The sequence below is a fragment of the Tubulanus polymorphus genome, chromosome 3, assembly GCF_964204645.1.
Source record: "Tubulanus polymorphus chromosome 3, tnTubPoly1.2, whole genome shotgun sequence".
Lineage (NCBI taxonomy): Eukaryota > Metazoa > Nemertea > Palaeonemertea > Tubulaniformes > Tubulanidae > Tubulanus > Tubulanus polymorphus.
The window spans coordinates 6,954,101-7,227,351 of NC_134027.1; the positions used below are offsets into that span (position 1 = coordinate 6,954,101).

The 273,251-nt window shown below is 36.9% G+C and overlaps 45 protein-coding genes across 76 annotated transcripts in view; 24 read left to right on the forward strand and 21 right to left on the reverse strand.

The window, feature by feature from the left end:
* Positions 1-226: 226 nt before the first annotated feature.
* On the reverse strand, positions 227-3,808 carry LOC141902404 (kelch-like protein 15). 2 transcript variants are annotated; one of them, XM_074790111.1, is made up of 4 exons: positions 3,725-3,808; positions 3,377-3,635; positions 2,317-2,462; positions 227-2,029 (listed from the first exon to the last, which is right to left on the reverse strand). In XM_074790111.1, the coding sequence occupies exons 3-4, from the start codon at positions 2,410-2,412 to the stop codon at positions 341-343; spliced, it is 1,785 nt and encodes a 594-aa protein (XP_074646212.1). In that variant the 5' UTR covers positions 2,413-2,462; positions 3,377-3,635; positions 3,725-3,808; the 3' UTR covers positions 227-340. The 2 variants fall into 2 exon arrangements, with proteins under 2 accessions (XP_074646212.1, XP_074646214.1); XM_074790113.1 differs by lacking the exons at positions 3,377-3,635; positions 3,725-3,808 and having other exon boundaries at positions 2,317-2,824.
* An 804-nt stretch (positions 3,809-4,612) lies between these two features.
* LOC141902744 (alpha-tocopherol transfer protein-like) lies at positions 4,613-8,421 on the forward strand. Of its 2 annotated transcripts, none has more exons than XM_074790610.1 (8): positions 4,613-4,650; positions 4,768-4,940; positions 5,225-5,396; positions 5,535-5,596; positions 5,677-5,873; positions 5,998-6,108; positions 6,213-6,315; positions 6,391-8,421. In XM_074790610.1, the coding sequence occupies exons 2-8, from the start codon at positions 4,784-4,786 to the stop codon at positions 6,558-6,560; spliced, it is 972 nt and encodes a 323-aa protein (XP_074646711.1). In that variant the 5' UTR covers positions 4,613-4,650; positions 4,768-4,783; the 3' UTR covers positions 6,561-8,421. The 2 variants fall into 2 exon arrangements, with proteins under 2 accessions (XP_074646711.1, XP_074646710.1); XM_074790609.1 differs by having other exon boundaries at positions 4,639-4,650; positions 4,732-4,940.
* Positions 8,422-10,902: 2,481 nt separating this feature from the next.
* LOC141902743 (uncharacterized) lies at positions 10,903-22,953 on the reverse strand. The gene is made up of 9 exons (XM_074790608.1): positions 22,906-22,953; positions 21,932-22,001; positions 16,772-16,934; positions 15,690-15,838; positions 13,617-14,915; positions 13,050-13,466; positions 12,827-12,874; positions 11,545-11,625; positions 10,903-10,960 (listed from the first exon to the last, which is right to left on the reverse strand). Exons 2-7 carry the CDS (start codon positions 21,977-21,979, stop codon positions 12,863-12,865), a joined length of 2,088 nt encoding a protein of 695 aa, XP_074646709.1. The 5' UTR covers positions 21,980-22,001; positions 22,906-22,953; the 3' UTR covers positions 10,903-10,960; positions 11,545-11,625; positions 12,827-12,862.
* A 3,760-nt stretch (positions 22,954-26,713) lies between these two features.
* On the forward strand, positions 26,714-29,048 carry LOC141902416 (lysosomal proton-coupled steroid conjugate and bile acid symporter SLC46A3-like). Its single transcript, XM_074790129.1, has 4 exons — positions 26,714-27,906; positions 27,993-28,076; positions 28,147-28,303; positions 28,424-29,048. Exons 1-4 carry the CDS (start codon positions 26,775-26,777, stop codon positions 28,488-28,490), a joined length of 1,440 nt encoding a protein of 479 aa, XP_074646230.1. The 5' UTR covers positions 26,714-26,774; the 3' UTR covers positions 28,491-29,048.
* A 55-nt stretch (positions 29,049-29,103) lies between these two features.
* LOC141902603 (lysosomal proton-coupled steroid conjugate and bile acid symporter SLC46A3-like) lies at positions 29,104-30,855 on the forward strand. 4 transcript variants are annotated; one of them, XM_074790416.1, is made up of 5 exons: positions 29,104-29,168; positions 29,328-29,699; positions 29,786-29,869; positions 29,940-30,096; positions 30,217-30,855. In XM_074790416.1, the coding sequence occupies exons 2-5, from the start codon at positions 29,336-29,338 to the stop codon at positions 30,281-30,283; spliced, it is 672 nt and encodes a 223-aa protein (XP_074646517.1). In that variant the 5' UTR covers positions 29,104-29,168; positions 29,328-29,335; the 3' UTR covers positions 30,284-30,855. The 4 variants fall into 4 exon arrangements, with proteins under 4 accessions (XP_074646517.1, XP_074646515.1, XP_074646516.1 ...); XM_074790414.1 differs by having other exon boundaries at positions 29,110-29,168; positions 29,256-29,699; XM_074790415.1 differs by having other exon boundaries at positions 29,122-29,168; positions 29,281-29,699.
* Positions 30,856-30,894: 39 nt separating this feature from the next.
* LOC141901923 (lysosomal proton-coupled steroid conjugate and bile acid symporter SLC46A3-like) lies at positions 30,895-33,214 on the forward strand. Of its 3 annotated transcripts, none has more exons than XM_074789498.1 (5): positions 30,895-30,961; positions 31,049-32,269; positions 32,358-32,441; positions 32,514-32,670; positions 32,773-33,214. In XM_074789498.1, the coding sequence occupies exons 2-5, from the start codon at positions 31,129-31,131 to the stop codon at positions 32,870-32,872; spliced, it is 1,482 nt and encodes a 493-aa protein (XP_074645599.1). In that variant the 5' UTR covers positions 30,895-30,961; positions 31,049-31,128; the 3' UTR covers positions 32,873-33,214. The 3 variants fall into 3 exon arrangements, with proteins under 3 accessions (XP_074645599.1, XP_074645600.1, XP_074645601.1); XM_074789499.1 differs by having other exon boundaries at positions 31,121-32,269; XM_074789500.1 differs by having other exon boundaries at positions 30,900-30,961; positions 31,074-32,269.
* A 943-nt stretch (positions 33,215-34,157) lies between these two features.
* LOC141901419 (uncharacterized) lies at positions 34,158-51,016 on the forward strand. 2 transcript variants are annotated; one of them, XM_074788632.1, is made up of 5 exons: positions 34,158-35,089; positions 45,045-45,119; positions 48,372-48,457; positions 48,667-48,850; positions 49,974-51,016. In XM_074788632.1, exons 1-5 carry the CDS (start codon positions 34,318-34,320, stop codon positions 50,237-50,239), a joined length of 1,383 nt encoding a protein of 460 aa, XP_074644733.1. In that variant the 5' UTR covers positions 34,158-34,317; the 3' UTR covers positions 50,240-51,016. The 2 variants fall into 2 exon arrangements, with proteins under 2 accessions (XP_074644733.1, XP_074644734.1); XM_074788633.1 differs by lacking the exon at positions 45,045-45,119.
* A 344-nt stretch (positions 51,017-51,360) lies between these two features.
* On the reverse strand, positions 51,361-55,114 carry LOC141902473 (charged multivesicular body protein 4b-like). Its single transcript, XM_074790206.1, has 5 exons — positions 54,702-55,114; positions 54,259-54,436; positions 54,063-54,177; positions 53,340-53,472; positions 51,361-53,043 (listed from the first exon to the last, which is right to left on the reverse strand). Exons 1-5 carry the CDS (start codon positions 54,886-54,888, stop codon positions 52,994-52,996), a joined length of 663 nt encoding a protein of 220 aa, XP_074646307.1. The 5' UTR covers positions 54,889-55,114; the 3' UTR covers positions 51,361-52,993.
* A 659-nt stretch (positions 55,115-55,773) lies between these two features.
* On the forward strand, positions 55,774-68,937 carry LOC141902312 (uncharacterized). The gene is made up of 3 exons (XM_074789977.1): positions 55,774-55,960; positions 64,265-64,507; positions 67,903-68,937. The coding sequence occupies exons 1-3, from the start codon at positions 55,880-55,882 to the stop codon at positions 67,912-67,914; spliced, it is 336 nt and encodes a 111-aa protein (XP_074646078.1). The 5' UTR covers positions 55,774-55,879; the 3' UTR covers positions 67,915-68,937.
* On the forward strand, positions 64,541-67,893 carry LOC141901057 (uncharacterized; the record flags this gene model as incomplete). The annotated part of the gene is made up of 1 exon (XM_074788131.1): positions 64,541-67,893. A coding segment is annotated over one exon (2,556 nt), but the record flags the coding sequence as incomplete, so codon positions are not given.
* Positions 68,938-69,837: 900 nt separating the features above from the next.
* LOC141902360 (uncharacterized) lies at positions 69,838-70,446 on the reverse strand. The gene is made up of 2 exons (XM_074790044.1): positions 70,289-70,446; positions 69,838-70,132 (listed from the first exon to the last, which is right to left on the reverse strand). The coding sequence occupies exons 1-2, from the start codon at positions 70,334-70,336 to the stop codon at positions 69,887-69,889; spliced, it is 294 nt and encodes a 97-aa protein (XP_074646145.1). The 5' UTR covers positions 70,337-70,446; the 3' UTR covers positions 69,838-69,886.
* A 1,529-nt stretch (positions 70,447-71,975) lies between these two features.
* LOC141901347 (uncharacterized) lies at positions 71,976-72,970 on the forward strand. Its single transcript, XM_074788537.1, has 2 exons — positions 71,976-72,555; positions 72,637-72,970. The coding sequence occupies exons 1-2, from the start codon at positions 72,087-72,089 to the stop codon at positions 72,801-72,803; spliced, it is 636 nt and encodes a 211-aa protein (XP_074644638.1). The 5' UTR covers positions 71,976-72,086; the 3' UTR covers positions 72,804-72,970.
* Positions 72,971-72,973: 3 nt separating this feature from the next.
* LOC141901345 (centrosomal protein of 76 kDa-like) lies at positions 72,974-79,027 on the reverse strand. The gene is made up of 14 exons (XM_074788535.1): positions 78,930-79,027; positions 78,751-78,841; positions 76,476-76,573; positions 76,078-76,300; positions 75,752-75,979; positions 75,454-75,639; positions 75,129-75,355; positions 74,862-75,050; positions 74,590-74,753; positions 74,268-74,388; positions 73,965-74,177; positions 73,787-73,874; positions 73,575-73,704; positions 72,974-73,439 (listed from the first exon to the last, which is right to left on the reverse strand). Exons 3-14 carry the CDS (start codon positions 76,536-76,538, stop codon positions 73,301-73,303), a joined length of 1,971 nt encoding a protein of 656 aa, XP_074644636.1. The 5' UTR covers positions 76,539-76,573; positions 78,751-78,841; positions 78,930-79,027; the 3' UTR covers positions 72,974-73,300.
* On the forward strand, positions 76,884-80,650 carry LOC141901346 (histone-lysine N-methyltransferase SUV39H2-like). The gene is made up of 7 exons (XM_074788536.1): positions 76,884-77,229; positions 77,317-77,405; positions 77,721-78,602; positions 78,688-78,843; positions 78,918-79,047; positions 79,128-79,295; positions 79,591-80,650. The coding sequence occupies exons 1-7, from the start codon at positions 77,046-77,048 to the stop codon at positions 79,908-79,910; spliced, it is 1,929 nt and encodes a 642-aa protein (XP_074644637.1). The 5' UTR covers positions 76,884-77,045; the 3' UTR covers positions 79,911-80,650.
* Positions 80,651-80,823: 173 nt separating this feature from the next.
* LOC141901069 (adenine phosphoribosyltransferase-like) lies at positions 80,824-82,164 on the reverse strand. Its single transcript, XM_074788141.1, has 4 exons — positions 81,999-82,164; positions 81,664-81,907; positions 81,496-81,574; positions 80,824-81,266 (listed from the first exon to the last, which is right to left on the reverse strand). The coding sequence occupies exons 1-4, from the start codon at positions 82,079-82,081 to the stop codon at positions 81,121-81,123; spliced, it is 552 nt and encodes a 183-aa protein (XP_074644242.1). The 5' UTR covers positions 82,082-82,164; the 3' UTR covers positions 80,824-81,120.
* Positions 82,165-82,326: 162 nt separating this feature from the next.
* Positions 82,327-83,871, forward strand: LOC141901068 (putative ribosome-binding factor A, mitochondrial). Its single transcript, XM_074788140.1, has 5 exons — positions 82,327-82,497; positions 82,616-82,643; positions 82,793-82,966; positions 83,047-83,156; positions 83,310-83,871. The coding sequence occupies exons 1-5, from the start codon at positions 82,331-82,333 to the stop codon at positions 83,842-83,844; spliced, it is 1,014 nt and encodes a 337-aa protein (XP_074644241.1). The 5' UTR covers positions 82,327-82,330; the 3' UTR covers positions 83,845-83,871.
* Positions 83,741-93,977, reverse strand: LOC141901070 (general transcription factor 3C polypeptide 6-like). Of its 3 annotated transcripts, none has more exons than XM_074788142.1 (5): positions 85,578-85,746; positions 84,951-85,031; positions 84,764-84,875; positions 84,448-84,585; positions 83,741-84,365 (listed from the first exon to the last, which is right to left on the reverse strand). In XM_074788142.1, exons 1-5 carry the CDS (start codon positions 85,611-85,613, stop codon positions 84,256-84,258), a joined length of 477 nt encoding a protein of 158 aa, XP_074644243.1. In that variant the 5' UTR covers positions 85,614-85,746; the 3' UTR covers positions 83,741-84,255. The 3 variants fall into 3 exon arrangements, with proteins under 3 accessions (XP_074644243.1, XP_074644246.1, XP_074644245.1); XM_074788145.1 differs by lacking the exon at positions 85,578-85,746 and adding an exon at positions 93,733-93,977 and having other exon boundaries at positions 83,901-84,365; XM_074788144.1 differs by lacking the exon at positions 85,578-85,746 and adding an exon at positions 85,120-85,278 and having other exon boundaries at positions 83,901-84,365.
* LOC141901066 (kinesin-like protein KIF15) lies at positions 85,718-94,637 on the forward strand. Its single transcript, XM_074788139.1, has 31 exons — positions 85,718-85,820; positions 86,262-86,302; positions 86,436-86,607; positions 86,705-86,917; positions 87,119-87,298; positions 87,670-87,771; positions 87,849-87,956; positions 88,034-88,159; positions 88,286-88,344; positions 88,445-88,508; positions 88,593-89,003; positions 89,066-89,291; positions 89,387-89,496; positions 89,582-89,761; positions 89,844-90,026; positions 90,138-90,245; positions 90,317-90,422; positions 90,550-90,680; positions 90,758-90,952; positions 91,072-91,152; positions 91,443-91,613; positions 91,736-91,963; positions 92,049-92,147; positions 92,254-92,301; positions 92,379-92,512; positions 92,623-92,716; positions 92,803-92,900; positions 92,993-93,118; positions 93,217-93,382; positions 93,521-93,631; positions 94,371-94,637. Exons 2-31 carry the CDS (start codon positions 86,295-86,297, stop codon positions 94,416-94,418), a joined length of 4,086 nt encoding a protein of 1,361 aa, XP_074644240.1. The 5' UTR covers positions 85,718-85,820; positions 86,262-86,294; the 3' UTR covers positions 94,419-94,637.
* Positions 94,638-95,112: 475 nt separating this feature from the next.
* LOC141901994 (glycine cleavage system H protein-like) lies at positions 95,113-97,293 on the reverse strand. Its single transcript, XM_074789608.1, has 5 exons — positions 97,118-97,293; positions 96,888-96,973; positions 96,451-96,514; positions 96,161-96,292; positions 95,113-95,883 (listed from the first exon to the last, which is right to left on the reverse strand). The coding sequence occupies exons 1-5, from the start codon at positions 97,260-97,262 to the stop codon at positions 95,789-95,791; spliced, it is 522 nt and encodes a 173-aa protein (XP_074645709.1). The 5' UTR covers positions 97,263-97,293; the 3' UTR covers positions 95,113-95,788.
* A 555-nt stretch (positions 97,294-97,848) lies between these two features.
* LOC141901280 (uncharacterized) lies at positions 97,849-103,311 on the reverse strand. Its single transcript, XM_074788426.1, has 15 exons — positions 103,258-103,311; positions 102,477-102,810; positions 102,208-102,393; positions 100,991-101,163; positions 100,779-100,886; positions 100,042-100,135; positions 99,719-99,849; positions 99,494-99,580; positions 99,304-99,419; positions 99,141-99,219; positions 98,965-99,060; positions 98,783-98,887; positions 98,529-98,687; positions 98,287-98,348; positions 97,849-98,110 (listed from the first exon to the last, which is right to left on the reverse strand). The coding sequence occupies exons 1-15, from the start codon at positions 103,309-103,311 to the stop codon at positions 97,873-97,875; spliced, it is 2,022 nt and encodes a 673-aa protein (XP_074644527.1). The 3' UTR covers positions 97,849-97,872.
* A 500-nt stretch (positions 103,312-103,811) lies between these two features.
* Positions 103,812-111,332, forward strand: LOC141901822 (adiponectin receptor protein-like). The gene is made up of 7 exons (XM_074789317.1): positions 103,812-103,948; positions 105,198-105,484; positions 105,899-106,175; positions 107,137-107,317; positions 107,444-107,631; positions 107,812-108,005; positions 108,085-111,332. Exons 2-7 carry the CDS (start codon positions 105,251-105,253, stop codon positions 108,208-108,210), a joined length of 1,200 nt encoding a protein of 399 aa, XP_074645418.1. The 5' UTR covers positions 103,812-103,948; positions 105,198-105,250; the 3' UTR covers positions 108,211-111,332.
* A 284-nt stretch (positions 111,333-111,616) lies between these two features.
* LOC141902540 (uncharacterized) lies at positions 111,617-116,377 on the reverse strand. The gene is made up of 2 exons (XM_074790317.1): positions 116,269-116,377; positions 111,617-115,796 (listed from the first exon to the last, which is right to left on the reverse strand). Exon 2 carries the CDS (start codon positions 115,751-115,753, stop codon positions 113,249-113,251), a length of 2,505 nt encoding a protein of 834 aa, XP_074646418.1. The 5' UTR covers positions 115,754-115,796; positions 116,269-116,377; the 3' UTR covers positions 111,617-113,248.
* A 1-nt stretch (position 116,378) lies between these two features.
* Positions 116,379-118,189, forward strand: LOC141902541 (uncharacterized). 2 transcript variants are annotated; one of them, XM_074790318.1, is made up of 7 exons: positions 116,379-116,517; positions 116,697-116,738; positions 116,808-116,983; positions 117,071-117,169; positions 117,258-117,443; positions 117,627-117,671; positions 117,755-118,189. In XM_074790318.1, exons 2-7 carry the CDS (start codon positions 116,723-116,725, stop codon positions 117,791-117,793), a joined length of 561 nt encoding a protein of 186 aa, XP_074646419.1. In that variant the 5' UTR covers positions 116,379-116,517; positions 116,697-116,722; the 3' UTR covers positions 117,794-118,189. The 2 variants fall into 2 exon arrangements, with proteins under 2 accessions (XP_074646419.1, XP_074646420.1); XM_074790319.1 differs by lacking the exon at positions 116,808-116,983 and having other exon boundaries at positions 116,425-116,517.
* A 1,874-nt stretch (positions 118,190-120,063) lies between these two features.
* On the forward strand, positions 120,064-121,944 carry LOC141901764 (uncharacterized). Its single transcript, XM_074789213.1, has one exon. It carries the CDS (start codon positions 120,281-120,283, stop codon positions 120,743-120,745), a length of 465 nt encoding a protein of 154 aa, XP_074645314.1. The 5' UTR covers positions 120,064-120,280; the 3' UTR covers positions 120,746-121,944.
* A 229-nt stretch (positions 121,945-122,173) lies between these two features.
* Positions 122,174-132,670, forward strand: LOC141901833 (xaa-Pro dipeptidase-like). 2 transcript variants are annotated; one of them, XM_074789332.1, is made up of 15 exons: positions 122,174-122,225; positions 123,143-123,323; positions 128,000-128,127; positions 128,382-128,445; positions 129,827-129,874; positions 130,003-130,109; positions 130,238-130,313; positions 130,431-130,477; positions 130,630-130,698; positions 130,826-130,903; positions 131,012-131,160; positions 131,235-131,419; positions 131,626-131,736; positions 132,111-132,194; positions 132,300-132,670. In XM_074789332.1, the coding sequence occupies exons 1-15, from the start codon at positions 122,206-122,208 to the stop codon at positions 132,414-132,416; spliced, it is 1,464 nt and encodes a 487-aa protein (XP_074645433.1). In that variant the 5' UTR covers positions 122,174-122,205; the 3' UTR covers positions 132,417-132,670. The 2 variants fall into 2 exon arrangements, with proteins under 2 accessions (XP_074645433.1, XP_074645434.1); XM_074789333.1 differs by having other exon boundaries at positions 122,193-122,333.
* Positions 132,671-133,236: 566 nt separating this feature from the next.
* LOC141901530 (protein O-glucosyltransferase 2-like) lies at positions 133,237-138,095 on the reverse strand. Its single transcript, XM_074788837.1, has 10 exons — positions 137,833-138,095; positions 137,293-137,504; positions 137,003-137,214; positions 136,340-136,417; positions 136,096-136,262; positions 135,776-136,013; positions 135,430-135,639; positions 135,151-135,240; positions 134,954-135,055; positions 133,237-134,878 (listed from the first exon to the last, which is right to left on the reverse strand). Exons 1-10 carry the CDS (start codon positions 138,009-138,011, stop codon positions 134,861-134,863), a joined length of 1,506 nt encoding a protein of 501 aa, XP_074644938.1. The 5' UTR covers positions 138,012-138,095; the 3' UTR covers positions 133,237-134,860.
* A 6,343-nt stretch (positions 138,096-144,438) lies between these two features.
* Positions 144,439-153,518, forward strand: LOC141901855 (Fanconi anemia group A protein-like). Of its 5 annotated transcripts, none has more exons than XM_074789373.1 (36): positions 144,439-144,570; positions 146,228-146,282; positions 146,486-146,619; positions 146,802-146,888; positions 146,974-147,050; positions 147,129-147,256; positions 147,339-147,449; positions 147,627-147,776; positions 147,863-147,939; positions 148,024-148,165; positions 148,243-148,376; positions 148,524-148,634; positions 148,711-148,806; positions 148,892-148,960; positions 149,048-149,124; positions 149,210-149,270; positions 149,339-149,388; positions 149,480-149,547; positions 149,625-149,753; positions 149,907-150,037; positions 150,122-150,280; positions 150,366-150,620; positions 150,698-150,921; positions 150,992-151,096; positions 151,180-151,252; positions 151,345-151,502; positions 151,599-151,704; positions 151,777-151,842; positions 151,947-152,021; positions 152,110-152,186; positions 152,270-152,368; positions 152,458-152,572; positions 152,660-152,814; positions 152,977-153,106; positions 153,229-153,327; positions 153,444-153,518. In XM_074789373.1, exons 1-36 carry the CDS (start codon positions 144,472-144,474, stop codon positions 153,495-153,497), a joined length of 3,936 nt encoding a protein of 1,311 aa, XP_074645474.1. In that variant the 5' UTR covers positions 144,439-144,471; the 3' UTR covers positions 153,498-153,518. The 5 variants fall into 5 exon arrangements, with proteins under 5 accessions (XP_074645474.1, XP_074645475.1, XP_074645476.1 ...); XM_074789374.1 differs by having other exon boundaries at positions 151,198-151,252; XM_074789375.1 differs by having other exon boundaries at positions 151,201-151,252.
* Positions 153,519-154,304: 786 nt separating this feature from the next.
* On the reverse strand, positions 154,305-178,114 carry LOC141902851 (6-phosphofructo-2-kinase/fructose-2,6-bisphosphatase-like). 6 transcript variants are annotated; one of them, XM_074790767.1, is made up of 14 exons: positions 177,957-178,112; positions 176,077-176,106; positions 171,098-171,223; positions 170,880-170,976; positions 170,593-170,656; positions 170,238-170,372; positions 169,775-169,958; positions 169,381-169,454; positions 169,216-169,287; positions 168,897-169,043; positions 168,671-168,775; positions 168,462-168,591; positions 167,905-168,032; positions 158,385-160,338 (listed from the first exon to the last, which is right to left on the reverse strand). In XM_074790767.1, exons 1-14 carry the CDS (start codon positions 177,985-177,987, stop codon positions 160,201-160,203), a joined length of 1,461 nt encoding a protein of 486 aa, XP_074646868.1. In that variant the 5' UTR covers positions 177,988-178,112; the 3' UTR covers positions 158,385-160,200. The 6 variants fall into 6 exon arrangements, with proteins under 6 accessions (XP_074646871.1, XP_074646872.1, XP_074646868.1 ...); XM_074790766.1 differs by lacking the exon at positions 176,077-176,106 and adding an exon at positions 175,231-175,362 and having other exon boundaries at positions 177,957-178,065; XM_074790770.1 differs by lacking the exons at positions 158,385-160,338; positions 176,077-176,106; positions 177,957-178,112 and adding exons at positions 154,305-155,151; positions 173,266-173,793.
* Positions 164,458-166,890, reverse strand: LOC141901340 (uncharacterized). The gene is made up of 2 exons (XM_074788525.1): positions 166,829-166,890; positions 164,458-166,719 (listed from the first exon to the last, which is right to left on the reverse strand). Exon 2 carries the CDS (start codon positions 166,710-166,712, stop codon positions 164,463-164,465), a length of 2,250 nt encoding a protein of 749 aa, XP_074644626.1. The 5' UTR covers positions 166,713-166,719; positions 166,829-166,890; the 3' UTR covers positions 164,458-164,462.
* Positions 178,115-188,066: 9,952 nt separating the features above from the next.
* Positions 188,067-190,147, forward strand: LOC141901893 (ubiquitin thioesterase OTU1-like). 3 transcript variants are annotated; one of them, XM_074789454.1, is made up of 2 exons: positions 188,067-188,142; positions 188,345-190,147. In XM_074789454.1, the coding sequence occupies exon 2, from the start codon at positions 188,421-188,423 to the stop codon at positions 189,321-189,323; it is 903 nt and encodes a 300-aa protein (XP_074645555.1). In that variant the 5' UTR covers positions 188,067-188,142; positions 188,345-188,420; the 3' UTR covers positions 189,324-190,147. The 3 variants fall into 3 exon arrangements, with proteins under 3 accessions (XP_074645555.1, XP_074645556.1, XP_074645557.1); XM_074789455.1 differs by having other exon boundaries at positions 188,085-188,111; XM_074789456.1 differs by lacking the exon at positions 188,067-188,142 and adding an exon at positions 188,222-188,247.
* A 107-nt stretch (positions 190,148-190,254) lies between these two features.
* Positions 190,255-192,264, reverse strand: LOC141902400 (ADP-sugar pyrophosphatase-like). Of its 2 annotated transcripts, none has more exons than XM_074790109.1 (9): positions 192,130-192,264; positions 191,688-191,799; positions 191,411-191,478; positions 191,284-191,330; positions 191,091-191,198; positions 190,912-191,007; positions 190,711-190,821; positions 190,571-190,624; positions 190,255-190,472 (listed from the first exon to the last, which is right to left on the reverse strand). In XM_074790109.1, the coding sequence occupies exons 1-9, from the start codon at positions 192,174-192,176 to the stop codon at positions 190,366-190,368; spliced, it is 750 nt and encodes a 249-aa protein (XP_074646210.1). In that variant the 5' UTR covers positions 192,177-192,264; the 3' UTR covers positions 190,255-190,365. The 2 variants fall into 2 exon arrangements, with proteins under 2 accessions (XP_074646210.1, XP_074646209.1); XM_074790108.1 differs by having other exon boundaries at positions 190,571-190,654.
* A 268-nt stretch (positions 192,265-192,532) lies between these two features.
* Positions 192,533-193,929, reverse strand: LOC141901445 (MICOS complex subunit mic25a-like). The gene is made up of 6 exons (XM_074788672.1): positions 193,774-193,929; positions 193,558-193,606; positions 193,283-193,410; positions 193,114-193,184; positions 192,890-193,025; positions 192,533-192,748 (listed from the first exon to the last, which is right to left on the reverse strand). Exons 1-6 carry the CDS (start codon positions 193,840-193,842, stop codon positions 192,725-192,727), a joined length of 477 nt encoding a protein of 158 aa, XP_074644773.1. The 5' UTR covers positions 193,843-193,929; the 3' UTR covers positions 192,533-192,724.
* Positions 193,927-196,063, forward strand: LOC141901444 (craniofacial development protein 1-like). Its single transcript, XM_074788671.1, has 8 exons — positions 193,927-194,067; positions 194,177-194,279; positions 194,530-194,770; positions 194,852-194,961; positions 195,043-195,150; positions 195,228-195,300; positions 195,389-195,474; positions 195,570-196,063. Exons 1-8 carry the CDS (start codon positions 193,995-193,997, stop codon positions 195,652-195,654), a joined length of 879 nt encoding a protein of 292 aa, XP_074644772.1. The 5' UTR covers positions 193,927-193,994; the 3' UTR covers positions 195,655-196,063.
* A 539-nt stretch (positions 196,064-196,602) lies between these two features.
* LOC141901372 (breast cancer anti-estrogen resistance protein 1-like) lies at positions 196,603-219,837 on the reverse strand. 5 transcript variants are annotated; one of them, XM_074788572.1, is made up of 4 exons: positions 219,730-219,837; positions 218,722-218,844; positions 211,173-211,348; positions 196,603-200,912 (listed from the first exon to the last, which is right to left on the reverse strand). In XM_074788572.1, exons 2-4 carry the CDS (start codon positions 218,776-218,778, stop codon positions 198,536-198,538), a joined length of 2,610 nt encoding a protein of 869 aa, XP_074644673.1. In that variant the 5' UTR covers positions 218,779-218,844; positions 219,730-219,837; the 3' UTR covers positions 196,603-198,535. The 5 variants fall into 5 exon arrangements, with proteins under 5 accessions (XP_074644673.1, XP_074644669.1, XP_074644671.1 ...); XM_074788568.1 differs by having other exon boundaries at positions 196,603-200,911; positions 211,097-211,348; XM_074788570.1 differs by lacking the exons at positions 218,722-218,844; positions 219,730-219,837 and adding an exon at positions 217,500-217,890 and having other exon boundaries at positions 196,603-200,911; positions 211,097-211,348.
* A 796-nt stretch (positions 219,838-220,633) lies between these two features.
* LOC141901735 (SET domain-containing protein 9-like) lies at positions 220,634-222,429 on the forward strand. 3 transcript variants are annotated; one of them, XM_074789171.1, is made up of 8 exons: positions 220,634-220,765; positions 220,890-221,034; positions 221,110-221,242; positions 221,321-221,444; positions 221,521-221,636; positions 221,815-221,926; positions 222,002-222,048; positions 222,207-222,429. In XM_074789171.1, exons 1-8 carry the CDS (start codon positions 220,686-220,688, stop codon positions 222,272-222,274), a joined length of 825 nt encoding a protein of 274 aa, XP_074645272.1. In that variant the 5' UTR covers positions 220,634-220,685; the 3' UTR covers positions 222,275-222,429. The 3 variants fall into 3 exon arrangements, with proteins under 3 accessions (XP_074645272.1, XP_074645274.1, XP_074645273.1); XM_074789173.1 differs by having other exon boundaries at positions 221,408-221,444; XM_074789172.1 differs by having other exon boundaries at positions 222,002-222,085; positions 222,158-222,276.
* Positions 222,383-225,860, reverse strand: LOC141901734 (protein SET-like). Its single transcript, XM_074789170.1, has 8 exons — positions 225,446-225,860; positions 225,025-225,096; positions 224,786-224,903; positions 224,486-224,652; positions 224,321-224,403; positions 224,051-224,130; positions 223,886-223,939; positions 222,383-223,531 (listed from the first exon to the last, which is right to left on the reverse strand). Exons 1-8 carry the CDS (start codon positions 225,707-225,709, stop codon positions 223,494-223,496), a joined length of 876 nt encoding a protein of 291 aa, XP_074645271.1. The 5' UTR covers positions 225,710-225,860; the 3' UTR covers positions 222,383-223,493.
* Positions 225,861-226,183: 323 nt separating this feature from the next.
* Positions 226,184-232,355, forward strand: LOC141902401 (uncharacterized). The gene is made up of 5 exons (XM_074790110.1): positions 226,184-227,045; positions 227,351-229,130; positions 229,323-229,490; positions 229,595-229,703; positions 229,785-232,355. Exons 1-5 carry the CDS (start codon positions 226,337-226,339, stop codon positions 230,583-230,585), a joined length of 3,567 nt encoding a protein of 1,188 aa, XP_074646211.1. The 5' UTR covers positions 226,184-226,336; the 3' UTR covers positions 230,586-232,355.
* A 374-nt stretch (positions 232,356-232,729) lies between these two features.
* LOC141902413 (kinesin-like protein KIFC3) lies at positions 232,730-238,354 on the reverse strand. The gene is made up of 18 exons (XM_074790123.1): positions 238,251-238,354; positions 237,704-237,806; positions 237,370-237,435; positions 237,198-237,286; positions 236,902-237,109; positions 236,585-236,823; positions 236,377-236,502; positions 235,643-235,846; positions 235,376-235,555; positions 235,016-235,294; positions 234,802-234,913; positions 234,540-234,721; positions 234,342-234,446; positions 234,120-234,250; positions 233,898-234,015; positions 233,652-233,781; positions 233,369-233,566; positions 232,730-233,264 (listed from the first exon to the last, which is right to left on the reverse strand). The coding sequence occupies exons 1-18, from the start codon at positions 238,257-238,259 to the stop codon at positions 233,122-233,124; spliced, it is 2,622 nt and encodes an 873-aa protein (XP_074646224.1). The 5' UTR covers positions 238,260-238,354; the 3' UTR covers positions 232,730-233,121.
* A 3-nt stretch (positions 238,355-238,357) lies between these two features.
* Positions 238,358-240,723, forward strand: LOC141902414 (tRNA (guanine(6)-N(2))-methyltransferase THUMP3-like). Its single transcript, XM_074790127.1, has 8 exons — positions 238,358-238,577; positions 238,697-238,774; positions 238,865-239,529; positions 239,671-239,740; positions 239,877-239,992; positions 240,082-240,169; positions 240,274-240,411; positions 240,555-240,723. The coding sequence occupies exons 1-8, from the start codon at positions 238,395-238,397 to the stop codon at positions 240,681-240,683; spliced, it is 1,467 nt and encodes a 488-aa protein (XP_074646228.1). The 5' UTR covers positions 238,358-238,394; the 3' UTR covers positions 240,684-240,723.
* Positions 240,724-240,923: 200 nt separating this feature from the next.
* Positions 240,924-247,620, reverse strand: LOC141902860 (uncharacterized). The gene is made up of 17 exons (XM_074790785.1): positions 247,486-247,620; positions 247,199-247,273; positions 246,877-247,050; positions 245,713-246,382; positions 245,400-245,626; positions 245,211-245,255; positions 244,979-245,122; positions 244,794-244,886; positions 244,498-244,638; positions 244,360-244,420; positions 244,107-244,255; positions 243,916-243,990; positions 243,631-243,823; positions 243,240-243,382; positions 243,048-243,163; positions 242,827-242,973; positions 240,924-242,750 (listed from the first exon to the last, which is right to left on the reverse strand). The coding sequence occupies exons 2-17, from the start codon at positions 247,271-247,273 to the stop codon at positions 242,501-242,503; spliced, it is 2,703 nt and encodes a 900-aa protein (XP_074646886.1). The 5' UTR covers positions 247,486-247,620; the 3' UTR covers positions 240,924-242,500.
* A 416-nt stretch (positions 247,621-248,036) lies between these two features.
* Positions 248,037-264,484, reverse strand: LOC141902862 (cyclin-dependent kinase 20-like). Its single transcript, XM_074790789.1, has 11 exons — positions 264,357-264,484; positions 263,047-263,134; positions 260,381-260,460; positions 260,077-260,116; positions 259,768-259,956; positions 259,554-259,675; positions 259,398-259,460; positions 251,746-251,797; positions 250,304-250,375; positions 249,592-249,747; positions 248,037-248,449 (listed from the first exon to the last, which is right to left on the reverse strand). Exons 2-11 carry the CDS (start codon positions 263,119-263,121, stop codon positions 248,267-248,269), a joined length of 1,032 nt encoding a protein of 343 aa, XP_074646890.1. The 5' UTR covers positions 263,122-263,134; positions 264,357-264,484; the 3' UTR covers positions 248,037-248,266.
* Positions 249,520-259,113, forward strand: LOC141902861 (uncharacterized). 2 transcript variants are annotated; one of them, XM_074790786.1, is made up of 3 exons: positions 249,520-249,641; positions 252,142-252,409; positions 256,255-259,113. In XM_074790786.1, the coding sequence occupies exon 3, from the start codon at positions 256,256-256,258 to the stop codon at positions 257,858-257,860; it is 1,605 nt and encodes a 534-aa protein (XP_074646887.1). In that variant the 5' UTR covers positions 249,520-249,641; positions 252,142-252,409; position 256,255; the 3' UTR covers positions 257,861-259,113. The 2 variants fall into 2 exon arrangements, with proteins under 2 accessions (XP_074646887.1, XP_074646889.1); XM_074790788.1 differs by lacking the exon at positions 252,142-252,409 and having other exon boundaries at positions 249,584-249,641.
* On the forward strand, positions 260,480-262,196 carry LOC141902863 (uncharacterized). Its single transcript, XM_074790790.1, has 3 exons — positions 260,480-260,546; positions 260,973-261,009; positions 261,310-262,196. Exons 1-3 carry the CDS (start codon positions 260,491-260,493, stop codon positions 261,805-261,807), a joined length of 591 nt encoding a protein of 196 aa, XP_074646891.1. The 5' UTR covers positions 260,480-260,490; the 3' UTR covers positions 261,808-262,196.
* Positions 264,485-264,880: 396 nt separating the features above from the next.
* On the reverse strand, positions 264,881-267,213 carry LOC141902405 (peroxisomal membrane protein 4-like). Its single transcript, XM_074790114.1, has 4 exons — positions 267,119-267,213; positions 265,661-265,723; positions 265,377-265,575; positions 264,881-265,225 (listed from the first exon to the last, which is right to left on the reverse strand). The coding sequence occupies exons 1-4, from the start codon at positions 267,211-267,213 to the stop codon at positions 264,977-264,979; spliced, it is 606 nt and encodes a 201-aa protein (XP_074646215.1). The 3' UTR covers positions 264,881-264,976.
* A 3,843-nt stretch (positions 267,214-271,056) lies between these two features.
* The window catches only part of LOC141901741 (uncharacterized), a 5,331-nt gene continuing 3,136 nt past the window's right edge, over positions 271,057-273,251 (forward strand). The window contains exons 1-5 of the mRNA XM_074789180.1: positions 271,057-272,299; positions 272,393-272,505; positions 272,590-272,776; positions 272,868-273,128; positions 273,215-273,251. The exon at positions 273,215-273,251 is cut by the window's right edge and continues 425 nt beyond it. Of these exons, the coding sequence (XP_074645281.1) occupies positions 271,076-272,299; positions 272,393-272,505; positions 272,590-272,776; positions 272,868-273,128; positions 273,215-273,251 (1,822 nt within the window). The 5' untranslated portion in view covers positions 271,057-271,075. The remainder of the gene's footprint in view (positions 272,300-272,392; positions 272,506-272,589; positions 272,777-272,867; positions 273,129-273,214) is intronic.

Genomic DNA, 273,251 nt, shown 5'->3' on the forward strand with positions numbered 1-273,251 from the left:
ACTTGTGCATATCAAGCCATTGCGTTGAATGAGTATAGAACCCGAAATAGAATCCCCATAGATAATGTATGTATACGCGATGTTCTCTGTAGAGACGACTATCATCAGTTTCGTTCTTCGTTCGATCCGTTTCGTTTCACTGAACATTGCTCTCAACATTACCAGGCCAGCTGATTTCTTTACCGACACGACACAGAAAAAATCTCACTAAAATATGAAACCTCTGATAAGCAGGCGGCGGATATTATTTTATTTTGCAAATTTATACATAATACATTTAGGGCACCGAAAAGCAATGCGCAGAGAACAGATTAGCCTTTTTTTGTAGAATGTAAATGCCTTAAACAGATTCTTCTTCTGTCTCCGGAAGACCGACACGCAACGATACAACCTTGTGAAAATCCAAGCCGCACTGCTTGCTCGAAAACGTATCGCTCTCGATGTCATATTCGAAGAGGTACCTCATACCTACCATTCCCCCGAGTAGATAAAAACAATTATCCAACACGGCAACTGTTCTCTGAAACCGACCGAATGATCTTGGACTTGACCGTATCTGTGTCCATTGGTTTGTCATGATGTCATAGCATTCATTCGTACGGCATTCCATCACCGTCATGTTAGCTGTAGTGCAGCCTCCAAAGACGTAGATTTTTTCGTTGTGTGTCACCATCGTGTGGCTGCTGCGACTGCTAAGCATTGGCTCCATGTGAGTCCAAGAATCTTCGCCGGGGACGTATCGTAGATTATAGTTTACTGGTACCTCGTCTTCCGGGTTATCGGTAATACCGCCGGTTATGTATATGTTGTTATTACAGGCTGTGGCTGCCAGGTCATAACAGTTATACGGAACCGAGGGAATGTACTCCCAGCGGTTTCCTTCGGGTACGTACTTTTCGGCAGTACAAAGGTAAGTGTCCTGGTCGTTAAGTATGTTGTCTGTTATCACATGGAACACCCCGCACATCGCGTAAAGAGCGTTTTCTGTATTGCATAATCCGAAACCTACCCTTGGTTCGTTCATCGAAGCGATGTCAATCCATGTTGAGTTCCGAGGGTCGAATCTGTAAACCAGATCGCTACTGTTGTACTCGCCGTCGTAGCCACCTACTAGGAACACGAAGTTGCCTAACGTTGCCACAGATGCGTACTCGGCATCCGTGTACAACATTCCCGTTAACATGGGCTGTTCGTAACATGTTTCCCGTCCTGGCACTTTGTAAGAAATTGCCTCAATCTCTTCGTCTCCCGACATAAGGCCTATTACAGGTCTACTACCCCTGGCGCTGGCATGACTCGGTTCTACCAAACATTGTATGAAAGGATTTGCCGCATATTCGAGCGCTTTACCGATCACTTCCTGTAGTTCCTCATTCTCTGTGATCTGTGCCGGCAAATTAACGATGTCTTCGTGATCTAATAACGCAAACCTTATTTCTTTGAACAAAGGGACGATGTGTTTTTTGCGCGCTTCCTCCTCGTGGTCAACCCACTTCAGAATTACTTGGAGGATGCACTTTTCAGATGCAGCGATGTAGTAATCGTTGCTAAGCAACTGGTGTAGCAGTTCGAAAGATAACATCAAGAACTTCGGCTGCGAGGACAAAATCAAAAAATGTTCGCCAATATGCTTGAAGATATCCTCGCTAAGGTCGCCAAGACAGTACTTATCAGCTAGATGTAAAACACTATAATAATTCTCGATGCTTAAGTGACGAACAAGGAAATCGCAGGCGATTTCTAATAGCCATTCAACGTGAAAGAAACGTGCAGCTTCGAGAATATCCTCAATATTAGCCGTATCGAGAGTTATGTAACCGTGATAGAAATAATGCAGTAAATTGGTAAATCCGACTGGGCTTATCTCGTAAAGTTCAATTGCTTCTTGATCTTTTTCTTTCATATCGACGCTGAACATCGCGGCGAAATAATCGCTGGCCTCCGAAAGAACTTCTCGATGGGCGCGAAATGTCTCTTCTTCCACTTTCAACAAGATGTCGCACGTATAGTCGTACATCACTTGCCTTATCTATAAAACCGGAAAGGGTATGAAATAGTCGTAAATCATATCATTCATAACGTGAAATGAATAGGCAATGAAACTAGGGGTCCACGAAGAACACGCCCACTTAATGAAATGCTTAACAATTCGACTATTTTAATAATCATCACTCCCTGGTGAAAAGAATATATAGTAAACCAATGAGCTTGATATAAACCAAAACTTCCCAAAATAACTGGATTCCGTGTACGGATGGACGACTGATGAAAAGTGAATGCTTAAGTCCTAAGTGGGCTAAAAAGTATGCTACCAACCTTTTTGTATTGTGGATTTATATATTTGTGTTTCTCGTCTGAAACCTTGATCAATTCTATGTTTTCGCCGATTCTGAGAAACGTTTGTCTTGCCATTCTGATCGAATTGTGAGCCTCCGAAGAGGAATCGACTAATTTCGTTTGCGCTGCAATAAAAATAAGATTAACCAGTATGAAAGACAGAGATTAATCATAGAGACAGCACGGTATCTATCTCATTAGAAAATGAGTTATATCCTGTAAAATGAATGACCAGTTATTTCAACTCTCAGGTAGAGATCTCTGGCACCCATGCACAGGTCTGTTAAGCAATGTCCTCGTGCGCGGAAGCCCCGCGACGACTAGGCCTACACTATGAAATATTACAGAAATAATCGCTGAAAAATAATCACAAATAGTCACAAGAATCATTTTCAAATTTATAATTCAAATGTGTGAATATGTAATCAACATCAGCACAGATGACTCCTACCTGATTCAGCCATCTCCGCTACTTGCTATTGCTGTTTACGATATATGTAGAATATACATAAATGAATCTATATATATATATATATATATAATGAATATTTTTCAGCCGATAGCGAATGGTCTGTATGTAATGGTACACCAATTCAGTACTGCATTGCATGTGTGTCGTGCAGTTCTGTCGTATCATATACTTGTGTCTAGCTCGTAGCGCAACGATTTAATGTATTAATTGTGTTGAATTGGGTTGAGAGAGAGACGACGACCTACTCTTCGTTTTTTCCAAATAAAAAGTCCCCAGATCGCGATGATCTATAATCATTGATTAAAAGCGAAATTTCATGCGTGAAAATCTCCTCTTATTAAATACACCGGGTTGTTTAGTGTGATAAATGTATTTGACACTCGGGCTTTTGCTTACTCGCATAGTTTAAACGTTGATACTTACAAAAATATTTGATTGAGGATTTATATAGATACTTTCTCACCGATTGCGCAAAAATTCAGAATTTTTTGGAAAAAGTACGATCAAATGGATGTTATATCCAAATCGGATGGAAATGAAGTCATGTTGGTACCTTCGTGAACATACCTTTCTTACTCACGAGCTCATCAGCAGCTTCGTACTTTTCAAGTTTAGTTTCTTGTTCGATTACGTCTTATTCTAAGATTTCCCTCTCGCTAACAGTTCGGTTTAATCCGTTTAATAAACGCAATCCTGATGTCAAACGTACCGGCTTTGCTGGTACTACATACATACATATACTGCGCAGTTCTGAGATCCGTCTTTATGGTACTGCGTCGTTTTGAGACTGCGTTGCTGACAGTAGACTGTGATCCCGATTGATTTGCTAATTAAGGGAAAAATAACCCAATTCTCATAATGATAATATTTGTTCGCATAATGATAATGAATTAACAAAAATAAAACACTCCGTACTTTTCGTCATTGGCGGATTCTCAAGTTGAATTCAACACTTGACGTAGCATAGAAATAATAACAATGCGTCTAATATTTTATCGTGGCAAACTGCCCAGATTGTTACGCGTATATAAAATACAAGCGAAGTACAAAGGTCATTTTCTTTTGATCAGTGTAGATCCATGAATGTGACCCAAAAACCTAGAAATGTAATATTTCCAATTCTTTGATTAGATTCTTTAGAATCACTGGAAACTAGCAGCTGCTAATGCTTTTGATTCATCTTATATATATTTCAATGATTGTGTCTATCTGTTGCCAATGTAATTTTAACAAACCGAATGAAAAGTACAAGATTTAAGAGTTTGATAGAATATGTTCGAATATAGATAGGCTCGATGGTTTCTGAAAATGATATATGTATAAATATAGATAGGCATCCGATTAAGAGAGGCATGAAAAAAATATATGACGAGGTTTTCCGGTGGCTATAAAGGTAAAGCACAGACTTCTTATTGTTCACTCATCGCGTCACATCGGACATCAAATAGCAATGAACCGCGACCTTTTGCTTCAGTTAACTGCTTGCGCTTAACGTCCAATATGACAAACCGTGACATCACGTACATTACCCCTTGAGAGCCTTTCCATGGTCACCAGTCTGTTCGATTCATTGTGGGGCACACAGGATGACGTTGTAAAAATATACACGCAGAAAGCTGCAAAGAATCTCATGGTTTTCACAGCCGAGGGCTGGGAGAGAATACGATAGGTGTCAGGGCAGTTTTTCAAGAACCGGAGAGCGTTCTAAACCGATTAAGAAATCTTTTCAATGATTTATGAACGCCTCTTTTGAAGGTATCTGGAGCTGAACGAAATATTCTTTTCGAGTTCAAAAGGAGGGCCACTGAAATTTCAGGCACGGGCAAGATTTCATGTTCGCAGTAAGTTGTCAATAGTATTTAACAGTCGGAATCAAACGTGAATTAAACTAGCCGTTTCACAACAACATTATTTTATGCTAGATACATTTCTAACGTGTCCTCTTCAACTGCTCATAGCAATTCGTCGGCGAATATGGCGACAACGTATGCACCGTATATTTGCACGCTTGATGATGCTGCATTAGCAAAAGCGAAAAAGGAACTAAATGAAGTCCCGAAAGAGAGAGAAGGCCAGATAGCAAAACTTCGAGAATTGATACTGAAAAAGCCTGGCATAACCTGCAGAACAGGTGAGATATTCACAAGAGTAACATTATATAATTTTTATTCTTGAAAATCTTGAAGTGAGAAAGATCTCTTATATATCTGTATGTACGTCATTTTTACGGACGCTATCTAAAAGTCGATGTGCATTTAGTGTGTTTTGAATACAAACACAAGAACTAAAAACAGCAGTCATGTTATTGAATAGGCAACCTACGAAAATGCTTAATTCATAACGCGATTCCCATTATGTACTCTTCAAAGTGGTGGCGTACATTTTTATTTTCACGATTCTAAAAATAATTTCTAGATGCCAAGTTCCTTATTCGCTTTCTTCGTCGAAGCAAATTCAGCGTAATCGCAGCTCAGAAGATGATAGAAAATTTTGTCATCGTAAGAGCTTCGGAAAAACACGGTATTCCGAAATGGTTTCATGGCGTCAGTCCATACAGTGAAGACATGATGGAAATAATGGATACTCTGTAAGAATGTTTCTGCTATTATCATGATAATTTTCAAATTCATTGATACTTGTTATTTCTTAAAACGAACAAAAATGATTTCAATCGGCTCGACTGAGACCACTTATACTTTTCAATATTTACGGTAATATATTTCAGATATACCACACCATTACCCGGCAGAGATAAAAATGGGGAGAAAATCTTACTGATACGAACCGGTAAATATAATCAAAAGGCTGAAAATTCTGTTATCAATTTATCGATTTTACTGAAGGTCACATTTCGTTATATTTCACAGGAGCCTGGGATCCAAAGCGTCCGGAGATGTTCGAAAATTTGTTTCGGTATGGTCTTATGGTTACCGATATTTGTCTGCGTGACGAGGCAACCCAAGTACATGGATTCACGATCATCTGTGATTTCGAAGGATTCAGTGCGTCGCATGCTTCTTATTGGACCTATACGATCGTAAAAAATGCCATGAATTGCTGGCAGGTATGAACGATATTTTCGGATTGAAACGATTGTGCCTACTATGAACTGAATTTCCCATTTCAACGGGTGCCAAATCAGTTAAAAGACGAACGCTTTAGATTTTATAATTCATTCTTCCACCTAGGATACTTACCCAAACCGTAACAAGGGGGTCCATTATTACAAAGCGCCGAGGATATTCGACGCTGTTTACTTTATGATGAGCGGTTTTATGAAAGAAAAACTAAAGAAACGCGTAAGTGTGTCAGTTTTCATCATATGCTTTACGAAATATTTGTTAAAGGAAAGAACATATGTTGAAGTGATATTGAGTTTCCTCTAATTTTCTTGCCTTCCTAGATTCATTTTCATAAAAGTCTGGATGAATTGACAAATGCTGTGAACAGGAAATCACTTCCAAATGAATACGGTGGAGTTGCTGGACCTTTAAAGGAAATCAATCGTAAGTCAATTGACGTCCATCTATCGATAACAGCATAGATTTCTTTTGATGACAAAACTATTTCCTTTTTTCTAGAAAATTGGAAACTGGAACTGTGTAAGAACAAGGATGAACTCGATTTGCTGAAAATCCTCGAAGTGAACGACAACGAAATATCTTCGGACTGGAGTAAGACTAACGTTAGCGACCAGGACAAAGATATGAGTGGAGTCGCTGGTTCTTTCCGCAAATTGAACACCGACTAAAACCTTATCACGCATATATTGTATCTACTTAGTCGTACCAAAACAGCATGTACCTATAAAATTTATTAATGTGACGTCATTGTATCTGGTGTGAGGGACCATAGTTCCACAGGGAGACTTGAAATACGACTCGATTCCTGCACGGTGGAACCGGGCCCTGTTACAGCGAACAGATTAATGAAGAGAATATTTCGAACAATTCCGTTGCTTTTATTTCATTAAATTGGTACCAATTCGATGTTACATCAAAAAACAGTAAATCACAGGTTTGTTCAAACGTGGCCGCTGTGCCCTCCAGTAGTCACGTGACTGTTTCAATGGTCCAATAATGTGACGTCACAATACAACAGGCAAATGATCAATTATAAACTATATAGCACAGGATTCAATAAACACAAATAAAAGCACATACATAACAACTGTACAATTAATAAATCCAACCATAAGCTTTCATTCAAAGTAGTATCATTTGTCTTTTGATGGCCGTATAATTAACTCCAATATGCCGGCCTTCGTTTGTCCAAAAATAAATTGAAAATTTCTTTTCATTGAACTGAAATGAAGGCCAGTTTGTCGGAATGAAAAACTTTTGGTAGGAGATTTCAGCAAAATACAATTTTACAGTAGATTTTTTTTTCATATTCGGTGAATTTCAATCCCTATACAATCATTAATAGTACAAAGCTATACGTTATATTTTCTATAGTGAAACGAAACATAATTTACGAAAGAATATAGATAGCACCTGCAACAGTCATATTCAAGTAAAAATTATCATTAAAGTTCATTACCAACAATGATCATGAAATATGTCAACTACGAGATGCCGCTTTTAATATAATGTTACAATACGATGTATTATGATAACGACCGAAGTATTTACTGTACATACATTCAAACAATAATTCGTCATAACACCAGAGTCATTTTGAGTTAGCAGTGTTGCGAGAATAAAGCAATGAATTTTTTTTTGGTTGTTTAATTTAACCACCGATTCTCTTATAATCCTCTTGAAAACGTTTGCGTTAATATCGCCGTCCGTAATACTGAAATGGAAAGAATGCATTTTTATGAATATAGGTACCCCAAGTTATGCATCGTAGATTTTCATTTTATGAATCACGATTAAATAAATCAAATGAACAAATGGAAATATAGTCAGAAATGTGAAAGCAAATATAGAAATAAAAGAGTTTTTCGGTTGTCGAAGAGTTTTACTGATTCAAGTGTTTAAGTAATGTAGCATAGTTTGTTGGTCCATACCTTCAATATACAAACGTTTATAGCAAGAGCAAACCACTCGATGGGGTAGCAATTCGTGTATTGTGCAAAGTCACTTCTTAACGAGCGGTTACTCAAATACAATACTAACAGAAGTGTGTTACTCGTATCTCAGCAGAAAAACTTGCAATAATTACGAGCTAGTGTTTTACTTGGTTGGATCATGGAGTTATAAGACTTCAGTCTTAGTCTTATTACCCCAAGGTTGGATTGACGATAAAGATTCGCTAGTGCGTAAAAGGTATTTTACAACGATAAAGATGTCAGCGAAGGTGCAGAAGCTCCATGGCCGCATATAACATACCTTATATTGGCAATTGTGGTGTATAATGTTATCAGTTATGAAATTTTGTGCACGTAGGTATCATGTCTTTTTACTCATGCACATCTATATACGTAACATAAATTTAAGAGAAAAAAGATTTGAATGAAAATCATAAGTTACGTCTATTCATTGTGTATATTCTAAACATAAGAACGTAAAGTGATTGACAAAATGTATAAAGGAACGCTCGGTACGTAGCGGCCAAAATCGTGAGGACTATTTTGGAAAAACAGCCAGGTAGCGAGCGTTTGGTGTGGTAACATAATGAATAATTTAAAATGTATAATATGAAATATACGTAGATATACATATATACTCGAATTCATAGAAAATTCGTACCCAGATCGTTGAAATTTTTTTCGGATAGTTTCTACATCATTTCTGAGCCGTGGCGTGCACCGACGAGCACCTTACGAATTCTCTTGCGGACGTCGGAGGTGGGAGTTGCCGGTAGGAAAGCTCGGTCCTGAAAGCCCTGCAGGGACACACATACACACGGTGGATTAGTCAAATCAGATTCATAAGCTATTAATGACGCCTATTATTCTTGAAGACATGTGATAAAATGTCACAAACGTGCACAACACTTAAAAATCGAAAACACTAGTTTTTGCAATTAACGTAGGTCTTAAACAACACTGGCAATAACTGGATAAGGAAATGTACAAGCAAACAGGGTTTTAACGGAATCTTTTTGGATTAAGATAATGTTCGGTCTTTTCGACAAAGTGACCATTTAGGAATATTTTTTAGGTTTGATAAGGCATATGTCTGAATGCAGCAAAGCATTTCTGGAGCGATGCTTATCACAATCGAAGCCATACATCGTTGCGAGCAGTTCTATGACGCAAAATAGCACAAACGCACATTAGAAGCATGGACATAGGAACGGATATGACCGATTTTTTTAAAAGTTTCATTTTTAATTAAAAAGCGTATTTCCATTCCTATTCATATTATACAAAACACAAAAAGCAATTGCACTGATAGAATCTCATGAATCAGTTTGTTGGTAATACATGTAGTCTGAATGAGAAAATCAAAAATTAATTTTTGATATTCGGAATAAATGCAATGTTTAATTACCATATGGAAAAGGAGCATTATTCGGAAAAAATAAATGGCAATTCGTTTCGTTCGAAACTAGATTTTATCAAATAAGAATGATGACGATGAAATCTAAAACGATTAAATGCTTTAAGCAAGCAAAACTTACGGAGTTAGCAGGATGAAGTGTTGACATGCCTGATCGTGAACCAGCACTTACCACTGGGTTCACATTGCCACCCTCTGAAGACATGAAAGTCGGATGAAAGTATTTCCTGTTCGGTTCAAGGTGTGGCATTCTTAAAAAAGTAATAGAAACAAAGACATATATAAGTATTGGTGGCATTCATCCTTATCAATTAACGGTTTATTCCATAATTTCTGACATGAAATAGAAACTCTGAGGTATACACAAAGAATTTCCATCACCTTTCTGCAAGTTCGTAGTACTTTTTCGCGACCTCCCAGTCGACATCCATGGGTGGGGCCAAATCTAGGGCCAGATGTCTGTCCAACAGCATTTTATGACAACGAAGGCCGAGGTTGACGTCTTGTAGATGAGATCGAACTTGCGACAACGATTTAGACGCGTTTGGTAGATCAACATCCACCAGTTGTTCAAGCCGTTTCTGCAATTATGAAAAAGAATATATGATTGTTAGATTTAAAAGAATGAAAGATTCTCATTTGAATTGCCAGAATCTGTAACTAAACTTCTAAATGATGAATGTTCCATTGCATAGCTGTATCAACAAACTTATAATTTCGATGCACAATAGTAAGTCGCAATAGTAAGCCATGCTTTCATCCATACGCAACGTATTGAAATTATTATCATTGCGAATTTCAAAATCAAAATGACTGAAAATGAAATATCAATAAATGTCGAAGACAACGCATAACAGCTTGCGATGTTATGAGGAATTCTAATAAAGTGACGAAGCATCAAAATAAGCGTAATTGAATGAATTATACATTCAGACCACGTTTACCTTAACAGGAGCTGTGTCGATTCTTCGTCTTGGGACGTAGGAGACAGTTTCATAGATTCCTGATTTGCGGGGGCCAAATTCATTCGACTAAAACAGTGCGTACGTTACGTTTTTTTCTCATATCCAATAAGGCAATCACAGTAATACAATGCTTTCACTTATTCATATAACAATGATTAAGATATTGTTTGTGCGACGCATGCATGTTCATTGAACATTTTTTTCACATTGATAAAACTCAAACAAACGTGAACCACTCATTATCTATTCGATTTCATTAGACTCGTTGTCATTTATCACTGTAACGGGTTTAACAAGCGTATCTAGACCCAGTCCCTCAGTCCAGCTGGGTTTAATGCCCACTGAGTGAGGATAAGTCCATTTTCGTTTTTCTTAGTTTCGGAATCACACGTAAATCCAAAACGAGAAACTGGATCATGATTGGGAGTGGAGTTCTTTGAACAGCATACAGTTACATGAGTTATACGGTAAGTGTATTGGGGCATGTTAGGCCGTCATTCAATCGAATTGTCTGTCATGTAATTGACTCACGTAACTGTAAACTGTTTTTTCTTTAAATAATCGTTTATATAATCACTTCACACAAAGACATTAGACTCTTGTTTTAAACTTACTTCAATATGTAGAGGGTGATCTTTGAACTTCCTTCCCATATAAGCGTAACCAGAATCGAAGTATCCAGAAGGTGTATAGCTTGGATAGTAGTTATACGATACAGGTAACGGAGGAACACTCTACAATTATATTCAATAACGAATTGTATTATCTAAACAAGTCAGAGGTGCATCCAGGAAAATAGGAAGGCCGGGGTTCGGAAAGAAAGATAAGGCGTTATTTGGATAAAGCAGCCATGTCAAAGGCCACGAGTGGGGTCCCACACTCGGTGTTAAGATATCTTTGAAGAAATTCATCCTGAAAGATTCAAATTCCTCGGATGAGTGTAAAATCTGCAGGTGTTAACTATCTCTGCCTTCACGAAAACTAAAAGGGAAGGCAGGGTCCCAGGACTCAATGAGGCTCAATGAGGTCCAAGGACATTGAGTCTTCAACGCAAGAAATTAGGTGTTCCAGGCAGTTTGAGAGACTACGTATGATTACAAGGTATCGATACATGCCAGTTGTGTCCGGACAGGTCTACAGATCCACAATGAAGACTTTGTCGGACACATCGAAAGTGAAAGTTTCAAAAAACGAAGGATTGAAAAGTTTCAAAAGGTGATTTCCAATTTTTATATGATGAATCTGTTGGTAGAAGTAATATTGATAAACGTGGTTTTGGCTTTGATGAATGGTCTCTTCGAATGCTTGTTATACATACGCTAGCTCTTTGATGTCTTCGTCGTGGTTTCCAATGTTCATCAGGATGATAACTCTGGTGTGATGACAAATTCAAACCGCCCTGAAACAGTAAAACTAAATTCATACATGAAGATCTAACAAATCGTTCAACATGCAAACGGAACCCACGCAACGCGTAGATTCAATTCGTTTAAGCAGCTGTTAGTGAATGCGTTGTACATATATGGGTAAGCTACTCCTAATAATAAGAATAATAATTTCCTTATAATTTGTCCCCCTGCATGGCAATAATTTGGTTAGACACCTAAAGCATCAAACAAAATCATGTTAAGACTAAGCTTTTAATATTTGACTTCTATTGGAGAACGAGGATGACAATAACAATTATTCTATTAAACGCTTGAATGTAAATGATATAAGAAACATGTTATTTTCTCTTGCAAAACACATGATATTCAACTCGTTGGGTAGATAGAAAAGCCATATGAATGGATTTTAGTGAGGTGCAAAGCAAATTTCTCCAAACAAATGTAGTCATGGTGTAAAACATAGACGTAAATTTCAATCGAGTATATAAGATATACGATGGTGGTAGGTAAGAAGCGGTTATAGGTAAATGCCTTTGTATTTCTAATCCGGGAGCGTTTGTTGTAATGTGTATCTATCGAAACAGAGCTGAGGTGAGAGGGTGACAGGGTACACAGCAACCATATCAAACTGACTTCAAAGAGATTCCACGATTTCATGAAAAATAACTTCACACTGCAAACAACACCGTTTCATCGTTAAACATAATATTCCTCTTCTTGGTATTCTTATTGTATATACTATAATGTATTCCTTACGTGGATCAGTAATTGGTGATAATGTTTTAGCACTTCTATCCACCCAAAAGTTAAATTACACAACATATTTCACCTTTTTATATCATTTTTTCTATACGCAAAAAAGAATAAATGTTCGAAAATGACATGCATAACATGTATGTTATCCGAATAATCATCGAGGTTCCTTCTGCATGCAGACATTTGTCACGAACATTATTTCTTTCTTTTGTAATTATTAATATAATTCTAACAATCATTCTGCAGGTGAACTGAAAATAAGCTTGTTTTCGAGCAAGGTAGTCTGAGCCTCAAATATAAAATCAAAATTAATTTGATTTATCACATTTTTTATACCAGGTCGTTAATTTAGATCACAATTCACCCGCACAAGGTTTAAGGGTTTCTCACGAAGAAGCAAAATGCTGCGGTGCTAGAAAACGCACTTATACTGTGAAAGGAACAGCTTGGTTTTACCTTATCAGAGGCATTTCGCTGGGACTGATAGAAACGTCACTCCGCCGACTGCAAAATTATATAAAGCCGAACTTAATTCAGAACTTAGGGCATCGAAAGTACCGCGTTTTAATATCCCTTATAGAAATGAGTCTTAATGATTTAATCCACACGCGATTAGTGAATTCCGTGAGTTTTATCTAAACTTTTATCATCCGACAGATTGAACTATATCCTCAATTACCTGCTCGGCAGGCGGCGCTTCTTGTTGTGTTGTATCGTCTGCCGTCGTTTCATTTACTGCTGGCGCTTCATCCAGCTTATCCTCAGCATCACCCTGGTCTTTGGGCAAAGTGCTCTGCAACGATGGCTCATCGGTTTTATCTTCCTCGTCTTCGACGTTCCTAAGCGAAATACTTCGAGGTGGTGACTCGAGGTCTTTCATCGATATGCTCTGCGGACCGGGCTCATCACCCGACTGCAGTGGTTTAGCTTGTACACGAACTCTCTCGTGGTGATCTTCATCATCTTCTGCAACCTCATCGTAATGCTTGCGATACGTCTTCTTTGGCGATTCAGCGTGAGAAGAAGCCCCCGTTGTGAATACCTTAATCTTCCTCTTCTCCTTTTGGGATGGCAAGGTTTTTTCGATCATCGCGGCCTAATACAATACAAGGGGAGCAATTAGATTCTAGTCTGGGAGATGAGAATTATGGCATCGAATTGATTTGAGCGCCATGGCTGCCTTTTAATTTTGAACGTATTGGAATTGTCAGTAATGGATTAAGTTGGCAGTTATGTTTTTTTTTACCTTGACACGAATTCTGTCAAAGACAGAGGAATATTCGCCAGGGTGAATGTGATCGGAGAAATACAAATCGTAATCAATTGCCGAGCGTCTACCGTAGGATTCCGACGGTTTGTAATATTTATCAAAATATTTATACATTTGATCTTCGCCTCCTTCGCTCAAAGCGCGTCTTCTCTTGCGACGTTCTTCCCGCGCTTTTAGAATGTCGGCATCGTAATCCTTATGGCGGTACAAAACACCGTACGTATTGTAAGCAGACGATTTCCGGTCGGTGTGTTTATCTTCTAGATCGTCGATTTCCGCCTCGTAATGTTTGTCGTTATTTACCGGCAGACGAGGTTTTCGCATGACTTTCGGTGACAGGACTACATCGTCAACATCTTCATCCAGAGAAGCTGCCTTTCTATAACGGGATCTAAAAGGAGTGTATGATGATGTGTATGGCGTATAGGCCGGCGTTGAAAGGTGTTTACGTTCCGTGTATCTTTTCATATCGTTATAGCCGAATGCCCGATCCGCGTAAAGCCTAACAGGAAGAGACAAATCGCCCGTAACATCCGAGCTACGTGTTTCAATTTTCTCCTTGTGATTGACGTTTTTGTCATATCCTTTGTATATATCGTTATCCAGATTGCTATTGACGAAATCATCGGAACGAAGATCGTGAAGAATTTTAGAGACATTTGCTTTCACCTGGCTGCATACTTCACCATCACCCGTGGCTTCTTCGTCATCCGAGTCTAAATAGTAAGAGTGATCCGTAGTCAGCTCTCGGTGATTTGATGTTGTTTCGTCATCAAAACATTCATCTTCCAATTCATCTTCGTCGATATAAGGGTTGCTCTTAATTGGCTTACTGCATATTGCGTCAATAGTTTGTTCCATTTCGAAACGTTCCTGCGCATGGTCCTTTGCCAAGCTCTCGGCCCGATCTACCAGACCTTTACCGAGTGATACGTGCAAATTTGTGCTATCTTCCAACTCGGCGAGATACTTGGCCGTCCGCGAAGAATAAACTTTTTTCGGCGGTGGAAAATTCATTTGGGGTTTTAGGGTAGTAGCTGCAGTTACGTAGGTATCCAATTCGTTTCTTTTGAAGTCGAGATCATCTTGACTTTTTCGGCGTAGATTTTGATGATGATATTTCAACAAGATTGGATTTCTCAAGCGGACGCGGCGACGATCCTCATCTGTGATCTTGGGCCTTTCTGGAGATATAGTCGAGGAATAGACCTTGCGTCTGTAAACAGCGCTGCTCACATCCGTATCAGGCTTGACGGAGTCCATTTTCCATTCATTCTGATGACAAATTAAATTCAATATCCAGTTACTAATGTCTAAATAAGCAATACCTTTCATGTTGCTTTGTATAATTGTTTTAAAAGTAAATTTAGTTCTGGTGTACTGGGCTATTTTAGATATGGTGGCCGTGTACCCCTCTCTGCCTCTGCGTGGTATTGATTCTAAGACAAAAATTATCTTTTATCAATAACAAAGTCTGATTATTGTTGCGCAAATGGGTTGTGAAAATTAAAATGGAAATAAAAGAGGCCCAAATAGTCCAACTATTCGGTGAAAAACGCGCAAAAGCCGAGTTGATTATTGGATGAAAGATGAGATAAAGGTTGCAAGATGAAGCTTTAATATTCGAGAAAAAAAGAAAAATGATGTACCTCCTGGATTAGTCTGAATTTAAACCTTACTTCAACATACCCAACAGTTTTTATGTTATCTACGCAACTGTACTTTTTAGCGGTTCATGGCTATATATGAGAATTTGGCCAGCAGTGTGCATTGTTTGACTACAAAGCATGTGAATCATGTGATTTTACCCTCGCAAATTTTCTCATTCCGATTCTTAATCATTTTTGGAGATTTTATTGTGCTTCAATTCAAATCCAACTTTGTGCACTACCTTCACATATCTACATTCTTAATTCATCTGTTTATAAGTTAGTTGAGCTTTATATATATCACACTCGTTCTAATGTTATTTTGGCACTTTCAACTATCCGTTAACCGTTTTAATTCCAGAAGGTACGCAAACCATGCTTGGATGAGCTTATGACTTACCAGCTTTGACGTAATGTCGCTCAAAAGGCGGGCATCGGCATCACGGCTCGCTCTCAGCCGAAGATCATTGTCATCGAGCGTTGAAGTTACAAGACGGTTGGCCTTGCGATGCGTTGTATAATCAATATCATCTAAATCGTCATCATAACCTGAACGCAAGGAATAGAATTTACGTCTATTAACATGGTTACTAAACAACACATTTTCTCCGGGGATTTATGTAACCTTGAAAAATGAAACGTTGCCGTTGAAACGGTTCATTTCAGTTCTTTATAGTTCTATAGTTAGCTGAATAAAAATGTAGTGTTATTTATTTCTGCATTCTTCATCATGTCACAACAGGAGATCTGGATGCAGCTACGGAAGTCGGTTATCTAGTGCAAATTCAACCCCAAAATAGAAATCGCTGAGCAGCAGAATTTATACCAAACCATGCGGTATACAAAATTTGTTTTTTTTTGTTGTTCTCTAATAACTGCATTTTATTCTTAGTGCTTTTCGCTTACTTTAGCAATGCAGTAATTCCATTTTGAAATACATTATAATGATGCAAAATGGATAAATAGTGAATTAATGAGTCAGACTTTCACAGCGCGCAAAAAAGCGACCGAACGCGATAGAAGACCTGTTTAACATACAAGATGAAAATAGCTACGCAACGTCTGGTAGATGTCTAGAATGTAAGATTCCCACTATGCCGAGATTGTACGTGTATTAGTATAAAAACCCAATGGAATATTGAGTTACCTGCAAGTTAACTTGTAAACAGGTGTTTGATTTACCCGCTTGTTAATAGAAGCCTTGTACCGCAACTTCATTCTAACTTAAACACATTATTACTCTGCTATATTTTATCCTTTAGGGATTACATTATTATTCATTTGCATACATTCTACATTCGTAATTCATATATTACGAAGTGTTACATTTGGTAACGTCTTAATCCCAATATATTCTATCCATAAATTCATTATCAGTATAAACCTTACTCTAATTCTCCTAAAAAATCAAGTTCTTCGATATGAATCATGAATATGAAAATAGTTGATTTTGGATCTATAACCCGTGTCCTACATACATACCAACATTTGGCCGTCGGTGATATTGGGTGGAAGTTCGGTAAAAATCGACCATTTTGGGTTCCGAGATGGGACTATAGTCGGTACTTGTTGATTTCGTTCTGTTGGACGTCTGGGTGGTTGACTTGTTCTTAAGTATAGATTGTCCCCTACTACCACTCGGACCCTGAAGTAACAAGATTAGATTTGAATAAGACTGACAGTTAAGAAAAAAAAGATACCAAAAATCATGACCCAATATATCTCAGTAAACGCAAGGTTTTATGCAGCTTTATCGTACAAACAATATTAACTTTTTCTTAGTAACAGCACAAGTTCGCAACAGAGAATTTAAGTACTTTATGTTTTAACTCCAAAGGTTGATGGCAAATTCATCATAATCATCTTTTATCGCATGCACCACGAGATATTTGTATAGCCATCTGCATAAACCTAGGCGATAGATCTCCCAGGGTTTTGTCTAGCTTTGCTGCATGAAAATACCTATAGATATTTGAAGACGGAACGTTCAGCGTAGTTTTTCCAGACATCAAACTGACGACGGAAATGATAATATACGTTTGATCTAAGTATAAACTTAGCATAAACAAACGCCAAATAACGATTATCTTACGTTGCACAATGTTTATTCTGTGATCCTTGACTTACTTTTTTTCGATGAGAATTATTCTCGCTAGAGTTAGATTATACAACCATATTCTGCTGTATTCCTTAAATTCTATCGAAAATGATTGTGGGAAAAAGCCTTATCTGTTACACTTTATTCAAAAATGATTTGAAATTATGAACATGATCGATCAATAGGGTAATTCGAAATAAATACTATGAAAACTGTCCCGATGGATATGAAATACCTTGAAGTCTATATACATTAAAATGCAACATTAACGTTGACAAAAATGTATGCTTTATAAATAATATTCCTATGATATATAATCGATGCTCTTTTTCGATACCAATCTGAAAATCCATAAAACTATTCCGGCGAAATCATGTAATTAATATCCGATCGCTAAACAAAAACAACGTGAAAAACCTGAATCCATGTTGCCCTCGCAAGACACCCGCTCTATCGATAAGAAACGAGCAAGCAGCCCTTCACAAGCAGCCCGAAGTGTCTAGTATTGGTACTGTCTGGGTTAATACTTTATAACGTGTGTGAGTGTTGACGCATTGGTCACGTGGGTTCGGTTGTACACGGATGAGTGCTTACTGCATCCGGGTGAACTAGATTTACATAAAATCATCATCTTCTTACAACAACTTAAGAAGGATGTTTCCTTCGTAATCGGCTCTTAACAACGTTGTGACCTTTTCTCAAGTACGAGTAAATGAGGTGAAAACAAGCCGCAAGAAGGGCTCCTTATTAAAAAACCGACAGTTCACTGTTAGTTCACTGTTAGTTAGAAGTAAAACCACAATCAGCAGTTGGTTGTGTTCGTCATCCAAACGATTTTAACGTAGAAAAACACAAACTCCTGGTCTGGTATACAAAATCGGACCATAGTGCCGTTATTTATGGTGGCTGATAAGGGCCATAGTGTAAAATTCCTGGTATGTAAATGAGGGCGCCTTAACGCCAGAACGCCAAAACGAAAAAAAAACGTCAAATTTTCTCTGAAAGTTCGTTATCAACCACGTAAAATAATTCTATATATGCAAATTTATGCAAATTACACACAAGATCAACGCTCCAAATTGAAAAATAATTTCACTGTGGATGAATGCTTGTTTTGGCGGTTGCGCCAAAACGGAAATAACCGCGCCAAAACGAAATAATCTCTGTTTTGGCTCGCCAAAACGAACTTTTAGAGAAATTTCGACGTTTTTCGTTGTTTTGGCGGGGGCGCCAAAACGGAATTTTCTTTGTTTTGGCGCGCCAAAACGAACTTTCAGAGAAAATTGGACGTTTTTTTTTTCGTTTTGGCGTTCACTATAGCCCTTATCAGCCACCATAGTTATCTATCACATTTTCGCTGTTTCAGCCGAGCCACGAGCCAACTTAGTACATCTTTGTAATTAGTATATCAATTATTGTAGCTAAGGCATTGCATACATTTTGTTACGGAATTATTTGTCCGTTTTGCTGAAGCATAGGAATTTATATCAGTTAACTAAGTCAACGAATGCGCAAATATGCGATTCGATGAATAACACATCGTGCTCGAAAAAAATAATTTTCATATGATGACTAAAATATACGTAACCTGTTGGGAGATAGTCGGCATTCACTAGTCATTTGCTATATGCTCAACTCACCCAGGATTTCGTTAATTTTGATTTGAAACCGATAGAACGATAGCCGAGATTATGCGCCATGATTTTATCCGTGTATCTTTAGGCAATGAGTTTATTCCTCGCGTGTTCCAATTAGAATAACTTTGAACTTGCCTCCGCAATAAGGACTAAACATTTTTCGTTTATGTATAGCGTTCTTGTATTAACGGAGAAAGCCTGTTTGTAAACTTAGTTAAAAGTTATTACTTTTAAAGATGAAAAACCGTTTTGAATAGAAATAACAAACGGTCCACTTCGACCCACTCATGGTCTTAAGGCGTTGGACTCAAAATGTATGCAAATTGGCGATGAATATCTACCCTTCGACATCTGAAATATAATCATTCCACCAATAAACGGTTCAGTTTGCAACCAGAATGGAAATTTAGGAAATGAGTAGAACAGTGTAGATATAAAGGGTTAGGTTATCTTGCAAGTAACGAACATACGTTAATCCATGGACAAAACGAGACTGTTGTTCGTTTTAGAGTCCATGGTTTATCTACTAACTTTGAATTTAAGATTCTAAAAGTGCAACAGGTAGACCTCGAACTTGCTTTGAACTAGTATTCGAATGCTTGTTTGTAGCTGTACGGCCGTCAGTAGACTATGACGTCATTAAAACCAGGCACTATAAAAGTCACGTGATCGTGATCGGGTTTCTTACGCGATATCTTTGAGTTTTTTCAAAACCTAGCCCTTGTATTTAAAATCGAACTACGAAAAAATTCCCTATTTATGATTCTAAACACGATATCTTGTATAAAGTAATTAGTTTTCAGATAAATCGAAAACTTGTATTTGAAAATAGTCCCAATGTCTGTGGGAAATCATCTTTTCATCTTAAGATGTAAGATTGTATTCATGATGAATATTACCAAATAGCATACAGACTCTATGTAACTTTGTGTTCTTTTTAGTGCTACTGATAAAACAGTAAACTTCATATATCCGATAAGTAATGGGAAATTGTTTCGCGTGTTTCGAGGGAGATACAGCGCTTCATATTTCAGCATAATGATACCTTACATCTGTCACGGTTGCTCCATCAATCAGGCATTATATATATATATATATATATATATATATATATATATATATATATATATATATATATATATATATATATATATATATATATATATATATATATATATATATATATATATATATATATATATATATATATATATATATATATATATATATATATTATATATATATATATATATATATATATATATATATATATATATATATATATATATATATATATATATATATATATATATATATATATATATATATATATATATATATATATATATATATATATATATATATATATATATATATATATATATATATATATATATATATATATATATATATATATATATATATATATATATATATATATATATATATATATATATATATATATATATATATATATATATATATATATATATATATATATATATATATATATATATATATATATATATATATATATATATATATATATATATATATATATATATATATATATATATATATATATATATATATATATATATATATATATATATATATATATATATATATATATATATATATATATATGTACGTACGTACATACTGTGACCAGTTACTCGTGACGTCATACAGGTGGGGTGAATGTGAAAATCTATTTAGTGAATCATTGGAATAATTGGAGTCCATGTTCGATGCAGTCATTATGTGTTTTGAAATCACTGTTTTACATACGATGCATATACACGCTTGCCGCAGTTCGTTTGTTGGGCGCTGTGCGAATTGACACGCCAACACAAGAACAAATGCAGAATGTATGCCACTCACCACGCAAAATCATTCCTTCTAGCGATTCACTTTTTGTTTATTTTCAAATTAATCCAGATAAAAGAAACTCTGACGTCAAATACTCGAAAAAATGATTATGTGTGACACATAGTTAGACAATTTGATGCTTGTCTTCTAGAATCATAACAAATGTAAAAGAAAAGATCTATAAATAAAATCACGTTCACCTGGGCTGGTTATAGCCTATCTAAGATAAATCAACGCATGATTCATATTGTTCGATCGGTAAGAAGGTTGACTGCATAATTTTGCAAAAACTAAAATTACTCTTGTGGTAGATATTTCTTTCTCATGATATCACAACATTAGCAACTATCATATACAGCGCACATGATGATATAATACCGACTTCTTTTCCGTGTTTGAATAATTGACCTCCCACGATGCCTTCCCTGGCTTCAAAAACAGTTTTCCAATGCATTCAAATGTATGTAAAATCTAATGGCTGCATATATATGTATATATAAACCATTTTGCCGAATTGATCGTAATGTAAATTGGATTGAAACTAATGTGGGCAGCATACGGCAAACATCAATTAATAAATGCACAGCAAACGTAATGTTTATGAAGATAGGAAAATTTTAAAGACCCTAAAGGTGACGTTACGTTAGATAGACACATATATATTGTATATTATGGTGTTATGGATGTGAATATTTTGAGAGGGAACCAACTTTCTAGGTGATTAGGTCTCGGAATGGAATGTGAATATATTGAGGGGAACCAAGTTTCTAGGTGATTAGATCTCGGAAGAGACATAGAATAAGTTAGGGTTGAAAACCATGCTTTTTTGTTTTAGCTTTATTTTGCTGGGTTTTCAATGACTAGTGGGTTGTCGAAAAATGCATCAGGGGATTTGGTATCAGTACAAGCGTGATCTTATCTGCAACAATTCTTCGATTTCTAAAAGAAAACGCTTCGAAATGTTTTCTCTGGTTCGTTCAAATGGTTTCATACGCTAAGAAAGATAAAATCACGTTTGAGCACTTAGCGCCTTACCCCATAACTGGAACTGTATCCAGAGAAACGGACTTTCTTAGTTACCATGGGTACATGAGGTACAAGAGACCTACAAGTCAATAAACCATACACAACTTTTAAAGACTCAAGATTTGGTTTGATATATCTTTTTCTTCGTGGGGTCGGGCGGAGATACTGAAAATCAGGCCATATAAATGTTGTGCAGGGTAATGATCGCTATAAAATAACGCTTAACTGAAAATGAAATAATCTAAAGTGAAAATGTAAATTGTGCATAAACAATCTAAAAAAATTATTTACATTGTCCACTGTTAACTTAGAATAATCGATTATGATTGTTAATCTTAAGACAAAAAAAGTTTAACTGGAAAGAAATAATACATTCGTACTACGCAAGATCCCTCGATGACTTGCTATTCGTTATCAGGATCGACATGAATAAGTTAGTTTTGGTGGGTAGGTGGATAGATACTCGTGGAATCGTAATCAATTTCAGATATGTGACACACATTTACTCAGTCGTATAACACGAGAACAAATCGCTCAGGATAAGTTCTATTCTATTTTCGAAATGGGCGTTAGCATTCCTGCAGCGAGTTCTTCCATATCACCCCCTCCCCTCTCTCACTGAACAACAATACCACCGTAGATTTGTATACCCGTCTTGAGATATATATAGAAAGCGCCTAGCACTAATCTAAGTTACCTAACTAATTTACGCAAAGAACTCTTAACATAGAAATTCATTTCCAAATAAAACGCGTAATAGTCTTTATTAAACGTGATTTGCAATGTAGACATGTAGTTTGACAATTTGTATCCCCATTTTTTCCAAGTATCAAGTTACATAGTACATGTTCTTGAATATATCTGACATTTCCTCAGTTTACTTGCAAGTTATTTCACTTTTGAAAATCGATTGGCTGGACAAAATGAAAATTATATGAAAGATTAGAAATTTGGATTAATTCAAAATATATAAATAAGCTTACCTTCGATGAAATAGCGAAAAGCTGCTTGGTAATGTGCAGCTAATGGAGGGCACCAAACAAGACGCTAGTAACGCCACCTGTATAACGTTTAATAGACTAACAATCACATTGGGGGTGGAAGGTATTATACGCAGAGTAGAACAATTCGAGGTAATCCGAACTTATCATAAGAAAACCAACCTCACGTTATTTAGTGACGATCGACAACTTTTTTATTTCGGGAATTCAATTTCAAATTTTGGGGGCATATTTGCCTATTCTATTCAAAGATATTTGTGTATTATGCACAGCGTTTACATTTTCGTTTATCTAAAAAGATAAACCATATGTATGTATGTATGGAAAAAAAACTTTTGAAGAATCTGCGATCGATTTGCATGTGAATGAATGGATACCCGAAATACAAGATAGCCGTGGTTCATTTACATCAGCATCTTCCATCCCTCAGTTGCTGGAACGATGGAGCATCCCTCCGCCTTCATATTACATTACTATTGGAGCTATAAAAGGTGCGAATTCCACCTCGTTTGCCTGGCTCTATACACTTTTCTTACCAATATACGCTCATCTAGCTAGTAGTACAAGCTGTAACTTGCTTCTTCTTGAGAACTAAATGTAAGCATTTGAGTAAGCCTTCATATGTATTGTGATGTTGTTCAGTAATCCGTTAAACCATCGATGTTCACTTAGCGTTCAAAATATTTCCTAGATTAACGCAATAGACGAATCGAATGATATTTGCAGAAAGACATTTGTACACTTCTTATCGATGATTATTTTGTGCGGTCATATTCATATATATATACAAGTATACAAATTCATATATTCGAGTATACAAATAGAATATATAAAACAGAATTTTTTCATGGATTGATCGATATTTAGATATAATGAATCGTTTTAACTGGGGTTATTGATTTATTGAATGTTCCTCCGGGCAGTTCTCATAAAATCATCTTTATATAAACTATATCATAGAAAAATCGTGGAAAAAGGCAAATTATTTTATTTCAGCATATCTGTAATCAATTTTGTTTGTAAAAAAGGTCGTATGATGATCATCATCTGCCAATCAAAGCACGTCTTTTGAAGACTTTGTACATATTCGATATAACATCGTTGCGTTGCGGACTTTCTGGAGGAACAGTTGCAGCGACGAAAATGCTCAACACCACGTCGTACCCAGCAGTACCTCGGTTCACGTACGTTTTCATCGCCATGGAAATCGTACCGCGTGTTCTCGTGAACAGTTCGGCAAGGATTACGATCTGTATTCTGTACGGAACTTCCATCGGCCTCGGTATGGTTGGGAACGTTCTCATAGTTATCGTCATGTTTACAAAAAGGTGTTGGAAAATGTCTTACAGTCGCTTTTTCGTCGCACTCGCCGTCAGCGATACGTTCGTTTTATCTTGGACATCGCTTATTCTAGTTAACACGATATACGGTGGTTCGATTATTGAGCTAAATCTGTCAATAACCTGTGCATTTTTAAGTTTTCTAGCTCAGATCTCTTTGTCTTGTAGTTCTGGGATGTTAATGTTGATTTCGATAGAACGATTCTGCCTTGTTCGATTTCCATTTAGAAGCCGACAGTTCTGGACGACAGCCAGGACATCTGCCTTCTCCGCAATGCTAATTGTATCGTATTGTGGTATTTTTGCTTTCATTTTCCGATCGGTTACCTACGAGCCAGGAAACGGTTGCGTTATAACCCAATTCGGCGAAAACGTACAGAACATTCTCGGTCCTTTCACTGCGTCCTATCTACCGATATTAATTCTAGTCATTTTCAACGCGTTCATTTACGGTTCTTTGATATCAAAGAAAATGGGCGTTAAAGTACCTTCGACGAAAGTAAAACAGGTAACGATTATGTCGATGTCTGTATGCGTTGCGTTCATAATACTGACGCTACCAAACGACACTGTTGGAGCGCTGATGCTTGTTCCATCCTTGAAGGAGACATTGCAATTACCATTCATCGTATCGTACGCCGTAAAATCGTTGAATTTTTCGTGCAACTTCTATCTGTATGTAATATCCGGGGGTGAGTTTAGAGCTGCTCTGAGACACATATTTTGCGGACAGCATCTTTGAAGGTGAATTGAAGTGCCAAATATTTTTGAACATGGAAAGCCTCAAAGTCCTTCATAAATCACTGTTGTAGATCATGTTTCAAAAATATTTTCACGTTAAAACAAGTGTTGATTTAACTCTAGCTTTTTTGCGTGTGAAAGCGTGTCGTGTTGAAAACACATTAGATTTATCATACATATATCACCCGACTAGAAATTTACCTTCATTATAACTGATTCTAAAAAATAAGTAACTGGACGAATTCACCGTGTCCCTTCATATGGATAGATGATGTTATCATAAAAATGACACGACAAACCAAACGCGAGCCAATGAACACTACCCCTTTGTCTTTCCCAGAGACTATCGCATCACAACCTTTAAATCATCCACTTCATATACTTTATTTATTTATTATAGTGACATGTGCAATATGATATGGTTTATAATTACTTAACCCTGCACCCAGCTCTAAAATGCCTTCATGCATAATCGATTGTGGGTCTTGAACGAGAGATAAAATATATTCCGCAAAAACGATAAGCAAAAATTCGTCTGTGTATTTTTAAAGATACCATCGTTTGGGCTGCATACAGCCACCCATCATCGTTACAAATAATTAAAATTCGGCTAAAATTACACCCATCACATACAGCGTTCATAAAAGCTCGTGTCAATGTTAATTCACTTGTCCTTTAACTCTCGGTGATATGAACCAAAATGCCAAACAACTACTCGTAATTCGTAAAACTTAAGTCGTAAAACGTAAGTCGTAAATCGTAAGTCGTAACGTATTGAAGGAAATGTATTAGTAACTCGTAAAACGTAACTCGTAAATCGTAATTCGTAAGTCGCATGGCCCATGAGGAATTCCATATCAGTGTGTGTCACGACCCAATTGGTTTTTACAATACAGCAGTACTGCGCAGGGAATGTGGAATACAGCCGGTACTCGAAAAACGCCTAATGAAATACACCGAATCGGAAAACGCATAACGCCTAATTCCTAGAAAATGACCTAATTTCGTAATTGCACCATCTACTGAGACTCACAATCCAACTCATCAACGGAACAGTTTGAAAATACATGTGTTTTACGCTTCACGAAACGAGACTACTACTCTAATAAACTTCATTATAGGATGATGATAGAATGTCCGCCGTGCAAGCGATCAATCACATAACGCCATAGAAGTGTAAACTGAAACAGTTTACACTTCTATGATAACGCGAAAACAAACGCCGCGGTTATAAACCGGCTTTCTTGAATTTTGAAACCGGAATGCATAAATATGGTACAACCTTCGCTCGTAGGTACAACGCACACAGAGACTGATAAAATAGCCATTCTCAAAATTATCCTCCAAAAATGTTCACAACCACGCTAATCTTCCGAACCTACCGAACCAATGAGAGACTAAATAATGTCCAGCCCCTGAACTTCCTTGAACAAAAATAATAAACTATATGTTCCATAAAATGATGTCTTTTATTATCATAATACTCTGTCTTAATATGAAATAATAACACAGATAAGCCTGCGTAACCAAAGACAGTAGAAACGAAGATGGAACAGGCGGCGCTCCACGCACTCCGACGTGAACTATGTAGCGTTGTGTACATAGTTCACGTAGGGATTTAGGTCAATTTCTTGGATGTTACTTGAATTAGGCGTTATGCGTTTTCCGATTCGGTGTTTTTCATTAGGCGTTTTTCGAATACCGGAATACAGCATGTTAAATGCATGTATATGGATGTATATGTGATTTTCTTAATTGAGATATCTGAAAATGAGGACGACGTCAGAAGAAACGGCACCGTTGATAAAAAACGATCAATGTGGTATTCAAGAAAATAGAGACTGTGCTAGCGGTAAAAAATGGCGATTGGTAATAATCGAGCCGATTATGTTACTGTATACGTTTGCGGAGATCGGGTTGATACCGATAACCCAACAGTACCTATACTCTAGATTCGGTAACACATCATATTTGCAAAACTCGAGTCAGTGTTCAGAGAATACGTCTAATCCACATCAGAAAGAAATCGACTACATGCAAGAGGAAACATCAAAATGGTCGCAATATATAGAGATTGCGTATTCGATTCCAGCGTTTATTTTGGTACCAGTTATCGGCACCTTTGTCGATACTGCGGGTCGACGAGTCGCATTACTTGTACCTTGTTTTTTCGCGTTGTTGCAATCCATCTTTTTATCGGTCATCATTTATTTCCATTTACCGGTTCACTGTTTAGTGTTCGTTAAGCTGCTCCAAGGAATTGGGTCGTGGGAGGTTGTTCTAATGGTCGTGTATACGTTACTCTCCGACACGACGAAACCCAGTGAAAGAGCCATACGTATGACAATAGCCCAGGGGATTTACATCGTATCATCTGCTGCTTCCGAAGCAGCTGTTGGATTCTGGATACAAAATAGCGGTTATCTATATTCTTGTATATGTATGGCAGCATTATTGGGTTTGAATTGGCTGTACGTATATTTGCTAGTGCCAGAAACTTTAGACTTAGAAGTTGTGCCTGGAGATCGGACGGCTTCGCTAAAATGTTCGTGCATACAAAGAATTAGAAGTCTTGCTACAGTTCTTCGGCAAAATGAAAACGGTCGTAGAGTCAGAATCATTGTTCTAAACATACTATATTTTCTATGCGTGTTTCCAACAAATGCTTATCTTTCAATTATCATATTATTGGCGATGGATACCCCGCTTTGTTGGGGGCCACTAAAGATTGGAATTTACCAAGCAGCGCATGCATTGATACTACCTGCAATGAGTATAACTGGAATCAAGATATTCAAGTTTTGTTTATCAGAAATGTCTATGTCTTGCATCGGAATCGTGTCGAATATGACGTCGTTTATTGTTCTTTACCTTATAAAAACGGGATGGGGAATGTATTTAGGTAGGCTTTTAAACTTATAAATCACATTTAGGAAACGCCATACGTACCAGATCTTAATCATGTATCCAAACCGGCTTTCAATTCAGCTTGTGCAGTAAACGGATTTTCAATGATGACTGTTGCCATTTACCGTGCAATGTTATCTAAAATTGTCGAGTCACATGAACGGGGTAAGTATATTCGGATTACATTCAGCTTCGTTGTGACTTTAGTCTAATCTATCTCCTCGATATTTTCCAGGTAAAATATTCGCTTTGGTTGCCCTGGTAGAAGCAGTTTGTGGACTAATAGCTACGCCTTCCATCAACGCCGTCTATCGGACGACTGTGAGTTACGCCCCCAGAACAGTTTTCCTAATGGATTTCTCTATTGTGATTCTTGCACTGTTCTTCGTTATGTAAGCTAACTAGAAACTTTACCCAAAAGATCCTACCTCATACAAAATACATCTTTTCTTCGACATACAACTAATACATATAGTTTGACTTGTAGTACCATATTATGTTTTTATTTTTAGATTGTACGTGTGCCACGAGAGACGACTGCGACACTCTGTAAATGACCACAACGAAAAAGAGAGTTAAAAAGTCTCCATATGACACGTGCGGATACTTAACCTTCTAGCGATACCCATATCAATCGTAGAACAATAGGCCTAATACATCCTACGAGTAGGACCCAACGTGTAAAATTCAACTTGCCAGTATAGGCTTCAATCTATGGGGCCCAACCTACCGTTTGATATTCTTTGATTTTACGTAATAAACAGGTTTCCTCTTTCCGAATGAAATGATGATATTCAAAATGTTTTTAGAACTGTTTTTACTTGTTGTTGATGTTAAGAACAGGTTACTCAAATTTACTGACGTATGTATGTGATTCTGGAGGATACAAATGACGTCAACAACGTATCAGAGTCGATGCTAAGTTTATACATTCATTATCATCACAATTCAGCCAAACATTACATAAGTAGATGATGTGAATGAAACAAGTCAAGAAGGATGTCGTTAGCCTCAAAACGTTCGTATTCTATTTTTCCGACCAAAACCCCGATTCGCCGACGTTAAGAAATGTGAAACAATGAACATTGGCTGTAAGAAAATGAACCTTGGAATTTTTATCGTCTTTGTGTGATATGACACGACCCAAAAAATAGAACTAATGTTTGCATATCATATAATCGTGTGTTTGTTATTATCTCTCCAAGTTAGCGGGCGAGGGATAGTGGTACTGGAGCATTGGTTCGATTGTCATTAAGGGTATGTAACGACATCAAATACATATACATACATTAAAAACAAAACAATATCATCACGAAAATAACAGAAAGAATTTCGTACCCACAGGTCAAACGGCCTTTGTATATTTTAGTGACAAGTCTTTTATTTCTCACATTAATGCACCGATTCAACATGAAGTCCACTTTATGAAAATGTCGACTTTGGAAGAAGAGAACGCGCTGTTAATAGAAGGGAATCAATGTGGCGTTCAAGAAAATACTACATTTTCATACTATAACATACTATATTTTCTATGCGTGTTTCCAACAAATGCTTATCTTTCAATTATCATATTATTGGCGATGGATACCCCGCTTTGTTGGGGGCCACTAAAGATTGGAATTTACCAAGCAGCGCATGCATTGATACTACCTGCAATGAGTATAACTGGAATCAAGATATTCAAGTTTTGTTTATCAGAAATGTCTATGTCTTGCATCGGAATCGTGTCGAATATGACGTCGTTTATTGTTCTTTACCTTATAAAAACGGGATGGGGAATGTATTTAGGTAGGCTTTTAAACTTATAAATCACATTTAGGAAACGCCATACGTACCAGATCTTAATCATGTATCCAAACCGGCTTTCAATTCAGCTTGTGCAGTAAACGGATTTTCAATGATGACTGTTGCCATTTACCGTGCAATGTTATCTAAAATTGTCGAGTCACATGAACGGGGTAAGTATATTCGGATTACATTCAGCTTCGTTGTGACTTTAGTCTAATCTATCTCCTCGATATTTTCCAGGTAAAATATTCGCTTTGGTTGCCCTGGTAGAAGCAGTTTGTGGACTAATAGCTACGCCTTCCATCAACGCCGTCTATCGGACGACTGTGAGTTACGCCCCCAGAACAGTTTTCCTAATGGATTTCTCTATTGTGATTCTTGCACTGTTCTTCGTTATGTAAGCTAACTAGAAACTTTACCCAAAAGATCCTACCTCATACAAAATACATCTTTTCTTCGACATACAACTAATACATATAGTTTGACTTGTAGTACCATATTATGTTTTTATTTTTAGATTGTACGTGTGCCACGAGAGACGACTGCGACACTCTGTAAATGACCACAACGAAAAAGAGAGTTAAAAAGTCTCCATATGACACGTGCGGATACTTAACCTTCTAGCGATACCCATATCAATCGTAGAACAATAGGCCTAATACATCCTACGAGTAGGACCCAACGTGTAAAATTCAACTTGCCAGTATAGGCTTCAATCTATGGGGCCCAACCTACCGTTTGATATTCTTTGATTTTACGTAATAAACAGGTTTCCTCTTTCCGAATGAAATGATGATATTCAAAATGTTTTTAGAACTGTTTTTACTTGTTGTTGATGTTAAGAACAGGTTACTCAAATTTACTGACGTATGTATGTGATTCTGGAGGATACAAATGACGTCAACAACGTATCAGAGTCGATGCTAAGTTTATACATTCATTATCATCACAATTCAGCCAAACATTACATAAGTAGATGATGTGAATGAAACAAGTCAAGAAGGATGTCGTTAGCCTCAAAACGTTCGTATTCTATTTTTCCGACCAAAACCCCGATTCGCCGACGTTAAGAAATGTGAAACAATGAACATTGGCTGTAAGAAAATGAACCTTGGAATTTTTATCGTCTTTGTGTGATATGACACGACCCAAAAAATAGAACTAATGTTTGCATATCATATAATCGTGTGTTTGTTATTATCTCTCCAAGTTAGCGGGCGAGGGATAGTGGTACTGGAGCATTGGTTCGATTGTCATTAAGGGTATGTAACGACATCAAATACATATACATACATTAAAAACAAAACAATATCATCACGAAAATAACAGAAAGAATTTCGTACCCACAGGTCAAACGGCCTTTGTATATTTTAGTGACAAGTCTTTTATTTCTCACATTAATGCACCGATTCAACATGAAGTCCACTTTATGAAAATGTCGACTTTGGAAGAAGAGAACGCGCTGTTAATAGAAGGGAATCAATGTGGCGTTCAAGAAAATAGAGACTGTGCTAGCGGTAAAAAATGGCGATTTGTAATAATCGAGCCGATTATGTTACTGTATACGTTTGCGGAGATCGGGTTGATACCGATAACCCAACAGTACCTATACTCTAGATTCGGTAACATGTCATATTTGCAAAACTCGAGTCAGTGTTCAGAGAATACGTCTAATCCACATCAGAAAGAAATCGACTATATGCAAGAGGAAACATCAAAATGGTCGCAATATATAGAGATCGCGTATTCATCTCTGGCATGTATTTTGGTACCAGTTATCGGCACCTACGTCGATACTGCGGGTCGACGAGTCGCATTACTTGTGCCTTGTTTTTTCGCGTTGTTACAATCCATCTTTTTATCGGTCATCATTTATTTCCATTTACCGGTTTACTGTTTAGTGTTCGTTAAGCTGCTCCAAGGAATTGGGTCGTGGGAGGTTGTTCTAATGGTCATGTATACGTTACTCTCCGACACGACGAAACCCAGTGAAAGAGCCATACGTATGACAATAACCCAGGGGATTTACATCGTTTCTACAGCTGTTTCGGAAGCAGCCGTCGGATTCTGGATACAAAATAGCGGTTATCTATATCCTTGTATATGTATGGCAGCATTATTGGGTTTAAATTGGCTGTACGTATATTTTCTAGTGCCGGAGACTTTAGATTTAGAAGTTGCACCTAATGTAGATCGGACGGTTTTGTCTTCATGCACGTTCGAACAAAGAATTAGAAGTCTTGTTGCAGTTCTTCGGCGAAATGAAAACGGCCGTAGAGTCAGAATTATAGTTCTAAACATATTGGTTTTTCTGTACGTGTTTCCATCATTTTCCTCTGTTGCGATAATAATGTTGATAATGATGGATACCCCGCTTTGTTGGGGGCCACTCAAAATTGGGATCTACCAAGCAGTATATGCGTTGATACTACCTGCAATGAGTATACCCGGAATAAAGATGTTCAAGATTTGTTTATCAGAAATTTCAATATCTTGCATCGGAATCATGTCGAGTATGGCGTCGTTTATTGTTCTTTACCTTATTACTGCAGGATGGGGGATGTATTTAGGTAAGGTATAAAAGAATTCGAATCGTATTTAGGAATCATATTCTCAAGGAAGAATATAATCTTGTGTCCAAACTGGCTTTCAATTCAGCTTGTGCAGTAAACGGATTTTCAATGATGACCCTCGCCATTTTCCGTGCAATGTTATCTAAAATTGTCGAGTCACATGAACGGGGTAAGTATATTTGAATTATACATTCAGCTTCATTGTGACTTTAGTCTAATCTATCTCCTCGATATTTTCCAGGTAAAATATTCGCTTTAGTTGCTCTGGTAGAAGCAGTTTGCGGACTGATAGCTTCACCTTCCAACAACGCCGTCTATCGGATGACTGTGAGTTACGCTCCCAGAACAGTGTTCTTGATGAATTTCGCTTTTGTGGTTGTCGCACAGTTTTTCGTTATGTAAGCAAACCATCGCATTTTGACATACCGAATAAAGGTATTTCTTTATGAATTGAAATTCTTTTCAAGGATCATGATTTTTTCTCGTTGTCTTTTTTTTAGATTTTATATGTGCTACGTAAAACGGCTGCGACGTTTCAAATACCATACCGAAGAAGATCGATTACATTATCAACGTAGTTCTATGACTCAACCTCTATAGACTTGAAATGAGAACTTTTCAAAATTTCTTTTTCGTTTTTCGAACGGATTCCAATGCACCTTTCATACGTACATATCGGGATCCTTCCTCGATGGTCATCGGGGATATAAGGATATGACGAAAAAGACTAGAAAAACCTGAGGACTTAATGAACATGGCAGACGATTCGTGACACAGGAACCTATCTACCTCAGGCACTTAAACTATCGTCACAGTCCTCATTAGTCTTCCATATAAAAAGGAAATGAAACGAGCCCCCAAACAGCCTTGGATTACTACAACTTTATATTGAAATTTCCGGTTTATGTAATTCATTAGTGAGAAAAAGAAAAAAAATAATGCTTGCTATAAATAGAAAATCATCTACAACCGTGTAGTATAGTATTTAACAAGAGTTTCGACATTGTTCCCTTGGGTACAGATAATTAGATCAGAAAGACGGCTGCCCATCACCCATCACCCGTGCATCACCCGTTTTTTAATGGTCCTTTGATGTTCATGTCCGTGAAGCCGGAAATAATTGTTTCCTTTTGCGCAAGGTTATGTTTGTTCGTCATCTTTCTCGAAAACCGTATTTGATTTTGCCCAAAATAGTCCAAACAACTCGGGTACATGTGATATAGAGGAACTCTAAGAAAAGGCATGCACTAATGTAATATCACACCGACGGTAATGAAGTAAATCACTGTTGAAATTACGGTGATAACGATAATAACATTCTATATTCGGGATTTTGTGTTGAGTAAATATGTGGACACACCTATAAGTGAATGTTTGATAGGTCATAATTTTGTTTACAGATTCCGTCCCTATCGAGAAAGGTTATTTCGATGATTGGCAGATGCAACTCGTACTGACCATTAAGGGATGATATTCCCAGCACTGATTCTATTGCTATAATACCAATAAAATGATAAACCAGACTGAAAGAGTACATATCATCCAGCACGTAACCATTTTTCAAATAATGTACTTTAACAGGTGACTTGTCTTTCTGTCATTTACTTGAAAGTGATTTCATCACAAACAGGAAAAGCATCAGTACGTAAGTATGCTAGGTGAATCGGAATCGTTGTTTGTTTCCGAGAACACTTGTTGAGATAAACCTCAGAATGAAACGCCCATAATTATAACACCTAAATCTGTCACTCTATATGACTAAATTCTATTTCTGTAATGAATTCCCCGTTCGACTGGGTTGCGCTGGCTGTGATTGGCTGTACGCTATCATCTGTTGCCGTTTATATATTGGCGGTAAACCTCGAGCGAACAGCAGATAAAGAGATCTACACGCACATCAGGATTACTCGTAACCGCATTGCTCTACGTATTGAACAGCCAAGCATCGTGAGGGTCTTGCAGTAAATCTATTTACCTGACGTGTAATAACATTAGAAAACGAACTTAAAGAGATACTTCACATTCTCGATAAAATAACGCAAGATATGCTGGACATGTACGAAGATCAATTCGAGGAGTTTAAAGCCAGAGCGAAGCGTGGCTCTGTGGACAGCTATCTTATAGGACTTCAACAACGCGAAAGGGCACAACAGAATGTTTTAAAAAGTAAGAATATCTCAAATCTGTTGAACGCGCAGCCACAAGAATGTTCAGTTTCAGCCCCAGCGTCTAGAGAATCTACTCCACCGGGCAGTTACGTAGCGCCCAAAATGAGTACGTCTCCGGCCAGATCACCGGGGCATACGCGGTCGTGCAGTTTACGAAAAAAACGGAACCGACCAGGAGAATTGATGTTAGATTTTGATCCAATAAGACCGAGAACTTCCAGTATGCCGACCAAAAACGATTTCAAGAAGCCTGACTTTTTAAGCCCTCCATCGCCGACATCGTACATGAAACGTTCTTCAGAAAAGGACGAGGATCATTGTCCACTATACCGGGTGCGAAGTTTCCGGACAACGTCGAAAGGAATTGTAAATCGCGGGGATTCTTTCAAATCCCGTTCGACAAACAGTGTAGCATCGACGGGCAGTTTGGGAAGTACAAGCCGTCTGAGTAATTCTATGGATGACTGTCGGGCAGGAGGATGCTCAGAAAGTGTCAAATCACACGGAAGTACTGCAAACAGTGTAGCATCGTCAACTGGGTCAACGGCATACAGAGTCATTATATTAGGTGCTGGTGGTGTTGGCAAAACGGCAATAACCAAACAGTTCATGACGTCAGAATATATGGGCGCTTTCGACACAACAACCGGTAAGTGAACTTTTGGTAAATACATATCATAACCGCCACTCAAAATGGTAGATTCCATTTCTGTCATCTTTGTGACCAAGCGTTGATATAATTCATCAATTGCGTGGTATATTTCTTGCCAGCGATATTTCTAACGTATCGATTCCGAGTATCAATTAGCATGATGAAAAACTGAGGTGGTAAATAATTGCACCTGGCACTTGGCAGAGATGATATGTCTGAGATGCGCATTGGCCAGAGTATTAACGAAGAAAGATTAACCGAGACGGCGTGTAGTGATAACGATACTATACAGTTTCTTGGATGATCCTCCGAATCGAATACGCAAGAAAGCGATAATTTCTTATCCAGACTGATGAGTCAATAACATCGAATACGACGTCGATTATCAATAAACTCAATCAGTTATCTGAGCATATATTTACACACAACTCACGTTCAAGCGACTCGAACTCTGAAGCAAATGAGAATCTACGAGAACGAGATGAGAGAGAATCAGAAAACGTTGGTATACAAAAAGAAAACCTGCGTCCACATTACTATTAACACGCAGAATTTTGATAGTGAAACAACAATCCAGGGTTTTAATACTAACGCATAGAAAGTGGATAGGATAAAAATAACGTACATGATCCACAAAAATCTATTGAAAATGGTTGATTTTTATTGGATTTTTTTCCGCTTTTATATAAGGTTATCAAGTTCCGGTAAACATATGTATATATAGTCTATTCAGAAAAAAATATTTATATATACTCATAACAGTAGAACGCTGTATGACTCGACAGTATGCTACGCCTTGTGATTAATTCTTAACGATTTTCCCCGTCATCGCATATTCAGAAATACAGCTGTTTCATTCATACTTTGCAGCACCTGTTCGAGACTTATCTTAATGTATGGAAATCATGATGCAATGCCGTATCATACACAATCCATACTTATAGTACTATCAACTAGAACCATTTTCCCACTAAGTGACACCCATGAGACTTTCAAGCCGAGGTTCCCATTAGATGAAGGATGAGGAATTTTGGAAACGCTCAAAACCAATCGTCCCGAACAGCGTGGACGAATTTCTTTCAATTTCTTCTAATTTCTTCGAATTTTTATTATCAATTCCCAAATAGCCTACATTTTAAAACAAACGAATGATGGAATTCGCCTTCAAATTTTATATTTATGGATATACACTACGTAGGTGTGCTATGTGAGATTTTCTGAAAGTGTAATTTTCAGATTAGAAAATTTACTAATTAATAGAAAAAGGTCTTCAATCAATAGAATGCCTCTCCCGTCGTTCGTAAAATAGAATGACATCATTGTGTGATGACCCGAGGATAGGTTGCTAATGTTGACAAAAGATAGTTTTAGAAATTTGACAAAAAGCAAAGCTTATCATTTCGAAAACCGGCGTGGCACAATTGCACATCGTGATAGAATCTAAACTCAGAGCGCTTTTTATTCTGAATCATCTAATATGATGCTATGATATTTGATACCTTTTACTCCTCCCAAAAATCAACAAGTAACAAAACATCGAAGAATTAGAATTAGAAGATTAGTAATAGCGAACACAAATATCTGAATATAAGAACTAAAGCGTGATATGGTGAATTATAATTTGTATGCGATGTTTCGGCTGACTTTTCATCTTTCATTCTTGTCACTCATAATTCATTCAATATGGCATGAAAGAAAATCTCAGATGTTCGGTGCGACATATGGATGCATACTCGTGTCATTCATTCAACTAAACCGCGTCAGAATATCGAATATAGTTTCCGTAATAAACGAGAAGCATTTCATCGATCAGGTTTCCCGTCGAAATCTCCTAAACTTGCGTGTGAAACAACGCATATCATAGACAAAAATCAATTCTTTACAAAATGTTGATCCTTCCCGCAAGAGCAATGTGCCGCCCCGTATCATTATTGACGATTGTCTTAATGTACTCGCAAATCCCAGTACCGTCTACCAAGGCAGCTCTTCGTAAATGCGATTGGCAATAGCATGTGCTCTAAAATACGTGATATCTAAACGGTATATACAACTGAATAGTCAACATTTACCAGAGAAACGAAAAAAATGTTATATACGTAGGCCTATGTGTGCTTTCGAAGAATTCAAGCCGGCAGCCTTTTGGCCCTGGTTCAGCTACGTCATTATAATTATTGTTTACCTATCCGGCGAGTGAGGTTAAACACAATAACGCATTTGTATGTTCAAAAAAATAAAACATTTGAAGCTCTCTAACGAATAAGATACGAATACATGTAATCAATATGTTGAAAATGAGGGCCGTCTGAGGTTTAATATATTCGTAAGCAGTCTTTTTGTTCTGTATGTGGCTGTCTGAGATCTTATTTGCATTCCTTTCTCATTGGACACAAATTTGAAGTGAGTTCTACCGAGAGCTTGGAAAAAAATCCAAACTTTCTTCATTAAGAAAAACGGGAAAGCCGACGACGAATCAAGCACCTGCATCGCGCCGCCTGTCGCTTCCACTGTCGAGGCGCGATTAAGACTAGTTATCACGAAATAAAAATCGTCGAAAACCGCTGCACGAAAAAAAAAATCTCGTGTGATTCTAAAGAATTCATTCATTCATTTTCCTCACTCAGGGAGACATCCCTCATTATCTTCGCAATTACTCGAAATGGTACGAATTGTTAAATTGAATTCAGACAGCAAGAATAATTTGGACATAAAAAGTAATTCTGCAACATGTGAAAGAAACAAACCCCGCGTCATAAAGATAGGAAAGTTTTACTACTCGAATCCAGGATTGGAATCAATGTAAGGATTTATATATGATGAACCGATATAAGGGGATTAAAAAAACTGATGCGCTAGAAAAAAAAGTCAGGATTCTTTGAATTTATGTTTCTGATGCTGCATTTCTGTTCATCTGACACGTTAGTATATCTGTCATGGCATTATTCACACCTTAATGTATATACATTATTGCCGACGATTGAAATCAGCATTGTCTCTTACTAAATGCTATTAAGTCTTCAATGTGGTAAACAATATCAATCATTCAAATCAAGATGGAAATTTCATATTTGAATCGATGGCATCTCTCGCAGAAAATGTTAAATTGGAAATAAGTAATTTGTTACACCGTTGTATATATACACACTTTCCGTGTGGTAATTTATGAAATGCGTGATTGAACCATTACTTTCCATTACGTGGGATGTGTCTTCGACTTATCACGTGCACTGACTTAATTACAATTGTGAATTGCAGTGCGCCCTTCAACAGTTGTATGAAATATGAATTGGATATGTCATCGAATAAATTCTTCAAATGGCGAATACAACTGGAAAAGCCTATGTGAAAATAACAGTTATTTATTTGGCTTTTCATCGATTGTCGAATTTACTTAGAGAAGTATATGTATGATATCAAAAATTCTAGACTAGTCTTTATGAATTTTTGATGATATGTAGTCTGTCGATTCTGGTGGAGAGGGCGTGTCTGACTGAAGCTACTCGGTTCTACCAGGGAGGTGGGACCTCCCTGGTTCTACCGAACAATACCAAATATAAAGCTATATACACATTATATGAACTTTGCTCGAATAGTTTAGAAAAGAAGAAATACAGGAATGAATCCACGCCATTTGTTGTTGGGATATATGGTCTATATGTTTTGTCTTGTTTAACTTTGTTGACGTATCACTAAAATGTTTTATTGTAAAATTTATTAGTGTCAATAAAGTATTTGAATTGGTCTAGAACCTCAGTGATTAAATAAGAAATATATTCAAATACTGTTTTATCAAAAAAATCCGGAAGAATATACCAAAGACTAGAGTTACCGATCCCATTTGGTTGTTAAGTGCGCCTGGCCTGATTCAGTGCTCCCCATCTCCAGAGCCCAGTGTAAAAACCGCCTTGAAATAAACCTGAATATTCGCACCAGCGGTGACAATAGCAAGCAAAACACGTCTAACTATTTGGGTCGGTATTAGATGCCAGACTTCATGTTCGGGTCAGTGTTACTGATCCCATGTCGGGACAACTTATCCCAACAGTAACTGGGAGGTCTCGTAAACTTTATGTATATATTTTCACGATATCTAGGAATGCCTTCGCCTTAGACGAATTGCCGCCTGAAATATGTGCGCAGTTTCTTGTGTACTCGATCAAAATATTCTTCTCTTGTCTAGGAAACCTCTTTCGAAGCTGCAACTCTATACTATTCTCTTACTACGCAGTGTAGCGTATGATTCTGAGTAATATGTTACTTTGGTGTAATGGTGAATATCATAATGTAAAATGTAAAATTCATAGAGACTATAAGTCTTAATGAATGTTCGGTGAAACGTATGTCTTTCATAATGTCATCTGTTTTTCCTTTTCATTTGATCAAAGGATCTATCAGTTTTCACATAGGTTTAATATAATATGGAAATGTCCCGAAGGGAATACAGAAAACTGCAGCGTATGTGCTATTAAACAATTTTATTTCTGCAATTCATGCTTAGCATATAACATAACACTAAGCAGGCTTATTTTATCCCCGAGTTCATACGGTGAATCTCGAATCTATAAGCAAGTAGCGTGGAACAACATTTGCAAGTTGCGTCCATGTAGTTTCCAGATGGTATGGGGAAGAACGTTGGAGGGAAGCCTATAAATCAGCGGCAATAGCATAAGTCTATCCGAACCTAAATCCGAAACCACGCACAACCACCACAAATAAAGCTAATTCAATGAGCGAGTTAATTCAATATCTTCCTAGTTAAGCGACGCTTGTACGCAAATGCTGCTCTTCCTTTTTTCCGGGATATGTAAAATCGGAAGTAGATCCTGAAAATAGTCAATATATTATTGAATATTACTTATATAGTTTGTAATAAAAAATGATACAACCGCCGGGATGAATGCTTTGATCTATTCAAATCAAAAATTTGTGACAAAGATTCGGCCAACAACTTGTAAGTGATTGGGAAAGGATAACCATCTGAAGAAATTCTATCTGTTACTCGTGTATTTGTAGTGTTTTGGCAGCTCCACGTTTGTTTTCGTAAGGAAATAAGATAAATCGCGCAATTTAACTGATGATCTGCCATGTACTGAGACGTTTAGTCCAGGTTCAAAAAGACCGTGCGGATCCTAATTATCAAATAATTGAGACACACTGCATTCATCATTTGTTTCCACAGCACAATCTTTCTGTAATACATTTTGCGTTTTTATATTCAAAAATAAAAACGAAATAAATACTTATTTCTGTCCGCGGATATACTGGAACCATTGTATATCGATGTCGCAACTAATAGATGGGGAACATAAATTGTTCTACGGATATGTCCTAATCCGGTCCGAATTCGATAAGTATCGGTCAATAATTAATCAAAATGTCGCATATGCGAGTGAGACCACGACAATCGTTACACTGAGGCAAGGTTGCTGAGTTATTATAACACCCGAATATTTACTCAATAATTGCAGAAGCTTCCAGAAAAAATAACGTTTTCGTATGCTCTTTTTCAAACTACAGTGAACCCCCGATATACCGCCCTCCCGTTTACCGCCACCCCCGCTTACCGCCAGGTTTTCTCAATGTACATCTCTATATACAAATACATAGTAAAACACCGCCGATATACTGCCATACTCTCTATACCGCCATAATCATTCTGCACCGATGTGGGCGGTATATCGGGAGTTGACTGTATTTAACTTCATTGGGATTTTCTGTCCGTTCGGCAGAAAACCCTATTGTTATTCCCTAGATTATTATTATTACTATCGTGTATCTTCCGATTTCTTAGTCTCAAGGCGCTGAAAAAATCGAAGAAATTCGAACGACACAGGTACCGATTCAAACCGCCAATCAATGGAAAGTAGTCGTCTTTCTTCTTTTGCCAAACCAATAAATTCCAGGATTCGAATCGAATGATATCGATCTGATGAGACGCCATCTGCAATTCAGCCGGTGGAGCGAGAAAGGACTGGCTTCAAGAATATCCAATACATATGTGCAAAATGTCGTTCGGCAAGATTAGTTCATTCTATCAGTTCATGCGACTAGTGAATACACTCATATGCATCCGTCATCGCTGCTTTGCAGCTTTTGTAACGTGGAGTTTTTGTTTGGAGGGGGGATAAAAAATCTTCACCAAGAGCACTGAGGTAACAGTTCTATGGCTTTGGTAGGAAGGTAGGTCCCATTATGTCATTGCAACCTTCATTCAATTATTGATGCTTACGGGGAACTTTTTTTTGGAGAGATTTCTCTTCTCGAGTGTTGTTTTCTTAGTATTTCATCACGCTTCTGCGAGCGAAGGAATAAATAGGGTTTTCTGATCGGAAAGGCGAAGTATCTGAAGCGGCCAGCGCACGACGCTTAAGCATTTTTCTTAATGTCCCTCGAGACAGAAGAGCTGTTGTAGATCGGCTAGCATCGAGGTTTTGTGATGAGAATCTCACCTGTAAAAGAAGATAAACAAGGCTTTCTAAAAAAAGTATACGTCCATGATTGGGGCATTCTGACTGATGGGTGGAATTAGACGTGCGCTCAATGTAGGCTGTATATGAAGTCAGCATCGCATGTTTTAATGTAAAGAAGCTTTACTCGATATAATTCTTTATAATTGTCATCGTGTGGGATTATAAGCGATAACTTCATTTGGCTTATTAATACTGACGGGGAGTTGCATATGGATATTAATTATTTTGATCAGCGCGCACATTGAGTCGATCGGCTTTTATTAAAATGAATTACGTCACCAAAGAAATAATAGAAGCATTAGCGAAGTAGGATTTATCTTGCGAAATTATATTGAAAATGATCGTTTCTTCATCGGCGTAAACCTCAAGTTGCATTGAGTGGGGATTTTCTGTGAGTGCTTGCAGTTCTCCAACCATCCATAAAGTTCCAAAGATTTATGTCACTATTAGGCAACGCGGTCTGCGCCCAAGGGACGGCATATAGCCTACAAATATCGTTACCACAACCAGTCAGCGCATTTTCTCAAAAAATTGTTTTCAAGATCAACAAATATAGAACGAAATCAATATGAGATGCGTGATAATGTCTCAACGTACTGATACTTCTTTAGCTTCATTTGCAATAGATGTACGCATCTAATCTAAGGATCTGGTCATCAATTAACGCTCATACAAGTTACTAGTTACAAGTTAGTTTATTCATCATAATCAAGTGACATGATTGTCAATGAACAACGAGTCAGTAGAAAAAGAAAACAATATACACATACATACTATACCAGAATTACAAAAATATTTACAGGAAAAAGTGTATGGGACAAGAAGTACCGTACCGTACAAATATAACTTCGAGCATCAAATTGAATACAATATTCAAATCCCGATTGAACATACTTCCCTAAATTTACCAATTCCGTTCGACTACCTACATCATTGTGAATTCTATTTATAATATCTATTTGCACCAGCATTAACCAAATTAGATTTCGTCCTGAGATTGTTGAATTTGCTACACGTTAGGATAGTGCAGCTCATCTTCCACACAGTTACGCGTATCACAAAGCCTGTTTTCTCTACTCAATCCCAGGTGTCTGCCTTTTTCTATCATCAGTTTTTGCCTTTATCGATCGATTCTTCCTTGCTTAGATACGAACTAGTTTTCAAGATTCTTTTCCGATTAAACATCTTGCCAGAATAGTGTCAATTTTGCGTATTCAAGTGTTCTCTTTCCCTCTTTTCCTCTTTGTAGTGTCTCGTGAATAACATTTTTATTTCTTAAACTTTGGCAAAATTCTATCTAAAGAATCTATATGCAATCTTTCATGATGCTCGATTTCTACGTATGTCGTCTGACAAATAAACTGTGACGATTTTCCCGTCTTTGCAATGTTTGTCCATTCTGGTGGAAGTAATTCATCGCCAATATGTTTCACAGTACTGTGATACATGTCACATGGAATTACCTACCTAGCGTTCTCAGAAAAAGATAGAGAGCGAGAAACCCTAAATTGCGCCGATGCTGACAACCTCGTCTTGTCGTAAAGCACTTAACGAACGACGGGCTGACGCGTTAAAAAGATTGTGCTTTCATCAAAGCAAAGAAACTCGTCATTGTAAAAAATACTATAATTTGATTCGAGTGAATAGAATGTGTCATCGAATCCGGTTTCATAAGTAATCTGTAATTGTCTCCCGCAATTGTTTCATACATACACGAGTAGCACGTTGTAATGTAAACATGACACGAACATGGATTAATCCAGGAATATAAGTATGAGCAACATTTCCAGCGATCGACAGGCAAAAAGTAATCATGTCGTGTGCGTGCATCGATTTTCATCACCACATCGAGATATCCCTATTGTCAATTGTTATTTCCTATTTCAAACAGTATAGGTCGGACATGTATAGAAAAATATTCAGGCATCATACATGGGAAAGATCTACTCTATATCATCATCAAAAATGTCGTTGCCACGCTGGTTATTGACGATGAAAATTAAACGACAATGATGCATCTATTACGGATGTTATTAAGCTAATAAATCATGATCTTTATTACTAATCACCGGAACGTATCACCCGGTGAGACATTCATGCCGTTTTTCGCTCTTTTTTTCTTAATCGGTTTTGTTGTCAAGAGAAATCCGATGGCGAATCTGCACAATTTAGAAAACACGTCTTCGCATTCAACTGGGAGATTAGAGTTTGATATTTTAACCGGCAACCCGGTTATCTTATCGTTTATTTTTGGGATCTCGCTATCCTCGATTCAAGCGTTGATTGATAGCACGTTGCCATTAGTTTGATGAACGTTAGGTAAGAGAAGTCGGAAAAACACGTCGTTTAGTCTACACAGTCGTTAAGAATACGAAAGAAAAAGTTTTATGTTTTCGTGTGCATACGTCAGGAGTTCTTGAGTTAGGTTCTATTTAAATTCAAATTGTTGTTTTCGACTGTGTTAGCAACTGTGTTTGAGCGAATGACTCATGAAAAAGAATTCAACTTCCCCTAAGATAGCACGTTGCATTTGACATTTCTTCCATCCCTGAGCAAATTAACTGTTTCATATACCGGAGCTGTATCTGTGCTGATTGAAAACAGGCACGCACGGAAATGGAAGACATCAATTATCATAATGGCTCATGCGACAGTTTAATCCAAATTAATCCAAATTCACCGCAAATTTTTAGGTACACTTCTTGATTAGGAAACCTGACGGAAATATCACGTTTTTCAGTAATACGAAAGATGATATTTTATCATATTTTGCTACTATTCGCATATATATAGAATTCGCATTCTATCTAAAAAATGTGTCCCGGGGAATTTGATATTATAAGTGTGGCTTACGATTTTATTAGTCCTTGTAACAAAATACTGATGGAACTTTAATGAAATATTGAGACATTCTGTGAAATCGGCCTTTAGTCATGAAAAGGTTACACGTAGACCCATTTTTGCAATAGCAAATAAGTGAGAACAAATGAACCTGTATTGGATATTGGCCAGTTGGACTAAATTGTAGACAACAAAACCTCTGTTGGAGAACAGATTATACAGTTTAAACAGGAATGGATTTATTATCATAGGAATAATATGCGCTGAAACGTATAACACCTTGATCGTACGTACGCGAAGCCATATAATGCATGATGAAATATTCACAGAAATTTGAACAGTAATATCGTATCGTGGGTTTATCGATATACGGCTTCTATTTCATTCTGCAATCAACGGCGCAAAACGGCTGAAACCTCCACACCGAGAATTAGATATCAGATTAAACAACCTGTAAACAATAAACCTATATTCCAGCTCTCACATGCGTTTAGGTTTATTTCTATTAATTTCAGCCAGCCATAATTCTTTCTACATTGCTGTACATCATTGCTAGTATACACGTGTCTGAGAATGTACATGTACGTACAGCATCGTCACTCGCGTCCTCACGCATATTCTGAAATTTCTAATTTAAATTCCAGGATTGCTGACACCAGAATTGACCCCCGAGACGCCAGTTGCAGTGACTTCCCCAGGTGGAACCGTCCGATTCAGACGTAGGTTTATGTTCGGTGATTGGTCGCCTCACTATACTCTAACTAGACTAACTGTAGACACCTGCGGTCAATCTGATGTTCTTCTTCGTTCGGGTTGAAAGAGTGCCCTTTCAATTGCAATCAAAATAACATGGATTTGGGTAAAAACCAGCAAATTTTGTGAAAACCAAGGGCCAAAGGTCGGTTGCTCAAACGTAGGTGATCATCAACCTGAATTACAAACTACACTGTTACGATAGCATTGATCAGATGGATAATATTACCAAACGTTTGAGCAACATACCCCATGATTTTGGAGTCTGTTAACTTTTCCTGAATCTCACCCGAACGAAGTTGAATTTGTTAGCTTGGAATTGGGTCCCTAGCTCGTAACACACGCCCTGGTCGCTTTACTAATCACACCTTTCACCATAGATTAGTGTTGTGTCTTATGGTCTTATGGTCATAACGTAAAACTCAATTTCCTATTGTGTTTTACATTATGTTTTTTATTCTACATTTCAATGATTGTGATGCATGAAGAACTAAATGAATTTTTCACAATTTTTATAACAAATAAAATATTCAACATTACCGCACAGTTGGGAATAGAAACTGCAACTTTTTGAAATTTTACTCGGCCGATTTCAGCCGAGCTTTTGTTATGTAAACGAAGAGAGCGTAAAGTATTGCTGAAAACTAGCAATGCGGAGAAAGAAATTCTACTGCCTCTAGGGATGATGACAATTTTCCCTCGACATCGACGAACGCGATCAATATCAAGTGATACACACCTTTCTCAGTGGCACCAATAATCACTCAACATAAAAATGTATCTAGACTTGAAGGCATTATCTTTCCAGATATAACCTCTGCCGAAACTTGCTTAAGTAATAATTTAAACATCGTCGTATTTTGACAAAACAAAATGAATTTTGATCTAATTTTACCAAAGTTTGTTGATTGCAATCGTATCATTGAGTCAACGCCGCTATCTATGTAAGTCGTTTACAGTTTTTTTCCCAAATTAATTACATTTTCACGATATTGACATCAAAATTTCGATGGAAATGCCTTTGATCGAACGTCAATTCAAGACTCTACCTACAGGCGCCCTTTTCTATTGATATGTTTATTAATTTTATTGCCGCTTCCTCGCTATATCAGATCAACGTTGCGACAAGCGACGAATTCGATATGTCACTGGGCAAGTTTGTACGTTGCCCGTGAGCGAGTGGCAAAATTAACTATGATGAGATTATGATAAACGGTATTTCAGACGTGAAAATGCACTTCAAGTGGCGGAAATTGAGGTAAAAATTATGAAGTTACCCTTTTTGCTATTTCAGATTTGCTATTTTAACCTTTAGCCTCCGAGATCGTTTACCGCGTCTATTGATGCCAGAAAGTTGGCCTCAGATCTGATCGTTTTTCTTCCATTTCCTTTATTAATGAATGGAAGAAACTATTCACGTACGAGTCATTTCCTCTCCGGAAAGGAGCCGACAGTAGTAAAACGATGACTATCGGAATATCGGATTATGCTTATAGAGTACGGTCTTCATTCCAATGTACAGGGCTGAATGGCGTCGGGCAATATGATATCGTTATTTTTAGTTCAAGTAGTTTTCATAATAACCCAAGTAGCCATGGTTCAGTAGTGCTCGAGCAATCTTTGACTTCAGTTCCAAGCCATGAAATAACAAGATTACCAAAGATTATGATGTGAGGAATATGCTTGAATGGTGGCTGGTTCAGACCATCGTGAAAAGTCTTCGCCATGCAAACTAAGGCGACAAAATGCCAAAATGGAAAACCATTAGAAAAAGCAAAGCGAGCATGGGTATCATAACGAAAATTACCTTGCCACAACGCCGGTTTGGCGCGTTTTGGATTCTTTTTGTGAAATTTCGGCTGGTTTTTTGATAGTTTGCATTTTGGTGTTTTGTTTCCTTAATTTGTATACCGAAGAAAAAATCGAGATTGCCCGAATCACCCACCATACCATGTGCTTGCCAACGGTTCCAAAGGGCACTAGGAGTTAAGCCTTTATATGTTATGTGCGAGAAAAAATACTTGCTGCCTTATGCGTTACAAAGCAATCGTAAATCTACGATACCAACACGAGATGGCTAGCGGTTAAATCTTGCATAGGAAAATAGACGATTCCAATTAGTCAACAAGATACCAAACGTATAATCATGTGCCTCGTCGACGTACAGAAACTGGGTACGCAATCCTAATTTTTTTCGTAATAACCACAAAGTGTTTCTCTGTTCACTAGTAAATTGGAATCTGTCCGATCTAATTAATGAATCGAATATTTCTAGCCTAGGGCATTTTTATTTCCGCTCACTTCCCTAATTAAGCGAAAAGAGAGTGAGGTGTTAGTTGTTTTGTGGGATTTACAAACACGCATATCGATACACGCAGGCAACTAACTGTGAAATGCAAACACCATCAGTTAAACACATCAGTATCACTTCATTTTTATAACTTTGTACCAATTGGCCAAAAGGCATAAGAGTAAAGTAAATTAGATTTTAAAGACTCCGCTTTTTAAGACTCCACTTTGCTTGCTGGTGAAATGAAAAATCTCTGCTTCGAAGCGTGTTTGTTGATATTTCACATATATATTTACATGTCTAAAAATATATTTATGTACAGTTTATACACTACGTACGTACATCCCGAAGCTCGGGGCGATTTGTTAATTTTCATGAAGGACGTATTACCTTACGTTACCAATCACAACCACCAAATGGAGTCATTTAGATCTATACTTGTCTGTAATAATTAGCTTTTTTGTGAAAGGTTATTCTTATAGTATCGCTCGCATATTACACAGTACACGCATCAGAAGCTCCACTAGGAACAACGGATTTACTCTACTACCTCCGTGTGGTGTTAGTCAGTCGATGCAACCATACCTTGTTTTCTGTCCTTGCAATGGTTTCCCCCGAGTCACGCGCGGGTTCAGTCACAGTTAACGATGACCTCGTTCCCCAAGCACTGCTGCTCTTTTTTTGTTTTACCGATTCGTCAATTGTGTAAACAATACAATTACTGGACGCGTTGCATAAATAATATCAATCATATGTTGAATCATTTGGGACATCATATTCAGTTCTTGCTTTGACAAGGTTGACACAAACAAAGCCATGCACGCCCTCGCCGTTATTTTCAAAGACGTGTGGCCCCTGACGGCGGATATTATCAACGTCATCAACTCGTGGGAGTTAATTCATTGTCCAAGATTTATTTTTATTTTAGACGACGATGACACTGAGAAGTCAGTTTCGGTTTTGTTGGATGGTGAGGAATCCACGATGTATTTCGTCGACACACGATCGAAAGAGGTATGCATCTGAATAAATCTCTCGGGTATCATAGTAGAATAGAACACAAAATCTATAAAAGAAATTAAAATGAAAAATTAAAAGACGATTCCGAATCTCTCTACCATCGTCAGGTGGCGATAAACAGATTATCTCTAAATAATCCGAGTTCATGTATTGCTATCTTTTAAACATATTTCAGGATTTAATGTATTTCAAACATATTTCAGGATTTCATGAATTACGACGAAGCTGATGCATACGTCGTGTGTTATTCAATAACAGAGCGCTCAACTTTCGATTCGGCCGTGGGCATATTATTTTCCTTGCGAAAACATATTGCACGTGAAGTGGCGACAATTTTAGTCGGTAATAAAAGTGACAACGTCAGGTCACGGCAAATCAGTGCCGACGGTAAGTAGTCAGTGAGTGGTTGGCATATGCACGTATCGCAATCGTGTTCATAATGCGACCTGTTAGAAGAAAACGTGACTTTCACCAGGACAAAATATTATAATGTCGAAAGACTACAGGTTGCTATAGTGTAAATCAAGGCATACTTCAGACCTTTTTCGGTTGGACCGGAGGTACTGACTGACGCATGTACGTAGGATGCACCGAAAGACGTCTAGCGTATACGCCTATGGTTGCACCAAAAGCAACGAAATACGCCGAAACCTTTATAGAAGTATACATTTAGTGGGTTCTCTTCCGGCAAATGCTGGTTGCTTTTAAGGAATCCATCAAGATGATTACCCCGTCTCTGCACGAATGTGATTCGAGGAAATGGATTTCGGACACTTAATGCATCAGCCTATTTGTTGATTACCCTAATCAGCGTGCTACCAATTGAGTACTTTGTTTTTCATGCACCGCGTGTTGTTATGTCGACTGGCTTATGTCGACAAGCAACGCGACGCCTACCGATGCAACTGGGTTTAGCGCCGATTAGCGGCAACTAGCGGCCTACGAGAGGCCACCAGTTGCTGCTCTATCGGTTCGACATATGCCGGCTTGCGACGGCAACCCGACGCCTTACCGACTCGTCACAAGCCGTATCCGGCTAGTTGCCCATGTTCTACTCTGGCCTACGGTAGGCGGACAGTTGCTTTCGATCGCAACCGACATAAGCTCAGCTGCGACGCGATGGAACTGAGCGCAGGGGTTTCAGCCAATAAGAGACCGCATATACATAGTACAAATTATGACCGCAAGTTAGTCATAAGCTTTCAAATTCAAGTTGTTCAAAACGTAAACCAAACCTTCAGCACGGCAGATGAAGATCTATAAACTAAATTTGTAGAATTATGGTGTGAGCGGCCATCTTTATATGATGTTGCTAGCACATTGTATTCAAAACAGAATCAGCAAGATAAAGACCTTAAAGGAATACTTTTCTAATAGAAATAGATTTCCCAAGAAGTCTATAAATATACCACTTTCACTGTCCGAACATTGTCATCACTAGCTTCATCAACCGAGTCCTCACTAGAGACACATTTCCAAACTATTCATCACATTTAATTCAATTTTACAGAAGGAAAAGAAACCGCTGTTAAGTACAACTGTAAGTTCATTGAAACATCAGCCGTGTTGAACCATCAGATCGACGATCTACTGGTCGGAATCCTTAAACAGATTCGTCTAGCACCAAAACGTGAAGAACTAAAGCAGAAGAAAAGAGCTTCGCGACGTTCGAAACGGAAAGAAAACTGTGTGAATAAAGCGGCTCGTGGATTCTTCGATAAACTATTCCGGAAAGACTCTGTTTCCAAATCGTGTGATAATCTCCTAGTGTTGTGATCGCATTCTATATAACCCCGCTAATAAATAAAGCAAATATATCTATGTGCTTGTGTGTACATAGATTTCTCTGGCTGTACCTTATATATGATTAGTATATATACCAGGTTTTAATTAACAGATGAATTGATGATTGAGAAAGATGATGTCATAAAACATTGGTTTTCTTGTTCATTCAAATATTATACATTGTATCCTGCCATTTTGTGTTTTGTTGATGAGTAGTACATGTGCATGTTTTATGTGAAATCACCATGCATGTTTAAATACGAATGTTATATGACATGCATGCAAGCTACTTCTGTTGCCCAGGTATAATCATAAGTTATAAACCGACGCAACGGGAAATTCAGCCATATGGTCGAATGAAGCAGCCTGTATGTAAATCATATACACTTTGTATGCGAGTTTTAAAATGACAAATAGCAAATAAGTATATGTTTATGTACAGCTTATTACACCCATTTTTCAGATGGCCCAAAGAAACATTGAGATTCTACTAGAAACTGGTCCCTGTTATTTACCCCTGATTAAATGATTCTCCTCGTGCGTGAATTTAGCGCATTCGCATAGATAAGAAGTAGATTTTACGGTGGGATGAAATTAAATTATACTGTTGAAGCATTATTGTAAATACGTATACTTATATATGTAAATTTACATCGTTTTTATGGCTGGATGGGAAACATATTTGAATTGTTATCAGAATTTGTATCATTTACAACAACTTGCTTTGTAAAAAATACGATATATTTGGAAATAAATGAATATCATTGAAGTGCTTTAATTACGACTTGTCAATAATCGCTGACTTCGGAGTGTTCCTAAATCCAGCGATTCAACAGCTACTACTTAAGAGATTCCACGACTATTTCCAGTTCCATATTCAAAATACGTCCCCAATCTTGCACCCAGGTGCTGGAGAAGAGGTTTGAACCTGCCTCAATTTTCATTAAAGTACTACAACATTCAATCGGTCGTACAGCGTTTTGATGTCCCACAGAGAAACGGAATTATGCCACAAAAATGACAGGATAAGAAACAAATTTGAGTACAGTACCAAACAAAGTTCGAATAGATTCAAGCCTTCATATATTTCATTAACAATTCTATATTGAAAGTTAAACATTAGGCTACATATGATATATTTACAGAACCTTGAAGTGAAAATAACTTAAATTGCTCTCTTATGGTTTGTGGTGTGCATTTATATATAGAGAATTAACTCCTTTCAAGAAAATGAACACGAAATAATAACAATAATGCTGCGTCCCTAGACAACTTGGAGAGGGATCGAATTCCTTCAGAAAAAAACTCTTCCAACAAAAAATGATTGTTTTCAATAACAATCGGACCAAGAGTAGTCACCACTAACAACACCTATGTGTATTTATAAAAGAAACCAATTACTTCGATAAACCATCTCTTCGATAAACCATCTCTTCGCAACAGTATGTATTCTTGACAGAAAACCCACAGAAATCGTGCTTTATTAACTCTCTCTATTCATTAATGAGAAAAATAATCAAATATTGCCGGTATGTGGATCGATAAATGAATAATTGGAAAGATTACGCCAGACTCTTTCACCTATCGATAAAATCGAATTGCAGACGGAGTAAATCTCCGGCAAGTCATTCAACGACATAAAAATCTTAAGATTTCCTTCTTCATTTGAAATGAGACTATTTGTTACCGTTGTTGAAATGATACTTAACATGCAAAATCACAGTTATTAGAAGGACCAACAAATTTCAGAAATCGATGTGCAATACAATTTTCACTCACTACTTTAGTCAACCTTCTGAGTATTGCAGAACGGAGCTTCGTCAAAAGTCCTAGGTAAGTTATTTCGGATACTTGTATAATACATGTTGCACAATCATTTTAAAAAATTCAGTTGATCCTATTTATTTTTCGTACATGTATTTATATTATTTTTTTGCTCAATCAACATGAGACATACAAATCTTAAGATTTCCTTCTTCATTTGAAATGAGACTATTTGTTACCGTTGTACTTTTAACATGCATACATCACAGTTATTAGAAGGACCAACAAATTTCAGAAATCGATGTGCAATACAATTTTCACTCACTACTTTAGTCAACCTTCTGAGTATTGCAGAACGGAGCTTCGTCAAAAGTCCTAGGTTAGTTATTTCGGATACTTGTATAATACATGTTGCACAATTTTTTAAAAAAATTCAGTTGATCCTATTTATTTTTCGTACATGTATTTATATTATTTTTTTGCTCAATCAACACCATAAGTGAATCTCATGCATATGAGACAACTGATAACAAGAAGATTGCAAAACCTCAAATGTAGATGGATTATATCTGCTGACATCAACAATTTCTTCGAGAATTCTATGATTGGACTTAGATAAAAACATTCCTTTAGTAATTTTGGCCCTCTATTGTATTTATCATCAATGCAGTACCGGTATCATCATTCTGACATGTATTATATCATGCATACCCATGAAAAACATGACCTTAATCAAACCACCTTAATCAACTCATTTGTACTTCAATCTACATGTACCGGAACTACTTTACAGGATAATACAAAAACCATTTAAGGTGACTATGATATTTCGATCATCTTAAGCTGTTATCCAAAATAATTCCATAATGCTTTCATGCATTAATGTATTTGATAAGCGTAATGCAATTGTCACAATGAATAAATCTACAGATGGTAAGTTGAGGCAATTCAGTGGCAAAATGATGTCTCATCCTTGATCAATTATGAGGCCCAAGCTTCTAATTCTCTCAGGTCATCATCCTCAGCTTTAGCTGTAAAAGAAATGAAATAGTTATGGTTTAGAATATGAAAATCCTTTGAGTTCCACAGTTGTAGCTCGGAGTCGAGTCTTGCGTTTAATTGAAAATGTACATATTTAGACTCTAGAGTAAAATCAGCGGAACCAGTATGTGGAACAACTGAGGAACCAGATGCAATGTCTGTAAATTACTAAGAAGTACAAAAACATTCAAATTAAATAGGAAAAGACACTAGTGTTTGAAAAAACTACATACAGAAAGATCCTGGGTGAAACTACATGAACTATGCAAATGAAAAATCCACATACCTTTACTAGGTACTGGTATATCACTACTCGGGATAGCGGGTAACTCATCAACATCCACTGTTCCACCAACATTCAATAACTGCTCATCAAGTTCCTCTTGTTCTAATTCTTCAAGTTCTGCATTCAATTCATCCTGCATAAAAGATGAAAGTACATACACACATTCGTTTGAAAGAAATTGCAGAAATAATCATGAACAATATTAATGGGGTCCAATATACAATATAAACTAGGGGTCCACGGACACCATGCCCACTTGGGTCCCAAGGGAAGTGGTTTGAAATGCTCAACAATCTGACAACTTTAATATTCAAGACCCCCTGGTGAACATATGCTAAAATCAAGGTCCTTGAAACTCAACACAATCAAGGAACATGTCATGAGCTACAAATTTGTGATTGATTATGGTAACAAAATATGCCTAGGTACCAATATAATGTGGAAATATGAAGTTATTGCGCTATTCAACGCCCCTGGTGACCATATACAAAAACCAATGGGCACCAAAAAAGGTCACATCCAATTCACCTAATTCTTTTTTTATACTGATGGGCCATGGGGGATACAAACATATATGAAAGGTCAAGGTAATAGATTGAATTTCCCGCTGAAAATTTCAAATATGTGTAAAATGTGCTGATTTCAGCGAACAAAAATGGCCACCAGTCGGCCTTTCATGACTCTTGACTGGGCTAGTTTTTGGGCTGAAGATACATTACACACCTCATCCAGGTCCATATCAAATCCAGCAGGTGTAGAAATTGCATTTGAAATTTCTTGTGATAATTCATGCTGATCTTGTATGTCATCCATAACGTCTTGAACTTTGTCTATGTCCCTAGAAAACAAAAAATGTATGCAATGAATTTCATCTTCAAGCTATTCAAATTCTGAATAATCTAAACTGAGTCGAACTTACAAGCCTTGATGAGCCCCTTTCAAAGCTTGCGCAGCATAATCCATAGCCTTAAACACCTCAGTATTCGTACTAGCATTTTCTAGGCCTTCTCTTTGGAATTCAATAGTTGAAAGAGTACCATCGATCTGCGTTAACTGTTTATCAAAACGGTGTTTTTTCTTCAATGCATTCAGAGCAACTAAGATAAGAAACAAAAATCTTTTTATGAATTCTAAATGAATTAAAGTAAGATTTGCATGCCCATGCATAGTGCAGTTTAACTGCAGTTTACTGTTTAGGTCACCTTTCTACTGTGTGGCGCTAGTGAGAACCATAAGTTAGATACCGTACATAACCATTAGGGACATCTAAACTGCAAATTCTCCGCCATAGCCTATGCAATGCCAGTCTACCTACTATTAGACCATAGTGCCTAGGCTACTACTTCTAAACTATCTACCTACCTCGTTTGTTTGTACGGGCATTCTTTTTCGCAACAGCATTCTGTTCATTTATTTTCTTCTCTAAAAATTCTGACTTTTTTGCCAACATTTCTTCAATTTCTCTGAGCCTCTGAATTGCTTCTTGAGGACTGGGGCCCTTTCCATCTTTCTTTCCAGTCCCGAAGAGTTTTTGAACGAGTTTGCTCATTTTCAGTTTTGTGTCGTGACGGATGTTGGCTGTTGCTGTTGTTAGCTGCTGGATCCTTCAATTCGATTATTCTTTGTTTATCGAATAGGTTAATTCGGCAAGTAAAGGTTATGTTAGAAAGATCAATGACTCAGAATCACGAACAAATCGCGATGACAAAGTAGTTGAAAAGGCCAAAAGTAAAAAGTACAATTCTCGATTTTTCACTTCCTGGTTCTCGCGCCAGCTAGCGGACGCTTCTCACGTTGAATTGAATTGGTAGTACTAATTATCGAAAAATACCGTTCTGGTAATTTATCACAGAGCGGGCTTTGCGAGCGGTCACCCTTGACGTGGTCCTGGATTGGCAGGAAGTTGCATCCAACGGACTCACTGGATTTTGCTGTCTTATAATGACACCACTCACCAGATATCAGTGAAAGTCATTCTACAATCGCCAGATCGGGGCAATTGAGTCTCAGACTCAAGTGAGAGTCTCACATCCGCGAACCACACTAAATTGCGAGATATGCCGCTTGATATCTTAATCAATTTTGTAAGATGAATATTCATCGATCCAACCATCACTCGTTTACAGTTCTATCAACTAGAATCAACAACGGACCTAAACGAAAAATTCATGAAAATTAAGTGTGATCGATGTATAGAACATTTCGCACCTTTCGACAATACCTTTTGACATATTTTTAGGAGCACCGGTCACACTAGCAATGTTTGATGAAACGAGATTTTCATAAAATCGGGCCCAGAATAAGCTAATTACTTCGCACTAGGAACAGTTACGTTGGTACACCAATATCAAGCTCCGTTGCGACGCGTGCGCAACAGCGACTAGCGACAGAAAGTGGATTATGTGCCGCCCGCTTCAATCAATATACACCATTGCTACGGTAACATAGACAGCGAACGAACACACCACAACATCATCAGTATCAACATCAGTCTCCGATCGAGACGCTCTAGAATCAGATTCCGAAAACTGACCGAAATAATGCGGTCCTATTTCGCCAGCATCCTTGGTATCCTGGTGATTGCCGTTATTTTTTCACAAGCACTAGGACATGCACTCAAGGTAAGTAATGCTTTTTATCGTCGTCGATTCCTATCACAAGATTTTCCGATTTTATAAGTAATTTGCATCTAATAGTAAGTCTATAGTTTTGGCGGGTAAGTTATTAATGTAGTTAGAACCACAGCGTCAAAACAACGAAAACATACTCGTAAATCCGACAGAATTAAGTTCAATCGAAACACTAGTTTGAGATGTATTTGAGAACTAAGCGGCAAATATAATGAAACGTAGAAAACGAATCTTCAACTAGTCAAATTATTTCATTCCTTTACATTATGTAGCATGTTTAGAAAAATCATGCTAAAAATATCGCGATTCATTCACTTGTATCGAATACATTTTAACTAAAATTCATGGTTTCCATTTCGATTATGATAATTTGTATTCTTTTGCGCAGTTTGAAAATGATTATTTCACCAGCCTTTCGATCGTTCAATCCGGCAACATATTTACCACGCATCATTGGCCGTTCACACTAGTAGGCCAGCACGGGATGCGATATTTGGCGAAACACCAGTCACAGTCACCTGATTATCTATCTAACCGCATCAAATAGTGGAACAGTGATTTTCAATGGGATCCACAGCTGTATCTATTATCATATGTTAACAAATTCAGACGACATCCCCACAAATATAGATTGATTAAATGATAACAGCCCCGAAAGATGAAGTCTGATCCATGAAACTGGCCCCAAGATCTATCCAAATTACTTGTTCTAAAGTAATGCCTTTTGACCATTATAAAATACCCCATGCGCACGCACGCACACATTTTTATTCGTGATATTCCGATTATTTTTGATCAAATTTCTAAAATTACTTTTGACACTTGAATTTATACGTATCTAGCCAACAGTTACAGCGAATACTGCGAATAATATATTATACTTAATGGGCTCTGTGTACGAAAAACAGTTATTTTTCACTATCGACTCTTCAGCTAACGTTTGGTTTTGAAGTAGCGCACATCTAATAATAATCACCATCATCAATTCTGGCTCGTAATGCAAGTGCATTTAAAAAATTCTCGCCGCGGCATCGTTTGAATAATATCACGTCAATTTTGCCTCGTTATTCGGCGTCAGAAAATGCATGTTGGTTATGGGTATGTACGAGGGTTGTCATGTTTATGCTACATGAAAACAAGCCAGACTTGCTTCTGAGTGGGGAACAACCCTGTGGGATTCTCGACGAATTAAATATTTACTGACGCGGGATGGTTTGTTCCCCTAGGTTCATAATTTAGTAACGCTTTTTAGACAACTTTGAGTATTACTAATGATGATTGTAATTTGTATCCGTTAGTTTATATTGAAAACGCCAGCAAAAATTTCAATCCCAATAGTCACAACTACGCGCACGAAGCCATAGAGGTGACGACGCACTTCAGAAAAAGTATTTCTCAATTTGAAATATTAAACATACTTTCGCCGAAACAATATAAACGTTTTACCACGATTAGGACAATCTGTATTAATCACCATTTCGACCATAAAAAAGTGATTGCAGTACAAATATAATTTTTATCACCGACCAATTACTGTTATAAAGTGACTGTTATATATGTTAGCAATTGAATTTTATTTATTAAATTGAATCTTATTTACATTATACAAGTTATTATACATACATTCAATGCTACACACAATATATAAATTATACAAGATTATATAATAAATGATGTAATAATATAACCGGCAGTATAATGAAGGACACAGTACAAACCTAGATGCTGTGCCCCAGCAAGCAGGAGGTACTTTGCCCTAACGAACAGAATGAATCGATGACATGGAGGTGAAATGAATTGAATACGATTCAATATCCATCAGTCATCAAAGGCGCTGCTATGAAAAAAAAGTTGAATCCCTGGTGACCGGTTAAAGAAAATAATACGAAAAATTATTTGATTAAGTGATTTTAGATTCTATATCAAAGGATTTTACGTGAATAAATGACTAATTTCGTAAAATTCCACACGTGTACGAGTGAAGTAATTTTAATGTCAACAGGATTTACCCTATGTATCCAACAGACAGGATCTATACGCAGTTTTGCCAAACTAATCCCCACTATATTTCACTGCGAACACCTGCAGCTCCTGAAATTATAGTCAGTCATCAATGACTCATATAAATACGATTTTTACGCGCAAGTGCTTGCGCATTGTTTAAATAGCTGGCTTTTCATCAGTTAACTTCTGCCCATCAGAATCATCAGATGCTGCCCATCGGATATATATCTATATACACTCAATGACATTTTATATACATGATCTCTTGTTCTTTGCTTTTCTGTTAATTTCCTTCGTGAATTCATTATCTACCTTTAGCCAGTTGAAATGAATACGCTAGAAATGTTATTTGAATGTAATGCGCACATGAAGCGAATTTAGCACACAAAAAAATAAATTGATCTGGGCCTCTGAAGTGTAAATGAACAAGAATTGAAAATGAATATTTGATAACCTAAGAAGGATTACCTCTACACGTATAGATTAATCAATTATACCTCACCAAAGCTAGCTATTTTAGGATTAAAACCAAGTGAATAGGTGATTAAAGGGGATATAACATATATAGAGAAATTCACATAAGTAGAATTTATTGTGCTATTCATGTAGTACGTAATCATTTTTTTTTCTAGCAAACATTCGCATACCAATGAATATATACCGGTATCCAGTAAACGCAATTTTCCTCTCAATCTGAGGGCAACTTTTCTTATCTGCACAATAATCTGGTCAATCGGTAGCTTTTTCGGATTCTAGTGACGCGATGGAAGCCAAATAAGATTAACGGGTTATATTGAACAATCGCATTGGCGATGTGGTGCAAGAGCTGTTAGCAAACAATGTCCTAATTGGATGAATACCATTTTCACTCCAAAAAAATGAGGTTACCAGCAATTTCGGTAAATCAACTGTACACAGTCTATATACGTCATTGAGCTGAGTCGAGATCTAGAGTTGTCATGCAACAACCCCCATGTATATAATATGCGACCGTAATGGTTATCTTTGATAATACAATCAGCAATAGTGTACGGTTTGTAAGTTGATTATGTCCGTTTCTTTTTCTTCGTTCTGAAACGTTTCGAAAGTTTACGACTCGAATCTGGCGGTGCCAGGAGATCCCGGTCACTTACGCAGGCACTCGATACTATCGATCTCATGAACTGTTCGATAAAAAGTGACGACAAGGGAAGGTTCCTCTCATCTCTCGGTATATAATTGCGCAATGTTGGCATCAAGTTTGGTGAAAACGGAAGTCGTAACGGCCTGTGATGAGGACATTTGAAAAACATAATTCGCAATATTAACTCTGTATTTTCTGATTTATCTTTTATCTATAGAAAGCGTTCCCAGGGCGTGGTCGCATCACGAAGATATCATTGTATCCCTTTCGAGTTGCAGACATATCTGTGCTAGTGCATTAGTCATTGTTTTTTGGTTTATAAGGCTAGGCAGTCTCAATCGGACATATTTATATTGCGCATATATATTTTTGTCGGAGCTAATCGTAAATTCAAAACACGACTTCCGTGGGCGACTCATGGGACCTGCGTGTTGTGAAAAGGAATACAGTTAATGACTGCGATGTCTGCGGACGCGGCCGATGATTAATTCTAGCCGGCGCTCGGCTTCTGCTCTGTCGAAGCAAAACAGAAAAACCGCTAAAATCTCATTTTTACAATCGATAAGCTACAGCCGCAACGGTGGTTGTTATTAATTAGATTTTCCAGACGAGATAACTTGACAATAGTGTTTGATGCATTTGAAACCCATAGAGTGCATTATCCACAGAAACACATCCATATCAACTAACACTCCAAACACAAATGGCATGTCTTTCAATGAAATTAGACATGATTCCATCAATTACATCAAATTCAAGATATCGCTATTATGTTTCTGTTGCATTCTTTCTCAAAGATTCTCCAATTTTCAATTTGGGGACCTATCTCTCTGCTAGTTGTGTGGTCTGATAGATGATAAAGTAAGTCATCTTCCAGAGAGATGTGGCATGAAACCTTGTAAGGTGTTTTTGTGAAAATCAAGCTGCGGCCAGGTACGTCCGCTAACCTGGGAACGGCTGCGTGTGATTCGACGCTGAGAACATCGCCACTCTATGCTGAAAGTAGAAAGGTTTATGCTGAAAGTAGAGCATAACATTTATGTTTATAAGCCTATGATAACATCGGTTTGGCTTCTAAAAGAAAACAATCCAACATGACTTATGTTTTCTTGAATATATATTCAATTTTACATAGCACTCTAATCACTGCAGCATTGTTAGGTCGACTAAATCGCCACATGGCAATAAAGACCTCAATCAACATATTAATGGTGTTGCTCGATAACTTCACAAATGGATGTGAATACATACGATCATATATGCTAGTATCTGTCTGTCTGTGTGTCTGTCTATCCATCTATCATCGATGGCGTTGATCGTTTACGTGATCTGTCAACGCTTGATTACCAATTCTGTCTCCATATGCTAACGTTTCACTGGGACCATAGCACAGGCAATTACATCTATCCCCGCATTGACCGGTGTTGCGGGCTTATTGCGCTGTTATCGGCGGATTAATGTAATTGCCATTTGACGACCTCATCGTCGATAATAAATGAATCTATTCAAATCGACTGCTTTTTCCTTATTTAGTGGCAGTGTTTTTACCAAGATGTAGTCAGTAATGGCATAAATTTTCACTACGTCCGTACGTATACTCCTCAAAACGAATAGACTATCGGGTTCTTTCTTTGTATCCAACTCAATAGTTATTGGGCATTTAAAAAATTAGTTTACCTACTTCAGCTCTAGCATCAGTATCAACTGTTTCGATGCACGGAAAGTGTCCTCAGCTGGGAACGGACACACGTGCTTGCCGACTGATGAATGATATTGACTAATTACGATCCAGTCGTCTGAGTCGTGAGCACTTCCTGCCTTTTCCAATCTTGTCAAAGATCGGGATATGCAAGCAGTTCTACGACATGGAGTAATTGTTCTGTCAGTATGAATGCTGCTGTTATGCCCGATATTCAGGAAATGTATATTTTTAATTTGTTTTAAGAATTCATAGGATTAGTTGATGTTGACAGTGCTGTCCCAGTCAGACTTTTACTTCAATAACAATCGAAAAAAATCCGCCAGATGAGATTTTTTTAAACATATTAACATAGTTGCTAAGTAACAGTTTATTTGCATGCTGAGTCATGCGTCTGAGACGAATATTGTATGAAATAAATCAGCAGCATTCTGCAACAAACTGAGCATCTAATGAATAGCCCGAGTACTTCATAGTCAATAAAATGATAATATATCATGACGCTTTACGTTTAAGAGCCCCAAGAAGCCATCACAAAATGTTCATCTCTTCGCATGTCGTATAATTGTATAATGGATTGGATTTCATCATGGGTTTTTTGTATTGCTCGGGAGCTCGTTTCATGCCTCAACGTAGGCTTAACAATGTACGCACTTCACAGCAATCATTGCGGGTAGTCGGATCTGAGGTAAATAAAATGATTTTCGATATCACCACAAAAATTGCTATGTAAGTAAAAGACAGACACAGATGAAATTTCAAGTTCTTCCCCATGTCTGGTGTACAGTTCCGTTCTAGGGTGAGTCTCCCATTTCTTTGTCATCCATTAAAACTGCATTGTCCACGACAGGTTCTTAATTACGACGTCGCTTTTTTGTTCAGCGCTAAGGCAGTCAGCACTGACCTTTTATCCCAGTCCGTCACTTTCGCGTGATGACCAATATGACGCGCTATGACGTCACATGCTCACGTGTGGTATGCCTCCACGCTACATAAGCCATCCTGTTAATGGTAATATCGTATTGCATTGTATTGTATTGAAGAACCTCTCACTCAGTCTTGAAATAGTCTGACAGAACATCCACTCTGTTAAAGTAATGGTTTTATTCATCCAAAATAATGATTGCTGATAAGATCGTTTCGGCTTGAGTCTTTTTAGGGGGAAGAAATCAGACAAATAATTGCATAAAGCCCGATAAATTCGACCACTCCATCTAATCTTATATATTCGATTTTAATTCAGATTTATTCAGAATATTCCCACGTTGATTTGACGTCTGCTCTGCCAGTATTCCTATTCTTCTTATTCGACAATTTGAGAATCAAATCAGCGCTGATTCATTCCGAGAACGGGCTCAAGGCGAACACAAAGAATTTCATTCCTCACGGGTACTGCGCCGACTACGCCGCCATTACCCAATTTTTGCTCTAGTCTTGAATAAATTTCTACAAAGCGGAGATTGCACGACGTTACGAGTTGCATAAATTCCCGTCTTAAAATATACGAGTGTGTAATTTACCCAATTTGATTCAGATATTCATGAACGGTGGTGTCTGATGCTTATAAGTTGGACGTACTGTATGAACGGGTTCAAGCTCGCCTACTCGGTGGCCAACGTAACGAAAAACGCATAAGATCTTCTGATTTTAGTATCAATTAACGACACACTGTTTGAATAATTTCAAGTGAATGTCATTGGTTTGTTATTTCATTTGATTTCTGCCACATGTGTTTCACTTTACTATTGATGTACGTACGTACGTATAAATTGTCGGCATATGGAACGACGTGTCATTTAAAACCGGTGTCTAAACGGTGCTCTATTTCGACTTAAATATCAATATATTTCTAATATACCAGATGCGTGTTATAAATTCAAAAGCTTCAAAATATTGTATGGTTTGAATTTCGAAAATATCTTACGCGGGCGGCGAGAGAGAGAAAAATGTAGCACCGTCGACAGGCTGAACTACGTGATTTAGTTTTCTTGCCCCGTTACTAACGCGCGTCGCGGAAACACTAGACCACGAGAACACTCAACGAGCAGAACTTCTGAAATCCCGAGATGAACGGCAGACGATGAATTTAATGGACGTTTAGCGAATTTATGGCACTTAAACCGTTCTTACGTTTCCGTATGTGTTTCACGCGCGCCGTTCAACAAAATAATCCGCAATTTATGTCAGAATCGCAATAATACGACGAAGAATATCGCGCCGTCGTCGAAAATTATTTACACAGTGATATTCATTCATCGAGTGACTCTTAAAGATTTCCGTGCCTTAACATTTTTACCGTATTACCTAGAATTATCAAACCGATAATTTCGTCCAACTCTATGCCCGGTACAAGCACCAGTATATCATTATTTATTCTGGTTCGGTTCGCTTGATTTTAATAACAGTATACATTTTCGAAAATGCATTTTATATTCTGTCTCGTAAAAAGCACTCGTAACGCCAATTTAGAATATTGTTTTGTAGAAAAACACTTAACTCGGTTATGTGGTAGGTGCGTGCGCCAGTTTAAATACGTTAAATTGAGTCAAGCGAAAGCAGCCATTAATACCACCGACTGTTTAATAAATGGGTCTTACATAAATCCGACGAAAAATTACCCATTATCTACCGCATGGAAAGTTGAAATTAGCAAATGGTTTTTGGAAAAAATTTGATTTAGGCTTACAGGTCTACCGTCAAATACTGGGACGTATTGGATAGAGCAAGCATATCGGATTCACGAACGAACATCTTAGGTTTCGGCAACCCGAGACCAGAGTCGTTAATGCATTTGACAGCTGTATTCATAGCATGTATCTTCGAATAACTGCCGCTAAAGCTCGGGGAGATTTTCGATAATTCTAGTATTCACAATACCATCTATATATTTGCATATTAAAATATACGTTCCACATACGTTATGCACACGAAACTGTACTTATTTATGTATTATGTAATATAAAGGAAGTGAAAAGATTATAGACAAGTAACGACAACATATAAATAGTGTGACCATTTAATCCTTATAACATTATTGGTATCATTAACTTTGATCTTAAACAGTTTCAGAAACGATGAGAATCTTTAAGACTTGATGACTGAACGCCTTCATGGCGACCGGTGAACTTTTCGCTACAAAATACGAACAGCATACAGTAATCTATTATCAAATTAGATATACATAGCTTGGCTTATCAAGTAATGCGTTTGGTATGGACGAATATGTATGGAATACAAATGACTGGTATATGAATTGGTAACAGCATCGAGTTACTTTACCGTGTAATGGCCACCCTGGGTATACAACCATGGTTACAGAATATATATGCACCCCCTGATTTGCGTCATAACGATTCAGAAGTTGACATCGGTGTTGAGTTAACATTAATACAAATTCTTGGGAATCATTTTGGGATCAAATTCATATTCATATTTTACGTATTCTAATATGTAAATATTTTCGTTCCAGGATTCAGAACAAGAGTTGCATCGAGTAAAACGCAGTGAGCTTGAAGATGCACAGAAAGTATTGCAACGTGTGAAGCGCGAAGCCATCTTACAGCGCGTTAAACGTCAGCAATTTGACGACGTTCTCAACGCCGCTCAGGACATGGAGCTGCAAAGAGTAAAACGAAGCCGCCGAGATCTCGCAGAAGAAGACGTGTTGGAACGAGTTAAACGATCGAAACGCCACGCCAGTAAATTTGAGCAGGCAAGTAAACGCCACCATGATCTTCGAAAAAGAAAAGATTTTGTAGATCACCACCACGATGGTTCCTTCGATCATAAAGTACACACCCATAGCAAACGATATGACGTCATTAACCATGCTGTTGGCCCGGTCACGTTTGACGAATACAAAAGGCTTTCAGAAAATATCGATGAAAAGAGACACGGAACACATGAGGATGAAAAGAGACACGGAACTCATGAAGACGAAAAGAGACACGGGACTCATGAAGACGAAAAGAGACACGGGACTCATGAAGATGAAAAGAGACATGGAACTCATGAAGACGAAAAGAGACACGGAACTCATGAAGACGAAAAGAGACACGGGACTCATGAAGATGAAAAGAGACACGGAACTCATGAGGATGAAAAGAAACACGGAACTCATGAAGACGAAAAGAGACACGGAAAACATGAGGATGCAAAGAGACACGGACCTCATGAGGATGAAAAGAGACACGGAACTCATGAAGACGAAAAGAGACACGGAAAACATGAGGACGAAAAGAGACACGAAACTCATGAGGATGAGAAAAGACACGGAACTCATGAGGATGAAAAGAGACACGGGACTCATGAGGATGAGAAGAGACACGGAACTCGTGAAGATGAAAAGAGACACGGAAAACATGAGGATGAAAAGAGACATGGAACTCATAAAGATGAAAAGAAACACGGAAAACATGAGGATGAAAAGAGACACGGAACTCATGAAGATGAAAAGAGACATGGAAAACATGAGGATGAAAAGAGACACGGAACTCATGAGGATGAAAAGAGACACGGGACTCATGAGGATGAAAAGAGACACGGAACTCATGAAGATGAAAAGAGACACGGAACTCATGAAGACGAAAAGAGACACGGAAAACATGAGGATGAAAAGAGACACGGAAAACATGAGGATGAAAAGAGACACGGGACTCATGAGGATGAAAAGAGACACGGAACTCATGAAGATGAAAAGAGACATGGAAAACATGAGGACGAAAAGAGACACGAAACTCATGAGGATGAGAAAAGACACGGAACTCATGAGGATGAAAAGAGACACGGGACTCATGAGGATGAGAAGAGACACGGAACTCGTGAAGATGAAAAGAGACACGGAAAACATGAGGATGAAAAGAGACATGGAACTCATAAAGATGAAAAGAAACACGGAAAACATGAGGATGAAAAGAGACACGGAACTCATGAAGATGAAAAGAGACATGGAAAACATGAGGATGAAAAGAGACACGGAACTCATGAGGATGAAAAGAGACACGGGACTCATGAGGATGAAAAGAGACACGGAACTCATGAAGATGAAAAGAGACACGGAACTCATGAAGACGAAAAGAGACACGGAAAACATGAGGATGAAAAGAGACACGGAAAACATGAGGATGAAAAGAGACACGGGACTCATGAGGATGAAAAGAGACACGGAACTCATGAAGATGAAAAGAGACATGGAAAACATGAGGATGAAAAGAGACACGGAAAACATGAGGATGAAAAGAGACACGGAACTCATGAAGATGAAAAGAGACACGGAAAACATGAGGATGAAAAGAGACACGGAAAACATGAGGATGAAAAGAGACACGGGACTCATGAGGATGAAAAGAGACACGGAACTCATGAAGATGAAAAGAGACATGGAAAACATGAGGATGAAAAGAGACACGGGACTCATGAGGATGAAAAGAGACACGGAACTCATGAAGACGAAAAGAGACACGGAACTCATGAAGATGAAAAGAGACATGGAAAACATGAAGATGAAAAGAGACACGGAAAACATGAAGACGAAAAGAGACACGGAACTCATGAGGATGAGAAAAGACACGGAACTCATGAGGATGAAAAGAGACACGGGACTCATGAGGATGAGAAGAGACACGGAACTCATGAAGATGAAAAGAGACACGGAACTCATGAGGATGAAAAGAGACACGGGACTCATGAGGATGAAAAGAGACACGGAACTCATGAGGATGAAAAGAGACACGGAACACACGAAATGAAGAGATTTGATAAGAAACATGGTAAATACGAAGAAAATAAGAGGCACCAGGAAGCTGTAAAGCGACATCACTTGGCAGATAAAAGGCATGATAAGACTGATAAAAGACACCACGAATTTGACAAAAGACATGGACTACATGAGGACGACAAGAAGCGCTACGGAGATGCAAAACGTGCTTATGAAGAGATGGTCAGAAAGCGTCACCATGAAGCATTGAAGAGACACCACGATAAAAGCCTTGAAGTTCATGGTAAAGGTAGGAAAGACCACGATGATGTGAAGAGATATGAAATGTATCCGGATGCTGAGCTGATTGAACGACGATTCGATAAATCTCCAAAGAGACACAGCACGAGTAAGAGAAAGGAAGAGATTTTCCAGAAGCGCCATCATGGAGAAAGTGACGTTTTACGGAATCTGCATGAAATAAGCGAGAGGGCAATTCGCGCGCACGCTGGTCAAAGACCATCCGCTCTTTTCCCTCTGCAAAAAATACACCCTTCAGAGCACAGGGAAAAACGGGCGTTCAGATATAGACGACGTTACTTGTGAATTCATTTCCCGTGATAACATTACAGCACGACGATCATAGGAACATAAAAGGGAACACGGTTTTTCAACATATTTTAGAATTATTTCACAATTTTCACATTCCATGATTTTTCCTTATACTCATCGATTTGTATATGAGAGGTTCTCTGTGAACTGAACTTCGATGTTTGTCCTTGAGTGGTTACGAATTGATTGGAATGTATAAGACAATACGATAATCGAGTCGAAATTGCGATTTCTGAAAAATGATATGCTCTGTGGAGGATCGTGGAAAAAGATTACTCAAATAGCAATATCGGAGAGAAATACATATATAGTGAGACAAGGTAGTTTGGACGCTCAAAGGTAGAAACGCTAGGATGGAGAAATGTGTACTCATTGCTAAGCTACCGACACTCACAACTCTGTGAGATTTTCACATACGTATGAACGATTAAAAAACAACGCGCGAATACTTATGGATTTTTCACGAACTTTCCATTTTTCATAGTCCATGCTAAGCTTATGATATATTAATATACATCACAAGCATTGAATTTACATATTTAACCTTATACATTGAATTGATATATTTTACAACTTAGTTTTTTCCATATATCCCACCGTATATTGCGTGTTATTTGTTGTAAGTGTTGCGAGTTGTCTTTTGTTTTCTACGAGTTATTTTTGATATTTATTGAAATTGAGATTCATGAGTAAATTTACATTTTATTCATCTCTGCATATGTTTATTTATGCTTGATTTTTGAAATGTTTGATTTTGCACGAACATTTTCCTTACCTTTTTGTTTTATTTTTATTTTCAGAATTATATGTAAGAGACTGGTACTCCTGGCCTGGTCTCTCTTCCTCTCTTATGTAGCTGTTTGTTTTATGTGTTTTGTTCGTGACGTCTCGCCATGAAGTGATTAAACGTTTTTTTTCCTTGTGAAGCACGCTCGAGCTGCAATAGCGACGCCCCATACCCGTCGTACGTACGCGTCTGGTCTTTGACAACTATGGAGAACATATCTATCAATTATGTATTTTGCAACGCACATTTCCGGCTCATTTTATTGTATTATCTCTCCTGCAAATGTATCATTCGTACCTGAATAATATATAGATCCAATATCGGCTTTGGAACCATGGTAACACCGATATTCAATTATAACAACTTAAAAGTAATTTGTAATTTAAAATTTAAGAATCTAATTACTTAGTTACGTGGATTTTGTATGAATGAATATTCTTCGCCGCGACCTATTCTGTTTGCGGGTTTGCAGCTCGGAAAAGGAAATCTATGTTTATTTGTTAAAATTCGTCATTTTCTATTTCGAAACGCCTACGTTTGTTATGTATTGAAAACCAGCTTTCGATTGTAAACTCCACTTGATAACTCTGCTTGATAACAAAATTAGAAATAGAATGAAGAATTTTGTTTTATGAATATGGCTGTACACCTGAAATTTCTATCAAGTGTCCTTTCTTACGAATTTATTAATGGGAAGATAAGATATTTGTATTTATGTGATTAAGCAGATGCATCTTACATAAACGATAATGTTTGATCGGATATATGTATGCGGATCGTTTAAACATGTTTGGCCGTCAGTCAATTCAACATTATTTTCATTTACCAAGCTTTTTTATCATTGATTGATCTTTAGTTATTAACACATTTTCCGGGAGTAAATTCGTAAATTCTGCGATGTCCGTTCTAATCTCTCGCATAGGTGATAATGTAATTGTAAATAGTTATCTGTTTATCTCTGAAATGTTAATTACTTATTACTATCAAATAAACAGTTTTTCTAACATTGTCTGTTCACATTTTGAGTTATGTTAGTTATGTATAGATCATGCCTATTTCGAGGCTCTGAACTGCTACTGTTGATGTACCGAATAAACGGGTTTTCTGAATCGTAGCTTGGCTCGACAAAAATCATTTACATTTAACAAAAGTTTTCCCGTAAATGAATAAATGTTGAGATGATAACTCCGATGATAGCATAAAATCTGATAAATACTGTACTTATCGTAAGTTAATAAATGTTAAGATAATAACTCCAGATGAAATGGGGAAAATCTTTATACTAATCGTAAATGGTTTTGTGTTAAGATAATAACTCGACGTAAAATTAAATGTTTATTTTTCATAAATGATGTCCCAGTACGTCAGCGGATCTCGATGGGAAATCAAATTTTGCATTATTTTTATTTTTCTCATGGGTGTCCCTAGGACACTGCTGGGACATTATCTAGAAAAAAAATAAAAATTAGATTTTGTATCGAGCTATTTCAGCTCAACATGAAATCATTTACGATTAATCGGTTTTCCCGATTTTTTTCTCCGCATAAAATCGAATTTTGAAGTGAAGAAGAAGATTTCTGCTTTCAAGTCGAGATAATAACTCGACATAAAATGAATTCGGCGAAACATTTCATTGATCTTAGATGAATTTGTGTCTAGTTAATAACTGTAACGTAAAATCGGGAAAAGTTTTTATCTATCATAAATGAATCAATGTCGAGAGAGTAACACGACATAAAATCACATTTAGTTTTTCCTGACTGATGACTCGAGGATGCTCGTACCTATTATGATTCATTCGATCGAAAAATCCCCAATCAGAATATTCGACGTAAAAAATTCGTAACCGATCATATACTTAGACTATATTCGACGCGAAAATATAAGGCCGTCGAAATACCTTGTTGTAGATTGGCGATAAAACGGTGAAATTTCAAATGAAAACGACTTCTAGAGAACAGTAATTATTTCAATTAGGTGCACTGTTACATCATTTACTATTCCACGTAACCGGATCCTTCGTTTTCTCGGCAGATACCTTCGCCTCGTTGGAAGAAGTTGTCTCTCTTCTCGCAATAGAAACCATCTGCGCATGGACATACTCCAAAGAAGGTACCCTTCGAGGCGCAAGCTTCACCCTCGACACCTTTGTCAAAACATTTTTTCACCCAACCAACAACATATTTACCACAACATTCATTCGATTCGCAATCATTGTCGTCTTTACAGAACCATGCCGATACCTTTAAAGACAATCATAGCACATGCTATTCGAACCATCCATACGATTTTTCATTCATCTTAAAAGTTCATTCAAATAGCAACTCGTATTTACGTTTAGACAATATGTTTTATACTAGTCGCAATTTATGATCATTATTTGTTTTGTGTCTACTTACTGAAAGGCATAAGACGGAGAGTATTGCGACGGATATAAACCACTTCATTATTGATGCTTACTGTGACTGTTTGTCTGGGAAAAAGTTCGCAGCAGCTTATCGTTTCGTGGCGTTTTATATGATAAATATATATGCCGTCATAACGATAACTTTAAAAAAATATCGACACTATATGTACCATTGTCAAACTGTGTGGGAACTAAAACACACTTGCCCATGAACAAATAACGCGTCATATTTATCATTTTGAATAATTGCCATTGATAACATACGGGGAAAATGATATACGTAGATTACCATTCGCCCATCAGAAAGGACCTTTCACTCCACACGTGAACCAAAATGGCGAGCATCGCTCCACTTGGATCAGTTCGATGGTTTCGACTTCAACTCAACAATGACCCATCGCGAAAAGCATACAAAAAGATATTATCATTAGGGTTTTCGAAATACTTTCAGATTTTATTTCATTCTAAAGGTTATATTCCGTAAAGTCCATATATCCCGAACCGGATTCTTCTGGTTGGCATTTTCCTTCGCCTTTTTGAAGTGGCTTCTTTTTGGCGTATTTTTCACAAACGAAGCCGTCCGCACAGGGACAGATACCACGAAATCCACCTCTAGACGAGCAAATCTCGCCCTCGACGCCGCGATCTATACATTTCTTAATCCATCCTGTCAGACCGACTCGTGTGCAACATTGGGTTTCTTTACAGTCGTTGTTAGATTTGCAGAACCACGCCGACACCTGAATTACATAACGTATATATATGGGCTTAAAAGGCACGATTAAGCCCAACGCACCACGACGCAGGGAAACACGGAAACTCTGTTTCCAAAACCGGGATTTTCGTTTCTCGTAAACGCACACAACACGGGAAAATCTCCGAAACATGTTTCTGTCACCTATTTCGTGTTTCCCTGCGTCGTCTGCGTTAGGCATTAGGTTTACTTTATGAATAAAATACGAATTTATCAATTACGAAAATTGCTGGGCGCATCCAATATGCGCGAAATTATGAAATAGTTGAAAAAACTGTCCAAAAGACATCATACGTAATTCGCAACTTACCGAAGCACACATAACAAAACACAGAAGAAGAGAAAGACGATTCATGGTGGAAGGTAAAAGTAACGAGCGACCCTGTTGGGAGTTAATTTATACATGGCTCCATCCGAGAAAATGGACATATGTCCATTTCACTATCTCGCATTCCTTTTAATCAATTACTTGGGTTGATTTATCAAATACTCTAAAATACTGTTTGTAATTCATATAGGCTATTCATATATATGTAATATGATGTAATCTCACATCCTGTGCACGAGAGGTTCAAAAAGAGAAGAACTTTCCCCTGGCTTATAAAGCGAAACCGAGTGATGCATGTTCAAACTGAATACAGGAATTCTGACATTGAGTCATACGATTGACATTGAGGCAGTGAGTGGACGTTTGTTAACGACTCGGAGTGGTTTTTTTCAAACAAAAAATTGTATTGCACAGTAGCCGTTTTTGAAACCCTTTTCAATCGAATATTCATTGAGTAATTCTCGGTCGTTAGCTGAAACTAACATTATACGTTATGACGAAACCAACAGGTGCTTTGACAGTTGTTAGTAACCCTCTCAACAGTTGAAGTAGTTTATAGTGATACAGCATACTTCATACTCACTCGGCTATTGTATCTGATAAGCTGGGGGTAAGCGTGATAGTATCTGCTAAAATCAATCTAGGATTGATCTCCAAATTCAAAGGAATAAGAATGGAAATATTTGCCGGGGATGTTGCTATCTAAAAATGGATTTCCTACGCATTAATCTATTTTGTTTCGTCTTTTTATGTTTGTGTGAAAGTTCGTCTTCATTCAGCGATAAAACTGCCTGCAAACTAAAGGGTCGATGGCGTTTGGATTGTTCGAACCAACACTTGACTGTCCTTCGAGTCCCGGATAAACTATTGCTGACGGAAATACGTTATTTAGATCTCAGTTACAACCATTTGAATTCCATCGATGTCGACCAGATTTTAAAACTTTTCCCGGCGCTTCGAACCCTCGATGTAAGAGGAAACCACGACCTTTGCGAAGCAAATTTGAACATATCTAACGAAAAGCGATTTGACTGGATTCACAGTTGTAGTAGATCTTCGGGGGAAGTTAGAGGTGCGTTAACAACGCGTAAAACAATGCAGGCAGAAATTGAGATAAAAGCTAGTATCAGCAAAAACGATCAAAAACAATACCGCGAGATAGTGCTCCCAAGAAACGGTAAGATAATTTCTAATTCACTGTAAAAACATGATTTAAACGAATTGTCATTACAATTTTTTGTGTATAATTCTATTACAGAACAATTGACGAATGTTCTGATAGGAACATTGGCTTGTATAGTGGGATTGATTGGAGTGGTAGCTGCGGCGTTGATCTGGTTGTGGTGGCGAACTCGCACCCCGCAATACGTAGCGCCTCGTGTTGTATTTGCTATCCGCAGTAACCACGTCAACGTTAAAGTGTAAAAGCGCCTCGACTAACAAGAAAGAATGGATGTTAATCTTTCATCTATTCATTCGGAAAACCACAGACGAAACAACGGAATCAGTATTGAAATGATTACAATGACAAGCCACCGGGGCTTTTTTATTAGATCTAATGCAAACGATATAAGATATTCTTTAGTTGGCATTCTACTGGACCAGCCAGAAAAATAATATAAATCTAAATACAAGTTTTCCTAGTCTACAGTCTACATTATTCTGTGTATGCTACATTCATTGATACTAATTTTTTTCCATATATCAATCACATAATTTATTGGTAATGAAAAGTGATTCCTCATATTCTATCGTACACCATTAAATTGAATTGCAGTATTTTTGTTTTTAGTCTTTTAGTTTTATAATATGTGAAAGCCATCGTATTCAACAAGAATATGAATTCTCATTCAAAGTAAAAGTTCCTGCGGATTCTTTTTCGCAATACTGCACTATTTAATGTACTACACCACTACAGACACTCATAAAACCGATTTGTATTTACACGCAAACATTACCCAAGTCGCGCAGACTGACTCTGGATAAGTGAAAACTCGCACACGTACAGCCAGTTTAACGTGATCTCCGCGACAATTAATTATTTCTTCACAGACTGGAGCCCTAAAAGAATTGAAGATATATGGAGTGATGTTACTTAAACAAATTTTTTCGAATGCATTTTTCAAGAACGCTGGAAAATCAAGCAGTTTACTCAAAAAAATCATTTTCACTACCAAAACGATATTTCTAATGTACCTGAGACAAGCGGCAAATGCTTTCCGAGAATTTCTATGCACAAACTGTATTGGGTAGCCTTTAAATGTATGTCCATCAGGAACTGCACGACGAATAGCTTGCTGGAACTCTTCGTTACCAATACTCATACCTATAACAACAGACAAAATGCACATGAGTAAGCACAGTAGCTGCTGTACATGTACTAGGATTTTCATGCAACATCACCTGACCTGATATTCGTTCCATTTCATACGCTGAAAGAGCTGGTGTAAGCAAATAGCTCAAATGGTCTTCCCACACTGTATTCAAACCTTGATCCTGCAAAATAATGTATTTTAATCTATGTACAGCTATTTTCAAAGATTTAATTAAGACGATGGAAACTTCTTTATATAAATGTATACAAACCCGTCTATGCTGTGACACAAGAACGCGAAGTTCCTGTTCCAAATCATTACTGAGAACGGCTGAACCCAGCTTCGGCGCAGCTAGTGGTGGTAGTGTTGGCCATGAGGGAGCAGCTCCAGATATACAAACAGATTTTATAGCATCTTCAGACATAGCCTTCCACAAAGATTCCTCGGTCAGATGAAACTGACAAATCTCAACAGCATCGGACGGCTTGTAGTTTAAAGAAAGAACAGAAAACAAAACATCTTGTAATCGAGTCACGAAAATACAAAAATGTTAGCATTTTCGTAATAAGCCTACCTGACTGTTAGCATAGAAGTTCTTGTGGTTGAAGACACAACCAATTGTTCTGTAGGGGTATTCTGGCTTAGGCTGGGGTACGGACGGTGGGTCATTTGGATTAATTGGTTGGTGAACATATCTGAAATAAGGTTAGTAATCATCCACTGATTTGAAATCATTTATCAGTTCCTCAACATTTTGAAAAGATATATACAGTTCACAACTGTTCTACTGTTGTGCTGATCAAAAATATGAGGTGGTTTCAAACTAATACTTGAGTTCAACCTTTTTTTAAACGAAAATTAGGTAACAAGCAAACTTAATTCTGCATCGAACCAACCTGTGTCCAGTTAAGCATTCCCAGAAGGTTGTTAAACCATCAGGAGCCCGAGTCATCACCCAACTGTGTGGAACACCTTTCGCTTTAGTGCCAACGCAAACATACGCATCGAGACCAAATCCGAGTAGAAGACTGCACAGCAAAACTGCATGATCTTCGCTGTCCTGCAATAACAATCGCAAAATCTTTCATAAATTTCAAAAACATCAATGGTGCTTCAAAACAGGTGTGGATTAACTAATTATTTTTCGGTTATTCATTTTTGGACTTACACCTTTATTTCGACAGAGAGAAGCATGCATAGATGTCCACTGTTCCGAACGCCCTCCACCTACAGTTGGAACTCTTTCATAACCGATCAGACTAACAAAACGAGATGCATGTCGTGGCGTGTCTAACAACCGTCCAGCTCTCAACGGTTTCACATAGGAGCACACCGGTCGATTTGTACCACATTCATCCTGGAACACGCAAAAAATATTATCACAATTTTTTCTTTGAGCAATGAAACTGAATTTGTATGGAACAGTATAGCTTACCTGCGCGAAAATTTTCACTAATCTTAAACTGTGAGAGTCTCGAATTTGCAAGAATTCCTTCCACCACTGTTTCGCGTAGACTAAGAATAATCTTTCCTTCTCTGCCTGTTTCCCGCGTTCTAGACTGATCTGAGTTGATACTACGTCTTCTGTCAGCAATTTTTCGGTCTTCGGTAAAAGCTCAAGTTTCACTTCTAACATGCCAATAGGAACTTTACTTTCCGTACCTGTGATGAAAAATTGTAAAATCTTCCAATTGGGGGCAGCACTGTATTATCGAGCTGGCGCCAAATGTGTTAAGGGGAGAAGACCTGCTTAAACCTACCAACGCCTTTTAATTCTATTGCTGTGTTCATTCGACTGTCTCTACAAGTTAACACAGTTCTCCATTCAAGATAATGCGATGATAGAAGTGTTGTATCTCCCAACATATCTGTTTTGATGAGTACAATATGAATAGGATCACACAGTGACAGCATTGTAGTAGTGTCAGCCATACGAGCAGCATCACCTGTAAAAGTAGAAATTGGAAAAATATTTCATCTAGATAGAACCTGAACATCTGATTCATAAAAAAGACCAATCTATTCGATATATTTGATTTTAAGCACAGAGTAACTTACCAGCCATTTCTTTATGTAACTCGAGTATGAAGGTTTCCTGTATGTCAGGATCACATGCGCACGGCACTGGCCGTGAAGTAAATCTTTGTCCACGGAACTGAATGTGAAGAGTGAACGTCGCCGAAAAATTTCCTCCGGGATACGACTCCGGTTCTTGCAAATGCTCCAAAAAGGCTCGACCTCCAACAATTTGTAGATACAGGTAACGACGAGTTGAATCAATATTTGCTAAAAATATATTTCAAAATGGTTAGATAGCTGGCCTGGGCCTACCAAGATTTAGGACACATAGGCCTATGAAAGGGTTAAGGCTATTGAATACCTACACTTCTTTATTCCAGTTCTCTCATCTTTTCCAACCCGTTGACCAGATATTTGATTCTTCTGCTCTCTGTTCTCCTTCTGTTCATCGCCAAGATGTAATTTACTCATGATCTCATCGACAATTCCTTTTCGATTCAGAGCGTTGTACAGATCTGCCTCGCTGACGCCATTGTTGCTTTCTTCTCGTTCGGGCAAAAGCTCACGGACGCAAGACTGGATATCAAGCTGCAATTGTAAGTACATGTTTTTCCAGAAACTTATCTCCCTCGCTTATATATAGTTTTAAATCAATTAATTGACTTGCTTGGATTTAACAATCAATAAATCAGAACAAAATATTGAGCTTTTTGACGTTGTTTACGAGAGTAGTCAATAAATAGGGCCACCGAAATTACTGTACCTGGGCCAACTGCTCATGGACTATCTGTCGCAATTCAGCCACCTTCTCTGGTCGCAGTGGCATCTTTTCTCAACAAATAGTGTAGCAAATAGTAGAGGCTGAAGCAAATTTGAAAAATAGCCGGAATGTATAGGGCAATCACTAATCGCCGGAACTGGCCTGCTTTTTGGACATATCTGATGAAATTGGATAAACTTTTTAGAATATATTTATACGGATTGCGTTGTACATAAATATAGTATACAAGACAGAAAAATAGACAAGTGACTAAAAAGATAGCCTAAAAATAGTAATGGATGCTTCAGTTGCAAAAGTATTGAATGATCTCTACCGGATTCGAACCCAAAATTGAATGTGAATCTGCGCCGTTGCGTTTAACTAGCCACTATTCAAAATGGCGCCCTCCTGCTCTCGATTTGATTGAAACAACTCAAGCGTCGCATTGTTCTCTTTTTCCTCTCGCATACGTAAAAACTTCGAATCGATTCAACCGATGTTATGTCGTTGTTAATGTTGTGCATTGTCTATTGATCATTTTACTCGTTTATCCCTAATAACTTGATAATAATTATGGCGCATATAGACGAATGTTTTGTAAATTACGTGAGCATACCCTGTCTGTCCGGAGTGGCTGATATACAAAATTGCGCCGCTGCTCATCGTTGCACATTATCAGAGGATGCAAATACGCATTTGTTGCATTTAACATTAAAGAAACTGGGACCAACTATGGCACAAAAAGTGGTGATGAAACGTAAGTATTCAAAAAAAATTTTCAAAAATATCTTTGTTGGTGCTCATTGTCAGTCAGTGAAATAACATGAATATGGAATTTTTACAGTTATAGATGCAGGGAAAATTCTGTTAGATGATAAAGATCGAGAATTTGAAGTTGAAAAAGTTCTCGATCATCAAATGGATGAAGATACAGTAAGTAATTCTTAATCTTGCAGCAAGTGATATTTGGTGCCAATGCGGCATTATTCCTTATTTTGCCAATGGCTCATTCTTGTCAGCTAATTTACACAGCGCGTGCATTAAGGTGCGCGACTTAAGAAAAAGAGTGGTTGAGGATAGAGTAAGTAATTCTTACACTGAATTAAAAACTGCTTTGCTTCTTTGAATAAAAAATTTGCTAAAGATTATGCATAAACAGCTGTTGTCAGGCTTAGCAGTTAGAATAATGATGATTGTTTTTTCATGTTTTCATGGTTTTGTCGATAAATTGCAACATTTTATTTGTAGAAGGATATGTATTACTTTGTTAAGTGGAAAGGTTGGAATAACAAACACAATACGTGGGAACCAGCCGACAATCTGATAGGTTGCCTCAACGTTATCGATGAATACAATCAAGCTTTGCAAATGAGCAGAAAAGAGCGCTCTTTAAAACGCAAGAGGGACGAAGCTGAGTTAGATGGCGAAAATTCGAATCAGAATAAAATTCAAGAGCTTATCGAAACGTTAAAGCGTTCTAAATTACAGATTACCCCTCTTACGTTATTACAAGAGATGAGTAATCTGGATGGAATGTCGAAAATGTTCATTCGTCGTGGCCTGCTCACTGACCGCAGTGGTCAGTTACAGTTCACTCGCAAGCGTAAACCTAAAGCTCCGAATTATGCGAATAAAAAAAGCAAATCGTATAAAAACAAACATCTAATGGTGCAGAAGCGATTAAAGGAGTGGGAAGAAGAAATAAATAGGATTAGTTTGGACCCGGCGCCCATATCCGTCGTAAATGAGGTTGATCTCGAGGGTCCTCCTGAAAATTTCGTGTACATAAATGATTACTTGCCGCAAGATGGTATCGTCATACCTCAGGATCCGATGATTGGCTGTACGTGCGACGATTGTTACGCAGAGAAATCGACGGGTTGTTGTCCGTCAGCTAGCGGTACGGAGTTCGCGTACTATCTACGAAAGCGCGTGCGTCTGCCTCCGCGGTCGCCGATATACGAGTGCAACAAGCGCTGTAAATGCGGCCCTGAATGTCCTAATCGTGTTGTACAACTAGGACGTAAGTTCAAAGTGGCAATATTCCGTACTGCGAACGGGAAAGGTTGGGGAGTTCGTGCTTTACAGAAAATTAAGCGAGGTTCATTTGTGATGGAATATGTTGGAGAGGTATGGCTGGCTTCTATTGTCACATGTGTCATCAATTCTTTTCACGTGCGTTTCTGTATCGAGATATATGTTCTACACGTTTCAGGTTATCACTACTGAAGAGGCTGAAAGAAGGGGCAAAATTTATGATGGCGAAGGACTGACTTACTTGTTCGATTTGGATTATCAAGAAAGCCTGGATTGTCCTTACACGGTAGATGCTGGTGTCTACGGCAACGTCTCTCATTTTGTCAATCATTCTGTAAGTGATATTTTTAGCTTCTAACTCACACCGTCAAATCATACTTTGAAACATTTCTAAATTCTTAATTCTAGTGTGAGCCTAACCTCGCTGTATATTGTGTTTGGATCAACACCCTGGACCCACATCTTCCAAGAATAGCTTTATTTTCCACCAAAGACATAGACCGCGGTGAAGAGCTGTCTTTTGACTACCGAATGTTCAGTAGGTTGATTATTCTTAGATCGTCGGTCATTCAAGTTTTGCGCTCATATTCAATTTCATAAGTTTCAATTCGTTTTCAGCTGGAAATCGTGATCAAAGTGTAGATAGGTCGCTTACAGAGTTGGATAGGTCATTTTCTGCTGTGGACCAGTCTAATACCAAATTGCTGACGGAAGTGCAGTCTCCAAATTCTGAAAAGTCACTTTCTGGCAAATCTGTTTCTGATATCTTTGAATCTTCCACAGAAGGTTTGTTATCTCGCATTCAAATTGCTAAAACCAATCGCAGAAATTTGGTCGTAACATTTTAACAGTTTATATCCGCAACATGTTTCAACTGTATCGCACAAGTTAATGTTGATATTCAGAATTCAGAGTTAGTTCATATTTTATCATATATATATATATATATGTATATATATATATATATATATTGAACTTTGTGGCTGAATCCCTATTTATTATGTAAGATATCAGGAGTCCAGTTTTTATTGAAGATATAAGACCTGTTTTTTCTTATCTGTATTGACAATTATCTTTACAGTTACTAAAGATGAAGTTAAGGTGAAAGTTGAAAGTAAAGCCAATGGGGAGCCTCTGCCAAGCCTAAAAGAGCATGTTTTATCCGGTTTGTCTGAAGATACGGAGAGCAAATCATTACTGCCTACACCTCCTGCAAGCCTAATAATGGGAGACAGCCAGCCCGATTCAGAAGCTGCTGTAATCATTTCATCGTCTTATTCTCCGACACCGGGAGATACGGCTCCATCAAGAAGTGCTGCAAGCCCCTTGCAGTCACCTATCAACAAAATACGAATTAAGTGTCAATGTGGAGCAAAAAAATGTCGGGGTTTTCTGTTCTAAACTGGTTTACTTCAATTTTAGTGTTTTGTTCTGAATTCAAATATTTATTAATCATTTCTCTGTAATCCATTCGTGATTCATATAATTCTGTGTAAATACAAGCATTTGGGCTCATTTTTGTAAAAATAGAGTGAATTTTTGTAATGATAATATTTGATATTTTATTTTTGTATCAGTCCAACCATTTCGTGTGATTGTAAAAAAATTGTATATACCTACAGTTGGAGTGTATTTTAACTACCGGTTTTGCATCTTTATCATGTGTATGTCTGTAAGCTGTAAATTACTGTGCTTTATATATTGAATAGAAACGTGTGCAAAAATCATTTTATAATACAGAAGCAGCTGGTATATACTAGTATTACTTATGCCGATACTTGTGGGTAAATCTGGTAAAAGGGGTAAAAGATTTGCATACTTTTAGCACTTTCGCATAACAAAGGTTAACACATCTGTCACAGCACCAGTCATTTTTATGATACATGGACAGCAGATAATGAATATGGATTTTAGTCAGAACTTTTCCATATTAATCTAATGTTTCAAGCAAGTGTATTGATCTTGAAAGGGTAAAAATACTTTCGTAGAGATTTTAGCACTTTCTCGTTTAATACAAAGGTTGAAACGTCTGTGAGAGATAATAGATATGAATTTTAGTCGACTGTTCCATATAAATCTAATGGGTCGAGTGTGTTGATCTTGAAAAAGATTACTGTTACATGGTATTTGTCCTTTGTTATGTAGAGATCATGAATGAAATAAATCTTACATTGTACAATATTTAATTTTATTCTAGTTCTCATTTAGGACATTTTTTAACAGCAGGCTTTTCCATATTTGTCCGACACTCTACATTTGATTTATTTGACAGTTTTAAAGTATAGGTTTTACTTACTCAATTAGACCACACCACAATAAAACAAATGTGATTGTTTTGTAGAAGCTTAATTTATTTAAATATAAACAATTATTATAGTGTTATTCAAATACATGTATATAAATTTATACAATAATTCTATAAAAATCATATACATAGTAAACTCTCTGCTTACCTCGGAACTGCGTACCTCAGATTATCACTTGCCTGGGATGAATATTTTCTGCCAATAAGACTTCTTATATAAACAGCTAAAATGTAATGATCTCGCAAGATCCTAGGTAAGCAGCGTTTACTGTATCAACAATTGTAGTTCATGAACTTCTGATCGTTTCAGTTATCATTAGAATGTATGAGGCTTTCACAGGGTTTGTCTATCTTTTTACGGCCTTGCAATGCATCCAACTCTATGACCACTAAACATTCCAGTACATTGGCACCCAACTGACCAGCTAATTCACAAGCACCGACCATTGTACCTAGCAGGAAGAAATAACTTGATCATGCATACAACACATAGAATAATAAAAGAAATAATTTTCTATTCAGCCTTAAATCCATTTAAAATATGCTCTAAGAAATTGGCTTTACATCACACATTTAATGAGAATATAGAAACAGAGAAAACTGAAATAATATTTTCTCTATGCCCTGACTGATGGCTATGTAAAACCACACAACCCAGGATAGTGTAACCCAGGATATTACCTCCAGTTGCCAACAGATCGTCAACTATTATAATATTGTCCCCAGACTTCACTGCATCTTTCTGCACTTCAATTACATCCTGAAAGTGTTTGCAAGATCATTTTTCACTACATTACTTGAACTGTTGATCATGAATATCATTGTTTTATTTAGAAAAAAAGTTATTACCTTTCCATATTCTAATGTATAGTTGACACTCAACAAGTCTCCAGGAAGTTTTCCTTTTTTGCGAAATGGAACGAATGATGTACTAAGTCTTAAAGCAATTATCGGACCAAATAGAAAGCCTCTCGATTCCAAACCAACAATGGCATCTATCTTACATTTTCCGTGTCTTTTCTGGATACCAGTAACCATCAAATCTATAATATCCCCAAACATGGATGGATCCTTCAACCAAGAGAATACATCCCTAAAAGACCAAAGTAAAAATAACAGAAGTTTACAAACCTGTGCAAAGTCAAGTCGTGATTGGATTTGGAAATTGCCGTTGGACTACTTACCAAAAACATATTCCAGGTTTCGGCCAATCTTGATATTTTATGACAGCCTTTTTCAATCTTTCGATCTTCTCAGATTCATCCATCGTACTGCTGTCACCTGAATACGCCGGGTGCAATTAGCGATGATAAACTATCTACCGTTGCTATCAGTTGCCGTCTCGTGCTGCCATCTGTGATCGGCGCTAATGCTTCTGTGTTTTGCATGCCTGTTATCAGCTTTTCACTGAAACTTCATAGAAAATTCAGATACTTAATTTTGCATTCCTTGAAATGATTTCAGCAGTGAATTTAAGAAAATCTACTAAAATCTATAAGATTTTGCGTTACATTCCATGATGGCTGCCATAATTTCGAAAATCCCGGAACTCGGTGTTAAATTTAGCCATTTACGTCTGTCTCTACCTTATTTCGGATTGAAGGAAGTACGAGAATATGCTAAAAGTTCGAAAGTTCCATTGGAAATAAAAGATCGGATGCTAAGAAAGATCCTGAAAAAGAAGTAAGCCCTTAAGATACATTTTCTAAATCATGTCACTACTGTATAGGTGGCAGCATATGATGATAGCTCGTAATTTCCTCGGGCCGGGCTAATCCGACCCTCATCCTGTATTTTTCAGACAATCCGAGTGGGATATAAGTCCAACAGTAAGTAACATAACTAAACTATAGAACTGCTCAAACTAGAAAAAAAACTATTTTATTTTTGGTGGATGGTGGTTGTCTGGGGAGTATTTATTTAACGCGTCGGCAATACCGAATACACTTTCTTAAAAGTTAAACATTATTTTTTGCAGTTTGGAGATCCAGTGAAAATTACCCCAAATTTTCTGAAAAAGTCAGTATTTACGAGAGGTACTTTGCGCCGCGCTCAACAACTCAGTACTGTTTATTACAAATATATTACTGACATAATCAACAGTGGTGAGTTGCATTCATCACTTGCAGAAAAGGAAATTTTTATCAGTAAGGTAGAAAAACACAATTGTCAATTGAGTTCAGTTTGGAATTAGAATTATTTCTATTCTAATAATTCTGTCTGATCTTTCAGGTAACGATGTCGCCCGATTTCAGTGAACTAACAGTGAAATGGTTGGCTAGTGGAACTGAAGAAGATGAAATTAATCAAGAAATATTCGAATGCAGCGCATGGTGCCTGAGGTAATTTCCAAAATAAAAATAGCAAAAAATATTTTCAACTCTTGGTCGTAAATCAGATTTTCTATTTACATTGAGCTTAAGGCTAAATAATATTATTACCTTGTTTCTCATTTCTACTGTGCTCAAAATTTAACCATATAAGATCTGTTTTAGGTCGATATTGACCGGCTACAATGTCACGTCAAGATGCCCGAGGATTGTGTTTGTACCAGATTACAAAGAAGCCAGACTGTTAGAACTGGATAGAATCTTGGCTGCAGTAGATAAAGGCCCTCCTGATGAGATTGAGCAAACAGTAAATAACGAGGAATCTAATGTCGATTCATCTAGTATTGCATCCTCGTTTCAAAATGACATTTTGGATCTGGACCACTCATTAATTATGAAGAAGATTATAAGTTCAAAGAAAAAGACTTCAGATCGATCCTACGATAACAATGAACTCGATGCGCTGGATATTAAACCGGAATCATTGGACGATTTCAAGATGAAACTCGCCAAAATGAAACGCATGCGCAGCAAAAAAGAGAAACTGCAAACAGAGAGTAAAAAAATAGATCGCGAAGCGTTTATTGACGATTATGAAAGTCTGACATCATCAAGAAGGAAATATGACAATGACACATCATATGAACATTTACAAATGGATTATGAGAGTGATTATTATGACGATTCGGAGCCTCAATAATCAAATAAAGATTTCTTTATTGATTAATCGTATTTCTGTATTATGAGAGAATGAGACATCATTGTATATAGCAGTGGTATTTACATGATATATACATGTTGTACTTCAGATGAACGTACAGTTATATGGTAGAATCCGCTTAATTCGGATCATTTGGGACCAATAAAATTCATCGGGTTTACGGAAAATCCCGATTAAGTCATTTTCTTGTATATTAGTGATGCCTGCAAAAAGTCGGCATTAGACTAAAATTTGAATTAAGCGGGTTTGACTGTACCATTCTGTTGAAGACAAAACCCATTCATTTCAATCATTTCCAGCATGTCTCGGCTAAGATATTTATTTCAATCCAGACTTAGATAAATGAAAATAAATGCATATTTTTTCAGCCTTAGTTACAGCCAGCTTTCATCATGAGACTTCAGTCACATTTTCGGGTAATTTAGTAGTTTCATCATCTACATCGTCATCATCTTCAACAAGATCTTCATCAGCGTCATCATCAATAACGATTGGTTTTTCTGCAGAACCAAAATTAAAATGACTGAAGAATGAATCGAACGAAACAAAAAGGAAAACTGTTTCCTTAAACTGATATGTTACCTGTTTCACTTCCTTTGGGTGTTAAAAATACACGGTTCATAACAAGTTTTTTATGAGTATGACCGTAATAATTGACTTCGAGTTCTGGACCTTTCACCGATTTCCCCGGTGCCAAGTTCCAATTCCCAAATGTTTTAGCTAAAATATAAATGAAGTTTCATATTAAAACTGTTGATGATAGAATGAAGTACGCTCCACTGTGGCAAGCGTGGATCTGCCAGGTTCGCTATTGGTAACTGGGTTATCACGCTTCAATTTCCTCTAAATTTCAGTTTCAGTTAAATTCAAATCAAGTTACATTCTCATTGCTGCTCACCTTTCATGCGATATTCTTCTTCAAATAAGACATTTGAGCCGACTGTATCCTTGTATTCTCCTGAGTAAACAGCACCTCCGATTTCCAACAGCGGGTTTTCACCATCAAGATTCTGAAAATATACATTCAATTTCTATACATACAAATACTTGAGGCGGCAAGACAGTTTGAATGCGATGATGCACACCAATATTGTACAGGTCTCTCCAGCTTTGTAAAGAAAATCTTTATCAATCACTCCAGCCAACTCCATTACAACTAACGTCTCCTAGAAAAAAAATTGAAAATCAAGAATCTATAAATCCAAAATTATTGTCAGTAACAGGGGGTCTTTGCCGAAATCCAAGGCATAATACCAACAACACCATAATCTGAGTCATCCTCGCTTGCCCTGGCCGCCAGACCCTTGATTAGTCTATAAGACCACCCAAGATTTCTTAGGTGGACAGGTTGCCACTCAGCAGCCACCTGTCTAAGCTTATATATCTAACCAAACAGATGTCTGGTTAGAGCAAATCTGTCGAAAAACAACGCATCTGATTGGATTGCCGCCGAGCGGCACCCTGTACACCTGTCCAAAGTAATAATCTTCTGCGGCCAGAGTTTGTATTGGCATGAGCTTCGGTGAGAGGGAATCTAACACTGACATTGAGTGATTCCACTGAGAGCTCCAAAATTAAAAAACCGATGAACCAAAACTTATGTAGTTACATTTCGGTAAATAGTGCGACTCATTTCATTCTTTCTATGTTTTTAGGACAAAGTAAACCGAGATATTCATCAAATTTCATTAGATCATTATCAGTATATTAACCTCTTCCTCTGTATCACTTTGATCGCCTGAATTCATGCTCAAAAAATAAACAACAATCGATTCAAAATAGATTCAATTTTTCAGCCGGGTTATCGCTAATCCTCGGTATTGGACTCGACTCTACCGGGAAGTAGGCGTCGCTTCTTGCTATTATGCGGCAAATTTGGATCTACTTATCTCCAAATTAACGTTACGATAGTAGCTAATTAGCAGCCTGTCAAGTAATAAACGCTGCGATCAATTGTAAGAGATAAGTAGCGAAGAATAGGGCTCTATCAGGTATAACAAAAGACAAGAGTAGGCGGCCTAGGTCACCCCCCTTTCTTTTGTAGCTGCGTCTGCCTTAGTATTTTTTTTGGTTTTTTTATTCATTTTTTCCTGGCTGGGGGATGGAAGTTTGAGCAGATGACACCTGGGACTGGGAGGGTCTAGTGGATATGCTGTCCCGGGTGTGAATACTGCTTTGACCAACCTATTTTCTCCAAAATCTAACTTTGACCTTTTCCTTGAATTTTCTAATCCAATAAGTCGCACACTGCGACAAGTTGTGTGTGACTTAAAAAATTCAAGTAAATGGCATGTGTTCAAATGTTCATGAATTGCCAATGGTCAACACTCGTCCTCAACAAGACCATGTTACTTACCATCAACATCGTATTATCATTTAAACATTTAATATTTCAGTTTGTAAGAAGGTTAACCGGCAATTAATTGATAATGACAATGTAAGTTAAATGATGATTGCTTACAATTAGTTATCCCATATTCTATCTATACTGCTGTACATAAAATATAAACTTACAGATTCACTCATTGTCGTTTGGAGAGAATTATTACTTCTATTTCATTTTATTTCAGGGATAATATACGAGTATTTGTGAGAGTGCGACCACCGGAGAATTTGGAGTCATCAGACTTGGAAACTCAATGCCTGGAAGTAGATTCAGCTCGTAATGCAGTCATCATGAATTGTAAACCTGAACAGAAGGTTTTCACATATGATCAGGTTGCAGATATAGAAACCACACAGGTACTGATTAAAATAGGATTGCTACTTCTTTATCAAACATGAGAACCCTCCTTTCAATATGTTTAAAAGGCATTCAAATTATTCTTAATGATTATAGGAGTTTGTATTTACAAATGTTGGTAAGAATATCATCGAGAGTGCATTGAAAGGATACAACGGCACGATATTCGCGTACGGCCAGACTGGATCCGGAAAATCGTTTACAATGTTGGGACCGCAGGAAGATAATAACATCCAACATGACTGGCGCGGGGTTATACCTCGTACATTTGGATACCTCTTCTCATTGATAGAAAGAGAACAACAACTGGTAAATATTCTGTAGCTTCCACATATAAACTTGAGAGATAATTAACATAGTCGCTAAGTTAAGTGTAAGTCTATGCATTTTGCCACAAAAAAGATCTTTGAATTGTAATTACAAGCCACAAATCAGTTGACTGTTAACTATGTTGATGTAATGAACAAGGTTCAGAAATTTTGACAATTGATTACTTATTATAATTTCCAGAAAGGAGAAAATGTAGAATTTCTTGTGCGATGTTCATTTCTGGAGATTTACAATGAACAGATATTCGATCTGCTGGAACCTTCGGCAATGCCGCTACATTTGAGAGAAAACATAAAACATGGCGTTTATGTTGAAAATCTGACAGAAGTAACGGTGAAAAATTCGATGGAATCGTATGAGGTCAGTTTAAAAGGAAATTAGGTAGTAACACAGTGACTTATAGTTTATCAAGGTTTTAATCCTATTATACATTAAGCTTATGTGTGTTAAGCCCAGCGCACATGGCAAAAATGTACATGTTTGTTTCAAACAGAAAACACATTTTGAGTAAAAGTTTTACCCGCTAACAGTAAAATGTTAGTGATGTTCCCTGATTGGTTATTAAGCCGTAGATGTTTTGTCAAACACAATAATATCCAACACACCGGGACAAAAAATATCTTCAACGAAACGAAACGTTTTTCTGTTTGGCGTTTTCTGTTTTTTTTTACTTCAACGCACACTTGTTCGTTGGGCTTTGATAACAAACAAGTATAAATTTTTTCACAAAGGCACTTATTGGAGGTATGCAAAACAGACGGGTGGCAGCAACATCGATGAATCGAGAAAGCTCACGCAGTCATGCTGTATTCACTATTCATATAGAATCGAAGGTATGTGATGTGATACAATTTAAACTTTAGATTTGAAAGTACAATTTGTTTTTTCACCTCAAAATTCTTTGATACAGCAAAAAAATGAAGGCCTTCAAAACATACGTCTGTCAAGACTTCATCTGGTTGATTTGGCTGGAAGTGAACGCCAAAAAGACACTAACACTGCCGGGCAACGGCTCAAGGTACATCAATTTTACAATCAGTGATATCGATTAAATCTAATGGTTTCGTTTGAAAACTTTCTGTGCATTATTGATAGGAAGCTGGCAGTATCAACAAATCTTTATCAGTGCTGGGACACGTTATAATGTCCCTCGTAGATATAGCTCAAGGCAAAGACAGATACGTTCCTTACCGGGATTCAAAGCTTAGCTTCTTGTTGCGGGTGAGCGTTTCAATATCAGATCGAATTTGAAATATTGAAATTATTCAAGATTTTACATGTTACTACCGTTAGTATGAATTCATGATTGATAATCTTGTTTCAAATTTTTTTTTTCAATTTTTGCAGGATTCTCTGGGTGGTAATGCAATGACTTGCATAATAGCGTGTATACATCCAAGTTCTAGGTACATGAACAAATATATCTTAACCAGCTCATCTTAGTGCAATCTGTTTTATGTAATGCACTGATATAGACCTGTTCACTCGTAATTTTTGTTTTCAAAGATGCTTTGGCGAAACTCTGTCAACACTTCATTTTGCTCGAAGAGCAAAAATGATTAAAAACAAGGTAAGTACCCCTGTAACTGATTTAAGTTGATCGGTGTTTTGATGGCGCCATGGTTGAGAATTGTTACATTATTTTTCTAATTAGGCAATTATTAATGAAGATACTCAGGGAAATATAGCTCATCTGCAAAATGAGATTCGTCGGCTAAAAGAACAAATAGCTCAGATGAACATGAGTCCTGTTGTTTCAAAAGGCGTAAACTCTTCTAGTCATATCATCATGCCGTCGTCCCGCGATCATGAAGAAATGGAAAATTGGAAACGAAAATTCATTGAAGCAATGCACTTCAGGGATAAATCCGAACAAGAGAAACAAACACTGAAGGCCAAGTCTCTCGAGTTAGAGGATCTAGTGCGCAAAAAAGAAAGATTCCTGCAAAATCAGAAAATGATAGTGAAATTCAAAGAAAGCCGTATTGCTCAACTTGAGAAAAATGTGAAAGAAATCGATAGCCAACTGATGATAGTATGTACACCTACCAGTCAACTTCATGTTGTCTCAGGTTTGTCTATGTTGTACATTGATTCTTAATTTCTTCTTAAATTAATTTGTTATAGAATTCTATGAAAGAGGAAATCGAATGTTTGAAAGACAACTTACAGCATAATCCAAAACTGACTCAAATTGCGCTTGAAAAAGAGCATCTACGTAATGAAGTGAAACGTCTTCGCAGCATCGAAGCTGTCGCAACTGGTTTCAGAATCGAACGTGAGAAAATGAATGATTTGGAAAAGGTTTACACAGAGCTCATGCAAGAGAAAGGAGATGGAGACAATAACAATGGTATATTATTTTCAAGTCCACCATGTTTCATACCGATTCTTTATGTTATTGAATCGATGTGTCTGTGTCAAGGTATTGGTTCATATCTTTTACAGTAATATCCGATTGTCGTTCATGTACTCCTCAAGCTAGTGAAAGCGTTTCCGTTGCTACAATTGAGCGTTATGAATCGCAAATACGGGCGCTTCAAGAGGAAATAAATAATGTAAAGTTAGGTTGAATATATGTATAATATCAGTTAGACAGCTAGAAAAGGTGTCTACATCATTTCAAGATATTCATACTTTCAGTTAAAAGAGGAAACGAGAAAATCGAGAGAAGAAACTGAAAAAAGAAATGTTGACCTTCAGTCTGAATTAACGTCTTTTCAAAAAGCAAATTCTGAGCTAGAGAAAGTTCTAGAAGCTCATCAGCTGAAGAGTCGCATGGAAATTGATTCAATGAACAACATGCATTTACATACGATTCAGGTGATAAAGCTTGTAACTTTAACATTTGAATGGCTGATGTATTATTGGCAGCTAACTAAAAATGGACTTTCCGGTATTTCAGACGTTTACCACCCCTACAAAACTTACGTACAGTCTCAGAAATCGAGATATTCATCGGAAGAGTCTCGGTGGACCAATTGAAATGATTCTTGAAGAGGAGGACAACATTTTTGATGAAAAAGAACTTCCTGAAATGGCTGAACAAGCTAAAGAAGCTCTTACTGAGGAAATAAAAAGACTTCAGGTAGAGAAATAAGAAAGTTGATTGCTTTGGGGAAAACTTCATTCATCTTCATGGTTGATTTTAATATATTTGAAACAATATTAGGACATTTATTAAGCGTATCTTTTTCAGGAGCAAAGTAGTTCCCTACAAGAGCAATTTCAAGCAATGGAAAGTGAAAACTTAAAACTTCGACAGACCCATTCTAAACATGAGACGAAAATTGAACAGCTCAATGAGGTTTGTTATGTTGTTCATTTTGCAATTTCTAGTTTCAATCACATTTCTTAATGCAATGATATCATGTTAAGATTTTGGAAAGTGAGAGATCATCGTTCAAGACTCTCAATGATAGTTTGACTAAACAAGTGGATGAAATCACTAAGGATTTGAATGTAACTAAATCTCATGAATCAGGTAAATTTACCCACTATATGCTACTACAATACCTGATAACCAAAAAATACTGAGGATTTTTGTGTGCTTATATCTGAAAGAAAGTAGAAATTTGCATTGTTCATACTTTTTTCTATTTTACATTCAGTTCTGAAGGAAGAAGTACAAGATCTGAAATTGTTATTGGGCTCATCAGACAATGAATTAAAAGCAGCCAAGTGTCTGGTCACTGTCCAAAAGACAACTATGGATAAAGAGGTTGCTAGTCTAGAAACGGAGGTACTAAGGCTGAGGGACTTAAAAAAAGATTAGATTAATGTTCATAGAAAAGAATACTTATAATCATAATTTTGTAGTTGTCCCGTTTGAAAGATGAACTTTCCAAGATGAATCGAGATCGTGACATCGCTTTAGAGGAGAAGGGTTCCTTAGTTGAAAACCTTGACACAGCTCATGCAACATTAAGCTTCTTCGAAGATGAAATGAAAGAATTAGAAAAAAAACTACTTGAAGAGCGTGTGAAAGTGAAAAATCTTCATGTGGAATTACAGGTACGGTATCTATCCATTTTCACACACAACAACAAAATCCTGCACTTTCATTTTAGAGTTGCATCTGAAGAAAGATACTACAGATTCAAAATTATAGAAATGTTATTTATGTATCATAGAACGCAGCTGAGAAGCAACAAATAGATGATCAAAACTATGCTAGATTACTGGAACAAATTACACAGCAAGGCGAAGATAAGGTATACTTCTGTTTGTTATTGTTATATCAGTGTGTAAAGTAGCAATTAGTCAAGAAGATACATAATATGCATGTAAGATGGACTTACCAGAGAAATCAATTTATTGAGCAACTTTTACTTTTAGCCATCATAAGTATGCCTGATGATGGCTAATAGTCTTTAGCGGAAACGTTGCTCAATTCATAAACCTTCTACTCAAGAACTTAACATCTTTGGCTGAATTATTGTGGGATTTTCTCGTATACCTGAAGTAGTTTCACTCACTCTCTGCGGTTGTTACTGCATTTTAGGAAAAAGAATTCGCAAAACATGTCGAGGAGAACAAGATGTTACGTGATCATCTGTACAGCATTCAACAGCAGTACGAAGAAAAAAGTGGTAGCCTCATTCAATCAAATGAACAAATTGAGAAATTACGAGAAGAGCAAACGTTGCTTCAGAAAATGTCACGTGAACAACAGGTATTTACACGATTCCTGTCAAATTTCCATTGGAATATATATTTGCTAATTTGTTTCTCATTTGACTCAACAAGACATTAGGATCTTTGACCGAAACCTGAAAAATTAATGTTTCACTTTAGGAATTACTATCCCAACTCGGTCAGCGATCTCAGGATCAGAACAGTCGACTGAACCAACAGGATAGAATAATCACCGATCTTCATGACGAAATCGAGGGTTGCCATAAGAGAACGAATGACCTAGAAAATGTCAACGAAAAAATCAGACGAGAAAATGAAGCCTTACGCCAGCAATTCAACGAAAGTGAAGCTGAATTCACTCGTAAGATAAATGTTAAAGAAGTTGAGGTACTGATGGAATTTCGGATATAACTTAATAACTTAAGCTGTCAGCAGTTACTGTTTATGATAATGTGCAACATAAAATTTCCAGATCTGTATTTACAAAGATGAATTGGAGGATATGAGTTCTCAATATAGCGTCCTTCAAGAGTCTTCAGCGATGACAGATATACAACGCCAACAGACGCTGGTATGTTGAAAAACATGCATCAAACATGAAACAGACGCCCTTCTTTTGAGAAATAGCTTAATAATCTCCGATCGGTTTATACATTTATGTATTTTTTGTTTGACAGGAAGAATTACAGGAATCTAAAAAACAGATCGAACAACTGAAACACGAGGTAGTTCAAAATATCAGTTTTATTCTTACAGTTGCAATATGATTGTTCTTAGTCAATAAACCTCAAACCGTTTGTAGTTACTTCAGAAGAGCAAAGAGCTGGAGGAATTTGAAAGAACGATGCAGGCTCGTTCATTAGACCATGCTGAAACCAAACAGACTGCGGAAGAGCTTCATTTAGTCATACAAAGAAACTCAGAAGAATTTGCTAAATATCCTTTTTCAAAAGATGCCGCACAAACAGGCTTCTGGTCATCTTTTAATTTTTAAAAACTTCTCGCTGAAATGTAACAAGGTCTTTGATTTCCTTGACATTTCTCACATATAAGATCAGTCAGACAGAAACATTGAAAAAACATATCGAAGAATTTGAAACAGTTCGGAAAGATAAGAATAAGGAGATTGAGATGTTAAAGGTTTGTCTCCAGATTGGCAATTGATTACATTAAAGCATCTAGTCTTCGTTTGGTTCTTCTTCGATGTCTTTTCTTCAAAATTTCAGATGCAATTATCAGAAAATGAAACTCTTCGAAGTGAATATGAAAAGCTTGAAATCGGTTGTAAAGTTTTAGAAAGAGAACAGAGATTAGCAGTGAACAGGTTCCTTGTACCACAGATTCGACCGATTTGGAAACTAGTTTGGCAAAGTGAAATTAGAAAAATATGTGCATACATTTATTGGTTTCTTACAGAGAACAAGATATGGTGGAAAAACTAACAGATTTGCAGATGAAATACAATCAGCTGGAAGCATCTTTTTCAGAAAACAGTATGCAGCTTGTTGATCAAGTTAAAGAAAAGGAATCCATGCAGAATGAGTATGTTTATTTGATTTTTGAATGGAATAAATTTTGGTAGATATGAATTTTCAAAGACAATACATTGGAAAATAGTAAGACGAGTTTATGAATTATAGGTTGGCAGTAGTCAATGTAACATTAGAAACATTAAGAGATGATCTGCAAATCAAACAAACTAACTTGGAAAGAATATCGGACTTAGCCGCCCATGATCAAGAAAAAATATCGGGCTTGATGTCATTAGTTGAGGAAATGAAAGAGGAGAAAGCTAAAACTCTGAAGGTAAGAAGACCTCTGTTAATTTTGATGTACTGATGTCGTCTTGTTATTTTCGTGTTGAAATGTCATTTAACCACCTTCAATAAGTGAAGACACCAAATATCATTCTCTTCTAAATAAACATTTTTATCATTCTACTAGCATTTGGAAAATGTGAAAGCTGAGAATGCTAAGTTGGTTGGTCATCAAAATTTGAATCAAAAAATCCACTATGTTTCGTCGCTGCAACAGGAAAAGAATAAACTTCAAGAGGTTTGTAGAAGTAATTTTGTTTCATATTTTGCTAATTACGGTACTATCAATTTGATCCAAATGTACAGTGAATTATTTAGTAGTTATAATATAAAGTCTACCTTGGTATTTAACGTCACTTGGAGGGGGTAGTTAGTCCTATTCTGGAATATTTATTATGAGCACTATCAGGCCATGTGTGCCAGTTTCATAGAGTCTGTAACTTTCAGACGGAAGATGACAGTTACTGTGTAATATCATCTCCTGCCATTCAGGATGAATCAACTGTTGTACGACCACCGCGAACAGTTCAAACGCCAGAGATGAGTTTATTCCCATTTGCAGCATTGCGCAAGAAAACCTACTTATAAAACAGTGAACAATGGCTGCAGTTGATTAATAAGTTGGAACATGTTTATTTAAATGGTTGAACTTTGATTTGTTATGTAAAGTGCAAATATTTTGAAAAATAAAATTGGTATGTTTGCTATCACGGGGCTACACCTCTCGATAATAGTTTGATTAGTGGACTTAACCTATCGACCACAGGTCTTCATTGTGGGTTCACATGTTGGATATTAACTATTTGACCTTATCTATTGACACAGTCATGTGTATCTTGTTAATGTATTCAAATGAAAAATAAAATCATGATTATTATTTAATACATCTGTACACCTTGGTTACTTTTGAAATGCATGTATGAAAAGTGTTGTTAATAGTCAAGAGTCATTGAACTTTTTTGTTCATGTATTTTCAGGAAAATATGAAATTAAAGATAGAACTCAATAAACTGAAAAAAAGTTAGGCGAACTCTTACTGGTTGGACTTTTACCTTGCTCGATTTAACGGGTTCACTTTTGATCACGCCAATTTTACTCATTTGAATAACGTCAAACTGATATCCAGTCATGTCAATAGATTATAGGATACAGCATCTGCTGAAGTACTGATTCCATATTCGCGGTGTACATTGATATGGTGTAAATATCATTGTGCTAGCATATAATTATATCTATTGAATGTCAGAAAAATGAATAATAATATTTATAATAATAAATATTTGATAACAAGAATACGATCGTCGTTAGTATAATGGAACCCTTATCACTTGGCTTGATCGTGGATGAAGATATCGAGGAATAATTCAGACACAGGAGGAAATTTCTAGATTTAACAAAGTGAACATTTTTCCCCAAGATATAGTGGAACCTCGTCATAACGAACTTGGATAAAACGATTCATCGGATATAACTAATACAGAGAATTTCGTCCCAAGAAAATTTACCGGGTAATCAATTTCACACCGGTTATAACGAACATAGTTTCAGGTCCCATAATTGAAGTTTGTTGTAACGAGGTTCCACTGTTTTGGCTTGCTACCCACATTAAGATGTGTGTATCAAATTGTACGGGTACCATGTCTGGTATATCGTTTGCAGCAGCTCCATTATTTAGCAAAGTGAAAAACCATTCAAAACGAACAATTATATCATGTCAGTATCATGTGCATTTATATTTCCAAAAAAAGTTAATTGTTCTATAAATATACAATTGTTTTAAATTAATATTTGTTCATAAACCTTTCGAGAAACCCTGCAGAATTGTTTAGTGCTTTTCCGAATGAATTGGGAAATCATATCATATACGATATTCTAACTATTGGAGTGGAAATTGCTCACTATAAATTAGATATACGAGATAATCGTTATATTTTCAACTGTACCCGATAGAATAACTGGCTTCGGCCATTGCATAGATACTTTACTTTATCAGATAGTGCACATTAGATCAGTAGTTTGATTTACAATCATTTGACCTTACAATAGCCTAGACACGTTTAAACCATAGAGATCTTATGTCAACATTATCTATAACTGATCACCCATAGATGTAGTAATAAGAATTTTACTGGAATACTAGACCTCGAGATAAATCCACCATTTTTAAGCTTCAAGCAAATCAGTACTGGTAATTAAACACACCATTCACGGGGAAACACAAGTTTATTTTCTAATTATATATATTCACATAAATGTACATGTATACAATAATACATATCACACTTGATCAACGATACAATAATGGTAATTAAGCAATGTAAAATATATGTATAACGTTTGACTATTTATTACTTTTTATCAAATTTTCTTTCTAAAAATCTAAATCGTATCAACATCAGTCAATGGATTTTAGAAATTCTTTATATTTCTCTTCGTCCATCAGAGAATCCAACTCCTCTGATTTTTCTAACTTCACTTTGAATAACCAACCTATAAATAGCAAAAGATGAAAGTTGGTTCCAAACGTAATGCAAGACTATTTCTAAGCAAAGATAGTTAGCAGTTGATTTCGACAGCTACATCATGCAATGATATTTTTGGTGGTTTTGATTGAAAATTTGATTGATTGATCAGTTTACCTAACGAGGTATGAAAGGGAGTATAACTAAGGTGCAACTTGGTTGCAATTCTAGATATTATCGCAGTATTAAGGGATGTTTCATATTAATCTATTGTATTCCTCATGTAATTATTCAAGAGATTATACCTTCATCATACGGTGATTTATTGATAAGGCTTGGTGTTCCGTCTATTTGGTTATTTATTTCAGCTATCTCTCCAGACACAGGCGTAAACAAATCACTAACTGCTTTGACACTTTCAATTGTTCCAACTTCACCTGAAGTATAAAGTTTCCAGAAAATCATCAGAATTTTTTTTGGAGAATGGCACGGTTGGATACAGGATTTTGGATGAGGGGGACGTGTACGCCGCATCCGCCCCTGAATGGAGCCACTGGGGCCTATCAATAGGTTTTTGAACTGATATTATACTCACTGCCTTGCTCAAACGAATCGCCTTCAGCTGGTAATTCACAATATACCACATCTCCTAATTCACCCTAAGATTTACAAAGATACAGCATCGAATCATATTTTCTTTCAAACAAGTAATCTTTTACTAGTTTAGTGCCTTGGGTCATTTTTACCAACAGTCAAAGTATTCCAATAACAGTCTATTTCATCCATGAGCAAGAGGTACTTGACATAATAAGGTTTTCTACAGAATATCATTATCAAGTGTCTATAGGACTACATACAATACTTGTATAAATAATTGCTTTATTCAGAATCATTGTCACTACTTTAATTAAAAAGTCAGCAGGAGACCTGAAGAGTTCATAAATGAATATAAGGATCGGTACATAAACCAGACAAGATAAGACATTTTTAAGACATGACAAGTTAAGTGTAGAATTTGACAGAATTCAATACCTGTGCAAAATCTGTAATTCCTACTGCATATACATTCTCTTGATCAGTAGCTTTTATCCATTCATGATGTTCAGAGTATTGACAATCTGCAAGCAAAAAATAGAAACATAAAATAAATATAGAGATTTGGTATGCAATAGATTAGAAAGAAGTATGAAATCAATTTCCGGGGTCTCCTCGACCTCAAGAAGTGTAAAAAAATCTTACTATTCAAATAGGCTTAACATTACCTTTTCTCGTTTCTGATAGAAGTTTGATGGATGCACTGAAACATCTAATTGCTCTGTACTTGGTAGGCAACGTATTTACTGCATTCAGAGATCGTAAACCTCCAGAAAAAGCAGTTTTACAAGCGTGTCTCAACACCCCAGCCATATTTCACTCGCTACTGAAAGAGTGAGTTCAAAGTTCACGGTTCATGGAACAAGGAAATCCAGTAGATGGCGGTATAGTACGGTAGATCGTGGTAAACGCGGTCGGTTCGGGTACAACGGCGGGTTCCGTCCGCAGTCGAGGACTTTTGAGGAAGCGAGGACTTTTGAGGAAACACTAACTTTGGTCAAGACAGCGGTTGTCAATCTGCAAATTTGACACTACATTTGACAGTACATCGATTTGATATGTACTCAGATTTCACATGGTCCCGGTCGAATGGAGGGGGGTTAGATTCCTCACAAACTGGTGAATTCCACGGCAGTTCACTCACATCAAAATAACATGCTGATCCCGATCTAAAAGCCGCGAACTCATAAAATCAGTTTGCGTGTACCAGAGGTTGACTGAATGCTGTGCCTGATTTCCCATTTCTTTTGACCCCCATCTTTCAATTCGCTCATCGCAGTTAAATCCAGAAAAAAAACTTCTATATGATTGTAACGAAACACATTATATGCAATTATCTACATCTTTATTTTTACATACGTAGGCATCACACGATTACAATTAAACCAAACACATCAGTTATATATACATAGTAGAGGAAACATCACTTTCGTTTTTTTCCTTTCTTTCCTGATTTCTTTTTGCTTTTAGGCTTTTTTCCTCCTTTTACCTTCGTTTTCTTTCCCTTCGATACTTTTTCAGGTGTTGTAATTACTGGCATCATTTTCATTTGTTTTTCCAAAATTTCCGCTACTTTTTCTGGGTCTGGATTGTAATTTGCGACTTCTGTTTTCAATTTGGAACATTTTTCATGAATTCTCCATCGACCCTCAAGTAGTTCACTGAAATTGACGAATTTAATTCGACTGTGAGGCAAAGGTTAGAAAATGAAACGAAGTCAAATATATGTACAAATGTATAAATCAATTATGTAGCACAAGTGTTCATTAAATCATTATAAAGATCTTGTACATATATTGATAAATAGATATATTATTATATTATTATCATAACTTACTTGTAATCCATAGCACCACTTTGATCGGTATCAAGCTGGTCTAGTAACATATCGATATGTTTCTGAAAAAAGGAAAAGAATTCTTTCTGCAGGTGCGCATTATGAATGTTATTTCTAAAAACGTTTAACTCTTTCTTTCGAACAGAATTTTATGTACGTGGAGGTTAGGTAAGATTCTTAGAAGGAGATACGACAGGTTGATTACAGTTGCGTTATCATACTAAAGGCATTAAATGGCATACATTGGTGAGCCTTAATCCATGCAATTTCAATCCTTGACGAAGTTCCTCGGTCGAAACATCACCACTCATGTCTTCATCCATTTGTTGAAACCAAACCTCTAAATTGTCCTTGTTGTCACTAACAAATTCGTCAAATAATGCATACACATTTGCCTCCGTCTGAAACGAAAGGAATATGTTCAGCCTGGTAAATTGCCAACGAATATACAGGTACTTTACTATTTTAGACAGGATTTTTTATATTCATAAATTACCCTTGAACGCAGATATCCACCAAGCCCACCGTGTAGCACAGTAATATCTTTTTCCCTTTCGACTTCTTTAATTCTTAGATAGGTCTTTCCTGTCAGCGCTATATCCTGTAATCGTAAATAAGGAACCGTTTTGAGTTTACCCCTTATAAGACTTTACCACTTTTTGGCTGCTTTCAACGAACCTCAATTCCTAGTAATTTAAGCGTTTGGTTGTTATCTGGTCCAACGGCATCTAATACGTAATTCATGCCGACTTCTCCAATAGGACTCATGTTTATCTAGAAGATAATGTTTAATATTGCTTTGTTACAGATTGATAACATACCGGCGAGTGGAACCACGAAATTGATTTTCTTACCAAAAGTGTTTCCAAGCCAATGTTCGCCTTTAATCCATTCGCTATGTTTTGAGTGCCTTCATCGGTTAGTCGGTTATTGCTACAAATTGAATAATGAGCATGGCTTTTATAACAAGAATCTTCAGCTGGCGAAACCGACCATCTTATGTACGTGACGCGTTACCTGAGATCCAGTACACGTAATGTATGGTTTACTTTCAAAGCATTTCCCAGTGCCACAGTTCCATTTAGAGACAATCCATTCCATTCCAAATCCAAAATTTCCAGACATTTATTAACCTACGAAGATTATTACCTAAGTTGCGTATAATACAATAGATACCACTAGTTATAAAATTTAACGTCGAACGTACGTTCAAAGCGTTCATGATCGCAACCGCACCATTTTGCCGGATGGCGTTCCAACTCAAATCTAAATCCATCAAACCTATATTATTTTCCTAGTCAAACGTAAAAACAAAATTATTTAGCCATAGGTTGCCATAAAGGATGCAATGGAAAAGGGAAAATAGGGAGGATTCAAGGGAAAGAGCATTTATTATGTTGATGCGTGGGAAATTTAATCCAGTAAAACTTACTAGTCCATCAGCAATATAACCGCCTCCGATATCCCCTATTTGATTGTGACTTATATTGAGACATGTTAACGAGGAATTACTACCAAGTGCATCGGCGATTAGTTTTGCATCGGCATCCGTTAAATTATTCCCTGGAAATACGTTCATACATCAGAACCGATATTTGAGGCGTGGTAGATGATATACATTTATACTAATTTTTCACGTTGATTAGAATTTGCAATTTGTCGATGTTTTATATTGTAATTATGTACACAATTTGATATCTATTGAGAAATAAAATTCATATTCATATTCAAATTCATTGATCGTTGAAATCATACCACTGAGGGAAAGACTTTTTAAAGTAGTGTTCACATCAAGCACGTCTACGAAAGCCTGCACACCGCGCCTACCGATATGATTGTTCGATATGTCCTGTAAAATATCAAAAAGCAATTCATTGTGTATTCTTGAAAATTTCACGTAACGTTCAAGGGCAGATCAAGGCTTATTTGAAGGGATGGACCTTGAAATTGGAATAGGTACTTAATCTAAGGGTAGATTTGGCAATGCGAGGGCTGCAAGCGAAACATTGGTGGTTCTGGTGGCCCAACAGGAGCTTTTCTTGCTCAGGGCTCAACTGGATTTATTTTTAGTCTTTTTGAAATGTTTCTAGACTTTTTAGCGGGCACATTCGAAGGGGACCAGTCCACCCGGTCCACCCCCCTAAACCCGCTATTGCGATGTGTCGTATAAACGACGTTAGCTTGGAAAATAGTGCAAACATTACTGCGTCAGGGGATAAATCGTTTGATATTTCATTGTGCGTTTAATGAATATTTTCATCGATTATAAGAGTTCCAGAGGTTTAAATCTGTGAATGAATTACTTGAAGTCATTAACGAATTTATTGAAATCCACATGTGCGACAAACATTCTAGTGTAGGTAATAAAATTCCGCGTTTCGGTGTCTCAAAAGTATAAACTACTGAATGTAATTATCAAATATATGCATTTACTTTTCGAAGGATATCGACGAATTTTGATAACTTTTTTTCTATATGAATGATATACTTACAAGTTTTATGAGAAACATATTTTCCCGCAACATATCTGCCATGTAGATCGCGCCTTCTTCTCCAATGAAATTATCGTGTATGTCCAGCACTTCGGTTATCGTGTTTTTCTATCGTGTTAAAATGTTATTGCAATTATGGAATAACGGGGAACTTTTTTTTATCTTTTTTGTTACCAACTTTCGAATTATTTGATTTGTGGGCAAGCACCTACCGCCATTGCGCCAGCCAACGGAATAGCTCCTTTTGCGCCAATATAATGGTGTCTCATGCGAAGATGAGGGGTCTGCAGATTCTTCGACAAATAAGATGTTGGAACGACCTTCCTATTAATGCATTCTGATTCATATATGTACACTCCGCCCGCGTCGTAATCATTCGGATTATCTATTGATTAAACAGTTTAAAAATTCGAATGAATGAATATTCTAATTAGAATTTCGTTATTATCTCGATGTCTAGTTTTCGTGAAAGAAAACAATATGGTTAAAGTTATGTATTTGTTATACAAATATTTGACCTTAGTCAACCCGCGCGATGGCTAAAGATAAAAACTTAACTCAGTGGTCAGAAATGAAATTGCCTCTTGAGAACTTTACATGATACATGATCAAAGGATTTTGTATCTATATTTCCCCTGTAGGCCTACTGTGCATAAAGCTCCCAACTTGTCTTCGCGAAATATTTAGACCACCTGCATGGAGGTTATTTGTTCTTGGTCATTATCCGTTTACGAGCTATATTTGAATAAAGACATTATATTAGGGGATTAGTTGGTTGACTTATTTGCAGATTACGGTTACGACCGATTATCAATTTGTAAGTGTCATTTTTTGGTTATATATACAAAACGGTATGATCGTTATTATACCTGTCTATTTTGTCCTATTGATTATTTATTCTGAAAATGGCCAATTTCCATATGGTTTATAAAATGCTATTGGCTTCGTCATTTTCATGAAAAATTTACGTAAAGAAATCCTGATAGTTTTTCGCTTCAGTCCAAAGAGATCGATCAGTAATAAGTGATAAATGATAAACGCGATAAGTGAATGTCATTGTGATCAGTTGAATAGGTTGATTAATCAAGGCAGGACCACCGAACGACGAGCATTTATTTCCATCACGGAATAGGGATTGAATATGCATTATTTATGGTTAGAAAAACGTAGCAATTTTGGCATAAATCAAATTCTAATGGTTTTTTACTATAAAAGAAAACAAGATTTTTCCATTCGTAAAGCAATATTGGCGACATTGAACGGCTGTCACGTTGCGTTATGATTGCTTATTAGTTGATTCATTCATACCACACTCCAAGTAGATATTGATACGATTTTTATCGGCCCATTACTATCGAAATCTCGACTGAATGTATATGAAAATAATAGATCCAATCAATCGATACAATTCATACGATGTATATATTACCAACGGGGAAATCATCTTCAAGATCTGTGTCATAATCTGCTGAATTGTATCCATTCTCAGCTTCTAGTTCTTCCCAAGCAAACTTGTTAATTTGTCGTGGGGTCAGTCGCGGACTGAGAGGCGCATTTATCAGATTACTATTCAGTCCGAAACTTGTGTTCAATTGGTTTCCGTTGTTAACGTCAGCTGTGTAAGGATGAAATATAAACTATGATATCCACACCCACTAAAATTCCGATATGTAATATATACGATGAAATAACATTTACCTGGAGGTTCAGCGGTACCCTTCTCGGCAAAAACCGATGTTCTTCCATCATTGGTCCATGGTGTTCCGTCGTGAATCCACAGTGCACTACTGGCTCGTTCTGATTGCGGGTAATCCACATCATATTGTTTAACGTGTCCAAAATCGCTTTCACTGCGTATTAGGTCTCCTGTAACAAGGGCGTCATAATCGAAATGATCCGAGGCTGTCCACGGTCGCACTTTGACGCCGGTATGCGAATTACGCGGAATCCTTTTCCGTTCCTGATCTTTGTCGTTGGTAAGAAATTCAGATCGGTCAACCAACGGTTTTGTATTATTCTGCCGCTTTTCCGGCTGAAAAAGATAGTATGGTACTTTTGGATTACCCCCTTACCCGAGCGTTTGGTCAGATTAAGGAAAAACCGATCATCTGAAATTATCAGCAAAGACAATATCTATTTGTTTTGAAATCTACAGATTTCTCTCCGCGTTCACTGAATTCTATCATTGCCAACGATTCATATCTGTTAATACTGTTTTAATGAGTTGTGATTTATAGATCAAAACAGTTGTTCTCACTTGTACGCAGGCTCTTTAATTCCCGAGTCAGGTATTGATTATACTATCACTATCAATCTAAAAATCGCTCATGATTTTTCATTGAAACCTCCACATTAGCGTTCAAAATGTTTTACAAAAGTAAATGAATGAATTAGATATCCACTTTACCCTCTATTTCGATCGCACATTGACTAATTTTAGTTAGAACACATAAATATATTTTTTCTTAGTTTCTTTTACCTTGTGATATGTTCTTCGGGTGTTAGCTTCAATGTCTGAATTCGGGCCCAACATAATTTATATATATCCACTAAGTTCTATGCCACGTCAAGAATGAATTAAATATTCATCTTTTAAACTTCAGTCTAGGCCGGGTGGTTACGACAATGTCTTAAATTGTTTTGGATATCTTTCTGCCTTTACCCAGGTGTTGTAAATATAGTAACTGTTAAAGCGAATTGCAGATTATCGACACGCTTGGCCTGCAACTGGTATAATTAACTAAATCATTGGTGCACGGCGACAGGGACCGGCGTTGAACATTCCTCTGGCTTGTTTTTTTCTGGCCGGGTTCAGCACATCGGAGACTGAACAGAAAACATTCTCGCTGATCTCACACAATAGTGAGGGCTGGATCACTTATCATTCCGATTATTTGGAGTACTGAACTGGCCGGTGTTCACAGTTGCTGCCGTCCGTTCGTCCGTGATCGCTATCCGCTCAATTAATGCCTTACATGGTTAGCCAGATCCTTATTTTACTTTTACCCTGAAACGAACGTCGGGTGACGTACGCAAAAAGTGTGTACACACACAAGCCATTGACTTTTCGTTACAGAGTTGGAATAGAACTCGGGATTGCGCATATTTAACATCGAATTGAAGAGAGCTTCTCGACTGTAAGCCGATATAGTAACCATACACAGTGGAAGGTTCGTATAATTTCGTGATATATTGCTAATTCATTGCAGTTTGTGGCGTGGTCGTAATCGATCCTTCGTTTTTTTGGGTCTAAAACTTAAAGTAAAACTCTACACCCAGTCACCAGCAGCAGCAGCACAGCAGGCGGCAGCACACAACCAACAAACAGTAACCTTACAGTACACATTTACACTATGATAGCTACAGAGTACAACCAGTGTGTTACTAGGATTTTTTAAAAGGGGTCGGAATTAATATAATATAAAGCGGCTTTTGCGTGCCATATTTTTTGGTGCCGTCGGTATCTGCCAAGTGATATGGCGCTCACCGATCTTAAAAAGGCAAACGAGCATTTCTGATTTCTTCAAATTACTTGAAAGTTCTTGAATAAGTGTAATTTTTATATTCGAAGCTTGAGAGGAGCGTATTCTGGTCAACCTTTTAGGGCAAAATATTTATGAAATTTGTTTTAAAAAATTCAGAAAAGGACCGAAATTATGACTGAAAATGCCGGGCTGTCTGCACCCTCTCATGAAGCCCATGACCACAACAGCATTCGGCTGTTTCACCAAAATGGCATCAGTCAAAATGTGACCACATGCATGTAATACCAACTTCCTAAGGCCTTGTCACAAAAGCTGGGCTGGGAAAGGGTGCTGAATCAGAAATTTACCCTGACAGTGTCTCTGTGAGTGAGTCAGTATCCTAGGACTGTAGTGTGTATCATGAGTGATGTACACCTATCCTAGGCAGTCAGTAGTCAGTAACCTGTCTGTGGTTTAGTTTCACGATCTGATATTTTCACAAACCACATGCCCGTCCGATTATAAAAAGCTTACAACCAACGTTTAGGTAACTAACTACTGTCCTGGGATGCTGTCTTAAATATTTTGAATGTCTATTTATAGACTGGTGGGAAAACCCATATTTCAAAGACTAATAGTCTCGCGCAATCTCATTCCATTGAAGAAGTGAAACATGCGTAATGTTCATGACCCAATCAAAGTCTAGTTGTGGTCTGATCCACTCTTAACTGGGGGTACAAAGTCCAGGCACTTGATTAGTTTAAGATATGAACTTTTTGACAAGATTGGTTATTGGCTAAGAATATTTTGTCTTGTGAAAGTAGTGATTCACCAGACTGAGGATAAAAATGAATATAAAGTCCGATTCAAATTGTAATCATAACATTCTAAACCTTTCTACGTGGAGTTTTTTAATCGTCATATGTGTAACTTTGTGCGTTATATTCCTGTTTAGGTTCTTCGTTTGAAGCCGGATTAAGGAAAAGACCCATCAATAAGATCGCAGACATGGATCTTGTAGGTGGAGCGAGTCTTGACCACCTGCCCGATCCTCTGATAATGCCGACATCGTCGATTCCGAGTAATGACAACCAGTACAAAATGTCAGCGGAAAGCTCTGTCAACGATTCATCTGCGACAAAAGCAACAACGTCAGCAGAAATTGTGAATGAAGACGATGCAATTTCTCCACAGCCACAAGAAGAAGTTGAAATACAGGAAGAAGCAGAAAGCATGCTCAAAGTAAGTACAGTTAAATCAAAGTTAAAGGATTTGCAGGGATGTTACAGAGTTATGCTTAGAATTGCCAAATCTTTCTTACCTACGCAGGCCTATCACATATGCTGATAATCTCTTTTAAATAAAATCGGCCAAGATTTCTCATTAACTCATTTTCGATGAATTGAAATCAAAACAATAAAGAGACCTTTATCTGATTTTTCATTTATTACAAACATACCGGTACATAACCCAGAACCGATATCTATTAACAATTGACTGTGAGTTGGAACCGCAGTCAATTGACCTAGATTGAATTCAACTGATCGACTTGATAAATAGGCCTTGAATGTTCAAATTTTGTTCAATCACATCTAGATATTCGACTTCTCGGTATTTACATTATTATGATATATTTTCCCTGCTTTTTTCTATCAGACACCCGTAAAAGACGAACATCCCAAAAGTATACATGCTCACAATGTAGAGATACTAGCAGCCGCTCACAGAGCTGCCGAACAAGTGGAGGAATTCGCCAAAAAAATCTGGAGACGCGGCTGGGAAGTCGTGCATCACCATCATTTACCGGACTGGCTGAAAGACAACGATTTTCTACACAGAGGCCATCGGCCAGAGCTCAATTCATTCATGGCCTGCTTTAAATCTATATTTCGTATTCACACCGAAACTGGAAACATATGGACGCATCTTTTAGGTAAACCTATTACGGAAATCATTTCTCATTTATGATTTCAGGTGTACAATGCAGTTTTATATGTAACGTCAATCAATCTTTATCCAATGAAAACAGTTTCGTCGAACTAAGCTGATTATGTGATGTTGGTGTGTTTGTGACACAGCTGTTCAACGGTGTATACTGTTTTCTGTTGGACAGCTGTCACCTATGTGAAGACCCAATCATTTCATTGTTCTAATCATCTGATCTGTTGCGTCAATCCAGGGGTTGAACAAAGTTGTTGGGCCCCATTCAAATTTTGAAACAGTCATTATATAGGTCGTGATTGGTTTTGATTCATTTCATGAAATTCTTCAGATAGCATTTTTAGAAGTATGATGTTATGAGGCTGTTATCTTTTTACCAAATTCTAATTAGATTTAGTCCAATATCCAAAACAATTTTATGAACTTTGGACTCAAATTCAAAGTCTGAAACATGGTTTCTAAATGGTTTTCATTGACATTTTGCCCTTAGTTTCATGGAAGACGTGGGTAGGAACATTCTGTGTACCCACGTTACGTAGGTTAATATAGAAACCAGTTATGAACTTTACATGAAAACGTTCAACTTAACCGATAAAAGGTGTCTGGTATTCCAGACATACCGCCAGATATGGCTGATCATCTTATCAATTTTAAGATCTCGATTGACTACTTCATAGTGTTGTGCTTTTACTGACGTTACATATGTACCTAAATGAGGCCTGTCGTCTGCTTCCGTTGGACTATTGCGATTTTTTTCTGCGATTGCATTTAGTTTTCTTATCATGCTTGTGTTTGTGAATGAACGCCTACAACTTAATTCTTATTCCTCAGTTGTGACCTAAAGTATTTGAGCTAGCAGCTGTTTGCGTATTTTATCATTCATTAGTGATAAATTTTATGAATAGCATTACTACTTTTTAAATAAAACCTTTAATTTACTGTTTATTTCACAGGCTTCATTGCTTTCATCGGCGTCGCTGTCTATTTCCTTTCTCGGTCATCCATTGAAGTGCAATGGCAAGAGAAGGCTGTGTTTTCTGCATTCTTCGCCGGAGCTATCTTATGTCTTGGATTTTCGTGGATATTTCATACAGTCTATTGTCATTCAGAAAGGGTTGGAAAATTGTTTAACAAGTAAGTTTGTTTTTCTAATCAGTTTAGAAATCCTAGTTAATTTGATTTAACTGAATGATATGTCAAAGTTAATCCCGTACATTGCTCATTCAATCATTCACATGAATGTGTATTTTTCTATTTCAGGTTAGACTATTGCGGTATTGCCTTATTAACTATGGGATCATTTGTACCTTGGCTATATTACAGTTTCTACTGTAGCATGGCACCCAAAATCGCTTACCTTGTGCTCATTTTCATCCTTGGAACGACTTGCATCATTGTGTCACTATGGGATAAATTTTCTGAACCACAATACCGGTGTGTAAGAGCAGGTGAGTTTGTTATCAAGTATTTTGTCTTCAAAGGACCTCCATCAGCACAAAAAGTGAATGCACGAGAATGCTTTGATATAAAACTGAAATTTTCTTGCATGTATGGGTTTTTGCACCCATCACTTTTTCGATTATTAGCAAATTAAGATTTGGTCAAGAAGATTTTCTCTTCGTTTTTAGGTGTATTCATTGCTCTTGGTCTCAGCGGAGTAATACCAGCTATGCATTATGTCATCACGGAAGGTTTTTCTAAGGCATTGGAATACGCCGCACTCGGTTGGTTAGTGCTTATGGCTTTCCTGTATATACTCGGTGCTCTTATATATGCGTGTAGATTTCCGGAACGGATGTTCCCAGGAAAATTTGATATATGGGTACGTACAGTGTACAAGTTTGAAATTTGTTCGATGTCTTGTTTATGACTTGCTCGTAATTTTGGTATTTCCTTTGCAGTTTCAGAGTCATCAGATCTTTCATATTTTTGTCGTTGCCGCTGCATTTGTTCACTACCACGGTATTACCGAGATTGCTAACTATCGGCTAACAAGTGGTGATTGTGTAGCGCCAGAAGTGGAGTGAGTCGCACGCCGTGTAGATAGATCTGTATATTCGACATCCTTCTCTGTCCAATTTCTCGACTGTGATCCATCGATATGTAATAACATCGTTACGATCGCGTGATGTTATTTGAAACTCGTGTGGTGATTGTTCATTGTTTGAGTCTTGCGGTAGACTCTCGTTTCGAGATATTGAATGCATCAAGTTGTCGGTTACCGACCACTTACAAGACCGATATTCTGTGTGAAAAGCGACTGCTCCAACTTCTGGAACTTGTTATTGAATTACATTTTATATTGTTAATATTATACAAATGATGCCTAACTTATTACCAAAATCTTAAGCTTCTAGTTGTTGCCATTTATTTTTTACATACTTAGAGAAAATATGTATTGATGATAGTAATAAGTCAAAACATGTATTTACTTTTCGCCTGGCCGATCAGTCAGGATGAATCTTCATAGTCTTGTGGTAAGAAGTGGTTCGCATTTCTAGCATAGGCCCTACTGGTAATTTGTGTCTGATAAGAAATTTTAGGACAAAATTTGTACGAGTGTCGGTTTCTCTAGTTCGATGGAAAATTATTATCACAAAGATAGACATAAACTTATGGTTGCACCATTAGCCCATTTCAGTCCTTAAGAGAAACCAATAGATTTAGAGACCATGAAGTCATTACTGTAGGGCTTTATGATAAATTTCTCCAGGTAGAATTCTCTCTCATATTTATACATGTATTTGGTTTGCTTGTGTTATTGATTTTTTTCTTACTTATGTTATTTGATTCTGTAATTGGGATTTTATGTACTTTCTATTTATTTTCTTTCTTTGTAGGCATATTTATATTAACTCATTTCATATGTGATACTCACAAATATAGTAGGCCCTACTGTATATTGTAAAAATATCTACTGGTTAAATCAGGCCTGGGCCTTTTATCGCTTCTCTGATAGAATATTATTTTATTTTAGTCCCTGTCTTTTGTCCGTATAGAAAAACTGCAGTTGTAAATAGCAAATGAGTTTTACTTGGTGAAACTGGTGTCAGCGCATTAGACAGGTTAACGAGTTGCAGCAATCATAGCTTGCCTCGAGTATCCATAAAACTTGAATCAATAACACAATCATTATTGAATTATTCTAACAGATTTCTCAATGTTTCGTTATGATACACTGCCTGGTTTGTAATGTTACTCCCAAGTTCTTAATGGAGAAGTACATGGGTAATCTCAGGTATACACCACGGTAATAATTAGTCTGTTTTCAATAAGATCTTAAGGAATACAATACATTCCTTGCATTATGAATAAATCTGCATTGTGGTAACATATTTATGATATGACTTGAACGTTGTATTACAGTGTATATTCTTGACGCCGGAATTTGATTTTGTTTGCTGTACATATAAATTAACATCAGGGTTAATCCCTTGATTAATTAAGCTTATCGGTATGTACTACTCTGTTGAAATGATGACATTAGGGTTAAGTTTGTACCTGGTCTTCAGACTAGACCATGGGTTTACTTCGGACATTTCAGCTTATGAACAGTGTTACCTCATTGTGTTGTAACTTACAACATGGGATTAGAAAATGTAATCGTTACAATCAATATAGATCAAGTTTACCAGAAAAATTGATCAAATTTACTTTAAGGGATCATTCATTTATTACGTACGCTTAAAATTTGAATTTTATTCAACCCCCCTTCCCCTCCTCAGCAAAATCGGCCATTTTTTCATATACATTAAGCATTACAGTACGCAATAGCACTGACCCCTCCCCCTTCCCCTAATGCGTACGTAATAAATGAATGACCCCTAAGCAATACCACGATGTACGGAGGTTTGTTTTGCCACTGAATGCCCAATGCCCCGTTCACTTTAAGTATGGACCCCAGTTTCTTTCAGTTGGTGGTAAAACTGGAAAACTGTGCGTTAAGGCTAAACTAAATGATACCTTGTTTTGCCGCAGCAGCCGGGTCATTTTTGTAAAATATGATAACATTTGTAAACAGTTCATTTCTATAGCGGCCGAGACTGTTATAGTAAAATTGATCACGATTTTAAAAAGAGGAATGTATAGGGTAGATAGGCGGCCGGCCGGGTCAACTTTTAAGCTCAGCAGAGCGGAGAAACTAGGTATCAATTTTGTTTGCCTAAAATTTGCATTTTTTTAAACAAATGCTCATTCATCTCGATAATTATGTTATAGTTTGTGTAGTACATCTACATTGAATGACGGTGGTGGTTTCTTTATAACAATGTGATTAATATTTTGTTTATCAACGAAAAGTATGTACCTGGCGTGCATACCTATTAGAGACAGATCAATGATATCTCATAACAGTATGGTTATAGTGTAGTGTCTTGGACTGCAAGTTCAAATTATTACATTATTGTAACTTCACGTGTGAGACTTTATGTTAGAATGTACATACAAATAATAAGATGATGCTCGGCAAGAAAGTGACTTGATATTGCTTAAAAATGTATCCTGTTATTTCCCTTTGAATTACATTGTAACATTAATTTAGTCTATTTATCAAGGCTACTTGAGGCTTAGATTAGGTTAGTTTATCAAATGTTGTGTTCAGAAGAATGCACTATGGTTTGATGTTAAGATGTTCACTTATATAATGGAAATACATCTTAATCTTTAAACCAATCTGGATTGAGCTAGCTTCACCTCTTTTCAATGACTATTCATTTATACCAATCTTCTTTCTCACTCTCTTTCTTAGAATTGTAATATTTTCAAAAACGAGTTGAACGAGTGTGGTTATAAAATACATTACAATACTAACTTATGGATAAAATGTAATTACTTAGTTATTATGAATATATTTATGCACCTGATAACTAAATTTGGCAATGGATTTCAATTTGCGGCCTTGTAAGCCAAGTGCAGGTCAGCTTAGTCACTTGTTGCGACAGGATTCCCTAGTATGATCACCAGCTCATTTTGCACATGTCGAAGTCACATTATGCAAGCAGTCACGAGTTAACTTACACTGGCATTAAGGCACCACTAACAGTTTAATTTATGGGTTGGCTGAGAACGATGACCAATTATTAAGTGTAAGCAATTGCTTTTTGGTTTGTTGATGAAACTTGTTGTACTTTACCTGATGTTACTATCTATGTCACAAATAAAAATTTATATCTAAAATCAAGGAATTATCAGCTGTTACATTTCTTATACATCTGCTACTGGTTCTTTGTTGTCAGGAGGCTGTTTTCCCTGAAAACAGGCATGGATTAAGGCTTCATCTAGATGGATGGTTAAAAGCAGTTAAAGGGATCCCAGATCATTTACCTTTGACCCTAGCAAGCAAGCTTTTATGGAGAGCAAACAAAGATCTTGAGAGAAATGCAGAATGTCAAGATGATACTTTTCATAGAAAAATGTACAGATCTTTATTGTAATTTCTATAAAAGAGAATACTCACATTTTATGTTATAAACAGTCAGATAAATTCACTCTTCTAATAAAATACAATATTTTCATAATATGAGTATAACATGTACAAGTACTTCTGTGTCTACAGGAGGCCCCTGATTATCAAAATTTGACATTCATTTTCTCACAAAAAATGCTGAGATAAAAAATGCTGATGAAATACATTCTGAGATACGTTTCCCCATAATTAAAACTGTAGACACAGACCTCATGGAGATCACACATCAAACTATCACATAATCAATACTATAGCAGACACTACAGTACATGAAAACTGAACTGTTTCTAGCTAAACAAAGGAAAACCTCTTATATACAAAACAAAAATCAAGGCAACATAACAATATCACCTAGACTACCTAATTTCCTACACTTTTCAACGAATACAGTTTAAAACTGAAAACGGTACAAGTAAAAACTAAATTCCCATTAATGTAAGCAAGAAATAACCAATATGCTTGTCCATTTATTTTTACTCCTTGATGTATCAATGCTCGTTCATGAAAAGTAAATTGTATCTAGTGAATGTATTTCATGTTTATATGTAATTTGAATTCTATAACAGTAATAATGATAACAACTTCAACGACAACAACCTTTTTTAAACACATGCATCAATCCATGGGATACACACTGGAGAAGAATAGATCAACAAACATATATACATGTACAACAAATACATTGTGCAGTGCAATGTACAACCTTCAAAAATGGATGAATAAAGCACCAATTATAAGTCATGAGTAAACATTGACTGTCTCACAAAATTATTTCCAAACTTGTACACAAATATATAGTTTGATAGTAAAATCTGTTACTAAATGCACTAGCGATATTTAGACAATCTTATGAAATTACTTGAAAACTTTGCAATCTTTTCAATAAACATACATTTCAGTTTAAAGTAGAATAAGTGACATAGATAAAACTCTTAGGACTCGTTTCTTAAGAAAATAATGCATAAGTGGCTAGAACATGAAGTTTCCAAATACATTTTCAATAAAAATAAAATTGAGTACAAGGCATATCCAGAAAAAATTTGATCGAAAAGTCAAACTTTATTCATTCCATTCATTGCATTTGAGATATTATTACACGTACCAGTATTAAAGTTGAATATATAACTGTTCAACAATCCTGCAAGTATCAAAATAGGGGATAAAGATAATACATGTACATTTAAGATGTGAAAAGACATTTTTGAAATACCGGGTAGCACTCCAGTTTGCATATCTATTAGTGAACTGAATTGCAAGTAGGCTCTACATGCCGAAACCTTTTTCAAAAATGACTTTTTTAGTGGAATAAAAGGAAACAAAGAAACGTTCCTCAAGTATAAAAAGGAGGTATAACAAGCAATCATCATTGAGTAGGTGAAGTAAAACCGGCAGCGTATTTGTTTTTGTTTTTACAATTTCGCCTCTTATGCCGGATTTTCAAGACATATACAATGGGCATAAAAGAATTCCAGTCAAAGATGAATGATGATGCATCAAGACTCCACACATGTGTTAGTAAAATCTGATTCTCAATTCAAATAAATTTTAAGTTTTAACTGCAGAACTTGCTGAACAACTACAGAACTCGCTTATGTAGTTTACTATGTATTGATTTTTGGATCTTTGTTAATTATTTGTACTTCAACTTGAAGTGGTATACGTGGTTTCTCATCATCCAACTCATCATCACATTCTGGTATACTACTGCGGTTCAAATCTTGTGCCGATTTAGCGCGTTGCGATTCAACAGGTCTGCATGAATTCGAAGACGGTTGTATTTCACTGATGCACCTTCGTACTGCACGATGTTTAAAATCAGTAACATCGAAATCATCATCGTCGCTTTTATCATCATCATCATCATCGTCAACATTTTCTAAGTTGCTATACCCTCTTTTAAGCATTCGTATAGAATTCGGAGAAAAGCCAAAATTAGTTTGGGATTTAGGAGTCAATGATTTTGGTGTTACGGGAGCAGAATTTTTCTTCAATACAGGACTCTTGTTCATGACACCGAGTGGATCAACGGAGTTATTTACAGATGTGGAACGTTGCGGTTCTAAAATCTTATTCCTTGGATCCATATTATCCAAAAGGTTGCTGGTGCTGGAAGTGGGTGGATTAAAGTCGAAATCGGCAGTTTCGCCAAATTCGTCGTGAAGATGTAATGTACGTTCTTCAGTTTCATACATTTTCAGATCAGAGTTTCTATGGTATAAAACATTTGGGTTTAAGACAATAGGGCCATGCCCGAGTTCAATATCCTTGTATTCCTCCTCTCTAATGAATGGTTGTGCACGATTTGAAGACAACATATCATCTTCGCTGTTTAAAGGAGAAGATTCTTCAATTGTATAACGATTTGTTCTGTTGATCAAGTCATCATCCGGGCTATACGAAACAGAAACACCATGAATTTCATTCCAATAGATGCTCTCTTCTCGCGTTTCATAATCATTCGCAACGCAAATGCTACGGCACGGCGCAACTATGTAATAATCGCAGCATGATTTTTGCGTTTTCTTCTGATATCGGAACGGTTGAGTCGCGATGTAACTCATTAAGAAACACATTACGATTTCTGTGATACGCAAGAATAAATGCAGCATATACCACGGCCATGGCTCTGGTTGACTGCTGGAAAAAACACCGTACACACCAGACATTGCGTAAATATGCAATCCAGCGATTACGAGACCAAACAGAGATGTAACAAAGGTCACTTTCACGCCGAGACATAAAGTTAAGCGTGGTGGTTTTCGAATCGGGGTAATTCCTGGTAAACGCAATTTTCCTAAAGTCAATTGTAAGATTTCCTTTTGTCGCCGACGAGCCGCCTTGTACAGTTTACTAAAAATGTAGAAATATCCGATAAAGAGAAACAATCCCCATATCACAGACACGAGTTGACAAATCAACAGCATCACGCGAGCACTGGCGATAGAGCCGACAACTATATCTGTAGCGATTGAAAGTGTAAAATGTCCCACCACTATTATCACAAGGTATCGTGTCTTCTGTACCTTTGACGGCAATAGTTGCACTTTTGTTGTCTGAAGCAACGCAAGAAACAAAATACTAAATGCTGACGTCAGACATGGAAATCCGCTTGTATAGAAAAAATAGTCAATCGCAATTGGTTTGAAAGTTTTGTGAGAATTGTATCCATCAATCATGAAATACAAAGCTCTCAGTGAACACATAATGAAAATTATGACATTCAATGAAATGAAGAATTTTTGACTGAGAAGATGTTTACGTTTATACAAGCGAAACACACTAATCAATGAATAGGTGGCCAGTATGCAGAATGCAATACCAACAAAATAAATATGAAAGTCCCAAGCTGCACCCCACAATCTTTTAGCCACATCCCAATCGGGAACAGGTTCTGCAAATGGATATTCTGATGGTGGTTCTGATGAGGGCTCAGCAGTTCCTGGCTCCGGTTCAGAAGTTGTTTCTGGTTCTGGTTTTGGTTCAGAAGTTGTTTCTGGCTCTGGTTTTGGTTCAGAAGTTGTTTTTGGTTCTGGTTTTGGTTCTGAAGTTGTTTTTGGTTCTGGTTTTGGTTCTGAAGTTGTTTCTGGTTCTGGTTTTGGTTCAGAAGTTGTTTCTGGTTCTGGTTTTGGTTCAGAAGTTGACTCTGGTTCTGGTTTTGGTTCTGAAGTCGATTCTGGTTCTGGTTTTGGTTCAGAAGTTGAATCTGGTTCTGGTTTAGAAGTTGTTTCTGGTTCTGGTTTTGGTTCTGAAGTCGATTCTGGTTCTGGTTTTGGTTCAGAAGTTGACTCTGGTTCTGGTTTAGAAGTTGTTTCTGGTTCTGGTTTTGGTTCTGAAGTCGATTCTGGTTCTGGTTTTGGTTCAGTTTTTGGTTCAGGTTGTGGCTTTAATCCAGTGATGGAGTTTGACTCCAATTTCAGTGATAAATTCAATGAAGTGTTAGTAATTTGTTGGTAAATTGGTTCATGCCGTGACACATCTCTGTTTTTTCGCGTTAAGTTTGAAACTTGACTTATCTTCTTGAGTGGTCCTTTCGCCCAGCATTGTCCAATATGTTGGTGAATCATGATGATAACGCCAATTTGTAATAGCAAATTAACTATCTTCATTGCTCTGTTGCTATTTAGATTTATATGCTGAACTTGTAAAGATCTGAAAGAAATTCGAAAGAAAGACGGTTAGTGACTGAATGATGCCGGAGGCATGGAGTAGGTGCTTATTTAGACCACAGGGGCTCATATCAGAGTTGTAGGTAATGTAAAAACGATAATCTGTTAATCCAATGTATATAGTATATATAGAATATATTATTTCATATATACTATATACATTGGATTAACAGATTATCGTTTTTACATTACCTACAACTCTGATACGAGCTCCTGTGATTTAGACAGTTGACCTAGGAGCGATTTTATTTAGGCGTCCCTCCCTACGCCTAATGGCTATGTTATTACCAAAACACTATTCAATGATAACACTAGCGCCACACAGAGGAAAGGTGACCTAAACTGCAGACCAGTTGGACCTCACTACTCGGGTCGGGACATATTTCAATGGATTGTCAACCTTGTCCTTAGTTTTGTTCCGTCAAAAGATTAGAAAATGGTGAAGGCATATTTACCGTACTAGGCAAGGCCTACGTATGTGGTTTCTATTACATCTCTTAAATCAAGACATTTTCTCTCTTATCTCATCGTGTATATGGACACATTCTCACGAGAAATATCTGAACCCGGAAGCAACTGTTTGGTAAGGGTTTTCCCGATTAAACGGAAATGAACGTACGTGGCGCGAAGTGAATCGGAGCCTCTGTCAGCAACACCTTCTATGGATCGTTAGATAAAAATAAACCCGAAAATAGCAAATAGCGGTAATCTTGAAATTACATATCGAATCGATATTCATCTAAATGCCTTATCCCAATGTGGTAATCAAAAGTAGGCCATTATTTCAGGAAATTTGGTCATGCTATTTGCCGCCTTAAACATTTCCCGCTTTAAAACCTCCAAAATGATGATTTGAGTTACGAATTGGCGAATATATTTTCAGATTCATCCGTCCTGAACTCGATACAAATGGCTTTGTATGATGGTAAAACAATTAATTCATTACTCATATTTTTGGTTTATGTGCAGGATTTAAGCCTTGTTTTCAAATTAGTTGCAGATTTTTCAGATAATATGCTATGCGTTGCTGCATTGCACAAGTTCCTAAGATTTGAAAATATTGACGAATCCCCCTTACTTCTCGACATAATTGTGGCCCTTTATAAATCTCAACCAACACTCATTCCATTGCCATCATTTTTGAAATTAATCCAAGGTTTAAAAATGCTGGTAAGTTTATTCTATAGAGGAAAATGCAATTTCCCTTTCTACGTAAATACCGTTAATCTAAAATCGTATATGGTGAAACTTTTTAAGGTTGTTGTGAAAAGGTTGAAGCAGTCATGTTCATTAACCGAGTTGAAGGAAGAATTAAATACATATTTTCCGGATTCTTGTCCCGCATATGATTTACAGGTTCATTGAAAGCGATCACAATTCCACAATTAATACGTAATTGATTTCCGCTTGATCAGAAATGATATGTTCTGCATTACATTTACAGGAGGTTGGGCAAAAGATAAAGGTTGCCAATATGCAATTTCTAGAATCTGTAAACGTCGATGAAGAGAGTCTGAAGGAATTTCTACGAACGTTTCCCGTGAGCAAAATCCAAGCTGAAACTTTGAATTTGTCATCAAAATTAGTCGAATCACTAGAATCACAACTATCCGCTAAAGAAAAACAAATGGTACTAGGCCTATATAATTTTGTTTAATCATCTGTAAATATTATATTTATTCATTGCTTGCTCTACAAGGAAAATAAAATAATGATGCACTTATTTCTACCGAATACAAGCACGACTATTGCCGATGTACAGTGGAACCATACGTAAAATCATATTGTTGATTATTTCTTTTTCTTTAACAAGGTGAAGGGTTCAAATCAAATACCTGATAATGTTGTCAATCATATGGTAAATATTCCGTGAAGATTTGCCCGATAATGTTATGAATTGAACCCATCGAAACAAAGTGTTCTTCTTTCTTGTTTTCATAGGAACTGGTACCAAATTTGGCGATTCACTTGAAGCCTTGATCAGTTTCCGATTGACTAATGGATTCTGGTGGTTATAAGTTTTATAACAATGACGAATCAAAGGAGATCTAAAAAATTGATGTGAAATTTGGTAAAAAATTGGACGTTCTTATATACATGTATATGTACTAGCTGAAATTCCTGTGGAAACCACGGGGCTTTTTAGCCCAGAACTATACCATTTTGATTCAAATGATTACACCAAGAATCGACAGACATCCGGCCGACATAAGGATCATGCTGCGTATTTAAGGCGAATCACATTCTGATAGATGAAAGTTCTCTAAATTTCATGCTTGGCAAATCCTAATGAATGCACGATGTAGGCCTACACGTTTAATATCTTTGTTTGAGAATTAATCCGATTGAGTCTGATAGATGAATAAAAGACTGATAATTAACACATCTTGAAATAAGTGTTGTTGTGTTATCTTGAGTGTCGTGTGGATTAGTAAATCGATCAATTTGGATTAGAGAATGAACGGAAAAGCGGATAGGTACGTAATAACATTGAAACCGACTGTACGTAAATGGATTAAAAACGAAATGTATTGTTAAAAACAAATAAAAAAGACATGTTAATCTTCAGAAAGAAAATGGCCACGGAAAAGTTATAAGAAATGGAGATGAAACTATCTACGTACCTGCAATGTTGATATCGATATTGATCTTTATATCTAATGACATATCGGCTATTCATTTTTCATGAGGCATATTGTACATAGCTCGAGTTAAACAAATAAAATACATTAGTTCCTATAATTAATTGAGAATATGTGATACCGGGGTACTACACAATGCAGACCAAGCAAGCAATTATTCCATGAATTCAATGGATCAGAGGCGGATCCAGACCGTATTAGCCGTATTGCCCAATACGGTCTAGAATTGATAAGTGCCCTTCGAAATTTCACCGGCAATATTTTTAAAAGGCATTATTTTAGCAACCGCTAATTCCGTGTCCGGGTCGTTTATTCTGAATTGCTCTGAATTAGTCTCTAGAGCTCTGAATTAGTCTCTAGAAGCCCTCTAAAAGCCTTTAAATGGTACCATATTTTCAAAATTTTCTGGGGGAGGGCCCCCATACCCCCTTCGAAGGACTTCGCGCCTTCGGCACTCGTATTGACCTGGATACTGGGTGTGCCCTAAGATCAGAAAGGTGCCCTTAAAATTTCCTTCCAATACTGTCTACCCATCCCCCTGGATCCGCCCCTGTGGATGTTAAATGCAAGACCACTGAAATCATCCATATTCCAGAATCATATAAGTCAGTACACGTTGATTTGGAAATCGTTCATGGGCAGCGAACTGCCCTATCATTTAAACCATGCATGGACTCTTTCGTTTTGGAGTCAATATTCAAACTGAGTGGAAGAGCATCGTTCCAATAGTAAGAAAATTGATCCAAGAAAATTAACAATTAACATTTCCAGCGAGGACTAATTTACCTAATAATCTCAGAAAGTGACACGTCCTGGTGCATTATCTGTACATTCAATTCTGTGGATATTAATGGAATGGTACGTAGTTATTTTTTTCTTATCTAGTTTTCTTTCCATTCCATCCTTGGCCTTTTTTCATGGCCATTTTCCCGTTCACCCTTTCAAATGTGTGATGTACGTAATATGTTTTTAATCTCTTTTTACTCTACATCGCTGAGTGTGGCTATTCTACTAGATTAATTTCGGAATGATTCTCGATGTTAACGACTTTCCACGTGTCATTCATGGCCGACGATACTATACATTGTATATACATGTAATACCACGACTGCGTCGAAATCTTCGCCACAAGAAGATACTTTATATACATAAAAACAAATTGTATTCATTTTCGGCACGGGCCTCATTGTCGCAAATATTCATGTATCGAATCGATAATACGTATGGGTAATACACACGTGTTTCAATAGAATATCGTTTTGAATTGTTTTCCCGCCGAGGAGATCCGAAGAGATACACGAGTATATAATTTCAGCATTATCTCCTAGTATTTCATAATTCTGATTCGATCAAGCGTAAAATACCGCTTCGATGAATGTATACGTGTTATCCGTGGTTTTGGTTGTTTGGGTAGAATTATGTTCAATAGCGCAGCGATATCCAGACATTATAATATACACGTTGTTTACAATGCTGGCGATTCACCATTCGCGAGTATTCTATCACTGTATCCATGCGCTGAGTTTACGAGGTCACGTCTTCAGCAACAATAATTCCATAGCTTCGGCCTTTCGGAGTGACATTTTGGTATTGGGATCAATTGTGAGAGACTTGTTTGATAAATCTACAGGAATAAATTATGCTATATTTCTATAAAACTTTCAAAACGCTTGGTACTATTTCCGCACCTTGGGTTTATATATTTGTTATGATAGCGTGATCGTCGCCCATTCATTCACATTTCGCCGGCGTGGAGGGCTAACTCACTGTAAATAACGAAAAACATCAGTTTTCTGGCAGACTCTGTGTGGATATTAACGCCAAAATGCCCATCAAAAAGGAGGAACTGGTGTTCTCTGAATTAACACCATCGACCGCGAACGCTGAAATAGACAATTTGGTAGAAAAGATTACAGAAACGTTGCGACTAAAAGCCAAACACAAACAACGTGCATTCGGACAAAATAACTGTAGCAGCAGCAACAGCAGCAGGAAAAGCCACTCCGTTCATAGGACTTCACCATACTCCATTCCGTGTAAACATCATCATCACAACGGCATCAGACATTCACAGGATATTTTAAACAATTCATCTTCGTGTCATTGTCATCATCCGCGACATCATCATAAGACTGATTGCGGCGGCAAATCGTCCGAACCGTACGAACTATTACAGGAATTATTGAGGGAAGGCACCCTTATTAAAGAAGCCGTAAATAGGTTAATAAGTCCGGGTTCCCCCGAACTCGTGCGCAAAAGGTCTTATTACGACGATGATTTAGACATTTGAAAGTGCAGCATCCATTGAACGTTGATCATTCCAGGGATTTCATTTGGGCATTATTTTTCTCCGTATATATATATCTACGTTACATTAAAACGGGTAATAATCATCTATATATCTAAGACTGTAAAATGACCAGGGTATATACGGTACCATCTGTCCTGGCACTGGAGCGTGTTATGCGTTGAAAAGTACGAAATGGCGGTCGCGCTGCGGTTATCGTATAAATATTGTGAACCATGGACTCTCGGACGACGTCTTATGTAAATCAATCGTATTCTTTACCTCGGACTATCAAGGAAAGCGTGAAGGAATCATGACTATGCAGGACCCTGGCGCGAGGAGTCTGTCAAGTGTGAGTCACGACAGCTGTGTCGAGCGGGAAATGTCGCCATTATTACCACGTGTGCTGCTGCACAGTACTGTACCGCTCGGTGCCACGGCGACGTGTCGAATATATTCGAAATTCGCCAGTGGAAAAGATGAAAATAATAAGGCAGCACTCGAAAATTAGTGTGTGTATATATATATAAACAATAACATGTACTGTATTATATCAATCTCATACAATCCACTGAACAATTGACATTGAAAACTTAAAGCCTTGATATTTAAGGTCAATCATATTTCTTTTCATTTGCTTCGAAGCGAGGTATATTTTTTAGAGTTATTTATATCCATTTGCTGGCATATTTTGGACTAAAAGAATCGTTTGCAATTAATTAATGTACATAGAATTTTGACGATAATTACTAGTATCAATTGATCTTCTAGAAAGATCAAAATTTTGCAGATTTATTTCGTATGTAACGTTAAGCCGGTTATTGTAGATAGTTTTTGAAATGTTGTTTTGTGAATACATTGCATTTTTTGTACAGATTTACTGTCGACCCCCGATACACTGCCTTCATTGGGTTAAGGTTACTGACAAAATTCAGATGTTACGTTCTCGGTAAAAATCAGGCGTTTGGCTGTATATTGGGGGTTGACTGTACTTGTAAAATGTCACTTGTACCAAAGAGAAAGTCTTTCATAGAGAAAAATAAAAAAAATATAAACTTTATATGAACATGTGTAAAATATGCGAGATGTAAACATGATAGGCTAAACATGGTGCTGTGTTGAGCGCATTTATTTCATTTCCTCCTTGAATTGATGATAATGAAGTTGTTATGTGAAAACCCGTATCACGGGTGAATAAAACAAAAAATCTAATACTAATGCATTTTCTTTTTGTCGAATTTTCACCAATGTTAGCTGCGTCGTGGCATTGGGCGAAATTGTAACCCTTTTTATGAAGGATGCAGGACTCCTGCAAAGGTTTCCCTGGTCACTGTGGTTTGCGACATTCCATGCCGGCTACAGTCAGCGAGGAGCCACCCGGGTGCTGTACAGGTATTTCGGGATTCGAACGTAAATTCACCAAACTAAGTCACATGAGCACGTCGATCATGTGACACTTTAAAATGGCGTCCGTTGCTGACGAGTAAGTAAACCTATTCATTGTACATCGTTATCAAAATGAAAGTAGTACCTGCCTGGAAATAAGAATCCGACACACATGAACGCATCCCTTTAGTCTATTGATTATGAGGTTAGATTGCATTGCCAGTATCAACTTTCTCTTCAGCTCGGGTTTTGTACCTTTGGCTATTCTAAAAAAAAATTTACTTTTGTTGGTTGGAAATGGAATATTGAATGAAGTGAAGAACTCAATCAAGTCATTCAGACAGTGCGTGTGGTAGCTTGCAGTTCAATGATTACTCCAAAAAAGATAATCAAAAGTGAAATCGGTAAAAGTGCAGATCCGCACCTCTCGTGGTTGACGCAATCTGCTGAATGACAGAATCCAGGCTAAAATCTTTCTACTCTGACTAGTGATGATATCTTAAAATTAGCCAATGGCAATGTACTGAATTGCTGATGACATTTTGAATCTGAAACAATGATATTTCATGTAATTGATTGAACCGTTTATGCGGAGAGGTGCGGATCTGCACTTTTACCGTGAAATCTAGTATCTAACAAACAATGATGAGCCCGGGTACATCGCTCAAGTGTCATTCAGAATCAGACTGAGCTTTGTCTTTGATGATGATCATTTTGTTACATCGCAATTAGTACCGGTAACCTTTCCAATTATTGGGCTTCTTCAGTCACAGGGGTTCATCAACATCCAATCATCAAAACAAAGTTGTGCACTTATGCATTCGAAAATAGGCTGGAGTGGACAAAAAATTGGGTTATTGAACAGTCCCTGTAGCTGTATGACTATTATTTATAGATACTCATTAGGACGGTGAACCTTCACACTGCATGTTGCACTTTCAAAATGAGAATACTGAGTGATGCAAAGGCTAACAAAGCCCCTCATCAATACTCTGCTATACTATATTTTTTCAGGGCCTTTTACCAGTTAGGGAGCAACCTGAAAGTTCCCTTAAGACTACATAAAAATAATCGTCAACGACTGTGCAATTGTTTAAAAGCTCGCGATGATGTAAAAAGTGGATCAGTGATCCTACTTCAAGGGGGAGAAACGCAATGCCGTTATAGTAGTGACCGCGAGCTACTATTCAGGCAGGTAATGAAATTGTTAATTATTATCTCATCTGCATCCAATTTACAAAATCATTGATTTTCATAGTTCAAGATGAAAAGGTTGCCATTGACATGTACTCAAAATGCGTCCTTGTGTCTTAATTTGTACTTAAATTATGTAGTTAATACTTATTTCAGTTACATTATTCACCATGTTTACCCTCAATCTTGTTCTAGTTATTGACAGTAGACTTGGTGGAATTTTAACAGTCCCAACCTGAATTATGTGGAGTCTGTTATAACACATTTTCTTCAAAAAAATAGTAGGATCAAATTTGACAGCCTCCCCGGCACCTCAAACTGTGAATACCTTTCTTAAAGTTGAACCTTCCTTTATTTATCAAACGATGAAGGTAACAGAAATGTATTTCCTGTGCCCGAGTTGTCATTTAACGTGACCTATGCAACCTATATAACTATGTATCTGAAATATTTTGGTTTCTTGTTGGTTCTTGTTATGAAATGTTTCTCATTCATGTTATCAAAAATTCATAAGATATGATAAATTTTCTGACGTGGCTTGCTTTGTGTTCTCATTTTTGGATAAGGTTCCATGCAGAATGTGTTCTTGCATCACAATCACGTATCCTGGCATCAGATTGAGTTAAATAAGACGATTTATGACTTTCCTCGTTCGACACTTACTGTGATGCATGTTGTTTGGGTAACATCTGACGGACTAGTCTTTATGAATTTTTGATGATATATGTTATTGGGTAATCGTTAAAGAGCTTTTCATTTCCTGAATCAATATACTCTATATACATTAGTGAACTAGTACTCATTGTTGCAAGAAAGAGATTTCAAAGTTCCCCTTTCCTTTCATGTTTGTTATTATGAATTAATCAAATATATCGAGTAGCATGAGAAATGAACTTGAAATTTTTTTTCCTGGTTTCTGATGGCCAGATGTTTGTTATGCATGAAATGGCAATCATCTAGAATAATTCACTGAAACTGCCTCAGAAATGACTTGCCTCAATAGTTGTGGCCGAATGAACTGAAGGAAGTTTGAGTGAAACAGGAATATGAAAATTATCACCATTATGACCAATTATTTCATGGAATTACACAATAGTAGTGATCTCAATCTCTAACATGTTTTTGGATTCGTGGTTCGAGGTTTCTGTTCAATGCAGTTCATCAATACAGCAGACTTTGTGTACCACCAGTCATACGAACTAAAGCAGACTTTATTTTTGAGTCATATCAGGGTTTTAGTGAGTCAACACGTATTGAACAAGAGCTAAGCTTTTAGAATCATTGTATATGAATGCTATTCTACTGCTTTCAAAACAATCGGTATCATCTTAATTGCCACCGAAAAGTTAATTGAAATATTTTCAAATATTCAGTAATATGAATCAAGACTTTCGTAATTTGTGGTACAATGTGGCATTATCTATCTAGGCTGTATTCAGCGGCGGTAGTTGCTCCCCAAGAAATTTTGTAAAAGTTGTGCCCTTTTTGCAAATGTTATTGTTATATCATATAGGCCTAGAACTGCCCTTTTCGGGTTTCTCTGCCCCATCAAACAAATTCAAATGCTAGGTACGGCCCTGTTTAGCCACAAATCTACCTTTTGGTTTTTAATGTATTAGTCATTTTTGTAATTAATGAATGGGAACTTGGGAAATCCATGATTTCACAACTATGGTACACTAGCAAAATACTTTGGTATTCATATGTTCTGTACAGCATAGAAAAAAGCATGTTACGTAGGGTGAATGGGGGTTTTCTGGTTTCTAACCAATGGAATTCGACAGGAGATTTTAATTCGGTAGAATGACACAATGATTTCCTTAAAAGTGGATGTATTTGATTTGTTGAATGGCCATTTCAATCACCTGGCACTGTGCCATATGGGCCTTGTTGTATTTTGGAGCGAAAAGAAATTTAAAACAAATTTCTCCTGAACAATGGGATTTTTGTTTGATTTTGAAAAGAATTAGATATGGATTTTGCGTGAATAAACGAGTCGGGATAACTTCAGGGACCTGGAATCAGGCAACCCTGGGTGCTGCTGACTGCTTGTGTATACACAATCAATATTACGACCCAGGCAGTAGGAATAGGAATTGCGTTGTAAATATTCCAAATACTAGATAGAGATGATGCCTGGCTTACAAACACAGTTCTACTGTATACAAGGAAAAATTAGATGTGCATTTTTATATAGGCCTGCTGGTACAAAATGATATTAGTGCTGTTGTATCATCAGTGTTGAGAATGACAAATCATCTTCTTACTAGATATGTGACAATGAAATGGTCATGGTGATTTTGAGATTTTGTTTTATCATTTGCTGTACCCTTTACATCTTATCCACTGATCCACTAAATATTCTAAAGTCACCTCTTAGAATTTGTTCAACGTGATAAAAATTCGCTCATAAGATTATTATTTTCGAGCTCTCTGCTATATAGGAGGTAAACCACTTTCCTGAATGGTATTCATACGGAGAGTCGCTGGTAAAATTGGTAATTTATAGCCGACTAAACCGGTGCAATGGTTCAAGGTTTACATAGATAGACCTATACAAACCAAATCATTGCAAAATATGTGGCAATTTTCCAAGTTAAAGTGTGTATTGCCTGCCCCGGTGTTATCCCTGGCAATTCAATAAAGTGTGGTTGCCAGCATAAAACTACGTCACATAAACATAATCAGAGAGATTAAAACTAGATAAATAAACCTATTTTATTTTTCGAGATTATTGCCCTTTGACACTTTGCCAACTGAACTTAACTATAAAAAACCTGAACGTGAAATTAATTAACAGCTTGTAATTACTGCTTGGTAAATTAATCCATTGCTTCTTGAGGCGTTTTGGGTGTGCAATATGTAAACAGCAATAAAAAAGTACCAGTGGACTGGATGAGACTCGGGTTTCCGCAATAACGCGGGTTGAAGGACGAGTCACCAGTACTGCTGCCGCGAATGTAAACACATTGATTTCTAATAGAAAGTAAGACACTTCTCATTCTCAACGGCATCTGCGGAGTTGTTGTCGGTTAATATCTTACCAATAGGATCTCCTCCGTTTTGAGCAGGGCCTGTTGTTGATGCATAGGTTTAACGTTATACCAGTACGAGCCCTGGCCCAGGGGTTGTGGACTGACACTTGGTATATTAAAAACATCTGGGACTTCTTATCTCCAGGCAAGCAATCGTAATTCTGTCAACAATACAACAGTTACTGTAGTCTTATATCATGTGTCGACGCCCACCTGGTCGAAGGAATCTTGATAGGGAAAAAATGACAATTTGATCAAGTTGCGCAGTTTTATAGATAATGAGAATGCAGATGAAATAAAGGGAGCAAGTTTAAGATGTTGATGATTTTATTTTGCCAATATTATTCTGGACAGGATCGTATCAAGTTTGGTTCAAGAAAAGGTGGTTTTACCTTTCATTTCGTTGAATTAGATTTTTTTGTAATTAGAATTCTTGTTGAAAAGTAAACATTGATTATTCTGCTGTAGTTTGAAATGCATACTTTCAAAATAGAAATAGGATAGAATTAACCCTCAAGTCATTCATGGAATCATATTTATAAATAATTTTATATGACAGCAAAAATTTAACTACAGACAATTGAAATAATGACTGAGACGTGAAATTAACACTATGTAAATGTTTTGAGCAAGTTCATTCAAGGATTGAAAATAAACAACAAACATCTACGCAAATGTGACCCCCTGAACTCTAATTCCCATTCATATATAATGTCTTATAGTTCAGCTTGACAAATCGCCAGCAACAAATCTAGTGCCTTGGCAGCCTTTATCTTATATGTATTTATCTGTTTCATATGAATATCATATCTTGTCCCTATCTTATGAATAGCCTATACGTATAATGACATGTGCACGTTCCGGGTTTGGCAAAAGAAAGTAGTTCCTGTTGGCTGGCATACCAATAATGCTCGGTCTAGACTCTGTATGCCTAGTTCCTGGAACATGCTGCGAGCTGGTTGGCATCGAGCCAGTGCAGTACTTAAATTATGCCAATCGAAGTTATAAATCCTACTATAATCGTACACATGAGCTGGCATGGTTGTTTTAAATGCGCCTCAATGCAACGTGTGTAATCATGTCATGTGGTATAAATAGTAATGCATGTGGTTTGAGTCATTGTGTTCGCTGCCACGCGAGTTGTGGACAATATTGGACAGGGGCACATGCTCCAGATGTCCATTGCCAAGTCCTGCGTTGACAAACTTCGGAGAACATAGTAAATATCAACTGCATATCCTGCATGATGTCAATATGTCGATGACTTGTCAGGGGGATTGATTCCAGGAACAAAATCAACGCACAATTGTTTGTTTTTGTTTACGCATATTACATTTTGCCTCTCCTTGTTGGGTGTGGTAAAAATCCATTCTAAATGTCTAGATTCGGTAAAAAAATAATATTTGTTTTATTTTGGTGATATTTACCTCTGCCTACACTATAAATAAAAATGCCAGACATTTGATTTAATGTTTTTCATGTCGAAGGCCATCAGAAGCCACACCCATGTGTAACTCACAATACAGCCTACATTGTTATTCTCCATTTGGAAATGTTTTTGCCAAAGCTGACAGACACTCTAGGGTGCAAATTACGTGTCAAGTCGCAACTCTCATATTCTATTTAATGTTTCTCTTTTTAGGAGTCTTACTTCCACTGGGCCTTTGGTGTTTTGGAACCAGATGTTTTTGGTACAATTGATGTAGATACTGGCAAAGCTGAACTATTCTTCCCGAAATTACACCCTGATTATGCAGTATGGATGGGAAAGTAAGTAATCGTATTATTTTGTCATTCCAATTTTAACTATTTGCCTGTTAGTCATGCGTTCGACTTAGATATTTGGATAGATTGATGAGGCTCTCAAAAAAATTTCCTTGACAATCAACGGAGGGAAACATATTTTTAGGAACTTATTCAAGTCCTTTAAGGCCAACCTAAAAGGTTTTACTTATTTGAAGAAAATTTAAAGTTAATCTGTTGATTAATCATACAAGAATTGTTCTACTCATTTTCACTTACAGATTGGAAGACAAGGATCACTTCAAAGCCAAATATGAAGTGGATGATTGTCACTGGGTTTGTGAGGTAATCATATCTTCTTGTCTGCTATTTGATTGAAATCTACTGAAATTGAATGAAATGAAAGAGTGTCATCTATAAGTTTCATCATTTTGAATGAATCGGGTTTGATTGTGCTGTCATCACAATATGGATGAAAATAAAAAGAATGGAATCAATTGTGTGTTCAGATGACCTTGGGCTGCGCAAACATAAACAGTGCAGCGTGAACTTTTCCACCCACCTAATAAATCTAGATTCTTTCGATCATTTTTTCATGATCTAGATTTGACAGCTATGCACTCTAGCTCCTTAAAGGACACTTTACCCAATTGGAACTACTTTTCTGAGCAGATTGCTCGTTGCACAAGAGACTAGATTGTGCATGCAGTAGTACCTCTCCTCAGCCTGATAGATACGCATCCAATGAGGTTTACACAGTGAAACCTTGGAGTAATCATTTGACACTCCAAGGTGAAACATAGATTTACTTTATTGAAAATATTTCACCCAAATACTGAATGATGGTGATGTTATTACATTTTTCACATTTGATGTATTCATATTCTGGATTGGCGAATTTTTCTTGGACCTCAAGAATATCCTGTGATACCTTGTAGTGTATTTACCAGGATATGTTTGTTTCATCATGGTTGAGACCTGAGCAATGATCCTATATCAAAGCTTCACCAATGATAGGAAATAAATAAAAGGACACCGATCATTGAACCGCTTTGGTAACTGTATATGACCTTTACTACGGGTGGGTGTATCTGTAGAGTATAATGTGTAGAAAATAAAGCCATATATTCTAAGGTTGTTTTAAGTTCATACGAGTTGATAAATTTTGTAAACATGCACACAGTAGCTTGTAGAAAAAACTTGTGCATATTCAGTGAGTACGACCAGTTGACGTTGACTTTCATGAACACGCCTCATGTTACCTGGCATTCAGCCAGACATGTTGTGCACATGTAAATAGATCATGTGACTCACATGTAAATATAACCTGGCTAATGATGCTGGGTGAATAACGTCCTATTGTGACATGACCTGAAAATTATTTCTGAATTTGTCTCTTTATTATGGTAGCTATAATATGGTATGCTTTGGAAGGTCGTCGTCTGAATAGGACATCAAATTGCAATAAAACATCTTTCATCATATGTGAAATTGCCTCGAACTATCAGTTAGACCCCAAATCCCAGTTTCACAGTTGTCAGTTGGGTTTGCAATGAAATGAAACAGAAGAGAGAAAATCCAACGAAAAGAAATAAGTCTCTAAGTTCCACTGCTGTAAAAATATGCATTTACGTTTTAACTGTACAGACTTTGTGGTGATGATTCCAAATGAACATTGGTGAATATGATCAAAGACTAAAAAATTGTATCTTGACTTATATTGCAGATGCCTCGTGTATTATTCGACAAAAATCCTTCTGAAGTTTTAACATTGGTGAGTGAGAGAACTCTAAAATTCACTGAAGCATTCAGAAACACAGAATAGCATAGTTTGACCAGACAAGAATATAGCCTAATTGATGAATGCTAAAACACTGTCCTTAAATTCATTTTTGTTTATAGAGGGGGAAAAACACTGATAGCGACACTATCCACCCAGAAGCTACATTTGATGGAATTGAAAAGTTTAAAGTAAACAATACATCATTGTTTCCCGAAATGTCTGAATGGTAAGATTGACTGCTCTTTTGAATTTGTATCAAATATACAATTTCTTTTGGTGCATTTCATTATTAAAGTATGTTTAAGGGTAAACCAGTTCTTAGGCTTATCATATCTATTGGTGATTTATTTAAAGCCGAGTTTTCAAATCAGCTGAAGAAATAGAAGTTCTCCGACATGCCAACAAAATCAGCAGCGAGGCGCACCGAGAGGTTAGTAGTTTGGTAACAATTTCTAAAGGAAAGGGGATGAGTATCCTTTTTTCAGTTTCTTTTTCTTGTTTCTTGTTTCTTAAGTCTAATCATCCAAACTTCTTTTGACTATTACAGCTGATGCGACGAATTGAACCAGGAATGCATGAGTTTCAAATGGAAAGGTAACTTGATGCACAACTTTATGAAGGCGTTAATTGTTTCACACAAGAATCTCATTGTAGCTATTGATTAGATTAGTATCTTATATATGGGGGTGTAAAAACTGAATTCATATTTGTCTATTGTTAAGATTATTTCATTGGTTTTGTTGCAGTATTTTTCATGATTATTGTTATCGTAATGGTGGTATGAGATGGCTGGCATATACCGGTATATGTGCCTGGTAAGTGTCAGTTTTTGGTTTTATAGTTGTATGATCTTACATTTTCTCAAATTTGTTTCATTTGATAAAATTCCATATCAATATTTGTTAGTCATGATATATTGTAACACCCATTTCATCTTCATAGTGGACCAAGTGGTGCAGTATTACATTATGGTCATGCCGGCGCGGCAAATAACCAGCCAATTCGTGATGGTGACTTATGGTGAGTACTGTTTGATATCTCCCATTTACTGTGAATTATTGCAATACCCGTTTGAATTTGTTGTGTTGTTGATACATTGTCATTGTTATCTTATTTTTTTTTCAACAGTCTTTTTGACTTGGGTGCCGAGTACTACTGCTATACATCTGACATAACAACCACATTCCCAGCAAATGGAAAATTCACTGAAAAACAGAAAGTGATTTACAACGCTGTGTTAGATGCAAATAGAAGTGTATTCAAAGCGTGCAAACCTGGTAAGATTAAATAGAAAATGATTAATCTATATATTTCCGTTGTAATGATTAATACGGATATATTTCATTAAAAGGTGTAAGTTGGCTTGAAATGCATTACCTTGCCGAGAGGACAATCCTTACACATTTGAAGAACAATGGTATAATCGTTGGGGATCTTGATGACATGATGGACTGTAGATTCGGAGCAGTTTTCATGCCTCATGGTCTAGGACATTTCCTTGGTATCGACGTTCATGATGTCGCTGGTTATCCCAAGGTAAATCATAACATTTGTACATTGAGAATGACAATTACCTTGTCAGGGATATAAACGTAATCTTTTCAAAGTATATTGCCTATGTGATGAAGAAAAACTCTCTAGTAACAACCTTTGATCTGCTGGATCTAAGACCGAGAAGTTCATGCCTGTTATGTCTTATTAACATAATCATGCATCTGTGGATTCTAATTATGTTTTATCAGGGAGGAACAGAGCGTATTCTAAAGCCTGGACTGAAATCATTGCGAACCACACGAGCACTTGATGCCGGTATGGTTATCACAATTGAACCAGGATGTTACTTCATAGAAAGTGTGAGTAAATAGATTAGCACCTATTGAATGTGAAAGAACTTTCAGCTCCCTAGTCAAGACTACTGTCTTTTGAAGCCAGTAATTTGAAGATGCTTCAATGGATTGTCTTAATTTTCATATTATTTACAATTTGTCTATCTATATTGGCACCTATACATATTTTGTAATCACAAAATCAATGCAGAATCCATGACATGTTTTATCATTGTTTTGAGTTTTAAGGTCATTGATTACTGTATTTGTTCACTAGGGGGCCTTGCTTGATTTGTTGAAATTGTCAAATAGTCAAGCATCTCATGTAGTGGGCATGGTGTCACTTAGCACCTAGTTCATGGTTGAAGTTATCTGGTATTTGTCTCTTTATTTTTCTAAAGCAACTTGATGCTGCATTTGCCAACCCAAAACATGCTAAGTTCATGGTGAAGGAAAGAATTGATGAATACAGAGGAAGTGGTGGGGTATGTTAGTTCCTTTATCAGAACTGCATTCTACAGGATGAAAAATGAATCATACGGTATCAGAATTATAATAAATAGTTACTAAATAGTTCTGTTTGTTTATAGGTACGGATTGAGGATACAGTTACCATTACTGAAACTGGAATTGAAAATTTAACAGATGTTCCGAGAACTGTTGAGGAAATTGAGAAGTTCATGGCTGATGCTCGCAAAGGACAGTAATAAGAAATTATTTCAGCAATACAGAGATGAACTACATTACTAAGATGTTTAATGATAATTTCTCTTGATGATCAAGTTTTGATTTCTCTCAACATTCCTATTCGTATATGAAATGAATGCTGGGGGAGCAAAGTACATGTACTTTTCATTTAACAAAAGGAGCGCATGCCTTCCTTGGAAGTAAAATTAAATATACACCACATCTCTAATCATTTGGTGCTTTGTAAAAATATATGTCATAATAAATATTCTAATTGCATCTGAAGTCTTTCTCTGTTTTTGTGGTCAGATCATGTCCAACTCCTAACATGGTGTACTTGGAATATCTTAATCAACTCTGTATGAAGTCAAAATGCTACCATGCAAGGTGCAGATAACGTACATGAACGTACTGGTACATTTGTCACCTGTCCTCCCCTGAATCCCTTGCACACTTTTCGCATGATTGACACCTCGCACCGTATGAGATGCCAATGTCAGTTGACTGCTTCCGCCAGCCCAGCAGATTTCAATGTAACCAAGAAGCAAATAACAAATGGCTTTATATCGGCTAATGGCATTAATTCAGCACAATATTTGAAGGAAGCACAGAGTTACATATGGCATCTAGCCAGGTTGCAAACATTGTAACTTGAGAGGAAGGTTGATCTCTGTAGTTCCTTGCTCTGCTCCTATACCATGGTTCAAGAGTATCCTCGGGAGCACAGTGCATATCAAACAAATGTAACAAGGACGAGACAGTAAAGTAAAAATCTTTATTACATAATTCAAGTGTTAGAAAATATATTCATATAAATATATAGGTTTTGATTTTTCACTTTTTTGCAGTAAGAGTATTTTGTAGAAATCACTGACAGTTCATAAAGTCGGACCTAAAATCAATACACAAAGAACTGGTATATGAAAGTAAAGAAATTGTGCATGTATATGAAAGTAAAGGAATTATAGTACATTGTATAATATGTGGTACAGTTATTATTTGAATTTTGTAAGCCCTTCTTAATGTAAGAATATTCTATAAATTGAAAAGATTTCACTGCATACAATAAAGACTTGTTTTCACTAATGCAGTTTCAAATGAAACTAGGGGTCCAGGGACACCATGCCCACTTGGGAAGTGGTTCCAAATGCTCAACAACCTAACAATTTCAATATTCAACGCCCCTGGTGACCATATACAGAATCCAATGACCTTGAAACTCACCACAATCATAGAACATGTCAGCAGCTACGATTTTGTAATTGATTGTGATAACAATATATGCCTCGTTACCACTTTAATATGGAAATACTAAGTTATTCTACTATTCAACGCTCCCTGGTGACCATATTCAAAACCCAATGACCTTAAAACTCGCCACAATCATAGAACATGTCACGAACTATAACTTTGTAATTGATCATGGTAACAAAATATGCCTAGGTACCAATATAATAAGGAAATACTAAGTTATTCTACTATTCAACGCCCCCTGATGACCATATAGAATAACTAATGGCCTTAAAACTTGCCACAATCATAGATGATGTCATGAGCTACAACTTTGCAATTGATTGTGGTTACAAAATATGCATTGATACGAATATAATATAGAAATACTAAGATATTGCATTATTCAACGCCCCCTGGTGGCCATATACAAAAACCAATGACCTTGAAACTCACCACAATCATAGAACACGTTATGAGCTACAACTTTCTAAACGATTGTGGTAACAAAATACGCTTAGGTATCAATATAATGTGGAAAAACTTTTTCCCACTTACAAATGAGTACTGCTGACACCAAGATGGCCGCCAATTGCGTCATAATTGGCTGATGAAAAATACCTGTCTCAGGTATAAAACATCCCTTTCCAAAGATAGAATACCCATCACAAATTGCAATGAGAAATGATAAACCAGTAGGAAGCTACAGGACTTTTTTTGGGCCAAAATTAACATTTTTGGGCACTAAAAAGGTCATAGGACGGCCATCTTGAGTCCGATCGACCCAATTTTTGTTATGCTGATGGGCCCTGGGGGAATTCACATATATCCGAAAGATCAAGGTAACTGATCAAAGCGTCTTCAAAATTTCCCTCAAAAAGTTAAAAAATGTGTAAAAAGTGCTGATTTTGGCGAACAACAATGGCTGCCAGTCGGCCATCTTGAATCTGACAGGGCCAGTTTTTGGGCTGAAGATGTGTCTAGGGTAGATACATGTGTAACCCAAATATCAAGACATTACCTTGAAGCGTCTTCAAAACTTCCCAAAATAACTGGATTCCGTCTACGGACGGACGAACGGACGACGGACGAAAAGTGAATGCAATAGCCCGCTGGGACAAAAGTCCCAAGTGGGCTAAAAAGAGAACTTCATAACTATTAAGATAACAAATAGCTTTGAACTTTTTGTCAGTTAATTTAGCACCATGTAATACACTAATCTCATATATCATTTCTATAATTCCTCTTTCACCTAAAAAGACAAAGAAAACTGAAAATCAATATCAAAAGCAATGGTCACTCAGTGAAGTTGTCTACCATGACATACCTTGTGACTTCCACATCGACATTCATGAGGTGTTGAAGGCTGAGGAACAAGTTCCATATCTGGGTAAATCTTTGGTTTTGTGACCATAAGTTTTGCATATTCCTGGAAGATAGTCGTACATCCAGAAAGCTCCAGCTAGTTCATAACATCAGAAAGTGAAAAATATTTTCAAATATGTATTGATGGATAATATCTACCTTAAACAATTGCACATAATAACATAAAATATGGTTGGCTTGAAGATAATCTCGGGCATAGTTTTGAGCATTACGTGAAATCCGTTTTGCCTGAAAAGAATAAGAATGTTAGAAAGTAATAGTCAAGTATGAAAGATATAAAGATTGGTAACCCACATCTTCATAATCACAGTTATCCAAACTCGGATACAATTAATGGATGAAAAGTTTTAACATTTCTTATTCAGTCAGCTCTCATTGGACCATACTTGTTACAGGTTGAACATATAATATACTCACTTCATCATCATTATCTTTTGCCCATTGGAGGTGTTGTTCTAAATCACTCAGATCACTTTTGAAGGGAATGTAGTGAGTAAAAGGCTGTAATTCGCGATAGAAATGTTCGTAATAATTCGATTCCTGCTTAAATACAACGCTATTTCCAGCCAGCAAATATGGAAAGCGGTATGCCGCTACAGTGCCATCGACATTTATTTGATATCTATACTGGAAATGAATGAGACAATGATTAACCCTCATGGTAGCATCAGGAAAACTACGGACACAATGCCTCCTTAAAAGACGGTTAAATCATCCATAAGACATAACTTTCAAGTAAATTGAGAGAGTTTACCAAACTCACCTTAAAAAAGTCGAAAAATGAAATATGTTCCACAAGTTCTCCTACTTCATTTTTGTCATGAGGAAAGAAGAACATTCGAGTCAGTGAAGCATTGATTAATTCAGGATTTTGAATGGACATCTTTACTAAATCTATACGCTCCTGTCTAGAGTCACGTCCTCGCCAAAAACCTTTTGCAATCTTGTCCTCCCATCGTGGACTGGCATTAGCTTGTACAGAAAGCATGTCTAGCATTTGTCTGAAATATTGGTATGTATAATAAGAGTACACGATCATGATCTTAGTAGAATATACAAAAGACAACTCATGTCATTTTATACCTTCCCATTGTTTCAAGTGCAGATTCTGTCATTTCATAAGTGGGTAAGACGATATCATTAGTCTCATCTGAACCACACCATGACAATATCGGCAGAGGATTCACGTTTTCAAACTCCAAAGGCCAGTCCCCGAGATTGCTGAGAAATTCCATATCTGGTAGTTTTACCTGAAGCCATAACGAAATTCAATTTTAACAAATTCATTTCACCATCTAAAACTATATGAGGCACATTATGTCTCTACCTGGCGTGCAAGTGTCAGAAGTATTGAATCAGAAAACATCTTAAAACCGACATGTTTACCCTGCGTACGACGATATATCTGGAGACAAAAAGAAAATTTATATCTTAATTGATGAATCGTTATCTAAAATCTAATCACGGCTGGGTTGTGGAGTGACTAGAACATTTGACTCCAGGATAAGAGGCTATTGGTTTCAAACCCTCATACCCCCATAGTTTTCATAATGGTAAGGATAACTGTCTTGCATATATGAAAGGCTGAATCCAAGAATGTCAATCCCACTTATGAGCTCAAACGTCTACTTTTACTTAGTAGCTTTCAATTCTGTGGTTGATTCTACTTCTGAAAAGTGACTGTTTTAAAACATCTGGTTTCGATAGTGCACACTAGCAGTAGAGTCAACTATAAAACGAACCATTTGTTAACAGTGACTTCGTGATAGCAACTCTAACCATAACAGCTACTCTCAAAACACATTTTGCCAGACAATTATCCTTGCTCGTAACCCAAGCGCAATAGGAATGACTGATATTTACTGATAGATATAGGTCAGGGGTAATAATACCAACGTGATCATCATTGATAACACAATTGGAACTTAAAATACTGATACCCATAAAATCTATAACTCTCATCTCGATGATTACCTTCAATGTTAAATACCTTGTTATCGATGACAGTATAATGACAGAGACTTATACTGCCAGGTTGATTAAATCGTCTACGATATTCAGTATTCACTCTGCGCATGTCAATCTTCGGAAATAAACTAAGATCATCTGCTATCTGTTTGAATGATTGTGGGCAATGTAAATTCCTGGACCACTTGTCGATATCTGGCTCTGGACAATCACAGTTGCTACCATGCAAGGAACCTATGAATGTATAAATAGTGTTTGTATTGGCAATACAAGTAATTAGTATAGGTGTTTTGTACACAAGCAATGGATCACCTGAAAGAAGATATGGAGATCCAGCCACATGTTTCCCTTGATGCTTAACTTTAAGTACCAAATCATTCATTGACCCATACAACCTATATCTTGCAATGTAACTACCATCTTGCCGATCTAATACTTGCGTCCAGATACCAACGCTGTCTCCAGATGAAAATTTTTCTTCAATTGTAAATACGAAGGCATCCTTACCAACAGATTCTGTGATGCTGAAAAATATAGAAAAAACTCTTAAAAGTACAAACATGAGTGATAAAAGGAGACCATTGTTTAAACAAATTCTTTTACTAAGCCTAGAAGGCTTAGGCTTGATTAAGTATTACGGCGCTATTGCATTTTTGTAGCTTCCTCCCAAAATTGTTTTATGATTTATAATCAATAATTATCAATCAGAGAGAGGGTGTCAGAAGTGCACTGTATATAGTGCCAGTTTGCAATTGGTTTTACTGATCTTGATCTGGCTTGCTTTTTAACACATCCATTTAAAAATATGTTTTTGATTCACATTGACAAATAGAGTTTAATTATCTTACTTACTTATTCATTTCATCATCAACAGCCTGGATGTAGAAGAATCTCGCAGGGGTGGAAAACTGAGCCTCCAAGCCGGGTCCCCATACTATTGAGTTATCAGGGTCGATTCTGCGACTCAAACCGATGTCAACCGAACAGCTTATGAAAAATAGCAGTAGCACCTGTTCAAGAATCATATCCATTCCGCAGAATATTCGACATAAAATTCTATAGCGATAAAAATGCAATTAGAAATACGTTCTCTAAGCTTTACTGGATGAATTCAATTCAAAACTTTATTCTCTTAGATGCACTAGATGCACTCATATGAGTCATTCTGCAGATTTTCCAGAACCTGCCCTGAGAGGCCACATGGCTTCTCAGGGCAGAAACCTGCCCTGAGAGGCCAGTCGTTTGAATCAATAGAAAATGAAAACCCATTCAACAGAGTGAGCTGAAATGGTGGCAAGGTGATCGGGATATTCAGATTCAAACTAAAGTTTTCGATCATACAATAGAAGACTACGCTGTATTCTATAGAAATAAATTGAGAAATACAAATGCTTTTAATCATATTAAGCTAAAACAGTTAAATAGTCAAGACGTAAGGGAAAAAAAAGTTACCTAAAATCAAAATATGAATTTTTGTTGAAATGTATAAGAAAATAGAATTATAATTGGTATTTTTCAGAAACAAATTAAAAAATACTAATATTTTTCATAGAAATAAAGAAATGAAAAAAACTTTTCTCTGTGGGAACATTTCTTATCAAAACATCATAAAAAATTTCATCTATAACTTAATGAAGAAGAAAAATCACAATTATTCTCAGGAATAGAATTTTGCTGCTATGTAAGGTAATTAATGATAACGATGATACAAGTTTTTGTAAAAATTAAATTATATGATTCCAAGCGGCGCTGTTTTTATTTGTAATCTATAATTTACGATTAACGTGCTATATGTTTCTTCTAATTTCTTTGCACTTCACTTTCTTGTGTTACATTTGCATACGTATTTCTATATATGCATTGTTTGCATCAATAAATATGAATGCACTTGTGTTAAATAACAAAGTCCTTATCGCATCGTAATTAAACTGGCTATCGGCTTGCTCACACATTAATGGGAGGTGACGAAGAGATGAGGAGAGCACGCCGCAATTGCTCATTACGTCAATATAAAACATTCGACACATTTTCTAAACTCATTTTGGTAACATGCGTGAGGCCTAGCCTAGATTGCAAATGTAGGAAAAATCTGTATTATCGAAACGAAACTGGCCTCTCAGGGCAGGTTGATATTGGAAGTCAAACTTCAGCAGCTCTCGGGGCAGGTTGATTTATGCAGAATGAAACTGGCCTCTCAGGGCAGGTTGATTTCTGCAGAATGAAAGTGGCCTCTCAGGGCAGGTTGATATCAGATGTCAAACTGCAGCAGTTGAACTGGCCTCTCAGGGCAGGTGATATCTGCAGAATGAAACTGGCCTCTCAGGGCAGGTTGATATCAGATGTCAAACTGCAGCAGTTGAACTGGCCTCTCAGGGCAGGTGATATCTGCAGAATGAAACTGGCCTCTCAGGGCAGGTTGATATCAGATGTCAATCTGCAGCAGTTGAACTGGCCTCTCAGGGCAGGTTGATATCTGCAGAATGAAAGTGGCCTCTCAGGGCAGGTTGATATCGGAAGTCAAACTGCAGCAGTTGAACTGGCCTCTCAGGGCAGGTTGATATCAGAAGTCAAACTGCAGCAGTTGAACAGGCCTCTCAGGGCAGGTGATATCAGAAGTCAAACTGCAGCAGTTGAACTGGCCTCACCGGGCAGGTTGATTTCTGCAGAATGAAAGTGGCTTCTCAGGGCAGGTTGATATCTGCAGAATAAAAGCGGCCTCTCAGGGCAGGTTGATATCGGAAGTCAAACTGCAGCAGTTGAACAGGCCTCTCAGGGCATGTGATATCAGAAGTCAAACTGCAGCAGTTGAACTGGCCTCACCGGGCAGGTTGATTTCTGCAGAATGAAAGTGGCCTCTCAGGGCAGGTTGATATCTGCAGAATAAAAGCGGCCTCTCAGGGCAGGTTGATATCGGAAGTCAAACTGCAGCAGTTGAACAGGCCTCTCAGGGCATGTGATATCAGAAGTCAAACTGCAGCAGTTGAACTGGCCTCTCCGGGCAGGTTGATTTCTGCAGAATGAAAGTGGCCTCTCAGGGCAGGTTGATATCTGCAAAATGAAAGTGGCCACTCAGGGCAGGTGATATCAGAACTCAAACAGCAGCAGTTGAACTGGCCTCTCAGGGCAGGTTGATATCAGAAGTCAAACTGCAGCAGTTGAACAGGCCTCTCAGGGCAGGTGATATCAGAAGTCAAACTGCAGCAGTTGAACTGGCATCTCAGCGCAGGTTGATTTTTGCAGAATGAAAGTGGCCTCTCAGGGCAGGTTGACATCGGAAGTCAATCTGCAGCAGTTGAACTGGCCTCTCAGGGCAGGTTGATATCAGAAGTCAAACTGCAGCAGTTGAACTGGCCTCTCAGGGCAGGTGATCTGCAGAACTCAAACTGCAGCAGTTAAACTGGCCTCTCAGGGCAGGTTAATTTCTGCAGAATGAAACTGGCCTCTCAGGGCAGGTTGACGACAGTAGACTACGTATATAATTGCACCCGCAGGGCTGATCAGATTAGATTCAATTGCGTATGCCTTATTGCATGTGGCAACTATAATTATGCCATTGTCATTAGATAAAGTATAAAACTGATTAAAGTTGGCCTGCGCTCAGGTAATTAACATAAAGAAAAATAATATGACATGTGATCAACCAACCCTTACCCCGGAGAAGAAAAAAATAGGATCAGCAGAATTACAATAGAGTTTCTGCGAAAACAGTAGAAACCCCCGAAAAATTCACTGTTGAATTAGAATATACAGCATATTGAAACGCACTGATATCAGTGGACGACACAAATTGTTTATGTAGGCCTATAGGATATTTGAATAATTAAATTAATGCTTTGAAATTTATATAATCACCATAACTTTTCGTCGTCGGTTAACTACATGACTTTTTAAAAATACATTTCTTATTATGAATGAATTTTCATTGAAATATTACTTTCGTTTTATTTGTTAAGTGTCGATATATCAATACGTTCAATATATTTCATTTTAATCCATTTAATTTCATGACTCGACAATGTGCATGTCAAACATCGGCGAGATAGTTCGCCGTTTCATCAGAATTATAGCCGAGTTTTCCATTTATACTGCTTAATTGCGCCAATGGCCTCTCAGGGCAGGTTCCTGCCCTGAGAAGCCATGTGGCCTCTCAGGGCAGGTCTGCGGATTCTTAAGAATGACCCTTCTCGATGCACTGCCTCACGTTCACATGGACTGGTTGCCGTTTACATAATCAAATCAAATGTTCTTTATTGTTGATTAAGAGTACCTTCTGTCGCCGACATCGGACTGCTCTGACCTTACGCTACATGATAAATTGTGAATCTCCATTGACATTGTATATAATCTCGTTTATCAAGAATGATTAGAAGTGTAAAGTATTTGTGGATTCACACTGTGTCACATCCATCGGGGGCCTTCAAAAGCTGAGCTCGAAGTTACCGCGTAGTCTTCCACGGGATCTGAGATTCACCTAGATCACACGCAGATGAATTGCATCCGGCACTGAATATGCCTATCGGTCTCAGTCTCAGGATCTAGAAAAATGAACATTGCAAAATGCGCATGTCGACCTACACAAAGGCACAGAGTCCCCACATTTTCAAACACTAGGGAACACCAGAGACCCATGCAACAGAAAAGGGATAATGAAGAACGATGGAAACGGTCATGCAAACAAAAGCAGCAGGAGCTCGAGTGGCAGCAGAGGGCTGTTAATGCAAAATTCGTTTCATAGTCAACAGTGTCAACAATTGTACATTAATTTTTATCGTTGATAACATTTTAGAGTGCAATAAAGTTCTATTCTATTCATTATACTAACCGGTACTGCGAGACAGCGCGTTTTACCGCGATTATTTGGTTTTGTTGATACCTTAATGGATCCCAGTGAACACTTGAATAGAAGTTACATTTACGGAAATGATGTTTCCTGTTTGGTTTATGTTTCAACTGCCTGTTCGCGTATTGATTGCGTTTACATTTGTTGAGAATTTCTGAACACTAGGTTGCTACTGATTCATTGGGTGGCGAATAAAAGGGATTGCTATCCGGCTAGGCGGTATTATTTTATTGCGAGTGCACTGATCTGTTCCAGAACTTCAATTTTCAAAGGTGAGATAAAAGCTATATTTTATTCGAACGTAATATTTTATGCGGATATCGAATGGATAAATCCTAAAGAAATTTGTGAAATTTGAATGAATTATTTCTTTTTACCGCAACGAATTTTCATCTGATTAAAAACAGTTGCTTGCCATAAGTTAATTCAAATGACATTTTGCCTTATGTCGTTGATTTGAGATATCGTGGCTGATGAGATAAATTTCTGTTATTCCAGATACAGATAATAAACGGCTTAAAAGTCAACATGAGTACTGCGTATGGGATGCTGTCGTTAACATTTCCAAAATTCTCGAAGTTCTACGACATTTTACGGGAAGATAACATAACCGAATATCGCAATATGAAACGAGCGATGAATCGTGAAGATTTTTCCAGTTTAATAAACGGCTCGTTTGTTTACGGTGATAGCGAGTGTACTGATCCAAACGGCTTCGATTTCTGCAGGGTCCTGTTCATCGCTGTTGTCTTCGCCTCGAAATCTTGTATTCGTCAATTGCTCGCCGATGATGTAGATGTCGGCGCTAAAGACACACACGATCGCAACTTCCTTCACGCGTTAGTGGAAATATCTAGCGTAGCTCCGCAAATGGAAGATGACTGCATAGAAATTTTTGATATCATATTTGCGACGTTGAAAATGGAAAAGAAACGGCAATTGATGCTCGATGAAGATTTGAACGCGTTTCGTCCGTTGGAACTGGCAACGCACAAGTCCACATACGGTCTTATGATGGCTTACGTGGATTGCCCTGGCTTGCATTTGATTGAACGAAAAGATCGCGGCCTCCAACGAATATCGTCGTTCGATTTTACCGAATATGAAAGTTACAATGACTGGAAAAGAGAGTTACGAAGCCCTATACGGCAAATTATTTATGTCCAATCATTATCAGTTGATTCATTGAAGAATTATGGGGTATACAATAGTCCCGTGATTAAAAACTGGATTCGGATGAAATTTATGAAGAATCTTCCGTTCATCGCCGTGTGGTTTGTAATTCGGTTCGTTTATCTCGTCAGCATAACCGTCATCAACCCGGTGGGTTTTCTTATGATGGCTTCACATCGGCAGCCAAAATGCGTGAATAGTTCGTCTTCGGTAATTGAACAATCTATGTGCGCGATCATAAAAGATGATGGGTTAGATAGCACGATGTTTTTTGCATCCATCATGTTTTTGTCGTTCTTTTTCATCGTATTCGATTTGGTGGAAGCACTTGTTCGCATTACTGACAAGCAATATCGTTTGGTCGAACGATGCAGACAGGATCCTCGATATTACTTGGCGTTCACCTATTTTTACCGCACCATGCAATTTATCATGAATGTATTCGTGTCCGTAACTGTGATCTTCATGTTCAGTTCAGACATGGGCAACGAAAATCTATCCAGGATTGTTTCGTTGTTAAAATCTATCTATTTACCGTTGGCTATAATGAATTTCATGTATATGGTCGAACTATTTCCCTATTTGGGTTTATTCGTCATCGTCCTGCGTAAAATGATCGAAGTTTTGTTTCAGTTCATGGCGATAAGTTTGTTCATAAAGATCGTCTTCTATTATTACTTCTCACAAGAAAAAGAATCAACTGTATCATTCACTGAGTTTTGGCCGGGTCTATTGAAGATGTTTTTCCTTGAAAATGGCACGCTGAATTTTACAAGCGAACCACGTTTGCACATCGGTATAGCCTACGTCATATACTTCTACATGGCTTCACTTTTGCTTATCAATTACCTGATCGCGGCTATGTCGGTCGAAGCGACCACCAGCATCGAGATGAGAGACTTCATTCAAGAACTACGTCGATTGGACGCCGCAATTTTGATCGAAGATAGACTTTCGAAGTGGATATGGAAATGCCTTCAGAAATTTAATCCGAAGAAAAGATTTATCGTAAAAACAATAAACACCGTTTATGGACATTAAAACTAGAATACCATTTCTTTTGCTTTAACAGCCGAAGTTTCCATCCACTTTAATTATTCTTCACTGCATTAACTGTTGGATCCAGCACACTATATCGGCCGGGTGCAAACAGTCCGCCGTCTTCATAACTTTTTTGACTACCCGTTGCCTATTTGATTATATATCTTATCATCGAGATATTTATACATCATTATTTGATAATAGACTATAATATATCACTTCAATAAATCATGATCTCAATTTCATTCTTTTAGTCTTTGAGTGGATTTAATTCCGTCGCTTTAACGCCGGCAACGGTGAAAGAGACAACCCCTGGCAAGCGATGACGCTCAAGGTACGAGAATGCCCAAGGTCGCAGACCATGGCCCATTATGAATTTGTTTACGTTTTGATGGTTTTGTTGGTGTTTTTACCAATTCCTCAAAATATATTCTGACATGGCCAAATCACAAAATAAATATTCAACGGATGAAATTAAAGCGTCTGTTCTACAATTGATCAATCATTACCAAGATGATGCCTCTATCTTTGACGAGGTAAAGATAGCCAGTCAGAAAGAAGGAACTTGGGGAAGATGGAACACAGGGGCTTGTAAACTGGCTTGGATTTTACTTCCGGGTTGTTGATAATCTCGCGAGAATGGCGCTAAATTTAAACTGCAAATAAATTCAAAATATCACAGAAATACCTCGTGTTGATGTTGTTTATTTATCCACTATAGAGTTTTGATAAACAATTGGCTGTTAAGGATCAGTAGTATCAGTGGGCGCGACACCTTACTATATTAAAATAACTTTATTTATTTAACGTTATTTTAATATAGTAAGGTGTCGCGCCCGCTGATACTGATCCTTAACAGCCAATTGTTTATCAAAACTCTATAGTGGATAAATAAACAACATCAACACGAGGTATTTCTGTGATATTTTGAATTTATTTGCAGTTTAAATTTAGCGCCATTCTCGCGAGATTATCAACAACCCGGAAGTAAAATCCAAGCCAGTTTACAAGCCCCTGTGGATGGAAACTAAAAATATTTAGAAATTTAGAAAGTGGATATTTTGCCAGCGGCATTATTTTAGTCAACGCTATTTTGACGACCTCTATATATAAGATACACTACCAGAACTACACATATTGATAGAATTATTCTGGTTTCGATTCACCCACCCAGTCCTGAGTGTCCAGTTCGCGGCGCTCCGTATACTGGGTATACTAAGAGCTCGTGGATAGCCATATATACCACTGACACTAAGGTTCATAGTGAAGATTTCGATAGGGTTAGGGTCTAGAGAGGGTCCGTTTTACAGCTAATTTTAGATACCTAGCTGTAAACAGACCCCAAAGTCAAAGACAAAGTCTAAACCTAAATCTAAACCTTACCCTAACCCTATTGATAGGGTTGGGGTTAGGTTGAGTGCTATGTCATGTGTAGTTAAAACATTCAGTGGAATTCCATGAGCCTCGGTCTAGTGGAAAGACGCTAGCAGCGCTGGCCTGGGTTCAAATACTGTTCTATCTGCTCCTAACCCGGCTCTCCGCAATTTCCTAGAATTTTAGTGCGCAAATGTCTCACACTGACTTAAACTAGGCTAATTGAATCAACAAATACAGTTGTATGCAGAATCAGAATGTGCCATTGCCATTTATCAACTAAAAAAATCTTTTCAGATGAACTTTCTGTTGTGAACAAATTCTTTGGCCATCTGTGACTAAAATATATTTCACAAAATCATCATATACCGTGTAGGCCTGATTACTGTGTATTGTTATTTAGTGAAAAACTATAATAATTTTAAAAAAAATGTTGCTCGGTTTTCTAATGTTGAATTGATTCCTGTCAATTCATTCGATACCGTACTATACTTATTTTGAGGAATTTCCTGAAATTGAACAGCTGTCAACTGGTAAATTGTATGATAGTATTAGCGTCAAACATTAGTAGATGAGGCCCTGAAATAAAATGTCTTTTAGAAAATATATAAAATATGTCTTTCAATATAAATAACGTCATTAGTATAGAATTCCTATAGAATTAACTAATCTACAAAAGGAATCTGGACAAATATCACTGTTAGCCAATGACAACGATGTTGATTTGAATATGTCAAGTATTTATTCACAATTCATTCGTGTTTGGTTTACTAATGAGTTTTCTGCTAAATCATTGCTCTTGAATTTATTTTAATGCAGGTCTCTCAGTTGGAAACCCTAGAAAATAATTGCAGTAAACAGAAGAGATTTGCTGGTGAGTTACACCTTTTATTGTGTGCATTGTTGAACTGTATTGTCGGATAAGAGAGTTGCATTCATACATGCCTACCGGTCTGGCTTCCATACATAAGCCTATCGTAGATCTGAAATTAAAAATGTTCCTTCTTGAAAATTTCTCTTGTTTTTCAAAAAAAATCTTTCTCAATACTTTTATGATATTCATGATGATTGTTTTAGTTGAAAGTCTGTCAATTTATCATGGTAAACGAAATGCAAATGAGCATCAAGTTCGCTCATCCATGGTAGAAAAACTTTGTGAGGTGATGAATTCGTTAAAACATGATGAGCCTCTTCTACAGACAGATCAACGGGTAGGCCTAGTCGTAAATGAAATGAAAATATTCATGCAATTGTTTCATGATTCCTGATATTTCCTCGAGGTTTCCAATACATATATTCTTAGAAAAAATAAGTATTCATGGTGATCTTTTATCATTAGAGTACCACAAAAATTGAATTGGTAAAAATATCTCTTTCTTATCATCTGGTTAAGCAAAGGGTGCAAGTTGCTATTGATGTACTGAAAGCTGATGAGAAATTCAGTTGGGAAGTTTTCCTGAATGAATTGGCTCAAAATGAGGTAATTCTAACATTGTAAATGTTACCTGTAAATTGGCTAACCCCGTAATTCCTAATTTGATAATTATTTAGATATTTCTTCTTAGAATACCAGACTACCTCTGCAGATCTGTTGGCTATTTGACAAAGAGCAGCTGGTATCATTTGACCGTTTCTTTACCAGGTATTAACTATGATATTCCAAAAATAAAGAGTATTTTCATCACTTTGAGTATTACATACTGCTTTGGATAATTTTCAGAAATTTACAGAATTCTTCTATTTTCATCAATGTGATAAACGATCTGAAAACGTTACTGCTTCGCGTAGGCCTACAAGTAGATGATAGTGATGAGAAATACAAACAGATTGCCGAAACAGTCATTAAAGGTAAAAGTCTGGTGGAGATTCATAACACATAAACTGATGAATGTATGATATATCTATTTTATGTTCCCACTGTTTTGTTCAGACACAGTTCTCTACCTTGTGAAGCACGTTTATGATACAGACTCAAATAAGGATGGTCAGAAAACACAGATTAAAAAGGTAGCTTCTGCTATATTGGATAAATTAATAAAAGGTAATTATGCCGTAAAGCAGCATAAATTTATTGTCATTTGTCATGTTAACTGATTGAACATTGATTTTTCAAGACTCGCGAGTGAATGAAATGTCTCTCTTGTCCATAATTCATTACATTCCGGTACTCTCTCCTCTCTCTAAGGGTCATCTCATTTCTGATGTGGGGCTGTTTCAGGTTTATGTGATGAAATAGGTAGTCTTGATAATACGATAAAAAGTCCATTCATGATGATTCGAGATGTTGCCAATATAGATATGAACATTTTGAAGAAATTCGCTGCACATCAGATGATGACCATAATAAAACATAATCCGCACTACAAGGGTAAGTGTGCTTTGAATATTATTATTATATGTAACATTAGAAACAGATTGTATTTTTCATTGGATTCTTAAATTTTGTTTTTACAGTCTTGGATGTTATTGCACAGCAGGATCAATGGACTTATGCAAAAAACGCTGGTGGTGTCAGTACGATGTTTAAGCAGGTAATTTAACAATTCAGAGTCCTGCAATTTCTTATCACTAACACTTACCAGTCAGAGTATTCATATTTTTGAAATTATTTCCAGATGCTGGTGGTATTCGAGCATTGTGAAATCTTGGGCTTACTCAAACGAGTGCTATTGAATCAAGAAGTCAACTGGAAGGCAGCCCTCTTGTTTGTTGCAACATATTTGATCTGCTTCAAAGATGCTAGAGCGCCCTTCCTTGGTATTAAAAACTGTTGTATATTTTCTATCTAGACCATGAAATTTGGATAGAAATGAAAAATGTTTTTCTCTTGTCAGATTTGGTAAAAGATTTGATTTCTGGAGCTCTTGATAACCTTGAATCGGATCGGTTGATTGCAGCAATGTTGTTGGTGAGACAAGCTAGTTTACAAGGTCCTCAAGTGTTTCCTACATATCAAAGCTGGTTTCAGGTGTGTATTGTTATCCTTATAACAATTTTCCCTGCCTTCTACTCGGCGCATTCAATTATCTATCTATCAATCATCTTAGCATTTAGTCACTTATTTCATTCACTTTCATAAAATGCTGACTGGAATTTTAATTTCTTTTTTTTTCAGGACATGTTTCAGACAGAATCTACTTCACTTGCCAACAACAGAAAATCATTTACTTTTCTCAGCAAATTTCTTAGTGATATTGTGCCTTTTGAGCCTGCCTTTACTTTACGTGTGAGTAACATATTCCATTCCATCAATTAGTAACAGAGATTAATAAAAAAACACGGGTATTTCATTACTTTTACAGGCTCATATACTGAAACCACCATTCATTCCTCCAAAATGTGCTCAAATCTACAACGAATACGTAGCTCTTGCGAAAACCAGGCTTAGTGATCTGAAGGTAGTGACACTTAAATTTGAATGCGGTATACTTCCTAATGATTAGTTATGTTAGACTATGCTGCAAATTTTCTTTTGTAAATCAGGAGACTGTAGAAGGTGAGGTTGTTATTTTCAAAAGAGGTGAAAGATCAACATTAGACAAAGACAGTCAGGTATGATTTCCTATTTCAGACACTACCCCAGCATCATTTACACTACAGTAAATACTTATAAGTATGTACTTGTTTTTTTTCCAATAGCTCAAATCAGATATTGAGAATGCTCTGGTTGCATTTGAAGAATCTGGGAAGGTCCCATCGGCAATTTTAGAAGTTAGGTGCGTAATCAGATAGTTGTACATTCCTCCAAAGCAAAATAAATCAGTTGTGATTAATTCATCAGATCCTCATTTCTTTTTTCAGTATGTTCCGAAGACCGTACTATGTCGGGAAATTTCTACCTGAACTTCTGAAACCAAGAGTTGTAAGTTTTCAAATTTAGGTTAAAATCCGATATTGCAATTAAGATATTAAAGCATCTATATTTTCTAGCTTCCAAAACATCCTGACAGTAAAATGAAATTTATTGAGGCATTACACAAGTAAGTTCACTAAGTGATCACACTAATTAAAAGATATGAAACAAGAAAGTTGAATTCAAATTTGTACATATAATTAGAAATATCCTTGTAGACTTGGAAAGTTGCCTATAAACATGTTCAACGCATACATTCAGAAGTGTAAGGAAAGGCTTACCAATGGTAGGTATAGACAGGATATGTTGATATGTGCGGTGAATAAACCTGATTTTTAAAAATAGAAATTTGTGTGTTTCTAGGATATGAAAGTAGTGAATCAATAACAGAACTACCTGTACCAGTCGAACCACTTGCAAAACTTCGGTATCATCTGGAAGAATTGGAAGCTATCATCTTGTCAGACCACAGTAGTGCTTCAAAAATGTCTGGTAAGAAAGGTTTTGTCCATTTAGTGAATGAAGTAAGAAATCTATATCAGATATACACCAAGCTTTCTATAATTTCACTTACAATCATTGTGGCTTTACTTGTTGATAAATCAGATTGCTAGGCTAGTTGATGATGAGATATCTGTCTTTCAGATTTTGGGGTTAAACTTGCGGCAATAGCTACAAGTATCAGTCATTTGACAGGACTAGAGCCATGCACTGAAAATGAATGCATTAAGATAGCTGTCCATGAACACGATTCATTTTCACCAGAAACTATCAAAGTAAAAATATTCCATTTTACCTTCTGGTCTTAAATTTTGGATGTTTTAAGATATACTCATATACTGGTATTGTACTCTTTAAAGACTAGTGAGCTAGTATTTAGCAGTTATGGACGTATTACTGGTACAAAGATCAATGGCTTTCTTCATGAATTCAGTAGCAGATTCATCAACATGCTCTCGCAGTATCCATCTGTGATTGCATGTATGTGCAAATTAGGAACAGTTTCTATCAAAACTAAGGTATTTCGTTAAAACTGGGGTTGATTAGGTTCTTTGATTTAATTTTGCTCAACTTTCAAATCAACTTTTTCTGTTCTCATTATAGGTCACTGCATTGACTGACGAAAATACAGAGTGTTATGCTTGTTTTGCTGCTGAGTTATTGGCATGTCCGTTGTTAAAACAACTATCCCTTATTGGTGCTGATGATCAAACCTTGTCTTTGGTTGAGTTGCATCTCAGTTTGTTACCTATGACAAGTAAAGTTGGACAGAAACTTCGTATGAAATATTTGGTTCATTTTTTCTGTCTGGCTTCTCATCGTTCAGTAACTGCTGACTTATCTAGACCTGCAGCACAGGTTTGAGGAGGACTCAGAATATTTCTGTTCAATTATGTATGATCAATGCATTAAGTTTAGGTTGAATGATATTTCAGATGAACTATATGCTGGAACGATTTTGCCCGGAGTTGCGTCACGACTGGATAGGGTCATCTACATTTAACATTCTCAACAGGTCGGACCAAAAACTGTTAGAAGAAATAAAAAGTTTTGATGAATTTGAAAGATTATTCGAAGTCAACAGAATAACAGTGAATGAATGGCTTGAATATGAAATATGTATGAATCCATTGGATGATTTCCTGAATGAGATTGAAAGGTAAATAGTTGGTCTTACTTTGCAACTACCAGTAATAGTCCTTTATAGAATGTGTGACTTAATGTTTCAGGCAACTGTATCGCAACTGGTACATCACAATTAGGATGCAGGGTGATGACAATCCCTGGAAGCTTCTATCAGCTATGTTCCAAAATCTTGTTACCCATTACCAAAGGTAAAGTAATCTAAATCAATTCATGCTTCCATCATATGTTCGTTCCTAAAAAACTACTTTGACAATATTTCAAATCTTTGAAGTATCGTTTCTCATCATAGCAGCAGTGATCCATTGACCTATTCTAGTGCAACCTGTATGCTCAATTTACTTCAGGTATGATAAATGAAGCAAATGGGATGTGTATATTTGGCCTGTTGTCGTTGCTGAACTTTGAATTTAGAATTATGCACATTTTTCATATTTAGAGTTGTGTGTATGAGTTACAACATAATCCATATGAAACAGGCGAGGGTCAGTCGTGGTTATTTGAGCAGTTACTTTGGTGTATAGATTTGGTGATAAAGCAAGAAGCAAATAATCGCGCAGTAGTTGTTACTGGTGTTGAGTTGCAAATATTCTTCAGGTGTGTTGGGTTCGTTTATTATGTGAATACAAACATGATAAAGATTTATTATTTTATGGATATTATCACTGTGTTTGTTTATTGTTAATGCTATAGGATTGCGTCAAAGTTGCCAGCATATTTACTATTTAAGAAGCGTATATCAGATGAAGTTGATAAGCACATAGCTAAGCAGCTTGGCGATTTGCTTCAGACTTATCTGGTAAGGACAATTTTGTTCATGTAAAGATATGTGTGGCCAAATGAACTTACAGAATTATGTACTTTATTATAGAGAAACTATTGTACAAATGGAAAGTATGGGTCTCTGCAACATCATACAACATTGTTTATTGTAAAAGTATGTATTGGACTCTGTTCAGCATTATGAATCCAAATTATGCATCTAGTTGTTGATTTTTGCATGGATGGCATTTTGTTCTAAACACTCATGTTGTTTTTCAGGCAATTCACTGTGATAGTCGACTGATGCATGCATTTCTGATGAGGTGTCCGCCGTCACTCAGTTTTTCGCTCATGGTAATAGGACCGTTGAAATCATTTCAGTTAGCAGCGCAAACCCAAATTCAAATAAAGATGAACTTCCAATGAATTCATATTTTTGAAGGTACACTGGCCAGCTCTGAAGAACGCAGTTAAGTTGGAACAAGGCTGGATGGATGATATGTGGAATTGGGCAGAAAGGTATTGTCATCTGCTAGATTTGACAACAGGTATATGCATTTATTCTAACATTCTATTACAGTTTCATATTGATTTCTTTTCAGTTGTTTGAGAGGAATTGTCAAGGAGAACTTGGCGAAACCCTGGCTGAAAGCATGTTCACTTTTTGCGGTTTTTTGCAATCTGTCTTGTACAAATCATAGGTATGAATTGAGATTAGAGATTGGAGAATCATACATTGTTTCATCGAATAATGATTAATGATAACCTTTCATTAATTGATTTATTGTAGGTTAGTTGAGTTGCAACAATATTTACTGATCACAGTGACTAGTTTAGAGTTGGACTGCGTTGTGCATTTGATGATCTGCAATCTAGTCTACTTGCAATGTATGACTACAAATGAAGTGAGCAGTTTTGTTTCATTAGCTATCATATCACTCATAATTAATGAGCTTGACAGTGAGTTACAATTATGTGTCATTACATTGTAGGAATCTTCATTGTCGAATTTGAGCGTACAGTTATTTGTTAAAATTGTGAAGACACAGTGGAATGTGATTGGTTCACTTCTGCAGCATATATCACACCCAACTCGAAAAATATTCTCTGACCATATGTTCTCATTGCTGCCATATACATTCTTCAGGTGAGAACTATTTAGCATTCAATCTAATCAATCCGATTACTGGATTTTTTGTTGAAAAATCGAGCCAATTAATAGATTTGTTGTAATGTAGTTTCATGCAGATATCTGACAAATATTACTTTGATCCAGATTATATGTTATTACCTTATTTCTCAATTACAGATGTTTTTCGCATTTGAGTCATTACGATTTGAATAGTTGCGCTGCAGTTCTACCAGTGGAGACAATTGAACGAATTTTGCTCCTTTACAATGATATAAGTCACCAATATGACACGGGCTTACCAGCACAGGTAGGATCACCTGGTGATGGCTACTAGTATGTGGACTTATACCTTTATCAGTACGATGCGGAGAATTCTGTTTCATCAAATGTAGAACGTAATCAGTTCCTTGTCGATGTTTATTTATGCAGGGTGCGTGTGAATCATCAAATATTATGGTCAAGATTTATGAATCTGTGAAGCAATTAATAACACGATTACCAAAGAGTCACCGAACTGAAATTTCTAAGGTAATTTTTACTAAGCTCTGGGTGTATTAAGGTAAACACCAGCCTGTCCTCTACAGCACAAGTTACCTTCTTTCTAAATCACAAAGCCAATCACGAATTATCAATTTTCTTTTTAGGATGTAATCGAGAGCTGTGATCAGGGTGTGCAGATGTTGTTTACTCATAACTGAATTAAACGCTATTCATGGAGTTTTACGTATTTGTTGTTTGTATATATCTTTATTATTCTTAATAAAAAAATAATTATAAATGATTTTAATCGTTCTGTAAAATTGCTCGTTGTTTGCAGTGATGCTGAGAATTTGATGAATATTGTATAATTTAGTTTCACAAAATATCAGAGGATTATTCATGTAAGGATTATTCATGCAACAAATGTACATGAGATACTCAGAAGGCAATGCATCATTCTCTTTTTTTATGTTGGTGCAAGTCTATGGATGCAGATCTACATGTACATTTCTGCTACACTAACTTAATCTTCTTAGGCCCTTCTCAGGGTCCGATCTAAGCACTTGTCCGATTGCCCGAGAGAAGTACAATGTATATTCTCATCAGGGCAAGTAAATTATCATTATCACTTGTCCACCGGGCTAGTGCAATTTTATGTCACAAAGCTTTTTTCCCGTTGATACAACGGACGATAGTGCCACCAATCGGACTGCCCGTGAAGGGCAAGTAGCTTTTGGAGGGGGGCAAGCGAAATTTCAGATATGCTTGCCTCGTGGGCAAGTGGATTTCATTCCTTAGATCGGACCCTGCCTTCTTGAGCATAAGGCCATGACATAATTCTTACACTTGGACCAATCGTTAGCTGTTTGTTGAGCTTGGTCCTAGACCAGCTGGATACAGTTCAGTGGTGATAGTGTCTCCATGTGGTGTTGGGTCGGCCAGGATACTGGGAGGGATCATCTGAGCGCAACCTAGGGGATATAGGACCTTTCGAAGAAGATAAGGCTATATTGACAGTTGCCATAAATATATATTTTATTAAAATAATATGCCTTGTCAAACAATACGAGATTACAATTTACTATCTCTGGATGACCTTGCATAATTTAAGGGTACAATGTAATTTAAGACGAGAGCTATCATTAGATGTGGAATTAATGATTTATGTTAACACAATCGCAAATATTCTAAATCTTTAAAATCGTTCGTTCATTTAATAACCTTTTGGCACAATTCTATTGACAAACACAAAATGTTCTTGATAAATTCTATGTTGGGAAAAATCAACATAGATAACATGTTTTTAATTATGGAAATGTACCATCAATGTCATAGTGAAGATACAAATCTGTACTTAAAAATAGCATTCTAAAAACATTGATGGCTTAAAGCCTAATCACCTATAAGGTATGTTTTCAGAAACTTAGTTTATTCTACCAGAGAGTCTGAGATCCTCTCCACCGCCCAGATTCTGCCATATAATAGCTTAAATTATGCTTTGCTTATTCATAAGAGAGTTGAAAATTCATAATCAGGCAGTATTGCTTTCCGATTTTCCACTCCTGACGAAATTCTCTATACATGTATTTCCTTAAACTCTGGTGTTAAGTTAACTCAGAGCGAAATCAACCATTCCCAACCTAGCGTGTGATAAGCATGTGAAAAAAATTCATTCCCAATTTTGAAGAATAATGGCTCTGCGTCATAATTTTGAGTTCTAATTTGTGTTAAACAATTTATCAAAATTCCTACTGATAATATTTATCACAATGTTGAAGTAAACTAATGTAGCAGTGTAAGTTCTATGTGTCATCAGTAATGTGGTGGTAATGTAGCCAGTGCATCTGTGGATGATCGAGTAGTCGAAACAATCTGAAATGAATCAACAGAAATTTCAAACATGAAATTAGGTTGTGAGGTTTTCCTGGCATAAAATGTTAAAAGCAATGTCCATCATTCAATAAATATTTCTTAAAAATCGAACACATTCATGCGATGAAAAAAGTGGTTATGAAAAAAGTGTTTCAGCATATTCAAATACAAGTTGGAACCTAGTCCAAACTTTAAAACCTTTGGTGCATTCCAAGGAAACATCGTTAATGCACCCCCGTACTCCTTCATCCAGAAACATCTTCATTAATAGATTTATGGTTTATAAAACCAAGAAGCCAAATATCCATAAAAGTTAGTCGCAGGATTAAAAATACCATAAAACCTCCAATTTGTTTAAAATTTGGTGCAAAACTTAGATACATCATAGTTCCTTTTGGATACGCAGCAAATAATTGGTAACAACAAAACAAGCAGATTGTTAATTCTATATTTAAACAATAAACAAATATATCTCAGGTTCAATATAATTCAAATAAATAATACAAAATAATACAAAACAAGCAAAACAAATGTATCATTCTATATAAATTGGTTTATACATTTCTTCTAACAACAAAACATTTCTCTAGGATGGTCTTAATTCGATGGCACATTTTACTAACCAAATGATAAAAGTGAATGGTGGCACCCCTTCGCTCAGGTTAATCAGGGTCCCTACAGAACAGTCATTCCTGGATACAAGGTGTAAGGGGTTTCAACTTCAAGAAAGCGTCTGCATCACTTTCATACCCCAATTACAGTTGATTTCTCCTGAATCGGTGCTGTTTATCTTGGTAAACCCTTTATTCAGTGGTTTTGTGAGCAACGTTTATCCTTTACATTTCTATGTTTGATTTCTAATTCGGTAACCGCCTAATTGGGTAAAAAATATCCTGGTCCCAACTGTAATAATTTAGGTGTAATCTAATATAAAATAGCCTATTTCTCAAATTGAAAGCGTTTGAAATGAGTTTTGGGCATTTTGAGTTTCAAGCACCTTTAAAAGCATTTTCCATTTAGAGTTTTAAAAGAATAACAGGTTCGTAAGGACCCTGTTAATCTTTCAAAATTAAAACAATCATAAAGCAGATTCTGAGGGCAAGAAAACTGTTTTGAGCAGTTGTTATCTATTGCACAGACGCATTAATTTCCATACCAGAAGAATGTTCCATAATAAAAAATGAACATAAGAATAATTCTGGAGAAACCTTAAACAGTAGCAGTTAAATGTTCTCTAAAATAAAACAATTATATATTGTCATTTCTTTGCTTACATATATACAGCAGCCAGTCTAATGTGAATTAAAGTTCATTCAAAGAAGTCTTCAAAAGGTATTTGCCAAAATAGAAAGGCACAATTTCCACTTAAGAATTTGATGGAATGTCAGCCAGTAATACTTTTCTCATTGGGCAATATTTGAAAGCTCAGTAAAACATTTTTGATTTTGGTTTGATATCAAAACTTCTATGGTTTGATCCTTAATCACATCTGTAAAAAAATGATTGTCTAAAGGATTCCTGCTAGTTCGACAAAATATAAATTTCTATATAAATATGTGCCCTGACAAACTTATAGGTTATGACAAACTTTCTCGACGATAGAGATTCATACAAAGTGACATACACATTATGGATAGTAATTGTTTTTTTGTGTCACGTAAATGTGACGAACATTCACGGTTGGTAGAAGCATTCATAACAAAAACAGAGACCGGTGGAAACATTTACGAAAGTGCAATTTACATGTAAGAATACGGCTGCCACTGTTTTACATAATAGACAAACCATATATCAGGGGTTGATTAAGGGGGTCTCTAGGTCCGGACCTTTTTACTGAGATGCCTTATGTTAAAACCTGCAAATTCGATACTCATACTCACTCTGGGAAATTACATTTTTCAGATGTACAAAAGTATTTTATACCGAGTGCGAGACCCCGCCAATGGCCTTTTACATGTCTACTTTATCTGAGGAATGCTTTTTCTTTTCTTCTTGAACCCCGCCTTCCAAATTTCAATAACCGCCCCTGTATATATCTATCTATCTATCTTTATATACCAGGCTCTAGCCAACTAACATTTAAAGAAAGGGCTGCTAGAACAGTTTCTACTTATCATGGCAGTAGTCCTTATCAATTCATTTGTATCATTAAAGAATCACCATATTAAACTAGAATTAAGTTGATACTTCGTTTAAAACAAAATATTCTGCATGAAATTCTGAAGATATTTTCTCTTCATTGAACACAAATGAGTCCAAAAACCAATCAAACGTTTGATTCTTCGGTCTGATGGTGAAAATAACAAATATAGTTGTAGCTGCTGGGAGTATTTTGATTATCTCACAGGAAGTGTCGCTTCCACAGTCAACTGTTCTTATATCCAATCAGTGTCAATCTAGAAAAACAAGGAAACGCCTGTCAGTACATAGATGGCGTAGTTGGTCAAATGAATGCACGTTAAATTGCTTATTTTTGAGATATTTCTATGAACATATACGTCTACCACTCAATGCACGTTGAACAGTCATTTTTATCCACTTTCTATGTTTCATCATGCCAAGCGCTTAGGTGTTGCATACACATGCAATACAATCAAGTAAATTCTGAGAAAAGTCTATTTTTGACGCTCTTCTTGCGCAAATTATGCAAATTGTGGTTAAAAACTAATTCACTAGATGCCCGAGTTTGATGCGTGTGGAATCACTTTTTTTCGTCTATTCAGGTCATTTATTCAAACCATTAGAAGGGATCTGCGATATTACTAGATCTGTGAGTCATTAAGCACTAAACTAATTCTCATCGTTTCGCTGTTGCATAAAAACCCCAATTCTCTAATAAATGGAAAAGCAACATCTAAAGCCTGGTAGGTATAGCTGAACTAATAACGATGAAGACATTTTTTGAGAACTTACTGCCGCATCAGTTGTTTTAGCCTATTCGTGAAAATAAGCAATACAAAATAGAAAAAAATTACAAAATCAAAAACGTTATCTATAGAGGTGAGTCGTCAATATGAAGAAGTTCATTCGAAATGAAAGGAACTCAATGGCAAAAAGCCATCCTTAAAAATGATCATTTCTGGGCCTAAAAGAACCAAGGTATTTCACAGATGTGAACCGAACAACAAAGACATCCAATCGATTGAGTGATCCATGGACTCTTAAAAAACGAGTCCATGAGTGAATAAATCATAGTCGATGGTAGCTGCCAATTAACAACATGTACTGTGTACACCTGATCCTAAATAAAAGTTCATATTTCAGTCACTCAAAAAATCATAACATACGAAATGTGAAGCGAATAATGTATAATATATGAATTTTTATTCATTCAATATCATTACAGGAATACAAGATCTTATCAACAACATCGCTAACAAATTAAGTATCCAAAAAATCACTAACTAATAATCAGTTTTACCCATTTACTAGATACACAAAAACTTTAACAACAATTAAGCAAAATAAAAGCCTAGAACATGATATTAAGAAGCACATTTGATGATTAGAAAAAAGGTGAAGAAACCTTGAAATCCCTAAAATTCTTCTTCGTTATGAATGATATATCATTGCCACTAGAACAGGCAATTTCAGAAAACATTCCATCATAGGTTTCAGAAATAAAATTGTCTATGTAGACATAAAAGGAACACTGGGATGATCATGGGAGAAAATAGCGTACAAAATATTGTTGTGAATTCAGTCATTAAAGAATGCAAATGTCAAATACTGGCTTTACAAGAAACCAAATATTCATAAAGCTATCCATAGTAGGACGGTCTTAGTTCGAAGCCACATTCTATTTAAATTTCGTAATACACATTGGTTTTTGAAATATTTACGTATTTACGTATTCCACTTACAGATATAGATGTAAATAGGCGGTAATCATGTGTCAATAAATAGATACTTTTCGAAAATGAGAAGAAAACTTCTTGAAAATGCAATTAACTGCTTCCGAACCCCAAAAATTATTTTCAGCTGATTATAAATACCTGGTCTAAGGCATAGTAATCATAATTTCTATAGCTATATATCTGACCATTAAGTGATAATACCTGATGGGTAATTAAATATTTCTATCCTATGTACAACGAATAAGCAGTGTAGAAATGACTAAGCCTGACAAGAGGGACATGTCACGCAAGTCTCTTTCGACTTGTCTTCCAATGCACTTGAGGACCCAGTTCCATATTTTTTCAACCTTAGCTGTATGTGCTAAGGACTCTTGAATGTTTGACCTCTGAATTGAAACCCCGGTTTCAAAATCGAATACAGAATCACAGGTCTCTATCATAGTGCATCACCTATACAATCAACAACACGATGAAACCCTTGACATAATGGTATGTCTACTTCAACCACACACAAGTCAGAGGGTCAATTAACATAGAAAAAATGCTCGTCTACCAGGTAATACTGCATATCAAAGTGCAAAAGAAACAAAGTAATTTTTGAAATATTAATCTGAACAATATCACAGATAGATCAAGGTTAATGAGCAAATTATGCACTTCATCAAGCATTGTAATCATCAGGGATGTCCCAACCACTGTCATACCAAATATATACAGGTAGTACCACTGTAAATCACATGTCCAAATGCCCATTTATGAAAATTCTTACGATAAAGTGTTAAAGCTCAAAGTCCAACCACCTATTCAAGAATGAAGGACATAGTTGTCGAATAAAACATTGTTCAGATGATTGTCAAAAATCGAGAAAGTCAATAGCCTTATTAGATATATACTGGTAAACCCTAACCATCTTCACTGACTGGCACAAGTTCGTATTCACTAACTAAGTTACTGCTCCATGTTCATTCTGGCTGTTCTCAATATTCACAGTTATCATTAGCGAGAATGACCCAACATCTGAGCAGCATCAGTAATGTTTTCAGCTTTAAACCGGAGACAATGTTTTTTTGGATGTGAGACATTTCAGAGAGGACGATCACTAAAGTTCACTATAATAGCAGGTATCTTTCAGCGTGTTCATTAGAACAAAATAATGATAGATATTCCAAGTGGTTCGGAACATAAATATTTTCTATTCTGTTAGATCTGCCGGACATGGTGTGTGGTGAGCGTTGTTATGTTCATCTTTCACTTGGTGATGTTTCTTTTTTGGTTTAGGTGGGAACGGTGGAAGAACTTTATTTTTTGGCGGCGGTAGTGGTGGCAAATTCTGCAAAAGGAGAGAAAATATATTAATAATCTTTTCTGGTAATCAATTTACCTCGTCAGTCTAATGAGAGAGATTGTCTAAGTTTAATAACTAGCTTCGGCTTCTAAAACAGTAATAAGCCTGCACTAGAATATCTATCTCGGAAAGAAGGTGATTTTGTATCGATCTAAAGTGATTCGTGATCTTTATATCCAATTGACAGGCACTGCTATAATTGCAGAGTGATTTGAATTTTCCCAGAAAACCAAATAGATAAGTAGTAGAAAAGTATGAAAATATATCATATATTAGGCCTATATATGGAATAGACATATATAGAGGAAAAGTATATACTTGGTCGTCCCCTTCTGCAGAATTTATGAAACCACGACTATTTGACAATAACAGTAAGGGAACAGGAGCCTCTGAAATCTGGAAGTGAATGCAGCATTTTAAAGTGTTTATGCACTGTATGTGAATGAAATTTTTCCGTGTACTTTCTGTATGGAGGCGAGTAGTCATCTATATAGGCCTATAACACATATAAACAACTATGGCAACTCCTAAATCAAATCTTTGAGAGAAAATGAGAGTGTCTGTACTAAGTATGGATGAAATATTACAATTTTTGGAACTAAAATTTGTATTTCCGAGTAGTACTTACCCTTTCCTATGGTTTTTGCCAATATTTTCTAAATTTGGATTTATCGCCAATGGTTTTTCTATACGACCCGGCCCTGCGGTATTGCATTTAGCCACCGGCGAAATCCGCCATCTTTTTTCGTCATAGCAGACCAAAAAAAAAAAACAGCTATGCGGGGCAGGTGGGCGGGATTCCCACCATAGGAAAGGGTAAGTACTACTCGGAAATACAAATTTTAGTTCCAAAAATTGTAATATTTCCATCGAGTACTGTACCCTTTCCTATGGTTTTTGCTAGACTAGCCTAGCACAAGGATGGTGGGAAAGGTAGATAGAAAAACCACCGCTCAAACGCAAGGTAAGAGGGAAAAAGAGAGCACTTACCCAAGCACGGAATGGAGCACTGTAGCACAGGGAAGACCGGTTGGCCACAGTGAGTCCGTCCAGCTTAGGGGCCCCCCCCAGAATTTTGCGAAATTAATACTTGCAGATATGAGCCCAAACTATGTACAAGGATACACCCCCTGTGATCCTGATAATGCTACATAAATATTCTACACTAAAGGGTCCGATCGGAAAGAACGGACACCTTGAGCCATGACAACAGGACCCAGTGAAGCTAATGAGCCTAACTGGCCTGAAACATCCCGTAAATAAAATGACGTGAATGTCGACGGTGAATTCCAAAAGGCGGCCCGACAGACTTCCTCCAACGGAGCACCCGAAAAGGCTGCGCAGGAAGTAGCCATAGACCTCACTTGATGAGAAACGACTCCCTCCGAGGAAAGATTCTCCTTCAATAAAATGTCCTTGATCATTGAAGAGACCCATCGGGCTACTGTGTCCCGCGAAATATCACCCTTTAGGTGATCCAGCAGCGGAATAAATAACCGCTCCCGTGAACCCCTCCGTGAAGCAGAGCGATCTAAATAGAAACACAACGCCCGCACAGGACATAAAGTCCTGTCCGGGATGCCCGGTTCCACTCGATGTTTTAGGGCTTCAATGCGCCATTGACGCCCAACCGAGCCTGGTCGTTGGTTCTTTGCCAAAAATTCCAAAGCAGGCCGCAGCGAAACAAATTCATTCGCTGGCCCAAAGACAATGTGACCTGGTCGGACTGAAAGCGCATGAATCTCAGAGCGACGGGCCGAGCAAGCCAAGAACAGCAAAAATACAGTCTTTTTTGACAAATTTGCAAAAGACGCTGCCGAAAGAGGTTCAAATGGAGCCTCCATTAACTTCTTCAAAATTACAGACAGATCCCATGGTGGAACTGTCCTTGTTACCCGAGGCCGGGAAATAGAAAACCCAGCAACCAGCTGGGATATCCGATGATCCCCTGCTACATTTGGCCATCCAGAAGCACGCAATGTATGAGAAATCGCGGAGCGGTAACCTTTAATAGTTATGACCTGTAAACCTTTTGCTACAAATAGGTGCAGTAAAAAATCTGCCAATTGAGCTACAGAGGGTGAGCATGGATCAATTTCCCCTGCAGCACACCAATCCGCAAAATGACTCCACTTGGCATCGTAAATGGTACTTGTTGATGGCCGCTTAGATCCTGCGATAAAGGAGGCAGCCTGTTCTGAAAAGCCTGAAGCTGACAAGGATCGCTGGACAATGGCCAGGCGAGCAGATTTAACCACTGGCTGTTTGGATGATGCCGAAAGATCCCCTGAGACAGAAGCGATGGGAAATTCGGAAGAATCCTGGGGTTGTCGCACAGTAGGTTGAGAAGTGGTAGGAACCATTTCTGAGCCGGCCAACATGGTGCTACCAGAACTATGTTGCAATTGACTGATCTCTCTATTTGATCCAGTAAGCGCGGCAGGACTGGTGTGGGCGGGAACGCATACGCATGCATCCCCGACCAGTCCAGAGAGAAGGCATCGACACCCCACGCTTCCGCGTCTGGAAACGGGGACACAAACAGAGGACACCTCCGATTGAACCGGGTGGCAAACAGATCCAGCAGCGGATTGCCAAAAATGCCCCGAACCCGATCGGCTACTTCTTGGTGGAGAACCCATTCTGTCGCAATAGCCTGACCTCGACGAGACAGAGCATCGGCCATCACGTTCCTTTTCCCTGCTAAATGTGCCACAGTCAGGGACACGCCCTTTGTCTGGCACCAAAGAAGAATTTTGGCCGACAGACCTGTGAGGGTTTCTGAGTGAGTGCCCCCTTGGTTCTGAAGGTAAGCCCTCACTGTTGAATTGTCTGTGGCTAACCAAACGTGGTGGCCCTCCACTCTCCTGTGAAAGAACTTCAGGGCCTTCCACACGGCCAGCATTTCTAGGAAATTTATGTGGTTGGTGGCCTCGTAGCGAGACCATTTCCCGGCTTTGACTCGGTTCTCCAGATGTGCCCCCCAACCTTGGTGACTGGCATCCGTGAATACACGAACTGGAGCCTCTAACGGGGCTAGTGACACCCCGAGCCGAAGATTCGTAGTGGCCGCCCACCACTGAAGATCCGGACTTAGATCGGTTGGAGGTACGGGAATCAAGGCCTCCCAGTTGCCCTTCGACTGAGACCAGAAGACCTTCCAATATTGTTGCAAGCGCCTGCTTCTGAGGCGGCCTAAGGGCACCACCAGACCCATGGAGCTGATGGAGCCTAGAAGCCGTGACCAGTAACGAGCTGTTCTCGGGGTTGTGGACACTCCCGCTACAGCTTCTTGAAGTTTGGCCACTCGAACCATAGACGGAAAGACTTTGCCGATTCGGAGATCGAAGTCCATGCCGAGATAAGTGAACTGTTGGGCCGGCGTCAACTGAGATTTTTCCCTGTTTACGCGGAACCCTAGCTGATGGACTAAGTCCAAGACTGAGGTCATTGCCTCCCGACATTCCTGAGCCGAATTCGCGACTATTAACCAGTCGTCGAGGTAAACGAACAGTCGAACACCCCTTGACTGAAGTACCTTCTGAACTGACTTGACCAACTTGGTGAAAACCCACGGGGCCGTACTGAGGCCAAATGGAAGAGACCTGAATTGGAACTGGCGGCCTTTCCACTTTATCCTGAGAAATCGCCGAGATTTTGGGTGAATTGGAACCTGAAAGTAAGCATCTTTCAGGTCCAATGAAGCCGCCCATTGACCCGGACGGAGCCCTTGAATCACGTCCTTGGGCTTGGTCATCCGGAACCTTGGAATGTCTAGGTGCCGATTGAGGGATGACAGATCTATCACTGTCCGTTGACCCCCTGTGGCCTTTGGTACCATGAATATTCGAGAAAACCAGCCGGGAGAAGTTTCGTTGCAAACTGGTTCTATCGCTCCCTTCTCTGCCAGTTCCTTGAGAGCCGGAGAGATTAAGGCCTCCTGACCTGGTTTTGGCCGCATGTCGGGAGGTGACCTCATCAGGCGCGGTCGCCTTAGGAAACGGAGACGGTAGCCCCGAGAGACGACCCGGGAGGGCCAACCGTCTCCAAAGAGGTCGGACCAGTGGGTTGCTGCCTGCTGCAGACAACCTCCCACTGGTCCCAAGAATTCATTTCGAGTTTTTCCGAAAGGAAGAGCCCCTTTTTGGAGCCTTCCCCTTGCCTCGATACGAACCGGAACTGTTACGACCGGACGAGGCTTGACACGATTGTTGAAGTTGCGCGCTAGTTCTCCAACCGGCATCCGAAGCCGCCTGAGAAAGCGCTGAAGTTTGAGATGGTCCTGTTTGCGTCCGTGCCGAACCTTGCGCCGCCGGCGTCGGACCAGAACGCTTTTTCCACGGAGTTCGGGGGTTGGACTTGGCCTGAACCTCCCGAATCTTCCTCAGCTCTGCGGAAACCGGAGCGCACCAACCGGAGAAGAGACGTGAAGACGTCCCCAATGGGGCTCTCAGCAAAGCATTGGACACCATATCCGGTAGACGAGTTTTGGCACTGGAGTCCATCACTGACTGACGGGAGGCTAACACCAGATTAGCCTGACCCCGAACCGACAACGGAATTACATGCGAAACAGACCGAGCCAAAGATTGGATAATCCGGTCCATTCCCTCCAGTTTTAGGGCAACTGACTCTGGGTCGGAGCCCGCATGAACGGCGGCGTGAGTCTCGCGAAGCTCACCCGTCAACACCTTAAGTGCCATATCTTGAAACGAACCAACCCTGGTAAGATTGTCCAGGATTGACGTCATGGCCACCAAACCGGACTTAGGCAAACGAATACCCGACTGTGCTGTAACAGTATCCGGGCTGATCAAAGTATAATCAGCATCCAGGCAGTTATGACTGTGATCCACAGCACCTGGAGTTGCGTAATACGCCGAGCGAAATGCGCCTATAGGTGGATCGGTTGAACTAAAATATTTCCCAGATTTCATACCCCGTTCTGGAGGGGGAAATGAAAAAGTTCCAGGCCGACATTCACCCCATAATTGCGTATCCAATCGAGCCCATTCTCTTGAAACCGCTGACGATTCCCGTAAAACGTTAAGATCGGAGTCCGGAGGGCGATAAGCTTCCATTGACTCACCGACCAGAGGAGCTGCTGTGGGCTTAGCGCGAGTTGCCCCGTGCTTGACAAAGAACTCACTTATCATCGCTCTAAATGGCATGTCCCCCGCTGGTTCGGATAAAACTGAACGGGACGGAGATACATTGCGAGCCAGGGAAGCCCCCATCGTCTGGGGCAACCCACAATTGCTTGCGACAGGAACGACCCCAGAAGGAATTGCCGCCTCTGGGACCGGATCCTCATTGAAATCAGACCCTACCGCAGCATCCAGGAATTCAGAGTCAGAATTCCGAAAAACTGAGTGGGCTGGCGAACTTCTAACCGGACAATCAGGAATAGGCTTACCTGTTGTAGAAGTTGCAGCGACTTGTTGCGACGAAGATAACAAGTTTAAAATTTTCTCCTCAAATACATGGAAATCCTTCTGAGTCAGGTATTTTCCAGTATCCCGACGATCATGCCGACTTCGGTGACGGTCCCTCGAACGGGATCGTGACCTACTAGAAGAATCGCTTTCATCGCTAACCGACGTCGACGAACGATGAGAAGACCGACGGCGAAACTTCCGACAATAACGATCGTAGTCCCTCTCGCGATCAAACCTTGATCTGCGAGAAGGAGATCTTGCTCGTTTATTACGCTCCCGGCGTCTAAATCTAGTGGGAGAGCGAGCTCTATCCCCGGAGCGACGATCAGAATCAGACGATGAACGTACCGGATGTTTTGTACCGGACGACGTCTGGACCGGACCGGTGGCCGAACCGGACCGAACCGGACCGATGCCCGACCCGGACCGGACCGGTACCGACCGAACCGGTGCGGGCCGTTCGCGACTACCGCGGCGCGCGCTCGGTTCCGAACATGTAGTCTGAACCGGCCGAACCGGCCGAACCGGTGAACGACCAGAGACCGGTGAATGACCGGAGACCGGTGCTGGTGAACCAGCGTTCTTCCCCGGTGAACGGAGTTGGGAAGCCGATCGTACCTGAACGACCGGCGACCGCTCCGCTTTACGATAAGAAACAGGATTAGAAACGTCGGTTGGCACATCGGCCGAAACCGACGAATCCCTGCTAACTCGACGACGATCTCTTAGTTTAAGAGCCTTATCGGCCCGAAGCCAAAGGTCCTCGGACCACACGACGCAAATATTGCAAGGATTGCTCCTTGCACATATTTGACCGGATTTGCGCCTGCACGACGCACATGAATCGTGGTTGTCCCAGGCGCCAAACAAATGCCCGCATCCCTCCCCGCCACGATGCTGACCCTTAGGAGGGGGTGGCATAATTATCCTGTTACAAATCAAAACAATTCAATTCAATTCAATCAAATTATATTTGTAAATAAAATTCTTACGGAAAAAAAGAAATCAGGGATAACCCCCAAACCGAACGGACTCACCGTTACGAGAGTGAAAAACTCCCTAATATCCTAATTCCCAGATTTTTACGGCGAAAAAATCCAACGCGTTCTACTGCGAGAACGCCAAGAAAAAAGAAAAAAGAAAAAAGATGGCGGATTTCGCCGGTGGCTAAATGCAATACCGCAGGGCCGGGTCGTATAGAAAAACCATTGGCGATAAATCCAAATTTAGAAAATATTGGCAAAAACCATAGGAAAGGGTACAGTACTCGATGGAAATATCAATATGGTTTGTCTTCTTCGCTGTTGTGACTCAAATTTGGATGAATATGAATGTATCTAACTGATGCACTATTTATTTCTCATCACTGGCAGCAGAAAGGGACGACAGTTACATAGAAATAAGAGTTTACACAACAGCCACAAAATATAGATCAGCGTTCACACAGTGCATACATTATTTTCTGCAGTTACCCTGCATGAATGCGGATGTAAGAGGTGTTGCTAATATGAAGCCACCAAACTAAGCGGAAAATGCACATATGATGCAAATAGGCAGCCATAAAAAGCAACAAAAGTCTACAGCAGGTGAACAGGATAATAACAGTTGTATTCAGTAAACTATGCAACAACCGGTTAGAAAAAACATTGTTTAAACAATCGCCTACAGCTCATGTTCACTTATTACAACTATCATACTGCGAAGATCTGAAGGGTGTATTCAAATTTGTCAGGCAAATAATACTAATTATGTAGAAGTGATTAAATAGCTTGGTGGGTCAGTGAATTTGAATCTATTGCTAGAATGTGTTCATAGAAGCGAACTCTGCATGGTTCAAACAGAACTCACTCCGGGCAGGTGTGGATCCAGGGCTGGCTACATTACTTGCAGAGGTAGGGGCACTTACAATCGGGAAATACGGTCTGTAACCACCTCTGGAGAAGGAGTGTATGCTGATGAAATTGAGGTGAGGCTAAGTCAGCCATATTTCTAAGCTCATTTTCGACTGTTCACCACATCCTTGTTAACACTGAATCTAGCCTTTGGCACAGAGCGGAAAATTTCTATATCGAACATGGGGAGTGAGTAATGGGAGAATGAAAATGAAACTTACAGCCGGTTTTGAGCGATGGGTATCAACAGCCTCCACGTCCAATTTGATCATATCCATTTTACAACCATATGCTACTGGGATTAGTTTTATCACATTGTGCAACGGTACTTTCAAATATGGCAGTTCATCTAAAAACAAATAAAATCTCTTATAAAAGACAGCAGCAAGACGCGGTGTTATAGACAAGCATTTTTAAATACGATGCAAGCATAACCCTCATAAAATCAATATTGAAAACCTACTCGTGAACCTTACTTTATGAGTCAAAACATACCATCCAAATGTCAAATTTTAGTGTTCCGAAACAACAGTTTTACTTATACAGTGAATAGAAACATAATTCTAAATACTGCTAAATTTATAGAAGCGAACCAGCTAATTTTGGATATAGGTATGTAGTTTTATGTGTATACTCTCCTGTCTGTGATTAACCTGTTTTTTCTATTCTTTTTTTCTTTCTCCCCCTGATTTTGGCTTGCGCCGTTTCATAAAATTTGTTCTTCGGTATTGCCATTAATGTACACCATGTAAATGGATGTAATTAGAAAATCACGTACCATAATTCTTATCGAGGAAATAAGCTAGTAAACAGCGAGCGACCGCTTGATGGCATATAACCATTACATTCGTGTGACGTTCTAATTCCATTATAACTGGCTCTAAACGCGCCACTAAATCTTGGTACGACTGAAATGAAATACATATATCACTGTTGTTATTGTTATGTTATGTTTGCGATGAAGCGAAAATAGAAATGGATATTCACCTCGCCCCGAGGGTATCGATAATGAAATTTGTCTTGATCCCGATTGGCGAATTCTTCCGGATATTTCGCTTGTATTTCTTCATACGTAAGTTCCTCGCATGTGCCCTGTAATACAAAACACCAGCATCAAATAATATACTATTTCAGAACAAAAATCTTAGACCATCAAAAGATCATTTGAATCAAAGTAATAATATGTCACATTGCGAGTAATGGGAATACATACTGCATCTATTTCATTGAGCGCTTTCCAGTGTTCTTTCACGCCTTTGATATGTTCTGCGGATTGGATCGTACGTTTTAAATGACTCGTCCAAACTCGTAAATTCGATATTTTTTCATCTTCGACAAATTCTGCTAATTTATGCGCATACTGGAATTGACATAGGATATACGTTAAACCTTCAGTGCAGATGCAGGGAAACTTGAGAGATTCTTTTATTTGTAAACACAATCATTGTAACATTGAATCCTATAACAACAATCATATTCATGACTGAGAATTGCAGCTAAAGCGTTTTTAATGGATCTAAAGTAAGTCATACCTGTTTGCCCCGCTGAGACAGGTCAGAATCCCCTCCTATTCTACCAACGACATTTAATTCACTTTCACCATGCTGAAAAAAGAAATCAAACCACTATTAGCAAACCATACATTCAAATAGCGAATTATTTTTCACTACATGTACATGAGGAATTACAATACAGACCCGAGATAGATATATTGTTCTCGGTTGTAGATGAATGTTCATGAGGTAATATATCACTTTAGTTTGAATGTGTCCTGCAAAGAAAAATTCACCAGGTTTTCAATATTACAGGTGATGATTTAAACTTATATCCATAAATGAATAACAAATCTGCCCCTGGTTTCAGGCTGGAAATTTCAGTGTTCTAATTTTAGTGGTCCTGATATCAATCTGGAAAGTTTATCTTATCTTTTGTGGTTTGAAAAGGCCGACTAATTTTAGCCTATATAAATCACTCCAAAACCAAATCAGGGCAGCGCAGAAATAGAACATCTTTTGCACCATCGATTTTCAAACTACTTCTATTTAATACATAGCACCAAGAAGCACAACCACATATTCAGCCACAATTTACCTTGAACTTTGTTGACCAGATATTTTTCACCCTGATTGTAGATTTTGATGTACGAAAAATCATCGTCAAATTGTTCGTCTAATGGCTCATATGTGTCCTCGTAATGCTTGATGCGTTCGAGGAAATCTTGCACAGCAGTGTCTTTATTCACTCCAATATAATCCGGACTAGTTACTTTCACCTCCTGTAGATTTATAAGAAACAATAGTTACAACAACTGAAAACAAACTAACGCATTGCCTGGTAGACTGAATTGATCTCAGTATTTCAGAGTTGATGAACGAAACTCAGTTGATGATTTCATAATTCAATATCTGACTTTCTGACAATTTATTTTCTGAAGTTTTGACTTAAGTTGTGGTTTCTCCGATGATGGAGTTCAAGTTAAAACCTTTGAAACTGTCAGAAAATAAATCGTCAAATCGTCAACTAAAGTATTTCTACGCATCCCAGAAAATCATACCTTTATGTTGGCTTCGATGATACTTTCATCGTCGCACACCGACTCGACGAAGAACACTCGACAACCGTTTTCAATGTGACAATATTCATAAATCAATTCTCGACGAGCTCGTGTAGTGTTAGTCGCATCAAACACCTGCAATTATCACGTCAGTGTAGAACACAATCATTGTCGGGACATTCAAATGTTTGCGATAGGAAGAAATGTTTCCTAGATTTACAGAACTACAGCTTAGTATAATGTATGTGCATAACTATGATTGAAGTTGTAATTTTGAAGTGATCGCTTGGCGTGATCCAGTACAGGTACTTGATTTTGCAGCTGTTCTTATGGTCGGGTTACATATTATACATACCCCAACTTCTCCTTCCTCATCTAACCATTCACACATATCTTGCAGAGCATCTTCCGCACATTTCCTATAGAAAAACAAAGGAAAAGATTTTGCCTTATATTCATTTTGTCAGAATTCGTACCATTCTTACCATAATCTCAAGCTTATCGGGTAATCAAATTTGTGCTTTCAATTTCAAATTTCAATTGTCGAACAAGACCTAGTTCCAAGGTTGGGTACTTTTTATGATGACGATATGAATCATAGCGATTCGGATCTCAACCGGTAGATAACTGATGTAAACAAACCTCCTTATTTCCATGGCTTCCTCGTTATCTGATCTGAAGAAGTTGTGACACTGATAATCTTTCGTGGCATTTCTCCGGTATTCGCCGACATTGAAAACTGAAATATAAAATTGTTTTCTTAGAAACAACCTCGAAATGTCAACTCCCCTGATCCCGCGACCTAGAATTTCAAAACGCTCAATATGACCATCATACCGCACAGTGAGATGGGATCTTACCTCTCGTTTTAATTCCGACCCAGTTCAGATACCTCGTCAGCTTCTTTGATATATACGTTTTTCCTCGGGCTGGAAGGCCCACCATGGCAATGACCAACGGCGCTTTGATGACATTTGAACTGACGACTGAAATGACATGAAATTTGAAAAAAAAAAAGATGATGAAATACTGTTTTATGATAAACACCATTCTAGAGGCATCTACAGCTATGTAGATATACAGGTTTTTGCAAAAAAAATTATAACAGAGTGAATTATAGAAATAAAACCACGGACATACATTGTACTATGATATACCCCACTATCCATATGTCTGTATCATATTGTGTTTATATTGATGATGAAATATGTCAATGTCACCATTTATAACAACCATATATAAGGTTGATTTTTAAACAAACCATTTGCAGCCAGATATCACTCAACGTGAAACTCTTACCAAGCCGTTTGCTTTTCATTTTCACTGCATAAGAAATATGTGATAGATTCTATATGGCGAATGCAAAATACAGCGAACACTGACAGGAAAAAATATGCTGTAATCCGAGTTTATGTTTCACACAGTCTATAGTCTAATAGCAGATTGATCATTCCAACAGCTGTATGATACCGAGTGAATCGATTAAATGATTCAGAATGAATATTTATTCAGTTTAACCAACAAATACGACTGATTTGCAATATTTTTCGAGTTCAATGATGAAGATCAGGAATATGGTGGACACCGGTCACTCAAAAGGCTATAGCCTAATCTAGGATCATGATGTTACAAAAATCAATAAGAGAATCAAATAGAGAAATATTCAAAACTCATTTTACCATCGTTACCAATTTCATTACCGAATGAATTGCTATAAAAACATTATTTCGAAGCCTGCATGCGCATGTCTATCAGGTGATTTTCATCATTGCCGTGAAGGACAAATTTGATTGTTAAGCGCCAATCTTACTTTAAATAACTAGGCCCAAATTCGTGAAAGTAATTAGGATTAAGAAACTATTTGAATTTACCTTTCTTGCGCATATATTTTTTAACTTGCTTCATGATCAAAAATGAACACACTTGTTATCCAGTCTAAATATAAGTATCTAAATATAAGTATACCAGTACCAGTATGCTCAATCAAAACAAGTTATTTTCTGTCAAACCTTTTGAATGGTAGCTTATGTTTGAATTGCTAGTTCTTATACAGGCTAATTGTCAATAAAACTCTAACGCTAACTGATTACCACATTTAGAGCAACATACTCAAAGAAAGACAGATAGACAAATTGTGTGTGATCTCAACTGGAACGGATCACTCAATTAATAATATATGTATACCCATTTGAAAATATGTTTTGGCCTGTACTGCATGATTCTAAACCAGTGCCAACAAATTTAATAAACTAAATAATATATGTTTAATTTCAATAACATTATTCAGTAGGCTATAGCACGCACTAGTAAAATGAAAGCATTATAGTCACTCGAATAGCATTTTTAGCAGACAACATCATAGGACAGATAAAAAATGCAAGGCATAAATGTAAATATTCTACCTGGCATTTAAAAAATGACCTGTTCAATAGTTAACTGCTGTCAACTGAATTATATAGAATATGTCATATATCAAAACTACATAAAGGGAACATACATTACGTGTGTATTTCTCACAACCAATGGCGCCATCCGTCTCTACCATGGGAAACAATAAATTAATGTGCCCCTACCGTATATTATGTAAACGCAGCAAAGGGATTTTTCCTCGGGTAAACTTTGACATTTCCATACTAGATGAAAATACGCAATATCAAATATACACAAAGATATATGTACTTTTGTTAATATATAATAACGCTCGCTCGGCGCACAGAAATGCAAACTGTTTATATTTCTATGCCCACTGTGAGAAAAACATCGATCTACAAAATATGACCTAGAACTGTCGCTAATTCGACTCTACAAGATCTACTTCAAGGAGCTTATCGCGATAAAAATGTTACATGATAATAATCTTCATTTATCTAAGCATAATAAGTTACATATAATTAATCAAAACATGATAATGGCAATCAATGCATTAGAGAGGACATCGACAAGCCTAGTGGCTGAACTCATAGAAGAGGCCGATGCCCGAAAGAAAGTTAATGATAATGACAACAACTGATAATTAGAACATACATACCTGTATGCCATTGATGATGCGAACTTGTATGAGTACTGCTATGGAATGAAAATATACTTTCGCGCCTATAATCAGTGGATTTCTTTTTCGATGACATGATTTATTGTTTTTGTTGACGTAAATATGAAACGATGTTTTATTCGTGCACAACAACAAATGCTAGCGAGACCCGATATATAATGCTCCTCGGTGGCTCCTAACTGCGACGCGGACAGCGCGTATTCTGGAGTTGCAGCGATGCACAGTTCTACATATCTCGCATCTCCTCCAGCATCTACACGTCTTTATGAACGATGAAAATAACAGAAACCTTGGCACCGATTAACGGAACACCTTCATCAATCTGTACATAAACACTGGTATATTAATACCCCGGCGAACCAGCCAGTAAGAAGACTATCTGTAAACTAACCATTGATAACTACCAGACAGTTTTGTATGTGCTTTTACGATTGTTTGACTTTACTATCTGATTAGATTGGCAATAATCCAAAATTCGATTGCCCACCTATAGGTGGCTGATCCTGGCGTGCTTTATTTCATGGCATTACATATGCTTCTAATCCGACGAGTGTGAGATCCCATTTTTTGCACTTGTTTCTATAGACTGTTACGTCGCCGATAGAAGTGTTCTATGAGAATAGCATGGCATAAAGGAGCCGGTTTTATGGTAAAACTTGGTGTGAAATCACGACACTGCATTTCACAAAAACCCAGCTTATTCACCTCATACGTCGCAGTAGAAAACCACACCTCACACGAACTACGAGTTTTGATCGATTGATAAAATAGGTGTGTCTTCTTATCATCGACTCTGTTCATTAAACACGTATGCTTAGCTTTCTCGTCATGATATCGCTAAAAATAGCTAAAATTGTTTTTTTCAAATCAATTGTTGAAAGAACATAAAATTCAATTGCACGAATTTGCAGACAAGAAGCCGAGTTCTATCCTGACTGACTGATGAAACAAACATACGCTTTAAATTCATCATGCGAAAAAAGACAAGAAGTATCAAATAACACGATTTCAGAGCTGTATGAAATATGCCATAACTTATCATCTGTAACATAGGCAGATAGGCTACTGAATTATTATTCCACTGCACGCCTATACAGGAAGAAATTCGATTGAATCCACATCAATCACTCAATGGTGTAAAGCTGAACAGGGCAAATCTAAATTGTATTATGCAATATAATCAAAGAATTCAAACAGCCATATTTCAACCCGATCATTGACAGTATACGGAACCAGAGAGCCCATGGTATAAACTCATCAGGATAATTGCCGTGTGGCTCTAGAAATCTGAGAATCTATGAATCACAAGACTTCTATTATTAATAAGCTCTATACTGAGATACAACGAGCAGGGGCTACATACCAGGGCATGTGATATAAGCCGTGATCGCACGCGGATGATTCGGCCCGTGTCAAATTGGCCTGGATCAGATCCAAGATAAATTTGGCCAATGTCTAATCAGGGAGCGCCTTCACACAGAAAGCTCACTTGATACTAAAAAATACCGTCACAAGGCAAGGCACTTCCAGAACCAGTAAGCGTTCACATGCAATGATTTGACATATGGGGCTGGTCCGACATTTTTGGTTGGGCCTGTTCTCAGATTCATAATAATATACATCGATACATTTCTTCACTACCGATAGATCTTACTTCCAAAAATAACTCACAACTGAGAAAATAAAGAGACCTACTACATTAGGCCAACCGCAATCACCATAACCAAAATGTTAAAATTGCGTGGTAACTGTGTAGTAATGATTGTTCTAAGCTATCCGTAATTTTGATTAGACTGCTTTTATATAACGATATTAGCATTGATTGTTAGCGCTACACAGCATTGATTGTTAGCGCTACACAGCATTGATTGTTAGCACTACACAGCATTGATTGTTAGCACTACACACAGCAGATGTAGAGTTCAGATCCTAAACTAGTCTTACCTCCTTCTCTAAACCACGTTGTTTCCCATTTCTCCGGGAATTTACCCATATCGCCCGAGAAACAACTATCTTTCCTGATCGCCATTTTCTCTCGGTTTTAAAATTAAAACGCCGCACAAGTCAGACGCTCAGCTTAATCAGAAAAAATGTAAAAAACCCTTTTTCAGCAAACAAGCAGCAGGCTATCGGTTATTCTACTGCACTAGACACGCAAAATTGAAATCTGAACAGCACAAGACTTTTCCCTGTCTATTTCCCATCCACAAGCACGTGCAGACATCCAAATAGTTCACAACGATCAATTGCCAATGCACACTATGTACATCACTATCCAATAACTACGTACTAAATTTATGCAACCATTTAAGTCCTAGGGGAGGTGCAAAAGTATTGTGATACTGTACACATAAAACAGTCCATAATACGACAAATGAATTACTAATTCAGGCAGCAGGTATTTACAAGCAACTATACTCAGTACAGTCGGTCTACTAAATAATTAATAATAAGCAATCTAGCCTATGGATAAGTATTGTTTTTTCCCTAATGATAGCATCATTCATGGCTAAATGGCCCAGTTGCAAGTTTCGCTGAAGGAAATAACATGACGTAGACTTCAATAGCCGGGGACCTAATTCAAGTGTGCGTAATCGATCAATCATTTTAGTGGCTTCAGGAAAAAACATCGCTTTGACAATTGAAGCCAGCACCAGCATCGGTTATATTCCCACTGCAGTTAAAATCATTGGATGTTATAGGTTTCACTGGATATCAAACAGTTAGTGATTTTAGTCAACACGTATGTGATAAACAATCTGAAACTAACGATGTATTCAAAACACTTACAGCAACACGGCTCATCGATTGTAAGTTCTTCTGTAATTGAAATGCAATATAAATGACCGATTCATTTTAGGTTGAATGCAATGAAAATAGTTCAAAAACTGGGGTAATATAGGCCTACAGAAAAATTACATTGCACTATGAGGACATCTATCAGGAAAACAATAAACTAAACCAATAAACTGTGAGGACATCTATCAGGAAAACAATGTACTAAACCCTGAGACAGATTAATAGCAATAAATCGAATAAGTAATTAACAGTAAATTAGACTATTTACCAGTAACAAAGAAAATATTTCAAAAATAAGTTCATTATTTTTCAGATCATCCATTACTAGAAATTTAAATATGTCTACAACCCAATTGATCTTACATTAACAGCTTTAATTGATCTGACTACTCATTCAGCAAATTTAGGATTTTACTCCAAGTTAGATCCAAGTAGGCCTACAGATTTAACTAAATCATGGATTTTAACACAATCGATGCACGAAACCCGATAAGCTTCAATCCTTAATCAACAAGGACATATGGAACCTATTGTTATGCCTCAATGGTGGCAACAGCAGTGCTATATTTCTCAACAATCACAACATCTAGGTCTAACCACACATGGGCTTCTACAATTATAAATGTATGCACACTAACAAAACATTTCAGATTTTTAACTGGATAAGCCTAGGCCTAAAACATGGCCTCTTACTTTTTCAGATTAGCCTGAAGGAATGCTGGCTTAATTATTCTGCTTGGCCGATTGTTAGTCATTCAATGAATGGACACCTCAATTTTCCAACTCAGTATTATAGAGCAGAGCTGAAACCTATATTCAACTTTAACCTGCTGGTCAACCCCATTTTAAGTACCTAACTATGCTCAACACTTATCCTGTTAAGGTGTTTCAACTAGAATTAGTCTAGCAAAAATCTTAAAAATACTACATCTACTGTAGGCTAAAACAATCAATTTTTCTAATTAACTAAACACATGCTATGTAGGCATGGAAGTCAGTTGAAAATTCAAATTATGGGGTAGGCCTAACTTTTCTTTATTCAACCAATTCATTTAATGTCTAAAGCCGAGCATAGGTCGGCCCTGCGATGGTTTGCGACTCACTGCGACGCGATTCACTGCGACCGCCAGCAACGATCGTGTCACAACAACACGCCGACCTACGCTACGGGTTGCGACGGCCAGCGACGCCAGTTGCAATGAGTCGCACATGTTCGACTTTCTGCGACACGACGCGACCGTCGCAACCGACCTACGCGCTCTTGCGACTGGGAGAAACTAGTCGCACACAGTTGCTGGAAATTGCGTCGCAACCGACTTACGCCCCCACATGTGACGCAACGCGATGATCGCATCGCGTCGCAAGGTCGACCTACGCCCGGCTTAATGACAATGGCGACATATTATCAACAGATACAGATATAGATGTTTTAGTTCAAGTGCCCATCTTTGCTGTGGTCCTAAGTCTTTTTTAAGTAAGACGGTCATCAAGGCAAAACTTAGTTACCTATAACATCATTCAGTAAATTATTGCCGCGGCTTTCGCTGCAGTCCCTGCACTTCCAACACCACTGGGTATTGGAATGCTTTTATAATCGTAGGCTAGTTTGTGAAAATATAGTGAAACTACTACTAGTAGGCCTAAATAAAATCACGACCTGACCACAAACCAGAATTACACTGTCTGAGTCGTGAGTGAGGCAAAATTGAGTCGATTCTAGTCTCAGCATGATTGATGATGGAGATGATGTCGAGTAACCAGAACACTTTTCTTTGGACTCATCGACGACGTCACTATCTATCAATCAGTCATGACATACTCAAATCAAGTTGAAGATATAACGTTAGACATAATAACCTCAGAATATTTACCTTTTCTATGGGGAAGTCTTCTGAAAGACATGCTGCGATGCCTCAAATTTAAACGGAATTTTCGCCTCAGCTACTGCGCCCATCCAACCATATCAAAGATCTGATCACAGCATCGCCTTTTGCTTTCACCAATTCAATTATTTATTCCCGATAAGGAAACGCACTAAGTATCAAAATAAACAATTTTAGACATATATAACGATATCCGCGATCCCGTGATGCGAATATAGCCCTATGTTATTAAAGAGTACAAAATGGAAATATAGCTGCAAGGCAGCGATAACGGGTTTTCTGGATGCATGTGATCGAAAGGAAAAATTAATTACCGGGTATTCGATGGAAAAAATAAAATGAGATGATTTGGATATTATCGGAGCAATCCTCTTTTTGGTTGAATGGTCTTACCCCAGTATAGTCCCCGTGATTTGGAAATTCTCGGAGCCCTCCTTTATTTACTTACTAAATGACGTCACAAACTGTTATTTCGCCGGTGCTTGTTGTCTAACAATTCAATTCAATTCTTTATTTACAGTAACCTAATAAGTAATTTTAAGTTTCAAATAGGATGGAAAGTACATTCAGACAATCTGTTGGTTCAGAGAGACCGTTATTACAGTATCAATTTATACATTTCGTTTCGAAGCTGTCAGTTGCCGAATCTGAATGAAGATGAATTTTATTTGACGAAATCGGCGGAAAATATATAATAATAATAATAATAATCAACAGAATTTCAAGAGGGTTTTCGACGAAAGTCAGAAAACACTAATAATAATCAACATCATATCTCATATGTCACCTAGGGGCTTCCGTATATGAAGACCTGTGTTGGTGTGAATCTTTAACTGAAGTGCTATCGGTCGGTATAATTTATAAATTATTCTAGAATTTAAGAAAACAAACAGGCGGCGACTAATAAATTCGGAAGTAGCTGTTGGGAAACAAGTAATTTATTTCATGGCCTTATTAAAGTTCCTCCACTATATTGTTCAGCTGACTACTGTCGCGTATTCAACCCGGCGGTGGACTGGTGGAACCGTTCATAATGTAAATCCATTCAACAATAGAGACACAATTGCGGTTTTTCAGAGTTGTTGATATCATTAATACGCGCTATTGAATACGTCACCGGCTGAACACGGGGTACACAAGCATAGGCCATTCACCTCAGCTTACTCACACTGTGAACATGCTACCGTGGATTCTCCTCCTTCGCTGCGATCCCGCTCCTGCTCCTGTTCCTGCTTCCTGAGGAACGACGTCTTTATGTTTTATGTGTTACTGTTCGTCTCCGTGCTGTCCTGTACTTTTCCGTGTTAATTAATCCGTTCTATTTTTCAGGATTTAACCCCTTCTATTTTTCAGGGCCGATTTCTCCGTCGAATTTCAACGTTTGCTGGAACAAAACTAATGTCCGAAAGCGTCGGCTCTCCTTCACCGGTCACGTGTCGAGGATGTCAGACAAAGAGTCGGTCAGGAAATGGCTGCCCTCTTCACGCCCTCATACGGAACACGAAAACCAGGATGACGAGGCCTCACTCTCCTCACGTATCAACAGAGTGTGCTTGGTGACGTCATTGACGGACAAGTCAGTCGGATTGCACGGGTTAAAAGTGGAGTGGTAAAGCTGGACTGTCTACTAGTATTCATTGATTCCTTTTCAGGAATTGCTTCGGACAAAGATTTAGTCTTGTCTTCCTGTGCGTTCTAGCATTCATTGATTCCTTTTAAGGGATTGCTTCAGGCAGGGATTAATTTCCCTGTCTTCCTTTGCGTGCTAGGATTCATTGATTCACTGCGGGATCGCTTGCGTGCTAGCATTCATTGATTCCTTTTAAGGGATTGCTTCGGGCAGGGATTAATTTCCCTGTCTTCCTTTGAGTGTTAGTATTCATTGATCCCGCGTGGGTTGCTTCGGGCAGGGCTAAGTCTTGTCTTCCTTTGAGTGCTAGTGCGGGCAATCCAGTTGCGCTGCCCTATTTTTGGCTTGGGCAATTTGATAGGTTTGTCAGTTACTGACGTCACCCGGCACACCCTGTCGGTAAATGGTAAAAGTAAGGCGTGGTCATCTTGGTTTTCACGTTCTGTGTGAGGGCGTGTAGAGGGCAGTATATTCCTGGCTGGCTCTTTGTCTGGTGTTCTCGGCATGTGACCGGCAACGAAGAGCTGAAAAGCTTTCAGACATTAGTTTTGTTCCGTACCAGGTTTTCATCGCTCTTCTCTTTTTTTCATTTCAGGACTCCCAAGATGAAGAAGAAGATGCTGAAGGCGACTACAACGAAGACGATACCAAAAAACTGAACACTGAACTCAGCAATATTGAAAGTTAAGTTGATACACGTGTAAATTACGATGCGTGATACGGAAAGGATTGTGTAACTACAGAATATCGTTCTTTTACTCATTTCAAGTTAATGCGGAAAGGCCCATCTAAAATCTGCCCACCAGAAGTGCCCACAAAAGACTCCACCTTGAAGTACCACCAAACAACGAAAGACCTGCCGCAACCGAACCTGGCAGTCTTGACCTCATCCTACATGGCAACAGGAATACATACATACATAAAGCTAAGTTGATTTTTCATATCTGGGGTAGAATGCATAGGCGCTGGTCAAGCTCATCATCTTCGCACTACTTTATTGAAAGTCTGTGGCCGGTAGTAAATTGAAATATAGCTAGGCAATGATTGCTTGAATATTTGCAATATTAGACGAAATGATTGAGTGAGGTCCCTTAAATATTCTTTGGTCTGATAATTAAAATGTAGATTGGTCAGTTATTGATTAAAAGATTTTGTACGTACGTACAATTAAGGTACATTCAATATCTTATGTGACATTTGAAATTATTCGAATGTACCGTAGATATTTCAGGCCTCATATGACTATTGTTTAACTGACAATCAAGATATAGATAGGACAATTTACTAATTAGCAATCATTGAATATCTTGTAATGTTTGATGAGACATTCTTTTGGTGTAGATATTTCAAGGCCCCATATACATTTAGGCCGGCTTTACTTAAAGATATATCAATTAAACTTTATCGTCGGTTAATAGATTTTTCTTTACAAATAATATATTGATAAATTTATTAAGATTAAGGCTATACTTTACAATATATACTGTGTGCTGCCTCACACATAACAGTAATTAATTTCATAAGATAATGTCTAGGGCTCTATCGAGGTCTGGTGTTATATGGGGTAAACTATGGACTACGGGTCTTTATGAAACAGTGATTTGGTCTCAACACTTTGATAAATCCAGAATAAACCAAAGCTTTAATTGATTTAATTCATTCCTGAAACACTGCGTCTTGTTTTGGGCGACGCATGATAATTGTTGTTTGACTGACAATTAGCATACAGCCAGGAAAAATGGCTTAGATATTCACAATTAAGATGAATTCAATATTTGATGTTAGATCAAAAACTTTTTATATCATAAATATTTATTGAAATAAAGCTGAAATATATAATATATTTGAGCACATCTATAAATGAATCAGTCTCATTGACTGATCAGTTCTGTATCGCCAACTGCCGCGCTTACGACGACTAGCCATGATTTTCATTATTGGCAAAATTTGCTCAAACCTAACTGATTCAATTAATATCTAAAAGCCATACTGTGTGTCAAGTGACGCATATTAGATATAGTTTAACTGAAAATTAGAATCTAAGATGAATTACTCATTAACGTATTACTTAGATCGATTAAGGTTAATTCAATTGTTATGTGAAATTATTTCTAATTCCATGGACATTTAAAATGTAGCTGATACATGTGTATCTGAGCACATTTATTTATCTGTATCTAAGTGTGGTGTCTTCATACAGCTGTATTAGTTTTGATACATATTGCCAAAATCATTTAACGCAGATTTACTTCCGATCGAATCTGTGCACAAATACATTCCTGGATTTAGAAGGGGGAATATTTCAATTTCACTGTGTATGTCAGATTGAAAGCCTTATTCTAACAGGATATCCTAAACTTAGGTCTTATTCCTCTTGCTAATAGCTCTCTTTTACTAACCCCTCTCCTTCAAACTATTTTCTAGCATCATGACTCGCACCGCACCAGGGAGGTCCGGTCATAACAAGGTCTTTTGGTCCTTATACACAGTGTAAGTAATAGGGGCGCACACTCCTAATTCAAGTAGAAATTATTATTATTTCACATTTGGAAAATTTCTCAACCATTCAACCTTTAACCTAGAACAACTAAACCCCTATTACTCTTAAAATGATCATATATATGAATAACATATAAATTGATAGATTATTCAATATAAAAGTGTGAGCTCTTATAGAATAGATAGATAGATATATTTTAAACATTATTTCAATATTCATATTTGTATGAGTTAGATTTTTAAACATTAAAAGTGTTAGTAAAGTGTGATTGAAATAATACATATACAAATCATTGAACTTCTAAAATCAATTTTAATAAAAAATTTAGTATTAAAATGGAAGCAAATAAGTACTACTGCCCAACATGTAATATCAATATAGATAAATCCCAAAAATCAAGACACAATAAAACTAAAACACATTTAGAGAATAAATTGAAATTAGAATATGAAGATGATATATTAGAAACTAAATTAGATGAATTAAAGAATGAAAAAGAAACATACAAATGTGATACATGTAATCAATCATTCAGTGATAAAAGATATTATAATGAACATTTAAAATCTAAAAGTCATATTAGAAATAAGAATAATGATATTTTAGGTGAAGATTATTTTGATAAAGATAATGATAAGAAACAGAAGACAATTAAAAGCATAAAAAATAAATTAAACAATAAAAGACCATATATGGAAGATGTAAGAAAATATATTAATTTATTGGATAATAAAAAAGATATAGAGATAACCGAAGCATTTAAAAGTGATATTGGCCCAGCAGCTATCGAGTTTAAATTTCATAAAGGAAAACATTAGAAGAAAATAAAAAACATTTAGAAAATATGGAAGAAATAACAAAAATAATAACTGATGTTGAATATCCTAAAATTAGTATATCAGTTAAAGTAAAGTTTATAAAATCTGAAGACAAACCAATATATCATATAAATTCTCATTCACAACATATTATTTCAAAACAACATATAGATGATAAATTAGATAAATGTTATAATGAAGTAAAAACTAAAAAAGAAGAGAAATATTTTGAAGGATCTGGTTTAATATTTGATGAAATAATATTTATGACTTTACATGTGTATAACACCAATAAGGGTAAAAAAATATTTTAAAGCGTAAGGTTTCAGCGAACTCTAACTCTTTTTAAATTTTAACCTATTTTAATAAAAATTTGATATATAAATGTGCTCAAGATTAATTAAAGTTCCCGCGAAAGATATGAGTAATAAATATATAAATTCAATATTATATTATTTAACTGTTAACAATAATTTAGCAGATATTTCAGGAGTAAATATAAATAAGTATTATAAATCTGAAAATAATGAATTAATTGAAACATCAGATATATTTTGCGATAATATAATGCTATATAAAATCATGTTAGAAAAAGAAATTATTAAAGAAAATAGAACAACTTTTCTAAACGTTAATCAGAGAAAGATAACACATTATGAAATTAAAGAATGTTTTAATCAAGGAGATATTATATTGGATAACTTAGCTATAAAAATTACACGTGTTTTAACAATTCATGATGATAATTCAAAATCATATATCTTGAGTAGAATTAATCAAGAATTAAAATTAACAGATTATGCTGTATTTAAAATTTCATTATGCAATCAAAATTTAAATGAATTAATACAGAAAATGAATAATATTGAAAAATTATTAAATGAAAAAAATTATAATATATTAGATGTAGATGTTACACAAGATTTTAAAGGATCATTTTATTCAGATGAAATAAAATCAATGTTCGAAAATAGAAAATATAAAATTCTAAAAGAATTCTCCAATAGTTGTGTTTCAGCATTACATAAGGATGATAAAATAAAGATCTATAATAAAACAGCATGTCAATTCAAATCTCCTGGTGTAAATATAAATTTCGGTTCAAATTTAATGAGTTACATAAATTGCTATCAAGAGAGGTTAAAAGAATCATTTGAAAAATCAATTGAAACAGGATTAATTAGAATTGAAATAACAAGTATTTCATTTAAAAGAGGATTAAAAGTGATGGAAAAAATAAAACAATACTTAAAAAAAGAAAATATTTACTATTCACCTGCATATTTACAACTTAAATCATTATTTGATGAGGTTCAACAGACTGTATGTATTTATGATTTGATTGAAAAATGCTTTTATTTCTGTTATTATGGTGATTTATTAGCAAGGAAATTTATAGGGTATAAATCTAGGATAAGTAAAAATATTGAAGAGTCCTCCTTTTTACTTATTTTATCAATGTTTACAATTAAGAATATCCCATGTTTATACCTCACAATTAATCAAAATGATGATAAAATCAGAATTCATTATTGAAGCAAAAAAATATATTAAAACTGAAGGAGCAACTGTTATATCTTCAACTAATTCAATGTTTACAGTATTGAATAAATTTATATTTAGATTTAAATTGCGTGAAACAGGAATTAGTTTTACAACTTTAAAAAAGAGATACAATATAAAATCTAAACCTTTTTATAAATTAGATGCACTTGATATTGAATTTGAATTATACAGTTTATCATCTAATTCATGAATATATTTATGATTTCTCAAACTCTTTTTATTTTTATATCTTTTATTACATATTTCACAGCATTTAATATAATTCATTCGATCTGATAGATAATTTATATTTTCTTTCAATTCTGTATATCTAATTTTACAACTATCATAGAATTCTAACAACTGTTTTATACTATAAATTGAAAAAGAAAATAAACCTGTAAGCATAATAATTTATTTAATATTCAGTTGATTTTTATATATTAGATGTAATATGTTTAATATATTTTCACTCATTTTTATAGTCAAAATATATGAAATTATAAGATGCTGTTTTAATCCTCTAAATCATTTTCTAAATTAACTTTTTTTTTCTTTTTATTTCTGTGATTGTTTCCATTTAACTTCTTTAATTTTTTACTCAATTTTTTATTTTCATTCATCAAATCTTTTGAAATATTCTCATAGTAAAAATATAATGCTGCCAATATTAAACCTCCAGCAACTAAATAATGTTTCAAATCACTTTTCCCAGTTGGAATGAAACCATCCATTTATTTAAGAAAGAAATTAAACAGTTTATAAAATATTAAATATTTATATGAGCTTTTTCTTGATAATTAAATGTCATTTGAAAAGTTGACACTGTAGATTAATATTTCATGAAATATAACAAAGTGTCGGTTATATTGACCTCATGAATTGTCAAATTCATAATCTTAGACTTTCTGACTAGTCCAATTTGCTGTATTTTATGGATAAAAGTTTATAATTCTTTGTGTATTTTTGTTATTTTCCTATTGATGCAAATTGTATAAAATCAGTAGTAGTGGAAATGTATTGTATATTAAAACTTCGAAATACTTTACATGTTACTTTTGTGGTTTAGAGTTATTACAATTTCATTCATAGTAATAGAAATAAAATTACTATTGAAATTTGAGAAAATAAGCTAAAAGTTAATGATATGATATGTGAAAATAAAATGATGTAAAACTGTAAATCAGATTGATTACTTAATCCTACGCTTTCCAGAGTATTTGGCCAGGTTTATCTCTGGTTTTAGTGCGGGGAGCCATGGACTCGAGAGTCCATGGTTGTGGGCGAGTCTATGGCCTACAACCATGGATGTATAAACTCTAGTTTATAGTTTATACGTCCATGGTTGGACTGTTTTTGAAATACAGTCCACGTGTTTGAGGAGCTTACGTTATAATTCCTCGAGCACAAACCTGGCATTTTGTATAATTGTTGTACACTGTATGAGAATAAATATGATTGAAATTCTTTATCTGTTTAGCTACTCTGAACTGTTAGTTCACCAGTCAGTGGTTTTTGTTATCTTGCAATCCACCTCTTTTTTCAACCCAATATTCCCACCAACATTGTGCGTAGACGAGGATGTCCGGAAAACATGATAATCGAATATTGGCAATACAGTTTACCAATTCAACCCGGACACACTAACACTTGTTGACCGGTTAGAAGCGAGTGTTGAGCTGCCGAAGAGTAATTACGAAATTAGCAATCTTTTTGATTGTCACTATAGCCATCAGGGGCGGATCCAGACCGTATTGCCCAATACATTGTTTGTACGGTCTAAAATTTAAGTGCCCCTCGGTAATATTTTGTGACGGCATATATTTTTCACCACCCGCTATTTGATATTTCCACTCTGATGATCGGTTTGATTTTTATATACAGAAGCAGAGTCCTGAATAGTAAACTTTGCCTTTAAAAGTGGCACCCAGTATCCTTCTATTGGTGTTAACATTACATGATTAATTACATGAGATTTGTGTTTCTCTTGTAAAAATCATTGTTTTTATTTTCTTCATGCTTTCGGTAAATGTAGCCGATGACCTCCTGATCATCTCTAAGGTTCGAACCCAGTAATTACTGATACTGGTTCAGAGTGGTCCTGATGTTGAATAGAGGATCCACAGGGGTGTCCCGACCGTACAGTGCTGCCGCTATGCTCATCGTAAGCGGGATTTTCATACGCTAACTAAAGTCAACTCGACGTGCTGTCCAGTTATACTCCGTGACCTTAGCTTGCCAGAGTTGACTTTAGTTAGTGTATAAAAATCCCGCTAACAGTGAGCATAGAGGCAGCACCGTACGGTAAAATGTTGATACCTTAACAAAAGCAATTACTGATAACTGATTCAGAGCGGTACTGATGCTGAATAGAGGATGTACGGGGATGTCCCGGGTTCGAACCCAGTAATTACTGATACTGATTCAGAGTGGCCCTGATGCTGAATGGAGGTTTTCATCTTAATTTCTAAACATTATTTTAGATATTTTGGGGTCTTTGGGCGTCAATTAGACCCCCAAGTAGCCCTTGCACCGGGCAACAACTGTATACTGGGCTGTAGCTCTTGTTTAGATCTATCTTCTCTGAAATTTTCAGAGTTTTTGACCGTTTTGTATTTTACTTATTAATTTCTAAACATTATTATTGATATTTTGGGGTTTTGGGCGTCAATTAGACCCCCAAGAAGCCCATGCACCGGGCAACAACTATATTCTGGGCTGTAGCTCTTGAAAAGTTCTATCTTCTCTGAAAGTTTCAGAGACTTTGACCGTTTTGTATTTAACTTGTTAATTTTTAAACAATATTTTTGATATTTTGGGGTCTTTGGGCGTGAATTAGACCCCCAAGGCGCCCTTGCACCGGGCAACAACTATATACTGGACTGTAGCTCTTGAAAAGTTCTATCTTTTCTGAAAGTTTCAGAGACTTTGACCGTTTTGTATTTTACTTATGAATTTCTAAACTATTTTTGATATTGTGGGTCTTCGGGCGTCAATTAGACCCCCAAGGAGCCCTTGCATCGGGTGAAAATTATAAACACCGGGCTGTAGCTCCTGCATAGCTCTATCTTCGATGGAAATTTCGGGAAAATTTGCCCTCTATTTTAGAATGTCTACATAGAGACCGGGAACCAGTCTACGTTGCCGCCGAGTCCGGTTTCGTGTCCGTACAATAACAACTACAAATGAAATAAGTTGTATATTCACAATTTATTTCTAACGTAAAATATCTTTTTATTCAATAACAGTGAAAAAATACACATTAAAAACCACTAAAAAATTTATAATAAATTTGAATCGAGTGATACCGAATCCAGTGCTCACTTAACGACGGTAACTGAACACTCGAGTGGAAAAAATGAGACAGTTTTAAATCTCCAATCTGTCGACACTTCAATGGTTTGTAGGCATGGTAACCTCGGACGGTCAAACATTCACCTTTAGTTACCCTTAACTAACAACTGTGGAACAGGGTCCTGACTGCGAATACAGGTGGCGCAGAATTGGACAGGCGACCAGTCTAACATGAATCTCAAAAACCAAATTATTTAGCATACAATGTAACAAATATACGGTTTCCAAATTGCCACACTGATATCGATGACGTTTTACACAAGAGCTGTCTGCAGTGTACAATTCCAGCACCAGAAGTAATATAACCCAGAAGTAGCTTTTAATCAGGTGATGGGCTCTAATTTGATAATTGTAACATTACTAAACTACGCGTGAATAGAGTATCATATTTGAATTGATGCAATTATGTCGATTCCATATATATCGTATGGGGTATAAGTATTAATGAAACGCAAAAATGATAAAAGGAGCTGAAAATCATGATTTTACCAATCATTTGATGAATATCATTCTTCATTTCTATTTTTAGCTGTCATTGAAATTTTGTCCTTCATTCAAATCTGTAACTGATATCATTATCATACGGCGTGGTCTGCAACATCGACATGGCAAGTACTCAGCTTCTATTGCGATGCAAAGCTAAAACTGGGCAGTACACCATCAAGAATCTTACGACAATGTCCACTGTTGACGACTTGAAAGAGAATATTGCACAACTGACAAACATCAACCGAGATTGTTTGAAACTGAGGAGCGGTTTTCCTCCAAAACTGATGGATACGCAAGACGGCAAACAACTGCTGTCGACACTCTCAATACGTTACGGGGATACCATAATTGTTGAGGAAGATAGGAGCAACAAAACTGACACGAACACGCTGAATTCAAATTTTACCTCCGTCAAACGAGAGACCATTGTTCGCAAAGTCGTCCCGGCTAACAACTCGTGTTTGTTCACTAGCGTATTCTTCGTCATGGAAGGTAGAATGGATTTATCCTGTGCGCCTCACATGAGAGAACTGATTGCTGGCGTCGTGCTCAGCGATCCTGAAATGTACAATGAAGCTATACTCGAAAAATCGAACAGTGAATATTGCAATTGGATAATGAGCGATGAAACTTGGGGCGGTGCGATAGAAGTTTCGATTCTGTCGAAATGTTACGGAGTCGAAATAGACGTTATCGACACGCAGACCGTGCGGGTTGACCGGTTCGGCGAAAATATGAACTATTCGAAACGCGTTTTGTTGATTTACGACGGAATTCATTACGATCCGCTCGTTTTAGAAAGTGACGGAAAAATAGTTGGATTTCAATTTTCGACAAATGACGACAAAATCCTGGCACTCGCGTTGGAATTCGCTGCCCAAGCGAAGGCTAGTAGGCAGTACACTGACGTCACGAATTTCACGTTGCGTTGTTTGATCTGCCAGAAAGCGTTAAAAGGCCAAGTCGAAGCTCAGCAACATGCTCAAGAGACTCGTCACATTAACTTTGGGGAATTCTAAACTGATCAACAAACCTTTCATCAGTATTTAGAAATGATCAAACTATTGTGTAAATCTAAAATCAAAACTTTTTTCTGTCAGTACAGTAAGGCATACATAATCTGGATCATTTTGGGCTGATGAAAATTAAGTCTTGGGTTTTTATTAGAAACCTGGATTGAAAATCATTTTCTACCTGTCTGATTCTGCATTGATTAATATCTGATTTACTGTGGACTCTAAAATGAATAGTTTTAGAGTCCATGATTTTACTAATCGAGATAAAGCAGGTTTTACTGTATTTAGCTGTCAAAAAGCTTCTAGAAATTTAATCTCTTGCCTTCCAGTAATTAGACGTGCTAATTATTTATAAAGCGATGTAGAATGTTGTTGGACACATCTTAGAACTAATATCTGGTCTTTGTCACGAATCTCTATCTTCGGGCTTACTTCTGATGGTCTTTGTGTGATTTGTTGGTTAATATTGCTTAAAAACTGGAGACAGTTATTTTTCCGTGAAATATGCATTCCCTTTTGGAGCCTTATAAAACTTTATTGCACAGTATTTTTCTGTTCTTTTGTAATTCATCGAATACATTTTTGTAGCATTTTAATATACGAGTACACATGATATGAATAAAGAACTGTATAACGTTAATTTCTGCCTCAAAGATTTTCATTGCGATGAGATACAGTGGAACTCCATGATACGAAAATCTGATTTCATTGAATTTCGAAGTCAAAAAACTGTTTATCAAATAACTATCAGTTGAATTAACTGTTTTCCCGAAGCTTATTGTAATGAAGTTTCACTCTATCGCAACAGATTTCCTTAAAATTTCGATGGAACACTTGGACGACGACAAGATACCCCATAAAACCGATCAAATTTGATTAAAAATCAAAATATCAGGAAAACAAACGGTAATAGTGCGGACTATATTTTGGTTATTTTATTGTTTCCTATATATACATTATTGTTATTGACATTTCAGTACGAATACATAACATTATAACAATATAAAACGGCAAAAACAGTTCATGAAATTGGTTTTCCTGACATTTATTTGTTGTGGAGAGTTTCTAATTTCGGATGGTATAATCCCTGAGTCAGTCCAAATGCATAGTTATACACTACAGCATTGATAACTATCCCGCTATTGGTATATGCTGGAAGCAGACAATGATAAGACGACAATACTTTGACTATCAAATGATTGATAAAACTTAGATAAAAGTAAGGGTATACGAGTGCAAAATTAGTTCACCTTGTAATCTTTCCATGAGGTCATTTACTGGAATGAGGATGACTTCAATGGATTCTGAAAAGAAGTTCACATCCATGTTCATTTCTGGTGAATCAATATTTTGCAAATAATACAATACAATTCTAAACGGAACAATGCACCTGAATCGTCCAAGCATTTAGTCGGTTTTCTGTTGATATGGGCATTTCCATCTATTTCTGCTGACACCAGTGCTGCAGTTGAGTTGCTTACACCGGGATCCAAAGTTAAAACTGAATTAGAAATGACATTGACTTCCATATTGGTACATATGTCTTGGAGGTGAAGATTTTGAATATGAAGAATTGCATGAGTCTACTTACAAGGTGATACATGTTTCACAGTGCCAGTATATCCAGTTTCTTCTTTTAATTCACGCAAAGCTGTTTGAGCTAATGTTTCTCCTTCATCTATCAATCCTGAAATTTGTATCGCATCAAATTTGATGAAGAATATACGAAAAGAGTTTATACCCGTTGAGAAAACCACAATCCAAACTAACCAGCAGGAAATTCGAGGGTATAACATTTCATCGGGGGACGAAACTGTTTTACCAGAATTATGCAGTCGTACATCAAAACTCGCTTCAACACAGCGATAATAACTACTCCTGAAATATAACAGAATGAATATATCTTCAACTTCCAATGAAAACAAACCACTTCATCATATAACCTTATAATAATCAAACTCACCATCACCATTTGTTTTCCGTGTTGTGCGTTCGCACGATTCCCATTTCCTAGAGTGAAAAAAATCAAATAGTAGGTCCTTTTCCAACTAGAAAAAACTATAATACAAGCATTCTTGAAATTATCTTACCTTATTTTACCTGTAGTGTCTTTGTACGATATTTCATTTAGAGAAAGCCATTTACCCGATGCAATCGTCTACAATTATGAATTCAGAATACTTGAAAAATATAAATACATACTTATCATATGTAATTTGGGAGCTACTGCAGTTTATGTGTCCCTAATGGTTATGTACCTAACCTAACCATAACCATAGAAATACTAGTGTCACATAGATGGAAGGTGACCTAAACTGCAGTTAGAACATTAATTCTTAAACTAGGATAAGCCCAGGGCTAACCAACCTCTTGATCTATTATTTCACATTTTGCGGTTGTCTTGCCATCATCATTATTGCTGTTGACATCAATACCATTAACTTTTGAATCCATCAAGACTTTTGTTGTTGACACCAATCTAACGAATAATGAAGTACAATAAACAAAAGTTGATGATGAGAATGTTGATGATGATGTTAGTTATTGAGGTTATGAGGTGGCACTACTACTGTGGTGACTGTAGTCAGTAACCTGTCTGTGGTTTAGTTTCACGATCGGATATTTTTGCAAACCACAAGCCATAAGTATAAGCCCATCCGATTATAAAAAGCTTACCACCAACGATTAGGTAACTAATTATGGTGACTGCAGAGTGCCAGGTCAAAAGCCAGCCATGGCCGGAGAGTAAGATTGTTATATTTCAGTGTTAGATAGAATTTCATAAAACAAAACAGTGCTAGTTACCAACCTCTTGAAGTTAGAATAAAACCACTTTCTTCTTAAAAGATTTATCATCGGTTATATCTACCAATTCGATAATTCGTACCACTCAGCAAGCCAGCAAGCCGTCACGTATCAGTATCAATAAAGAATTGAATTGATTGGTCAACGGCCTTGAGTAAAAAGCATACTATTTATCGACGATGACAGAATTCCATATAGTGTTATTATCATGATTAGAAGTTACCATTAATTGCTAGTTACCAAATTTCTGGACCTAAGCTTTTGATAGAGCTTTACCAATTCTAAGCATAGCGTGTAGAATTTTTCCAAAGAATTTCCAAATCATGTATCTCTGGTGACAAATCCATAGTCCCTTCTTAGTCAAAACACTTGTTTAATTAATCAAAAACAAGTCAGTTATTATTCAGTACAAATTTATTTCTTAACATCATAACAGTTCTCCCTAAGAGTAACACACACTGTTAAAATACAGCAGTACTAAAGTTTAGGGTGATGATCTGCCTCGCACAATAAAACATCGCTACATATCACACACAGCATTCTAATTTTCATCTCATTAAATACTATATATGTCCTATACTATATTAGCCAGCGTATCACTATCCTTTTCTCGTTAGCACATTCTGAAATGAAGAGATTTTGAATCAGATATCTTTTGGAAGACAAATGCTGGAAGGATCAAACCAATTTGAGTTTTTTCAGTCTTAGTCTTTATGAATTTTTGAAATACTGAGTAATTTCACACCCTGCCAACATATACATACCTTTCTAGTGTCTTCCACACATTGCATAAAATCTTTAACTTGAGTTGAACAAAGCAGAGATTGTTTCGGATTTTTTTGGTAACATTCTAATACAGCCTGCTGTAAGTCTTGGCATACTGGGTTGAACGTTTGTTTCCTGAAATGATAGAGAATCGACACACAGTTTTAATCATCAAACAAAAATGCTTGTAGTTTAATATCTTCTGGGCACATTAAATACTTACACAAACTTTTTCTCAACTTCTTCAACAGCCTGTGTGAATTGATCTTTGTTATCGCGGTACATTTCTGCTTGCTGAAACATACGAAAACAAACATTATAGAGATAAGTTTAACATCATATAAGAAGAACAGTAAAACATATTGATATACGATATAAGATAAACTTATCACCTTTTTCTCAAGTTGTTGAAACTTGGAGTGGTACATATTCTCAATTCTTTTCAAATCATCCACAGATTGCATTGGTGCTGATTTGGAGGCTAATTTTGGTTTTCCTGTCTTAGGTGAGGTATCATCACCTAAGTTATAAAATAAGCAGAAACAACTGAAAAAGTGCAAAGATAATTGACAATTCTATATAGCACAGACAGCAGTTAACACTTAAGTAAAGTTAATCATCGACTTGGAAATCAACTGATCTTTTCTTACTGTACTGAATAACATACCATGTATTTCTGCTTCACCTTTGAGACGTCTAACAACCGATGATGAAATCTGAAAAATAGGTAAAAAATATGTTATACTGACTAATTATTAGGCCCAACTGGTACTCGCACTACACAGCTCGCTACAATCAATTTGATTTAAATTGAATTGAATCGAGGGACAACAGATAAATGATTTGTTTATCACATCAAGGAGGATACGGGCGGTAAAATCACCTTAACCATTCCTGGTCCATCATCCTCTTCAATTGTAATACGTCGAGTTGAACTAGAATTCCCTCCCATGATCTAAAATCGGGCCAAAAAACTGGAAAAATAAGAAATTCGGAGGTTATTACACTCCACGCGACCTTGAAGTGTTCATGCGCGGTAATATAGAGACGCTGTGTTGTATTGTGATTAATTATCGTTGTTAATTACGGCTTAAGACGTCTAATATGTCCGAACTATTGCACCTGGATGATGGTGATGATGATATGTCGAGTGATGATGAAGATTATGTTCCAGATGGTGAGATAATTTCTGTATTCTCTTGAAATCTAGTTTCTGTAAAACTATTTACCGACGAGAACCATTTCAATTTTGGTTGTTTCTAAATTAAAATGTTTATGTTATGCAGCCGGTGAAGCTGTAAGTGAAGAGGAAGATTCTGGAGAAGATGAAGGAACAGAACAGCCCATAAATAAGAAGATAAATTCAAAACAGCTTCCAGGAACGGCGAGGTAAACTGGCCTGTATGGTGAATGAGAATAACAATAAGAAAGTAGAATAATGATATATTTCTTAAATCTTATATTGGTTGGGTCTAGCAAGCTAATCAAATTTATTTTAGATTTTTGGATATGAGGGTATTTTTATCTGCAACTTATCATAATTTTTGTTGTTGTTAAACTGGCTCAAGGGAATGCAGTGACGTGCATTTACAAAGTGCATTTACAAATGCATCTAGTGCTTCATTCAATAATCTTTCAGGAAAAGAACTGGTGGTATAAGATTAGAAGGTGAATCAGAGAAAGATACTTGTGAAGATGCTCAAGAAGCAGAACAGCTCAGCGAGAAGATAGAGGCTGAGAAAGTACTGAAAAAGGAAGCAACTGAAAAAAAGAAAGCCGACAACTTGTGGGCAAGTTTCCTCGGTGATGTTGGGACGAAACCGAAGCCTAAAACTACGGCCAGTAATTCTAGCCTGAGTTCACTAACTTTTAAAGCAAAGGTTTGTATTTGTACTAAATAATTAACTCCAACATATTTTTTTCAGTACATTTTATAGAAATATTTAATTATTGCTTTTTAGCCAGTTTCTACATCGATGTCATCGTCATTGAAGTCAAGTGAGGTGTCTAAAGATAAGAAAGAAAAAGTCACGATTACAAAAGTCTTTGATTTTGCTGGCGAGGCAGTTGAGTAAGTAGTCAATGAAATCAAAGCGAATGAAAGCCTTGTGTCTAGTTTCCTGTTCTGTATGGTTTTTTTTGAAAATTTTAGGATTACAAAAAAGGTTGATGCAGATTCAAAGGAAGCAAAAGAACTTAGTGCTAGTAGTAGCTCTACAGAAAATGCTGGTGAAACTGTAAAATCGCCAATTGTGCCTGGGTAAGTTTTACATATTTTTGGTTCTGTGGGTTCCTAAAAGTATTTATGATTTTGCTATTGCAATTGTCTTTGTACAGGATAAAAAGACCCGCAGGTGGACTTGGAAGTGTCTTGGGCAAGATAAGCAAAAAACCTAAGATAAGTACATTGGTAAGTTTTTCAATGGGCAGTACAGTGTATAAGTGTAAGAAGTGGTTTCGATAAATTTTGATCAATTATGAATGCTCTACTGTTTCAGAACAAATCAAAGCTTGACTGGGATAGTTTTAAGGAAAAAGAAGGAATATCTGAAGAACTGCAGACACACAATCGTGGAAAAGAAGGGTAACTTGAATTAATTCTCTTTTAGTGTCTTTTAAGATAGTATTAATCAAAGAAAAAACGTTACAGTAATGAATCTCATGAAATATTCATTTTAGTTACTTGGAAAGAAAAGCATTTTTAGAGAGGACTGATCTGCGACAATTTGAAATAGAAAAGAATCTTCGCTTGAACAAACGGTGATATACGACTGTGCGCGTGAACTATCAACAGATGGTGCTGACATCTATCGGAACTTTGAACAACTACTGTAAAAAGACTGTAACCCGCTGGAGTACTTAGGTGTTTTAAAGGGATTTTTATAGTAAAATCTTGATGAAATCAGTATTGGAAGCTTTATAGCTAGAATTTTATTTGTCAGCATAGGCCTCCTCAGTATAGGTTTGACTAGAAGTAAATATGAATTAATTGTCTATCTCTTAGTCACTCTTAACAAACTCTTTTTTATGTCCAGGGGAGCAAATATTCTGGAAATAGACACTACTGGTATGCGGTAATATCATATCAAGCCATGAATATCGATTGTGAAATGTGAATTTTTTAATATAATCATGATGAATGTAATTCCTTTGTAATAAAATAGAATACTATTGTTTTCAAGATAAAATGTCGTTTGAAATTATTTTGATTCCGTTTAAGTCAAGAGAGAACTGGATGACGAGTTTATATGAGAGAATGCTTCAGAACAAGAAAGGAAACGACAGTCCCACTTTTAAAATGAATCTGACAAAGGAAGGATGGATGCTCGGTGGTAGTATGCAATCTCTTAACGAAATGTGGTAAACCTTGCCCTACTCAAACTGAAACCAGGAAAGGCTACTGTGGGAGCTAGATGATTTGAATCCAATTCCAGAAGCCAGAAGCCAAAATCCCTGCTTGGCCCAGGGCTAGTGTACAAAAGGGTTTGTCTTAATCATTCATTTGACTACCAGTAGTCTCACAGCCAGCAGTCTTGAATATGAGAAATGGAAACAATAGTTTGACAATGAGACTTATGGGTAAGTATCTCGCGACTTCTGATAACCAAGTCAACCAAAATATCCAATGATGAAGAAACAAATAGAATGTAACATGAACACTGATTACTTTTCATATAAATTCCAAACTTTAATGGAAATCTTAAAATGCCGAGTGTACGATGTGCCACTGATGCAAACAAGTTCACATATAATTTACAAATGTTTTTGTCATTTTCATATGATACAGCAGTTGGTATTTACAAAAATAAACATCATTCTAGAATTCACTACCATTCATTTGATCGTCATTAAAATCAGCATTCTATGTACAGCGAGAATAGAACTTCAACGTGTAAGTAAACTGAACAAAATTCTCATAAAAACGTATCAACAGATGAGCACTCAGTTAATAAAACTTTTTTGGTGTTTGAAGGAAATTCTGTTCAAAATCTTTTTAATACATAAATGTGGTAGTTAGTCTTTTTCACCGGAAAAAACAGGTTGGATTATCGCATAAAAACACCTGTTACTGTGCAAAAAACATCTGGAAATGGAAGCACCAATATCATTGATCTCTAATGCAACCGATATGTGACACATTGTATGTATAGATAGATGTAAGCAATCTTTGAAGAAAATCTCTTTGAAAAGCTTAGTCAAAAATAATCAACTACAGAAGTATCTCATCAGTAAAACTGCACACAACTAGTTCACAGAGAGATAATTAAATTCTATTTTGTACTGGAAGGAATGGGATTTCTTTTAAGTGCGCCATATTTATATCGACCAAATGAAAGATTGCAATCATCGATGAATGCACAGTAATAACATATGACTTCACAGTTCTGAGAATAATAGCACAAATAAAAATGCCTAGAGTTGGAACAAAATATTCACCAATGTTCAATAACCAAATCTGACATCTTCAATTGTGCAAGCTTTAGTATTTCAACGAATGTAGGTTGAACACTAAAATAGCCAAATAAACAGACGTCTGATGTTCAACCACGACTTTTAGAAAAGAAGTCCCGATTGTCGCCCAATGTACTAATGAATGATTTTGTGCATACTACTGATAGTATATACCCCAATTATGATATTCGTTTTCCATATTTTTTATTTCCAAGAACTTGATGATAATAGACAGGTCAAAACAATTAATTCATAATGGTTTTATAACCTTTATCATCATACATCATCAGCATTGCTGGACTGCACCCTCTATAGACAGACAATAAGTATACATCATAATAAAACTCTAGTAGGGCTATATCAGTACAAGTATGAATATTTACGCGAAAGGTCTGTTCAAATAAGTTCATTGCACAAAACATAATGCTTGTAGTAAAACATTATGACGATTCCCAATAAAACCAGATTTGATTAAAAAAAGATAGAAGAGCAATTAAAATTACACATATAAGAAACATTCATTGTTTCTGCAATATTCCTGAACAGTTGCATTCTAATTAAAATACGTATTAACAAATATATTATCTAAATGTTAGATAAAAATGGTATCAGAAATATGCATGGAAAAACTTTGCATGTATGTGTCTATATCAAAGCAAGTACATGTATGAATATGTATAATAGAAGCCAGATATTTTTACTTTATTATAGTTAGTTATTGCAGGTAATTATTGCATATTTCAGGGGGATTATTACCGGTACGGTAACTGACAGTAGCCTAACTGATGTGCTGAGTGCCGGTTTATCAAACATTTCTGAATAACTAATGACCATACAACTGAGTATTTTCTAACGCTGACTCAAACCACATTAAAAATTCTTAATCTTACTCAGCATTCTCTAGTTGTTATTTGTAAATCACTAAATGTTGATAATGTGTAATAATGATTTCAGAGATTGATTGTGTGATGAACTTTCAGTAGATTAGTGTATTCTTAACCAGCACATCTATCCCTGGTTAAAGAAACTTGTTAGAAAAAAGCTGACACATTTTAGATACTGAACGCGGAAAGATGCAATTATTTAGAACATTCAGTCATCTAATAAAATTAGGTATGTGTAGCACAGTAACTTATACCGCAGAAATCAAAGCAAAGAATGTTAGGAACAGTTTAAAATAGTTTTAATGTTTATCATAAAGAAGCGCCTTTTGTGATAATTTGCTTCATCTCATTAACTGAATGAGACACATCGACAATGCGATCAACCATTTCTTGAACCGCAGTAACTGATGGATAGGAAAACGTAGCGTGTTTAGTAGCCAATACTGTCTGCTTCAAACATTCACACAGATGATTAGCGCAGAGCATCACTTTGTTTTTGATTTCTAGATGGTTCAGACTGCGCGTCAGTGTGTCGCCGATGTAGACAATCTTGTGCGCGTTCAACAACACGAATTTGCTGTGCGCGACGAATATTTTCGGTGGGTGATTATATTCGATGCAATTCAAAAATGCTTCGATCGCATTCGTTAGGAGTCCGGCATGCGTAACCATCTGGTTCGAATAAAACTCTAATAATTGTTTATCTTTGGTAGTTAACCCTGATTCCGATACAGGTGAATTCTTACATTGAGCAGGTTCTTCAGTTATTGGCACATTTGTATCGACTGGTTTAAGCGATTCTTCTTCGACTTTTTCGAATTGCACTTTCTGTTGCGGAGTCAACGCGTCTTTAATTCCGCTTTTATCGAAATCAATTGAAATATTTTCTGTCTGACTATTTGCGCGTTCTTGGGCCTCGCGTTGTCGTTTTTCCAGTAACTTTCGCTCCATTTTTTCCTTCCATTCAAGCTGAACATAATCATCAGCCAACCATTCGCGACTATCGTTTTCATAGTCATTATCATCGTCTAAAGCATTTTCTTTCGATCGAACAGATTTAATCGGTGTCGATGATGATAGTGGTACATCAGGTTCCACAGCACCGATTGAAGTGTTCAAACTTGCATTGAGAGCCCTCATCTTAGATGGAGGAGTTGGTAACGGCCGGTCTTGGATACCCGATCGGTTTGGTGAATTACATCGCAGTCTTACCCCATCTGATATGAATTCATCATTTTTCAAAACCCGTTTGAATAAGAGAGATGAATTGCCTTGTATTACGGATACGAGAGTACGTAAATCAATGCTCACATTACGAGCACATGTCATAATCAGCGTTAGATCATCTTCGCTTTTCAAATCGATAACATCTTGCACTAATTCGGGAACTGACCAGTTCACATTTTCTTGATTTTTCACCGCTTTCGATACGGTCTGATGACACTCTAAAATCGGCTGCAACGATTTATAAAGCTTACGCACTAAGTTCTTATCGGCGGCTCGTGTCGAATTCGCCAACGCTCCCTGGCCAAAACTAACGAACTCCGTTAAACACGATAAAAAGTGTACACACGCTTGTCGCACGTCGTAAATAACCGGCTCCAAATTCGCTCTTTTACGCCACGAACTGTTTATGAAACCCAACAACCGAGTCGTCGCCGTCGTCAGATCTTGTTGAACTTTGACTAATAAATCCATGGCAGCGTCGAGCTCGATCGGCAACTCATCGTACGGAATATTCGGCAAATCCGAACTCCGACTTGAATCGTAGCTCGAAGTCGACATGCGACGTATCTGCTCCTCCAAACCCTCCAACAAACACTGCGCGTTGTCTCGCAACGGAACATCTTTAGTCACCTGAGGTGGTATATCGTAAACCGAGCCCATTTCACCTTTTTGCGCGCGGCCACCGACTAAACTTTTGTTCGGCAGAGTATCGTACGTATCCGGATCACCTGAACGTGCGCTACGAGATGAACCGGTAGCTCCGTCTACGGGAAGGTCATAATCATGATCGTCAATCTTTATCACAGATGTTTTAGGACACTCATCTGATTGTACTGAAACTTTCGTCGTTACATTTCGATCGACGCCGATGTGAGTCTTACTCGCCGGCAAGCTATCATAAACGCCCGAATCGAGATCGTCTTTCAATCGCAACGCGGGTGGCACGTCATATAAATCGGTGATCTGTTGTTTTTGACTGGGACTCTGTTGTTGAAGAATCGTCGTATTTTCTTCGGCGCAGATCTTTCGCGCCGGTCGCGGAATATCATACACTTCTTGCGGGACGACTTCGAATCCGAAACTCGATCTATCTGAACCGGCGTGTCCTTGACCTTTAAAACTGGTGTTAGACGCGCTCGTGGACATCGACGCACCGGACCCGGTCGACATCACACTCGAACGGTTCGAATCGTAACCCTCTGAATTACGATGTTTCTGCGATGGCAAAACGTCGTACATTTGATTAGTATCCGGATTACTTTCTACAGATTTACGTTGTGACGTCGGCGGTACGTCGTAATTTCCCTGCGAGTCCATCGGCTGCGTTTGTCTATTTGGTGTTTGATGATGCATGGGACTGTTCCTCCTAGGCGGAACATCATAGTCACCGCCTCCAATAACGGGAGTTGGCTGTTTATCGTAAACAAAGACATTACCAACTTTTTGTGGCGTAAGGACCTGAAACGAAAAAATAAAAAAAATAATTTAAATCATTCATCTTTTTATGTATGGTGCAACAACCTGAAACTAATGATTTTCAGTTGTGTATTCTTATTTCCTGCTTTTTTTAGCTATGTCTGCAATTAACGCAACAAAACAAATTCAGTTGTACATGAAGGTAATTGCGATGAATTCATGCCATTCTAAACAAAGTAGCTATCATGATCATCATCATTATATTTTCCTCATATTTCCATTTGTAATGACTTCAGTTTGTGGCTTAATGCAAAACGTCATTTTCTATTTTCGATGTTGCTTTTACAGACATGAGATAGCGTTGATGAGTGGTTGCTAGACTTGCAGGCCTCAGTTTGAAGTCTACCACAATAGGGTCAAACGTTTGTAGGGCTCGACTTTTTAAGTCTAAGTCATCAGAAAACGAAGCCGAAAACTGTTTTGCAGATGGTTGGAGAAAGGTTCTTTTTTAAATCATCGTAACAAGACTCCTTCGGAGGCAGGAAAGGCGGAATTAAGATAATGATCAGATGGTTATGGTTGGTAAATTTGTATGATCAATTTATCTCGGTAAAGGCTATGACATAGACTTCCTGTGGCATCTCATATCTTCCTAAATTAAGTAGCCAAGTTTCCCTCTTGGTATTTTTTGACCTCATCTTTGATATCTTTTATTTGCTCGCTAATAATGCCAGAAGTCTAATCTATTGATCACACCCAAAGCATCTTTAAATCCGTCAAAAATTAATGGAAGAACACTGAGAAATTCACTCATTCAATCACTGACAGTTTGTCGTATTCGTGCAATTTTAACATTCCTTTGATCAAGAGCCATAAAAATAATATAACATTTATCAAACGCAAGCAAGGCTCTCATGTAGAAGAGGCTTGGTGCGTTTCCACATATGAACACACAAGAATCTTTGTGAAACAATATTGTCAAATTGCCAATACGGTAATTAAAGAGGTATAAAACAAAATCGGGTGAATTGGTGAATCTGGGACAATGCATTCATTATCTTGTTTCTTATAGATTTCAACAGCTCTGATATACACCGAACCTATTAATAAGAAAGTCCTAGAATATAACTACTTGAAGATTAAATGACAACAGTTACTTTTTCAGCCAAATGGAAAGATTTTCCTGCAGTTATCACTACCAGAAGGAATGAACATGAATATTGTCTTTATCAAAATGTTTTACAAACAATCGGGTAGGAAAGCAATTGCCTTACTGTCAGATCAGATCTGCCCATACTTAACATTTTAGGTATTCTTTTGAACTTTTAACTTGTACGCATACAAAGTGAAGACCAAGAATTGTTCACTGCCATATCTAAATCAGTGCATAATATTTACCATGTTTTAACAAATCAAAAGTGCACATTAAGCTTAAGAGACTCTGATTTGATTTTGGAGAAAATGAAACTCCTGTTGAACTCCACACTGACGAAAAAAGAAAAAGTTGTTTACCTTGTCTTTAGTTTCCGATACGTTCTTAGGTGAACTGATTACTAGAGAATTGCGTTTCGAAGAAGAATCGGAAGATTTTGAGGTCCGTTGTTTTTTCTTAACACCACAAAGCGGTATACAACCCCAGCTACTCATTATTCCGATCACAAAACGAACACAAATCAACTCATAACATTTCGAATTAATCCATGAAAATTCACTTGCGTTTTGAGTTGCGAGAACAACAACAACAACAAGCTACGACAAACTCCTCAACACATCTACGTCAAACTTTACTCCTAAACTTAGAAGTGAATAAACAGCCTTTGAATTCTTCCTCGAACACAATTAAAAGTTTGCCATTAATTTTCACTTAGCATTAAGCAAATCATCCAGGAGAGAAACGAAAGCTCGTTTGTTCACGTTATGTCATAATCAGTCGACTGCCAGCTGTTGGAAGTTCGGCGGACTGTCCCAGTCGGCAGCACAGCCAGCTATGAGTGCTCCTCGCTGAATGAATGAAGAGACTCAACGCTGACGGCGTTTATTGGAAATCTCTACACACACTTTACACACACACCACGACGAACCACAAGAAATACTCCTCGATCATATCCAGTCTTAATGAATACTTAAGTCAATTGAAGTCATTTGTTGTTTATAAAATGTAGATATATAACATTATCGCGCATAGAAATTGAACACAGCGGATATTATTGCTGATTGTGGATATCAAGTTGTCCTGCCATGAACTGATTGCTACGAGTAAAGTCCACATCGAGCAATTTGATCGCCACTAATAGCGAAAACGCGTGTCAAATGATGAACGAACGAAGGAAACAACATCAGAACTCCATTCTGAGAAGTAGCTCTGGCTACAACAGGGTTAGTCACGTTATAACCAAAAGTATAATTTTTCCGCTAATGTACATGTAGAGCTGTGTTTGTTTCTTCAAATAAGAGCGCGGAAACAAACTGAGCACAAAAAATAACAAACTTTGAGCACAAAAGATCCTCTCATTACTTCTACATCAAAAGCATCAGTAAACGTTCTCTTCTTTCACAAAAGAGAGAAAAGAATTAAAAATTTATTTTGTAGCGCTTATTTAGTATTCCACGTTGCAGTCTAGTCTCAGTTCGGGCTTTTTTTTTAAAGTCTGGGAAAACTTGGTCTGTCTGTATCGCTGCATAAAAACATTTTAAGATATAGGGCAAGAGGCACTTTCAATGTTACATAACTCAGCAAATATCATACATTCTCTCTTTTTACTTTGGCGAAATATCAGAGTATAAGAAATAGTCCACAAGATTATAGACTTCTTTGAATAGATCTCCACACAATCAGTGAATGAAAATTTTCAAAATCTCAAGCAGTTTATAGATTTTAATGCGCACGTATGAATCATGCAGCGTTATCTTGAAATCTTTAAAAATCAACCTCTCAACAACGAGATATAAAAGTGTGCGAATTCCAAACCAATGACAAATTTGAGTCGGAAAATAAGAAGCAGAATGGGTGTGTGAGATGTTATCCTTCCCCTCAAAACCACAAGTCAATAATATCTTGTCTATGAATATTTGTCTAGACACAGAATAGAGAGCCAAGTAGAACATAGGCTCAAGTATTTCCACAAGGTCTACCAGTGTATGTCAATGAAATCAGAAAACATTGAAAACCGAAAAAGTCTTAACAAACATGTGAAAGATCACGACCAAGCTTAACTTTCAGTCGAACCGGTGGAAAATTCTGATAGGTTCATTCAACATTAGTGAGGATGGGCCTCATCATGGAGAAACTATGGGCAGTTAACAATAAGAAACTGAAGTGACCAGGCCTAGATAGAATGGAACTAAACTAAACATACAAAACTTGTGTGTATACGATCATGCAGAAAACTGAACTGGTAATTACGAATTCATCAGCTTCCATAATGAGATTTGAAGCGAATGAATAATTAAACCGACCGCAATGACTAAACTAATAGAGAATCATCCAATCATCATGATACAAGTTCAGTCAGTAGATACCCGTCATAGCGAGAATACGTTCCATACATACACATCATTGATTAAAACTTGATTTCAAAAACTCGAATGCATCTCATCTTTCACAGATCCTTGTGCAACAATTCCCATATATTGGTTATTTGAATTGATCTTGTTGAGAAATAAATAGTGAAATTGTAATACGTATACGCGTAAATCTACGCAAAAAAATTCTTGACTCATCAGTTCTTTCATAAAAGCAACAAGCTTTTAGGTTGTTACTAAACTCGAAATGTTCTTAAACGTCTTAAATGATACGTATATATACTCACACATCCGCATTGATCCATCCTTTTGCTGCTTCAGTTAAATCCAACTACCAACGAAACTTCTGATTTGTCCTCATCAAACCAGCAGGAGCATCACGGCATCACGGCACAACGGCTGGCGAGCAGATGACTCACAACCAATACGAAGCAACAGACAGTTCTCAATTTCCTCAGAAACATCGCTTATCAGTCGCTATCAGTCGGCCAATAACGTTGATGTAATTTGTATGAATAATGCCAGTAATCAACAGAAATCTGGATATTCTTATAGAAACGTCATAACCGCAATCTAACCCCCATTACGGGTACATGGCTTTTATAGAAGAAATGAAAATGGGAAAATGGATTGGATAAATAATTCAGTTTTGCATGCATGACCCAGTCGAGCATCGACTCCAAACAAGTAAAATATAAAATGCCAAGCGGAAATTAAGTGTGTTTTCAAGATTTGCTGTCAAATCAAGATAAACTTAATGCAATGCGGATCAAATGTCACTAACTCATCCAATCGGAACTGGGGACAACTTGACCCAGAAAATGAATGGGAAGGTTGAGCAAAAAAAACAACACGAGAAGCAGAAAAAAGAGTGATATACAAGTTTGAACTGGTCCTTTTTTACATCCAGTTTTACAGTAATCAGTTAAAAATAACTAGTTCTGAAATAAAATCTAACCTAATACTGCGAAATTGGGTCCTGCGATTACTAGAATGTGACCTATTAAATCAGAAGACATGTCAATTGATTAGACATTCCTAATTCACATAGGCTTTAAGGAGTTCATCGTCAAAGGTGACAACCTTAAAACAATAAATCAGAATTACTGGAAAGATGCTGACCAGGACAAATCAATCAAAAGTCAATCAGTACAACTTTGATTTTGGACGGCTCTGTTCTTCAGACAGCTCAGATGAAGCATTTCTTCTTCTGCGCAATAAAGCTGTGATAAAGTGATAAAACCTTTGAAATACATGAAAGCAAGCATTAACATGAAAAACACCCTGGCATTTAATCATCATCGTGTATCCTTTAATTCATTCAGGAGGAAAAAACAGATTACGCTTTGAAGTGTATATCAGTAACTTCCAAGTACTTCTGAATGAAGTAAGGCTTCCGAACAAGATGAAATTAAGGAAGGCAAACAGTGTGCAATATTGCATGACATTTATCAATATGCAATGCAGTTATGACGCGGGCAGTTGACTTTCTAGACAATGAACTTCCTTGCTTCTTGTCGTCAAGGAAATGAACAGCTCTATGTCGTAGTGAAATAGACACATAAAGAACATTACACATCTAACAACAATATAACACAGCAAACTCCAAACATCATGTGTTATATGTTATATGATAGAAGCATATCTGCATTGATTTACAAGCTACGTTTTCATCTAATTGGCCCTCAACAGTCATTGAAGAGGAGTCCACTGCTAGATGAGCAATGCAGGTCATAATCTGGGTTGCTTAATGCAGGGTTCAATTATTGGCATATTGGGCTTGTGTCCAATCTTGATGATCGGGACAATAGTATCTTGAAAATAGATGAAAATTTGCGGAGGACCCCTTGACTCACAAGCTATGTTCACACTGCTTTACTCTGAATTCAGTCCCTTCCAATTAGAAAAATAGCAAGCATTCACACTAGCCAAAAGTCTGTTCTAAAAAGTCTGTTCCATTTTAAGAGGGACTTATTCAGACCCGACCAAAAAGACTGATCAAGGTCAGATATAAATTTCAAAACAGACAATTCCTGAATAGAAACATTATTCAAACTACCTGTCAATAATAGTGTCTAGCCACACTACTGATAACAGCTGATATAAAATTCAAAAATGCATCTAGACATACTGCATTGATTTGGTCCATCTAAATTGGTAGTGTGAACGTGCAGCTATATGTGCAGTCTGATTTCAATTATCTGTGACAGTGAAATCTGATTGATGGAATCATCTGATATAGTGACACCTGATCAGTTCAGCGTGAGGAGGCTATTTGAGAAATAAAACATAAGCTGATGGAAAACCGAGTGAGTCAGATTTGCAGGTGTATTACACAGCTACATTCACTCTCACCTGCCATGCACACTAACTCAACATCTGCCGTTCACCTGCACATTTTTATGCTCGGAAATTGCATAAAATATGAAATATTTGATGCATATTTGCGCTATAGTAGGCTACAGTGAAACAAAACAAAACAATACCCACAGTCAGTGTTGAAACAAATAAAGGCTATAATAACTGGATCACTGACTGAATCATAACTGGACAACTGGATCTTATCGCAGAATAAAAAAACATGAGAACTTCTCGTACACTCAACCAGCCACGGATTCATCTATAAAATTCCAGATAAATATAACATGTTGTGTGTAAACCACTTATGATAACTGAAAACGAGAACAAGTATGACTCAGTTTCGCCGATCAGTGGATGAGAAAAAAATAAGTCTGAAAAGCTGTCGAACGGTAACCTAATAAATTCGAACTTACCAAATGTGATTTGGCAGATCGGTGCTTGACGTACATATCGACGACACTATAACGCGTCAATTGAATATGGACCAGTTTCTCTTGAAGACCGCTGCAATTCACTTAATCCGTCAAATGATGCATGCAGTGCGACGCGAGTAATTATGTCAAATTATGACATGTACTCCATCGAAATCCGCCGGGATTCGACGTTCAAAGCCGTAACCAAGGAGGAGAATTGCATCGGCAGTTTCCATAGCTACTAATAGAACTTATTAGATCAGTTTTGTAGAAGAGTCGGCAAAAACAGTGTAAAATTTCATTAAAAGGAATTCGTAGAAATAACCGGTCGAGAGTGCAGTAGATAGCTCGATGAAATTATAATACTCGTCTAGAAGCATTTCGAGAGCTACTTTATTTGCAGCTAATTGTTCTCAATATTGTCACTCATTGCTTCCTCTCATCCAAGCAAAATTAATGAAATGTGGTTGATTTAAGCTTCAAGTGTTCAATTATTGTAAAACCTGTTGTCATTCAACTGCATTTAGCTTCAGGGCTAGAATTTAGACTCTAAAGCAACTCCATAATAAGCCAGTCTCGGTTTTACAGTCATTGACTAAAATACAGCGCGATTGTATAGAATATAGAAATGACTGACAATCAGAATTTTCATCTAAGAATTTATAGACGTCAGAACGTTAATGTTAACAAGAAAACGTCAAAAATAAGCAGAAAGAAAATGACTGAAGAAGAGTTGCCTTAATATAGGAGCATGGTGCCCATACAAGGCTGGCCATCAGTAAAAATCACGCCGAGTTGAGCTGAAAATACCCTCAAACATCAATGCTACCAAAAATACATAAAGATTGGGGGTCCTCTTTATGTATTTTTGATGCTACTTATGAGAAACCTAATTAAAAATCTGATTGACAAGAGTTTGATAAGAAACCACTCATCGTTTCAAATCTCGAGCGACTTCGTATGATGTTTGATCATCGGGAATACTACTGATTGAAGGTAGACATCATTATTACACCTGATGATGAACACCATAAAATAGCAGTAAAGCTAATTAATGAAACAAGGTTCCATCATTCATCATAGCCATAAATACAATATGAACACTGAGGATGCTTAACCATACTTCGATGAAGTTTGTAAAATTGAATGTTCTTATTACGCCTTTTTCAAAAGCCACTAATGTGTGAAGCAAATCATAACTGCACCCCTTGCATTGAGCTAATTGATTAACTCTAATTAGCCCTCGAAAATTATTATTGACCCTCATAAATAGTAATTATCGCGTAGTAGTAGTTATTATCATGACTCATCGGACTGCGATATCATACCTGGGCTACACATATGGGAAATGAGTTTTTTCAGGGCTGGTTTAGGAAAAGACACGCCGTTTGTTCATTGCATTGCAAATTTGATAGAGTTTATGATTTGATGTGAGTTAGCACAAACCTAAGCTGAATCAACCTCTTTACCAACGTTCAATATTTTTTCCAAATACGTTACCATAGTAATCGCAGTGAGTACAATATGCGCACGCAGTAGTTACCTGTAAATAGGATCAGGTAGCAAATTTCCGCCATTAGAAAATACCTTATTTGTTCAACGTAACCGAGCTTTGACATAAAAGGTACCCTGATTTCTACTGATTACAAGAAGCAGCTATGATGAATGCCATCAAAATGATGAAGGTTGATCATAAAGTCTGACATAAGAGCTTGAGAAAATGGTTGAATTATTGGGAGATAAGGGAAAATAAAATATGAAACACATCAAACCGTTCCAAAACATATATATTTTACTTACAGAATTGTAGTGATCAGAATAAACATGCTTCATATATGATGCGATTCTTAAATCTTCTCCGAAAACCATATCACTGACTGCTTGGCAGGACCTTTTATATTGGAATAAGCCCTTTCCACTAAGATGTGAAGGCAATTGAAACCATTGCCTGAATGGAGCTTTTACTATGACAGAAGGTAATTACATGGCCGAAGAATGAGTTTTTCTGACCAAGTCCTATCATGCAATATATCAGAAACATAATTAATTTCACACTCTACAGATGCATTGTGACGTAGGAAACTAATTGAGTAAAATGAATACCTTTTGTCCATATTTGGACTAGCTAATAAAGTGATGGAGGTACCTCACTCAATGATGTGGAAAACCATTTTAGGATTAATGAGCAAATATTTGCTGTCTGATTCTATTCGAGATTTTGGAGGAAATGTTTTCGTCTGATTCATTCAGGAATCGGTGCATTCTATAACGTCGCTGATGCCAGACTGCGCGGGATTATGTTGCTTCATTAAACGCGCAATAAGCTCTGGAACAATGCGATAACTGTGAGACAATACCAGCCGATGATGGCTGTCAAGTGGCGTAGCTTCCCTGCCATTCAAAGCTGGAATGTGTACAGCCAATAACTGTTAATCGGTCCTACTCTCTCTCGTAATAACAATGCTCATCAGCGGGAAAAAACACAACATTAAACCACTCTCGTCATTGAGAATCGATTTTTTTTCATTGAATAATTCATAAAATGAGTCAAACTCTTCCCGATTGTGATATAGTAATGAACGAGATTGAATGAAAAAACATCCATCGAAATTATGACTGTAAATGTTGATCTTGGATAAATCATCAATCGCGCTCTAGTAGTCATTGGTGAGACACGTAAAGTGCTGCTATTGTCGATGATGATTTTTTCATGAAAAATGCCTTTTCTAGCGCATTGCGGCTGAAGCGAAACATTTACTCGCCATTATACTTCAGTCCATCAAGAATCCTTTTCACAATTATGCACCGGTTAATGTGGTCAGAAAGTCAGCCTGGCCAACCTCAAAACCTTATAATCACGCTACAAGGGGTATATATAATGGGGAAACCTATACTCAGCATCCTATGACTTTCATGCAGCTCATTAAGAAATCTGAGTTGAGACATGACACGTCGCTGTTGTCGTCACAAAACAACAAGGACCACCTTCCATGTTTTTATGTTAGCTATCGTGGATGCCTTTGAAAAGAAAATGACACATTGTGGCCACCTGTTGACTCTTGACATATCAGAGCTCATCATGACAATAGAGGGAATATAAAGCAAAGTTATATTCTACATGTTCTAGGAACCAAGAGATACTTATCAGTGTCAAGTTGCCTGTTCTAGTGTTAGGTTTTTAGTCACTGATGAAATAAATATATGACTGACATCTTTTTTATGTCGAAACCCATATCAGAAATTTGACTTACTAACCAGCAAATGAACTACTGACTCCGATATATGGCATAAGAGTTAAACTCTTCATTTGACAGAGATGCAAAATGAAAATAGAAACAAACAAGTCTTTGTCTCGCAGGGCACTAGGTTGGTTCACCATCCTATTAACTAACCGCATAAGATACCATCGAAACCAGTTTCCTGATAAATCAAGTAAAGCAGTTTTACCTGTAATCATTATCACCAATAAACACTGTATGAAACTGGGAGCCATTTAACCTAAACATTGAGCAGATACTGCGCTATTAAATTGGCTGATAGTGAGTAGGAGTAAATCTTAATAGGAACCTGATTTCCAATTTCAAATACTTCAACAGGGTCTTCACTAGGATTTTCAAAAGGGGGTCAAAATTAATACAAGTGGAACTCTAAGCCATACTTCGCTCCGTGTCTGAGCGCTGAAGGAAAAAAAGTAACCTTGAATCTTTGAAATTGCTTGAATTTCTTAAATACTCTTAATTTTGAAAATACAAAGCTTGAGAAGGGCATTTTCTGAACCTTTTCAGGAAAAATTAAAAAAATTAAAATTTGGAACTAAAAAATGGGGAATTTGGATTTTGAAAGGGGGTCATCCACACAACCTCTGGAGACATCCATGTTCGATTCATTCCAATTTCGTCAAATAAAACAAAATAATTCAAAGCATTCTCACCTCGTTATTGATATTACGCGTAGCGGAATCGAGACTGTTTCTGTGACCCTCGCTGCCAGCGTCGTACATCCCTGATATCATTTTCAGCCGATTACCGGGAACAAGACCTTGCCTTCCACGCAAAGAGCAAAGCCACCATCCATCGATTCCATTATAATCACGTTGTACGACCGTCAAAACTTCACCGCGACGAAACTCCAGTTCTTCCGGCGTCTCAGCGACATTGTCGTACAGCGCTTTAGCCAAACACGTCTACAACGATAAGAAGAAATTCGACATCATATAATGGCGGAAACTAGACAGTTAATCCGCTGGATTAGGGAGGATTTATCGGATTAGTGACCCCTGTAATCAGTGCACAGCGCCGTATCTCAACAATGCACAGATGAATCAATAATATTGACTATCTCGCAGACTATCAATAATGTTTAGGAAATTGCAGAAGATGAAAAAGATGAGACCGACAAAACTTGCGTCCGGCAGCTGATTTCACTATGATCAATGGTCCTATCACGTTTAAAATATGAATGGCCTGCTCATTTGTCTTTCACCCTGGCACCTGAGTTTAGTAAATAAATTCACACTTCGCATAAGGTTAAAATGAAATGATACCTTGTTTTGTTTTACCTCTTTTGTAAATTGCGGTAGCCTAAAAATTGTTATCAGTTCATTTCGGCAAAGTTGCCTGGTTCTATTGTTAGCTTGGTCATGATTTTGAAAAAAGTTATGTACAGGGTAGATGGGCGGCTGGCCGGGTCAACTTTTAAGCCCAGCAGAAATGAGAAACAAGTAATCAATTTTTTTAGCCTAAATTTGAACATGGTTTAGACACGTGTTCTAAACAGAGAGTAATTGATATATTGGAAGACACTTCGAATTGGCATCAATTGGCTCATAAAACCTTGATCTCAATTGCCGTCTACAGTCAATATCATCACCATTTTACATCATATGAGTGTAACATTATCAACCTAATTAGTCCAATTATCATATTTTATGGCACACGCCACTTTACCCGAGTCATTCAGAGTCATTCAGAATTCAGAGCTTCAACGAGTGAAAGAGTTAATTTTGATGAGTTGATATCCATTGATAGTTCATGTTGGCAACCATTCCGATAAGAAACTAGCAACAGAATGTCTGTCCTACAATCAGTTTTTTTTTAGATCTTTATAGATTGAATCGTTGAATCTTATCAAGAATAGGCTGCTTCCAATCTTGGAATAAATAATGAGATGAGTTGTACTATATAGGTTAACTATTCATTTGACTCACAAGCTTTCGCTAATAATGTATAGTAGCTTCATCGGGCTCCAATCTTGGAGTAATAATTTCGGAGTAATATGGTTAGTCCAAGTTCCAATGTTGTCTGTAGGCAACAATGTTTAATTCCTCAAAAAAGTACTGGTAGCAGCGGAGATCCCACGATTCATTCACTGATTTTGCAATACGTCATAACTCGCGCTTGGTACAAAATGCGGGTGGCAATTTGTCATAGCTCAATTAAATTCACCTACTGTATACATACAATATGTTTTATCCATTAGCACGTACCATTCTCTAGCTACCTTGATAACCCACCTGAGCAAAGAATAAACTACATATCATCATCATCGATGTCTATTCATGCTTATTCCATACAACATGCTACATGTACGTATGAATTATTCAAGTCAAACATAACTTAATACAAGGTACGTCACACCAGCTATTACAATCTAAATTACTGTCTGTCGATGGGTGTCTTGATAAAAACATGTGGACAATCCACAATTCTCTTCTCAATCAGCTCAAACTTACCGGTACCATCGTAATGAACAAATATCTAAGAGCCAGCACTGTACCCCGACGGGTAGTACCATAGGAGTGCTCAGTCCACTCCAACTATACTCTATCGAGTGTCTGTAGCAAATATATATATATATATATGAAATAGCTACCCAAGTCATATATTATACTCTATGGCCAGTATAAATACTACAGTGCAAATATTTCCCCAGCGGTGGAATGTGTTGGATGTTTTTGTAAAACCAAGCGAATACCACACTCCCCGTTGAATAAATAACCAAAAACTGTTAGGAAAACATCATCCAGACCACAAAAACAAAATTGTTACATAATTCGCTGAGTTACACGGCAGTATATTGGACCGTCCATTAAGATGGGACACCAAGTGGTTGACCTCGCTAAACATAGACGGAAGTAACGGACTACACGAAAATTAGCTCATCCAAACTTGGAACTAGATTATCTCATAGAAAAACAAGAGCCAAGTTAGAGAAATTTTACTTACATAAATCAACATCTCGAAATTCAAAAAACCATTACAGCTAGCTACGTTCCTTTTCTAGTACAAATGAATATTGAATGAAAACATTTTACACTGTTTCTGTCATCGTAATGGAATGGTATTTCTGAGTGCTTCACAGAAGCCAAAGTTCAAAATCACTGTTTCCTAGAAAAGTTATCTCAGCAGAGGATTTCCCCGTGTTATATCATGGACGTTTATAGAACCATGGTTATATGAATCACAGCATCGCAAATTTAGGCCACGTGATCTGTGTATAATCTAGGAGTAAATATCTCGATCAATCGGTAATCTTTGAAAAAACATACCTGCTGAATGACCATCACGACGAAAACTCTTAACTGGGCACCAAAAGTGAATGAAATAATTCTCAGGATCTGTTGAAATCAATAGAAAGTGGCCTTAACTGTGTCGGCAATTTACACTCCACTATTCTCATTCACTGTTTGACATCATTGTTTCATTGTTCGCAGCTCGAAATTTGACCAAAGGTGAATTTACTATTCATCGAAACTATGGAAACCTTTTCAAGAAAAAACCTCCTGAAGCAGCGCGGCCGTTAACGAAACCATTGACAAAACCTGCGAGCGAAGTAAAATGTGACCCTAAAAGACTCCCTCTGATTCATCAACAAGAAAAAGGAAACTAATGGTATCATATTTAAGCTTGCAAATTAATGAAGACAAATGTATTATCGACATTGATGCTTTTATTCAAGTGAACAATGGGTGCTTATGTCTTCTGGTTCGGCACTGTTGCAAACATCAGCAAACTGTTTAATGACAGTTACAATAAATAGCGATTAGTGTCACTAATTATTGGAAACAATGGGGTCAACTGGTGAACACAACTGCGAACTAGATCAGAATAGCTGCAAAAATTAGTCATCAGAATGCAGAAATTGATAGCATTTACCAATGTCCTGGCTTTATCCTGTGTCACATTCAACAAAAATAGGTGAAAGCACCAGTATTTGACTCAAATTGGCAATCGGTATACTAGAATTCTATGAGGTATACGAGAATATCAAACTTATGCTAGGAACGAGCACAAGATTCAAGAACTTAAAGAAATTTTTCAAACCAGTCTAAAACACGTACCCCTAGTGGTGAGTAAAGTCGACAATTTCTGACCGGGTATGAATGGTGCTTCCTGCGAGCCTTCAACGCAGCAAAAAACTTGTTTGTATAAAGCGGCATCATTGAGTTGAATTAACAGAAACACCTGAGACTTAGTCCTTATTTCAATGCAATATCCAAACACTCAACGTAATGTTGAAATCTCTCCATCTGTAGATTTAGTCTTTCAGACTATGAGTCCTGAAATCGACTAAAATCCGCAGCCAACTCCTGCAATACAATGACGAACAGAATCCCGTGTAGTTCATTCACAGATCCATGCCCAAACCACAATTTCAAACACAGATGGTTAGAAAATGTCAACAAGTGCAAAACCTCTAGCGGAAATAGTCACATTTCTAACTCCCATTTTCCCATCAGCTCTTCCTGTGTATAACACAATCCAGCTAGATTTGCTACAGTGATTTCTCCATTTACTCCATTCGATCAGTTCCAAATTAGCAACACTGCACAAATACGGTATTTTGTCTGTATTTGCTCACAATTGCATCAGCCGATGACATCCGCCGTTTCGCAACGATAAAAACCTAAATGAGAGTTCACATTAGATACAGAAATCGCATCATCAGATTAAACGCGGACGGTCGGCTGGGCCCTGTCAGTTGTAATCACATGTATGTGTGTCGAAAGTAATTATAGTCATCACGCATTCTTAATACGTCAACAAACACCACCGATAAACAATCAAACCTTCACAATCATAAGGAGTCACCTAGTTTCTCCAAGAACGCTAACTTCGATGTCAACCATTGGATAGTTTGTGTACATTTCCTCCTCCACTATTATTTTTTTCTTTCTAAAGAAATACTTCCTACCATTGTCCACAAGCTTAACAGAACAGCTCCATTTTACAACTGCAGTTCATTCAACATATATATCATACATAGCTGATTACAACAGGTGTTGAATGTATATGATAATTATATGAATTCTTAATTAACACTTTCCTGTAGTGACCTACTATGCCCCAATATACCAGTACTGCAGTTATGAATATCTAAGTTATTGATCACAAATTTTTTCAACGTTCATTTACTCGAGCACACTTGAAATTGTTCGATAATTCACAACAAAAAATTTCAAATTCAAAATGAAATTTCCTAAATAGTGTGAGCAAAGCTAACTGAAACAAAAATTGTCATAATTTTGGAGCTTCAAAGCAAATTGTTTTTCATACAGAAAGTTTGGCCTTTACCATGAAAATACTAGGCCTCTTTGTATCCATTATAGCCTTGAGACAATCAAAAGACTTTTTAAAAAACGCATTCATAGCCATAACAAATCAACATTCTTGGCCTAGATGAAAACAATAAATGAAGAATTTTTTTCAGGGGCATAAAAAAACTTTGAATTTAAGTGTGCGCATACGAATATACATGTGTCCAAAATATGTATATATCAACTTGGAAAATACTTGTATGACATTGGACAAGAAAATGCATAGTTTCCCATAGAGTGTGATATATGACAAAAACCCATTTATTACATGATAAAGATTTAGTAATTAAATGTAATAATCCGAATAATCTTAGATTGACAATTAATTGTATTTTTCCCCGAGATTTTAAATAAGATATCATCTCGGGACTTTGAACTGTAGGATAAGTGCAAGGATCGAAATATTAGCTCTAATACTCTAAGACCTTCATCTAACAGTCAAGCATAATATCACCACATGATGTCAACTATGTTTATCATTGTCATCAATACCTGATCAATTTAAGTTGATATATGACAATAATGAATGGCGTATGTGGACAGACCACCTCCCGGTTTATACAACAATAATATTTAAACTAATATCATTATTATACATGTACCCACATACATTAATACGAAGTATGTGTCCACCCGCGGGTCGCCAAAGGTCAAGAGATGTCCTTATTAAGTGCAGAATTTACGGAATTATGTACGGTAATATTGCAATGTTCATCTTATTAGTGACCAGATTAGTGACCTTTTCAAATCGGTAACAGGTAAAAATCCCCCATAGGTAAAAAAAAACCCAAATTTGATTTCACAGCAATCCAGACGACGAGACAATATCAGCAATCATCTTCTTGACATCATCTTCAGCAGCTCCAATTTTATGGAATATTTTATTTTTAAAGATTAGATTCTGTACTGTTTGATTTAAAAACTGAGTTAAAAACATTCCTATTTAGGCAATATCTTAATGGACTGTTTTAAATTTGTTCATTTGTTAACGGCTGAAATGTATTTGGAGCGCAGTGCATGAGAAATATATATTATCATCATTATACAGAACAGAAATCACCAGAAATGCTTGGAAACTGCTGGTCTTACATCAGAGGAAGTGCAATGAATGGGCCACCAGTACATAAATTCTGACAAAGAAATCTTAATCCATGAATCCGGTAGCGATAGTTTTTCTTCGAAAACCGATTGACACGATCTACCGGTATACCAGTCAGTTGAATGAACAGCAGTTTTTAATGGGTCTTTTCTGATCTGAATGTGTATCGGTACGAAAACATTATATTTCGCATCACCATACACAGAATCAATACGAAGCTATGACAGCGAAACAACAAACATGTCGAAACCCTTTGGGAGGAATTATATAATTGATATCATACACGCATGATGCGCACGCGTGTGTATGTATATAGGACTAGAATGTATAGAGATAAATCTATAGATTATCGATAAAATCCTAACACGAATAGATATTGAATTAAAATTACAACCATTAATCTATAACTCACAAATTTGTGAATACATGATGGTTTATAGATTAAGTACCAACCCTTAAATCCAGATCAGTTTGATCCAAATTTTCATCTAATCTGGATATATGAAAACGTTTCTTACGAACTTAGCAGTGCATAAACTAAACAGTGGATTCTACTAAAAAATCTCTTTTCTCGTTAAGAATCGAAAACGTACAGGCTACTTGAAAAAAGCAGTTCCACCAGTAAGGTATATATCTTACCTGCATCCACATGATGACCAATTGATTGTTATTTCATGAGAAGCAACATATACTCGAACAAATGACGAAACCAATATCGTCGTATTTTATCTTCAATCGTGCATGTTTATATGCTTATTTCCCAGTGGTCTGTCATGTAGATGCGAAATGTTAACATTCGAAGTGAAGTTTCGTTTCGAAAACGCATTCAAATGGCATCACAAATCCACATAAGTCTCGTAGCACGAAGTTTATTATAGGTCCAGCGAAATGAAGTCGATTCAGGCTTACAACGTACAACATGCATCTTCTACAACAATGCTACCACAGTGACGGCTGGTTTTTGGAAAAAGAAAACGTAACATTCTCGCCGAAGATAACGCCACGCGTTACGACTGGGAGAACGTGGAGAAGAGAATGTTAGTTTCCACGCAACAACATCAATATTATTCTAACACCTGATTAGACAATTCTGTCTACAGAGAGAGAGGTATTCTGGTCTTAAAAACAAAAAATCATTCCACCTCTTAGTAAAACAATATAAAGCTATCCACTCTGGTTTAAACCTATCCACTCTGGTCGTATATTCCAAAAACCAATTGATAGTATTCCAAATATCCACTCAGCATCATAAGTGACAAGAAGTCACCATCATCCTAAATATCCCTTCGTAAATATGTCTATAAAAATCCATCAGAGCAGTATGAAATATTGAAATAAATATTCAGAACATCGAATATATTATATATAAGATTCAAGTTCAGACTTATAGTAGTTGAACTTAAATAGTACAATGAAATTCAATTGATTTAACCATAACTCCTACATTGTCATTTTTAGAAACAATTCACGTAGAGTCGTAAAGTTTCACCATATAACCCCGTGTGAGGTCAACCGTAACATTTCCAAAAATACGCATACGGATTTCTGAAATTCTTTAATTCATAGATTCTATACTTGACTGGCTCAGATTCGAACTATCAGAGCAAGCACGCGCCTAAGCGCTTATATATATATATATATATGCTGTTATGGTTGTTTAGACAAATTTATTACACCTGCCAAGAATGGTTCGAATGGCGGTTCTGATAAAATGCGTGTAACTGCAATAACAATTTTATCAGGTGGTGCTGTGCAAGATCAAGATTATTTTTTGAACATGATATGATTCCTTTCAATTAAAATCTAACTATTACATAAATAACAGCGATAGGTACACTGCTCCTTAAACCTGTGTACTTACCCGATAAAAGTTGCCAGGATATGTCACATTCAAATCCATTCTAATATCCAGAGTCATCGAGGTGAAAATTTCATTCGAAAATTTCAATCCATCCTAAAAGTCGATTCATACATGATTTATCACCTGCAAATATATGAATGCATTGATATATTCAAAGATGAATTAATTGAAACCTTTTTCAAAATTTCATAGTAATCCCAATGTATTCCCAATTCATCAAAATCTAATCTAGATTTTGAACAGTGTTATTGAAGCTAGATAGCAAAATACATACACGTATTATATGGACGTATACAAACTTAAAGCAATGTCGAAACTCTGAGATAAAAATAAAAAACCTCAGGCTGAAATACCGGTTAACAAAAATACGATTCATATTTGAATTAGGTACTTTGCTATTTTAGTATCGAGTAAATTCATTGTGTGACACTTAAGTGCGTCATAGAACACAACATACCAAAAGTTTGCCATATCATTAGCTGCCAGTACACTTCCAAACAAATTCTTACATAAAATTTTTTTGATTGCTTTGTACATTTTGCATTCAAAAGAGGATATGAAAAATTACATCCATCTGTGAACCTCAACGAATATCTTAAGAAGTTCCCTACAGAAACAACCTTAGATTTTCATTTCATGCATGAGTGTAGATTTTCACTAATCTACAACATTTGTGTAAAGTTTTAAATTCTCAGTAAAATTTTTGAATGATTTTCATCAGCTAGAACCTTGAATGGAATTCAATAATCCAACAAAATCAATATGACACTTACCAGTATAGGCCTAGATGTAATGTAACCTATTAGTTTGGAAGAAGCCATGTCCAATAGGCCTACACGCATTAGTCCTAAATAAGATACTTATTGCCAATAGAATTGCAATGCCAAACTTACAGTCAGAGAATACAAAAAAGACAACACATTCCATTTTATCTTTTAACACATTTCTTACAAATCTATCTCATGCACACATGCCGCAAGCCATTGTTATTATCTAATGCTGACTCACGTTGCGACACTTTTTCCATCAAGATCTCTATTTCGAGACCAACGCACGGTGCGTGCATGTCATCAGACTGGATTTATTGTACAAAACGGGTGCCTTTATAGTGGGACAGTTGAATTGGATACCAGTAATGAGTGGAAGATTAAAAATTTCAATTCATGCGCACACAATTCTGCACAAACTGATAAAAAGCTTCATTTTAAAGTAAATCGATGTTGGGTAATCTATTGTAAGAATTGTAAAGGCACACCCTTTTCGGGCCATTCAGTGATTTCGATTTGCCTCAAGGCAGGCAAAGGACACATATCCACTTCCTTTTTTGAAGAGAAGTAGACATAGTAGTAGTGAAGATAAAAATCTTAATCAGCAAAGAGGTGTAAGAATAGAACCTAGGGCTAGGCCTCGGTCAATTTTAATTCTAGTTCTTTTAATTTACACTCGGATTTCTTTGGGTAATGGCATTTGTCGGGTGTTCTCATAATCACTGAATCACTGATGCTGGTGCCATAGTGTGGTTGGTGGTGCATGCCACACACAGACAGAGCCAGCAGCAGGCACAAGTGAGTTATACTGCCTGGTCAGCCTGTGCCATGGCTGTGTGTGTGTGTGTGTGTGTGTGCTGGGCCGGGTGGGTGAGCCAGGACAGGTTAAGCACTTCTTCATTTATCACATCAGATTTGTGTCGTGGGCCTACTGCAGCAGTTTACAGCCTCAGAACGGAGTACTGTGATCTTGTTTTGGCAAATACAGACAGTAGATGTAGATGTATGTCACCGAGTTTCATAAAGAAATTACCTGTCCATATTTGCCGCGCAACGACCTTCAGCAATTATTTTTGGGTTAGTGTCATACGCTGCTAGTAGGCGGCAGCACTTTCCGGGCTGTTGCTCATTCAAGGTTGCGGAGCTTCTATCTGTCAAAAGGGTGACAGTCTGTTCTCGGTATGGTATGGGACTGTAATGCTTAAGCGTATGTTGAAGAGATGGGCAAGTTACAAATACAGATTTGTACCTTGGTTAGCATTGAATCTAAAGGATAGGTAACAGAGTTCACTACTGCTAATCAATTGATCTGCTAATTAATTGATTTTAGGCGTAGATGACATGTTTATTGTTTGTTATGACTGACATGTTGATTGTTTAAAAAAATGTCATCTTTTTCAGACAAATAAGAAATGTACCGAAAGGATCATGCGATAAAGTAATTACCGATGAAGCTGCCCAACAGTGTATGTACAAGCTATTTACAGCATTTGAAACTGCCAAGTCCAGATATAGTAGTAATGACCCTGCAATACAATACCAAACGGTACTTAACTTTACTGATTGAAGCTCTTGATACTGTCAGACATGGCCCTATGAAATGTTGGAAATCTTATTTCAGAATATGAGAGTGATGAAAGAAAGCCTTGGATTTTGTATTGAGAGGGCAGAAAGTGTTGTGAAAGGTGGTGGGACAGGTGTTAGAGTTACAGATGGCACAATTCCTGCTTTTACAGTCACCTCACTATACCCAGGTTAACCTTCAGATTCTTCATATTTTAGAAAAGTTACACCTTGTCTCCAAATAGTTCATTGTATTGACTTTGTTTTAGGGACCGTTTATCATCCATATGAACCAATATTCTTCCAATCCATCAGCAATCCATTTGTATTTCGATGCATCGATAGGATGCTTATAGATGGTAATAATAAGGGTTTATCGAAGACCGTTTACAAGTAAGTAACAGCCAAAGCTCATTAAGTCTTACTCTAGCAATTTGGACATATTTTCATAATTACAATGGTTTTTCAGGTCTTGCAGCAATAGGGATAGAATCGGTCCATACATGATCAGTGATACCTCCTGGCTTACTAAATACCCTCTCAATCCTATGGCTGTAGGGCAATATGTGAATAACCACACAAGAGGTACTACATCACCTTGCTATCTGACCGATTCAAATTTTCCACTTCTATAGACATTTTCATAAAGTTCAATATTTCCATGATGATGCAGGATCTTATATTAGAAATGAAGGATAGACACTAAGCTTCTAATTGTGTCATCCGAAGAATCATTGCACTCCATCCGTTCTCAATATTTCAGCATATGCGGCTAATGTGGCATACCAAGAGCTGGATATTGATGAAAGCTTTTACTTCAAATTGTGGAAATATCTTCCTAATGTATGTTATGGCGTCAATCTCGATCAACCAAGGTCAGTGAGTCTATTCGAGCTCGATAAGTTTTGTAGATCCGCGGTATACTGAAGGTATGAAATATTATTTTCTAGGCAGCTGAGAGTGGTGGTTCTGGTATCTCTGAGGGACATCCACAAAGGTGAAGAATTATTCTCGTCCTATTATACATTAGTAAGGTGACCGCCTGCGTCTTTATTGTTACATAATCTTACGTCTTATTTTTAGTTTTATACTTTGCATAATAAAATGCATATTTCATAATCAGTGACTTAGATTCTCTTGTTTGTAATTACTTAGTTCCTTTGTTGGTTGACAATAAAAAGGCGGTTACTCCATTCATAAGAAATTCTCCAAACCAAACATGATCCACCAGAGATTAAAGGACGACAGCCTTGACTTGCTAAGTACGAAAGCAACAAATAGTTCATAATAATGCAAAGCTCTGCTCAAATAAAACAAGCATCAAAAATAGGTTTCTTTAATACAAATGTATTTTGTAGAAAAATTACTTTACAGTAAGTACACCGTGTGACATGACTGACAAAGGGTGAATACCAACCGACCAATAAAGATCGGAGACAGTCTAAAAATCACACGCAATCAGTGTCAAATATATACTCATCAAAAAACATATGCACAAATTTACAGCGACTATGGTTGCAACGGAAGTCCCGTCATCCAAGGAATAAGAACTCAATGACTGGTTCTATGCGAAATGGAAAGATATGACTTATTCTGAAATGCGATAAGAGTTTCAAGTCTTTACAGTGTGAGGATGGACAAAAATCAATCTCCAAAGGAATTTGACAAAAACTTCAGTTGCAACCGTTTGTGTACAGATAAGTGCGGTTTACCAATGATAATAGCTATGTATACAAAGGACCGTAAAAATGTTGTTTTCGTAACACGCATGTTGTGTACCAGCATCATTGGGAATGTACAGCGTAAAAACCTACCATCGAATAAATAGTAAAACAATACATTTTCAGTTCACAAACGTATGACATACAAGTACATATGGTATGCGCAAGAAACATATCTTTCACCACTAGTCGGTCCGAGCACACAACAAATCTGTGACGTGTGAACTATGAAATCGACCAAAATGTACATAATCAACGAAACTACACTTATGTTATTTTGTATCGACATTAATCAAAATGTCAAAATGCATTTCCAGCAGGGTTCATTTATTTGATAATTTACAATGCGTTGATCAGAGAATCCGGACTATGATCGCACCATTTCTCTCAATATTTGAATTCTGTTGAAAACAGACAAAATTTTGACGAAAACGATCACAAATTTACCACCACAATCAGCAGATGAAATGAATGACGTGCAACCTCTTTTTAAATAACGATGATTTCCGATGAAATTCTAAAAATATGCTTTCGTTTGAATAACATGCGCAAAATGAATGACGATGGGAAAATATCCATAAATGATTTGTTCAATTAATAAATTTCACATATGCACAGCGAATTCTTTCGTTTGTCTATGCTGGTATAAATTTCTGGAACAATCTGTGAAATCTTCCATTCGCTGATATTATTGACCTGTCGGGATGTTTGTCGGTGAACCTTATTCCTTATCACCATCGGCAGCTTCATCTACTTCTTCTGGAAAATTAAAACACTTATATTGAACAATTGCTGGGAAGGACTGCTATTAATGTTAACAAGAAAAATAAAACCTGAAACAAATCTTTGCAATATTTCTGTATTAGCATTCAGGAATTTCATTATGTATTGTCTTACGCCTCAGAAAATTGCAGGGAAAATCCACATTTATCACGATATAAAAATCATCAATTATAACAAACATATCATCCGGCTGGCTGTAACAAGGTTCAACTGTAATATGTAGGGTAGTATATACAGGCAGCTTGAATGCTAATAGGTTAATAACTTCTCCGGAAGCAGTTTGTTAAAAATCTATAAATTAGTTTTTTATAATACATGAATGATAATTACCCGGTTCATCATCATCATCTTCATCTTCTCCCTCTAACACCTCATCTTCATCAACTAAAATACAACAACACCAGTACATCCCCATTAGCTGAGTTGACGAAATCGCTTTAAGAAATGGAAATTATCTCTAAAGAATGCAGAGGCACAATCAACTCAAAAACTTACCATCTTCATCATCATCGTCATCTTCATCATCTTCACCTACAACAACTACCGATTCATCGACATCGTCATCTTCATCATCGCTACAACAATCATATTCGCTATTAGCAAACATCAACAATGATGCCAATTGAACCAATTATTCCAATGATATATTTCCATGTAAATTCTTCTTTTGAGTTATTTGCTCTCAGATGCCACCTCACACTTTTGGTTAGGATGGAAATAAATATCCAAGTCAGATTTCTATAAATATATATGCCAGCTGCTTACCTATCTACTCCATTTTCTTCTACCTCGATATCTGGAGCTAGGAAGTACTGTAAAGGGTTAGGCCACATGTCATCTTTAATCACCTGTAAAGAAAACATAAGCAATACTGATGAATTATGTCAGTCAAAAAGACCCAAACCAAGCAGGTGCTACTACTGAACTTACTTCAGCAATATCATCAACAGATGGATCCGAGTTGTCTAAATACCACACGAAGAATGACCGACTTGAACCATATTTTCGTTTTCGACCAGCGGCATCATTCACTGCTTTCTTCGTCAAGTCCATGCCCTGTTTCCATTTAATAGGAGATGACTGCGATGCTGGATCTCCTAAACACAAAAATTCAATAGATATCAATTTAAAAGTATTTCTAACTTTAGGCAACTATGCATGATCGCTTAAATGCTATTAGAATTCAAAAGGTAAAAATAGCTATTGAAAATACTGATTTCAAATCTTTACCTGACGTGGCCAGATGGAATTCTTTGCACAACACCTCATTTTCGAAGAACAGATTCTGAGCGAAGTGAAATTTTATCCTATATCCTGACTTTATATCTTCAAATTCTTCTACTTCTACCTGAAATGAGAAACATTCGGTTGATTATATGCAAGGTATGCCTTCAAAAGATTAAGCAAAATATCCCCAAAATATATCCCAGAAAAAAATACTTTGGTTTAGTTGTAATACTAATACAGACCTTATTTAAGTAATGGAGACATTCTTCCTCTTCCTCATCTAAGATTGCTGAAATCTGTGGATGGTTTACAAACTGAAAACTACTGTTAAAGCGAATTACTTCTCTACGTGAAAAATTTATTTCAATTATAATGTCAAATTCATATTTGATAGGGCTTATTTCATGTTATGCCGTTATTGGATTTTCAATCTAAGTTTCTAAAGTCTTATAATAAAACAGAATAGACTAAGACTAAGAGGGATATTGTAAGTTCAAAGACGCTACTTTTCAACTTCTTTCTAATATCAAGTGTGTGAATTTATTAATTGGTAATATTTAGATAGCAATTGATAGATGTTCTAAAAGCAAGCAAGTTTTTATGCTTTTTCAGGAAAATCTGCCAAATCAATTCAATTAAAATTTCGTACTTATAAAAGGATACAGCAGTGACCCAAAAATTCGGTATCTTTTGTATGAGTTCGTTGCGTTTGTCAAAATGCGGTTTTCTCAGTTTGTTATATTTCTGCTCGACGGTCAATATTTCTTCACTGGCTTTCTCGTTCAGAGCGTCGATTTCGTTCTGACACGAGTCGATATCTTCGAGGGCTTTCTGAGTTTCGGCGTCGTAATCTCGGCTGTCGTCGAGATCTTCTGCCTTTCGCATCTTTTTCGTCGGCGTTCCCGCAGAGTCTGTTGTTGTGGCCATTTTTATATTGTCGATGCCGTCAATAAAAAAGAGATACTTGCCTTAAAATGTTCGTTAGCTGGCTGCTACTTATCAAAAATGAACAAATCACCCGGGGATATCGTGAACAAGATGGTGAGCGCGAAAGAAAGCGATCAGCATCCAAAGCCGGCCTACTCGATGTAACGAATTTTCTCATTGGTCGATTCCACTTTCGCCAAGCTAGCGACTATATAACGGGTCATCTGATTGGACGATTATGAACATGTGTTTTTATTTTTATCTCAATCATTCATTGTGAATTTGATTTTTTTTCTGATCATACTATTCATGTCTGTATTCTATCGTTGTATCATGTACTTAATTAGGAAATATCCAGTTGGTTGAACAAAATAATCAATAAACACTGACTTTACGTTGAATTGCTTTTTGAAAGGAAAAATTAAATTAAAGAAAATTTTATTGGTCACAAAGTTAAATGTGAGGCACCAAATATTAAATTGAATATCAGTTAGATTGCAACATTAAAGCTTTATTTGGAAAATAGATAAGTATTGTCAGCGACATTGACAAAAACAGCTAATAATAAAACGCCCAATCAGAATCGGCGTTACATCGGTGAAAATTCAACATCCGGGAGATTTAACAATGATGGCTGACTCAAACGCGGAAACGTCGTGTTCTACACGAGAAATCAGCGAAAATAACCACGATTCACTTTCGAAACAACCGGAAAATGACGCGGAAACAAATGTCAAAGATGCGGTTATCGACAGCGCGACAAATTCGGTTGCTGTCACATCGGTGAATCCGAAGCGGGATCTAAACAGTTTTCGAAATTTACCAGGTTTGCAAGCGCGACTCGCTCGACAGAATCGCCACAGTGTCAATAATCAATCAACGGCGCTAGACGACGACGACGATGACGTCGTTTCGAAGGGTGATGATGGATTAGTCCCGCTTACGATGCCATCTGAGCATACGTTAGATCCGAGTATCAGTCCGGAGTCGGCCGGTAAACGACGCCGAATTTTACACGATTATCGTCGACTGTCAAGTTCGGGTTATTTGGACGACTACGAAGCCAGTCACTGCGAACGCTTCAGCAGCAGTACTAACAATGAATCTGACGTGAAACACGCACTTGGTGGTGTAACTATTACATCTACATCGACAACAACAGTTTCAGCAACGGTTGTTGTTGCTGCGACAACACCAACTCAACAACACCAAAGTTCTATCAATAACAACAATAATCCATCACTGTCGAAAATGAATCCTGTGAAAATTAAGTTACCGATGAAAGAAAATGAGCCTGATACTGCTAATGGCGAACCACCAAAGAAAGTTATTAAATGTAAGTAGCCTTTTTCAATTGTCCTGTACGTTTGTATTATAACTTTCATTTAGGCCCTACATGAGTGAAAAATCCCACAATAATTCAGCCAAAGATGCCAATAGTAAAGGAGTATCCAAGAGTTCCAATAGTAAAAGAGTATAATTAAGCAACTTGTCGGCTATTAGCCATCATCAAAAACGTTGCTTAAATATACTCTTTTACTATTGAACTTTGTATCTTAGGCTGAATTATTGTGGGATTCCTCTTGTATTCATCTTATACGGATATCATTTTGATTTATGACCCTCGTGTTTTCATTACAGTGAATGCAGTTAAACCTACAGAAACAAGACATAAGGAGAATGGAAATAAAGATCACAAATCTCATAAACATAAACATCACCATCATCACAAAGACAAAGAGAAGCCAAAACCAAAAATCAAAGATGATACATCTAGTGGTAATAGTGCGAAGAAGTCATCAACTACACATAAATCGAGTAGTGTTAGCCAATCAGTTACTGCAAGTTCGAAAAAGATCTCTCCAGTAGTCCCTAACTTAAAGAAAGAACTTAAGCCAAAGGAGAGTACCAGTAATGCGGGTAAAGCTACGAATTCGACATCGGAAAAATGCAAAAGTGAACCGTCCACGCAGGAAAAACATTCAGTTTCGTCGAAAGTTGCATCGGATTCGAAAAAACTTCCTGGATCTAGTGAGAAATCGCATAAAACTAATTTGAAAAGTACTCCACCAGGTTCTAGTACTAAATCGTCAAGTTCGAAGACAAAAACCGTCGCTCATCACCACCATCACCATCATAGTGATGCGCAAAAACTTGTGAAATCAGACTCTCACAGTGTTTGTAAAGATAAAGGCAATGAAAAAACTAATAGGGATAAATCATTAGAACATAGTCAGACACCGTATAAAAAGTCGAGTAGTGCGACAAGCAGTAAAACTACGCCTTCACAATCGAGCAGTAAGAATTCCTCAGAGCACAGAAGCAGCTCCTCTTCATCATCAGCATCGAAAGACAATAAGCATAGGTCACACCGAAGTAGTTCTCACCATTCGGATAAAATATCATCGAGTGTGAAAAAAGATGGCAGCAGTAGTAGTAGTAGCAGCAGGGATAAAGATAGATCTCGTTCGTCTAGTAGTAAAAAGAGACGCAATATGGGCACACAAACCGATAGTACACGTCTAAGATCTCCTGCGGTCGCTGAACGTGTAAGCGTTTTTGAAAAGTTCCGTATCGGTAGTTCATCGACCAATGGCACTTTTGCCGACGGAAAAAATGCTGTACGCAAGTTAGAATTCTCCCCGAATGTGAAATCGGAGGAAGGCGCTAACGAGTGTGCAAGTGCGTCTGCAAAAAATCTTGTATCACCGAAGAATCTTGAAATATCACCAAAGAAATGCTATCAGTTTGATAATATCGAAGCGTTTAATGTATCACTGATAAATGGTGTATTGCCGAAAGAACTCAGTATATCAAGTAACCGAAAATACAAGGATCTCATGCACGTTGAGTTCAGCATTAATGGAGGCGCTTCTTTGGTTCATTCGTATCAACATGAACTGGTCAAGTTGAGTCCTTCTGAAATGGATGAATTTGTTGTTGAATATTTCGATGAAGTTTACGGTGAGATTTCTCCCGGCGTTACGAAACACGTTATGGGTATCGTTCACGGAGCAGCCTCTTACCTGCCTGATCTTGTTGACTATTTTTCTGAAAATCATCCGAATATGATCGTTAAAGCCGGAATTCTCGGCAAGTCGGATATAGAAACAATGACGATGTTGAAATATCGTGAGAACATGGTGAAATCGTTTGATTACGGGACATTCCGATTTGGCCCATTGCTTCAGATAAGTATCGTTGGAACCGTTCATGAAGAAGTTGGTGACTATTTCCCCGAATTTTTAATGGAATTGGAGCGAAATCCATTTTTGAAAGCGTCGCTACCCTGGGGTTACTTATCAAAATTGTCGGGTATGGCGCCGGATGAAAGCAATGATGGCCCAATTCTGTGGACACGACCCGGTGAGCAAATGGTTCCGACTGCTGACATGCCAAAATCTCCTTTCAAACGAAAAAGGTATGTTTTTTCATTGTGTTTGAATAAAACACTTCATAAACAATTTGAGATTTAAAATATTCAAACTATGAAGTCTCAAGGATCATAATGAAATTATCAAAGTGAAATAGCATTGATAAGGTTTTTTTATATAATGAATAATGCGTGTGAAACTCATTAATAATGCCTATGTTTTCATCTTCGATATCGCAGAGGTGTGAATGAGTTACGAAATCTGCACTACCTGCCGAGAGCTTCGGGACCGAGAGAGACTCTTGTAGAAGATCGAACTAGAGCGCATGCTGATCATGTTGGCCAAGGGTTTGATCGACATACAACTGCCGCAGTTGGATTGCTCAAAGCGATCCATGCAGGAGCTCCGTACGTATTATTTGTAAATTCTAATAAAATGATAACACTTTATTTCATGAGATTTAGACAAAGCTTTAACCTAAATCTCACAATGAAGGCTATTTACGTTATAGGCATTTCCCTGGACGAATTGTCAAAGATGTCGTAGCATTTAACGCAGCTGATTTTCTCAAAGTGGTTGATAAGTTACAACTTGATCTCCACGAGCCACCGGTCTCTCAGGTATAGTTCAACTGCGTTGCTATTGCTATAAATGCTTGTATGAAGTGAATCGATTGTTGATCAGAATTTTACGTTTTGTAGTGTATAGCCTGGTTGGATGACGCAAAATTGAATCAACTCAGACGCGAAGGCATACGTTACGCTCGGATTAAACTATACGATGATGATATTTATTTCATACCGAGGAATATCGTTCACCAGTTCAAAACCGTCTCTGCTGTCAGTAGTGTCGCTTGGCATATACGCCTGAAAAACTATTACGATCACGATTTAGTAGTGTCTAACTCTGTGGAATCGATGCACAAGCCGTCGTCTGTAAGCGAAGAAAGACATTCGGCTGAAGACAAAATTCACACAGCGGTTTCCTCTCCTGGAAAGGCTGAAAACTCAGAAAAGAAGCCGAAAAAGGCAGCACCTGAAAATAGCGGCATTAAAGTCACTGTGAAATCGAAACATGACTCAAAAGATTCTGATTCGAGTCGGACTTTACACGGGAAAGAGTACGGAAATAAAATTGAGAAAAGTATTTCCGCGGAAAAATGTTCTTCGAGTAAAGACGATAAAACGTCGATAAAATTACAGATTAAAGACTCGAAAACTGTTGGCGTACAACATTCTCACTCGAAACCACCGTACAAAGCAGTTACTGTCACATCAAACCTGCCGGTGAAACCCCTAGCGCAAATTCCGATTAGAATATCGCCGATAAAAATCGAACCACAGCCCGTCGTGGGGAAATCGGAACTTACAAAGCCACCTGTAATAGTTACTGAAAAATCAACAGCTGTTCTGTCATCAAATGTGAAACCCGATCCTGACAGTAAAACTCAGGAGGACATGACAGTCGATATTTGGGAGGATAGTAGCCGTAATATACAATAACCGATTTTCGTCGCTGTTAAAACTAACTTCGGTGAGTTTTGAAAGCTTCGATTATATAGATCTGCATACGGTTGAGATAAACTTTGCATGATCAAAATGAAAGTCATATGTTGGAAACCGTTGTTAAAAATGTACATATTATTAAGTTGAAAGATTAGCCATTCTTTCTTTCTGAATGGATTTGTTGTGCTATATTTATTATTGTCTTATTTAAGCATTTTTTCGAAGACTTGATGTGTTTATATTTGTAATATAGATATCTGTATATATAGAATCTATTTTCAAAAGCAATTATTACATTTGATGTTAACATTTCCATTTGTCCGGGAAAAAATCCAATCCAATCAATAATTTGTTAATGTTTTGGTTATGATTATAAGAAAGTGTGTGAAATATCAATTATACGTGAATACTTTTTTCAGGGACATTCAACTTTGAATTACTGCTACCGTTAGTAAAATTAAGCCATATACATCTGGGCACGGTTTCATATACTGAGTATCAAAGTTATCCCTAGGGGTAACTCCTTAATCTGCGTAACAATAAGAAACCATCGTTATAATTGACAAATTTCAAGATGTTCCCTCAGGGACTATTTTGCTTCCACATCTATGAAACCCAGCCCTGGTAGACAAACCAAAATCTGACAACTGACTTATATACTGGGAGTGACGGCCAGAAAAAAAACTATTGAATTTTATTACACATTGGTTGAAATATTTAGAGAATGATAGTGTTTTTTCCTTGTAATAGTAGAATTGTTGGCTTTTTCTAGAAGGGGCTCAAAAAACTGAATAGAGATGCTGCTAGTTTCTACTATGTGTGTATATGGCTTAAAAAAGAAATGTTAGATTTGTTGTTGTTAGTGTAAGCTACAAGCTTGTAGATAAATTTCCTCGTATTAGAATTACCTTTTAAATTCAGTACCGTGTTATTGTCAACTATGCATCTTCTAACTAGATCGCCGTATCATTGAATTTTTAAGTAGATTGTCTGACAGAATCAAGTGAATCATAGGTCATTTTATCAGAGAACCTATTTCAACTTAGAAAGGCGGTTTGAAAGTACAAATTTTACTGAAGAATTGAATATCATTGGTCTCTGCAATTTTAGTTTGATTGTATATGTACTTTTATTTCTATTTATTATAAGCATTTGTGTACTAATTGAATATGGCGTAACGACTCAGGCCAGTTTTGAAATTTAGTCAAATTAGACTGGAATCTCCTTAAGTGTACAAATTGTTGTGTTACTGTATTTCATCCTTATTATACAAGCCACGAAAAGTAACTGCTGTTGTGTTGTTTATCATTTTGGTCCCTAAAAAGTACATTTATTTTGAAACTCGTAAGTGTAACTTGGCTTCTTGCACTTGTCAAGGCTGTAACACCAATATAATTTTTTACGGTATTTTCATCACCAAAATTTCGTTTGGTATTTGAATATTCTTTGAATACATCATAATTGGATTTAGTTGCCTGCATCATTCAAAGATGTTATATTAATAGTTCAGTAAATGTGTAACCCATATCATTGATGACATTAGAAGTTCTACGTACGTCCTAAATGATTTTGTACTTCCAGCTATTTCCCTTGTCCTTGACCAGTGTGTTGATGTTACATATGCTTGGGCTCAGTAGACGTTATTCATCAAATATATCGTTAATGCTCATTTATTCAAATAAATGTTATATTTACAACAAAATAGTACACGCCTATATATAGTTACTGATTATGTCTAACACTAAAGTGTATACATACCGGTATATGTATGGAAACTTAAAAGATTTACAATAAAATTATCTTGCAGTAAACTTTTAGGTTGTTGATTATTTTTCTTCAATGGAGTGATGCAGTTGAACCTAATGCTGGATAGTGATAATACAGCTGAATGCCACGCTGGACCCAATTCTACAAGTTAAAAGAATCCTACAGATCAAATTTCAATAGAGTTACAACAGTGAAACTGGGATCTTATGTATTCTAACCTTGGACATTGATTGGAAAAGAATGAGTGACGAAAAGATTCTTTCTAGTATAGGTACAAATCAGTTTATTCTATACTACATATGTAACAACAGAATATGATATACATAAAAAAGCATAGTTCGTGTAACACATATCTTGTTAACATTACCATGTATTTATCAATTGCATTTCAAAAATATATATTCTGTTAGGAGAAGTAATAACATATCACTTAAAAAACTTAATAATAGAACTGAAATGGATAGATTCACCATTCATAAAATGTATCACAGTAAACATTACATATTGTTTGCAATAAATTTCACAAAAATGTATTCAAAGAATCACAAAAACCTAAAAATAAGTAGATGAGAATGATAATGTGTTTAGAAATTAATTTGGCAAGAATAGATTATCACAGAAGAATGGGACAGACACATACTACAATATTCCGGTACAAAAAATGATAAAATGCTGTTTACTAATGAACGTAACTAATATTGATTTTGATTCATTGAAGTCTAGAGACGTTTGATTATGAGTGAATACTGGTTGGTATGATGCCAAATTAAAGTTTGACAGCTTTCTTCGTAGCAGTTCCCAACTCAACTGTTCTCGCACGTTGACCAAAATTCAAGCTACATAAAGTTTCATTGACGTTCTTTTCAACCGGGGCAATTTGAACGATCATCAGAGTTTTACTTTCTCCCCCTAGAAGGTATAATCAAATCAAAATTGGTGTATGATATTATTTCCCATTGTTCCATAAAGTAAATCTTACAATAGATTTACCCCGCTGAAAGAGAAGACTTTACCTAATGAATCCTGTAGAAGGTACGTCAGTTTTGAGTTTCTATAAGGAATGTGAGATTGTTTATTCTTCAGGGCATGGATCACATCGCCGAGACTGGAGAGACTTTTATTGATATTTTGGGCTTCTTTTAGACGGGCACCATCTGCTCCCGACTTCGATACTCTTTCACTACCAGCTAAATCGACCAAATTCAGTTTCCCTAAAAACAAAACAGCAATGTGCAATGAAACTCATCCTTTCCTTACAAGTATTATTTGGATAAAAAATACCAGTATACAATTTACCTAATGTCCGGACACCAGTGGTTTTGTTAGTACCAAGAACGTTTATAGTTAACAATGCATGAGACCTCGATGAATGTTCATTCATGTTTGTACTGGCTGTAACTCTATTCATACGACCAACAGTAAATGTCTGAATTGAATAGAATTCTCGGTGTTATCACAAAAATATTTTACCAATAGAAAACCGGCAAGACCTGTGACTGAGCTTTTTCCAGAGTTGAACAATCGTATTAGGAAGAAACGTACCTTGTTCACTTCAGAAACATTGCTAACTTCTATACTTGTTAATCCTGGTACGTACAATGAGCTATCCTGGTTCATTTTTACATCCAGTTTACGAAGGGGGTCATTACTAAGCAAATCTCTGTAAACATGATATGAGAATATGCTCCTAATACAGGCACTTATCTTTGTGGATAAAATAGTCATATTTGAAGAGGGTATGTTTCTCCAGATTCTATAAATTACCTGATCATTTCATTATAGATTTCCATAACACTGACATTGATGCTGTAAACCCAGTCAGTTGATCGTTCTTCCATTTCATTGAACAACTCAATCAATGCCCTCTGGTTTATGCCAGGATCATCATTTGGACCCTGTTTGATTAAAACATATAGTATTTTGAAAAAGATGATAGCTACAGTTGCAGAGGAATACATGAGAATTGATTTGGTTTTTTGAACATACCTCCATGGTATAGGTCTTGCCCGATCCAGTTTGTCCATAAGCAAATATACAAACATTGTAACCATCAATTGCGCTAATCACTAGAGGTTTCACTTCTTCAAATACCTAGGTGCATAGAAAATGTGGTATGAAAATATATCACATGACCATATAATTTGTCAGTCAAGTCAAGTGGTCAGTCTTTGTAGTGTCCCATACCTCTGGTTGCGAACTCTTATCGGTGAACACTCTGTCCATTTCAAACACCTGCCTTCGTCCTTTGAACTGAACGTTTAACAGAGCATTATCATCTTCGTCATAGCTCAAACAATTCGTCGCCATGATACCTCCACCATCTTCTCTTATTTTGGGACGGACTCGCGTAAAAACTCTGATATTTCCTTCAGATAAAATATTTACAATCAATACAAGTACTGAAGTGTACATGTGCATGAGAAACTCAGCATATCTAGCTAAATACCTTTTAATTCGACGAGTTGGTTATGGTACTTCTTGCGAAGTGCCATCTCCTTACGATATTTTTGAACCAATTCTTTATTTTTGTCATCAACTCCTGATATAAGACGGGTGATCTATGTATGAATATATGAGAAAGAAAAATATACAATCAACATAAACTTAACCACATCAAACTCTGACCATCGAATAAAACCAACTATGGGCTAAAAACATACATGTTGACTGGTGTTCTTCACTGCTGCTGAGACAAATTTCGGTAGAGCTTGACAATCATCTTTTAATTTCTTCTGTTCCATGAGAATTTCTCTTATAATTGGGTAAAGACAGGTAACTTTTTCTCTCATGACCGCTAGGTTATTGTAAGCAAAAATCAACTTCTTTTCTGCTTGTTGCTTGATAGCTTGAACAGTTGCCTGCTTTTGAGCTTCAACTTTGTGGAATTGGCGCTGCAACTGGGCTTCAGCAGATATACATTGTTCTTCAGCCTCTGTAACCTATAGGAAATATCAACAATTACTACATATCTACCATACCTAAACGAACATGAATGTGCAGATCTTAGATTAACCTTTTACCTTCAACTCTAGCTCTTTACATCTATTGACAGCATTCACTAGCTGTGATTTACTGGATACACACGCTTCTTGCATGTTTCTCAAACGTTTATTCATTTCAATGATTTCTTTTCTCGCTTCTGACAGTGCTTGTTTATCTGCAGTAGATTCAACTTCCACTCTCTCGATCTTTGTTATCACCTATATGCAATACGTGCAAGTAAGAATGACTGCGAAAAATTGACGATATTTCGAATGCTGATTCTGAAATGATTGAATAACACTAACCTCAGGTTTTCTAGATTGTAAAGTGGTTAATTCAGTCATCATGCTGTTCAGATTCATAGCGATTGCTTTGTTCTCTTCCTGCAATTTCTGAACCTTGAATTGATGTTCAGACTCCAGGTGAGATATCTTCTTTGATTTCACTTGCAGTTCTTCATCAAGTTGATCAACACGCGATTTCAGATCTTCTTTTACATCCAGGAGATGCTGACAAACGAAAAATAGATAATTATTACTCGCACATATTTTCAGGATAAGTCAAGCCTATTATGTTCATGATTTACAAATTATGTAGATCTTGTTTCATAGACTGAGTAGGGAGCATGAATGATTCCATCACCTAATTCTAAATCTATATTAGGATACAATAAGAATAACATGCCATGAAATGTTCCCAATATCATCTAGTCTGAAACCAGGCCTACTACAATGTACCCTGTGGTACTTACCATGAACTGTTAAACCTTTAGGCTGCACACACTAAGGGTTAGTTGAAAGCCAATATTTTTAGAAATACAAGTAGTTCAAGTAAGATAGTTAGCCTATACAAAGAGTAAGCATATACATGTAACAGTTAACAGGAGGGTCTTTGTACATTAGTAGGATGGCCAGTGAGTTTTCATAGAATGAACATTGCTCTAGTTATGAGAATTATTTACAATAGGACTTGGTAGTATATTTGAAAATGCACACCATTCATGTATGTGTTAATACTAGTTTACTAGGGTAATTTCTACCTGGTGTTCATCAGACTTGATTGACTCTTGACAAATTTTTTGCAATCTATAATTCTCCATTTCAAGTCGATCATTTTCTTCTTCGAGTTTTTTCAGAGCCTTCTCCGTATCAGTATTTGCAATTCCCTAATGCCGGTTGAAATCAAAAATATTCAACGATTCCTTATGAAAAGAAATTATCAAATACATGTAGTTATGAACTACCTACCTGGACATTGCGCAAACTTATTATTTCTTCTTGCAGGTCGTTTTTCACTTTCTCCAATAGAGTGATTGATTCCCTCAATTTGACAATCTCATTGTTGTATTCATTGCGTATGTACTCCGTCTGTGCTTGAGATGCCATCAGTTTACCAGTCATGTCAGCTTTCTCTTGTTGCAGTCTTTTGAGTTGCTGCAGTAACTGTGTGTGACCACTTGGTGTACGCACTATTGGACACTCTCTACCTGTAAACAACAGGTTGATAATTACCTATATGACCTGGGTTATGTAAGCTCTGAAGAAAATTTCTCATCAACTGTTACCTGATTTTGATGACTGAGTTAGTTGTTTTTCTAGCTCCCCAATTTTTGTTTCTTGCTCTTCTAACAACTCCTCTAGATGGGCAATCATGCCTTGTTTTTCTTCCAAATTCACCTCATGAGATTTCCTCATTATCTTGATCTGTTGTTTTTTGGTGAACTCCTCGCGAGTTAATTTTTGTTTGTACTGCTTGCATTTATCTGTTAACGTCTAGAAAATGATCAAACACAGGTTGAGGGAGTGGTTTTTAGGTATGATCACACTTATGATTGGCTGCACATAAAAACGATTGGCCTACCTTAATTCTGAAAAGGAGATCATCTCTTTGAGCATTTCTTTCAATTAGTTCTCTCTGTATAGCATGATATTCTATCATCGTCAATTCATCTAAAAACATTGAAGACATTGAGCTACAGGCCAATGTTAATTTCAACTCGTATCTTCAAAACTGTCATTAAACTTAGGCCTACCTATCTTCTGAGGTTCTTCAGCTAGATCTTCTTTAGAACCATTTACATCTTCAATCAGTTCATCAGCTACAGATGATATAGACATGTAATATCAGCTGGGGTTCAGGGTTTAAACACGGACTTGACACAAAAGGATTTTGACCCCAGTATCCTAGGTACTATATATAAAAAGACTTTTTTAAATATAGTACCTAGGATACTGGGGTCAAAATCTTTTTGTGTCAAGTCCCTGTGGGTTTTAAGGTGATGAACCTGAATTAGTGTGAAAGCTTTATATCAAAGCCCAAATAAGATTTATTATAGGACAAACAATAGGCCTGGCCTAATTTCTTACCATCAAGACCCAGTTGTTCACGCCATATTTCAGCACGCGATGGTGAAGGTTTCGCACCTTCCCTCGGCGTAAAAACCATCGGAGTCTTAAATACAGCTTTGACCTATAATGAAAAATATTAGCTAGGTGTATTACTTTTTCATTCATTCATTTAAATACTCCAGCACACTCGCATTCGCGAGTATTTTTTGGAGCGTGCGCGTCTGTGTTAGAAGAGAAAGGAAAAGAGTGTGTTATGGAAAATTCGATTAATAATAATAATTTCGATTAATAATAATAATTTCGATTAATAATAATAACTTTTCTTTCACTATCATCCAGTTCATTTCAATCAAAGTTTCTTATATCAATCCCATAAAAGAAGGCCTTTTTGGCGGGAGTCGCATCAACATCTTTCGGGATAGCAGGGCAAGTCTTCACCAAGAACCTTTTAGTGTCTGATGTAGCCCTACCACAGACAGAGATAAATTTGGGGAAAATGCTTAAATTATTTTAAGGCTTATTGCAATTTATGAAAAAAAGAGTGAATGCTAAAAGTAAGCAGTACCTTAGCCATTCCTATTTAGTATATCAAATAGAACCCCGGTGCTTCTAGGCCTATGTGATAAACTTTTAGAGGCACTTTCTCAAAGAAAAGCTTTTTTGACAGGTCTTGACATGTTTACATAGGTGGCAGCATCGTCGTAAAAACATGGCGGCGCCCATAGAGAACGAGGAAGTGAAAAATTATCCCAGTATTTGTGAAATAGAAGCCTCCGTTGCGACTGGTTTCGAACGCGTCGCTAAAGAAGAGATAGAAGAAAAGTTAAAAGTTCCTGTGAAACCATTTAGAGGCAATGTCGTGTTTACAATTCCATTTGAACACGTGAAAAGGGTACGCACTCGGTGCTAGCTTAGACCAAAAGTTGTACTAAGTAGCAAAATATACCACCAGAATGACTCCACAACTGACTTCTATATTTCAATGTATTTTCAACTTCTGTTATTTCATAGGTATATGAATTGCACGCTGTTGATAATGTGTATATCGTCTTGAACAGATTCAAAGATTTTCCATTTTCAAATGATCTGGTAAACTATTTCCCTCAATAAAAGATCTAAATAGATTTAGAAATCATTTACGCCATGGTGCTTATAATGGATTATTCTGTAATATTTCAGGAAGAAGCATTAACTCAGGTTGAGAAATTTGTTTCGAAAATCAACTGGAAGTTGGGACTTGATGTCTGGGGTCAGTTTTTCGAGTTTGCTCACCCAATTTCCCATTTACCTGCTGACGAAACGCTGTGGAAAGCTGAAGAATACCAGGAACCTCCTGTCAAAATATCTAAAGTAGATGATGTTGTTCACTCTGATAATGAGACAGCAGAACAAGTTTCCCCATCTGCGAAACAAGAATCTAAAGCAACTGATCACAAAACACAAAGTGAACCCTGCGAACGTATTGAAAATGTTATGGATGCTGTCATTCATGCAGATGTAGTTGTGAAAACCAGCGAAAATGGAGCTGCAGGGGATGCCCCTGTCAGAAAAAGTACAATTCCTTATAATCCATCGTTGCCGGGTTTCCGAGCGACCTGTTATCGAACCGGTAAGAATCACGTGTTTCAATCGATGCAGGCAGCTGCACGGTTTGGTGGTTTAATTCAGGACTATTTCGGATGGAACGTGAATCTAAAGAATTTCGATATCGAGGTCGTATTGAACATCAATGATAACGATGTATCGGTTATGATTCCCCTCACTAGAAAAAGCCTACATAGACGAAACATGAGCAACCTTGGCCCTACTACTCTGAGAGCTACAATTGCTTATAACATGCTCAGGTAAGTTTTCCTCTCATAACAGTATCCAAAGTAGGCCTACATATCACAGTCTTCTGATAATTTCATTTAATGTTATGTTTATTGGACTACGGTCCTGATGTTGTTCCACAGTGCTTCTAATATTTTCAATTCATTTTGTAGATTGTGTAAGATAAAGGCTGGGGATGTTGTTTGTGATCCAATGTGTGGCAGTGGAGGAATTCCTATTGAAGTAAGTACATCTACCACTGACAAGACAATGTGTGTCGATTTTTATGACCTCACTGCTCAGACATAGGTCAAAAAATAGACTTATCTGGTAAGATCTTGCTTATTTTGAGAATGATTGTTTTATTGTTGTACTGTAGGCTGCAGTATGTTGGCCTTCTAGTGTTCATTTAGCTGGTGATATTCATGAAATTGGATGTAATCGAACTGTTCAAAATGTGTGCGATTTGAATGTGCATCGCAAAAATCTCAAGAAGTAAGTCAACTGTTGAGTTCCATAGCACTGTTGGCATTTGATTTATAAAAGATATCATAAATTTCAGTATACATTTATTTGCTCTTTAGGAGTCAAATAAAAGTTGATGTGATGCAATGGGATGTCACTGACCTTCCACTGAAAGATGATGCAGTTGACATATATGTGACAGACTTGGTAGGTAATAAATAGATAATTCAGTGGCAGTGCCTGGATTATTGCTACTAGTTGCAAGAGTAGGAACAGACAAATAGAAAGACTTTCTCACTCATCTTTTTCAGCCATTTGGTAAAAGGCTCGGATCTAAATATGACAACCGTAAATTATACCCAAAAACGTTGAAAGAAATGGCAAGAACATGTAAACGTGAAACTGGAAGGGCTTGTTTCTTAACCCAGGATTCTCGAAATTTAATGAAGGTATGGCAACTGAATCTGTAATAGGAATCATTCATTTATTACATACGCTTAAAATTTGAAATTTTCATGGCCTTATATAACTCTCTTATTGTGTTTAACAAAACAATATGTACATCTAATGAATATCGCATTCCTCTCTTCAGAGTCTTGGTGCTCTAGGACATTTATGGAGACGTGTATTTATGACCGGCATCAATATTGGAGGACTAAGTGCAACTGTCACCGTTTTACAGCGGACTAAAAACTATTTCACAGCAACGGATAAAGACTAATCATAGTTGCATTAATGTGTAAAGTGAAATCATATGAATAGTGTAAGAATTTTGTATTAAAAGATTATAAACAATCTTTATGATAAAGAAACAATAGATGCCTTGTTATGCTTGGATTGGATATACATGTATCGATCATGAGGATAAGACATCCCTTCCATTATCCATAGATAAGTGATCATTATGCTATCATTATTCTCTTTGAAACAAAGACAAGAAAAGACGAGGTGTTATGGTGACAACCTGCAATAAATTTATTTACTTGCATCGAAGTGGAATGATATGACTACAAGTAGAAGGAACAAGTCGTATAATATTAAATATAAATATTAGTATACAAATTTCAAAAAGATAACTTGTGCTGGAATGTGTTTTTAAGAATGATATCACGACATGTTGTAAACCTCAGCAGATGCGTAGCTGCGAATCTTATAAATAGCTAACTGGTACATTTGGTTAAATCGGTGCTTTAATTCTAAAAAGCAAGCTACTGATTAAACCAGTTTAATCCAAGAATTTCATCTGTAGACCTGTTTGGTTATAATTCTGATACCACTTCTAGTAAAAACTGTTTACAGCCTGAATTAATCTAAATTAAAAAGCTGATGAGAAAAGATTGTCATAACTTACGACTTTTTGCACCACACTTGACCAGTACTGTTTAATTCTTAAGAAATATAAGGCCCCTAAAGTCTTTCACTTAAGTTTGGTTATCCATGGAGGCTTTCCACTAATAGCGAGAATGATATTATTGTTTAATTTGCAAGATATATCATAAGTGAACTATTCATGAGCAGAGATCAATTTAAATGAAAACATATCTACAAATTATTTTGGAATTATAGATAAAATAGGCCTCTACTTGTAAGGGAATGTTGTACCACCACATGCATACACGTAAATGAATGTATATAATACTATGCTAAAAATCTGCACAATCAATTTGTAAAATCATGTATAATATTGATTACCAAACTACCGAAAAACCCATGAATACACACGAATACAAAATAGAGACTACGCTGAAAAAATATTTACATCAGACAGGAGACATTACTGAATAAATATCAATTAAAAATATAAACATATACATAATCTGATGAAAAGAAACGTAACTTATTCGTTATTCAAATCTTGAAAAATTAATTCATACAAACATCGGTACATTCACCTGCATACTTTGTCAATACTTTGGATTTGGATCATTTAACTAGGAAAAGCCTTTTCCCATATTTATAATCTAACATCACTTTTATTTTTTCATATTCACACAATGAATTAATGTAACTAACATGAAAGACACACATTGCCTATAGGTAAATCATTATATCTTAGTACATGTAATAAAATTTAACAAATTCATTTGGTTGTAATTTTGATAAATAAAACACCCTGTCTACCATCTTATCAAACGGACATGCCATGCGATGTCCATTTTGAATATAGCACGACTATTCTTCATTAAGAATTGTGGTGGGATTTACATAATTTTTGGCACAACAACAAAATTAGGATGGATGCGTACAGTATATAAAAGTTATTTAGAACGAAAACATGCATTGTGTATAATTTTGGTTGGTGTAGATATATATAAGGATAAATAGATGCACCATTATGTGGACGTATATATCAATGAATACTCATCATTCAGGCTAAACAATGCCTGAAGATCTTCATTAGTTTTTACAGTACAAGAATGAATTAAGTATTTAAGTATTAAAGAACTCAAGCACTTTGATAACAATTACTTTCCTAAGTCTGACAATACTAGGTTTTTAAATACCGGTACTACTAATTACTAGAAACCTGATATTTCTCTAAACAATACTATTCAGAAGTCGGAGACAGTAGTTCCGATCATTAATCCAACTATCTCGTTTCATGGACAGTTCATCATAGTGATCAGAATCTGCCTGTATACAAGCACCAATGTACGCCGCGTGATAACGGTTTGGCATCGCGTGAACTTCCACTACGCACGACTCTGGCGTCATCTTCTCTATTTCATACTGAATACGATCAGCTAATCCCGGCAACATGCTTCCACCTCCACTCAGATAAATACTTCTGTAAACACAAAAACGACACTAAACAAATTGCCTTATCATCCAGTTGCATAAATATAATTAAACGTTCATTTTACCTGCACAGTTCTCGCCTTGTGTCCATAGGACATTCCTGTATGGCTTTATAAATCACTTTGTGCAAATATGGTAGATCTAGACCCCAAAGTTCAGTTTCAAATAGACCCTCCGTAGCAGTGAATCGACCAACATCAAGGGAAACATCACTAGTGTAGTAAAATTGACAAAGTTAAGGCATAAAGGATTCTGAAGTTTAGCTACTCGAATCAAGTCAACATACCTCCAAGTTTTATACGGAAGATCATATTCCGATAGATCAACACTTCTTTCATATTGATCTTGATTTTTGCAACCATTTGACAATTCTTCCGCAAAGTTCTTGGACACAAAACATGTCTAGGTAAAATCAAAATATTAATTACGGAACAAAAAGCATTTCTTCATCTAAAAAGTGACAAATAATCGCGCTGACCTTCTCCATCACAAGTCTGCTGAGCAACTGTTCAACTGGCACCAAAAATCTATATTTATTTTCAGCTAGGTTTTGGTTTAGAGACTCCATTATTTTTGCTCCTCCAATCGGTTGCCTTGTTAATCCACCAGCCATTAAGTATCCTGTAAGTAAGACATGAAGAACTAGTGTCATATAAAATATTTCTTTGTACTGCTCTTAGAAGCAGCAAGGGTAAATATATACATAAACCAAATATCAAGACCATACACTACATGTGTATCGAAAACTTCCCAAGAAAACTAATTCTGTCAACAGATGGTTGGATGGACGTCGGACAAAAAGTGAACATAAAGGTCTACTGGGACTGAAGTCCCAAGTTGGCAAAAGCAAAACGTTTTTCATAACCTACCATCAATTACAGGTAGGACATCATATCTATCACCGATGTCTACGACAATACCAGATTTTGCTCTGTATGCATGTAGAGCCAGGACTGCTTGATGTGCAATTTGAACACTTTGAATATGGAACTTGTTGAATAGTGTGTCCATCATTATCTCAAGTGCTTTGGCATTCATCTGATGCGGAATACTTAGCATGACCTGAAATTCAAATTGTGAGTACCGATATCACAAAGAGAAAGGAAAAATACATTGCACATTAAATTGCAATTACAACAATTTCTCATTCTTACTTTATACTGAGAGGTTTCAATGTCCAATTGTTCAAACAGTAGATCAACAAATCCAGGTATAGTTTTAGCAGTGAGCTAAAATCACAAAAAATCTATGTTTACATGATATGACAATAAGAATTCTACCAGTACCCTATGTCATATGACATTTCAGTTGATATACCAGGTAATGCAAAACTAAACAAATCTACCTCATTGAATTTCAATGATGGCCTTAGAGGATAAACCACATCAGCAAAACGCCTCGAATTTGGTTTAAATGCATCAAATCCATACACGATACTGTTCGATTTTTTACTGATTGCCGCTACAGTTGGGAAGAACAAAGTTGGAAGAGAAGCTAAAAGAAAAATTGGAGGAATTGTAAAAATTCATTCTTAAATTTCCATGGAGATATTTCATTAAGAAAGAGCTATTTTAACGTTTTTTGATTATCTCACGTACGTTGATCACCCAGCACACCAGCCCTTATTGACGCACTACCAATGTCAATAATGACAATCTTCTGAAACAATTAAAAGCTACAGCTTTCAGACTCTGGATTCAAACAGAGAGAGAAACATAAGCGGAACATATACTAACCTTACGTCCGTGAGACTTAGGATTTAATACTGGTCGTACGAACCTCATCTTCGCATTATCAACAGTTTGTGAATTCAGCGCGGTCATCCATTGTTCTTGATCCTTTTCGGAGGCACATCTGACAACTAAGTAATGACCTCTCTGGAATAGAAAAAGATTTGGTGATATCCCAATAGCAAGGGTTCAGCTTTAGAGCCAAATCTAGCTAATAACTTTGAAACTGGCTTCAGATGAAAATAACCTAGATGAATGCAATATTGAAACCTGATACACCCAAGTGATGCTTGCTTACTAACCCGGTCGTCGATTCCGATAAGTTGATAACCATTATCTTCAATTACTCCACCCATAAGTTGTATATGTCCAACTTCAATATTACAATTACTAGACTAGAGTTTATACAAAATAATGTACACAGTGTTAGAACCAACTTGGACACAATAGAATTCATTAAGAACAATTAATAAACAAAATTGCTTACTTCAAAGAAATATAAGAAACCATCTTTCGCTCGGAAAAATTGCTTTCGCCATGTTTTCAAAAGTGTGGCCTTTTTTTTGTTCGCTGGAAGCCTCTCAAGTACGCCTTCTATATTTATATAATGCTTTGACACATCCACAATATTCTACAGAAAACAACAAATTAGTGGTCTCCTGTATATACCGGTAAATCATATAAATCTATTGACTACAAAACCCTTACTATGAACATACCTCTTCAAAATGCTTTACTTCATACAGTTCCTTTAAAAGCTTAATCTAAAATACATCAATATGTTTCAATGATAAACTTTATGTATATCTGAAAATTGCAATGAATACTGTATCTGACAGGTGTAATGGTGTGGTGACTATAAACCAGAAATGGACCCCATCATTTAAAAGTGGAAATGGCATGCTTACTGGATCCCAGTTGATAACTGATGGTCTGTCTTCAACCTTTTCATCTTCATATTCATCGGTAGACAGAGTATCGACGGTAATTTCAGTGACATTCCTATCATCTGTATTGCTTTCACCAATTGGGGGATCTTTCAAGATATGATTCACTTCGAAATGTGAAGAGTTATCTACAACATCATCACCAACTACAGCATTCATGACAGAACTATTTCCTGAATTGTCCACAACTGAAAATGGAAAATAGGAAAAGTGAATCAACTAAGATGAGTACGCTATTTATTAAACTTCCAGATGTACACAGTTTGATACTCACTGCTAAGAGAGTTTAACTGTATTTCAACTTTGCATTGTGAATGAGAATCTGTGTCCTTTTTTTTCGAAGAGACATCATTTCCCTCATCCACACCCTCTATATTCTTATTGGTTAAAGACTTATCCTCCTCCGATAATGACACATCACAGCTGGTTTTCGGTTGCGGAGTTTTCCTCAGATTTATCGTGAAGGTATTATCATCTTGAAATGTCAATTCCCTCGAAGATGGTTTCGTTGTTGCCCGCGGCGATGAAGCAGTTGCTGAATTGTTAATACTATTGGATGACGCTTGAAAGACCACGTTTGGCGAATTTGAATTTGGTGTATCCGATTTTCTTCGCATTATCCCCCACGGTGTTTGGAATCCATTTTGATCAGACAGGTTGTTATCAGAGACATTTTTTGGGGTGAGCGACGTCACGGAAGAATTCAGTTTTGGCGTCAGGGAACTCTTACTAGTATTTTGCGTTTGAGATTGCGAAGGTAAGGAGGCCGTTGATGAACTTTTCTTAATCGATCCAGCTGAGGCATAACTCACCAAATTGTTATGGCTCTGAGTGCCTTTCAACGAAGCTTGTTGACTGCATTCAGCGTTTCTAACGATCCATGAATCAGAATTTTTCTTTCGAGTACCAGCTATACCAGCATTTCTATTTTCAAAATCACTTCGCTGAAGCAAGAATGTATAATAATAATAGTTTAAACCGGTAATATGTATAGAACCAACTACATAGAAAATTTATAACGAATTTATTTGACAAAAATTAAAATCAAAAGACATTTAGAACTCTCACTAGAGATCATCACTCAAGAGATCATTGTATTTAAGCAAACTCAAATGATGGCAAAAAACTATTAGCCTATTCTAACCAGGTGAGACGAGAAAATACACAATATCCATGTAAGATGATAATGAGAGAAATCCTACAATAGATACAGCCAAAACGAGAAACTTGAATAGAAGAGTATATATATTTTCGCATCATTTCGGCTAAAGACTATTAGCCATCATCAGTATGCCTGATGATGGCTAATAGTCTTTAGCCGAAACGTTGCGCAAATATATATACTCATCTATTCAAGCTTTTTGTTTTGGCTGAATTTACTGTGGGATTTCTCCTTTCGTTTTCTAACCAGGTCTATTCACATGAAATGTCAGCCTACCCGATTGAAACAAATTTGAGTTTTCTCCAGAAGATCCTTAATCTTGTCATGTAATTCTCCGATGGAATGATATTCGGGTGAATTCTCATCAGTTATTTGGTCATTCATGCGCGCAAATTCCTCCTGATCTTTCGTGATTTCATCTTCCAACGTGGATATTATTGCAATCAGATCCTAAAAAAATGAAGGTCAATGGCTCTCAAATCAGTCTTGGCAACGATACTTCCATCGAAAAGTTTCAGTAATATCCATGTATATGCAAGCATAAAGCTGGAGTTCCTATACTTTCGATACCCCAATCAGGGTTCATTTCACAGATTACCTGCATAGCCATATACTTGACCGACTTGGTGAAATCAGACAGATTGCATGTCAACAGTTCAGGTGGACAAGTCATCTGAAACCAAGATAGATTTATTCTCTATCATATAGTGGCATACATGAAATGATTGATTGTTGAACGAAATTCATATGACAAAAAAAAAATTTTTTTGTAAGATCAACTCAAGAAAAAGTTTTTTGTGACTGTCCTTTTTGAAACATTTTTATAAATTTGTCCTGATGAAGAGTTGTTAGGAACACACACGTCAATTTTCAATACCAAAGTACCTTAATGTAATATCGGCTATGCCCTTCGTTCGATTGATTATTGATTCTGTATCAATACATGGGTCGATATTTCAACCAATTCGATCATTTTGATCGTCCGCCATTTTGACCGAGTATGTCATGTGACATAGGTGGCAGCAGCGGATGGACTTGAATTTGCGGACCGGGAAACGGACAGGTGAGCTTGAATGATTCGCTCCTTCGGTATCGCAACTTCGTAACGCCGGCCGCGACTCGTTGCACAATGCGGAGTTGAATGATTAAATATACATTTGATTTTTTTATAGAAAGTTAACCCCGGATCACATGAACGATATTTTCCTTAGATAGAAGTGGTTACATGCGCCCAATAATTCATAGAACAATTCCACCAACCGCGCGGAATTAGTGAATTCCAATCCTCCGGGCCCGCACGTGTTCAATGTGTAGCAGATAATCATTTTCCATGTTAATTGAATAAAGACTAAATAACTGGATACACAAAACCACATACATGTATATATTTTCATAAATTTCATAATCAAAATTCAAAACATACAAAAATAGTGTAATTCTCTTAACCGAATAAATTGGGCCGTACATAATTTTGTCTTTTAAGAGAAATTTAAGAGGATTAAATATGTACATCACAAGTATTGTATATCAAAGCAATCAAACAATTGATTTTTCCTGGTGATGAAATCCCTTTCATCACAGTCGATATTATCAATAACCGTAACAAGATATGTGATGAATTAGTCTCACACGGTGAGAATGTAATAACATGTCTTTGTAGTTATAGTTACAAAGCATTCACATACGGTGATATTAAATCAGGATCTAATAATGAGTCTTGCAATGGAACATCTATATTAAAATCGTGTGCTTGTTGTATCTGCCGCAGTTTCTTACTTCTCTGTGGTATTGGTAATTCAGAATGATGTGCAGGCAGTGGTTCCGTAAAAAAGTAGGGGTGAAGCAGCGCCTGACAAAATAAATTCATTTCATTCAATTAGATTCAGATTTTCGATAGGAAAATCATCTATTCATATATAGAAAGCAGTTCTTCACTCAATGATGGACTCTGAAACAAAGTCCATGATTTAATGTTTTAATCGGCACATCGCCTTTACTCCAAGGTTGGATTAAGAATTCAAATAATGTCCGCATAGATTTATGCATTTCTCAGATCTAAAACGAATTCTATCCTAATTAGCCGTGCCAAATCTATGATTTTATGATATTCCTTGCTTATAATATAAAAACAGCTTTACACCTATTGTTATTCATTGTCATAAACAGTAAACAGCCATAAACAGCCTTAGTGAAGTCCAGGTTATGAGATATTATGAATAGTAGCAGTCATTCATTCCTAACCCAATTTTGAGCCAAGAGAGTGTTCAAATGGACCTTATATCAAGCTTGTGAAGTACTGAAAAGGTAGGTAGGAAACTTGGAATATCCGATAGTGAACATGTGAATGTTTGAAAGTTCTTCTGCGCATTAGTAACCACAATTCATAATCTTATTACCATAACAAGTTAGATTTTGATCTGTGAACACCAGATAATATAATGTATTCTACCTAATATACGTAGCAGGCAGTACTATGGTACTTTATTAATTATATACACAATCAGAAAACACTGCAGGAACAATTTTCAATAATTTTCAGCCACATTCGAGACACACGCCAAGTCTCCATGGAAACTCATTAAGTGTAAATCAGATATATAATATACACGGGGGTCATTCATTTATAACGTATGCACTAGGGGAGAGGGAAGGGTCAGTGCAATTGTGTACTGTTATGCTTAATGTATATGAAAAAATTACCGATTTTGCGTACAGAGGGGGAGGGGGGTTGAAAAATTCAAATTTTATGCATCCGTAATAAATGAATGATCTCACACAGCTATACACTGATTCATTATTTTTCATTGTTCATTGAACTAACATCGATGTCATATACCAAATACAAAGTAGATTTATGGTGAATATAGTGCCAGGAAGTTAAATGTTTCAATGCTTTGCTTTGAACAGTTTATCTTTGGTGAATGATTCAGATGCACCATTTTAGACGTCTATGCTTGACATCGATATCGCTGGGGAGCATATTGATCTTACCTCGTTAGCAGAAATTCTCTGTTTGGAAGGATACACTAGAAATCGTTTTAGTAAGTCTAATGCAACTGGTGACGCGTCCGGGACAACCTCCTCAAATGGTATCGGTGGTTTCTCTGTGTAACCTATCTTATGATAGTCTGGTAGTTCTGACAATCCCTAGAAAATGAAGTCTGAATGTAGGGTCTAGGTTTATAAATCTGTACTTGGGATTGATTCTGAGAACATTTCCTAAGGACAGCTTTTTTGCTAAAGGTTATCGTTATCTGCAGTATGATGATTTAAAGATATGATTCCGATATCATCCGGTGTGGGTAGTGATCTAATACTGTTAACATGTCAAGATGTACATCATGCATATCTAATTAAGTTCACACAAACAATAACTGTACGCTGTTATAATAAATAAACGACTGGTGAAACTAATGAATATTTGAAATACTTGATGTATTTCACATTGTGCAAACACTACTTCATACATTATTCATACAAATCACTGATGAGAAATCATTGTTCAAACAGTCAATCCCTAAAGATTATATAATATTAGTTAAAGGGTAAAACAACAGAGAAAGTGGCTGAAAACATACCAATGAAATTGAAAGTTCTTACATGTATTACGAATTTTTCAAATTTTAGATAGGCTCTGATGTTTGCAGCATCGTATCATTCATCATTCAATTTTTTCAATAATATTTCCACTCCAGATACTCACTGGCCATATTTTTTCATTTGGAGTGCCCAATACCCGTAATACACAACCAAGCTGATCAATATCTGTTTCACCCTGAAAAGGAAAAGATCCTGTACATAGATTCACATCAGTCAACCTGACGACAGATGACAGTACTTTGTAGGTTCACTTGAATTTATTAATAATAATAATACCAGGCATCGGGTAAAGCTGGTTTAGTTACTATACAGTAGTATTAACAAAAGCTCATATTTTAATAAAATTTGGTATATATCTGTCTTTATATTTACTGAGTTGATATCAGGTTAATGTGGCTCCTCCATGACTGTTCACACCAGTTCACCTAATATTATACTGGATACTCGATCTAGATCTGTATACTACTGTTACCATGATCGGCACCAGGAATCGAGTACGTAATATTTAACTAAAATTGCCGAAGGGCGGAGCCTGCTCGGGTGTGGAACGCATAAAAATTGCTGGCCGAGGCTGGATTGTGACTGCTGACGACACATTGACGTACCCCCCTCTGGTGTCGCCCATGGTTACTTGTATATTACAGGTCAACAATGATCATAGAACCACCCCTTCATCTAAAACCGTTTTTTTGTTGTCATATCATGTCAAACTACACTAGAACTGATGTCCACTTGGTTTTATACAAAATAATGCTAGGATTTCCATACACCATTTCCTTGAGCTTTCTTGTTATAGCTAGAAAACACCAGAACACACCAGCGGTGAAAAACTATCTGCGTTTTAACTCTTATCAGAGAAAGGAGTAAGGTTTTTCAAGTTTGAGCCGTGGAAAACTGCTTATCTCAAAGATACTCTTTATCTGGTGTAACGAGATAGTTTTTTACATCATTGTAGTATTTGTAGCAGAAAACTCCTCGAACAACAGTATCGACAGATTTACATCTTTCAAAAGAGGAGCTATGGTTCAAGTCTGTAAAACTGCGTAGAAATTTACAATCGTTGTTAAGCTCTTCTATACCACAAGGAACATATACCCGGTAATCGGAGATTCTCTAAACTGAACAAAAGCGCGAAGCAATGAATCCTCAGTGAGCCTCAGACAGAGCATTGCTCCAATCGCCTGAATCTGATAAAGGGAATTGTCCTCAATGAAGTCTACATGTGAAGAAGAAAAGGACAAATTCTAATTTCTTGGACTAATAAATCCAGTCATGTTTTCTGTACATTTATGGAATATGATTGAAAATAGAAGTAAGATTTAAGCATATTTCTCCATATACTTTATTGACATTCAAACTAGTGAGTTTGTGTTAATCTGTGTTATTCAATTTTTACGTGACTTAATAGCCAAATAGTTCAGATAGTCTTAGCCTAGGCATGTACTTGTGAACAATTTGTTTTGGTTACAAGGATTTTTGAAATCATATCTTATAACTAAAGCATTTCGTGTTTGAGTTGGAGACATATATAGTGATAAAACTTACCGGAAAAAGGGGTGAATTGTTCAACAGTTCCCCAAATATGCATCCGACTGCCCTAGAAATATTAGAAAAATAGAAAAATGTCATAAAAATCTTCATAAGTTGTTCAAATAATCGTAAAGATGAAGTGGAACATTTATTCATGTGTATTTTTTTTATGTTACTTAAATGTTAACTCATTCCTGAAGTGATATAACATTTGTACCGTCTACAAAATGAAAGTACCTGGGGGTGATTTGTACAAAATCTGAGAACAAAACCATATTGTTCTAAACAGGTTTAGGAATGACCTAGTTACTTATACAAATTGAATGAACTATTTATAGCTAAGAATTTATGTCTTGTCCATAATGCCATTATAAATGTGAATGGTGATCGGTGTAGTTTTCTGACTTGTAGACCGACGACACTAGTTCAACTCGAATCCGTATGAAGGCAGTGCCTCTGAGTGTCGCACTGAGATAATGTATTCCTGCTGCTGATGTTGTGCTGCAGTTGCTGAGGTAACGGTGCGAGATGCATCATATTTACACACCATCATCAAACATGACAACATTTTTGTTCAATGGATTCACTATACACTCAGATATGCACAGCGGATCTATAACCATGGACTCAATCAGTCGGAATAATTATTCCAAAATTCACTCACCAGCTTAAATTCTGGGTAAGCTATGGCAGCAGTTTTTGTGTTGAATAATCTAAGACAAGACTAAGACTGCTTAAGAAAATCATTTGAAACTTGATTAATTGTGTGTTTGAAGAATCAATGAACAATATGCAATAGAACTTGGCATTGAATTATTTTCATATTTACAAATAGTATTATGATCCCATGTAATAATGTCTCGCGGTTAACTTATTTGGATGCAAATCATCTTCAAGTTCACATGTTCTACATACATGAATAGTGCAGAACTCAACTTATATATACCGATAGACTATCAAATCAATAATTTCATTATCATACTTAAGTCTAATCAACTTTTTTTGGGGATTTAGATAATTAACTGCAGCAAGGCCTGTCAATTCGGCCTGAAATGAAAAACTATCCAGTATTATTGTCAGCCCATCAGCAGAACTTCAAGAATATCTAAAATTGTCATGTTGTACCGGTTGCATGCTGAGGGGAGAGGGTAGGCGGATGATATTATCATTCAGCGTCCCCTGGTGAACAGTAAGCAATGACATTGAAACTCTGAACCCCCTAAATACAGGCCTGGGCCTACTGATCAGGGGAATCAGGGATCTGGATATGGCGTGTTCAAAAATTACATAATGCATCAGGGGGTGAGGGGTCGTGTCTTACACATTTTGTTACAGCTTGTTACAGGGGGAGGGGGGTGTCAGTACATCTGTTACATAACAAAACACATGGAAATCTCAGAAGGATGAAATTCTTCATAATACCCTTTGAACTATAGAATATGCTTGAAACAATAGCTGAACTATATATTGAACTTAAACCTTCTGACAATAACTTACTTATTTACAACAACACTAAGAGTCCTGACCACTGACGGCAACATGAACTTTAAACATTTATTTAAACGACCAGAAACTAATCCTCATCTTCCCATTGAGGTAATCCATCATTAATCATTAATCGCGTACAGGGCCTCCTGCTTCAACTCGTAATGGCTGGGGCTCCTATGGGAGGGGGGGGGGGGTATTTGATTTTGTTACATAATATTTAGGGGGGTGACGGGGGTGTCTAAATTTCCCCAAAAATGTGTTACGTAATTTTTGAACAGCCCCTAATAAATAGACCTAAATCATTTTTACCAGCTTGAAAAAGATAAAGATTTCTGACTCTTTTCTTGGAACTTTTTGGTGCCCTTCTTGATGTTCTTGTTATTCATGAGTGACTGATAAGTAAGGCTTTGATACACAAACACGTAACAGATATTGGTAAGAAACCTGTTTGTACGTGATAATCTTTCTGTCCCTACGATCCTTTTACAAACAAGTGCTTTGTATGCAGCCAGTGAAAATGACCCTTTTTAAAATATCTAAGTCTTTCTTCTCAAAAGTAAAACTTATTCTACAATTTCTGCTGCGTAGATCATATCTAATATTCAAACCTTTTTCTGCAATTTCTGGAATACAGATTCGCCCTTAATCGTAAGTGCCCCCTGGCTCCTGAATCAGGCTATTTATTAGTGCAATAGGTTTTCGCATAAAATTGTTCTCCTAGATCAATAATAAATATGAAATATTTTACCTAAAATCAATAAAATTTATCAATTAGTGCCAATGATCACAATAGGTTGTGTCTACCATGCAGTAATCTCTAATTAATTGCTCCTCTGACAGTGTCTACCATCTGTAGTTTCTTATCTGAATATTAACCTATAAGGGCTTGTCTTACTCTTATCATCTTATCCAGAGAAAAAGAAGATTGTGTTAGGTATGGAAATCAAATCATCTTTTATCCTCTATGTAAGCTGATTATCCAGTACTGTATATCATAAGAAGGCCTCGCAAAAAGCTGATTTCTTTTTCCATTTAGTCTATTGTATTCACTTATATCATTGATTGATAATATCAAAATTCTATGGGCGTAAGCATGTAAGGGTGTGGTCAGACAGCAGAAGATTAAAGCATTCAAAGAGATTCAGCATTCATAGTTTTTTGCACTCACACAACAGGGTTTGACAAAGATTACCTTTCAATATCATAAGCTCTAGAGTAGAGTATTACTGGCAGCTCTTATTGCGGTTTTAATCCACTAAGGTTGCCTTGCCGCAAACAGATGGCTATTGCGGTTTGTTTGTGCGAAGTAGTTGTTACCACCCGGATTATCTAGTTTTACAGTAGACATTTACAAAAATCAAAGCCTAACCATCTCAGGTAGGTGATATGGTTGCTCTTAAAATCATGTGTCAAATAATTTGTTTTCTTAATATTAAGTTAGAATGAATAACCATTTACCAAACATTGCTAAAATCGAGGCTTCAACTTGATAACTCAATAAATTTTTTTATTGTGGGTTTGATTCGTGACCAAAACATGAATGAAATGTCATAAATACACTATTAGGTATCGATCATTTATTACGTACGCATAAAATTTGAATTTTTCAACCCCCCTCCCCCTCTGTACGTTAAATCGGCAATTTTTTCATATACACTAAGCATAACAGTGCGCAATTGCACTGACAACTCCCTCCTCCCCTAATGGGTACGTAAATAAATGAATGACCCCTTATGCAAAATTATCAACTCTCATGATCTTACATGATTAGAGCATATCTTACTCAAATGCATCACTTGTCAACTGATCCATGAGAATCTAAATGATACTGTACATGTGTGGCTATCAGACAATTTTCTTGCAAAAACTTTTTTTTTGATTGAAAGGAATACTGGCCAGGCCTGTGCTGAGCTCTTTTGAGGGGCAGTTCTATTTCAAGAAAAATGGCACTTTTTACCACGAAAAGGGGCACTCCAGTTGAAAAAGGACAGAGAGAAGGGGCGGGTAACTGAATAAATCATTTGAGAATGGATAATTTTCAATTTCCATTTAAAAAACATGGGAATTGTATCTAAATTCTGAAAAAAATCTTCACCCAAATTTGTGGACACTGACTTTTTGACAGGCCTTTTAGGGGGTTTGTTCACTACCCCCGAACCCCCCCCCCTCGGCACGGGCCTGCAGGCATACAGTGTTAGTATTTTTCTACTGTTTGAATTTTCAGAAATCATACGTGAAATTATTACATCAATAGTACACGTTATATTTCAATATATACATATCAATATGATACGTGAAACTTCACCTACAACAACGCACAGCTGGAAATGCAGGTGCTTTTATTAAAAGCACTGACACATATGTTTCATTTCAAATCTCATTAAACCTACAAGTTTTCTATCATAAATATACAAGCTTAACAGTAAATCCCAGCATGTATGAAATATTTTATTTTCTTATTTTTGAATCAGCGGCTTCACATGTAAGTTTGTCAAGTGCGGAAATTAAACGGAAGTTTATATTTTCACTTTTGAAATTTATAAATTCCTCATTGGGGCGAGATAAGCTGCTAAATTTGGTAGAATATGGCGGCTCTCTGGGAAATTTGATTAATTCAGATTTCAAAGGAGGATCAAGTTAGTGATGTAGGTACATGCTACGAGCAATCATCTCAATTGCTCGTAGGTACATGCAAATATCATTCTCTTGTATGTTAATTTGGCACTTGGACACAGTAGTTCCCTGAATTCTACTCGAATTTAACAGGAAAAAACATTCAATCTCACTGATTTTTTACTTGGTTCATCCGACGAAATATTTACAGCCACACCATTACCAAATAAGGCAGAGTATACTTAATACTAATCAGAGACAGAGCGAATGAAATGAATGTATAATGACACGCCCAAACTCAGAAAACAAAGCATTTTTGATTGTATCACCATTTCAGATTAAATGGTTTTACTAAAATCGTCACTGTGGAACTGCTTCGAGCTCTTCATCAAATCAGTAATGAATTATACTTTTTTTTTCCAGGATGAGGACGATTTGTGGCACGATGTTGTCCTGTTTGACGAGGAAGCTGAAGTCACGTTACAAAACGTTGATCGGGTTGATCACGATGTTGCTGATCACCTGGGTCACCCTGTCATCGCTGATCATGGTAAACCAACAGGTCGTCGTCAACCAAAGGTCTCCATTCGGCATGGATGATATCGTGCAAAAGCAAATCATACAACAGAGGAGACGGTCGTCGAAGTTTCAGTTGAAAGACGAGCCGCAGCGAGTGCGTTTAAAATTGAATGTGGCAGAGGATAAAAATGATAATACAGTGCATCTTATATTTAACGACGATAATGAACTCGCCGAATTGTCTTTACCGAAAGATGTTATCTCACGTATGAGTTTGAATTTAACCCTCGAGTTTTCCGTCCACCACAATTTGCCGCGAGGAATAACCATCGACGCGATAGTTCCTGAATTCGCCGTGTGGAAGATGCGTAACAACACGTTTTGTCGAAACAAGTTGGTCGCATTCGCCAACGAATTCGCGTTTTTGGAAAACGTAGTCGTTGACCGGACGAGAGCGCATGGTCGGCGAGGCGGTGAGGAATTACAGTCAGTCATCAATCAACCGGAAAAAAAAGAATACTTCAAATTCGATAAAGGGTTTTTCCGTTTACCGTGCAAAGCTGACCCTTCGTACAAGTTTGCGAATAAAAATCACCTCAATCAATGGATATCTGTCGTCGACGGCAACGACGATTACTACAATAAATCGAAGATTGCAGAAACGAAAAAGAAATTTACGCTTGCCATCACACGCTACGAGTTCGCCAATCTTTACCACACGATGACTGATTTCTACAATGCATTTCTCATGATAAGGTTCTTCAATAAAAAGCCAGATGATACGACCATTCTGTTCGTTGACGGTCACCCGAAAGGATCATTAGATAGCATTTGGTCTAAATTATTTAATGAGGTGCAACGTTTAGGACACATGTCTAACTTAACTAAGTATAGCGAGTTAGTCTGGGCGGCACAAGGTTATAATAGTCCGATGAATCATCATAAATTAAAAAGCATACCCCTCGTCGAGGACTTTCGTGAATTTTTTCTCGCCCGCCACAATGTCACGGCAAGAATTCGGCCATTGAACTGTTCAAATGTACAGCTGCTTTTCATATGGCGACATGATTATGTTGCACACCCACGAAACCCGTCCGGTTCAGTATCGAGAAAGATAAAAAATGAACAAGAACTTGTCAATTCTATCACAAACAAATATCACAACATCCGCATAAAGGCTATTCAGATTGATAAATTTGATATGGCTTCTCAGCTTAAAATGGTGAACGAGGCTGATATTCTTGTCGGCATGCATGGAGCTGGCTTGTCACATACTTTGTTTCTCCCGAAACATGCTGGAGTTATTGAGTTTTATCCCGCCTACTGGGCCTCAAGTAACATTCATTTCAAAGCGATGGCGCACTGGCGCAAACTACACTACGAGCGTTGGGTGAACCGAGACCGTCATAATGAAAGCCCAAATCATTATACCAGAATTCCACCCGGAGTCATGACGTCCCTTCTACAAAATATACTGAACAAACTCAAATGTCAAGCAATGTTTTGGTGATAAAACTGCTCGTCATGAGTCACCTTTTACAATAGACTGTTCTATCAAACGAGGAAGTGTAAAATAACAAATGATCTTCCTGTTTTGAAATTTGTATAAATCGATGGAAGATGATGAATGGAAGATGGATTTTCTTCCTAGGTTCAACATATTTTGTTTGTTCGAACAAGCAACTGCAAGATACATATATCGGTAGCATAACCATAGCAACAGCCAATTGAAATACCACCATGATGTAATATGACATTTTCAATTATATAGTTTTTGCAGAAGCTTATTTTCGGGGTGGGAAATTATTGTTTGGCTTAAGTCGATATCCTGTTTAGTTTCATGATCAAGTATTTTCACCTTAACACCAATGATTAGGTAACTTTCTTACTAGGTTGGTTTAAATTTCATCAATCTTATACTGTATAGATTTGGTTTGCAAATTGTTATCATGTTATACGTTTTTTAACATTCTTGTCCTAGGTGGCTGTGTTATTCAAGACAATCCTAATTTCTTATGCTTGGTAATTGATCATTGATTTGATAATGTTTCTACCGGAGATAATCTTAATCAATTCATGGGAAAAGTTACTTTGTGGTGCCACACTCACTTACATATGAAAACATAACCGGTATTATACTAGCATTTATATTCTAGGGTTACTGAATTTGAATATCAGCAAACGTTACTTTATGAAGAAGCCCTTGAAGTTCATTTTCGCAATCAGAAAATCAACCTTTATGTATTCACAAAAAAATTAATGTCCCCTGAATGAAGCTATTTGATGCAACTGGTAGATGTGAAGACCTTTGTAATTATGGTCTCTTCAAATTAGTTATCCCAGAATGTAAGAATGTAATCTATTTTCGGCCCGGGTTATACTAAGATTTTCAGAAAGTGGTATTGCTTATATTCAAAATCATATACATGTATCTCTATGCTGTAACAGACTAATTCTAATCAAGTAACGATACCTATTTTTTCTAAAGTGTTGGGGAAAGAGAATTTCTTAACCCTCTTGTTATATTCACTATTTGTGATATGTTATTCAATCTACAATAAATACACAGATACATGCTTTGACATCATTATCACTGATTGAATGGACTTTTTATTCCGTCTGAAATATCACTCAAAATGTGTGCACACTGTGTGCAAACTACTCTAAATTTCCATGTATGGTGGCTCGAATCATCAAGACAACACTTTCCCAGCCGAGATATAGAGTACCAATGAGTTTTTTTGTGAATAAAATTATGCTTATTCAGTCATTTTTGTTTACATGATGTTTGGGATGTGGTGGTGGTGGGGAATATTTGATTGCCATTTAATCGCACCCTAAAGGAAGAGCTATACATCATAGTGCATGGCATCAGGGACTGCCAGATTAAGCGCAACATGCAGTGAAAATTAATCATGGGAAAGTAAACCTACTGATGACACGATAGTGGTGACATCTCTCTTTAACAAATGCACATTAAAAAGAGTTTTAAAGTAAGATATGGCATGTGAACATGTTTATGTCTATCAGGGTGATCATTTTCTTACCACAAATCAACTCCTTCGTCATACTTTCTTGCACTGTACAATAGTTCAGGTGCGCGGTACCACCTAAAAGTGAATTATGTATATTTTGTCTAAAACAATGATTTTTTCTGATTTTTTTCTAAAGATGAAATAAATTCTTTTCAAGATTTTGCTCACCGCGTGGCCACTTGATGACTGTACAAACGATTTCCTTCATTTTGGAATAATCTCGCTAATCCAAAATCTGCTATTTTCAAATGTCCGGTTGAACTAATCAGTAAATTGGCTGGTTTCAAATCCTAGAAAGGAGAATATTAGCTATATTTTTCATGTTCCTTATTGCCAAAAGATATGAAAACCGATACAGTTTACGAAGAATTTCCAATCTCACCCTATGCATTATATTATTTTCATGGCAAAATGCTACTCCTTTCAGTAACATAAGCATGTAACTTTTGATCTGGGCTTCTGTCAACGGTTTTCCTGAATTGTGGACAACTTCGGATAGATCCGTCAGCATGTACTCAAACACTAACACAAATCCAGGACCATGAGGAAAAACTTCACGTAATTTCACCACCTGAAACAGAAATGAGTGATCAGCCACATCTTCTCAATAATAATCATACAATGTTTGTCACACAAAAATTTCTGTTGCATCAAACGATGTAAATTATAGAACTTAAAAATATCTTCTTACATATTGATTGTCCTCAATTTCCTGCAGAGCTTTTATTTCTCTGTAAAATACAAGCATTAAAAACTAATTAATGTACAAATTATAAGCTTTATTACCTCCCATCACAGAAAAAGAAAAGAAAAATTTCCCAATTAGCAAATCTGGTTTCAGTTGTCCCGTAACAAAAATTAGAAATACGTAAATATTGCATTGAATAAACAATGTCTTGGGAGGGTGTTCATAAATGTAATTAATAAAACCAAAAATATTCTATACCATACATAATACATTGCTATTCAAGTTCATGATTGAGAAACATGAATACCTCAATGCTGTGTTGGGAATGCCTTCGTCAAGTTTTCTTTGATCCAAAGGAACCTTTTTCAAAGCCACGACTTCGCCACTCTACAATATGTATGAATTAATACGTCATGCATGAATCATATTCTGTTTACTGAGAACCAAATAGTATATCAGTATACATATCCAAGGTAAGAACTTCTGTCAATAATTAACTGTACTTAAGAATTAATCACCCTTTGACTGATAAAGTATAATTTTGTAATCTTCTCGATTTGATACTTTATTTCATCAAATTGTTGTTATTTAATTATGATTCTTCAGGTGCTATATATTTGCTGATTATTTTTGTTGACGAACCTCTGATAATTCATCTTAAACTGTAATTTATGCTGTAGAATTCAATTCACAACACTATCATCCATACTGAATAGTGGCTTAGAAATAATTTTGTTTTAATTTCTCGGGAGCCCCGTTGACACAGGATACATTTGTGTTTTATATCATCTAATTAATACATTTAGATGTCTTAAGCTTGTAACGTCCATCCAACTGAGAAATCTAATATTATAGGCTATTTGCCTTGTTATTTAAATTGCCTTATGTATTATTTTCAGTCATGGTCATGCTTTGAATGCCATATATACGTATTTGGTCAGTGTAATACATTACTCAATATAACAGTCACAGGATACTCTCATAACAGATTTATCTAGCATAAGTTTTTTTTTTCTTTTTCACCCAATATCAGGGGAATCAGTGATTACCAGGAATAAACATGGATTCATAATATAAGAAATACTCAATCAGTAAATCTAGCAAATTGTTCAATATATGTTAAAACAATAAAATTTCATAAGCAAAGGGAAAACACCACACATTCAGAACCAGTTCCAGTCCAATTGTTTCTGAACTTGTATCGAGGATGTGATTTTAATACCATTTTTTTTCCAGATGAACAAAGTCGATGTAGAAAGGACAAAATCAACTAAAAAGATCGACACAACAGAAGAAAAGATGAAGAAGATATTGTTTATAGCGGCAAGTTTGGAAGTCGCGTTCGCTGTGCTTGGTTTTGGGATTGAGGTTTTGTTGTATGCACTGGACCTAAATTTGTGTCATCAGATCATAGTCCCTTTGCTATGTATCGCTTATTCGGGTATGATCATCGTCGGTGCTTACGTAGATAAAAGATGGCTATACATCGCCTATGGCTATGGAATATCCTTGATAGTGCTCAACTGTTTTCTGCTGATAATCTACACCACACAAATTACACTGTTTCACCAAACATTTACTGATCCCCAAAACTGGTTCACGAAACGCAAAACCCCCGACATACTGAAACTTGTCAATCCAGTTCTGGGTATGGCTATTATGACAAGCGTAGCGCAAATCGTGCTAATGAGCGTTCAAGTCCATTTTGGCAGAGCATTTCACGGTCATCGATGAGATTTCGACTAAGATTCGTTAATAACGAGACAATGGATGAGCCAGGAAACTCACCTAAAAACAGTTTTGAGAAATCTGGGGCTGGTCTTGCTCAAAAGATGGTTAGAGTTAACTAGCGGATAGATGAAATAGTAACAATTAAGAGTTCATTGTAACTATGGTATTTATCCGCCGGTTATCTTCAACCAACTTCTGAGCAACAAGCCCCTGGAAAATTTTCTCTGCCTGCCTTGTTCGTAAAATAAAATTTTGTTGTTTACGCTTAACGAAATCTTTATGAGGACGTCTTTAAATCACCCTAGTCTTCTGTTAGAATGTTTTTCACAATTTATTGCCCTACCACATTTATGATGTCATTACTTACTGTGCACGTTATTTTTTGAATAAAAATGAACTTGTATGAAGCAAGCTTTTTTCTTTTGAATGTCGAGTACGGTATTACTAATGTCATCTTTATGAGTAATTACTGTGTGCTATTTTTTGAAAAGTGATAGTGTTAAGGAGCGACTTCAATGGAAACTACCAATACAGTGATCATTGATCCCACAATGTTTCTTGCTAAAGCATCATATATAGCTCTATGAATGTTGAATGCGAACAACTACAGTCAACCTCGCATAAATCGCCTCGCTGCAACTAGGACACTAGTCCCAGTCGCACAAATTTCAAAATCCTGTTTTATTTCACGCACCAAATACCATAAAAATATGTCTATAAGTTGTACATCGTAAGTCATCTCAGAGCACGAAAATATGTGGTACCATTTCTCTATTTTACTTCAAATTTAATAGTCTTAGTCGCAGCTCTAGAATGAATGTATCATACCGATTTTCTACAGCATGAATATAGATGACACGAAATGAACCTGAAAGTCGCGTAGTCTGTGTATTGATTTTTCATACGGCTCATTAACCTATATCGGATACGCAACAGTCGATGTCAATATTGAAGGATAATAACTTCTAAGTTGTACATTTCATTAAAATTTCTAGATATTCGACTTATTCACAAGTCGTACATCGTGTAAGTCGAATAAATCTGATTGGGCCCAACTTGTACGACTTATGCGAGGTTGACTGTATTTACTGAACAGAGTTATCACAGTGAATTTAAATGTAGACATGTATATAAATTGAAAGTGTCACATGATAAAAAAGAAATTCATTGTTCCACTAAGTTCTGGATTTAAATAATATGAAGAACATTATCGGATTGGCCGAGTATGCATGAAAATCCTACCTCAACATGTTTAGCTTTAAACACGATTCCGTGAGCTCCTTCTCCAATATTGCCAAGAATAGTATATTGCTCCATTTATTACAGAAGTCTGCAAAAAATATATTCAAAAATCTATGAGAATAACTGTAGTGAGCCTTCATGCTAAAGCACGGCTGCCAACCTCTGAAAATAACATGTTGCATCCTTTAATTGTGAAATTGTCCAAATCAATCCAAATGTCCAAATCAATCAGTAATCTATGATAGGGCCCTCGCTAACATCTTTAACATCTTTAACATCAATCAAACAAATGAAATCAGTATTTCTTGGGACAAAGATAGTGACGAAGTACTGAAAAGGTGGTTGATCTAGCTAGATTGGGGTAGGCCTAGTAGAGGGTATAGGTTCCTTTTTAGGGCTAGGGTTTAGGTTTAGGGTTAGTGCTATACACTCTAAACATTCTGGGATGCAATGAGTCTCCACCCAGGTTCGGATACTAAATCTTCTATGTTTCAAGTCACGCACGGCCTATAGACCACAATGTGAATAAGCCAAACAGAATGAAATGGGTTATCTAGCTAGTATAGTTCGTTGAATACAGCGGCGTAAACATAATTGGCCTAGTGTTTCTAAAAAATGTATGTTTACAACAACAGGCACTTGAAAATGGGCTTTGATAACAGATAAATATTTTGTCACCAGTGATATGTTATTCCTATTTCGATCATCTGCCAGGTTTCATAATGAATTTTCCCATGATACAACAGGCTTCCCTTGCTCGTCTATAGTTGCTCGTCTATTTAAGCATTAAAGAGATAATTTCACATCAACCAGTGTCTACATGCAGCTGTTCGGTGTGTATACACTATATCTGAATACGAGGCTGGAATAACAGGCTCACTTCATGTAGGTGAGCATTGCCTGATTTATCTGTAAAGTAAGCCTATAGATAAACGAAGGTCGCGCATTGATTGGCATTAGATCTGATGGGTGAAACAGTTGCATCATATGGATGATTCAGATGGCGAACAAGGTGGATTTCATATCGTAGATAACGGTAAATTTAATCATCTTCAACACACCAACAAGGACAAAGCCCATATTCAAGTGCCTGTGTTACGTCAACATACAAAAAAATAGTCAGTAACCTGACTGTGGTTTAGTTTCACGATCGGATATTTTGACAAACCACATGTTGGTAAGCCCATCCGATTATAAAACACTTACCACCAACGATTAGGTAACTAACTAACTAACAAAAAAAGTGAATGAGCGATCTATAAAAAACGCATGAATCACCACCACAAACACAGGCACAATAGTTTTCTTACCAAACGGTCAAAGCGGTATTGGGGTCAAAACCCAGCGGTATCACGTAACTTTGTAACTACGCGTAGCAGCAAAATAAGTGTTGATCAATATACAAGTGAAAAATGTAGGAAATGTCAGGCCAAAATGTAAATAATGTTTAATTTAACAAAATTGTTTAGTTGTCGCTATACTACTATGCAGTTAAGCTAAGTATCGATGTAATCCATTAAGAACCTTGCTGGCGGTGCGGCCGGAGAACGAAGCCGGGAGACTTGTTCATAAGAATTCTTGAAATTATCATTTCTTCTTTATGCAATTGGTTTTTTTCCCGAAAACAACTTGTGTTCGGATAAAATTTACTTCTCTGCTATTAACTAGTCTTTTTCTAACTGGTTGCGGGAATCTTTTCTGATAGATTTGTTACACAGGGAGTGCTGAATATCATAAGTAAAATAATCTTTTTAAAGTAACAATTTCCAGAGTACCATCCACCTTGTAAATGCAAAAACAACAACACTGAACACATTTTGCAAAAAATAGGGTCAATATTTAATCATGGTTTAAAACTTCATAATCTTTGTAATAATATCACCGTCTATTGCACCATTTATAAACATGAAGACACAGTGAGGTGCCTTAGTTACTCATTATATACGAAGAAGTTCCATATATTTGTCCAATAATTACTGTCTGAATAGATATAAGTCATCGATGAGAGTAGAGATGATTGCAAAGTTTCCTTTTCATTTTCAAACAACCACAAAACAATTCCCCAAACGAAGGCGGCAAACCATGGAAATACAGGACGTTCAGTTTGTGGAAAATAGCCGCGTTTCTGCATGACTTTAACGCCTGCGTATAAGATCCGAGATAAAAGATAAAGATTTACCTGAAACGAAAAAATAGTAAAAAATCAGAGAGAGTTGATGAGTAGATTTTCATATTTCCTTATGTAGATAGGATGTCATGCTGATAGTAATACAGTAATCAAGAATCTGGTAATAATCTCAGTGTAGCAGCCAACAAAGGGAATCACTTACTTGTTCGTTTACTTTGTTATATTTACCAAACACAAGATATCCAGAAATTGACGCTGCTACTAATGTATGCACTTGTGTTTTCTCTGATTGTAACCATTCAAATATACCGCTCAGACCTTTATAGCTAGTTGTTAAAAGCGCCAAATTCTTAGCATGTGTCAACGTGGCTTCCAAGATGAATTTGAATTTTGAAGCTAGGCTGAATATAATAATAAAAATATCAGAATCAATGAACTGAGAAAATTCGGCTGTTCTAGATTTTGAATTTCAGTTTGTTATATTACCTGCCATTTTTAAAGAGGAATGCCATCACTAAAGCATGTGGGAATCTGATTTTACATCCATACCTTCAAAGAAAAATCATTTGAATATTAGATTTTTGAACAAGATTGAAAAAAAATTGGCTGAAAAGCCTTCAAAAGATCCGTCAATTGATGATATGATGATGATGATAATGGAAGCGGACTTAGGCTATCTCTCAGGGATCTGGTTGAGTGCATCTGTGTGGTACATTGCTGCATCCAAATGTGGCGATACACATGACAAGAGAGAGAGAGAGAGATAAATAAGTGAAGGGGGCTGGTCTGTGACTGTGTAGCACAGAGGGCGGCTCGGATTGAAATATTGAGTGATAAAACATTTCACTTTGCAGCCATTTGATTCTATCATCTTGACGACTTTGTTTAATGTTGAGTTGGGCAAAATGAAGTCAGTGTGGTTGATTTTCGATCACGAACGGATATTTTCACCACAGGGGCTCGTATCAGAGTTGTAGGTAATGTAAAAACGATAATCTGTTAATCCAATGTATATAGTTATTTCATATACACTATATACATTGGATTAACAGATTATCGTTTTTACATTACCTACAACTCTGATACGAGCCCCTGTGATTTTCACAGGATGCATCCGATAATAAAACCTTTAATCTTACCACCCCCTGACACCAAACTTGTTACTTACAACTACTAATATATAAAATGTTCATTAACAGGGCCATACATTATATCTTGCCCCTCCACTGAAATTTTGGGAAAGTACCCTTTTTGCAGCCGCTTTTTATTTGCTAATGTCTATTTATTAATGAATGAGACCTGTTTTTCTGGGATATTTTGCTTACTTTTTGGGGTACATACCTCATTTATGTCTTAACAGAATGCCAAAAATCGCGGACAACACCTGAATATCCGATATTATTCCAGTTCTGTACCGATAAGATGGATTGGCAAAAAGACTCCTTAAGTCCAGTTGAATGAGAGAGAAAATCCTCCATTTTGTGAAATTTCTTGGATTTGAACATTGTTACCATGCCTACGCCACCCTGATTTAGTTGTTGAGACCCCTCAACAGAAATAACTTCATTTTGTAGGCATGGTAACAATGTAAAAATTCAAGAAATTTCACAAAATGGAGGATTTTCTCTCTCATTCAACTGGACTTAAGGAGTCTTTTTGCCAATCCATCTAATCGGTACAGAACTGGAAATATATCGGATATTCAGTTGTTGTCCGCGACTTTTGGCATTCTGTTAAGACATAAATGAGGTATTTATCCCAAAAAGTAAGCAAAATATCCCAGAAAAACAGGTCTCATCCATTAATAAATAGACATTAGTCGAGTTCTGACTTTCTCCGCCCCCACCCAAAAAAAAATCCAAAATGGAATACGGCCCTGATTAAGTTAAGAGATTAAATTAAGTAGATACAGGCATAACGAAAATAGATTTATGCATTCCTTACACTGCCCCATTTCGAAAACCCTTGATCATGGAAAGAATAACACGATATTTTCCGGATGCCAAAAGGTGGTTGATGTATTCCACGGGCGCCGCCATTTTGTAACTGAAATTGGTCACATGATCAACAGCGCGCGGTTTGCGAATTCGATCATCGCTCGCACGTGTTGCGTTACGCATGGACAACGCGGGTTCGAATCCTTTATTCTCAGTGTGAGTAGCTCTATCGATAGATAACTTAGAAGGAAAACTGATGGATTCGATGCGATTATTTAATTAAAATGACGTTTCACGTGTTGTATGGGAGGCTTGTGGCTAAATTTAGCACCCTGATAAATAAAGAGTAGTGTAACACACAGCGCACGTCCTCGTACACACAGCGCAATGCAACCAACCAGGGGCCAAATCTGCTGCAGTGTTTTGCATGTAGTGCGAACAAGCGTTGGGTAGAATTTCTTCTCATCACGCCGCTCTATTTACATTTGTAAGCTACTTCATCTTCATGTCCTGTCTTTTTCACGATGTGGAGTTCACGTGGTGGAGTTTAAGGGGAAAAGTTCCCTAGAGCGGATCCAGCGGCATTTTTGAGTATAAAGCCCAGGGACCTGACAAAAAAAAATTTTGACCCCAGTATCCTAGGTAGGCCTACTATATATAAAAAAGTCTTTTTATATCATGTAGTACCTGTAGATACTGGGGTCAAAAGTTATTTTGTAAGGTCCCTCTGGTATAAAGGTATACTTACTACGTTGTTCGCCTTATCACACCTGCAGAAGTCGGCAGAAAACTAACGTCAAAAAAGATGTTAACTTTTTGTCATTTGAGGGTTCTCCCCAAGGAAATTTTGGAAAAAATAGATTGATTCGAATCCTGGTCTGAGAGACATTTTTGTGTACGCCACGATATGATGTTGAGTACATGTACGAACTTGCATTTTGGTAGTGCTGGAACCACGGGGGCCTGTATCAGAAGAGTTTTAGATTAATGTAAAAACGATAATCTGTTAATCCAATGTCAATAGTATTATATTTTATATACTATAGACATTGGATTAACAGATTATCGTTTTTACATTAATCTACAACTCTGATACGAGCCCCTGTGGCTGGAACGGAAGAAGGGTCAAAATTGTAACTCACAGAAAAACATACAGTACATTTTAGACAGTGTCTTCTTGGCTATTCTGGAATACAATGGATCGGGTGAAACTCACCTGTGGCCTGCATTTTGGCTACAAACTATTCTGATAATTTTTCAGATATTCTGCCCTGGCTCGCTGACCGTTGAAAAAAACTAACAGTAGTGAGAAGAATAGAATGTTTCCAACTAAGTCACCAGCCAAGGCTGCTGGTGGTTGGCCCGCTGATGGTAGCTCCGCTTCTGCAAATATTGAGAGTCCTGGTCTTTCTCCAGGTTCATATCCATGGAATGATAAATCACCTGTGGCTAAGATTGAACAATTTTCACCTTCAAGTGGTTCTGCATTACGCAATCCCAGGCAACCGGCGAGACCCATTGGTATTTATCAACATCCAAATATGCCCAGTCGTAAGGGTTCTTCTTCATCGAAACCTACTCAAAATGAATTAATTGCCATTTACAGGTGAGTAGATTCTTAGTAGTGTTGAGTTAATGATTGTGATTCAGTGATTCATCAAATATTATCATTTATTAAGATGCCCAGACCCTATTCATCAAAGTACAGGATGCAGGGTTCTTGCGGATTTTGAAGAAATTTTCTTTCTGTTTTGAATTTAATTTTTATGCACCTAAATGTCTGTCTACACATTTGATATTTAGATTTTACGAAAATGCTGTCGGATGGAATTGATAATTGGCCCTATTAGAATGGGCCTATACATTGCCTGTTCTAGGTTAGCAATATGCAACTTTAGGGGTAATTTAAAATTTATAATCTAGGTATGGAAAAGTGATGGAAAATGAAATTGGGAAACCCGTAAAGAACCCTGGAAATGAGATATTTAAGGATATCTACAAGTATACTTATTTGGAATCAATAGATGCACCTCATAAATTGACTCAACAATGATAATGTGGCTTGCTTGTAATCAATTTAAATTCTATTGTCTATGATTACGGGCTCTCACCAGTTAACTCTCTATCTTTTAAAGATTTATTATTATGCAAATCTATAATGCATTTTTTCCTGCTCATGTATATTGTAGGAAATTTGGGCGTGTATTGGAACAGGAAGGCTCGTTAGAAGTGACGAGTCGACCGATATTAGATGTGTTCATAAAACTCGAGGCTTCGCAAAGGAATTACATAATGAAGCAGAATGGCGGAATTGCTAATTTCCTATCAAAGTGTACATACATTGAACAGCGCTTTAACCGTGTCTCGTTAAACCCTTCTCATCCTCCACTCGATATAGACAATGAATCAACTGAACTTGACTCGTAAGATGTTTCCCTAAATCATTGTTGTTACTGATTGCTGCATTTTACGATTTTTAGGCTAAGAAATGATACCTTCTTACCACAATCAGTTGCAAAATTGTAGCACATTACATGTTCTATGATTGTGGTAAGTTTCAAGGTCATTGGTTTTAGTATAAGTTCACCAGGGGGCATTGAATATTGAAACTGAGCATTTCAAACCACTTCCCAATCAGTCCCTGGACCTAGTTTTTAGCCTAATGTCTGTTTGATGTCTATTTTAGGAATCCAGATGAAGTTTTCCCAGGATACACTGGCGGTTATATATCCGGTTTAACGGACGCTGAGGATGACTCTGAGAGTAAGTTGCACCTACCCACCATGATGTTTACAATTCACTAGTTGTTATTAGCTGTTCTTAGCTGTTATTCTACAAAAGATTAATTGGATAAAATTATCATACATATTTGCACTACTAAAACTATCGCTGAAAAACACTATAATCAAATACCTTTGGGATACTGCGATACTGCCAAAATCGACCCCTGAACAATAACCCCTGTATAGTTATAGTAATGCTTGTACATGTATTTTCAGAAGACATTGAGGAATTTGAGGATCGAGCTTTACAGCACGGTATTCGCGTTGAAAAACCATCAAGGCATAGCTCGGTCAGTAGCAACTCGAACTCGGATGTGTTGGAGAATTGGGATGATACTGGACCGAAGACATCATCCAACATCGTGAATCCACCATCAGAAGTCAATATCGGTAGCCATGATAGGAGTTTTGAGGAACGGGCAATGGAGCATGGCATTTTTATCGGTGTGGTCGGCCGCAAAGATGCAAAAGATTTAGAAAAGCAGCGACGAGAATTAACCTTTAGACGAGCAGCAAGTTTTCATGGTATTAGTGTTAAGCAACCACCAGGCGACTCCGGCGAAATTACGCAAACAATGAAAGTTCCTGGCAATACTAGTATCACCAGCAACAGTAACAAAATCATTGTTGAAATCGGTGGTGATAGTTCTCAGGATGAAGGAAGTGTGGCAGATGACGAAACGTCTTCATATTCTATAGAACAGTCAAATATGTCCGATATTTTTAGTGCAACAATTGATCCAAATAATAATGATAGTAGGTCAGAGCAAGTAAAAGCGACAATAATCGATGAATGTGCTGATAATTCCCTTCGAAAAACATCTATGAACGGAGCTGAGTCGTCATCAGAAACATCTCGAATGAAAAGTGACTTCAATACCTCTGTGGCTTCGATAATCGATCTTCATTTGAACAAAGAAAATGTTGGTAGAATTCGCCAGCGGTCTTACTCTTTTCATGAAGAGAAATCTTCTGTCAGTGAATTGAAACCCTTAAAACGTAGTAGTAGCATCAGCAAAATACTGATTACCGAAGATTTTGGTGGAAATTCAAACAACAATGCTTCATCATCTTGTTCAATTTCAACGCCTGCCACGACATTTAATTTCAACGTGAATTCACCTGAATTCCATTCTTACTCTATGACTGAATCTTCTAATATGTGTACACCAAATCGCACAATGGTTTTAAAGCAAATGCAGCATAGGTTCAGTGCTCCTGCACCTGGATTGAATTCCCTACTTCCATCATTCCCTCCTAAATCGGTTCCAACATTCAGTACACCAGCACCTATTTTCGCTCATCATCAGGTTACGAAATTCACTTCCCAGTCAATGCCAATGTTTGCTCCTCAACAACACTCTCAGTTGATGTCGTCATTCCATCCACAGATGCATACAACATTAAGTCCACAAATGCCATCCGCGTTTAACTTCTCTTCTCATTCGGTACAGTCACCATTTACCATGCAAGCAAATACTTCATTTACGCCGCACTCAAATCTTGCATTTACTCCACAGGCCAACCATTCATTTGTACCACATTCAAATCCTACTCTCATTCCACAATCAAAAACCACATGTAATCCACATGAGAACTGTTTCTGTAGATTGAATCAACAGGTGAACCCAACATTTCCCCCACATCCAGCTCCAAAGTTTAATGCACAGACTCTACCTGTATTAAATCCATCAGCGTTTAATTCATTACCAGTATCATCACATTTTCCCATTCTCCCTTCTACGCTTCCAAAGACAGCCACACCCATGCCAAATGTCACAGCTAATCGCCCGAATTCATTGACATCTGTGGCAGCAATCACACCTTACATTTCTACACGTCCTGCTTCTGCTTCCTCGGAGACCAGTTTTAATTTCCCAGCATCTGAAGCATTTGAATTTGGCAATCATCAAAACCAGTCGTATAAGGAAGTTGGTTCGAATGAAAAATTGAGAGATGAAAAGCGATGTAAGGATGGAACATCCTTTACAACTACATTCACGTCTCCTAATGACGTATCTTCATTTGCGATAGGTCCGGGACTGATGAAGGTGTCTCGAGGGACTACAACAAATAATATTTCCTACGATGATGCGTCGTGCAATACAATTAGTATACGAAAGAAAGATTTCTCTACACAAGTTTCGAATATCAAGCCATCAATGTCCACCGTTACTGTCAATACTGTGGAGAGTGTATTTGATGAAGAATCAGATTACTACTTGTTCACCACTGAGAAGTCGAAGACCGTCGAAACATGCGACATCGGCACAAATACTCGAATCATAAAAACAAAATCTCGTGCAGTAATGACTCGAGAAATGAAACGAGACCATCACAGATCCACTCAAACCAAACCGACGATGGATTATGATAAACTAGTGCAAAGATCCATAAAAGCAGAGGTTAGTATCGTGTGAATGGTAGCTAATAAGCTTTGAGCAGTTTTGCTTTATTAATGTCAAATGTACATTTTATTTGTGTTATTATTTTTGTAGATGAAGGTTTTAGAACTTCAGGCTGAGAAGTGTATCGCTGATCATCTCCGTACGAAATGTGATTTGAATCTTGAATTCAACAAAAGAAAACAACTTCACAGTATCGATATCAGGTAATTGTCCTCGTATTGTCACTGGCTTAACGCATTCTGTTCATTATAATGTCAAAAACGTAGTTTACGACATTGTTTTTTCAGCAATGAACAATTGACTAAAATCGAGGCAAAATTTTCTACAATGATATCCAATATTGAAGTAGAAATCAATCGAATCAATGATGCCTATTTCTGTAACAAGAAGAAGCTCACCGCAAGCATTTGTTTGGCTGATTTACCATTGATATCCTCAAACTATGTCAAACCTGATATTGAAGAATTATTCAAGGTACAACAGCATGAGGCTCAATAACTTCATGTGCCATAATCGCACTTGTGAAACTTGATAATCCACTAATGGAGATTTTTTGATTTAACAGGCTGTTGGTGAAAAGAAATCGTCTGATATTTCCAATGTCAAAGTAGTAACTCAAGGTGAAATTCAGTCGGAGAAAAATAAGAGGAATTCACTACAAAGTACTTTGGATAAAGAAGTGGAGCATGCATTATCTGATATTGCTATCCCTGACTTGGATAACGGTGCAGCAGCAGCACGCTGCTTAGATGAACCAAAATTGACTACAGGTCAAAAGCAACCAAAACGTCCAAGCCCTCCCCCGGGCCTATCATGCAGCCTTGCTGTAAGTTCCATTGATTTTCAAGCTCTAGACAAAAATGAATCATGGTCAAAGTTTTAATGCAAATAATCAGTATAATTGCATTGTAGGAATCATTTGATGAACTTCAGATTAACAATCCAATCA

What these genes read in the sequence shown, in the direction of transcription:
- LOC141902404 (XM_074790111.1), bottom strand. Translation starts at nt 2,412, where the DNA reads ATGGCAAGACAAACGTTTCTCAGAATCGGCGAAAACATAGAATTGATC. An exon ending in TAAATCCACAATACAAAAAG is followed by an intron (nt 2,030 to 2,316) that starts GTTGGTAGCATA and finishes CCGGTTTTATAG; the next exon opens with ATAAGGCAAGTGATGTACGA.
- LOC141902744 (XM_074790610.1), top strand. Translation starts at nt 4,784, where the DNA reads ATGGCGACAACGTATGCACCGTATATTTGCACGCTTGATGATGCTGCA. An exon ending in ATGGAAATAATGGATACTCT is followed by an intron (nt 5,397 to 5,534) that starts GTAAGAATGTTT and finishes AATATATTTCAG; the next exon opens with ATATACCACACCATTACCCG. An exon ending in AATCTTACTGATACGAACCG is followed by an intron (nt 5,597 to 5,676) that starts GTAAATATAATC and finishes TATATTTCACAG; the next exon opens with GAGCCTGGGATCCAAAGCGT.
- LOC141902743 (XM_074790608.1), bottom strand. Translation starts at nt 21,979, where the DNA reads ATGGTAACTAAGAAAGTCCGTTTCTCTGGATACAGTTCCAGTTATGGG. An exon ending in GCGACATTACGTCAAAGCTG is followed by an intron (nt 14,916 to 15,689) that starts GTAAGTCATAAG and finishes ATTTGTCATCAG; the next exon opens with AATGAATGGAAAATGGACTC. An exon ending in TTGACAGAATTCGTGTCAAG is followed by an intron (nt 13,467 to 13,616) that starts GTAAAAAAAAAC and finishes GTATTGTATTAG; the next exon opens with GCCGCGATGATCGAAAAAAC.
- LOC141902416 (XM_074790129.1), top strand. Translation starts at nt 26,775, where the DNA reads ATGAGGACGACGTCAGAAGAAACGGCACCGTTGATAAAAAACGATCAA. An exon ending in TGTCGAGTCACATGAACGGG is followed by an intron (nt 28,077 to 28,146) that starts GTAAGTATATTC and finishes GATATTTTCCAG; the next exon opens with GTAAAATATTCGCTTTGGTT. An exon ending in CTTGCACTGTTCTTCGTTAT is followed by an intron (nt 28,304 to 28,423) that starts GTAAGCTAACTA and finishes TTTTATTTTTAG; the next exon opens with ATTGTACGTGTGCCACGAGA.
- LOC141902603 (XM_074790416.1), top strand. Translation starts at nt 29,336, where the DNA reads ATGAAAATGTCGACTTTGGAAGAAGAGAACGCGCTGTTAATAGAAGGG. An exon ending in GGGATGGGGAATGTATTTAG is followed by an intron (nt 29,700 to 29,785) that starts GTAGGCTTTTAA and finishes CTTTCAATTCAG; the next exon opens with CTTGTGCAGTAAACGGATTT. An exon ending in CTTGCACTGTTCTTCGTTAT is followed by an intron (nt 30,097 to 30,216) that starts GTAAGCTAACTA and finishes TTTTATTTTTAG; the next exon opens with ATTGTACGTGTGCCACGAGA.
- LOC141901923 (XM_074789498.1), top strand. Translation starts at nt 31,129, where the DNA reads ATGAAAATGTCGACTTTGGAAGAAGAGAACGCGCTGTTAATAGAAGGG. An exon ending in AGGATGGGGGATGTATTTAG is followed by an intron (nt 32,270 to 32,357) that starts GTAAGGTATAAA and finishes CTTTCAATTCAG; the next exon opens with CTTGTGCAGTAAACGGATTT. An exon ending in TGTCGAGTCACATGAACGGG is followed by an intron (nt 32,442 to 32,513) that starts GTAAGTATATTT and finishes GATATTTTCCAG; the next exon opens with GTAAAATATTCGCTTTAGTT.
- LOC141901419 (XM_074788632.1), top strand. Translation starts at nt 34,318, where the DNA reads ATGCTGGACATGTACGAAGATCAATTCGAGGAGTTTAAAGCCAGAGCG. An exon ending in TCGACACACGATCGAAAGAG is followed by an intron (nt 48,458 to 48,666) that starts GTATGCATCTGA and finishes AACATATTTCAG; the next exon opens with GATTTCATGAATTACGACGA. An exon ending in ACGGCAAATCAGTGCCGACG is followed by an intron (nt 48,851 to 49,973) that starts GTAAGTAGTCAG and finishes TCAATTTTACAG; the next exon opens with AAGGAAAAGAAACCGCTGTT.
- LOC141902473 (XM_074790206.1), bottom strand. Translation starts at nt 54,888, where the DNA reads ATGAGCAAACTCGTTCAAAAACTCTTCGGGACTGGAAAGAAAGATGGA. An exon ending in TGCCCGTACAAACAAACGAG is followed by an intron (nt 54,437 to 54,701) that starts GTAGGTAGATAG and finishes TTCTTATCTTAG; the next exon opens with TTGCTCTGAATGCATTGAAG. An exon ending in TATACCAGTACCTAGTAAAG is followed by an intron (nt 53,044 to 53,339) that starts GTATGTGGATTT and finishes TTTCTTTTACAG; the next exon opens with CTAAAGCTGAGGATGATGAC.
- LOC141902312 (XM_074789977.1), top strand. Translation starts at nt 55,880, where the DNA reads ATGCGGTCCTATTTCGCCAGCATCCTTGGTATCCTGGTGATTGCCGTT. An exon ending in CACTAGGACATGCACTCAAG is followed by an intron (nt 55,961 to 64,264) that starts GTAAGTAATGCT and finishes TTTTCGTTCCAG; the next exon opens with GATTCAGAACAAGAGTTGCA.
- LOC141902360 (XM_074790044.1), bottom strand. Translation starts at nt 70,336, where the DNA reads ATGAAGTGGTTTATATCCGTCGCAATACTCTCCGTCTTATGCCTTTCA. An exon ending in TCTCCGTCTTATGCCTTTCA is followed by an intron (nt 70,133 to 70,288) that starts GTAAGTAGACAC and finishes TTGTCTTTAAAG; the next exon opens with GTATCGGCATGGTTCTGTAA.
- LOC141901347 (XM_074788537.1), top strand. Translation starts at nt 72,087, where the DNA reads ATGGATTTCCTACGCATTAATCTATTTTGTTTCGTCTTTTTATGTTTG. An exon ending in GATAGTGCTCCCAAGAAACG is followed by an intron (nt 72,556 to 72,636) that starts GTAAGATAATTT and finishes ATTCTATTACAG; the next exon opens with AACAATTGACGAATGTTCTG.
- LOC141901345 (XM_074788535.1), bottom strand. Translation starts at nt 76,538, where the DNA reads ATGCCACTGCGACCAGAGAAGGTGGCTGAATTGCGACAGATAGTCCAT. An exon ending in GAGAACTGGAATAAAGAAGT is followed by an intron (nt 75,980 to 76,077) that starts GTAGGTATTCAA and finishes ATATATTTTTAG; the next exon opens with CAAATATTGATTCAACTCGT. An exon ending in GCATTTGCCGCTTGTCTCAG is followed by an intron (nt 73,440 to 73,574) that starts GTACATTAGAAA and finishes CAATTCTTTTAG; the next exon opens with GGCTCCAGTCTGTGAAGAAA.
- LOC141901346 (XM_074788536.1), top strand. Translation starts at nt 77,046, where the DNA reads ATGGCGCATATAGACGAATGTTTTGTAAATTACGTGAGCATACCCTGT. An exon ending in ACAAAAAGTGGTGATGAAAC is followed by an intron (nt 77,230 to 77,316) that starts GTAAGTATTCAA and finishes GAATTTTTACAG; the next exon opens with TTATAGATGCAGGGAAAATT. An exon ending in CTTTGAATCTTCCACAGAAG is followed by an intron (nt 79,296 to 79,590) that starts GTTTGTTATCTC and finishes TTATCTTTACAG; the next exon opens with TTACTAAAGATGAAGTTAAG.
- LOC141901069 (XM_074788141.1), bottom strand. Translation starts at nt 82,081, where the DNA reads ATGGATGAATCTGAGAAGATCGAAAGATTGAAAAAGGCTGTCATAAAA. An exon ending in AAACCTGGAATATGTTTTTG is followed by an intron (nt 81,908 to 81,998) that starts GTAAGTAGTCCA and finishes TTGGTCTTTTAG; the next exon opens with GGATGTATTCTCTTGGTTGA. An exon ending in CGATCTGTTGGCAACTGGAG is followed by an intron (nt 81,267 to 81,495) that starts GTAATATCCTGG and finishes TCTTCCTGCTAG; the next exon opens with GTACAATGGTCGGTGCTTGT.
- LOC141901068 (XM_074788140.1), top strand. Translation starts at nt 82,331, where the DNA reads ATGATGGCTGCCATAATTTCGAAAATCCCGGAACTCGGTGTTAAATTT. An exon ending in AGTGGGATATAAGTCCAACA is followed by an intron (nt 82,644 to 82,792) that starts GTAAGTAACATA and finishes TATTTTTTGCAG; the next exon opens with TTTGGAGATCCAGTGAAAAT. An exon ending in TGCAGCGCATGGTGCCTGAG is followed by an intron (nt 83,157 to 83,309) that starts GTAATTTCCAAA and finishes GATCTGTTTTAG; the next exon opens with GTCGATATTGACCGGCTACA.
- LOC141901070 (XM_074788142.1), bottom strand. Translation starts at nt 85,613, where the DNA reads ATGAATTCAGGCGATCAAAGTGATACAGAGGAAGAG. An exon ending in AAAGTGATACAGAGGAAGAG is followed by an intron (nt 85,032 to 85,577) that starts GTTAATATACTG and finishes TTTTTTTTCTAG; the next exon opens with GAGACGTTAGTTGTAATGGA. An exon ending in GAGAGACCTGTACAATATTG is followed by an intron (nt 84,876 to 84,950) that starts GTGTGCATCATC and finishes GTATATTTTCAG; the next exon opens with AATCTTGATGGTGAAAACCC.
- LOC141901066 (XM_074788139.1), top strand. An exon ending in ATCTTCATGTGGAATTACAG is followed by an intron (nt 90,953 to 91,071) that starts GTACGGTATCTA and finishes TATGTATCATAG; the next exon opens with AACGCAGCTGAGAAGCAACA. An exon ending in AACTCAGAAGAATTTGCTAA is followed by an intron (nt 92,513 to 92,622) that starts ATATCCTTTTTC and finishes GACATTTCTCAC; the next exon opens with ATATAAGATCAGTCAGACAG.
- LOC141901994 (XM_074789608.1), bottom strand. Translation starts at nt 97,262, where the DNA reads ATGGCTGGGGTGTTGAGACACGCTTGTAAAACTGCTTTTTCTGGAGGT. An exon ending in GAATTACAGATTTTGCACAG is followed by an intron (nt 96,515 to 96,887) that starts GTATTGAATTCT and finishes TGTAAATCTTAG; the next exon opens with GGTGAATTAGGAGATGTGGT. An exon ending in TAAATCACCGTATGATGAAG is followed by an intron (nt 95,884 to 96,160) that starts GTATAATCTCTT and finishes TGCTATTTATAG; the next exon opens with GTTGGTTATTCAAAGTGAAG.
- LOC141901280 (XM_074788426.1), bottom strand. Translation starts at nt 103,311, where the DNA reads ATGTTGGGCCCGAATTCAGACATTGAAGCTAACACCCGAAGAACATAT. An exon ending in GGGTACCGCTGAACCTCCAG is followed by an intron (nt 102,394 to 102,476) that starts GTAAATGTTATT and finishes ATCCTTACACAG; the next exon opens with CTGACGTTAACAACGGAAAC. An exon ending in GTTATATTGCTGATGGACTA is followed by an intron (nt 99,581 to 99,718) that starts GTAAGTTTTACT and finishes ACGTTTGACTAG; the next exon opens with GAAAATAATATAGGTTTGAT.
- LOC141901822 (XM_074789317.1), top strand. Translation starts at nt 105,251, where the DNA reads ATGGATCTTGTAGGTGGAGCGAGTCTTGACCACCTGCCCGATCCTCTG. An exon ending in AAGCAGAAAGCATGCTCAAA is followed by an intron (nt 105,485 to 105,898) that starts GTAAGTACAGTT and finishes TTTTTCTATCAG; the next exon opens with ACACCCGTAAAAGACGAACA. An exon ending in CAGGAAAATTTGATATATGG is followed by an intron (nt 108,006 to 108,084) that starts GTACGTACAGTG and finishes TTTCCTTTGCAG; the next exon opens with TTTCAGAGTCATCAGATCTT.
- LOC141902540 (XM_074790317.1), bottom strand. Translation starts at nt 115,753, where the DNA reads ATGAAGATAGTTAATTTGCTATTACAAATTGGCGTTATCATCATGATT.
- LOC141902541 (XM_074790318.1), top strand. An exon ending in TCCAAGGTTTAAAAATGCTG is followed by an intron (nt 116,984 to 117,070) that starts GTAAGTTTATTC and finishes AAACTTTTTAAG; the next exon opens with GTTGTTGTGAAAAGGTTGAA. An exon ending in CCGCTAAAGAAAAACAAATG is followed by an intron (nt 117,444 to 117,626) that starts GTACTAGGCCTA and finishes TTCTTTAACAAG; the next exon opens with GTGAAGGGTTCAAATCAAAT.
- LOC141901764 (XM_074789213.1), top strand. Translation starts at nt 120,281, where the DNA reads ATGCCCATCAAAAAGGAGGAACTGGTGTTCTCTGAATTAACACCATCG.
- LOC141901833 (XM_074789332.1), top strand. Translation starts at nt 122,206, where the DNA reads ATGGCGTCCGTTGCTGACGA. An exon ending in ATTCGTGATGGTGACTTATG is followed by an intron (nt 130,904 to 131,011) that starts GTGAGTACTGTT and finishes TTTTTTCAACAG; the next exon opens with TCTTTTTGACTTGGGTGCCG. An exon ending in ATTCAAAGCGTGCAAACCTG is followed by an intron (nt 131,161 to 131,234) that starts GTAAGATTAAAT and finishes TTTCATTAAAAG; the next exon opens with GTGTAAGTTGGCTTGAAATG.
- LOC141901530 (XM_074788837.1), bottom strand. Translation starts at nt 138,011, where the DNA reads ATGGATATGATTCTTGAACAGGTGCTACTGCTATTTTTCATAAGCTGT. An exon ending in GCACTTGAAACAATGGGAAG is followed by an intron (nt 136,014 to 136,095) that starts GTATAAAATGAC and finishes CCAATATTTCAG; the next exon opens with ACAAATGCTAGACATGCTTT. An exon ending in ATTATGTGCAATTGTTTAAG is followed by an intron (nt 135,056 to 135,150) that starts GTAGATATTATC and finishes ACTATCTTCCAG; the next exon opens with GAATATGCAAAACTTATGGT.
- LOC141901855 (XM_074789373.1), top strand. Translation starts at nt 144,472, where the DNA reads ATGGCCAAATCACAAAATAAATATTCAACGGATGAAATTAAAGCGTCT. An exon ending in ATGAATTGGCTCAAAATGAG is followed by an intron (nt 146,889 to 146,973) that starts GTAATTCTAACA and finishes ATTTCTTCTTAG; the next exon opens with AATACCAGACTACCTCTGCA. An exon ending in GTATGCTCAATTTACTTCAG is followed by an intron (nt 151,253 to 151,344) that starts GTATGATAAATG and finishes TTTCATATTTAG; the next exon opens with AGTTGTGTGTATGAGTTACA.
- LOC141901340 (XM_074788525.1), bottom strand. Translation starts at nt 166,712, where the DNA reads ATGCCACCCCCTCCTAAGGGTCAGCATCGTGGCGGGGAGGGATGCGGG.
- LOC141902851 (XM_074790765.1), bottom strand. Translation starts at nt 173,362, where the DNA reads ATGTCATCGAAAAAGAAATCCACTGATTATAGGCGCGAAAGTATATTT. An exon ending in GAAGCCATGGAAATAAGGAG is followed by an intron (nt 170,657 to 170,879) that starts GTTTGTTTACAT and finishes GTTTTTCTATAG; the next exon opens with GAAATGTGCGGAAGATGCTC. An exon ending in TTTCCTCGATAAGAATTATG is followed by an intron (nt 168,033 to 168,461) that starts GTACGTGATTTT and finishes ATTTGTTTTTAG; the next exon opens with ATGAACTGCCATATTTGAAA.
- LOC141901893 (XM_074789454.1), top strand. Translation starts at nt 188,421, where the DNA reads ATGGCAAGTACTCAGCTTCTATTGCGATGCAAAGCTAAAACTGGGCAG.
- LOC141902400 (XM_074790108.1), bottom strand. Translation starts at nt 192,176, where the DNA reads ATGATAAATCTTTTAAGAAGAAAGTGGTTTTATTCTAACTTCAAGAG. An exon ending in GACACTACAGGTAAAATAAG is followed by an intron (nt 191,331 to 191,410) that starts GTAAGATAATTT and finishes TTTTCACTCTAG; the next exon opens with GAAATGGGAATCGTGCGAAC. An exon ending in ACGGAAAACAAATGGTGATG is followed by an intron (nt 191,199 to 191,283) that starts GTGAGTTTGATT and finishes GTTATATTTCAG; the next exon opens with GAGTAGTTATTATCGCTGTG.
- LOC141901445 (XM_074788672.1), bottom strand. Translation starts at nt 193,842, where the DNA reads ATGGGAGGGAATTCTAGTTCAACTCGACGTATTACAATTGAAGAGGAT. An exon ending in AGGTGAAGCAGAAATACATG is followed by an intron (nt 193,411 to 193,557) that starts GTATGTTATTCA and finishes TTTATAACTTAG; the next exon opens with GTGATGATACCTCACCTAAG. An exon ending in GTGTGGAAGACACTAGAAAG is followed by an intron (nt 192,749 to 192,889) that starts GTATGTATATGT and finishes TCTTCATTTCAG; the next exon opens with AATGTGCTAACGAGAAAAGG.
- LOC141901444 (XM_074788671.1), top strand. Translation starts at nt 193,995, where the DNA reads ATGTCCGAACTATTGCACCTGGATGATGGTGATGATGATATGTCGAGT. An exon ending in CACTAACTTTTAAAGCAAAG is followed by an intron (nt 194,771 to 194,851) that starts GTTTGTATTTGT and finishes ATTGCTTTTTAG; the next exon opens with CCAGTTTCTACATCGATGTC. An exon ending in AAATCGCCAATTGTGCCTGG is followed by an intron (nt 195,151 to 195,227) that starts GTAAGTTTTACA and finishes GTCTTTGTACAG; the next exon opens with GATAAAAAGACCCGCAGGTG.
- LOC141901372 (XM_074788568.1), bottom strand. Translation starts at nt 218,778, where the DNA reads ATGACTCTGGATATTAGAATGGATTTGAATGTGACATATCCTGGCAAC. An exon ending in ATCCTGGCAACTTTTATCGG is followed by an intron (nt 211,349 to 218,721) that starts GTAAGTACACAG and finishes TTATCGTTGTAG; the next exon opens with ACGTGTTTGGCTAAAGCGCT. An exon ending in CGCGTAATATCAATAACGAG is followed by an intron (nt 200,912 to 211,096) that starts GTGAGAATGCTT and finishes TTTTCGTTTCAG; the next exon opens with GTCCTTACGCCACAAAAAGT.
- LOC141901735 (XM_074789171.1), top strand. Translation starts at nt 220,686, where the DNA reads ATGCTTAAGCGTATGTTGAAGAGATGGGCAAGTTACAAATACAGATTT. An exon ending in GCATTGAATCTAAAGGATAG is followed by an intron (nt 220,766 to 220,889) that starts GTAACAGAGTTC and finishes CATCTTTTTCAG; the next exon opens with ACAAATAAGAAATGTACCGA. An exon ending in TCTGAGGGACATCCACAAAG is followed by an intron (nt 222,049 to 222,206) that starts GTGAAGAATTAT and finishes GTAATTACTTAG; the next exon opens with TTCCTTTGTTGGTTGACAAT.
- LOC141901734 (XM_074789170.1), bottom strand. Translation starts at nt 225,709, where the DNA reads ATGGCCACAACAACAGACTCTGCGGGAACGCCGACGAAAAAGATGCGA. An exon ending in CGAATTTTTGGGTCACTGCT is followed by an intron (nt 225,097 to 225,445) that starts GTATCCTTTTAT and finishes AGTAGTTTTCAG; the next exon opens with TTTGTAAACCATCCACAGAT. An exon ending in GAAGAAAATGGAGTAGATAG is followed by an intron (nt 224,131 to 224,320) that starts GTAAGCAGCTGG and finishes TGATTGTTGTAG; the next exon opens with CGATGATGAAGATGACGATG.
- LOC141902401 (XM_074790110.1), top strand. Translation starts at nt 226,337, where the DNA reads ATGATGGCTGACTCAAACGCGGAAACGTCGTGTTCTACACGAGAAATC. An exon ending in TCTCCTTTCAAACGAAAAAG is followed by an intron (nt 229,131 to 229,322) that starts GTATGTTTTTTC and finishes TCGATATCGCAG; the next exon opens with AGGTGTGAATGAGTTACGAA. An exon ending in GCGATCCATGCAGGAGCTCC is followed by an intron (nt 229,491 to 229,594) that starts GTACGTATTATT and finishes TTTACGTTATAG; the next exon opens with GCATTTCCCTGGACGAATTG.
- LOC141902413 (XM_074790123.1), bottom strand. An exon ending in TACAATCTAGAAAACCTGAG is followed by an intron (nt 235,556 to 235,642) that starts GTTAGTGTTATT and finishes TATTGCATATAG; the next exon opens with GTGATAACAAAGATCGAGAG. An exon ending in ATCTATAATGAAATGATCAG is followed by an intron (nt 234,016 to 234,119) that starts GTAATTTATAGA and finishes TCATGTTTACAG; the next exon opens with AGATTTGCTTAGTAATGACC.
- LOC141902414 (XM_074790127.1), top strand. Translation starts at nt 238,395, where the DNA reads ATGGCGGCGCCCATAGAGAACGAGGAAGTGAAAAATTATCCCAGTATT. An exon ending in ATTGCTTATAACATGCTCAG is followed by an intron (nt 239,530 to 239,670) that starts GTAAGTTTTCCT and finishes TTCATTTTGTAG; the next exon opens with ATTGTGTAAGATAAAGGCTG. An exon ending in ATTCTCGAAATTTAATGAAG is followed by an intron (nt 240,412 to 240,554) that starts GTATGGCAACTG and finishes TCCTCTCTTCAG; the next exon opens with AGTCTTGGTGCTCTAGGACA.
- LOC141902860 (XM_074790785.1), bottom strand. Translation starts at nt 247,273, where the DNA reads ATGACTTGTCCACCTGAACTGTTGACATGCAATCTGTCTGATTTCACC. An exon ending in AAGTAAAGCATTTTGAAGAG is followed by an intron (nt 245,123 to 245,210) that starts GTATGTTCATAG and finishes TGTTTTCTGTAG; the next exon opens with AATATTGTGGATGTGTCAAA. An exon ending in GCAGACTTGTGATGGAGAAG is followed by an intron (nt 243,164 to 243,239) that starts GTCAGCGCGATT and finishes GATTTTACCTAG; the next exon opens with ACATGTTTTGTGTCCAAGAA.
- LOC141902861 (XM_074790786.1), top strand. Translation starts at nt 256,256, where the DNA reads ATGAGGACGATTTGTGGCACGATGTTGTCCTGTTTGACGAGGAAGCTG.
- LOC141902863 (XM_074790790.1), top strand. Translation starts at nt 260,491, where the DNA reads ATGAATCATATTCTGTTTACTGAGAACCAAATAGTATATCAGTATACA. An exon ending in TATCAGTATACATATCCAAG is followed by an intron (nt 260,547 to 260,972) that starts GTAAGAACTTCT and finishes TATTATTTTCAG; the next exon opens with TCATGGTCATGCTTTGAATG. An exon ending in ATGCCATATATACGTATTTG is followed by an intron (nt 261,010 to 261,309) that starts GTCAGTGTAATA and finishes TTTTTTTTCCAG; the next exon opens with ATGAACAAAGTCGATGTAGA.
- LOC141902862 (XM_074790789.1), bottom strand. Translation starts at nt 263,121, where the DNA reads ATGGAGCAATATACTATTCTTGGCAATATTGGAGAAGGAGCTCACGGA. An exon ending in TTAAAGCTAAACATGTTGAG is followed by an intron (nt 260,461 to 263,046) that starts GTAGGATTTTCA and finishes TACATATTGTAG; the next exon opens with AGTGGCGAAGTCGTGGCTTT. An exon ending in CAAATGAAAAAATATGGCCA is followed by an intron (nt 249,748 to 250,303) that starts GTGAGTATCTGG and finishes TTCATTTTCTAG; the next exon opens with GGATTGTCAGAACTACCAGA.
- LOC141902405 (XM_074790114.1), bottom strand. Translation starts at nt 267,213, where the DNA reads ATGGCGGCGCCCGTGGAATACATCAACCACCTTTTGGCATCCGGAAAA. An exon ending in GGTTTTCGAAATGGGGCAGT is followed by an intron (nt 265,724 to 267,118) that starts GTAAGGAATGCA and finishes TTTTCTTTGAAG; the next exon opens with GTATGGATGTAAAATCAGAT. An exon ending in TTCCTCTTTAAAAATGGCAG is followed by an intron (nt 265,576 to 265,660) that starts GTAATATAACAA and finishes TATTATATTCAG; the next exon opens with CCTAGCTTCAAAATTCAAAT.